This window comes from Schistocerca nitens, chromosome 5 (genome assembly GCF_023898315.1).
Source record: "Schistocerca nitens isolate TAMUIC-IGC-003100 chromosome 5, iqSchNite1.1, whole genome shotgun sequence".
NCBI classification, from domain to species: domain Eukaryota; kingdom Metazoa; phylum Arthropoda; class Insecta; order Orthoptera; family Acrididae; genus Schistocerca; species Schistocerca nitens.
Window position 1 is genome coordinate 861054584 of NC_064618.1, and position 243793 is coordinate 861298376.

The 243793-nt window shown below is 40.5% G+C and overlaps 2 protein-coding genes and 2 non-coding genes across 4 annotated transcripts; 2 read left to right on the top strand and 2 right to left on the bottom strand.

The window, feature by feature from the left end:
- Positions 1–58794: 58794 nt before the first annotated feature.
- Positions 58795–216846, bottom strand: LOC126259535 (mediator of RNA polymerase II transcription subunit 24). The gene is made up of 19 exons (XM_049956410.1): positions 216570–216846; positions 194741–194866; positions 189363–189464; positions 185340–185577; positions 183914–184013; positions 174118–174280; positions 167631–167796; positions 161357–161555; positions 154700–154838; positions 152827–153060; positions 142230–142402; positions 119285–119462; positions 109453–109556; positions 105113–105205; positions 93233–93383; positions 71545–71684; positions 69989–70145; positions 61719–62036; positions 58795–59277 (listed from the first exon to the last, which is right to left on the bottom strand). The coding sequence occupies exons 1-19, from the start codon at positions 216660–216662 to the stop codon at positions 59110–59112; spliced, it is 3042 nt and encodes a 1013-aa protein (XP_049812367.1). The 5' UTR covers positions 216663–216846; the 3' UTR covers positions 58795–59109.
- Positions 211167–211241, bottom strand: Trnat-ugu (transfer RNA threonine (anticodon UGU)). The gene has a single exon. It is a non-coding gene; the product is annotated as a tRNA-Thr (tRNA).
- On the top strand, positions 214258–214332 carry Trnat-ugu (transfer RNA threonine (anticodon UGU)). The gene has a single exon. It is a non-coding gene; the product is annotated as a tRNA-Thr (tRNA).
- A 218-nt stretch (positions 216847–217064) lies between the features above and the next one.
- On the top strand, positions 217065–234749 carry LOC126259536 (U6 snRNA-associated Sm-like protein LSm2). The gene is made up of 4 exons (XM_049956411.1): positions 217065–217222; positions 217307–217374; positions 233014–233104; positions 234537–234749. The coding sequence occupies exons 1-4, from the start codon at positions 217220–217222 to the stop codon at positions 234660–234662; spliced, it is 288 nt and encodes a 95-aa protein (XP_049812368.1). The 5' UTR covers positions 217065–217219; the 3' UTR covers positions 234663–234749.
- Positions 234750–243793: the final 9044 nt, after the last annotated feature.

The following is a 243793-nucleotide window of genomic DNA, read 5'->3' on the forward strand; positions in this document are numbered from 1 at the left end:
TAATTGTTACTGACTTGGAGAAATAATAAATAATATGTCTGTATATCAGCGAAAACCATACTGAAATCCCTACAGTGGTTCCTGAGATTAGCCCAAACATACAGACAGGAACTGCTGCAGGAGACTTTAATTTGTGTGTGTACAGGAGACATGCATAAAATGGATCATATCCATTGGGCAGGTGCAGTTCCAGTGGTAAAATGATGCACCTACATCTACATCTAGGTCTATACTCTGAATACTAGTGTGAAGTGTATGGAAGAGGGTACTTTCCTTTTGTAGCATATATTGGCATTTCTTCCCCTTCAATTTTTGTATGGAGTGCAGGGAAGAATAACTGCTTAAATGCCTCTGCGAACACTGTAATTCTTCTTAATTTGAAGCCATATTGATCTTGTTTTCATGATCCATATATGAGCAACATGTGGAGAGCTATAGTACATTCCTAGATTCTTCACTTAATACTGGTTCTTGAAACATTGTGAGCAAATTTTCATGGTATACTTTCAAGTATCTGCCAGTTTAGGATTTATAGCATTTCATGATATTCTCCCATTCTTCAAACAAACATGTGACCATTCATTACCCTTCTTAACATACATTCAAAATTCCCTGTACATTCTACTTGGTATGAGTTCATGGTGGCGTAACATCTCTGACTAAGTAAAAGGATGACTGCTGCCCTGTGAGGCAGAGGGAGTTTGTGTGCTCTGTATGCTCATAAGATTACACGAGTCCTTTATACTGCGCTTATTAATAAACAGTGAGGAAACTGTACCTCTACGCTGTGTCACTATTCAGCTATAACACCACATGTACACCATTTCCCACAGTGGTGACCCTGAATTTCTGCCTCACACAATGATTTTGCTGTTGAGTCGAAAACCTGCTGCTTTGATTATGTCATCAAGAATGCTGCCATTACAAATGGTTCAACCACACTGTTTCTTTGACAATGTTGACAACATCTGTCAACAAATACTCATGAATTCCACAAATATTCCATCTGCAAAATCACTAAATATCTGCCAAGGCTTGGACGATACTACAATGCTGAATGACACAGCAAATAGTGATCTAAGACCTCTGACTTTTGCTCAGGATAAAACATCGCATGTCCCAGTGCTAGTGATTATGAGTGTGATGATACCCACGTTAATGACCTGAACCATATGGAGACCACCCACAGTGCCATTAAGGTTGAACAACTATGCTCTGCACCATACCATTCCATCATTCTGTATTCATCATCCATCTGTCGACTGACTGCGGGATCAAGGTTTTTTGTCACCTTTCAGTACCTGTCTATTCTGATTTTCCAAATCTTGTTCTGACCGTTGAGAATAAACGTGAGTTCTGTGAGGCAGACTATGACATCACTCAGTGAAGTCAGATGCCGCTGCTTCCTGGTTTGAGTGATGTCCCACCCACATCAGTAATGTCGCAATTGGCTGCACGTCCACACAAACTCCATGACACACAGACAGTGCTACTGGATAATAAATGGATCACACCTTCCTTCTTTACAGTGCCAAGACCCCATGCACACTCTCACATACATTTTCCATTGTCTCAGACATCTGACATTGGGAAAGTTGTACCTACTGTGTCAGCCCCGGAACTTCATTCACAAGCGCAGCCATTCGTCAAACCACTGATGGCCATAATGCTGTCCACCACCATCTGCACTATTGTGGCATCATTGGGAATGACAAGAAGTTTGACACTCTTGTTAACTAACCTCGAACCTTATTTGCAACTTGCTTTTGGATGTTCTGGCTTTTCACTAATTCAAAACTGCCAAGACACTACTGCTACAATAACTAACATTCACACATGAGTAGCAGTTACATCTCATCATCAATGAGACTATTTTGGGCTACAGCATGCTGTCTTCACTCTGGTGCTGCCTGCGAGTTCTAATTGACTCAACATTCCTGCCTGATAGTGTGCTATGGACACTTCGGCTCCCAAAACTGCCAGAGAAATCCAGACAGTGCTGCTAGCACATGAGGAGGCACTGCTGGAGTGTAAACTTCGAGTTGCTGACAGAATGCACACACTATCACAACACAGCATTCTAATCAACAATCAATAGTACCACACTGTAGTCAATGCCCAGTATGCCTGCACCAAAACTGATTTTGCACGATCCCAGCCAAGATGTTCCATCAGTCCATGCAGCCACGAACTACCTGATGGCAGTCGGAACAACCCTGACTGGTGAGTGCCCCCTGCCCCTCCCACCCCGAGCGCCTCCCGTGGCTCCGGCAGACAACATTCACCTACAGTGACAATCAAGGTTGTTGCCGCCCCCCCCCTCCCCCCTCAACTGGCCATTGCCCCAATGAAAGCTGCACTGACCAAGTGCATCACCTGCTTCTGTGCCCAACACACAGCAATACTACTTCTGGTTTCACATCAGATTTGGGCAGGATGGAGAATGCTGCAGACAAACCCCTTGTTGTTGTTGTGGTCTTCAGTCCTGAGACTGGTTTGATGCAGCTCTCCATGCTACTCTATCCTGTGCAAGCTTCTTCATCTCCCAGTACCTACTGCAGCCTACATCCTTCTGAATCTGCTTAGTGTATTCATCTCTTGGTCTCCCTCTACGATTTTTACCCTCCACGCTGCCCTCCAATACTAAATCTGTGATCCCTTGATGCCTCAGAACATGTCCTACCAACTGGTCCCTTCTTCTTGTCAAGTTGTGCCACAAACTCCTCTTCTCCCCAATTCTATTCATTACCTCCTCATTAGTTATGTGATCTACCCATCTAATCTTCAGTACTCTTCTGTAGCACCACATTTCGAAAGCTTCTATTCTCTTCTTGTCCAAACTATTTATCGTCCATGTTTCACTTCCATACATGGCTACACTCCATACAAATACTTTCAGAAACGACTTCCTGACACTTAAGTCTATACTCAATGTTAACAAATTTCTCTTCTTCAGAAACGCTTTCCTTGCCATTGCCAGTCTACCTCTTATATCCTCTCTACTTCGACCATCATCCGTTATTTTGCTCCCCAAATAGCAAAACTTCTTTACTACTTTAATTGTTCCATTTCCTAATCTAATTCCTTCAGCATCACCCGACTTAATTCGACTACATTTCATTATCCTCATTTTGCTTTTGTTGATGTTCATCTTGTACCGTCCTTTCAAAACACTGTCCATTCCATTCAACTGCTCTTCCAAGTCCTTTGCTGTCTCTGACAGAATTACAATGTCATCGGTGAACCTCAAAGTTTCTATTTCTTCTCCATGGATTTTAATACCTACTCTGAATTTTTGTTTTGTTTCCCTTATTGCTTGCTTAATATACAGATTGAATAACATCGGGGAGAGGCTACACCCCTGTCTTACTCCCTTCCCAACCACTGCTTCCCTTTCATGCCCCTCGACTCTTATAACTGCCACCTGCTTTTTGTACAAATTGTAAATAGCCTTTCGCTCCCTGCATTTTACCCCTGCCACCTTCAGAATTTGAAAGAATTTCCAGTCAACATTGTCAAAGGCTTTCTCTAAGTCTACAAATGCTAGAAACGTAGGTTTGCCTTTCCTTAATCTTTCTTCTAAGATAAGTCATAGGGTCAGTATTGCCTCACATGTTCCAACATTTCTACGGAATCCAAACTTATCTTCCCTGAGGTCGGCTTCTATCAGTTTTTCCATTCGTCTGTAAAGAATTCGCGTTAGTATTTTGCAGCTGTGGCTTATTAAACTGATAGTTCAGTAATTTTTACATCTGTCAACACCTGCTTTCTTTGGGATTGGAATTATTATATTCTTCTTGAAGTCTGAGGGTATTTCGCCTGTCTCATACATCTTGCTCACCAGATGGTAGAGTTTTGTCAGGACTGGCTCTCTCAAGGCTGTCAGTAGTTCTAATCGAATGTTGTCTACTCCGGGGGCCTTCTTTCGACTCAGGTCTTTCAGTGCTCTGTCAAACTCTTCATGCAGTATCATATCTCCAATTTCATCATCATCTACATGTATACTGAGTTGGAGGTAGCAGTTTTAAATAAAGGACTCTCTTTCAACAGCAATGAGCAATTTACAAAGAAAAAAGAAAAGCATATTATTGCTAATACCACAGTGGCATTAGACTTTGCTAAAGCTCTACGGTTCAGAAAAACAAGGTGGCTATAAATCACAATGTAGCCGTAGTGTTCCATGACAGTATGGGGCAAGTAAAACATTGGGTAGTCATCATAAAATCATTAAGGGTATTAATAAAAAGTTCACAGATAATGGAGCACTTACAATACACAGGTAAAGGGAAAACCTTTGTTCTATCTCAGGCTGAATATGAGGAATAATATTGTGTGAGCTATGTTTGATTCAACCAATAAATTTTGAACGGAAGTCAAGACTGCAGTTAAAGGTATGAATTTAGTACTGAATCAGGGCTTAAAACATAGGGTATTGCCCATAAACCCAAGAACCCCTATACTTAGAGGGATGCTGGAGACCAATAAGCAATGCGCCTCTTTTCCTGGGCTGCGAACAAATGCTTGCTGGATGCGTGCTACATTTTCATCACTCGTTCTTGGCCGTCCAAAACTTTTCCCTTTGCACAAACACCCATTCTCTGTAAACTGTTTATACCAACGTTTAATACACCACCTATCAGGAGGTTTAACACCATACTTCGTTCGAAATGCACGCTGAACAACTGTCGTCGATTCACTTCTGCCGTAGTCAATAACACAAAAAGCTTTCTGTTGAGCGGTCGCCATCTTAGCATCAACTGACGCTGACGCCTAGTCAACAGCGCCTCAAGCGAACAAATGTACAACTAAATGAAACTTTATAGCTCCCTTAATTTGCCGACAGCTAGTGCTTACCTCTGCCTTTTGTCGTTGCAGAGTTTTAAATTCCTAAAGTTGTGGTATTCTTTTTGAATCACCCTGTATTGTCCTCAAGTACATCGCCCTTGTATAGAGCCTCTATATACTCCTTCCACCTTTCTGCTTTCCCTTCTTTGCTTAGAACTGGGTTTCCATCTGAGCTCTTGATATTCATACAAGTGGTTCTCGTTTCTCCAAAGGCCTCTTTAATTTTCCTGTAGGCAGTATCTATTTTACCCCTAGTGAGATAAGCCTCTACATCCTTACATTTGTCCTCTAGCCATACCTGCTTAGCCATTTTGCACTTCCTGTCGATATCATTTTTGAGACGTTTGTATTCCTTTTTGCCTGCTTCATTTACTGCATTTTTATATTTTCTCCTTTCATCAATTAAATTCAATATTTCTTCTGTTACTTTAACGGTAATCAGACATAGGTGCTCCAGGCCGCTCTTTGTTAACAAGATGCCTCTGCACACTATAGAAAAACAACACTGACACAGCATTTCCATGGGTAAATGGTTCCTGACTATTCATCCATGACAGGCGCCTGCACACATATTACCTCATTGATACTGGGGCTTACGTGAGCATTCTGCCGCCTGCTCTCATGCCTGCTACTCTGTCACAATTGCTGCTGCAACTGTGAATGGCCACTGACACAGTAATGCGGTTGCTGGACACACACACATCACGCTCGACCTCGGCACAGGTATGCAAACACCTTGGACACTCTTAGTGGCAGGGGCACCTGAACCAGTCCTGGGAGCCAATTTCTTCTGGCAGATTTAAACCGAGCCCCCATTAAACCACATACAATCTGTGCCATGTCATATGATACAGTGGTACAGCCCACCACATTACAGTCACACCAGGTCCCACTGTCCACTGCCACCCCCATCGTCTAGCTTACAAAAAACTTAAAGTGACTAAAGCTGTGGTGGATGAACTTTTGTGAGCTGGCATAATCAGGCCATCAGACAATGCCCGGGCATCCCCGATCAAACTAGTTCCTAAAAAGAATGGTACTTGGCACATATGTGGTGACTACCACTACCTCTACGGCCATACAATGATTGACAGCTACTCTGTTGAAAACTTGCATGATTTTTCCCATGGCTTGGTCAGGGCAAAAATTTTCAGCGTTGTCAGTTGCTAAACTACAGACCTGCAAATTCTGATGGCAGCCAAATACATGCCAAAACAGCAATAATCATTCCATTCAGTCTCTTTTGAGTTCCTACAGATGCCTTATGGACTAAAAAATGTGGCACAGAAATGGCAAAAATTTATCGATAGCATACTCTTCAATTTGCCTTTTTGTTATGCCTGTCTAGATGACGTCATAATCTTTTTGTAAATCAAAGAAGACCACGACAACCACTTGCATATCGCCTTTGATAAGCTGACCTCTCACAGGACCATAATAAACAATGAGAAATGCCAATTTCAGCACACAATGGTCCACATTTCACTGTGAACTACTAGCCATATATGAAGCAGTTTGTTGCTTTCAAGATGATATTGAGGGGAGACCCCTTACCATATATACAGACCACTGTCCACAGGAAGATGCATCTGCAAGCCATCAGCAGATTCTGTACCCAGGAGATTCTGCCATCTAGATTTAATGGCACAGTTCACTATCAACATGCGATATGTTAAATGTACCAATAATATTGTGACAGATTATCTTTTCCGTATCACAGCTACCTCCACTCAGCTGGACTTCGATAGGATCGTAGATGCACAAGCAGTAGATGCCGATCTTCACAACTTGTCTAACAAACCATACACCAGACTCCAGTTGCAGCAATGCATGCTATCTAGTGCAACCAATCAAGTTTGGTGTGATGTTTCGAATAAACGGGTATGACCAGTCATCCCAGAGCTGCATCACAGGTCAAATAATGACCTTCTCCACAACCTTGCACATATAGGCATGCGCCCCACCATATGCCTCATCATGGAATCATTTGTCTGGACTACCATTAAAAAGGATTGTGGCATGTGGGCCAGGACTTGAATTCCGCTCCAGCAGGCAAAAACAGGCCACCATGCACAGGTCCCCTTTGGTAAATTCCTGATTCCAAAGGTGCGGTTCCAACATGTCCACACTGACATTGTAGGACCACTTCCTGGATCACAAGGATACTGTTACATCCTGTCAATGATAGATCGCATGATATGATGGACGGAGGCCATGCCCATTTCTGACATATCAGCAGAGATAGTAACAAAAACTTTTGTCAACAGTTGGATTGCCAGATTAGGCTGCCCAGTCTCCTTAACATTGGTATAGGGTTGGCAGTTTTCGATGACTTATGCCACCCATGCAGATGCCAACAGTTCCACACAACCAGCTACCACCCCAATCCAATGGCTTCATGGAGTGGTGTGATCAGAAGACGAAAGTTGCTATCATGTGCCACTCAAGAATTGTGGGTGGTGGCGCTCCCAGCACATAAAGATGATCTGGATGCATCACTCACTGAAATACTATATGGTAAGCCCCTCACTCTACCTGCTGTATTTGTAGTGCATGGAACGGTCTCCACAGACTAGGATGTACCAGACTTAGTCCTGCATCTGTGCACCATCCCTCTCTCATCACATGACAGAATGAATTTTTAAAAGCCTGGCCACATGTACTCATATGATGCTACATACAGACACAGTGAAATCTGCCCAACAGCCACCATTTGCAGGACGATACCATGTGTTGAAATGTGATACAAACACAAGTTGTTGGAAAACAAACAACAATGTCGGTGATCTGGCTTAAACCATAGGTGACTTTAGCAAACCTGTCACAACAGACACTACACACCCCACCACCATTAGGCCATTTCCAAGTGCATGTGAATCTACACAATTTTCTGCCCAATGACATATTTATCACGTTACACAATACCGAGCTTGTGTTACACAATACCGAGCTTGTGATTACCGCTACCTAAATGGACAGGCACTTGAGTGCAAGCACTATCACACACAGTTTTGTGCACACCACTCCTGTCGCACCAGAAGTTGACACAGCAGGACTCACTTCCCATTTTTCCAGCAGATGGTACACTTACCATCACTGCCCCAGCTTACACTGCCGCAGGCCCTGCAGTGCCTCCTGTGGATGCAACAATGCAAGGAAAACTGCCTACATGCTTCCTTCCTCAAGTACCACTGCCCAATTAAAGGTGCCACCAAGAATATGCCCTTAACTGCTAACACTGTCGGCATTGGTCACTCCACAGATGTCGTGCTTTGGGCATGCCCTGTGCCTCTTGGCACACCTTGCTGACTATGATGTGTCTTCCATCGCATCCACCATCACACTGCCACCTACATCACTTCTGACAGACAATGCCCTGTCACAGTATCTCCTTACATGCTCTGCATTATGGGTGGGGGGCTTTGTAACAGCATAACATGTCTGACTAGGTAAAAAGAGGATCGGTGCCTCGTGAGGCAGTTGGAGTTAGTATGATCTGTATGCTCATAATGATTACACAAGAAATGTACATTGTGCTTACCCATAAATAGTGAGGAAATTGTATATCTATGCTGTGCCACTATTCTGCTGTCACACCGCTGGTATCCCATTTCCCACAAGCTCCCCACTCTTGAGCAATATACTAGGATGGGTCATACAAGTGTTCACTATACAATACCCTTTTATTTACAAGCCATACAATAGTTTTCACAAAATTATATTATGATAAATATCTTTTGAAGTTCCATTGTTGTACATTTATTCCTTTTCAATTAAGAAATGACTTTTGTTTTAATGAGTCTGTTCACTGTCATTATCTTTCTTTAATGTAAACTACACCACAGAATTTAGCAAAAAATTAAAAACATAAATTATTGAAAACAAGATACATACATTTAATTTTTAGTGATCTGGAACGAGTGAAGGGCCAAGCAGTATGGAACGAAGAGGCTGAATGCTGGATTCTTCCAGAATTTGTTTATGAACAAATGAAACTTCCTTGCATTGGTAAAGTGTTTCATTTCCAATAAATTATTTTTCTTTGATATGTTACTAGATATTATTATTTCTGTGACTAAAATCAGTATTTAGAAATGCATTACATATTTTTGTTGTATTTTTTAGATCGGAAGCCTGATTTTATGACTTCACAAGAACTGAAGAAACCTTTATCACCTGATTACTGTGAAAGTCTGAGACAGAGCTCATTTTCTTCTCGTCTTAGTTCACCAAGAAGTAGTAATGATGAAGAAGATAGTATACTGCTAAAGGTATCTGTCGCTTTTAATCACGTGAACTGTTAGATGCGAAACGATTTTGTATTCAAACTCAGTCAATAGAATTATTTTAAGTGGGCAAGTAGATTCTACATGGGAAGACACTTTAAGAGTACTAATATCACAGTTGTCTGTGCCTTCACACTAGTGTCTGAAACTGGTTATCTATAAAAGAACACCCCACTGCAGAGATCCATCATTTTACCTCTGCATTAGAACAGCAGTCATGGAAATGTATCTGAGAGAGAGATTTGCAAGTGATCTCCTACTCTCTCAGCTGTCTCACCTTTATCTTTGTTTCCGCTTGTACTGACTACATGTGGGTCCTCTCATTTGGGGATTTGAGTGATCTGCCTTTCCGTTTTAAACTTCTCCAACCTATCCCTCTTTCCTCCTCAAAGAAGGAACTAATAGCTCTGAAAGCTAGTACAGCTTCTTGTACTTTTATATGTGTTTATCGACTGTACCTCGTGAAGGCAAGTCAAACAGCCCTGTGAGTTGGGTCAACATGATGTCAGGTGCTGGGTCGAACATAAGTTTAGTTTTTGTTGATCCTATTGACAGGTGGGGCTTCATATGGCATGGCTTTCTTCTCAGTAGGAATGGGAAAGGGAAATTGTTTCTATTGATAGCTCAGTCTTTAAGGGGTGATGCTGAAACTCATGGGCATAGCCCTGTAGTCACTGGTGTAAGGGCAGGACCAGATACAGTAAAGGGGTAAGTGACAATTATGATGAAATTTTTCCCCAAGTGTGACGTGTAAATGTTGGCTAATGTAATACCTACTGCCAAACCTGCTGCCATACTTTCTCCCCAAACACTAAACAGTTGTATTTCAACAGTTAAGTGAGCAACTTCATAAACTCTTTAAGATACACTTCATCAAAATTACAAAAAGTGTGTAAGTTATTGTCAGTCAAGTCTTAAACATCATGCATACATGCTCTCAAGAATCTAAAGTAGCTTCTTCCAGAACACTAGCTGCTCGCAACAGTTGTATAATTTCCTTCTGATTCCTAACCATATAATCCTGAGAGTAATAATAATATATAGCACTAGTAATAGTAATGCTGATTGAGGATGCTGTTAAGGTAAGTCTTGGCCTGGGCTACCTATAGACTTAATAATCAGTCTGAAAGAGGCACATTGCTTATTGGTCTCCGGCGGCCCTTCTAAGTGTAGGGGTTCTTGGGTTTATGGGTTTTAAGCCCTGATTCAGTACTAAATTCATACCTTTAACTGCAATCTTGACTTCTGTTCAAAATTTATTGGTTGAATCAAACATAGCTCACACAATATTATTCCTCATATTCAGCCTGAGATATAACAAAGGTTTTCCCTTTATCTGTGTATTGTAAGTGCTCCATTATCTGTGAACTTTTATTAATACCCTTAATGATTTTATGATGACTACCCAATGTTTTACTTTCCCCATACTGTCATGGAACACTACGGCTGCATTGTGATTTATAGTCACCTTGTTTTTCTGAACCAGTAGAGCTTTAGCAAAGTCTAATGCCACTGTGGTATTAGCAATAATATGCTTTTCTTTTTTCTTTGTAAATTGTTCATTGCTGTTGATAGAGAGCCCTTTATTTAAAACTGCTACCTCCAACTCAGTATACAGTTTTGCAACCCAGGGAAGAAACTACGTACAGATTTAAGAGGAGTCTCACCTTGCGCCATATCTTTAGTAGCCAACCCTACCACGAGATCCTGAATCTTGCTTTCCTGCCTGTTGAGTCATCAAACCTATAATGTGTGACATGGTCCCATCATAAATATTAGCCTTAAGTACTGCTGCTAGTTGCAAATGTGGTAAATAGAGTTGACCATTAACATAATGTTTCTTCTTGTATAATTCTTTGATTTCATGATGCAAACACAAAACTTCAAACTCTTAGCATAAAATGGCTGCTGTTTCATGGGATAATGTTTATGTACTTGCAGATGACCTTAAATTGCAAATATTTCTGACTAAATTTTCCATAGGGCAGCAAGTAGGCACGACATAGATTCAGATAAGTAAAATAGGTCCCAACATGCTAGCTAGGTATCAAACAGCATAAATTATTATTCATGGGAAACATGTTCATGGTAAACAAATCCACCACAGTTACAAATAGTTTTATTGAGTGAAGTCTTAAATGACAGAAGTCATCACACAGTACCATGGTTTCAGGGTCTTAGCCCCATCATCAGGTGCATCAGAAATGTAACGTAAAAGAACAATTGTAACCCACTCCATTAAACAATTAAGAAATTTATAATATTCATTTTTGTGTGCAATCACACTGAACAGTGCAGGTGGTTGATCTCTTGGAAGGAGGGAATCTGTGGCAAATGAGCAGGCATGCACCTTCACATGACTATAAATCACATTGCATTGGGGAAGTATATTGCAACATGTACACTTGCTCCGATGACCATCCATTAGTAGTAAACCATGTTGGTAGACATGGTACCACAACCACCTTACCAACCTTGTGGCCAGCATGGGAGCATGCTCCAGAGCATGCATTGCCACCTGTGATAGTTACATACCTTACTAAGAACTACATCCTGTTCTTTTTCCAGGAGAACCCCATAGAATGTGATGGATTCAGTGTTATTACTATCTATGAATAAAAGTGCTGTAGCTGTTTGTCTCACTGTGTAGTTCTTTCCATTACATTCTGTACTATAGTGCAGCAGTTCTCTCTATGTATGGTCCAAGTTTGACTGAGCTGTGTTACTTGGCAGTGACACAGAATGCAGATGTTACTTTCATCCTTACATTTTGCACACCAGTTTAGTTTCCAGAATCACAGTATGTTCAGCGCTAGTCTCTATATGGGCAAACAAACTACAGAATCTTCAGCCCATTTTCTGAAAGCTTACAAGTGGTCTCCAGATGAAAATCTGTTCTCAGTAATCACTCATTTCACACTGTATAAAAAGTCGACATTGAGGTAATATCTATTTGTTAGGAGTCTGTGTACCATTCTTAACTTGCTAATATATCTGTAAATGTCCACAAACATAAGTTATGTGGGCAACATCTATGTGAATATTTGGGAAAGCATGGCTGGGCAGGATCTTGCTAAAATGTGTCCCGAGTTTGCACTCATTTAGTAACTGAGTGACACCATGTAGAGAAGTGTAATGTTGCCACTCATACTCCCAGTGTATCCATATGATTCTATAAAGAGGTTAGTTTCCACTAGTTACTTGTGGTGCAGTTCATGATTTCTCATCTCAACTAATGCGTAAATGTTCGAAAGCAGATTGACAATGTAAATATTTGCCACATTGAGTTGTGATTTCAAAGATGTAATACAGAACTGTTTACATAAACTGCAGCCACAGTTGTCTTGTGTTTGTTGTATAGAAAATTGACTGTGACTGTGAATATCCTATCAATACCAAACTGATGGATGATAGGACGCAGGGGCCTGTTTGTGCAGCTCATTTAATCTGAAAACTGGAACTGGTCATCATTGATTTAATAGATACAACATGTGGAACAATCAAAGTGATATAAAGTTGAGTAGTGAAAATTATTGTAACAAATGCTGAGAAATAATTTTTATAGTCATTTTATGCACAACTTCTCTCGAGACTCAGAAGACAGTATGAAAGGTTTTACAGATAGGTACCCTTGTTGTTGTTGTTGTCTTCAGTCTTGAGACTGGTTTGATGCAGCTCTCCATGCTACTCTATCCTGTGCAAGCTTCTTCATCTCCCAGTACTTACTGCAACCTACAGCCTTCTGAATCTGCTTAGTGTATTCATCTCTTGGTCTCCCTCTACGATTTTTACCCTCCACGCTGCGCTCCAATGCTAAATTTGTGATCCCTTGATGCCTCAGAACATGTCCTACCAACCGGTCCCTTCTTCTTGTCAAGTTGTGCCACAAGCTCCTCCCCAATTCTATTCAATACCTCCTCATTAGTTATGTGATCTACCCATCTAATCTTCAGCACTCTTCTGTAGCACCACATTTCGAAAGCTTCTATTCTCTTCTTGTCCAAACTATTTATCATCCATGTTTCACTTCCATACATGGCTACGCTCCATACAAATACTTCCAGAAACGACTTCCTGACACTTAAATCTATACTCAATGTTAACAAATTTCTCTTCTTCAGAAGCGCTTTCCTTGCCATTTTCAGTCTACATTTTATATCCTCTCTACTTTGACAATCATCAGTTATTTTGCTCCCCAAATAGCAAAACTCCTTTACTACTTTAAGTGTCTCATTTCCTAATGTGATTCCCTCAGCATCGCCCGACTTAATCTGACATTCCGTTCAACTGCTGTTTTAAGTCCTTTGCAGTCTCTGACAGAATTACAATGTCATCGGCGAACCTCAACATTTTTATTTCTTCTCCATGGACTTTAATATCTACTCTGAATTTTTCTTTTGTTTCCTTTACTGCTTGCTCAATATACAGATTGAATAACATCGGGGACAGGCTAGAACCCCGTCTCACTCCCTTCCCAACCACTGCTTCCCTTTCATGCCCGTCGACTCTTATAACTGCCACCCTTGTAAGGTGTCAAATAGAAAGTTTTTTAATTCATTCTTACACTGCACTACATTGTCTATGTAACATTTAATGTGCTCTTGTATGTTGATAAATACATGTCTAGCAATGTATCTGACTCCTTTGTTTACTAGTGTCAACACTTGAGGTCTTTGTAAAAGTTGTTTTTCAAAAATGTTCAAATGTGTGTGAATTCTTAAGGGACCAAACTGCTTAGGTCATCAGTCCCTATACTTACACACTACTTAATCTAACTTACGCTAAGAACAACACACACACACCCATACCCGAGGGAGGACTCAAACCTCTGGCGGGAGGGGCCGCACAATCCATGACATGGCGCCTCAAACCGCTCAGTCACTCTAAGCGGCAAGTTGTTTTTGAGCCTAGTGTTATATTCATGGTATTCACATTATTTTATGAAAAGAGTACTGTTGGTAATGTCAAAAAACATTAATAAATATATGCACTGAGAAGTAATTGTCAAAATACACAGTTTATTTTCTCTGTATGGCTATAGGAATGTTCCTTACTTTATTCAATTGAGTAACATGTGAAGTTACAAACATGAAAGGTCAGGTCCACACATGGCTGGGGTAACAAAAATTGTGACGTTCACCTGCTTTATTTCTTTGGAGGTAGTCCTCGGTGTTGTTGTACTGCATTGTTATACTGGCTGAAAAATGGGTGGGGTGGGGGGGGGGGGGTGGAAGTCCACTGACTACTGCCACTGTTCACAAACCCCCCCCCCCCCCAATATTACACAGTTATATGGCCAGTTTGATATTGGTTAACTTTTGATAAGCCTCATTAATAGTTTCCAGGCAAACATCAGCATACTGCTACAATAGTTTGCTGTTGAACATCTGTGAGCAGTAAATACCTAACCACACAGTTCTCTATTCCTCAAACAAACTGAACAGTCACTATCATTGTTTTAACACATGGTCTATTGGTGTTACACTAATTCCACTGTTCAGTTGACACATTACTCTAACTGATACAGACTTCACGTCTGAAAATCAGCCATGGACTGACTGATCTTGGGCCTTTATATAGCCTCACAATAATAAGCACTGAAACTACACATTGTTCGATGTATAAGTTACAGAAATTACAATTAAAACATAACTCATTCAATTAACTGAATATTTAGAAAAATTCCTCCTTTTAAACAGTTACTTCTACCACAAACACTAGGCCAAATTACTTGTTTAAATAATGAAATTAACAGATATAGTTATACAAACAATACTTTTGACAAACCTGGTAATTAATTGGAATTAATGAAGGGCTGGCTTTGCTAACATGTTTTCGAATAGAGCCAAATAAATACTTAAAGAATCTTAGTAGTTCTTCTTCCAAATGTTTATAATTATTATTGAATTCATATTTGTGTGTAAGTCAATAATAGCATTTAAGTCACGAAACAATTACTGATTTCACCCCATAACAAAAGATATTAACTAGGAATAGTCAAAATAAACTAGGAAATTGATTACATATACAAAACTAAGCACAAAATTAGCTCTTAGATTTCTTAAGACTGAGGGCCAGCCTTTCTCTTCTATGGAAATGTAGCTTATACTCACATATGTCAATGGTAATTAGGCAAAATGAAAATAAAATGAATTTAAGGAGGCAGATGACAAAACAAGAGAGGAAGTAAAGAGATCCCAGCTTGCTTCATCACAAAATGGCCTCAGGTTCTAAATGTAAATCAGTCACTCACTCAAGATGCGAATGCACTAGCCAGGCATGGCAATTAGAAACAGTGGAGTAGGAGAAATAGTTGCCTTGTCCCAGTGTTCACCACACTACACCCACACTTACAATATCCATACTAAGGCACACAAAGTGAGATTTATAATCTGCACAAGAGTGTGACATAAAAACACAATATCCCCGGTGATTGCGTTTCAGGCGTAAAGACATCATAGTGCAGACACCTTGCAGCATAGCGGAAGCACCAGCATCATGTACATTGCGACGTGGCCAGTTTCTCAAGGCACAGGTATGGAGCAGCAACCGAAGTTGATGCTATAAGGGATGGACCATGACTGGTCGGTGGAAGCCGTGCTAGGGGCAGCTATTGTTCCACATTGGTAGTCAGCAACCACAGTGGTGAAATGTCCTGACTCATGGCAAGATCAACAGCTGTGAATTGAAGTGCTGCATGAGGGGTGACACTGACTTAGCAGATGACCGGAGTGGGTTGTGAGTGTATGGAACTGGTGAGACAGCTGTGCAACAGGATGTTCTTCAACTAACACCACATATAATTGTTACAACATAACTCTACATTCTGTAACTTGAATTTCCCTAGAAAATGATTCCATAACTCAATGGTGAATATGCAGAACAAACTAGTTTCTTCTTTTGTTACATCATCTATAGCAGTAGCCACACATATTGCAAATGTAGCTGAACCAAAGCTCTTCTCTAATTCTAGGCAGTGGGTTTTTAACTTGAAGCTGTGATCTATCTGTAGTCTCAAACATTTAACAATTTGTATTTCATGTATTTCATTGCTTGAAAAACTTACTTTTATAGTTTGTTGAGTTCTGTGAGAAGTACTGAACAGCACGTACTGAGTCATGAAAAAATTCAATAATAATCCATCTGCCTTGAACCATCTGATGTTTTAGAATTTTTCATTGGCTCTTTCCTGCAAGGAGACTTATATTGTTGTTTTACTTCTATATTTGTATATCATCTGTACAAAATATAAAATTTGCGTCTTAATGAAACTGCAAGTGGACAACCATGTGTGTTTACCTGAAATAACAGAGACCCAGAATCAAACCTTGTGGTACATTATGTCTGATTGCTTCACATTCTCAGTGCCTAATGATATGGAGTTGATGTGGAACCAATACACACTGCTTTCTGTCATTCAGAGAAAACAGAAACCATGAACCTGCTGTGCCTACTATTCCATAATCTTTTTACTTTTGCATTAGGGTATCATGGTTCACACAGTAAAAACCCTTAGCTGACTAACAAAATATTTCTAATGATAGTAATATCTCACTTACTGAGTCGAGATTATCATCTCCCGAGGTAAATATAGCCTTTTCAGTGGACAGTTATCTTTGAAATAACAGCTACATTTCTACTATGCTTTCCTGTACTAAGTGTGTATGAAGCCTATTGTACATTATCTCCATGACAGTTTTTGAAATTACTGGCAATAATGAGGTGTGGTAAATCTTTGTTAACATTTTGACTCCTTTTTGCGAAGTGGCTTGAGAACTCTACATTTAAAACTTTCTGGGAAAGCACCAATGCGAAAAGATTCATTACACAAGGTGCTCAACATATTATTAAGTTCAGTTCAAAAACATTTTATTATTTTAGCAATGATTTCATCATAACTACTTTGACATTTATTTTTTGCAAATCTGATAAAATTGAAAACTTGGAAATGATGAATGAAACTGAATTTTGTCAAACTTTATAGTCTGGTGTGCCACGGCTGTGCAAATACTTCTTGATAAATGAAGAACCAGAACAACTGTTAAATGATCCTTTATTGAAACAACTGGTTTCACAACTTGCAGTTACATCCCCAGGTATAAATAATCAATTCATAGAAAATCAAGACTGAGAATCAGAATGTTCGGTCGCCCATGTAACATCAGTTTGGATTTTGTATGAACTGATTATGTATACCTGAGTATGCAGCTATAAGGTGCAAAAGCAGTTGTTTCAGTAATGGATCATTTAACAGCTGCTGTGCTTCTTCATTTATCAATATTGTTTTCAAACACTTTGCTTAGCAACTGTAGGCTAAATTGATAAGGAAGTGTTCAAACTTAAATTATCTGCCCCTGACAGGGAAAAAGAGTTCCTGGAATTTTAAGGCTATCTTTGATCAGTTCATTGTCCACATTTAAAGAAATGTGTCCATTTTCTTGATTTATTTATTTTGTCTCATTTTACTATGTTCCAACAACAACAACAACAACAACAACAAATGGCTCTAAGCATGGACTTACCTTCTGAGGTCATCAGACCCCTAGAACTTAGAACTAATTAAACCTAACTAACCTAAGAACATCACACACAGCCATGCCCGAGGCAGGATTCGAACCTGCGACCGTAGCGGTCGCGCAGTTCCAGACTGTAGCACCTAGAACTGCTCGGACACACCGGCTGGCTTACTATGTTCCAAATAGTTATTATCTTTCTGCTGGAGAGACTTATTTTTTCATTGATGGTGCATACATTTTGATACTCTTGCTGACTTTGATTGGAATTTTATAGTACAGTTTGTAATATGACTTAACCTTGTCATCCCGTCTCTTTTGGTGTCAAGGTGTCAAGTAGAGTCTTCTCTTAGTTTTGCATAATATTCTGATCCGGCTTGTTATCCAGGGTTAAGGTGCATTAAATATACTTCCCCCCATTGTTTTTCTATGAAAATGGCTTTCAAAGTAGTCTAAGAGTATCTTATAGAATAAATTACATTCTTTATTTATAATGTGTTGTGCAAATCTTTCCACACTGTATTTCAGAAATTTTTCTGGAATTCCTCAATACCTTTCTCATTTATTATGCTTATACTTTTTCCAGTTATTTTTATTTATGTCATGCTCTCTGGTACTGAACATCAGTAGTTGACTGTTGGGGCCTGAGAGGCCATTAATGTGGGAGTGACACTATGACTTTTCAATATCATTCCATCTACGAATGTGTTGTCAATGTAGCAGCGTTGCTGGTTCTCATTATCCTTGTCACAAATTGTACGAGGAGAGCTAAATTATATGAAATGACCAGTGATTCGATTATTACTCAAGAATAGGTACGCTCTAAAAATTTAAATTAAATACTCCACTCAACATTATCTCATTCTGCTTGGAAGTCCAGAAACTTAATAATGCATCATTTTGTTTCATAAATAATTCAAAATTACTATAGTGTATATTCTAACTATTATTTCTGACTTTTGCTGAAAATCTACTTGTGCATGTCAACCTTACAAATGATGATTACTGAAAAATTTATGTATAACAATGTTTTAATATTTATGTCTCTTCCCAATGTAAGCAGCAGCTTTTCCTTTTTCTGTACCTGACCTGCAGTACCTGGATGCTAAGTTACATCCCTCCATTTTCAGCATTCCTACATATGTTGTCAAAACGCTGTTGAGAAACAGATATTATGAAGGGTGTTCAACAGAAAAGGTACGAAACAACACTGTGGGTATAACTGAAGCCTTTATTCAAAAGTAATCACCAGAGGCCTCAGTTTAAATGGTTCAAATGGCTCTGAGCACTATGGGACTCAACTGCTGAGGTCATTAGTCCCCTAGAACTTAGAACTAGTTAAACCTAACTAACCTAAGGACATCACAAACATCCATGCCCGAGGCAGGATTCGAACCTGCGACCATAGCGGTCTTGCGGTTCCAGACTGCAGCGCCTTTAACCGCACGGCCACTTCGGCCGGCGCCTCAGTTTAACTATCCCATTGTGTCATGTACCAAAGGATTTCCTGTTCCGAGAGTTACATTTGCTGTAACAGGAGCCAGTCCTCCACTGTATCCTCCAGTTCATCATCCAAGCTGAAGCCCTTACCTTTGAGTCATTTTTTTTCATAGGCTAAACACACACAAATCACAGGGTGAATCCCGGCTGAAGGGTAGATGCACAAGCTGCTTACACTTGAACTTGGTCATTACACTTTGTGTGAGCTTGCAGATAAGTGGATGTGTATTATCTTGGAGCAGAATTTCTAAATCCATGGACATCACACTTGTTTGTTCTTGATGGACTCTGTATGGGCTACAGAGTGTCTTTTCTGGTGCTCGTGGAATTCAATGAGTTCAGATCTCAGATGTTGAAAAAGATGGTGGGCATCAAATTGCCTACTGAGAGCACAACTTTCAATTTTTTAGGGAGAGGTGTGGATGCATGCTTCCATTACATGCTGTCCTGCTTTGTTTCTGGCTCAAAGTGCTGGCACCAGCTCTCGTCACCAAGGATGATCTGATCCTCGGAAGTTGGATCTTCATGATATCAGAAAGAAGTGTTCGATGCTAGGCCCATACACATTTCCTTTTGCAGTTTGCTGAGATTCTTTGGAATCCACATCTTCCAGTAACCCAACCTGTTGTGTACAAATGGCCACACAGTTCCCACACTGCCTCCCGCCAACACTGCCAACATCTGCAATGTGACACACTGATCACATCTATCAACTCGCTCATCTTGTCAATGAGTTTGGCAGCCAGAGACAGTGGTTGTGTGTGTGAGAGTTGTCACTGCACGAATGTGTGTGTATTTTGTCTACTTCAGAAGGAGGCCTTTCTAGTGATACCTTACTCGATTAGCAGTCTTTTTGTTGTGCCTGCCTGTGACTCAGTGTCTCCACTATATGGTGAGCAGTACCCTATCTTTTTCATAATATTTTTATTATTATTGTTATTATTCCATCCTGGATTTTCCATTGTTTCAGTCAGCATTAAAAGAAGTAATGCAATTGAATATTTTGTGCCTAAAATATGTCATAGTAAATAGGATACTGCATATTATGTCAAAATATTAGAGAGTTAATAATAAAATCAAGAATGTCTGACTTCTTTAAATGAATTGTAGCCTGCAAATGATGTAGACATATAGGGAGCATTCAAATGGAAAGGCACAAAACATCATAACAACCAAACTAATTTAAATTTGCGTATGCCACTTTGGGATAACTTAGTGAAACATCTAGGGATGCGAATGTAATGTCCGGTGTGGTGATGTGCATGGGTGAGCTCGAGACATGGGAGAGAAACAGGCAGTTGTGTGTTCTGCCCATTTAACATAGCAGTGTGTATGAGGAGATCATGGTGTTTGCACTGCAAAATTTGAGGACTGTGGAGCAACAAGGTGTTATCAGATTTCTGAAAGTGGAATGTGTTAAACCAGGCAATATTCATTGCCGGATCGTGGCTGTATATGGATGAGACTGTGTGTCTGACAAGCCAGTGAGGAAGTGGAGTGCATCAAGAGGGATCAGAATACTATGCAAAACTAAGAGAAGACTCTACTTGACACCAAAAGAGACAGGGGATGACAAGTTTAAATCATATTATAAACTGTACTGTAAAATTCTAATGAAAGTCAGCAAGAGTATTAAAATGTATGCATTTTCAATGAAAAAATAAACCACTCCAGTGACAAGACAATAACTATTTTCGACATAGTAAAATGAGACAAAATAGATAAATCAAGAAAATGAACACATTTCTTTAAAGGTAAATAATGAACTGATCAAAGATAGCCTTAAAATTACAGAAAATTACAGGAACTCTCTTTGCCTGTCAGAGGCAGATAATTTAAGTTTGAACACTTACTTAGCAGCTGGCCTGTAGTTGTTAAGAAAAGTTTTTGAAAATAATCTTGATAAATGAAGTAGCACAACAGCTGTTAAATGATCCATTATTGAAGCAACTGGCTCACCAGACTATAAAGTGTCTTGCCTTCAAAACAAGTTTGACAAGTTTCATTCATCATTTCCAAGTTTTGATCAACTACATTACAACGCATATATTCATTAATGTCCTTTGACATTACCAACATTACTCTTTTCATAAAATATTGTGAATAGCATGATTGTAGCACTGGGCTCAAAAACAATTTTTACGGCGATCTCACGATCTGACATTGTACATAAAGGAGTCAGATGCATTGGGAGACACCTATTCAGCAACCTACAAGAGCACATTAAATTTTAGGTAGACAATGTAGTGGAGTAAAAGAGTGAAGTAAAGAACTTTCTATTTTGCAACTTACTAGAGTACCTCCCTGCAAACCTGAGGGCATGTCCTCCTTGATACCCATCCCCCATCAAAAGTAATGGAGCTAGTGTCCAGCTCCACTTAGAAATAGAAAGAACTCCTTGAGGCTCTCTAGTCTATTTGTTGTCTACAGGTTTGTATTTTCTATAATTTATATTGTTGCTGCATTCTAATGTAAAATTACGTTAGCTCTAAGAGATTTTTATTATGATACATGTATTTTGATCATACCTATATTATAGGGACCTTTTTCTTTTCCACTTGACGCGTTTACTAAGAAAACAGCTGTTAGATGTGGAATCCCTATAACTTTTTGTGGACCTTCATAACGAACTGTGATGAAAGACTTCCATTAGTACCAAGTCATTGAGTTTAAGATTAAGTCTAAGTAACATGTACTTTCATTTGTAAAACCAATAATTATGTAAGCACACTTAGCATAATGTGGCCTAAACATTAGGAAAAATTCCTCTTCTATAATAAAGTCTTGTTCAATATTAAATCCTAGTCTAATAATTACAGGAATTAATATGCATTATGCAGTGACCCAAATTCCCCTTACCACTATTCTTTTCCTCCAGCAATAAACAAACAACTGTAAAGATAATTTCATTGTCTCAGGTAAGTATGAGTATATAAGAGTAAGTAAAGGAAATCGTAAAATCTTAACCATTATTGAACTTAATAAATATGCATCTAATTCAGATGCTGGTTTTTGAGAGGCCCATTGCATCAGACATGCCTTATGGAGTCCTCAGTATTAAACAACAAAATCCTCACCAGGAACTGGGCACCAAATTGAGTCTGACTCTTTCATCAAACAGTACACTTGTTGCTACTCAGTACCAAGCATCTACATAAAGTAGCATGTTAAAATTATGCAGCATACGCGACTAATAAACCTTACATCTTCTACAGGTAATAGACTTTATAACAGTTTTATCCACCTACAAACTTTGCCAAAGTGATCCCATTCCATAAGTCCAACACAAACTCCAATCCCTGCCTAAAGCCATAGGCCCTTCCCAGAACATCTCCCCTGAATCCGTTTCTCTCCCCATTCCTATGACACCTTGCACACCCACCTTCTGCATGCTCCCCAAAATCCACAAACCCAACAATCTTGGATGCCCCATTGTGGCTGTTTATTGTGTCCCCACTAAAAGAATTTCGGCACTCATTGACCAACACCTCTAACCAATTGCCCGTAATCTAGCCTCCCATGTCAAAGACACCAACCACTTCCTCCACCAACTCTCCACCATCCCTTTCCTTTTACCTCCTGGATCCCGACTCCCCTGCTGATGTCACCTCCCTTTAAGCCAACATCGCTCATGTCCATGGTCTTACCACTATTGAACACTACATTTCCCAATGTCCTTCAGATTCCAAACCCCCAACCTAATTCCTCATACACGTCACTAACTTTATGCTAACCCATAACTACTTCTCATTTGAAGGGAACATATATAAACAAATCCACAGCACAACTGTGGGCATGCCCATCCTTCCTATGCTGACCTTTTTATGGGCCATCTAGGGGAGACCTTCATAGCCTCCCAAAACACAAAATCCCTAGTCTGCTTCAGGTTCATAGATGATATGTTTATGATCTGGACCCAGGGTCAAGACAGCTTATCTTCATTCCTTCACAACCTCAACACCTTCTCTCCCATCTGCTTCATGTGGTCCTATTCAACCCAGTACCACCTTCCCAGATGTTGACATCCTCCTCTCTGATGGCTCCATCTGCACCTCCGTCCACACTAAACGTACCAATTGCCAACAGTACCTGCATTTTGACAGCTGTCATGCCTTTCACATCAAAAAATCCCTCCCATATAGTCTGGCTACCTGGGACCAGTGTATCTGCAGTGAGAAAAACTCCCTTGTTCAGTATGCTGAGGGTCTCATCAAGTCTTTCACAGATAGGCACTATCCCCCAGACCTAGTCCGCAAACAGATCTCCCATGCCATTTACCCTCACAACCCCACTCCTCCCATCACCACCAAAAACCAGCCAGCAAAGGAGGGTCCCCTTTGTCACTGAGTACCACCCTGGACAGGAACAACTGAACCACATCCTTCGCCAGGGCTTCGGTTACCTATCATCATGCCCTGAAATGAGGGGCATCCTACCTGAGATACTTCCCACCCCTCCTAAAGTGGTGTTCCATTGTCTGCCCATCCTCCACAACATCCTTGTCCATCCCTATGCCACTCCCAATACCAACCCCTTGCCACAAGGATCATTTCCCTGTGGAAGACCCAGGTACAAAACCTGCCCTATCCACCCACCCAGCACTTCCTATCCCAGCCCTGTGACAGGTTCATCCTACCCCATCAAGGGCTGGGCCACCTGTGAAAGCAGCCATGTCCTTTACCAGCTCTGCTGCAATCATTGGACACCTTTTTGTATTGGTATGGCTACCAACCAGCTATCCAGCAGGATGAATGGCCACCACCAAGCTGTGCCCAAGAGCAAAGTAGGCCACCTGTGGCATAACATGCAAACACACTTGATTTCAATTGCTGCCTCACTACTCAAGCCATCTGGGTCCTTCCCTCGACCACCAGCTTTTCTGAACTCTGCAGATGGGAGTTATCCTTACAACACATTCTCCTGGCAGATTAAAAATGTGTGCCAGGCCGAGACTCGAACTCGGAAGTTCGAGTCTTGGCCCGGCACACAGTTTTAATCTGCCAGGAAGTTTAATATCAGTGCACACTCCACTGCAGAGTGAAAATCTCATTCTGGGAACACATTCTCTGTTCCTGTAATTATCACAGCCTCAACCGACAGTAACATACTGTCCCCACACCCAACAGTTTCCACCCCCTCTGTCCTGTCATCTTCTCCCCATTCTTGTCTCTCACCCTGTTTGTTTGCAGTCATCTCCCAATGCATCCATCTGCCTTTCCCCATTCCTCTCCTTCTTTGCTCCTTTTTTCCCCACCTCCCTGCCACACAACCTTCTGACACTGCTCCTGTTGGCAGTCTAGTCCCTGCATACTCCACTAGACAGTGTTCATCTCTCTCCCCACCCACATGCTACTACCCCTGCCCATTCCACATCCCCTCTGTATCACTGCTTGAATCCCATGTGATGCTGTGTTTCCGCTTGAGATGCTGGAGTTGGAGATCGTGTGTGCCAGAGGTGTGCCTGCTTGTGTGCTGATTTGTTTGACTGATGGGGCTGCTAAGTGCTATACCACCTACTGCACCTGCCTGATTTAAGCCCTTGTGAGTTCAACTCGATTTTTAAACTGAAGGAAACACTTCACAGCATTAGCTTCAGAACTACTTCAAATTTGTAGGGCAATAGACCATGACGCTTGAACTGTCAACACAACTGGCACTGCTAAGAGTATCCTATGACTTCGACATCTCTGGCAACAGGTTATACACAATGCTGGTGACTACTTTGAAGGTCAGTAAAACTTTGGAACACATGTCTATTTTGTATGAGCTGTAAATAAATAGTTGCCACTATTAAAGTTCCAACCCTTGTACTTTAGTGCTCTCCCACAGATACACAAATGTTTGCTCAATATCTGCTCCCTTAGTTTTAGTTAAGTCATTTCAAATTTTCTGGAGTTCACTCCATGTTCCATCTGTTCCAAACTAGAGTGAGGTGTGTCTACAGAAGATTTGATTCTTTCCTGTACTTCATTACTGACTAGGTCAACTACACATTCCTCCAAAGTAACAAGTCTAGTGCCTAAAATCGCAGTTACATCTGAATCTTTGCTTTGTTCCAATGCTCTCAATGTTACTTGAGTCCGTGACATTTGTTTGTGTATTATTTTAAATTCCTGCTTGTTAAAATCCTTTAATTGTTTAAATTGCTCTTACTTCCTTTCAGACTAAATCATGTTGTTTCAATACTTCTGAATTTATTTCATCTGGTAAGGTGGGAAGTTTCATCTGTATCTCCTGCTTTTCCCTATGTGACTTAGATATATGCTGTTCTAGTGTATTGTTTGTTTGTTTTAATGTCATGTTTATTGCTTTTATTTATTTTTTGTATCATTAGTTAACTATTCACTAAATGTCTCAGACCACACTGGGACATCTGAATTAATTTTTCTTGTCAAGATTGGCATGCAACATCTACAATAATATGTATCTAATTGAAAAAAAGAAAAGAAAAAGAGCTTTTGGAAACCAATCAAATTGTACTGCATACAGTTCACTAAACTCTTGTTGCACATAGATGCCAACAGGAAGCTGGAACAGTGTGTAGGTCGATGCTTCACCAACTGTGACTGAGCTGTTGATACTGCCACCAATGTAGATCGATAAGCTGGAGCTGTGATCCGTGACTGCTACTAAAAGACCTCCATAGCCTTAGTCGATATCTTTTGACTCATTGACTAATCATTTTCTTCTCCATCATAATTGTAGTCACAGGATTTAATAATTGTTCATTGTGTTCCAAAACCTCTTGAAAATTCTTGATTTGCAGTGCTAGCAGTTGATTTATGGACTTCAGCATAATTTTGGCTGTTGATCTTCATTACTGTTGACAGGAGATATCAACTCCCACAAATCTGTGTACTCAAAATTCAGCAATTATATTTAGAATTTCAAATTTATATTTATTATTATTATACTTCATAAATTTTATTTAATCCCAGCCACATTTGTTCTGTGTCCTGTCATGGTTACCACATGCATTGTTCTGCTGATTCTTTACCGTGGTATCAGGTGGTGAAGTAAAGTCTGATTGAGAGCCAAGATTTCCTGTTATTTAATCTTGCTCACCTTATTATTTCAGCACACTTGCCAACCTCTTCCAATCATACTTATTTTATTGAAATGTCATTGCTACTGCTGGAAGTTAAGATTACAAATCCAACACCAAAGTCTCAAAATAAATTTGAGGCTTCTCCTTAACAGCATCTCATATATTGTACTGTAAATAAGAATAACTGTGCATTTCTTGTAAACCAGAAAAGCTTCTAAATTCTTTATTTGTGGTGCTAGCTGTTGATTTATGCTCTGAAGCATAATTTTAGCTGTTCATCTTCATTACTATTGACAACAGATACCAATTCCCACAAATTAACATACTCAAAATTCACAAATTCTCTTTAAAATTTTAAATTTCTTTTTACTATTATTGTACTTTGAGAATTTTATTTCTTTCAAATATATTTGTTCTGGGTCCTGTCATAGTTTCCATATGCAGTGGTTCTTTACCATGATAGGGGCTAGTGAAGTAAAGTGTGATTCATAGTCAAGACTTCCTTTATTTAATCTTGCTCACCTTATTATTTCAGCACACTCATCAACCACTTCTTACTGAATTTCTTTTCTCTGAGTGCTGGAGTAACTGCTTGAAGTTAAAAGTACAATCAAACATCCAACTCTCAAAATAAATGTGAGGCTCCCCATTAACAGCATCTCATATATTGTACTCTTATTTGGAATAATTATGCATTACAAATTTGTTGCATTATGCAGAACATCATAAAAACATTGATAAGGGCAAAGTCCAAAAATGTTCTGTCTCCAATAACAGATGTCACTTGAATGTATCTCCATCATAAGTTTTCTCGTGTCCCCATGACATCATAGGCATTGTCACTCTTCCTCTGTGGCATACACCATATCTTCAAGACAGGAATCAATGTCACTGAATAAAATGCCCAACCAGCAGATACTGTGAACATGGTATGATGTTTAGCATCATCTCAGCATGCAGATACCCTGCACCCATCCATCTCATGATACATGAATATAAATAAAAGATACATCCAAACAGTTGATTATCTAATACATTGCGAAAATAAACTTTTTATAGTGGCAGTCATCATTTGTTAGTTAAAAAAGTGCTTGTGCAACACATCACATCATCAGTGTAACATGTTACACTACACTTGTCATAGCTTGAGAATGTCAGGGTTATAGTAATTGACCACAGACTTGTCTGCTTCTCATGTGCAGTTGACAAACTGAATGTTATTCATTTTGATGTCCTACATTTTCAGAACTGTTGTGTTCACACAGGTTCTAAAAGAAATTTCAATTTGCAGATTTATTTCCTTTCCTGCAAGTCTTGCAATGACTGTGTATGTAATGATTCTTTACCAGTTGGTGCAATTGCTTATCATGCTTTGCTAGACTGCAATACATCACTTGCTCAATGTACACATTTTCTGCAGCTGTATACAAGTCAGGAGTATCTTTAATTCAAATCAAAATGTGATCATGCACAGAACCTCTCATTTGAAACTCAAAACAGGTGAAGTAGTCTGACAGATTTTTTCAATACATTTGTCTATAAAATTACATCATTTAATTGGTCTGAAAAGTGATGATAAAAATACTGTGTAATATGAACAGGAAATTGATCTAGTAAAGCCATCCTTTCATGCAATGCTATACTCTCATGGGTTTTTGTTGTTGGCAGTGTATTCCAGAACCAACAGATTGCTCATCAGTTTAGGGCAGAAAAGGTAATTAGAGCTGAAAGTGAGGAACCAGAAAGGAAGTCCTAACTTGTTAACCATTTCAATGAGATTACTTAACACGCAACTCCAGTAACATGCATAGGAACACATATTCTTGAAATATAAGCTAGATCTGTGAGCTTCATGATGTTTGATGGTCCAGATCGTGGAGTGACAGTTTTGCTCAAGACATTGATACTGGCATTTGCGCGCTCTTCCTTGTCTCTTCTGTGAGCATAAAAAATAATTTTGCTGAACCAAACAATGGAAACTCCAGTTGTAATATTGACAATATAAGGAAATGATAGACTGCTACTCACCATAAAGATGACACCTTGAGTTGCGGACAGGGACAACAAAAAGACAGTTAAACATTTAGCTTTCAGTGAAAAGCTTCTTCAGAAAAAGGAACACACAAGTTCGAGCACATTTTGCACACTCATGAGCACCATATCCAGCAGCTCAAACCTGAATGTAACTGTCACGTAGAATGGAAGCAGCAGTCTCCTGCATTACCTTTCCCAAAGCCCTTCAGAAAGCCACTACCTCATTACTGGTACACCTTACTAACTTTATCCTAATTCACAACTACTTCTCCTTTAAAGGGAAGGTACACAAACAAATCTGTGGCACAGCCATGGGCACTGGCATGGCTGCCTCCTATGCCAACCTGTTTATGGGCCATCAAGAGGAGATCTTCCTAGCCTCCCAAAATGTCAAATCCCTAATCTGGTTCAGGTTCATTGATGATATCTTCATGATCTGGGCTCAGGGCCAAGACACCCTACTCTCATTCCTTCACAACCTCAACTCCTTCCCTCACTGGTCCTCCTCAAACCAATATATCACCTTCCTGGACATTGACCTCCTGCTTTCTGTGGTCTCCATCCACTCTTGTGTCCACATTAAACCCACCAACTACCAACACTACCTATTTTGACAGCTGTCATTCCTTCCACACCAAAAAATCCCTTCCATACAGCTGAGCCACCTGAGAATGTTGCATCTTTGACAAGAACTTCCTTGCCCAGTATGCTGAGAGTCTCACCAAGGTCTTCACAGACAGGTACTATCCATTAGACCTAGCCTGCAAACAGATCTCCAGTGCCATTTTCCACACACCCCACTATCATCCAACCACACCCCAATAACCATTTACAAAGAAATGCCCCCTTTGTCACCCAATACCACCCCGGAGTGGAACAGTTGAACCACATCCATTACCTATCATCGTGCACTGAAATGAGGGACATCCTATCTAAGATTTTTCCCAGTCCTCCTAAAGTGGTGTTCCGTCATCCACCCAACCTGCACATCATCCTAGTCCACCTCTATACTGCTCCCAGTCCCACTCCCTTGCCACTTGCCAAAGGGATCATACTCCTGTAGAAGATCCCGGTATAAGATCTGCTCTATCCACGCACCCAGTACTTCCTATTCCAGTCCTGTTATGGGTTTATCCTACACCATCACAGGGGCCAGCCACCTATGAAAGCAGCTGTGTCGTATTCCACTTCTGCAGCAGTCAGTACAAAGCTTTTTCTATTGGTATGACTACCAACCAGCTGTCCTCCAGGATCAATAGCTGATGCCAAACTGTGGCCACGACCAAAGTTAACCATCTTGTGACACAACATGCAGTTGAACATAACATGCTTGATTTCAATGGCTGGTTCACTACCCAAGCCATCTGGATCCTCCCCTCTACCACTCACTTTTGTGAACTGCACAGATGGGAGTTATTCTTACTACATGTTCTCTGCACGTGAAATTATCATGGCCTTAGCCTATGGTAACCTACTGTCATCACATCCTCAACCCAACAGTTACCACTCCCTCTGCCCTATCAATTCCGCCCCATTCTTGTTCCCTCACCCTCGTTGTGTGGTGCTCTCTGTCAATTCGCCCACTTGTTTTTCCTGTTTCCCACTCTTCTTCACTCCCTGACACACCACACTGAGCCCACAGCCAGTCAAACAGGTTACACTTGAACTGGCAGCCCTGGTCCATTTCCCAGGATGAAGGACAGCCAAATTGGAAGAGCTACATGTTGATGAATGCACTGGCAATGGTGTCAGCCATGATGTCCTCCAGAGGAACTACCTCAACTTACCGAGTGCTCCGGTCGATTGCAGACACTATATATTTGAAACCCTTGGATGGAGGGAGTGGACCCACAAGATTGACTTGGATGTGCCTTGGCCTGCCAAGGGGGATGGTAAAGGTGCAGGGGGGAAAGGGGGGGGGGGCTACAGATGTATTGTGTGTCTGTGGATTACTGGCAGATGATTTGAGGTGGAAAAACCTGTGTGGGGGGGAGGGGGGGGGGAAGATTCTGAGATGGGATGTGAATGGTGTCAGGAGAGTTTATGGTCCATGTACACAGTGAAGAGACACCCTTTGATATCATTACAGAGGAATTTGATCACCTCATAAACTGCTAAAAGTTCTCTATCAAATGCCAACCACTTGCACCGAGACATTGTCAGTTTTTTCGAGTAGAAGCAGAGTGGTTTCAAAGTGTCACCCACGTGCTGCTGTAGCACATTGCCATGGCCATGCCCCTGGCAACAGCCATGAGGTACACATGTGCTTCTCTGATGAGGCGGGCGAAGGTAATGGCTTTGGAAAGTGTGGTCTTCAGATTGTTGAATGTGTTAATAATGTTGTTTGTCTAAGGGATATGCCATTTGCCTGATGTGTTCTTCCTGGGAAATGCGTCAGTCAGAGGCAAGTTGAGAATGAGGTCGGCCTGGTCTGAAGTGGTGGGCACACCATCAGACGAAATGGTAGTGGTACTAAATTGTGACTTTTCATGATGCGAACTTGTTCAACGTCCTGCTGATGCTTGCCGACAGACGATGAGAACATAAGAATATTGTTGAGGTAAGCATAGACAAATGGAAAGTTAAACAACACTGAGTTGGTAAAAGGTTGTCCCATCTGGGCACCATTTTTAAGGCTGTGAGGCATGAATTGGTACTCAAAGAGTCCAAACAGTATAATGATAGCAGTCTTAGGTATGTCAAGTTGGTACATTGAAATTTGGTGGTACCCCTTACGGCAGTCGAGAATTGTAAACACTTGGGCACAATGTAGCAACTAAGTGAAGTTCTGATTGTGGGGAATAGGGTAGTTATCAATGATCATGCTAGAATTTAGGGTTCTGTAATCACAGCACATTCAGTATGTACCATCTTTCTTTTAACACAAGGTGTATTGATGATTACCAGTTGCTGTGTGAGTGCCATAGGATACCCACATTGAATCTTCAACAATGTCTTTAGTGCAGTGTAGCGTGAATGCAATAAGGCACCCAGCCTTGTGTTGAACTGGAGCCCCGTTCACGGTATTTACATTACGACAGATGCCACTGCCACAGGTGACGGTGCCTAAGCGAAGGAGAGGCAGGAGGGGACAGCAGGTGGTGTGAGCTGTGAGTTGCTGGTAGCTGATGAAACCTAGCATTGATGGGAGCTGGATCATTGGAAGGTAGGTGTGGGTCCGCCAGTAGTGCGAGTGATGTGTCTGCTGATATCAGGAGATACCAGGTGAGGTGCACTGCGACGGTGGGTGGTGGGTGTGGCGGCGCACTGGTAACAAGGATGATGTTGCCATTACTATGCATGTCACGTGAAAGCAGGTGTGGTTGCTGGGCATTGTGTAGTAGCATCAATGTAGCTGCGGACAGAGGCAGCAGTGTGTCGATCCGGGTTGCAAACGTCAGTCCGTGATCATGCTCAGAAGCCTGGGCATCAGTAGAGAGGTGACAGAAGTCTGTCAAAACACGTGACAGTTCACGGGACATTGCCGTGATGTACGAGAGCAGCTCCAAGTTTTGTGCGCGGAGGGCTGCTGCCCGAGAGCACTCGTGCGAGAGCTCGGGAACAGGCAATGGGTGTGTCCCTGCGGCTGTCGTCACAGGACATCAAAGCACTTGAAGAGTGGCAAAGCGCAGCCGCTTGAAGGTCAAGTGAGAGGTCACAGTAGTGCAGGAACTCCAATTCTATGATGGGTTCATCGATTTCTGAAACATAAAAAGTCCATGGAGAAAGCATATTGTGGGAAGTACAGAGTGATAAGCTGATGGAGCTGTGAATAGCAATGTGTGACCTGTCAGCGAGACATAATGAAGGAGGAGAGAGATCAATAGGCACTGCAGTGGCAGGGATGATGTTGACATCCTTGTCCACAAGGAAGCGGAGGCTGGATGCAATGTCATGCACATAGAGGTGGTGGTTATGTTCCTGAGGCAGACACTGTGTGACCTGGGCTGGTAGGTGCCGTGTGGCATTCAGGCAGGACGTGACACCTAAATGTGCCTGCCCTTGACTTTTGGGTGACTGCATGGCGGCCTGCAGTTGCAAGCAGCAGCGCCAAACATTGTGGGAAACCAACAGTGCAAGTAAGTAGGGGGGGGGGAGAAGGGGGGGAGGAGGGAGGGGGCAGAGGTGGTGTTAATGGATGGGCCAGATCATTGCTGAGTGCTCGAGGGCCAGGTCATTGCTGGGTGCTCGAGGGCTGGTCGGCCGCGTTTTTGTTGAAGTTTCTGCGTGTCGGGTTGTTGACACTGGCAGTGTAGGCTGGAGGCCACCAGCTGGCAGCAGCGCAGCAATGGAAGACTGGCACAGGCAGGCACAGCTGTGGGTGTGTGAGGGAGGGGGTAAAGGGGAGGGTGCTGCCCCCACCACTGCAGTCAGGGACAGTACTCGAAGCATGCACTGGGAGTGGAGAATGGTAGTGAATGCTTGGTCAGTGAAATGGAGGCATGACTCCAGAAAGTAATTGCAGCTGTAGTTTGTAGAAGTCTGACAAGCCAAAGGGTCAAGAGAGCGACATCAGGCATAACTTCACTGTCGATTTGGGAGCGAAGGTGCTGCCAGAGCTGGGATGATGTGTGCTCACATAGTAGTTCATCATGAATAGTGTGGTGTATGGACTCTATAGGAGGACAAAAGAAATTTTTAGCAAGTGCATATTTGCAGCCATTACGTGGCAAAAGCAGTAGATCACTGACGAGGTCGATGTCCTCGTGCAGATGACTGATTATGCAAATGAACCTTGGGCTACCTGAGGTACCATTGAAATTGAGGATATTGTCCATTAGGGCAAACTACGTCTTAGTATTGGCTTTTTGCACTGCTGGGAGCTTGGGAAACCTCAGAGGAGTAGTATTACAAGTGGGCAATGAAGCAGCTGATGTGCACTGAGGCAGGGGAGCTGTACTATTCTGTGGTGTGAAATCACAATTGAGCAGTGCAAGGTTCATTATCAGACCAGTGACTGAAGCAGCGGAACCCTGGCCTGGCTTGTAGTTGGATGTATGTAGATGTCTGCTAATGTCTGGCACAGATGTAGTCAAAACAGGTGCACCGGTGGCAGGGGGGTCGGAAGGGTGGCGCAGACAGAACAGGCGCAGGCAGAACCGGGGTGTCGTAGTCCGTAACAGCAGGACCAGGTGTGTGGGTAGCAGCTGTGAGCTGAGCAGGCGCAGATGAGGTAGTGGCACTGTAGTCAGAGGCAGCAGGCACAAACAATGTAGGTACAAACAAGTAAAGGACGCCATGGTCCATAGCAGCAGGAGTTGGGGCGAACAAGGTAGGTGTGAAGAATGCTGTGGCACTGTGGGCTGGTGCGTCTGAAGTAGGTGTAAACAGAGTATGGGTGCAAAACGTCAGTGCAACAGGAGCCGGCATGGAAGGCACAAGAGCAAAGGCATCCAGTGTGGCAGAAGTAACCAGTGGCCCATCAAAGCAGGAGGGGGAGGGGGGGGGGGGAGGGCAGCTGTCGTCGATGCAAATTGTGAGAACACTACAGAATGAGGAGCTGAGTGGAATAAGGATGCATGCTGTAGACTCATCGAATGGGTCATGTAACTCCAACCTTGTCCGTGGGCTGGTGAGGTGGTGTGGAACAGTGTGGCAACGTCCTTTACAGGGACAAGGTTGGTGAGTAGGCTGCTGGGTGTGGCACGGTTGGCATGCAGGGCAACAGGCGAGGGCAGCCATATTATGTTGGGTGAGGGTGCATCAGTGGTGTCGGAAACCTGTGAAATGAAGGCACATAGTTTGAATTGTGGTGCTCCAGAAGAAAGCTGAAGATTAGATGGGTAGATCACATAACTAATGAGGAGGTATTGAATAGAATTGGGGAGAAGAGAAATTTGTGGCACAACTTGACTAGAAGAAGGGATCGGTTGGTAGGACATATTCTGAGGCATCAAGGGATCACCAATTTAGTATTGGAGGGCAGCATGGAGGGTAAAAATGGTAGAGGGAGTCTAAGAGATGAATACAATAAACAGATTCAGAAGGATGTAGGTTGCAGTAGGTCCTGGGAGATGCAGAAGCTTGCATAGGATATAGTAGCATGGAGAGCTGCATCAAACCAGTCTCTGGACTGAAGACCACAACAACAACAACAACAACAGTTCCACCTTGGCCACAAGTGACTACCTAGGTACAATAGCAGATTCATAGTCAAACTTCACTGTAGGCTTGGAGAAGTCTGAGTGAGAAGTAATAATAGTGCCCATATTGGTGGTGAACAGTAAGAACCGAAGCACATGAAGCAAAGGCGATAAACACTCACAGTTTTTTGATGTTACTAACAATTTTCAGGGTCACCACTCTGGTTATTGATGCAGTTAAGGTAACATACGTCACTAATAACACTCATTTCAATGGAAATACATTCATTAAACATTGAATAACCAGACACAATACAGCAGAAAACGTGAGTGTTACAGCACGTGAGAAAGCCGACATCGGATAATCAAAAGAAAGTAATTCACAGATAAAACACACTTTTCACTTATCGATAGTCTCCATGAGGTATACAGCAGTAAAAATTTTTGACCAAATACCCAGTGATGTCAAGAATTTAATGAACAGCAAAATTAACTTAAAAAACTAACTGAAATCATATCTGCATGACAACTTCTTCTATTCAGTAGAAGATTTTCTGATTGTGTAGTGGTACGATTGTGCACATTTTCACAATTAAGAGAGAGAGAAAGAGATATTAAAAGTGGTCTAATATAAATCGTTGTAAGCATGTAAAAAAATAATAATAATAGTTTTAAGGAATTGTGTAAATGGTCTGCTTTCTATGTCATAAGCTGTAAGTTATAGAAACTTTAATACAGGGTGTACATTAAGTCCAGGAACACTTTCAATTATTTATTGCACAAGAACTAAACATTGTACAGACATAATACATATTGCATTTTGAAGAGAAACTCTGAAAGTTTTTTTTTCTTTTTAAACATTTGATATGTGAACCATGAGTGACCCAGCAGACGCCAATATGGTAATTGAATTCTTGCCATACCCGCCCCAGCATGGCATCGTTGACTGTAGCAGTCACTTCCCATATTCTCTCCTGGAGCTCTGCAACATCACATGGTAGAGGTGGTACATACACCAGATCTTTAATGTGTACCCACAGAAAAAAGTTACACGGAGTGAGATCTGGTGATCGGGGAAGCCATTTGAACTCCAACACACAGAAAGTTCGCTCCGCACCTGAACTCACCATGTTTATGACTAGCACTGACTATCGGCGAATTACCAAACTAGAATGTGGCAGTATACATGAAAAAAAACTTTCGGGGTTTCTCTTCAAAATGACATACGTATAATATCTGTACAATGTTTGGTTCTTGTGCAATAAATAACTGAAAGTGTTCCCGGACTCTATGTACACCCTGTATACAATCCCTTGCTTCTACAAGTAGTTCTGCACAGAATACAGTACCAGTTGGTGTAGTAAAACTGTAACCACAAGCATTTAATAAGCATTTAATTTGTATGTAACTCTTATTCATTTTGTTAAAAACTGAACATTTCAGTAACTTATCCAAAGTGATACAGTGACCTATCAAATATTTAGATCTTCTTATTTTAATTTGCAGAAACTGCGAAGAAGTGAAGAGGAAAACATCGCTGGGAATTATTTTAAATCTAGTCGAACACTGGAGCTTCTAAATAAGCTGAAGCAAAGAGGATGGTCATATCCCAACAAAGAAAGCTCCAACTTCTGACTTTCTCAGCTGGTGCTCACTTTACACAGAGAAAAAAGAAAGAAATATATACTTTAGAAATTATTTTAAGAAAATATTTGAAAGTCTAGTAACACTTTCATTTTTTCTCTCTCCTTTCTCCCCCCTCCCCCCATCTCTCTCTCTCTATCTCTCTCTCTCTCTCTCTCTCTCTCACACACACACACACACACACACACACTAGCCATGCAGCCGTGCTGATATAATAAGCATCTCCTAATATATGTAACCAAAATATAAAAATGATTAGACACTGAGTTGGATTTTGGAAACTTTTCAAAATAAATGCAGAATATATTCTATGCAATGTTCTGATATTTTGGCCTACAACAGCAGTGTCTCTTAATTTCAAAAATAAAACATTTCTGGTAGGACATTAGTATACCTTTCCACTACTATGTTGTGTACATAATCGCTGCCCTACATTGATATGTCCTATGCTATGCCATGATATTTTGATGTTCAGTGGCAGATGTCCTTAATATCTAAAATATGCCAATTCTGTGAGAGTGAATATTTCTTATAATGGTCTGCACACAGTCTCTATGTTGACATCCTAGCTTGCAAGACATTGTATTGATATTTCTTAAAATTCTGTTGCAAACCATACTCTATTGTAACTTCATGTAATTCTGCAGTTTAACAGAATATTAAAGCTAGGCCGTCTGTGTCTAATTTCCATAATGGGACATTAAAATCTGGCCTTTCATCATGAGAGAAGGCTATTTTAGAACTGGTGATCATTAATTTTGTGTCAATAAATAAGAAATGTGGGAAGACATTAGTAGTTAACAATGACGAAAAGGAAATGATCAGAACTTTCATGAGCACCCAACAGTAGACACTCAGATATGGGATGCAGAATAAGGAGGATCAAAAGCACAAGTTCAGAGGTGTTGTAGGCTGTAAGCAAGATAAATTTAATACCATAGGTGACAGTGACACATAGAAAGTCTCTTACGAAAGCAAACACAGCAGCACAGCAGGTTCAATGGAAAGCTAAATTATCATTGCCAAATACAAGATAAACAATGTTGAAAAAGCTTTTGAATAGCAACATAAGAATTGTTCAATGAATTTAAAAACAAATTACATACCAATGTGGAATGTAACAATATTATGAAAAGGAAAGTTGCTACACATCATATATAGCAGAGATGCTGAGTCGCAGATAGGCACAACAAAAAGATTGTGACAAATAAAGCTTTTGGCCAGTAAGGCCTTTGTCAAAAATAGATGACACACACACACACACACACACACACACACACACACACACACACACACACTCACAGGAGGCCGTAACATCTCAGAGACTATGGTGAGATGGGAAGTGGCACGCCGCCCGTTCACAGTACACCGCCGACGCAGCGCGGCGCCCATTCACAGTACACCGCCGACGCGGACAGGCTATGCCTAGTGGACTGGTGGGTAATAAGACCCTTGAGCAGCACCTCCAAATGTTACAACAGCTCGTAAGGCTGAGAGAAAACAAGCAAACATATAAATCATCCACAATAATCATGGAACATATGAAAATGATGAGAGCACAACAAAGCTCAACATTAGCATGGCCCAAGCCCCGACCAAACCTTACATGTAACAACCTGAATTTTACAAAGAATTATTAATGATTAACCAGTTAATCTTACAATAAAATATAACAATTTAATGTAATAATCACACACAAGCTTCAGTCACATTAACTTAAGTGGCTTACAAGGTAACAGTCAAGTCTCGAGGGCTAGCACTCTCAAACAACTACAATTGTAATCATATCTGACACAATAAATATTAATTTTCTCGAAAGGGTAAATCTCACCAGGGTTATGGAACACAATCACGCAAAAGCTCTAAGATTCACTGGGCCCTAGCGTTTGTTTACCACAGCTCTAGGCAACTTTATAGTCGCGATATTAATTGGGGAAGCAATAACTTCCAATACAAATCAGACGAAATTTTGACCTCAGTGGTCACTAACGCACATGGCGGCCAAGAACAATGACAATTATAAGTTTGTTTGTGTGGCTATCCTCCGCAGCAAGCATATCAATACTTGTTTTGTAAAACGTTGTAGATCCCACTCATGATGCCCTAGAAAAGGAAAAGGCGAAATGCCTATGGGATAAATAAAGTAACTACTAGCAGGAAAAGGCAATTTTATTCACAAATCAAGTATGACAATTAATTTCAATATTATGAAAAGCAAAGTTGCCACTCATCATATAGCAGAGATGCTGAGTCACAGACAGGCACAACAAAAAGAATGTCACAAATAAAGCTTTTGGCCCATAAGGCCTTGGTCAAAAATAGACAAAACACACACACACACACACACACACACACACACACACACACAGGCAAATACAACTCTCACACACGAATGCAGTCTCAGGCAACTGTAGCCGTTTTTCACGAAGGCCTTATGGGCTGAAGCTTCCTTTCTAACAGTATTTTTGTTGTGCCTATCTGCAACTCAGCATCTCCACTATAGCAACTGTAGCCGTTTTTCACGAAGGCCTTATGGGCTGAAGCTTCCTTTCTAACAGTATTTTTGTTGTGCCTATCTGCAACTCAGCATCTCCACTATATAGTGAGTGGCAACTTTCTTTTACATAATATTGTTACATTCCATCCTGGCTTTTCCATTGTTTGAAAATTAATTTCAGATGCAGATAGCAAACAAGCAGACATTGAACAAGTTGTAATTAAATGAAATTTTAAAACACAAATGTGACACTCAAATAAAGGTAAATTCAATTCTTGAAACAGAGTGATGGAGAAACACAGGAAATCCAGAGTACTGAGAGCAACTTCAACATCCGAGTACATGCGGCAATCAAGTAATGAGTACCTTACCTGCAAGGACAGAACAGACAGTATCAGAAAATGAGCAGCACTCCAACACCTGTATCAGCAACTATGCCTCCTTAATGCAGGGTAAACTGGCTGCATTGACTCTAGGCCCAAATATTGCAGACCAACATGACTTTAACGATGACTGGCCGCTTAGACAATCGTGCGCCCATAACCTCTGTGCACAGTGCACTGTATGTCACATGTGCCACTATCCCTATCTCGCCCTGACTATGACTAATTGCCAATGTGGTCAACAAGCTAACCAAGGAACTACAAGCAAAGATTGTACTAAGGGGCCAGCAAGGTGCCACCTGGCAATGAAATGGAGGTGGATCGTGCCAGTAGGCAAGGATGCAAAAAAATTGAATGAGCCAATGCAGCTAAGCTAGTGGTGGAAGGAAGGATCCGGAACTTCGGATTGGGGAACAACCACTGTTATTATCAGCTTTATGTTGTGCAAATGGGTAAGCAAGTTCATTCTTTGCAACAGTTTGGCAGTGGCCATTCATCTTGGTAGACAACTGTTTGACAGTCATACCGACATAAAAAGCTGTGTAGCGTTTGCTGTAGAGTTGGCATGTGATATGGCTGCTTTCACAGGTGGCCTGGTCTCTGATAGGGTAGGGAGACTGGAGTAGGAAGTCTGGGTGAGTGGCAAAGGGTTGGGAGTGGAAGGGGCATAGGGATGGACTAGGATATTGCCAAGGTTGGGTTGGTGATGGAACACCACTTTAGGAGGTGTGGGAAGGATCTTGGGTAGGATGTCCATCACTGAAGGGCATGATAAGAGATAATCAAAGCCACGACAAAGACTATGGTTTAATTGTTTCAGTCCAGGGTAATATTGGGTGATGAGGGGGGTGCTCCTTTTCAACAGATTCTTGGGGGTGGTGGGAGGATTAGGGGCATGTGAGAATATGACACTAGAAATCTGTTTATGTACAAGGTTTGGGAGGGGGTTTCAGCTGTCTGTGAAGGCCTTCATGAGACCTTCAGCGGCATACTGGGCAAGGGAGTTATTGTCATTGCAGATACATCTTCCATAGGTGGGTACAATATACTAGGTGGGGGGGATTTGGTGTGGAAGGGTTGGCAACTGTTGAAATGCAGGTAGTGTTTGTGATTAGAAGGTTTCATATGGAGAGAGTTTTCAATGGAGTTGTCAGAGAGGTGGAGGACAAAGTCCAGGAAGGTGGTACATTGGGTTGAGGAGAACCAGGTGAAGAGGGTGGAAGAAGTTTGAGGTTGTGAAGGAATGGAGGTGAGGTGTCTTGGCCCTGAGTTCAGATCATGAAGATACCATCAATGTATCTGAACATGACTAGGGGTTGGAAATTTTGGGAGGCTAGGAAGGTTTCCTCTAGATGGTCCATAAACAGATTGGCCTAGAAGGGAGCCCTACAGGTGCCCGTGGTTATGCTATGGATTTTTTTGTATACTTTCCCTTCTGAGTGGGGACATAACTGGTGAAATGTGTATGGAATGAGGTTGGTGATTTGGAGCCTGAAGGATGTTGAGAGAGGTAGTGTTCAATAGCAGCAAGGCCATGGGCAAGAGGGATGTCAGTGTATAGAGAGGTGGCATCAACAGTGATGAATAGCGCTCCCGGAGGTAAAGAGATAGGGATGGTGGAGAATCAGCGAAGGATGTGGTTAGCATTTCTGATCTGAGAGGCTAGGTTCTGGGCAACTAGTTGGATGTGGGGGTCAACAAGAGTGGAAATTCTTTCACTAGGAGCACAATGACAAGCTACAATGGGATGTCCACAGTTGGGGTGGGATTGTGGATTTTGGGTGTGTGGGGGTTGTTTGGGTGAGGAGGGAGATGGACTCCAGGGAAGAGTTTCTAGGATGGGCTTAAGGATTTCAGTGTGAATTGAACATTGTTTTGGACTTCTGGGACGAGATCACTATGGCATAGTTTGCAGGTGGAGGAGTCAGAGAGTTGGCAGCGACCTTCTGTCATGTAGTCACTGTGACTCAAGTAGTACACCAATACATATATTGTACATAAGTGCAACAGATTTTGTCAGAGAAAAAAATTTAAGGTATGAGAACACTTTTTGTTGATATACTGAGAACTGTGTATCGGAAACTGGTTACTCATTTTGTTTAATTGAGACTATGTATGCTGCTCATTTAGGCAAACAGCAGTGTGACTTGATACAAGGACCACGGTTAGTACTAGTAGGAGCATTACTCAATATGTCCATTTGCTCTGATAGCTAGGCTTCTATTTCCCCACAACCATTGCAGCAGACTACTATCATCTATACCGCCAACCTACATGCTGTAATGTTCGCTAATGCTTGCAATATTAATTCATGACTCTACAATGCACCAAACACTAGTTGTCACAAAATATGTCTTTTTATTCAGGCCACAAATTGTGTTGGCCTACAGAACTTTATTTTTTTAGTATCTTGTCAGGTTCAATGCTATCATGATTGAACAATAACAAAATTAAAATTATTGACATGAGGTATGTTATCATCACATTTTCCATCAGATGTCCACTCCTCTCCAAAAAACTGGCTGTGTTCTAGGTCATAAAATTTACTGTTGCAACAGCCCTTGGTTGCCAGCTGTCAGCTGGCTACTTTCACTGTCTTACCAATTTTGGCTTCTAAATGGCATGACACATAGCCTAAACATGCTGTGAAGTAAAATATTAATTATTCCGTCCAGTACTCCATATTAAACTGAGCTCTGAACACAATGTTTTAACCAACAATGCTGACACGCGACTCTCAACTTCATGGGAAAAGTCAAGTCTAACAGATGCAGGAACAAAATGAAAAATAAAAGTTTCTTACTAATTTCACCTTTGAGAGATATTAGAATAGGCAGGAAGCTACCTGGCGTTGTCTTACGGATCTGTGCTACAAAGAGATTTCCAGTAAGATGACTTTCCAACTACAAATAATTTGGAGCAGCATAATTTCAGACAATAGAATTAATAGCCTCAATTACTTTACACTTAATTGACCCTACCACTCTTGAAACTCGTTATTGGAACACACATAATTAATTACTATTTTTTTCTCACTCATCGTCTGAATATACTTATGGTCGTGTATCACAATGTTAGAGGACTAAAAAATAAAAGTTAATGAATATCTAGTATCTTTACATCATCTACAATGTCAAAAGGGAGGTCATGTAACGTGTGTCCGAACATCATGTAAATACAGGAATCCATATGTTAAACAGAGATGGCTGTAAGTTAACATGCCATTTCTGTAATGAAAATATGGAGAAAGGAAGAGTTGTTTTAGTGCCTGACAGTAATTTGGATTCGCTGCCAGCCCAAGTATCAATATGGAGGATAGGTCAGAGATATGTGGACTACATACTCCAGCCACAGCCTGCTCCTATGTAGGTGCCATTGCAGCTGCAAATATGTCACATGGTGCCGTCCACTGATGCAAGAGTACCTGTAAATTCCATGGCCCCACACTTGCCTGTTGGTCTTGCTAGCTCACTGAAGCAGTAGATAACACACCATTGATCAGTAGTGTGTCTGAGATCGCCTGTATTATGGTTTTAATTCAGCTGCTCCCTTGACTCCTCGTGTATGTTTACAATGACTTTCACAATACTTTGGACTTTGCTTCTGGCTAGCTGTTCCCTTCAACTCTGCTGATGTCAACCACAGGAATTGCCTATTTGTTCCATTAATCTCTGCATTACAACCAGTGTGAGTGATCGTAAACTGTGTTCTGCCTACACAGACTACAATAGAAGAGTGGCAACAATGACTCTCTCACTATGAAACTATTCTAGCAAAGCACAGATACTGAGTTTCTAGACTTGTGGCAGCAGTATCATTTACAGCACTGGGAATTCCAACAGCAACACCAGAAATTGCTGTTAAAACTACTAAAGCAACAACAGTCTGCAGCTGCAGCTTTATCTCCTCCCCTCCTGCCGTTCACTTGCTTTGATGAGGCGAAGGAGAGTCAGGAGGCCTATTTATGTTGTGTTACTCTCCACTGCAAAGCAGGCCAAATAACTGACCCAGAACATCAGCATATCCTATTACTGTCTTTTGGTAATAAATTCTATGAGTTGGTGCAGCAACTCCACCCATTCTCAGATACCTGTGGTTGGAGCTTTTATAATGCTTGTGGTTTGCTGGTCAACTATTACAGTCATCAAGCCCATGTAGTTGCAACTAGCGTAAAATTTGATAAACGTGTTAAGCAACAAAGCAATCATATGCAGCATGGGCTGCTGACTTGAAAGGCTTAGGAAATGTGTAATTTTCCCTGTAAGCTGCGTGGTGCATCATATGTGGAATAATTATCATATGTGGAATCAGGTTATTACGTATCTCACTCCCGTCAGAGATGGGATGGATTTAGAGTCATCTGGTCCACCACAGAGCAGTGTGCAGAGATTTGCCAAAGCTCATGAAGTAACAGGATGCGCACTGGCTATATTTCAAGATACTTCTGGTGTGTTCTTTCTTAGAGGTAGTAGTAGTCACTGATATGTTCTGTGATCAACTGATCACATGCAGTCAATTTCATCAACTGATTTACTAAGCACCCATTCATCCAGCCATACTGGATTCAGTAGTTGGTGCAGTAATTAGCGATACACTACACTATATTGGTAAACATGCAAAAATGGAAGTATTGTGTTCGTTGTTGGTGTGTCCCAAGGTGAGAGGAGACTCAAACAACAGTTTTCTCCCTGTTGTTGTCAAAGAGTTCCAGAAAAGTTTGTGCCATCAAATATGTCCAGATTGTGCCCCATGGCATCAATATCACTACCTTTTCTGTGACATAACCTGTTTTGCCTGCCACAAACCGGCACGTGTAGCAAGTGTGTGTCTTGACTAGTGTGCAACAACAGCAGCGTGTTCATAGCAGCAACAGACAGGATGCAACAGCTCATGTTGCGACTGGAAATTAGTGGAGCAACATTAGATTTCCAGTTGGACGCAGGTGCGTCATGTCTCAGATTAATGTGGATATGTACCGAAGCATCAGCTCCCCACAGCTGCGGTACGCTAGGCACAGAGTGGTGACATACAATGGCGAGTTGCTCCCATTGCTTGGTCAGATTGTAGTCCAAGCTATTGATAACCTTATGTGTACAATATAAGCAACTCTTTGAGTCTACATTATGTTGTGCAACACGTTTCTGAGCCCATATACCTTTAAAGTAAACAGTGCAATGCATACGTTTTGTTGAGCACATCCAGTGTCTTTTGCATGCATGATTAAGTCAAAGTGGAACTAGATAGTTTGAAAAGTATGAGAGTAATATCCCCAGTATCATCTAGCAAGTGGGCAACACCCATGGTTGCAGTTTGAAGCCAAATTGGTCACTTATAATTCGTGGTGATTTTAAGTCTTAACATTAATGATCAATCAATCTGTATTCAATTCCTAGCCTCGAGGAATTGTTGTTAAAATTGACTGAGGCTCATTATTTTTCAGAGATAAATCTCACTAATGCCTACTTTCAGTTTTTTTTGGCCTGAGCTCCCAGTTGGTGCACATCGAAAGCGCAGAAAGATACGTATATAGCTTCTTTTCTGTGTTTACTTCGTAGATTCTTACTTACATTGCATGTGAGTTTCATATAGGAGGTGTAATTTCGAGTTTTAGTTACTGTAATCGTAAATTCAGGCAGGTTGTAGCGCAGTCGTTAGGCATTTGTTTTGTTTTGGTACGTCAGTGGCACTTGTCTCTCTAGTAGGCTCTCAGAGACCAGTGTGGCCTGAGCTCCCAGTTGGTGCACATTGACAGCGCAGAAAGATACGTAGATAGCTTCTTTTCTGTGTTTACTTCGTAGATTCTTACTTAAATTGTGTGTGAGTTTCATATAGGAGGTGTAATTTCGAGTTTTAGTTTCTGTAATTGTAAATTCAGGCAGATTGTAGCGCATTCGTTAGGCATTTGTACAGGTTAGTTCATACATTCTTTGCATGTTTCCCTTGCGTTATCTAGGCACGGACTCGTGTTTCAGTAACTGTTGTTCAACATCGATTAGAATGGACAGGGACTGTGATTGCTGTGTTCGGATGAGGACTGAGATGGCATCCCTTCGCTCACAGCTGCAGGCGGCGCAGACTTCGGTCGCGCAGCTTGAGGCTGTTGCCAATGGGCACCACTGTGGGGGGCCGGAATTGGGTATCACGGGGATGTCAACCTCGTCCCGTCTGTCCCCAGATCGGTCTGCCGCTATGGTTGCTCCGGTTGTTGCCCGCAGTGGGGCTGAGCCCTCACCTGTGGTTGATTGGGAGGTCGTTCCAAGGCGTGACAGGCAGCAAACGACGTCTCCGGAGGCTGATCAGAAAGCCTCCCCGGTGCGTCTGACAAACAGGTTTCAGGTACTGTCTCTGGCTGAGCCAGATGCAGCTACCTACCCTGTTTCAGAGGATGATTCTCAGCCTTCAAGGTCCGGGCAATCGCAGAGGGTGGGCTTATTGGTAGTTGGGAGCTCCAATGTTAGGCGTGTAATGGGGCCCCTTAGGGATATGGCGGCTAAGGAGGGGAAGAAATCCAGTATGCACTCTGTGTGCATTCCGGGTGGAGTCATTCCTGATGTGGAAAGGGTCCTTCCGGATGCCATGAAGAGCACAGGGTGCAGCCAGCTGCAGGTGGTGGCACATGTCGGAACTAATGACATGTGTCACTTTGGATCTGAGGAAATTCTCTCTGGATTCCAGCGGCTATCTGATTTGGTGAAGGCTGCCGGTCTTGCTTATGAGATGAAGGCAGAGCTCACCATCTGCAGCATCGTTGACAGAACCGACTGCGGACCTTTGGTGCAGAGCCAGGCGGAGGGTCTGAATCAGAGGCTCAGACGGTTTTGTGACTGTGTTGGCTGCAGATTCCTTGACTTGCACCATAGTGTGGTGGGGTTTCGGGTTCCGCTGAATAGGTCAAGAGTTCACTACAGTTAGCTGGCGGCTACACGGGTAGCAGAGGCTGTGTGGCGTGGACTGGGCGATTTTTTAGGTAAGAAGGCCTCAGGAAAGTACGGGGTGGGCTGCAATCTCAAAGGGTGCATGGCAAATACAGGATGTGCTTGGATCAAGGAACAGTCGGAATTGTAGTTGTAAATTGTTGTAGTTGTGCTGGGAAAGTCCCTGAGATTCAAGCGCTAATAGAAAGCACAGAAGCTGAAATCGTTATAGGTACAGAAAGCTGGCTAAAGCGTGAAATAAATTCTGCAGAAATTTTTACGCAGTGTCAGGCGGTGTTCAGGAAAGATAGATTAGGCAGAATTGATGGTGGAGTGTTTGTGTCTGTCAGTAGCAGTTTATCTTGTAGTGAAGTCGAAGTAGATACTCCGAGCGAATTGGTATGGGTGGAGGTTATACTTAACAGCCGAACTAAGTTAATAATTGGCTCCTTCTACCGACCCCCAGACCTCTGAACAGTTCAGAGAAAATTTAAGTCTCGTAACAAATAAATACCCCACTCATACGGTTATAGTTTGTGGGGACTTCAACCTCCCTCGATATATTGGCAAAAATACTTGTTCAAAACCGGTGGTAGGCAGAAAACATCTTCCGAGATTGTCCTAAATGCTTTCTCCAAAAATTATTTTGAGCAGTTAGTCCACGAACCCACGCGAATTGTAAATGGTTGCGAAAACACACTTGACCTCTTAGCCACAAACAATCCAGAGCTAATAGAGAGCATCAAGCATGATACAGGGATTAGTGATCACAAGGTCGTTGTAGCTAGGCTCAATACCGTTTCTTCCAAATCCACCAGAAACAAACGCAAAATAATTTTATTTAAAAATGTGGATAAAGTGTCACTAGAAGCCTTCCTAAGAGACAATCTCCATTCCTTCCGAACTGATTATGCAAATGTAGACGAGATGTGGCTCAAATTCAAAGATATAGTAGCAACAGCAATTGAGAGATTCATACCTCATAAACTGGTAAGAGATGGAACTGATCCCCCATGGTACACAAAATAGGTCCGAACGCTGTTGCAGAGGCAACGGAAAAAGCATGCAAAATTCAGAAGAACGCAAAATCCCGAAGATTGGCTAAAATTTACAAACGCACGAAATTTGGCAAGGACTTCAATGCGAAATGCCTTTAATAGGTTCCACAACAAAACCTTGTCTCGAAATTTGGTAGGAAATCTGAAGAAATTCTGGTTGCATGTAAAGTACACAAGCAGTAAGACGCAGTCAATACCTTCGCAGTGCAGTGCCGATGGTACTGTTACCGACGACTGTGCCACTAAAGCGGAGTCATTGAACGCAGTTTTCCGAAATTCCTTCACCAGGGAAGGTGAATGGAATGTTCCAGAATTTGAAACATGAACAGCTGCTAGCATGAGTTTCTTAGAAGTAGATAGCTTAGGGGTTGCAAAGCAACCAAATCGCTTGATACGGACAAGTCTTCAGGTCCAGATTGTATACCGATTAGGTTACTTTCAGATTACGCTGATACAATAGCTCCCTACTTAGCAATCATATACAACCGCTCGCTCACCGATAGATCTGTACCTACAGATTGGAAAATTGCGCAGGTCGCACCAGTGTTTAAGAAGGGTAGTAGGAGTAATCCATCGAACTACAGACCTATATCATTGACATCAGTTTACAATAGGGTTTTGGAGCATATACTGTATTCAAACATTATGAGTTACCTCGAAGGGAACGATCTATTGATATTTAATCAGCATGGTTTCAGAAAAAATTGTTCTTGTTCAACGCAGCTAGCTCTTTATTCGCATGAAGTAATGGCCGCTATCGACAGGGGATCTCCAGTTGATTCCGTATTTCTAGATTTCCGGAAAGCTTTTGACACCGTTCCTCACAAGCGACTCCTAATCAAGCTGCGGGCCTATGGGGTATCATCTCAGTTGTGCGACTGGATTCATGATTTCCTGTCAGGAAGGTCGCAGTTCGTAGTAATAGATGGCAAATCATCGAGGAAAACTGAAGTGATATCAGGTGTTCCCCAGGGAAGCGTCCTGGGACCTCTGCTGTTCCTGATCTATATAATGACCTGGGTGACAATTTGAGCAGTTCTCTTAGGTTGTTCGCAGATGATGCTGTAATTTACCGTCTAGTAAGGTCATCCACAGACCAGTATCAGTTGCAAAGCGATTTAGAAAAGATTGCTGTATGGTGTGGCAGGTGGCAGTTGATGCTAAATAACGAAAAGTGTGAGGTGATCCACATGAGTTCCAAAAGAAATCCGTTGGAATTCGATTACTCGATAAATAGTACAATTCTCAAGGCTGTCAATTCAACCAAGTACCTGGGTGTTAAAATTACGAACAACTTCAGTTGGAAAGACCACATAGATAATATTGTGAGGAAGGTGAGCCAAAGGTTGTGTTTCATTGGCAGGACACTTAGAAGATGCAACAAGTCCACTAAAGAGACAGCTTACACTACACTTGTTCGTCCTCTGTTAGAATATTGCTGCACGGTGTGGGATCCTTACCAGGTGGGATTGACGGAGGACATCGAAAGGGTGCAAAAAAGGGCAGCTCATTTTGTATTATCACGTAATAGAGGAGAGAGTGTGGCAGATATGATAGGCGAGTTGGCATGGAAGTCATTAAAGCAAAGACGTTTTTTGTCGCAATGAGATCTATTTATGAAATTTCAGTCACCAACTTTCTCTTCCGAATGCGAAAATTTAGGTAGGAATGATCATCAAAATAAAATAAGAGAAATCAAAGCTCGTACAGAAAGGTGTTCGTTTTTCCCGCGCGCTGTTCGGGAGTGGAATTGTACAGAGATAGTATGATTGTGGCTCGATGAACACTCTGCCAAGCACTTAAATGTGAATTGCAGAGTAATCATGTACATGTAGATGACTAACACACCATTCAGCATGTATCATTATAACAGGTTGCCATTTGGGTTCACAAGCACTCCAGTGATATTTCAGGGATACCCTTAGCAACTCATCCAAAGCATTCATAACTATGTTACTTATTTAGATGACTTTCTAATTACCAGGATCATGCAGGAGCAGTACCTGCATAATCTACAGGTGTTGTTTGAGCAGCTCCAGGTCCATGTTCTGCATTGTCATCTCGATAAATATTATTTCTTTGAGCCAAGTGCAAAGTACCAGGGACATATATAGGTAAAGAAGGGATTACATCCACGTGGAATCATGTGGATGCAATCGCTAACTTACTGTCTCCTAACAGCCTCCAAGAACTACAATCATACCTGAAAACCAACTCCACCTGAACAGGCCATGAAGGCCCAATGATACTGACCAGCCACCATGTCATCCTCAGCCGACAGGCGTTACTGGATGCGGATGTGGAGGGGGTGTGCGGTCAGCATACTGCTCTCCTGGCCGTATGTCAGTTTATGAGGCTGGAGCCACTATTTCTCAGTCAAGTAGTTCCTCAGCGTGCCTCACAGTGGCTGCATGTGCCCTGCTTGGCAACAGCACTCGACAGACTGGATGGTCACCAATCCGAGTGCTAGTCCAGCCCGACAGCATTTAACTGCGGTGATCTGGCAGGAACCGATGTTACGACTGCAGCAAGGCTGTTGCCACAGTCATGCCTGGGAAAAATAAATTATTAAGTGAGATTTATTCCCAATGTGGCCCCGGTGTCCCAACCACTTTGTCAGTTGCATAAAAAATTTGTTAAATTTTTGGGGTCAGAAAGATGCCAGAAAGCTCTCTTGCAATTTCAAAATTGCATTAGGGGAACCCCTTGTTCAGCAGTACTCTGTCTGAGCAAATGCTTAACACTTGTGACATGTGTCAGATTGTGGCATTAGTGTTGTGCTGTCCCACAAATACACTGATGGCCCAGAGAGGCCCACCATGTTTAAAACATTAAATGCGTAACATAGGATTGTTTTTGCAAATCGAGACAGAAACACTGGCTATCATATACATCCTCAAGAAGTTTCACTTGCATCTCTATAGTACAAAGTGTCACCTGATCATCAACTACAAGCCCCTTCTTCCCTATTTAATTATAATTTGAAACTTCTGATAGCTGGTGCAGCGGCCGCAATGGTGGCCATTGTTCCTGAGTGACTATATGTATGAGATTCATTAGAAGCTCACCAAGCAGCGCTCAAATGCAGACACACTTTCCCTCTTGGCATGTGGTGCAAATCCCGAGTATGACAGACATGAAGCACTGTGTTTTGCTTTAGACACAAATAAGTGATATGTCCTCAACTAATTCTCAATTACAGTGCACAAAGTAGTGGCAGAAACAGGCCGTGATTGACTACTCTTCTTGATGTTGCCTGCTGTACAGCGGGGTTGGCCAGATCACTTGCCTAAGGGCAATGAGGTGGAATGGCACACCTTTTTTTTCATTTAGGCACTTTGCTTAATGTCAATGATGGTGTCATATTGTTAGCTGTGGATGATTCTGACTGCCACGTAGTAGCTCCTCTTAAGCTTTGCCCTCACAGACTAAAGCTCTCCATACTGCACTGTGGGGAACGTGCAGAATGAAGGCAATAGCATGGCGACAAGTGTACTGTCCTGATATTGATGACATAATAGAACACACCGTCCGGAACTGCCAAACCTGTACTTACAATAAAATAGCCCCGCGTCACCCTGAAGCAACCACAAAATTAAGGTTCGAGTTATTATTCCAAGTTTATAGCATATCAATAAAATTATACATGTATCAATCAAATTTACCTTCTCTTCCCAGGAATATTGTAGATGTTTCCGCTAATATGATGTTGGATGTTTGTTGTGCCAACTCCCGTTTTTAATCTTTTAAAGCAAATTAAGCTCTGTCCTTCACTGCTACTGCACTCCATGAAATACTTCCAAACTAGGGGTGGTATCATTCTACAGTCCAACTGATGTTCAAGGAAGACAGCAAGAAACTACGGTTTAGACCAGGTGGGGGCAAGTCTTACACTCTGCACATCATCTAATAGGCCCTACCACATTGCAACAGATACGTTACTGTCTCTGCTATGCTGTACTCATTCTTATGTCATTTTTTTGTTGCTAGTTTCTAACTGTACGTGTTGATTGCTTTTCCTATTTTCTATTATAATCTAGCATTTCAAAGCAACAAAAATTTTACAAATAAACATTACTCGTTTTTAAAAATCTTCTGTAGAAACCAAAAATTTTAGCACTTTATGCCAAATTGATAAGGTGGTTTTTTTTTACCCAGTTATTATTAACTAATGAAAAAACCTGTTATAACCGAGACCAAAACAAACCCAAAAAATAGCGGTTACTCAGAACTATAATGTCAGTATCAGTTTTAGCAGGTTGGTTTTTCCCATCTCTAGCTCTCGCCACAAGCAGACATAGCACCTCCCTCCCAACCCTGCCCTCCCCTTTCCACTTGGTCACAGGTGATGACTTGCCAAGATCTATGCAGCCACACCAGGGGCAAATCTGTCCAATAGCCTGCCTGCTACAGCTACAACCTTTACCCCCAGGTTAGGCATCGACAGGAGGCCAACAATGACCAGCTACAGGAGATGATGGGTGCGGAACCACTTCCACCCCCTAAGCAACTTCCAGCTCCTACCAAGACCAGCACCCCCATCACTATACAATCAGTGAAGGTGGCACTTTTCTAGACTAAGATGACCTTGCAGTCCAAACCATTGTCCCCATCTGCAACACATTCCTCCGTAGGCAGTACCAAGCTGCGCCCCAGATCGGCCAGAAATCTCACTAACTGTGCTGGCATCCAACTCAGCTGATCATATTGGGGAACTATCGTGGGAGCCCTTGGCACGGATTCCGAGATCTGTCTCTCTCCTTCCTTGACAAAGTCGGCACAGACGGGGCCATTTCTAGCTCAGTATCCGGCAGCCCGAGTATCAATATGGAGGATAGGTCAGAGAATACTGTAGTACAGGGTGGCAGCAACTCAAGGAGTATTTAGGAATTTGGTTTAAAAATTTTATTTCAGAGGCCCCAATCAAATCTTTACAAGTTTTCTCCCAGAGCAACTTCGGCTGTGCCTGCATGGCACGAGTTGCCTGCCTTTCAGAACTGAGGCAGTTATGTCCAGTGAAAGCTCCTGACAAGAGATGCCTTGAGCCGTCTGCTGAAATTGCTAGTGAATTCACATCATTTTTAGCCGATTGCATGCATGGGATACAAGTCATATGTATGGACACTGGAGGATTCTGCAGTGCAGAACTCAGTTGCTTCTCTCTCTCGTGACCCAGAACTTGAGCAGAAAAAATGTCTTTCTTGGGAGGCAGAGCCTCCAGCTCTGCGTTCCATGACTGACCACCAACATAACTTAACATGAATTGCCTCCCCTTCTGTCGCCATTTTATTTCATTGTTTGTCCTCCTGGACTGGCCTAAACTTGATAACTTCTTCACTAGGCATGTCCCCTGTATACTGTACACTGAAATATAGTCTCTTTGTTTTACCCAATTTTCTGTACTTTCATTTAATGGCCTTGGATGCCCACTCACAAGTCCTGACTGTTCGACGTCCTGTACATCATAGCCATAAGCTGTATGCAACAACCTCTTTCCTCTCCCTGCACATGTACATTGGTGTCAGAAGTGGGATTTGTTCCCACCGTTCGGTCCATAAGGCAGTCATTTACTTTTGGTTTGTGTTTGATGTTGTGTGGTCGGTCCCTATTCACTGCTGTTATTCTGCTGCGAGCCGAGCCGAACCTGTGTGCTCCAGCACGTTGACTACAGTGTCACGCCAGACACTGCATCCACACACATCAGAACCCATGCCACACCACGTTCGCCACAGGTCAAGCCCCCTGCTGCCATCTCCGTTAGGGTCCTGGCCTCAACAATGGGGAGTGTGCTTTTGCCGCCGTGCAACCAGCTAGGATTGTGAACTGCTGCTAATGGAAAAGTCATTTACAATCAATAAAGGATATAGATCCCAACAGGGCTTCTTAGTATAAGTTGAGCAATTATTATGACACCTAGCAGACAAAAGAAAGCAGATGACAGTCTGTGAAGATTTTAATATCAATCTTCTGAAAGATTAAGGTAAAAAGAACGATTGGAAAATGTTATTTAACATTTGTAACATGAGTTATGTTGTAAATTTTCCCACGTGAGTCACACAGGAAACGGGTACACTAATATATAACATATTGTAGGTGAAAACTTAGTAAGTTCTATAAATGTTTATCCAGTGGTGAATACTCTCTGACTATTATGCATGACTGTCTATACTAAACAACTTAAGTGACTACAATGAAGTGGTATCGAGGCAAAATTTGCGTAATTAATGAAAATACAAGAGAAAGTTTCAAGGCAACCTTACAGGAAGTGGACTGTAGAGATGCATAGAATGCGGAAAATGTAAATTCCTAATTTAATGTATTTGTACATACATTTCTATCAGTCTTTAATAATAGCAGCTTTCTCAAGAAAACAAAGTATGGTGCTAATACAAATTCAAATAAAAATTCTAGATGATGAAATGAGTCAAAATATTACATACAAGGAAAAGGAAATTGTTTGAAATGGTTAGGTCACACACAGAACAAAGAATGATTGCATATTGCAAGAAAAACTTCCATTTTGTTGAATGAAATTTTCAAACTATTGACAATAATGCATTTTCTTGCCATGATCCGTATTTTTCAGTTCTTGCATGACTGTCACTTTTTATGGGAAAAGTTCTAATTTTTTTCCTTACAGCTGTGTGGGCCATTCCAACACTAACATAGATTTCCTTGGTGAGTTTTCTTAATGACTTGTTTGGACTCATGGACATTTTATCGGAAATATCGATTAGTTTATCCCCAGACAAAATGCTAAGACAACTACTTCTCAGTGCATCTGCCACTCAAGCTGTACTTCAAAATTTGTTAATCAAATCTCGCACAGTATTGCAATGTGGGAGTGTTGTCTCCGGGAAAACTGAACTAAATGTTTGACGAACTGAAGCTGTGTATTTACCGCCAGCTTTGAACACTTGTTCGACTAAAAACATACATTCTTCAATGGGTAGCATTTTAACACTGACAAAAATGAAACAGACAAACAAAGGAACTAAACTTAAACGTTCACATCGACATGTAATGACACACACCAACAATACTACTGACGCTGATTGAGGTAAACGAAACAGTGGAATGTTGGGAGAGTCCACTTGAAGGGAAGTAACCCAGGCAGGCGAACAACCATACGGCACGTGTGGCTAACAATCATATGGCACTGCGGAGAGACTTTTTGAACACCCCGTATTTAATAATCACTTCCTTGAGGCAGAGCAGAATATTTACATGGCCAGTTCAAGGGATAAAGCTGTAAAATATACACTGAGGTGACAAAAGTCATAGGACAGTGATATGCACATATACAGATGATGAAGTATCACATACCCAGTGTATAAAAGGGCAGTTCGTTAGCGGAGCTGTCATTTTGATTCAGGCAATTCATGTGAAAAGGTTTCTGACGTGATTACAGCTGCGTGACAGGAATTAACAGACTCTGAATGCAGAAAGGTATTGGAGCTAGGCACATGGGATGTTCCGTTTCAGAAATCGTTAGGGAATTCAATATTCCACAGTGTCAACAGTGTGCCGAGAATACCAAATTTCAGGCATAACCTCTCACCACGAACTCTGTGACTGTCGCCCTTCACTTAACAACTGAGAGCAGCAGAGTTAGTGTAGAGTTGTCAGTGCTAACGGATAAGGAACACTGTGTGAAATAACCACAAAAATCAATGTGGGATGTATGACAAATGTATCCGTTAGGACGGTGCGGTGAAACTTGATGTTAATGGGCTATGGTGATAGACAACTGACACGAGAGCACAACATCATCTACAGCGCATCTCCTTGGCTCGTGGTCATATCTGTTGTACCCTGGACAACTGGAAAACTGTGACCTGGTCAGATAAGTCCCAATTTCAGTAGATATGAGATGATGTTAAGAGTTCGACTGTGGCACACAGACCCCATGAAACCATGGACCCAAGTTTTCAACAAGGATCTGTGCAAGCTGGTGGTGGCTCCATAATGGTGGGGCTGTGTTTCCATGGAATGGACTGGGTCCTCTGGTCCATCTGAATGATATGGATATGTTTGGCTACTTGGAGACCATTTGCAGCCATTCATGGTCTTCATGTTCCCAAACAATGATGGAATTTTTATGGATGACACCTGGTTTGAAGAACATTCTGGACAGTTCATATGAATGATTTGACCACTCAGATTGGCCGACATGAATGCCATCAAACAATTGCAGGACATAACTGAAAGGTCAGTTTGTGCACAAAATCCTGCACTGGCAACACTTTCACAATTACAGACGCTTATAGAGACAGCATGGCTCAATCTGCAGGGGACTTTCAACAACTTGTTGAGGGGGGAGGGGGTAATGAAAACATGTCTGGGTGGGGGAAAAAAAAAAAAAAAAAAAGAAGAAGAAGAAGAAGGAAGAAGAAGAAGACTACAAAGATGTCTTGCATACGGCAGAATTCCTCTTCAACTTTCTTAGCAAGCACAGAAATTCGAAGATGATTATTCTGGCAGAAGGGTCGAAAGAGAATGAATAGGGCTGAAGGAAAAAGATTGGTGAGGTTTAGGAAATGGGGAGAATTACAGAAAAGTTGCCCAGAACCCCAAGTCACGGGAGATTTACAAGCCAGACAGTCCAGTAGGTCTTCCCTGACCCAGGGACATGGGTGACTTTTCCATAATTCTCCCCATTTCCCAAGCTTTGCCAGTCCTTTTCTGTCATCTCTTCTTTCCTCTTCAACCCTTCTGCCAGAAGGAGCCACTGGCTCCTTCAGCTTCCACATTTCCTTAACTTTTGTATGTTTTTGCATCTGTTGTCACTTAGTGAAGTATTATATTTCTTTCAGAGTATGCTAATGAAATATCTCCAAATTTAGGCATCATACACAGCTGCTCAGCAGACAAAAGATCCATATCAAAAGACTGGAAAGTTGCACAGGTCACACTAGTACTCACTGTAGTTGGGCCTCTGTGCACTGGGAGATGACAACGAGGCCCTGTGTGTGTGTGTGTGTGTGTGTGTGTGTGTGTGTGTGTGTGTGTGTGTGTGCGCGCGCGAGCGTGCACATCAGTCTTCTGAGAGGTTTTATGTGGCCTGCCATGACTTCCTCTCCTGTGCCAATCTTTTCATCTCAGAGTAGTACTAGACCCTATGTCCTCAATTAATTGTTGGCTGTATTCCAATATCTATCTTCCTCTACAGGCTTAGTACCACGGAAGTTATTCCCTGATGCCTTAATGCATGTTCTGTCATTCTGTCCCTTCTTCTAGTGAGTGTTTTCCGTATTTTCCTTTCTTTGCCGGTTCTGTTGAGAACCTCCTAATTCTTTATTTTATGAGTCCATCTAATTTTCAAATCCTTCTGTAGCACAACATCTCAAATGCTTTGATTCTCTTCCTTTCTGGTTGTCTCACAGTCCACGATTCACTACCATACAATGCTGTGCTCCGAACATACATTCTCAGAAATTTCTACTTCAGATTAAGGCTGCTTTTTGATACCATCAGACTTCTCTTGGCCAGGAATTCCCTCTCCGACTATGCTACTCTGCTCTTTATGTCATCCTTCCCTCGTCCATCACGTGTTATTTTGCTTTCAAAGTTGCATTATTCCTGCACTTCATCTACTTGCCAGTTCCCAATTTTGATGTTACGTTTACTGTTGATGTCATTTCTGCTACTATCCATTGCTTTGACCTTTCTTTGGTGTATTCCTCGTCAATATTCTGTCCTGATTGTACTGTTCATTCCATTTAACAGGTCCTGTAATTCTTCTTCACTTTCACTGATGATAGTGATGTCATCAGCGAATCTTACCACGCTGACATCCTTTCACCCTGAATTTTAGTCTCACTCTTGAACATTCCATTCATATCCGTAGTTGCTTCTTTGATATATAGATTGAACAGTACGAATGAAAGACTATATGCCTGTCTTACACCCTTTTTAATCCGAGCACTTTATCTTGGTCTCCCACTCTTATTGTTCCCTCTCAGTTCTTTTACATATTGCACATTACCCACATTTCCAATAGCTTACCCATATTTTCTCAGAATTTCAAACATCTTTAAGCATTTTACACTGTCCACATTTTCAAGGTAAACAAATCCTATGAGTCTTCCTCGATTTTTCTTAAAACTTGCCTCCATTATCAAGTGCAATATCACACCTGCCCCTCCGGTACCTTTTAACTTACTTATAACCAAACTGGTTGCCATGTAAGAGATCCCCAATTTTCTTTTCAGTTCTGCCGTGTACTGCTCCTATCAGTAATTTGAAAGCATGTGCTGTTATAAGCTCATTGTGTGATATTTATCATATTTATCAGGCTTTGACACCTTTGGGAAAGTCTCCCCTCTCTCACTCCTGCTACCAAGCCTGTATTCTCCCGCAACTGTCTTCTGGTCCTTCCCCTACAATAATATTCCTATCCACCATGATATTTAAGTTCTGACCATTCTTTACAAATTTAATGCCCTCATACTCTCTCTCCCTCTCCAGCCCCAGCCTTCTCTCTCAACCCCCCCCCCCCCCCCCCACAACACACTTTTCATCTTCTGCTTGTAATGTTGGTATGTATACCTTAACTATTGATGTCGGTAATGGCTTGCTTCTGCTATGAAGAGGATAATCTTATCAATGCTCTTTTGATGCCCTACCTTCCTATTCATAACAAATCTTATGTAATGACAGATCTTGATAGATCTTATCTATATAAGCCTTTGCATTTCCATTTTTCAGCATTGAGACTCAGCATTACATACTCCAACTTACAGAATGTTATTGTTTCACATTTCTTTCAGTGTTTTTTTCGTAGTAACTGCCCCCATGGTCGACCATCATCTGAATGGGAAAATAATCAGAATTTTTTTTGCCAATGGTGAGATCATAATGACAATTTTAATCACAGGCCATATTTCCTTTGGATACACATCATGTGTCTCATGATCCTCATGCTGTTGATGATCACTGATTCTTCCATCTTTAGGGGTAGTTTCCAAGCTGAAAGGGAAGAGGGTCCCCGGCTATGGATATGGCTATGGCTATGGCTATGGCTATGGGCAGAATTAGGATGAATCCATATACTGCCATAGTTGATTATTTTTATTTAAAATATAAGTAGTGACTAGATTTGAACACATAATATTTTGCTTATTATTTAAAGATTCTATTCGTAGATCTCAGTGACCTTAGTGCATTTAGAATTTTAATTTGACTTTTTTAAAGTTAAATACTTGTAACTAAAGTACAAGTACTACGTGACATGCACACACTACATTGAGTTTTTTATTAGAATAAGTCACTCCAACAAAATGTATAATTATCTCAATATCTGTAGCCTCCAACAATCAGTCTTTCCTTCTCACCCCATCTGGTAAGTTTCCTCTGGCCCATGGTCTAGGTGACTCTTCCACACTCATCATTTCCTAAACCTCACCCATTCCTTTCCTTCACCCCTTTCCCTTCTCCTTCAACCTGTCTGCCAGAAGAATGAGACACTGGCTCCAAAAGCTTGTAGATTTAATTCCCTTTATATGGGTGTTCTCCTGCCACCACTCACTGAGAATATTTTTTTTTATCTGAAAATGAATAAATCTATCTGAAAATGAATAAATACAAAAAAGAGATTGTTACTACCAAAATAACATGACTTTTTCCACAAGAATAATTGCTCCTCATTGCTGATTAATCCATAAAAAAGCTGCTTTGCCCCAAGAAATTGAGATTATGCCCCCTCTCAACTTTCTTGTCAACTAATTAGAAATGGTAGTACAGTGGCTTACTCAACTGCGCATTAAACACTGCAAAACTTTATGTAAAATCAGTCCATGAAACTAAAAATTTCTGAAGAATGATTCTTACCTTGGGTTTTGGTCTGGCACACAGTTTTAATCTGACAGGAAGTTTCAATGATTCTTATGTTTGAAGTGTAGTTTACATCTGTTGTTAATTTTTTTCTGGATTGCATATGGAGCATCAACTGCTGTCAATAAGAGCACTGTTTATTCATTCTGTTACCACATTTATTTCTTCTTTTTCGTTTTTTATTTCAGCAATGCTGACTTACTTTCTCAACATGGGACATCCCATGCTTGTTTTTGTTACAAATTTACATCGTAATGTCTTATTTCCAATGATAAAGATTGGACAAAAAGAATATTTACAATGCCTAAGCCACACACACACAAAAAAAAACACAGGTACTTGCAACAGTATGGGACTGCATATTCTAAGAAATTCTTGAAAAAGTAATAACAATGGTTATTTACACTCCATTTGATTTTGCATGTATCTCCAGTCGATTTCTTAACGCATCGCCTAAAATGTGTTACTGTCATCCTTGCATCATGTCTTTGAACGTGCTATGTCTTAGGGACATATTGCGTAACAAACAAATATCTCGTGCTGCTGCCTTTCGTCCTGCTGCTGTGTTGAGATCGTATAACTTGAGAAGCAGCTCAGCAGTAAACAAGTCAGGTAATGAACGCACTAAGGATGGTACCTGTAACAAAGAGACAAATAATTCACTATTACTGAATGATTTATAAAAGTTCTTCAATATGAGATTCAAAATATATAAAAAAGTGCAAAATTGGTAACAAGTCAGCTTGCCAAAATACTGCACCATTTGGACGACACTTGAGAGCTTTTTAAGTATATAAATGTATTTCCTCACTTCAGTGTACTTTTAGGAAGTAATCTCACTAAAGTTCAGTCAGAGAGCAGTCGAGACACTGTAAGCCAGTAATATATGGCAGGAAAGCTGCTCACAGTATGCCACATGGCACTATATGATGTGGTATTAAAATACCATAAAATTACCAGAGAGAGACATGAAGTATAGCATTCATCTATAAATGACAAACAATAAAACCAATGCTAAAAAGATGACAAAATGGAGCATGACAGATCTACATCCAGATTAATGTAAACATGGTATAGGATAAAGGCATTTACTGTGGGCAGTCATCCATCCATTCATTCATTGTATTCTATACATTCTATCATCAAGGTGAACTATTAACAATGTGGAATGTGCTGAAACATACTTTAACAAAGATAAACTGATGTTAAAAATTAAATTTTACGCTGCATTCAAACATAAACTATCACTGTAATGTTACATAAAATCTGAGTTTACACAGGCTACATACAACATACCAGAATTAGCAAGAACACTGTTTCTTTACACAAGGGGCACGAGGGTGATTAAAATACATTTCTAGCTCAATATTTACAAGACCACATTGATAATAATACAAGAACAGCAGTTCTTTATACACTTTGAGGCTAAAGAAATGTTGAGGAATACTGCTACTTGTCAAGCAAATAATGGAAATCTTGAATTAAGATAATCTGATGATTTCCAGAATAGATGGCAATAATTTACAAACTGGGTGGCTAAACAAGATTTGTTTTTCACTTTCTTTCATATTTTAAGGCATTTCCAATTTTTTGCTTTGCATCTGATGGCAGCTGGAATACAGAACCCAACACTGAACCCTAAACATAGAAGCAATGTCTACACAGATATTATTTTTCCTTTGTGTTGTGGTTATGTAAACCTCAGTTTATCTGAAATTGCACTAAATACCATCAATGAGGAAATGCATTGGAACATTAGTTTCAAATGCCCAATACACACCAATGAGCCCAAACATCATGATCACTGCCTACTGTGAGAATGAATGCCACCTGGTGGAATTCGGAGCATACGGCACAGTAAGGTAAGTATAAAAGCTAAGCAGATGTCGATGGGAAACCATAAGCAGATGTCGATGGGAAACCATAAGCAGATGCAGATGGGAAATCATCCTGGTGATGCTACAATCTGCAAACGGAGAAATCCACTGACATAAATGACTTTTGACAAAGGGCTGACTGTTACACCCCAGCACCTGGGAATGAGCATCTTGGAATCAGCAGAGTTGGTTGGCTGTTTGTGTACTATTGTTGTGAGCATGTATGGAAAGGTGGTTGAAGGACAATAACAAAGTGATGAATGTCCACACTTCATCGGTCTGTAAAGCAGGATAGGAGGTAATCTGTGCCAGATCTTATGATAGAGTACAATGCTGGTGCAGGCATAAGAGATTCGTAACACCACTTACCACACATTGTTAATGTAGGGTTCTGTAGCGGATTATCCCTACATGTTACATTGTGGACTCAGTGACATCATCAATTATGACTGCAGTGAGTACGGGATGATCCAAATTGAACCATGAACCAATGAAAATGTGTCATCTGGTCAGATGAATCACATTTCTTATTATACCGGAATGATGGGTCATGTCCGGATATAGGTGTATGGCTGCGGTGCAACATGGACACAGATTGGTGGAGGCAGTATTATGCTATCAGGGACATTCAACTGGGTTTCCACATGACCTGTGGTAGCAGGCACAATGACAGCTGTGGACTACATGAATTTACTGCGGATCACCTGCATTCTTTCAAGCTTCATCTCTTCCCTGATGGCAGTGATGTTTGCATGTCACAAACCCCAATTTGAGCACCTGTAAAGTGAGTGAAACACTTGGAGAGAAACTCTACCAACCAAAATGTTTATCTTTCTGTACAACTAGTAGTTTTTTAAGTAGTTGTCTTCTGAAACCCTGGAGGTACTTATGAATAACACCATATTAGCCTGAAAGATTTCAGTTATTGGTGCACAAAGGGCAGTCAAATAAAATATTTCATTTCCAAGCAGATGAATAGCTTTTCAAGCTATTCATTAATAAAACTAAGACAACTATCACATCAAGTTCCCGAATTTTTTTTTTTTTTTTTTTTTTTTTTTTTTTTGTCATGTCCATTAGCTACAGAGGTGCTAGCTGGCTCACTACTCTAACACAGCAGGAAAAACTCTCAATCTGTCTGAATAAGAATTTGATTTGTACTCTTCTCAAATGTGGAATGTTCATCTTAATGTTTACTTACAAGAGTAGGTGGCACAGCCTGGAGAACAATCTGTGATCTGTCCTTCCCACAGCGTACCATGAACTGCAGCAATCGGGTAGCAAAGTGTGTTTGGCGTGATATTTCCCCATCTCTAGTTGCTGCAATAGCTACATTGCGAAAAAAATGTTCCAGAGCTGAGGCAAGTGGCTCTTCGAGGGCAGGTCCAGCTGCTCCAGATGAAGATGTGGCAGATGAACTACCACTGCCAGACGTAGAAGTAGTGCCGGGTCCGAAAACGAGGTCATCAGTCACACTTAGTCGTAAGAGCTTGGTTGCAGGACCACAACCATCTGGTTCCTGTGTATAAAATAATAAGTTACAAGAACTGAAATGCCACAAATAATTCTCTTCAATTATTCAAATAGCTATCAGTGACACTTTCATATAACATTGTATAATATACGTACTTATAAATTGTTGAACCACAGCTTGAAGAAGAGCAGCAGAAAAAAAAGAAAAGAAAAGGAAAGGAAAGAAAGAGACACAGAGTAATAACAGATTTGGTGTTCTCTATAAAGATGATCATATAGAAGCAATGTAAAAAAGGAAAAGATGTCATATTCCTTTTCTTAGGCACAGAGGAGGATTCTGAAAGTGCAGAGACACACAAAATATTTGGATGACTTGAAAGTAGATTGCAATGATGCACTTTTATTAATCAGCATAGTTTCAACAATTTTATTTAGCATAAAAATGAGTAGTAGTGTATGGATGCATGGGGCACAGGTTACAACGGGCACAAGTGCAGAGTTCATAACCTTGGATAGGAATAATGGTCCGGGAATGTCATACATTTTCATGAGGGGGTTAGGAGCTTAGGGGGTCAACCGAAACTGACCATGGTGGCTGTTGGGAGGATTTTAGGGAGAGAGAATCTAATTCCAGGGCTTGATTTGAGAAAGGCATTCACCCATCCACTACCACTTACACACACCTCATCACTGGTAAAGCAAAGGCAGAGCAACATATGATTACTTTATCAACTAATGTGTGTTAAATGTATTGTTTTTTATGTAGAAACAATCACCATCAATCTGACAGAGTGCATGAATAGATGCAAGAACTATCTACCTTGGGGACATAGCACTATAACGAGTTACTGAACATGCACTCAGCATGAGTCAAAGGATGTTGGTGTCTGCTACAGCACATGAGGCATTTTGATTCTCCCACACAGCACTAGTTCCCCTGAACTCTGGATACGTCAATTTGCTCTTCAACATATCCTCAAATCCCACCATCCTATAGGACTTTACTTCCATTAACATACACCCCACCCCTTGTTTTCTCCTTTTATTATTTTATATACTTTTAATTTACAAATTATCAGACAATATTCCTAGACAGTACTTACAATTGCTGAAAAATAGCAGCTATTCATAAACTACAATAAATTTAAAGTATAATGAAAAATAACAGTGGGGGGGGGGGGGAGGGGGGGCAGCAGGTGGGGGTAATATGTCACGGAGTGTAAGTCTACAAGGGCATTGGGACTGGAGGAAGTATTGGAGGGTAAATTTCCATCCCAGTGTCTGGAACACTAGTGTTGATTGGGAGGATCCCAATACCTCATGTGGTGTGTTAGGGACTCAGGTTCACTTAAGTCATGCTGTAGACCAGGTTTAGGAACTGTGTCCAGTGATAAGCATAGACTGTTTAAACACGTGAAATGGACATAACTTAGTTGATAAATAAAGTGCAGTTTGAACAGTTTCTTTGGCTTTACCAGTGGTTGGGCAGGTGCTAAATACTGTCTGTATGTGGGAGGTTTCACAGTGGGGACGACTGAAGGAACCTTTGGGCAGGGATAGTGGTCTGGCAATGTCTTATGGTTCGACTAGGAGGTGTGTGTGTGTGTGTGTGTGTGTGTGTGTGTGTGTGTGATATTAGGGAGAGAGGGTGCCATTTAAAGGTTTGACTTCGGGGAATCATTGCCTTGATGGAGAAATGTATTGAGACACTCAAAAACTGAGTGGTAATGGGTGACAACATGGGACGAGGCAGCCGTATTTTAGTCTTTTTTGCAAAAAATTATGAAAAGGATAGCTGCTACTCACCATATGGCAGAGGGAGATGCTGAGTCACAGATAGGCAAAACAGAATGACTGTCAAACAAATAAGCTTTCGGCCCAAAAGGCCTTCATCGAGATGCTGAGTTGCAGGTAGGCAAACAAATAGACTGTCAAACAAGTAGGCTTTCAGCCAAAAAGGCCTTTATCGGAATTACACAACATACACACTCATGCAAACACAACTCACACACCGTGACCACAGTTTCCAGCTGCCGAGGCCAGACAGTGAGCAGGAGCATGTGATGGGAGAAGCAGTCTGGATGGTAGAGGTAAGGCTGGGGCAGGGAGGGGGAGGAATAGCAGGTACGGGTGGGCGACGATAAAGTGTTGCTTGTGGGAGCATACAGGGACGAGGTGGGGAGAGGGTAGGGCAGCCAGGTGCAGTCAGGAAGCTAGATGGAGGATAGGGAGGAGGGTGGGTGGACATGGAAAAGGAGAGAAGTGAAATGACTGGGTGTGTTGATGGAATAGAGGGCTGTCTAGTGCTAGAGTGGGAACAGAGAAGGGGATAGGTGGGTAAAGGACAAGCAAGGTTGAGGCTAGGAGGGTTACAGGCACGTACGATAAATGGTACGGAGAGTTCCCACTTGCGTAATTCAGGAAAGCTGGAGTTGGCGATAAGGATCCAGATGGCATAGGCTGCGAAGCAGTCGTTGAAATGAAGAATGTTTCATTGGGCAGCATGCACAGCAACTGGGTGGTTCAGCTGTTTCTTGGTCAGAGTTTGTCGGTGGCCATTCGTGCGGACAAACAGCTTGTTGGTTGTCGCACCCACATAGAAAGCAGCACAGTGGTTGTAGCTTAGCTTGTAGATCAAGTAATTGGTTTCACAGGTAGCCCTGCCTTTGATAGTACAGGTGATAATTGTGACCGAACTGGAATAGATGGTGGTAGGAGGATCTATGACACAGGCCTTGCAGCTACGTCTATTACATGAATATGAGCCATGAGGCAAGGAGTTGGGAGCAAGGGTTTTGAAAGGATGGATGCAGATATTGTGCAGGTTTAGTGGGTGGCGGAATACCACTATGGGAATGGTGGGAAGGATAGTAGGTAGGACATTCCTCTTTTCAGGACACAACGAGAGGCAGTCGAGACCCTGGCAGAGAAAGTGATTCAGTTGGGGGTTTGCGATTCTGGATGGTTAGAAAGGATTCCACTAGATGGCCATGAATTGGTTGGCATAGGATGGTGCCATGTGGGTGCCCAAAGCCGTACCTCATATTCGTTCGTAGGTAATACCTTCAAAGGAGAAGCAATTGTGGGTAAGGATATTATTGGTCATGGCGATCAGGAAGGAGGTAGTAAGTTTAGAATCTGTCGGGCATTGTGAAAGGCCGTGTTCAATAGCAGAAAGACCATGGGCATTAGGATTGTTAGTGCACAGGGAGGTGGCATCAATAGTGATGGGCAGGGCACCATATGGTAAAAGGACAGGAACTGTGGAGAGTCGGTGGAGGATATAGTTGGTATCTTTTATATAGGAGGGTATGTTGCAGATAATAGGCTGAGGTTTTTGGTGTATGAGTGCAGAGATTCAGTGGGGGCATAGTAAATGGACACAATGTGTGGTTGGGCTTATGGGCTTCAGAAGGTAGGAGTGTGGGTAGTGGTAGGGATGAGGAGAAAGATGAACTCCGAGGTCAGGTCTTGGATGTGCCTCAGCATTTCAGGAGAGACTGTTCATGTATTTACATGTTTTTATCATCCACCATGGATCCTTATTCCTTTCATCTGCGTGAATACAGAACAGTTCCTTATCTCTAGCTAGAACACAGTCCCACATACTGTTCCTGGTTGTTGCTTGGCTCATGGAACCCCTAATGGCCCTACCATCAAATTACCCATCTCTGGCTGCAACCCGTCCTTCTACTATGACCTCCATCTATTTAGATTTCACCAGTCCTTAATGCTCACCAACATAGTCCTGTAAAACCATGTCAATCAGGCCCAAATCTCCTTGCAATACATCCTCTCTATCTGTAAAATTATCCTGCTATGCAATCACCGTCTGTTACCTTCGCATAATTCCTTAACCTCAAATCTTGACTCACCATCTTTCCCCAAATCCCTCAATATGGAAGCTAACCTTACAAGCACAGAAATAAGCCCAATCCACCATCTAAAAACTGATCCCAGCTTTATAATGCTACCTGCTGTCAAAGTCTCAACTGCTGGATTGAACCGCAAGGATTACGTGGCAGAGGGACACTATCAGCTGTCAGAGATTCATCCACTTAAAAATCCTGGTGATCTCATTCTAGAAATCCAGCAGGATCTCCAATCTCTCCACAAATCCTTGGGCACATCCCAGAACCTCTCCCCAGAGTCCATCTCTCTCCTCAGCTCTACCACTCCCCACACTCCTACCTTCTACATGCTTCCTAAGTCCATAAATCCAACCACCCAGGGCGCCCCATTGTGTCCAGTTACTGTCCTCCTTTTGATAGAACCTCTGCTCTCACCGACCAAACACCTTCAGCCTCTTACCCGCAATCTGCCCTCCTATATAAGAGATAGCAACAATTTCTTCCCCTGACTCTCCATAGTTCCTGTTCCTTTACCGTGTGGTGCTCTGTGGCTCTCCATAGTTCCTGTTCCTTTACCACATGTTGCTCTGCTCGTCACTATTGATTCCACCTCCCTTTACACTAACATCCACAATACCCATGGACTTTCTGCTATAGAACACTGCCTTTCCCAATGCCTGACAGATTCCAAACTTATTACCTCCTTCCTAGCCGCCACAACCAACTATATCCTCAACCACTATTGCTTCTCTTTGATGGCATCACCTAGAAACAAACCCGGGGTATGGCTATGGACACATGCATGGCACCATCCTATGCAAACCTATCCATGGGCAATATAGCAGAATTCTTTCTAACCACGCAGAATCCCAAACCCCTCATCTGGTTCAGATTCATTGGTGATATCTTTGTGATCTGGATAGAAGGTAAGGACATCGTATCGAAATTCCTCCAGAATTTCAATTCTTTCTTCCCCAATCGCTACACCTGGAGCTCCTCAACCCAACAAGCCATCATCCTCAATGTTGACCTCCACCTCAAAGATGTCTACATCAGTACCTTCATCCATATCAAACACACCAAGTACAAACAATACCTTCACTTCGACAGCTGCCACCTATTCCCTATGAAGACGTCCCTTCCACACAGCCTTGCCACATGTAGCCGTCGCATCTGTAGTGACAAGCAATCCCTCTTGAAGTATACCAAGGGTCTCACTAATGCTTCCACAGACCGTGATTATCCTCCCAACCTTCTACAAAAACAGATCTCCCATGCCTCATCTCTCTAGCTACCCACCACCTCTCAAAGTCCCTCCTCATGACTCAGTACCACCCAGGACTGAAGCAACTGAATCACATTCTCCACCAGGGTTTCGACTACCATTCGCCATGCCCTGAAATAAGGAATGTCCCCTCCCCCCTGTGGTAATCCACCACCCACTGAAGCTACACAATATCCTCCCCCTGCACCCAACCCCTTGCCTCATGTCTTGAATAGAACTAGATATGAGACCTGTCTCTTCACCACCTACTTCAGTTTGATAAGAAGCATCATCTACCTCACTACCTGTGAAACCAATCACGTGATCTACTAGCTAAGCTGTAATCACTGTGCTGCATTCTATGTGAGCACGACAACCCGCAAGCTGTCTGTCCGCATGAATGGACACCGACAAACTGGCCAAGAAACAGCTGGACCACCCAGTTGCTGAGCATGCTGCCCAACATGATGTTCTTCATTTCAATAATCACTTCACAGCCTGTGCCACTTACATCCTTACCACCAACATCAACTTTTCTGAATTGTGCAGGCGGGAACTCTCCTACATCCCCATAATGCTCCTGGCATCAACCTTCATTAGTCGTCATCCTTAACCCACCTCTACCCTTCCCTGTTCCCATTCTAACACTACACAGCCCTCTGTTCCATCAACACACTAATGGACTTTTTACTTCTCTCCTTTTCCATGGCTGCCCAACCTTTCCCCGTTCTCCAACTAACCTCCTCCTGACTGCATCTAGCTGCCCTATCCTCTCCTCACCTTGTCCCTGTATGCCCTCACAAGCAGCATTTTACTGACCGCCACCATTACCCTGCTGTCCCTCCCATCCCTCCCCCAGTCTCCTCCTTAGCACCACCACCCAGACTGCTTCTGCCCATCAAGCACTGCAGCTTGTAGTCAGTCCTCAGTGCAGCAGTGGCTGTGGTCACGTGTGTGTGTGTGTGTGTGTGTGTGTGTGTGTGTGTAATTCCAATGAAGGACTTCTTGGCCAAATCTTTTTTGCTGTGCCTATCCATGACATGTCATCTCTGCATACAGTGAGTAGTAACGATCGTTTTCATATTAAGTCATTATTGCATCCTGGATTTTCCTACATTTGCTAAAGCATAACAGCAGTAGTACAGCTGTTTAGTATGGCATGCACTTGCAAAAACCTCAAAAGCAACTTGTCTTGTCACACAGTGCCCCCCCCCCTCCCCCCCCTCACGCCTTGAATACTTAATGCGTCATTCTCCACCGAGGTTATGAATTAATCAAGCCCTGAAATAAAATCTTCCTTCCCTAATATCTTCCCACCTCTGTCCACCATAACATCTGTATCTATACTTAAACCACCTTTTGGTGTGTGGTGGAGGTTACTTCCTACACCCTTATTATGTCACTCCACTCTTATTCCATTCAAAAATGGTGTGCTGAAAGAATGGCTGTTGGTGTGGTGGCGGGTGAGCACGAATCTTTCTAATTTTACTTTAACATCTTTTCATGAGATGTATGAAGGAGAAGGCAATATACTGGGTGACTTGTCTAGGAACATACACTCCCAGAATTTTGACAGTACACCTCTCCATGATGCAAACTACATGTAATATTTTATATGTTGGTGTTTCTGCATTGATAAAAAAAAGTAACCATTGTAGATCTTCCTTAGTGAAGCAAATAAGAAAACAGAATTTAGTATTTCAGTCTTTTTCTGAGCATCCGATGTTTCAGGTTCAATATAGTCACTCAGTGACTGAATAGACTGCTCTGATCCATTTGACTTAAAGAAAAACGAAAACTTCTTACGATTTTCTGTCAAACTGGTAGACAGAATTTTACTTTTAAATTCACTGAACACTTTATGTGTGACATAAATAACTGATTATATGCCAAGAATTCAGGGTTATCCACTCAATATTTATAATTGTTGTAAGTAGTTTACTTCAATACTTAAAAGGTAAGCATGACTCATGATTATCTTCAAAATAAACCTTTTTGTATTATAAAAACAATTATGGATTTTGGATGTTTTGACAATCTATTCTTTTATGATTAAATTTGAATTTTATCCAATAAATTGATTAGCAAGTTAGGAAATAAAGAATTAAAATATCTAGAAAAGATATCTTAATTCATATACCAATTATGTTAAACTGATATTGAATGTGGGAAGTCTGATGTAGAAAATAATCAGAAATGAGATTACTGTTGGCTATCAAGAAAATAACCAGCCACAAAAAGCCTTTAACTAATCTTCCTGAAAAAAGATAACGCACAGTAAAAATTTTAAGGCATAACATAGTGCACATGGTACTGCATGTGGCGTTCTTTGAAAGCAAATGATGTTCCAGGAAGTGCTGCATTAAGCTATTGTTGGTTATGTTGAAGAAGACTGTGACAGGGAATTTGATTCCACAACAGTTTAGAAATGATTCATAGCAAACTTGACAAAAATACTTTGAAGAAAATAAAAGAAGTTGGCATGACACACAAGTGAGACTTTTTTCTGCCTTCTTTTGATTTGTGTACAGCATCTTGCTCATTCCCATCCAATCTACAGTCTATTTTCCTAATACTATAACATGACTGAGAAACTTACACATAACAGTATTCATGTTCCATTAAGTTTCGGGTGTGCAGCCGCAAGAAATCTCCTTGCGGCTGCACACCCGAAACTTAATGGAACAGTCTTTGCGCCGCCAAAACCTGAAGATTCACAACAGTATTCATGTTTTGCAGTTTGCAATACTACAGTGAACCTCATTTTAACAAACCTTTCTGGAGGACATAAACAGAAACATGGCAACTGGTTTCCTTTCTATGTAAACATGTAAATAATTATGCCTAAAGATAATATATTGATTTTCAAACTGATTGTCATACCTCTCCTTCTGCCTCGCGCCGAGTGCGACTGCGTTTCCTTGAATTGTGTCCACCAGTTCCCTGCATGGAACTGTTCTGTTCTTCCAACGCAGCATACACACAGTATGCACAGAGTTTTGCCAATGCTGAAGACTGAGGCTCAACTAGCTCATCACTCCTGCATAAGCAATAGGAGATTTTCAAAACAAAATCTATGAAGTAAGCATTCAACTTCAGCACAAGTTATGTGAGTTAACAGCTTCACATGTGAATAAGAGTAAAACAAGTAATGATTAACTGAAGCTAATGGAATAGAACCACTCATTCTCACACAATCTCAAGTTAGTTTACTGTTGACCTGTCATTATCTCACAGCACTACTTGATCACAACCTGTCAATGTTCATCTGAATTTCCTTTTATTATTTCCTGTTGACTACATGTTCTTCTTCCCACTCATTTACACAAGGTGTTAATTAATTGTAAGAAATGTGAGGTGCTTTAATGGAACTGACTTTGATCATGCAATCATTACACACAGAACGTCTATCTATTGGCAGATAGTTATATTATACTTAGTAAAAACTCATTCTACATATAGGAAATTGTGGTTGAATCAGTGAGCATTTGGAATGATGAGGTCATTGTCATGAACTAAATGCATGTGGTTTCCTCCTTGAAATTGAGAAGCGTACGGCATAATGCGGTGTGTAGCCTGACCACAGATCTACAGAGTCGAGGGCCAAGGTCTACGAGACATTCTCTCTGATGTTACAGCACAGCTATTTTTTGTTGGGCTATGTTTGTGTGTGGGGGGATTTGATAAATAAATAGTATAATAGTACAATAATATAAGTTTTTTACAATTGCAGTATGAACTGCGAGCAGTATGGTATTCCCACGTGAGTTGTACTGTATGTTAATTTTAAGAAAATACAAAGGCTTACTTATCAAATGAAATGACTGCGACTTTATTTAAGTTCCAGAAAATGATCTGCAGTAATGGACTAACAGCAAAGTAGGAGAAGAGAATCAGCTATGAGGTAAACACCAAATAGCCTGACATCAAGATTATTTACTATAAAAGCAGGATAGCAAAGACATGACAACTCAAAATTGAAGAAATTTTTGAGCAATACAAAAATGAGTGTATCAGAGTGAATTGGGTTACTATAACAGTCAAAAACACTGCTGATAAACTGCAGGGAATGTAGAGAGTTCTCTCATTGCAGTAGCTGAAGCAAAAGAAGCTTAACTAACTACCTGCAAGTACAAAATGAAGTTGGTGGCCTGCATGCAGAGAAATCTTACTTTTATTTGTAACCAGACATAACTTAAACATACATATACATCAATTTTGTGAGCAGTTAATTCATACCGCATTGCAATAATGATGGATGTAATGGTTACTGTGGTTTTGGTCACTTCTTGAACCAAAATAAATTTTTTTCTGCATTTTTTCAAAGGGTTTTTATTTTATTTTTTTTTCATTTTTTAAAATAACTGCTAAGGATCATTCAGTTAGCAAAAGACATTGCTAAAACACTCTACATTTTTAACTATGTCTGACATACTTACAGCAGCTGATTGTTTAGGTATTTGGGCAAGACCTGCAGCAGCAGAGCCTGCGTACACTGTTCAATGTCAAGATGAAACACAGCTAATGCTAAATCGGCTCCTCTGTCCAATTCTTCGCGATGGCGATACTTCATCACTTCCTGAAATGCGTGAATTATTCATAAATCGTCATACAATATAAGTTCTCAGTGAAAGAGCTACAGATTCTTTTCAGCCAAACACACGGAAATTCACAACATAACAAGGCTACATACAAAACAATGGCAAACATAACAGCTGTTGTTCCGAACGTCTGAGCCAGTATGATTGCACTGATGTAATCCAAAAAGTGCACATGATCATTAGGTTTCAAAGTTTGCTGTAATTCTACAAATATGCCATGTTTGTTGGGAAAGTAAGAAATTTTCGATGCTCAAGAGGAAGAAATTGCTCGATAACTCACCTCGCTCTTTTTTCTTGGGAGGACAATAATACTTTCTGTTATCATTATTTTAAAATTTGTAATCTTATCAAAGAACTAAAATAATATAAAAAATAAATCTTGAAGCTTGGTCCTTTTTTAGTATGTATTACTGTTAAATATACACCAATTACATATGTGCCAGTAAGGCTTTAAATAACGGCATAAATGGCCAGTTTCCAAGGCCCGATATTCTTCTATGTGGCTGGTCTCCAAAGTGTTAATAAAAGTAATGAAGACCACGGTTTAATGTCTGACTTATGACTACATCATTAAAAGTATAGAACAACATTAATTATCAAGGTAGTGTAAGAAAAAGGACTGTGTTCAATTCACAGGAAACACCAAGCCATTTGTGTCATCAGTTTAGGGAAACACTGGACAAAGTAACTCTGGATTGCAGGACGAGGATTCAGTCCTAATTCTCCTGAATACTAGTCCAGTTTCTTAAGCCCTGTAGTAACTTAAAAAAAAAAAAAAAAACTATAACAATTTCTCACCAGCACATACAGAATAGTAAAACAAATCAAATTATTGATCGATATTAATAGAAAACTTAGGTTGCTGGAATATAATATGTATATTAGGGTAGATTGATATGCACCAAATAGAAGACATGCTGAATAAAAGGCTTGCATGTATGAAAGAGGATAAATTGCTTAGCTTTCACTTTCAGGCAAAACCCTCTTCAGAGATAAAAAAATCTTTTTCCTGACACTAAAGCCCGCTTGCGGTAAGTAGTGATCTTGGCTGGAGTGGATTATGGGGAAACAGAAAGAGTGCAGAGTTGAGGGGGGGCAGGGGGTTGCGACAGGACAGGAGGGAGTTAGGAATGATCAGGTTGGCGAGGGTCATGTAAGTGTGTTAGATTTGTGGGGGTTGGGGAAATTATCCACTTACTACATCCAAAAATTCATCTAATGAGTAGAAGGAGTTGCCATTAAGAAATTCTTTTAATTTCCTTTTAAATGCTATATGGCTATCTGTCAGAATTTTGATGCTATTAGGTAAGTGACCAAAGACTTTTGTGGCAGCATAATTTACCCCCTTCTGAGCCAAAGTTAGATTTAACCTTGAGTAGTGAAGATCATCCTTCCTCCTAGTGTTGTAGCCGTGTACACTGCTATTACTTTTGAATTCGTTCAGATTGTTAATAACAAATTTCATAAGTGAATATATATATTGTGAGGCTGCAGTGAAGATTTCTAGCTCTTTAAATAAGTTTCTGCAGGATGATCTTGGATGAGCTCCAGCAATTATTCTGATTACACACTTTTGTGCAATGAACACTCTTTTACTCAATGATGAGGTACCCCAGAATACGATGCCATACGAAAGCAGAGAATGTAAATAGGCGTGGTAAGCTAATTTACTCAGATGTATATTGCCAAAATTTGAAATGACCCTAATAGCATAAGTAGATGAACTCAAATGTTTCAGCAGATCCTCAGTGTGTTTTTTCCAGTTCAACCCCTCATCAATGCATACACCTAGAAATTTTGAGTATTCTACCTTAGCTACCGATTTCTGATCAAAGTCTATATTTATTAATGGTGTCATTCCATTTACTGTGTGGAACTGTATATACTGTGTTTTGTCAAAGTTTAATAAGAGCCCATTTGCAGAGAACCACTTAATGATTTTCTGAAAAACATTGTTTACAATTTCACTAGTTAATTCTTGTCTGGTGGGTGTGATAGCTATACTTGTATCATCAGCAAAAAGTACCAGCTTTGCATCTTCATGAATATAGAATGGCAAGTCATTAATATATATTAAGAACAGTGTGCAAGAGAGATAGCAGGTATTTCCACTGAGGCGGACTTGGAGGAATTAAACAAGGGGTTAGGTGGAAGATTCAAAGTTGAGAGTCAGAGGGGTATGTAAGGTTACAATGAGCAAGCTTGGGTTGATAGAAAGTAACAGGGGGCTGATACAGTACATGATATGAAACAGTAATTGCAGTCAACCAGTATGCAGTTTGTCTTCTTCATGTGGGATGTGCAAGTCCTTTTCTTGTAGTACTGACTTGGCCCTCACTATTGGACCTCTCACTGTGCTGCTGGACCAATCTCATATAAATGTCTGCTATTAGTAACTTCTATTTATTTTGAATTAGATCTGCACAAGGCTCTATCATGTTGAGTATTGTGCATGGTATGTCACCATTACCCACATTTTTCTGCTTGCCAGTTAACACAAATTGCAACCACATGGCTACAGCACAGCTGTCATATATTGATTATTGTCCACTTTCTGTTAATCATTGCTATCCACTTATTGTTAACTGTACCTAATGCTACCATTGCATCTTCATATCTTATAACTATGTTAATCTTAGGAGTCCATTTCTATTTCATCAGAGTTTTACTCACCCAGTTTGTGAGGTCTTTAGCTTATCCTGGTGCTCACTTATTACCTTACTGCCTACGACTTGACTGACAGAACAAAAAATATTGCACTTCTAAAATAAACAACAACAAAAATTGTTCTCCCTGCTGTAAGGCTTGCCCTGTGCATCCTCCTACCACACCTATATCAGCCCAGTAACAAGCAAAATGTATACTATGAAAGGGAGAGCAAACAGTGAATCAACATGTCGTTTACCCAGTTGTTACGTAAACAATGTTCAGCCTTTTACATTGCCATGACTACCAAGAAGTTATCAGTGAGAATCAATGGCCATAGGCAAAGGGTATGTGTATACTGGCAACACACAATTTCTTGTTGCAGAGCATGCTCTACAACATAACAGTCATGACCTCAGTGCCCGTTTCACCACATGTGCCACCTGGATTCTTGCCCCGGACGCCAGTTTCTCACAGCTCTGTACGTGGGAACTGGCACTACAACACATCCTCGGTTCTCGCTACCCATTTGGACTTAATTTACATTAATTTCTTCTTCTTTTCTTCTCTCCCTATTAGTTTTCTACATTGTTAACTTTCTGATGCCTCTGCAGCTGATGACCCACGCATGTGTCCGTGTTAACACCACGACATTGACAACTAGAACTGAAATTGGCATGTGACCATCGGCACTGGATGTTGGTGCAGTGGTGGAGAGTTTCACGATCTCACGAATCCAGATACATTCTTCATATGCTGATGGGAGAGAGAAAATCTGTCTTCCAGGGGAACAGCCCCTCGACACTCGTGCTGCGGGACGGAGACAATCTGGCGGTGGCTCCATTACGCTCTGGGAAAATTCACACGGGTATCCGCGGGTTCGGTAGAGCTCGTGCGAGGCACCGTGATGGCCGACAAGTATTGTACACTGGTTGCAGACTACATACACCCCTTCATGACGATCATATTTTCAGGTGGCAGTGGCATTTTTCAACAAGTTAATGCGCCACATCACAAGGCCAGGAGCGTGATGGAGTGGTTCGAGGAACACGGCAGTGAGTTCCAATCGATGTGATCGCCCCCCAACCTGTCAGATCTGCACCCAATTGAACGTATCTGGGACGCGATCGAATGTGGCGTTAAGAGCTCATTGGCCTCACCTCCCCGGAATTTACGGGACTCGGGTGACTCGCGTGTGCAGATGTGGTACCGACACCTCCAGTGACCTACCGAGGCCTCACTGCTTCCACGCTATGACGTATCGCCACTGTTATCCGTGCCAAAGGTGGACAACACCTGTTGTTAAGTCGGTGGTCATAATGTTCCAACTGATCAGTGTAAGTCTCCTATATTGTAAATAAAAATGGAAACCATACGTCACCACTTGCAGCACATGCATTTACACAGTCTGATTACGGCCACTGGCTGATAAGAAGTGACACCTCCACTTTGCAATGCTTACGCGATTGCTGTCGCAAGAAAATTTTCGAAGTTAACGATAGCCACTGAATGTTATCACTCAGTCCAATATTTGCCTGAACTTATGCATTTGTCACACTTCCTGCTGTTATTTTTCAACTGCAGGCTTTACATTCGTGTGTTTCTGGTCCACGTATTGCGCACAACGGTTTACGATTGGGGCAGAGTGCTTAAGTGTGCTCTAGACCGCAGCAACAGCAGCATTTGGAAACTGCTAGATAAACTCTGGATCTGAGGGCTTGGAATCTTATATGCATACAACTCTTTGTGAATAGCACATTCTGCACTTAAGGGGTCACTTCTGTTACAGTATATAGTGAAACAAAACACTGGTAATCAGTTTAGCTTCCGATCGTGTACTGACGTCAGATGTGGCTTAAGGCTCAATAATTTTTCCACTGCAGTTCACCCCAAATATCTCTTGCAGAAATTCATCTTTGATGTTGGTAGGTACCTCATATACTGCTAAGAGGTATCTTTTCTTCTTATGAGCTTCACATCTGGTACCCAGTATTTCTGAGGCTTTGTCCATAAACTTCTTGCAGATTTTCTGGTTACTCGTTTCTGTTTTGACAACACTTGCAGCTCTTATACCTTATCTGATCCTAAGGTGACATTTATCTGGATTTGATTCTTTTAGCGAGTGTTTCTCTCATGTGTTTAGTATATTATTTACTTGTACATTTTAAAGGTGAAGTTTCAAAGTGTGTAGTCTTTCACTGTTAGATCTTGGCTGCAACTGAGAATACGTTTTTGTTCACCGAGTCTGTAGCAGCAATGATGTTACACGATAATGTTGTTTGTTGTTGATACTTTCTGAACTTTGCATTTACTGATTCTACAGTTTCAATCCCGAATTTAACTCCGAGCAATCACGAGCAGCTATTTTGTGGTGTAGTCTGGCATCCTCTACCTGCAATTTCTCTATCTGTGCCTCTAGCTTAGATTGTTAACAGGCCCTGGGGATCGGTTTCTGCTGCATCGATGACACTTCACTGGAGGAATCTTTTTGGCCTTCAGATTTCCAAGATTTTGACCATGAAGGACATATTGTTCAAGACAGTGCGGTAGGTTAGGATGTCTTTATTTGGTACATCATTTTCGGGTGGAGTCACACATCCACAGTCCGTGATGCTCAGGTGTAGCTGTGGGAAATTCAATGGTAGCAGTGGCCTATTTCAACAGATGTTATCTTCAATGGCACATTTTATGGCAAACGATATCTACATGTGATGAAATGTGATTACTTCTGCTTGTTAGTGTATGCACAGTTCAATGATGTGATCACTTCCCAGCTAACTAGCTTGTAGTGATGAAAGATGTATCTATCGTTTCTTCTTAGCTAGCACAAGTATTTATTTCCAGGACACACAGTCAGTTACGTTGGCTCTGCATGTATTGCAGTTTGATGTTATAAAGTCACTGAGCATACACCTGCTACGTGTTGTAGTTTGGTGTTGTAAGGTCACAGAGCTCACACATGCTAGTTAAGCTGTGCCCCTCATCACACTGTTAAGAACTCAAATGTACTACGCACATTGTCTGACCTGCTTCTGTCTACAAACACCCACATTCTATTTGCACACTTTCACAAGTGAGGCTCAATTATTGGGGGTGCACTATTGATCTTTGTGGCCTCTTATGTATCTATGCGTACTTCTTCAGTTTGCTCCACCTCACTTACATCTAATACAATATGGATAAATACAAATCTACTCACCAAGCGGCACAAAAGATGATGCATTTAAAAAGACTTGGAAATGTGCAAGCTGTTGGAGCTAGTGGAATCTTCTTCTGGCAGAAGTACTGAAGGGGTAAGCACTGGCAAGCTTTAGGAAATCAAGAGCGTTATGGAAAAGTCATCCAGAACCCTAGGTTAGGGGAGACTTATTGGATAGGATGAGAAGGAAAGAGAATGTCCATCAAAGTAATTTTTTAACATATTCTATTCTACAATACTTCATTATAGTTATGGGAATAATTTTATTTATGTTTATGGGTTTTAATACTTTAAAAGTGTATCTTAATCTCTCCTCATACTTATTTTATTGATGGACAATCACCATTTGTGTATAAACACTGCAAAGTAATGAAGAAGAAACTAAGGGCATAGTGGAATCAGTGAAACTAAAAGACTGTTTACTCATTCCTCACCGAAACTGATGAAGGATAGCACCTGTTTTAGTAATTATTTATGTTTCACACACTTTGCATCGCACACAAAAAATGTATCTCTGGTAAGGAAACAAAAAATATTAAGTATACATACACACTTTCTTCCATAAATTAATTCATTATATTGATGATTTTAATTTAAATAAAATCATTTACTGTGCACACAAAGTTGCTATTCAATCCCATCATGAAAAAGAATCTTCACAGATGTGGAACTAGTGAAGGTAAACATTAACAGAGAAGAGTACCTTTGCAAGCAGTATTACAATTAACTATCATTAATATGCTGTAAGTTATTTGTGCTTAGTACAGCCATATATAAAATAACACATTTGGCAGAAAAGCAAAAATCTGACACGAAATGCTGCTTTCCACATTACATTAATAAGCTGCTGTGTTTTTGGTATTATTGCTTGGTTTACTTGAATATCTGAAAACTGTCTAACATAAGAGTATGGACCTATTTACAAAGTAGATTATCATTTTTGAAGCTGCTAACAGGAGGCTTAATTACCAAATGTAAATGCACATTCTTAAGATTCTCTTGAATATGTCTGTGCACCAATTCCTCAACTGTGGGAAAACTGGAAAAGAAGACAATTGAAGCATGTGAGATTGGTCCTACAGTATGATACTGAAAACTAGGTGAACTGAACAGAAAAGGAATGAGGAGCTTCTCCACAAGGACAGTGAAGAGAGGAAAATATGGAAACACTGGCAAGAAGAGGAAATAGGGTGACAGAATGTGTGTTTAAGACATCATGGAATAAATTCCATGGTACTATGGGCAACTGTACTGGGTAAAAGCTGTAGAAAAAGACAGAGATTGGGAGAAAAAAAATCCTTGCTTTATGTCTAAAAGTCACTGACTACTAGGAACCTGACAACCTCACATTTGCAATAAATGTGAATAAGATGTGACTTCTGCTTCAAAATGGAAATTTTCATAATAAATGCTATTTCACAGTAAACTTTATCCAGATAAAGTATTTTAATAGATATAGTTTAAGACAGCTTATTTTCTGCATGTTGTTGTTGTTGCGGTCTTCAGTCCAGAGACTGGTTTGATGCAGCTCTCCATGCTACTCTATTCTGTGCAAGCTTCTTCATCTCCCAGTACCTATTGCAACCTACATCCTTCTGAATCTGTTTAGTGTCTTCATCTCTTGGTTTCCCTCTGCAATTTTTACCCTCCACGCTGCCTCCAATACTAAATTGGTGATCCCTTGATGCCTCAGAATATGCCCTACCAACCGATCCCTTCTTCTAGTCAAGTTGTGCCACAAATTTCTCTTCTCTCCAATTCTATTCAATACCTCCTCATTAGTTATGTGATCTACCCATCTAATCTTCAGCATTTTTCTGTAGCACCTCATTTCGAAAGCTTCTATTCTCTTCTTGTATAAACTATTTATCGTCCACGTTTCACTTCCACCGATCCCTTCTTCTGGTCAAGTTGTGGCACAAATTTCTCTTCTCTCCAATTCTATTCAATACCTCCTCATTAGTTATGTGATCTACCCATATAATCTTCAGCATTTTTCTGTAGCACCACATTTCGAAAGCTTCTATTCTCTTCTTGTCTATACTATTTATCGTCCACGTTTCACTTCCATACATGGCTACACGCCATACAAATACTTTCAGATGACTTCCTGACACTTAAATCAATACTTGATGTTAACAAATTTCTCTTCTTCAGAAACGCTTTCCTTGCCATTGCCAGTATACATTTTATATCCTCTCTACTTCGACCATCATCAGTTATTTGGCTCCCCAAATAGCAGAACTCCTTTACTACTTTAAGTGTCTCATTTCCTAATCTAATTCCCTCAGCATCACCTGATTTAATTCGACTACATTCCATTATTCTTGTTTTGCTTTTGTTGATGTTCATCTTATATCCTCCTTTCAAGACCATGTCCATTCTGTTAATCTGCTCTTCCAGGTCCTTTGCTGTCTCTGACAGAATTACAATGTCATCGGCGAACCTCAAAGTTTCTATTCCTTCTCCATGGATTTTAACACCTACTCCGAATTTTCCTCTTTGTTTCCTTTACTGCTTCCTCAATATACAGATTGAATAACATCGGGGACAGGCTACAACCCTGTCTCACTCCCTTCCCAACCACTGCTTCCCTTTCATGCCCCTCGACTCTTGTAACTGCCATCTGGTTTCTGAACAAATTGTAAATAGCCTTTCGCTCCCTGTATTTTACCCCTGCCACCTTCAGAATTTGAAAGAGAGTTTTCCAGTCAACATTGTCAAAAGCTTTCTCTAAGTCTACATATGTTAGAAACGTAGGTTTGCCTTTACTTAATCTATTTTCTAAGATAAGACGTAGGGTCAGTATTACCTCACGTGTTCCAACATTTCTACGGAATCCAAACTGATCTTCCCCGAGGTCAGCTTCTACCAGTTTTTCCATTCGTCTGTAAAGAATTCGTGTTAGTATTTTGCAGCAGTGACTTATTAAACTGATAGTTTGTTAATTTTCACATCTGTCAACACCTGCTTTCTTTGGGATTGGAGTTATTATATTCTTCTTGAATTCTGAGGGTATTTCGCCTGTCTCATACATCTTGCTCACCAGATGGTAGAGTTTTGTCATGACTGGCTCTCCCAAGGCCATCAGTAGTTCTAATGGAATGTTGTCTACTCCTGGGGCCTTGTTCCGACTTAGGTCTTTCAGTGCTCTGTCAAACTCTTCACGCAGTATCATATCTCCCATTTCATCTACATCTACATTCTCTTCCATTTCCATGATATTGTCCTCAAGAACATCGCCCTTGCATAGACCCTCTATATACTCCTTCCACCTTTCTGCTTTCCCTTCTTTGCTTAGAACTGGGTTTCCATCTGAGCTCTTGATATTCATGCAAGTGGTTCTCTTTTCTCCAAAGGTCTCTGTAATTTTCCTGTAGGCAGTATCTATCTTACCCCTAGTGATATATGCATCTACATCCTTACATTTGTCCTCTAGCCATCCCTGCTTAGCATTTTGCACTTCCTGTCGATCTCATTTTTGAAACGTTTGTATTGCTTTTTGCCTGCTTCATTTACTGCATTTTTATATTTTCTCCTTTCATCAATTAAATTCAATATTTCTTCTGTTACCCAAGGATTTCTATTAGCCCTCGTCTTTTTACCTACTTGATCCTCTGCGACCTTCACTATTTTGTCTCTCAAAGCTACCCATTCTTCTTCTAGTGTATTTCTTTCCCCCATTCTTGTCAATCGTTCCCTAATGCTTTCCCTGAAGCTCTCTACAACCTCTGGTTCTTTCAGTTTATCCAGGTTCCATCTCCTAAAATTCCCACCTTTTTGCAGTTTCTTTAGTTTTAATCTACAGTTCATAACCAATAGATTGTGGTCAGAGCCCACATCTGCCCCTGGAAATGTCTTACAATTTAAAATCTGGTTCCTGAATCTCAGTCTTACCATTATATAATCTATCTGATACCTTTTAGTATCTCCAGGCTTCTTCCATGTATACAACCTTCTTTTATGATTCTTGAACCAAGTGTTAGCTATGATTAAGTTATGCTCTGTGCAAAACTCTACCAGGTGGCTTCCTCTTTCATTTCTTAGCCCCAATCCATATTCACCTACTATGTTTCCTTCTCTACCTTTTCCTACTGTCGAATTCCAGTCACCCATGGCTATTAAATTTTTGTCTCCCTTCACTATATGAATAATTTCTTTTATCTCATCATACATCATATTTTCTGCATATAAACATCAAAAAGTTATCAATTTTCAGTTACTGGTATGGCGAAGCCCAGTTTGGAAAGTAAATGTGCGAATGAATGAGTTTGCAAAACAAAGAGTGCAGTTATGCACAAATGCAATGATGTACCAGTGCACTCGAGAGTCACGCTCCAGTTCCACATCAAACTATGGGTGGCTGAATGGTCTCCACTAGATAAGGCTCTGTGTATGGCAGCAGAAGTTCCAGACATGGTATTTAACATCTTAGACCAAAGAAACACTTACGTTAGTCTGCTAGCTAAAGTTGGAATAGTGTAAAATTGAAGATACTATAATGTGGCAGTTTTAGGTGAGGGGTGTTTTGAGCTATGGTTGCACAAGATACCATAGAGATTGGGCCTGAATAACTTCATTTACAATGCTGACAACTTCAGCAAGCAATTGCATGGTAATTGTTACCAAATGCTTTATGCAGTTAACTTGCTCTGGATTGCGCGTAGTGCAATTTTTTTTTATATTTTTTATTTTGAAATGAGTGAAGAGGCTAATCCTCGTCCAAAGCAGGGTTTGAGTACAGCTTTCAGGACAACAGAAGGGATTGGCAATCCATTTGTCAGTTCTGCTTCCGTAGAAATGCAGAAGACGGCTGTAGGCTGGCTGGCCTGCAAGAGTTTGGTTGGTTGGTTGATTCGTGGTAGGAGACCAAACAGCAAGGTCATCAGTCCCAGCAGATTAGGGAAGGAAGTCAGCTGTGCTCTTTCAAAGGAACCATCCCAGCTTCTGCCTGAAGCGATTTAGTGAAATCAGGGAAAACAGGACGGCTGGACGCGGGTTTGAATTGTCATCCTTCTGAATGCGAGTCCAGTGTGCTAACCACTGTGCCACTTAGCTTGGCCCTGTCAGAGGGAGGTGGTGCTTTCTCCCCCCCACACTGAACCTCTTACATCACACGTACAAAGTTCTTGTTTGTTTACGCTCATGGATACCTGCTACATTGTAGTGTCCACACTACAGCAATAACACCAAGAATCTTCCTATGAAGTGTGAAAAAGAGTTATTTCAGTTCTACTTCCACCTTGTTGGGTCTACATGTTGCCAAGTATGGGTTGCATGGCCCATGAAAGGGTTCTACAGTATGCTAATACGTAAAAGATTGAAAATGTGTGTTCCGCAGATTTCGTAAATTTAACACTAGATGGGAAGAGAAAGACAAATACAAGAAACACCCTAAACCAGAGAAATACTTTCTTCATATGTGAGAAGATACTGTTGCTATTTAACAGAAGTGGTCATTACCTGAAAAATAAGATAATATGCATAAGAACGTGTTTGCAAATAAGAAGCACATGAATGCAATGACGTATCGGTGTGCTCAACGCTCTGCTGCTGCACTAATTGTGGGTGGTTGAATGGTCTGTATACACGCAGCACAATTTAATACAGGGCTCAGCCTGGGACCTGGGGTCACAGAACAAAGAAACACACACGTTTTTGTGCTAGCTTAAGTTCAGAAATTGGCAGGTGGTGGGTGGCTGCATGGGTGGTAGTGTCAAATACTGATGAATGATGGGCCTAAACTTCCTCATCTGTGACACTGCTAACCTCTCACTGCACACAACTGCATGATAGACTAACCAGATATTTTGTGTTGTGTGTTGCTCATTGTTTTCTATTCTTATTTCAAAATGATTGAAAAGACTAATCCCGGTACATCCCAGAGTTCAGTTACAACTCTCACAACAGCAGAGGGATCAGCAATCTTAGACACCAGAAATGCAGAACACGGGTGTAAGCTGGATGCCCTGCGAGGAGGAAGCTGGGCTTGTTTTTCTGCACTGCTCTTCTTCCTTCTGCTACTGAAAATTTTAGTTTGTTTACACTCATGGCTGACTGCCAGTTTATGGTGTCCACACTATGCATAATGGTTGCAGCTCAGCTTGTAGACCACATGACTGGTTTCACAGGTAGCCCTACCTGTGATGGGATAGGTGGTGTTCGTGACCGGACTAGAATAGGTGGTTGTGGGAGGATGCGTGGGACAGGTCTTGCATCTAGGTCTATAACAGTGTTATGAGACACGAGGCAAGAGGTTGGGAGCAGGGGTTGTGTCGAGGTGGATGAGGATATTGTGTAGGTTCGGTGGGTGACGGAATACCACTGTGAGAAGGGTGGGAAGGATAGAGCGCAGGACATTTCTGATTTCAGGGCACAACGAGAGGTAGTCAAAAGCATGGCGGAGAATGTAATTCAGTCGCTCCTTTCCTAGGTGGTAGTGAGTTATGGGGGGAATGTTCCTCTGTGGCTGGACGGTGGGACTTTGGGAGGTGGTGGGGGGCTGGAAAGATATGGCACGGGAGATTTGTTTTTGTACAAGGTTGAGAGGATAATTACAGTCTGTGAAGGGTTCAGTGAGGCCCTTGGTATGCGACAACCATGGGTGTCTAGGATGTACGGAAGGGAATTCTTGGTATGAAATGGGCGGTAGCTGTTGAAGTGGAGGTATTGCTGGTGGTTAGTAGGTTTGATATGGATGGTGGTACTGATTTAGCCATCTTTGAGATGGAGGTCAAAATCTAGGAAGGTGGTTTGTCAGGTTGAGTAGGACCAGGTGAAGGTACTGGAGGAATGTGGATAGGGTGTCTTCACCCTCAATTCAGATCACAAAGATGTCATCAATGAATCTGAACCAGGTGAGGGGTTTAGGAATCCGGGTTTTCAGGAAGGATTCCTCTAGATGGCCCATGAATAGGTTGGCATAGTACAGTTCCATGCAGGTGCCCATATCCGTACTCCAGATTTGTTTCTAGATAATGCTTTCAATAGGAGAAGTAATTGTGAGTGTGGATATAGTTGGTCATGACGACTACGAAGGAGGTTGTTGGTTTGTAATATGTCGCGCATTTGGAAAGATAGGGTTCAGTAGCAGTATGACCATAGTCATTAAGAATGTTAGAGTAAAGGGAGGTGGCATCAATAGTGATGAGCAGGGCAACTTGTAGTAAAGGGACGGGAACTTTGGACAGTCGGTGGAGGAAATGGTTGGTATCTTTTATATAGGAAGGTAGGTTCCGGGTAATAGGTTGAAGGTGTTGGTCTACAAGAGCAGAGATACTCTCAGTAGGGGTGCAGTAACTAGCCACAATGAGCATCTGGGGTGGTTAGGTTTATGGACTTTAGGAAGCATGTAGAAGGTAGAAGAGTGGGGAGTGGTATGGATGAGTAGAGAGATGACTCTGGGGAGAGGTTCTGGGATGGGCCAAAGGATTTGAGTAGCAACTGGAGGTCCTGCTGCATTTCTGGAATGGGATCACTGTGGCAAGGTTTGTAGGTGGAAGTATCTGACAGCTGGTGGAGTCCTTCTGTCAGGTAATCCTTGAGGTTCAAAACAACAGTGGTGGAGCCTTTGTCTGCAGGTAGGATTATAAGGTTGGGATCAGTTTCTAGATGGTGGACTGCAGTTCTTTCTGCAGATGTAAGGTTAGTTTGCATGTTGAGGGATTTGGGGAATGATGATGAGGCAAGGTTTGAGGTTAAGAAATTCTGGAAAGTTAACGGGGGTGGTTTGGAGGAACTGGGGGCAGATTACGGTTGGATAGAGGAGTGAACTGAGTTAGGCAAGGTTCAATATTGGTCTTTGGTTGAGTCTGATTGGTCGGGTTGGTGGCGAAAAAGTGTTTCCACTGTAGGTAGCGGGAGAAGGAGGAAGATATTTAACTAGTCCTGCGTGACTGAATTTGGGAGTGGGGAAAAAGGTGAGGCCTTTGGAAAGGACTGATGTTTCTGTGGGGTTAAGACTTCTGGAGGAAAGGTTCATGACTATGCTATGTGTCTGTTTAGGTTCTGGATTATGTGTGGTGGTGGGAGGGAATTTTGGAGGATGGGGTAAGTGGAGTAGGTCTGCGAGACAGGGTTTGTCAGCTATGAGGGGACATGGGGGAGGGTTGGAGGATGTTGTAGAGGTGGTGGACAGTGGTACTCCAAGGCGGAAGTAGGAAGTGAGCAGGATGGAGAGCTTTTTGAGGTGGTGTTGTGCATGTTGCTCAAGTTCCTGCAGGGCAAGAGTTTCACTGTGTGTTATGAGTTCCACAAATTTGGGATTGCATAGCAGGAGAATTTTGTGGATGGAGATAAGGTACTGCAAGGAGGTTTGGGCTTGGTTGATATGATTTTGCAGAACTATGTTGGTGAGGGCTAAGGACTGGCAAAATCTGAACAGGTGGATGTCATTGTGGAAGGAGAGGTGGTAGCCAGAGAAAGATAATTTGATGGTAAGGCCATTTGGGGGGGTTCCATGAGCCAAGCAATAACGCAGGAACAGTATGTGGGACTGGGATCTTAATAGGGATGAGGAATCTTTCCTGTACTGACACACGTGGAAGAAGCAATGATCCATGGTGGTGGAAAAAATGCGAAAAATTACATAAATAACATATAATTTAACATCCGAAAAATTTCACAACAATACACAAAATTTTTCTGTGACAATTCACAAAAAGAATGAAATGGATGCAAAATGGGAAAACAAAATGAAATCTGAGGGAGTCCACGATAGTGAAAGGTGAAAACTCATTAAAATAGGCAAGAAGTCACAAGGATCAAAGTAAAGAATAAATAATAAAAAAATTATATATTTCTGTGGGAGCAGGTCTGTGCCCCCACTGAGAGAATCTCTGCTCTCGTAGACCAAAACCTTCAACCTATTGCCCAGAAGATACCCCCCCTCTATAATAGATACCAACCATTTCCTCCACTAACTCTCTGAAGTTCCTGTCCCTTTAGCACATGGTGCCCTGTTCGTCACTATTAATGCCACCTCCCTTTACACTAATGTTCCTAATGCACATGGCCTTACAGCTATTGAACACTATCTTTTTCAACATCTGACGGATTCCAAACCAACAACCTCCTTCCTAGTCATCATGACCAACTATATCCTCACCCACAATTACTTCTCCTTTGAAGGCACTACCTACAAACGAATCCAGAGTATGGCTATGGGCACCCGCATGGCACCATCCTCTGCCAACCTATTCATGGAACATCTAGAGCAATCCTTCCTAAAACCTAGAATCCTAAAACCCTTACCTGGTTCAGATTCAATGATGACATCTTTGTGATCTGGATCAAGAGTGAGGACACCCTATCCACATTCCTCCAGAACCTCAACAACTTCTCCCCCATTTGCTTCACCTGGTCCTACTCAGCCTGACAAGCCATCTTCCTAGATGTTGAACTCCACCTCAAAGTTGGCTACATCAGTACCTCCGTCCATATCAAACCTACTAACCACCAGCAATACCTCCACTTCGGCAGCTGTGACACATTCCATACCAAGAAGTCCCTTTCATACAGTCTAGCCACCTGTGTTCATCGCATCTGCAGTAACGAGCAGTCCCTCTTAAAAAAATATACTGAGGGTCTCACTGAAGCCTTCACAGACTGTAATTATCCTCCCAACCTTGAACAAAAACAAATCTCCCGTGCCTTATCTTTCCATTCCCCCACCAACTCCCAAAGTCCCACAGTCCAGCCACAGAGGCGCATTCCCCATGTAACTCAGTACCACCCAGGACTGGAGCAACTGAATTACATTCTCCGCCAGGGTACTGACTACCTCTTGTCGTGCCCTGAAATGAGAAATGTCCTGCCCTCTATCCTTCCCACCCCACCTGTCCCATACATCCACCCACCACCATCTACTCTAGTCCGATCACGAACATCACCTATCCCATTAAAGGCAGGGCTACCTGTAAAACCAGTCATGTGGTCTACAAGCTGAGCTGCAACCACTGTGCTGCATTCTATGAGGGCATGACAACCAACAACCTGTCTGCCACTGACAAACTGTGACCAAGAAACAAATGGACCACCCTGTTGCTGAACACTCTGCCAAACATGAGATCTTTTATTTCAATGACTGGTTCACAGCCTGTGCTATGTGGATCCTTCCCACCAACACCAGCTATTCTGAATTGTGTAGGTGGGAACTTTCCCTGCAATACATCTACCTTCCCGTAACCCTCCTGGCCTCAACCTTCATTAGTCACTGTCCTCACCCATCCAGCCCCTTCCCTGTTCCCATTCCAGCAGTACACAGACAGCATTCCACCATCAAACCCAGTCTTTTTACTTCTCTCCTTTTCCTGTACTTCCTCCTCACCTCCCCACCTCTACTCTGCCCTCCATCTAACCTGCAGCACTTCACTGTCTGCCACCCTCACCATACTATTCCTCCCCCTCCCTGCCCCAGCTTCCTCCTTACTCCTACCCAGCCTCCATTCCCATCATGCACTGGTGCTGCTGCTCGCAGTGTGGTTTCAGTTGCCTAAGACTGCAGTCACGTGTGTGAGTTGCGTTTGCGTGTGTGCATGTCTGTCTGTCTGTCATCTATTGCTGACAAAGGCCTTAATGGCCGAAAGCTTTAGTTGTGACAGTCTTTTTGTTGTGCCTATCTGCGACTCAGCATCTCCGCTATATGGTGTGTAACAACTTTCCTTTTCATAATATTGTCACTTTCCATCCTGGATTTTTCACTGTTTGATTTTATTGTACAGACAATTTCAAGAAGTAAGGCTTCATTTTCAGGCACATTGCTTGGCAAGCTTTTAAATTAAACACACACACACACACACACACACACACACACACACACACACACACACGAATATTACCAATAATGGATGCTACATTTTAACATCCCTTGGCAATAACATTATTAATGAATACCAAGCCGTATAAAATGTTTATTTCACATAATATTTTTGGTATTTACTTTTTAAAATAAATACTTCACTTGATGTTATGATTGCCATAAAACAGGACAACAGACATAGAAAATAGGAATAATCACAGAGATGGCACAATTTCACTGTTTTGCGGAATATACCTCGCACAGGTAAAACTGTGTACTGGAGCAGGAAGTGAAAAATCATAAATGCTATTTAGTGGCAGTGCTTTACCTGGTGTATCCATAGTGAGAAAAAGCTTCAACTACTCAATAATTCCTTCTTGTACCTTACCAACTGCACAAAGCCCATTCCTGGATGCCGTGGGATTAAAAGGTCCACAGAAACAATACAGTGAATCATTAGATGTGAACACAGCCTCAGGGACATTATTAGGATCATGGTTTTACTCTCTTGCGGTGTATACACTTTAAACACTTCTGAATCTTTAAAACTGTGTCCCTTTAAAATTTACCAACCCATTCTGAACACACCACCATAGGTCATCACTACGTACTACCAACAACATCAATTCCTTCATGGCTATGGAATAAATTTTGTGCCATCAAACCACAAATAAAAACTGACAAACTTGAAAATTAATCAGTTTTTAGTACTTTATGTGTGTTCTATTACTTATTTTCTTTTTCTCTGCTATGGATCTAAGCAAAGAAGGGAAAGCAGAAAGGTGGAAGGAGTATATAGAGGGTCTATACAGGGGCGATGTTCTTGAGGACAATATCATGGAAATGGAAGAGGATGTAGATGAAGATGAAATGAGAGATATGATACTGCGTGAAGAGTTTGACAGAGCACTGAAAGGTCTAAGTCGAAAGAAGGTCCCGGGAGTAGGCAACATTCCATTAGAACTACTGACAGCCTTGGGAGAGCCAGTCCTGACAAAACTCTACCATCTGGTGAGCAAAATGTATGAGACAGGCGAAATACCCTCAGACTTCAAGAAGAATATAATAATTCCAATCCCAAAGAAAGCTAATTCCAATCGCAAAGAAAGCAGGTGTTGACAGATGTGAAAATTACCGAACTATCATTTTAATAAGTCACAGCTGCAAAATACTAACACGAATTCTTTACAGACGAATGGAAAAACTGGTAGAAGCTGACCTCGGGGAAGATCAGTTTGGATTCTGTAGAAATGTTGGAACATGTGAGGCAATACTGACCCTACGACTTATCTTAGAAGAAAGATTAAGGAAAGGCAAACCTACATTCCTAGCATTTGTAGACTTAGAGAAAGCTTTTGACAATGTTGACTGGAATACTCTCTTTCAAATTCTGAAGTGGGCAAGGGTAAAATACAGGGAGCGAAAGGCTATTTACAATTTGTACAGAAACCAAATGGCAGTTATAAGTCGAGGGACATGAAAGGGAAGCAGTGGTTGGGAAGGGAGTAAGACAGGGTTGTAGCCTCTCCCCGATGCTATTCAATCTGTATATTGAGCAAGCAGTAAAGGAAACAAAAGAAAAGTTCGGAGTAGGTATTAAAATCCATGGAGAAGAAATAAAAACTTTGAGGTTCGCCGATGACATTGTAATTCTGTCAGAGACAGCAAAGGAGTTGGAAGAGCAGCTGAACGGAATGGACAGTGTCTTGAAAGGAGGATATAAGATGAACATCAACAAAAGCAAAACAAGAATAATGGAATGTAGTCGAATTAAGTCGGGTGATGCTGAGGGAATTAAATTAGGAAATGAGACACTTAAAGTAGTAAAGGAGTTTTGCTATTTAGGGAGTAAAATAACTGATGATGGTCGAAGTGGAGAGGATATAAAATGTAGACTGGCAATGGCAAGGAAATCGTTTCTGAAGAAGAGAAATTTGTTAACGTCGAGTATAGATTTAAGTGTCAGGAAGCCGTTTCTGAAAGTATTTGTATGGAGTGTAGCCATGTATGGAAGTGAAACATGGATGATAACTAGTTTGGACAAGAAGAGAATAGAAGCTTTCGAAATGTGGTGCTAATGAAGAAGAATGCTGAAGATTAGATGGGTAGATCACATAACTAATGAGGAGGTATTGAATAGAATTGGGGAGAAGAGGAGTTTGTGGCACAACTTGACCAGAAGAAGGGATCGGTTGGTAGGACATGTTTTGAGGCATCAAGGGATCACCAATTTAGTACTGGAGGGCAGTGTGGAGGGTAAAAATCGTAGAGGGAGACCAAGAGATGAGTACACTAAGCAGATTCAGAAGGATGTAGGCTGCAGTAGGCACTGGGAGACGAAGAAGCTTGCACAGGATAGAGTAGCATGGAGAGCAGCATCAAACAAGCATCAGGACGGAAGATCACAACAACAACAACATGGATTCTGTGTTTTGTCTTCGCCCACTGTAAATAAAATCTACTCTGTTGACCATTGTGAAGTGCGTGGCAGATGATATTTCCCATTGTACCAGTTATTGGGGCTTCTTCCCGTACCACTTATTTACAGAGTGTGGCAAGGATAACTGGATAGAGGCCTCTAAGCATACAGTTATTAATCCAATCTTCTCCTCAAAATCCCTATGGCAATGATACATAGGAGGTTGTTGTATATTGCTAGAGTCATCGTTTGAAGCTAGTTCTTGAAACTTTCTCAGGATAATTTTCATCTCAATTCTAGTGTCCACTTGTAACATTTCTTCAGTACCACCGTGAAACTCTCCCACAGGTCACACAAACCTGTGACCATTTATGCTGTCCTGTTCAATATCTCCTGAAAGACCCATATGATTGTACTTTTGACGATAAGCATAGAAGTGGTACTGGTTCAAATGGTTTTCAGACGTTGAGAATAAGGAGTAGCTGTTGTTGTTCTTGTTGTGGTCTTCAGTCCTGAGACTGGTTTGATGCAGCTCTCCATGCTACTCTATCCTGTGCAAGCTTCTTCATCTCCCAGTACCTACTGCAACCTACATGCTTCTGAATCTGCTTAGTGTATTCATCTCTTGGTCTCCCTCTATGATTTTTACCCTCCACGCAGCCCTCCAATGCTAAATTTGTGATCCCTTGATGCCTCAGAACATGCCCTACCAACCGGTCCCTTCTTCTTGTCAAGTTGTGCCACAAACTCCTCTTCTCCCCACTCCTATTCAATACCTCCTCATTAGTTACGTGATCTACCCACCTTATCTTCAGCATTCTTCTGTAGCACCACATTTCGAAAGCTTCTATTCTCTTCTTGTCCACACTAGTTATCGTCCATGTTTCACTTCCATACATGGCTACACTCCATACAAATACTTTCAGAAACGACTTCCTGACACTTAAATCTATACTCGATGTTAACAAATTTCTCTTCTTCAGAAACGATTTCCTTGCCATTGCCAGTCTACATTTTATATCCTCTCTACTTCGACCATCATCAGTTATTTTACTCCCTAAATAGCAAAACTCCTTTACTACTTTAAGTGTCTCATTTCCTAATTTAATTCCCTCAGCATCACCCGATTTAATTTGACTACATTCCATTATCCTCGTTTTGCTTTTGTTGATGTTCATCTTATATCCTCCTTTCAAGACACTGTCCATTCTGTTCAGCTGCTCTTCCAAGTCTTTTGCTGTCTCTGACAGAATTACAATGTCATCGGCGAACCTCAAAGTTTTTACTTCTTCTCCATGAATTTTAATGCCTACTCCGAATTTTTCTTTTATTTCCTTTACTGCTTGCTCAATATACAGATTGAATAACATCGGGGAAAGGCTACAACCCTGTCTCACTCCTTTCCCAACCATTGCTTCCATTTCATGCCCCTCGACTCTTACAACTGCCATCTGGTTTCTGTACAAATTGTAAATAGCCTTTCGCTCCCTGTATTTTACCCCTGCCACCTTCAGAATTTGAAAGAGAGTATTCCAGTTAACATTGTCAAAAGTTTTCTCTAAGTCTACAAATGCTAGAAACATAGGTTTGCCTTTTCTTAATCTTTCTTCTAAGATAAGTCGTAAGGTTAGTATTGCCTCACGTGTTCCAACATTTCTACGGAATCCAAACTGATCTTCCCCGAGGTCCGCTTCTACCAGTTTTTCCATTCGTCTGTAAAGAATTCACGTTAGTATTTTGCAGCTGTGACTGTAGCTGTTATGCTAAATATATGATGAAAAAATTAATAATTTTGCCCTCTGATGACCCTTAAAAAATTGTCCTGTATTGCAATTTATATCAACAATTCAATACAATACACAAACATGTAGTTAATTAGTTAGTGTCACAGTCGATGGAACATTTTGCATGATAGATCATAATGATGTGGAATGAGTCATTTTACATTCACATCGCAAATTAATTTGTACATATGGTTCCACTCTGAACATTTCTACGTCTTTCTTTTCTTTTTTTCCAAAAAGAAAAAAAGATATACAGATGTTGAGTTAGTAAATCCTACCCACCATCTTTTACTCATTACTGTAATAGAAATTCTACAGAACAGAAGCAGCTGTCATGGAGAAACTTTCTCAGTTTGTTTTCAATTTTTGCTTTGCTGTGTATCAGACATTTTATATCACTGTGTAAGTGATCAGAAATTTATGTGGCAGCACTATGCATCCCTTTTTGTGCTAAAGACAACTTTAAGTAGAGTAATGAATGTCATTTTTCCCTCAGGTATTGTAGTTATATACATCATTATTCCTTTTGAACTGTAGTAGATTATTCACAATAAACTTCATGGGGGAATAAATATGCAATGAAACAGTAGTCAGAATGCCCAATTCCTTGAACAGATGTCTAAAAGGTGATTGTGGGTTTCCATTATGCACTATTAATGAAGGATGTACTGCTTGCATACCTTAACAAGGTTGTCAACAAACCAGTATGAGCCACCAGTCGCTAACAAGCTTTCAAGAGAACGTGTCTGCTCAATGTTGATCCAACCCCTTTGGTGTATTCCAGACCACACACTTGAAAGCTGTTCACTGATAGGTTCGCGGCATATTATGCTGAAACAAAGTTTTATTTTCTTATTTATTAAAATCTATAATTACAATTCATTGGCGCATTCATTTCACAAACCCATAACATGCTATTATTCTAATGCTGCAATATGAAACCTCTTTATGTAAACAGTCTATATAAATCAAGTCTTAATACCACTGTAATTAAATGACAGATAATGTAAGTAAAAACAAGAGCCATCAACATTAACATTGAAGACAAGAGCTTAAAATCTCTATTGGTCCATCATGGACAGGGGACATCAGCTGGTTAAGTAATTATCAATGTCAATGAAATTCACGACACCCCTGTAACTGAAGATGTTATTTTATTTTATTTTGAAGGCTACCAGTTTCAGCATTTCACTATATCATCTTCAGGCTTCATATGCATCTCTCCAAATAAACGAAAATGTCACATAGAGCCATAAATCTCTGGATGTCGTGAATTCAGTTGTTACACTAGTGCTTCATTTGAAGACTTTCTATCAAGTTTTTGAACGAAGCACTACCGCAACAATTGAATTCATGACATTCAGAGATTTATGGCTCTATATGACATTTTCGTTTATTTGGAGAGTTGCATATGGGGCCTGAAGATAGCACAGTGAAATGCTGAAACTGATAGCCTTCAAAATAAAATAAAATATCATCTTCAGTTACATGGCTGTTGGTGAATTTCATGATATTGACAAAGAGCTTTAAACTGTGTCACTCCACTCAGGAGAAACTGAAGTAGTGACACCCCTTTTCAACTTGATGACCTAGTCTCCATAAGAGATGCTATATGTTGGGAAACCAAGCAGAAGCATGAATTCTCAACCACTACCCACAACATATGAAGATTGGTTGGGGGTGGGTCCCAGGCATGCATATTTACTTCAGGTCCACTACAGATATGCTCAAACAGAATTGAACTCGGGTGACCTGTGAGACCACAAAAGGGCTTTCATGTATATGAAATAGTCTTGAAATAATTTTGACACCATCTTTAAAGGACAGAATGATATATTATCGTAATGAGAGCACAGATTGGTGTAGGGACAAAATGGATGCAGGCTGATCCTTGCTTTGAGCATCCAATTCTATTGTTACCATGCTCACACTGATCACCATGGTCTGTGATGGTGAATGGTACACAAGTGTGGCTTTACCTTCTGTACCACTTAGTGAGGTGGTGGTTTTAGATGATGGGGCTGCTCACTAGTTGTTGCCAAGCAATAAGTGGCAAGTGATTTAATGAAACGTGGCCTGCCTATCTTCAGTTACAGACTGCGGTAAATCAATGGACACTCCTGCATTCAATACAATGCCACCGACGGGGACTGGCACTTGTGGCAGCAGTTTTCCCTGAATTAAGTTCTTGTGGTGTACCCTTAGTACACTGGCACATGAAAAGCTCTGTGAATGGACAACACAGATGATGGGAGTGTCATGAGAGTCAGGTAATCATGATATGACCACGATCAAATATGATATGTATTTTGTGTGTTTGGCGCTCGACTGTCATGCAGATGGCCAGTGTAAGTCCTGACAACATCCTAATCATGTGATACACCAAACTATTTCATTTTCCAATACAGTACCTAACTGTTATTCAGTTGCTCTTGAGTGTAAATGTCACACAGAGCACAGGTTTCTGTAGGGAAGAAATGCATACATTTAACAAAATGAAACCTGCTCTGACTGCTAAAAATATACGCAGGATAAACTGAAAGAATATCAAATTGTATCTTTCTCAGCAAAGAATGTGGATTTAGTGATTACATGTTTTTAAAAAATTATTTCTTTATTATTCAATGTCAATCCATAATAAGCATTTTACCAATACAATATTCTACGCCTACATCTACATGTACATACATACTCTGCAAGCCACCATACAGTGTGTTGTGGAGGGTACCATTACTACCTGCTTCCTTTCCTGTTCCACCCACTCACTGAATGAGAGAAAAACGACTGTCTATGTACCTCCATATGTGCCCTAATTTCTCAGAACTCACCGTCATGATTCTTACATGAAGTGTATGTTAGTGGCATTAGGATCATTGTGCATTCAGCTTCAAATGCCAGTTCTTTAAATTGTCTCAATCTGTTCCTAAAAAAGAATGCCATCTTCCCTCCAGGGATTCCTATTGGAGTTCCCGAGGCATCTCTGAAACACCTGCATGTTTGAACCTACTAGTAACAAATCTCTGAATGACTTCAATGTCTTTCTTTAATCTGACCTGGTGCATATCCCAAACACTCGAGCAATACTCAAGAATAGGTCGGACTAGTGTCTTATATGCTGTTCCATTTACAGATAAACCACACTTTCCTAAAATTTTCCCAATAAATCAAAGTCAACCATTTGGCTTTCTTATCACAACCCTCAAATGCTCGTTCCATTTCATGTCGCTTTGCAACATTACGCCCAGACATTTAAACAATGTGACTGCATCAAGCAGGACACTATTAATGCTGTAACTGAACATTATGGATTTGTTTTCCCCTCTCATCCGCATTAACTTACATTTTTCTACATTTACAGCCAACTGCCATTCATCACACCAACTAGAAATTTTGTCTAAGTCATATTATATCGTGCTATAGTCACTCATCTTCAACACCTTCCTGTACACTCCAGCATCATCAGCAAACAACTCAGATTGCTGCCCGCCCTTTCCCCCAGGTCATTTATGTATATAGAAAATAATAGCAATCCTATCACACTTCCCTGGGGCACTCTTGATGATACCCTCGTCTCTGATGAACACTGACCATCAAGGGCAAAATACTGGGTCCTATTTCTTAAGAAGTCTTCGAGCCGAAATTATTCCGTATGCCTGTGCCTTCATGAACAGTCTGCAGCGGCGTACTATGTCAAAGGCTTTGCAGAAATATAAAAATATGGAAGCTGCCTGTCGCCCTTCATATACAGTTCACAGTATATCTTGTGAGAAAAGGATAAAATAAGTTTCAAACAAGCAATGCTTTCTAAAACCATGCTGGTTCATGGACCTAAGCTCTTCAGTCTGTAGGAAATTTATTATATTCGAACTCAGAATATGTTCTAAAATTCTGCAGCAAACCAATATTAAGGATACTGTTCTATGATTTTGAGTGTGTGATTTTTACCTTCCTTATACACGGGAGTCAACTGTGTTTCTGGTTGTTTGGGAATCTGTGCAGAGAGAGATATTCACGGTAAATGCGAGCTGAATAAGGGGCCAACACTGTAGAGTACTCTTTGCGAAACTGAACTGAGATTCCACCTGGACCTGGCGACTTATTTGTTTTCATCTCTTTCAGTTGTTATGCAGTGGTGGTGGTGGTGGTGGTGGTTAGTGTTTAACGTCCCGTCGACAATGAGGTCATTAGAGACGGAGCGCAAGCTCGGGTTAGGGAAGGATTGGGAAGGAAATCGGCCGTGCCCTTTCAAAGGAACCATCCCGGCATTTGCCTGAAACGATTTAGGGAAAAGTTGTTATGCATTTGGGACTCTGTGCAACAGTCAAACAATGGTATGTTTGCATGATTCTCCTGCATGAATGATTTCTTAAACACGGAATTTAAAACTTCAGTTTTCATTTTGCTGTTTTCAGCTGTCACAACAGTCTGTTCAATGAGTGACTTGATGGAAGCCTTAGACCCACTTAATGATTTCACTTGGTATCAGAATTTTCTTGGATTCTAGGTCAGATCTTTTGCTAAGGTATGATAATTGTGTTGGCTGTACACTTTGCGCGCACACATGTCTGAAGCACGATTTACAATCTGTTTAAACTTTGCTCACAATTCTTGTATGTCTAGCACACTGGAACTAAATGATTCCAACTCGTTGTCTAAGTGACATGTTAACAACTGCTTATCTGCTCTTTCTTGCAGAAACACTCTCTTTGCCTTTTTTTAGTGATTTTTAACTTTTGTAAGAATAGTTGCTATGACGATATAATGATCACTAATCCAATGCCAAGTCCGGCCTGTTTGTAGCTACAAGGCCTAAGATATTTCCATTGAGTATAGGCTGCCAAACTAGATAGTTTTTGGGAAACATGTTCTAAAGTACTTTGCAAGACTGTCTGCACACCCTGCAATGAATCTATACATATCAGTCTGTACTCGGTAGGTGAAAGTTGCCTCCAACTAGTATTCCTTCCACGATCTCCATCTTTACGCGCTACTGATCATAACCTTTCTTTGAATAACGCTAGAACTGTCACAGTGGAATCAGGTGGCCAGTTAAAACATTCAACAATGAACATGGTTCCATGTAGACCAGTTGTATGTGACCAGATAACTTGACTGTCACACTCAATGTCAACCTCAATAAAGACAGTATTTTTCTCAACTGCAATGAACACTCTCCCTCCTATGGCATCTAATCTGTCTTTCCGATACATGTTCCATGACTCACTAAATATCTCAGGGCATTCTACTTCACATTTTAACCAGCTCTTGGTCCCAAGAATAATCTGAGTGTGAGAACTCTCCTGGAGGGCAGTAACTTTGGGAACTTTGTTACGAATACTTAGACAATTTACTTAAAAAATTTTGACAGTTAAAGTGACTCTATTCTAAAAGGGGTCTGATGTCCCTATAAGTATACTGACTGATGAGTGTCCACTACAGTATCTCAAATTACCACCTATTCTTAAAACCCTCATGTGTACACCACAAGTACTCTGCCAACAGAGTACCTGTTTTCTTTGTGTAGTGTACCCCTGACCCATCAAGAGGAGTGCTACAATTCCCCGCCTGATAATGCAGGTCTACAAACCTACAGCCAACACTATCACAGATTCGACAAACCCTTTGGTTGAGGCCCTCCACTCAGCTAAAAAAGAAAAAAGAAAAAAAGACCACATTCAACTCTGGGAACAATATTGCAAACTGCACCCTTGGCACAAGGGCAGGGCCTTCACCATGTTCGCCGGCTGCCTGTATGAACTGAGGATAGCTTTGGAACCCAAGTGACAGGCATCACTGATGCCAATGTGAACCACAGCTTGCAGACAATTGCACCCTGCAAACTAGATAGCTGCAGGCAAGGCCGCCTCCACATCTCAGATGAGGGCTGCCCGGCAGACATACCGAGGATACATTGGATTTCTTTCCGGCCCTGAACACTGTCTCCCTAAGGGGCTCCATAACATATCTAATGTTGTAGCTCCCAGTAACTATCAAGCCCCTGCCCATATTTGCTTGCTCTGACCCTAAGAAACAGGGTGAATAGGTGAGGCCAGATGCCCAGCCTCTACATTGGCCCTTTGCTTGCAGCGATACAAATGCATCTTGTCCCACCACTCACTTTGCTGTGAGGGTGCATCCACTATGTCGGTTATACTAGAAGATGCCTCAGTAGCACAGCCTGTGGTTGAAACAAGCAACACCTGAGGTGTCCCATGTGATGTGCCAGTTTCTCTGCCACACTACACTCCGAGGCGGCAGCCTAAAGGTGGCCAACCATAGCCAAAACCACATTCAACTGTTTGCAAACTGCAGCCGGCTCCTTCTGCGCCCATACACAGCACACACACATCCTACCCAACCTAAGAAGATTAATTGAACCAATAGTCTGTGATACCTTAATGAACTGTGTTGCTGGCTGTTCAGAAGAAATAAGCTACAGACTGCCTGAATTTACACTTGTGCAAGATTAAGCCTCTTAAATACAAAAATGCACACGAAATTTAAGCACTACACACTACTAAGAAAACACAAGAAAAGTTAAACATGTAACTTGCTGCCCTGGAGACATGTCCCAGGCAAGAACTGGGTCTGGATTGAGTGGCTAACTTGGCTGAACTGAATGGTCACTTGTCTTCAAAACAAACAAATGAGCAACTACTGTGTTACTGACTACCTGAATATACACTTACAAAAATAGGAGATTAAACTTCTTAACTACAAAAACATGCACAAAATTTAAGCAAGATATACTACTGAGAAAACACAAGAGAAACTAAATGCGTAATTTGCTGTCGCTGAGATGTGTCACATGGGACAGCTGGAGCTGAATTACTATGAAGTAAATTTATGGCACAGCTTTGCTAAAAGAATGGAACGACTGATGAGAAACATCGTGGGGCATCAAGGAACTGTGAATTTGATAATGGGAGATGGGGCTACACTACTAGCAGGGTGTCTACTGGTCATGAAGGTAATGAAATTGTCTGTATGATCATGAATCTTGATTTGTGTATTTTCTTTTTCTTTGTTACCTGTATGGCATTTGTACGTCCACTTGGCAAACCATATAAGCAAAGTTGACCTTGGGTCGGGGGGGGGGGGGGGTTATTTTGTTGAAGCATGGCAATGTTAACACAGAACCATATGAGGTATATACACCTAGTGGAAAACACTTGATAAACTGGACCAATAGAAAGAAATAAGTTTAGACTAAGGTGTGTTATGAGCAAATGTGGCTTTGACATTAGTGCCTGTGGTATTTCATGGGTAAAAACACCTACAAGAGGAAAGATAACAATATTACGAAAAGAATAGATTACTTCTCACCTTAAGGGGAGATAATAAGTTGCAGACAAACATAACGAAAAGACTGCTATATATTTTAGCTTTCGGCCAAAAGGCCTTCTACTGAAGTAGAGAACAGACTCACATTCACAGGCAAAACACACATGCATGACCACTGCCACTGTGAACTGTGACCAGACCTGAGTTGTAAATGCACCTGATGGGAAGAGCAATCTCATACCGGTAAGGAGCAGAAGTAAGGTAGGGAATGGGCGGTAGCAGGGAAGTTAGGGGAAGGTGCTGTACTACTTGTGGAAATGTGCACGGATGCGGTGAGCACACGGTATGGTTGCTGCGAGCAGTCGGAAGAACTGGGGAGGGGAGTAGTGGAAGAGAAGAGAAGTAGAAAAGGGGAAAAGGACTAGTGGATGTGTTGTACTGGAGTGGGATAGGTAAGTGGAGGACAGACTAGCAAAGATTGAGGCTGGGAGGTTACAGGAACAGAGGATATTTTGTGAGAGAGTTCCCATCTGTACAATTCAGAAACACTCATTGGCATGGGTAGGAAGGGTCCATACTGTGCACGCTATGAAGCAGTCATTAATATGAAGCACACTGTGTCAGGTAGCATGTTCAGCAACTGTGTGATTTAGTTGCCTCTTGTCCACAGCTTTTTGGTGGCTGTTCATGCAAACAGACAGCTTGTTAGTCATCATGTCCACACAGAAAGCAGCATAGTGGTTACAGCACAGTTTGTAGATCACATGAAAGCTTTCACAAGTAGCTCTACCTTTGATGGTATAGGAGATACCTGTGAGCAGACTGGATTAGGTGGTGGTGGGAGGATGTGTAGAACAAAACTTGCATGTAGGTGTATTACAGAGGTATGAGCCAGGAGGCTAGGCGTTGGGAGCAGAGATGGAGTACTGGTGGACAAGGATGTTGATTAGGTTTGGTTGTCGGGGGGAATACCACTGTGGGAGGGGTGGGAAGGATTGCGGGTAGGATATTCCTCGTTTCAGGGCACAATGAGAGGTAGTCGAAACCCTGGTGGAAAAAGTGATTTAGTTGCTCCAGTCCTGGATGATACCAAGTCATGAGGGGAATGCTCCTTTGTGGATGGATGGTGGGTATGTGGGAGGTGGTAGGTAATTCAAGAGACAAGGTGTGTGAGATTTGTTGCTGTACAAGGTTGGGAAATTAATTTTGGACTGTGAAGGCCTCAGTAAGATCCTTGGTATATTTGGAGATGGACTGCTCATCCCTGCAGATCCAACAGGAGCTTGTGGCTAGACTGTAGAGAAGGGACTTCCTAGTATGGAATGGGTGGCAGCTATCAAAGTGAAGGTACTGCTTGTGATTATTAGGTTTGGAGGTACTGATGTAGCCATCCTTGAGGTAGAGGTAACACCGAGGAAGGTCGCGTGTTGGGTTCAGGAGGACCATGTGAAGCAAATGAGGGAGAAGGTCTTGAGGTTCTGAAGGAATGTGGATAGGGTGTCCTCACCCTTGGTCCAGATCACAAAGAAGTCATCAATGAATGTGAACCAGGTGAGAGGTTTGGGATTCTGCATGGTTAGGAAGGATTCCTCTAGATGGCCCCCAGAAAGGTTAACATAGGATGGTGCCATGCGGGTGCCCAACACTGTACCATGGATTTCTTTTGGAAGTGAGTTCTTTGTAGGAGAAGTAATTGTGGGTGAGCATATAGTTGGTCATGGTGACTAGGAAGGATGTTGTAGATTTGGAGTCAGTCAGGTGTTGGGAAAGGTTGTGTTCGATGCCATGGGCATTCTCAATGTTAGTGTAGAGGGAGGTGGCATCATGCTGGATTTGTGTAAGGCCTTCTTCCGGTCCCTACAGTGGAAATACCTTTTTCAGTACCAACCATAGCAATCAGACCCAACCGAAAACAAATACTGAAACCGGCATGACTCAGTTCACTCCTCCATCCAACAGTGGCCTACCACAAAGCAGCCCCTGTTAACATTCCAGAATTTCTTAACCTCAAAACCTAGCCTCACCATCATTCAACAAATCCCTCCACATGGAAATCAACTTTATATATGCACAAAGAAATGCAATCCACCACCTAAAAACTGATTCCGACCTTATAGACCATCCTGCTGACAAAGGCTCCACCACTATAATTTCGAACCACAGGGATTACCAGGATGAGGGACTCAGTCTGTTGTCAGATTTGTCCACCTACAAACTCTACAGCATTGACACCATTCCAGAAATACAATAGGATCTCCAATCCTTTCTTAGATCCTTGGGCCCAGCCCAGAACCTCTCCCCCGGTCTCTCTCTCTCTCTCCTTTCTCTTTCTCTCCCCCCCCCCCACCCCCCTCACTCTCCCCTAGTGCTCAATGCACTCCTCCCTTCTACATGCATACTTAAGTACATAAACCCAACCATCCAGGGCACTCCACTGTGGCCTGTTATTGTGCCCTCACTGAGAGAATCTTTCCTCTTGTCGACCACCATCTTCAGCCTATTACCCATAGCCTTCCCACCTATATAAAAGACATAAACCATTTCCTCCACTGACTCTGAACAGTTTCTGTTCCTTAATCACATGGCACCCTGCTCGTCGCTTCTGATGCCACAATATCCCCAAATGCCAATGGCCTTGCTGCTATTGAAAACTATCTTCCCAAATGACCAACTGACTCCAAATCTACAACCTTCTTCCTGGTCACTACATCCTCATGCACAAGTACTTCTCCTTCGAAGAAATCGCCTACAAACAAATCTATGGTACAATAATGGGCACTCCGCAGGGCACCATCCTATGCCAACCTATTCATGGGCCATCTAGAGGAATCCTTCCCAGCAAATCAGAGTCTGAAACCCTTCACCTGGTTTATATTTATTGATGGCATCTTCGTGATCTGGACTGAAGACAAGGACACTCTATGTACATTCCTCCAAGACTTCCTCCTTCCCGATTCACTTTACTTGGTCCTCTACAACCCAACAAGCCACCTTCCTTGATGTTGACCTCCACCTCAAGGATGGATACATCATTACCTGCATTTGTAACAAACCTAACAGGGACAAGGCAATACCTCCACTTCGACAGCTGCCACCCATTCCATACCAAGAATCCCTTCCATGCAGCCTTGCCATCCATGGCTGTTGGACCTGCAGTGATGAACAGCCCATCTCCAAATATGCCAAGGGTAAATCACCCTCCCAACCTCATACAGACATAGATCACCCATGCCTAGTCTCTCCAGTCACCTACCACATCCCACTTACCCAAGGTTCGGCCACAAAGGAGCATTCACTTTGTGGTTCAGTACCACACAGGACTCTAGCAACTGAATCATGTTCTCCACCGGGGTTTCGACTACCTCTTGTAGTGCCCTGTAAACAGGAATATGCTACTCAATATCCTTCCCACTCATCCCACAGTGGTAGCTTACGCAATATCTTGTGCATCACTACTCCATCCCTGCTCCCAACCTCTTGCCTTATGGCTCATACCCCTGCAAAACATCTAGATGCAAGACTTGTTCCACTCATCCTCCCACCATCAACTACTCCAGTCCTGTTACAGGTTTCTCCTATCCCATCAAAGGCAAGTGTACAAGTGAAAGCTGTTATACGATCTATGAACTATGCTACAACCACTGTGCTGCTTTCTATGTGTGCATGATGACTAACAAGCTGTTTGCATGAATGGCCACTGTCAAACATTAACCAAGAGACAGCTGAACCCCAATTGCTGAACATGCTGCCCAAACAATGTGCTTCACTTCACTGACCGCTTCACAACCTGCGCCATCTGGATCCTTCCTACCACCAGCTTTTCTGAATTGTGCAGATGGGGACTCTTCCTGCTATATATCCTATGTTCCTGTAACCCCTGAGCCTCTATATTAACCAGTCCCTGCGTTCCATTTACCCATCCCTTTCCCTGTTTCCAGTCCAGCACACTATAGTCTTCTATTTCTTCAACACACTCACTAGTCTTTTTCTAATAAACCTTCCAACTGCACTAGCAACCCTACCTGTCCCCACTGCACAAAAATGGCTCTGAGCACTATGGGACTTAACATCTGAGGTCATCAGTCCCCTAGAACTTAGAACTACTTAAACCTAACTAACCTAAGGACATCACACACATCCACGCCCGAGGCAGGATTAGAACCTGCGGCCGTAGCGGTCGCGCGGTTCCAGACTGGAGTGCCTAGAACCGCTCGGCCACAGCGGCCGGCCCCCACTGCACCCCTGCACCTTCCCACAAGTAGAACTATAACCCCCCCCCCCCCCCCCCCCGCACTCTGCTATCTTTCCCTCTACCCATCCCCTACCGCCTCCTCATCCTCACCACTGCATTGCTGCTCACATTAGGTGCAGTTAGCATGGAACTTGCTCTGTCCAGCCATCCTGATTTAGGTTTTCTATGGTTTTCCATGTTTTTTCCTAAGTCATTTCAGGCAAATGGATTTGCATGTTATCAAAAATCCAGACATGATATTTAAAACTCTCTCAGCATACAGACTGTTGTGTAAAATTTCAGATGAACTGCCTGATGTCAGTAATTTTATGTTGCAAAAATTTAGTGCTATAACTTTTCAGGTTCACGATTAATCCTGGAGGGCACTCTTACTGACAACTGCTGATGGCAAAACTATAATACGGGTTTCCAATGATTTAGAAAAAATGGTTCAAATGGCTCTGAGCACTATGGGACTTAAAAATGATTTAGAACTATCTGATTAGTGACAACAAAGAGATCTCATTAACACATGCAACACAATGAAAAAATTAGGTGTAGAACACTGTGTTACACAAATATTAATGTCATGAATACACAGCAATGTTCTTTTTTCAGTTTATAGGTATGCAGACAAGATACGAATCTTTCTTTCCCCAATATTTCTGTTGAAAACCTAACCACTATCAGGGCAAGTAACTTCTGAGCATAAACGCATACATCCTTATACTTTGTTAAACAATGACCCCATGACTCAAAGGTGTACTACGAAGGTAAAGGTATATCTGTCACAGATGACATATTGATTATGTAACTTGAATTTCGCAGTATATCTGTCAGCCATATGTTCTCGGTATCACAAGTAATAAACAGCATGAACTTGCAGTCGGAAGTCAGTCAATGGCTAGACACCTTTCAGCTGAAATATCAAAAGGAAGAAATAATCATGGCTCAGCTACAGCCTGTACACTGATGGAACATTCTATTTGCTACGATACCTTAAAGAAACAAACACAACTCTTCTCTGACATCAAATCTTTCTTACCTGTGTGACAGGGTTATTCCCTTAACTTTTGACTGTGTGGGAGGATACACATCATACTGCATTTTTCTGATGATTTGGAACATCAGGCCAGCTCTGAAACACAAGTCATGAAAGCTAAGAAATAAAGGAACTAAGCACTATTAGACCATCAACTGCTGTAAAAATTGCAATAGAATCTCATTAAACTTGAGACGATTGGAAAATAACAACCAAGCAGTTGCAAAAATAAAGATTTACTAACCCCTTACCATAGTTACAACAAGTATAAGTCCATCTTCTTCATGAATGGATATGAACATATTGTCTTTAATTGTGCAACTGGTTGGCTGTTATTTTCCAATTCTATCGAGTTTCTATGTGCATCATTTTTTAGCGCATGCACGTTGCAAATTCTAGAATCCTATTATGTAAAAATTTCTTCTTGTATACTTCTAACTCTGAATGAAGGTAGGTTACTGCTTATCATTGGCATCACGGTCAAGTTGGAAAGGATTGAGGAAAGAAATAGGCCACTTTGATAAATCATAAAGCCTAAACAACAAGTTCTAAATGTGGATCTGAAACCTACTTCTCCTTAATATGCCCAGTGACTTACTAACTGCCACCTTACTTGGCCTCATCAAACTGAGACAGTTCTCTCTCATTATTTCCACTGGATGTCAAAGTGTTGGCAATTGACCCACAGGGACAAGACTATAGTACTTACAGTGTGCAGAGGGGCTTTTAAGCAGCCTTATGTCCCATATGTGAATGAAATGGGAAGAAACCTAATATGGGGTGCAACAGGAAATGTCCTCTGTGCACAGTTAATGTAAACTGTCAATCCGTGTTTACAATAATCACATACACTATGTACAGTTTTGGACACATCATGGCATTATGCTTCTATGAAGAAGATACTGATGTCTGCTAAACCAATACTAAGTAAATTTCTATAATATACTTCTTATACTTTACATACATGTAATTTTGTAGGCTTCTGAAGATAAGATTAATTCACAGAAACTGGTAAAGTGAAATAAAAATACATTTCAACTGATGACTGAATTTTAGAACATGTTTTTTGCTCGAGTATCATGTCGTTTTTGGAAACCCAGAATCTACTATGTAGGAATCAACATGGATTCCGGAAACAGCGATCGTGTGAGACCCAACTCGCTTTATTTGTTCATGAGACCCAGAAAATATTAGATACAGGCTCCCAGGTAGATGCTATTTTTCTTGACTTCCGGAAGGCGTTTGATACAGTTCCGCACTGTCGCCTGATAAACAAAGTAAGAGCCTACGGAATATCAGACCAGCTGTGTGGCTGGATTGAAGAGTTTTTAGCAAACAGAACACAGCATGTTGTTATCAATGGAGAGATGTCTACAGACGTTAAAGTAACCTCTGGCGTGCCACAGGGGAGTGTTATGGGACCATTGCTTTTCACAATATATATAAATGACCTAGTAGATAGTGTCGGAAGTTCCATGCGGCTTTTCGCAGATGATGCTGTAGTATACAGAGAAGTTGCAGCATTAGAAAATTGTAGCGAAATGCAGGAAGATCTGCAGCGGATAGGCACTTGGTGCAGGGAGTGGCAACTGACCATTAACATAGGCAAATGTAATGTATTGCGAATACATAGAAAGAAGGATCCTTTATTGTATGATTATATTATAGCGGAACAAACACTGGTAGCAGTTACTTCTGTAAAATATCTGGGAGTATTCGTGCGGAACGATTTGAAGTGGAATGATCATATAAAATTAATTGTTGGTTAGGCGGGTACCAGGTTGAGATTCATTGGGAGAGTGCTTAGAAAATGTAGTCCATCAACAAAGGACGTGGCTTACAAAACACTCGTTCGACCTATACTTGAGTATTGCTCATCAGTGTGGGATCCGTACCAGATCGGGTTGACGGAGGAGGTAGAGAAGATCCAAAGAAGAGCGGCGCGTTTCGTCACAGGGTTATTTGGTAAGCGTGATAGTGTTACGGAGATGTTTAGCAAACTCAAGTGGCAGACTCTGCAAGAGAGGCACTCTGCATCGCGGTGTAGCTTGCTGTCCAGGTTTCGAGAGGGTGTGTTTCTGGATGAGGTATCGAATATATTGCTTCCCCCTACTTATACCTCCCGAGGAGATCGCGAATGTAAAATTAGAGAGATTAGAGCGCGCACGGAGGCTTTCAGACAGTCGTTCTTCCCGTGAACCATACGCGACTGGAACAGGAAAGGGAGGTAATGACAGTGGCACAAAAATGCCCTCCGCCACACACCGTTGCGTGGCTTGCGGAGTATAAATGTAGATGTAGATGTAGATGTAGAATTTTACTCTGAAAATTGTTTTGACATATGATGTTGCCTCCTAAAGCTACCAATGGACTGTTACCATAACCTTGCCACACTGCCCTGAAATAACTCTGTACAGAAGCGGTCATTCATCCTCGAACCACTTCAATACATTCTGCAATGAATAAGATTGTTGCTATTACATTGACACATGCTGATAAAGAATGAGTGTGCAATAAACTGCAGCTACATGGAAGGAACAAAATAATGGAATTTTGCTTTAACCCTTTGAGCCCCATTGGTTTCTGCTTAAAACCACCATTTTTTTTTCTTTTTAAATACCAGAGCCTTTTGCATGAAACCACTGATGCTACTGCATGACAGAGACTTCTAGTGGTACACTGAGGTGCCTCTACCTCTACAAATGTTATGCTTTGTAACAGTCACTTATACCATTCAGAGCAACAGTTGGCGCAGAGATTGTGCTACGTGATTGTAGGCGATTTTGACATGAGATTATTTTTATAGAGGCCAAGTTGAAGAGATCACTGACAGTGAAAGTAACCATATCTAAGTTATTGTAACATCATACGAAAGCGCTGGCAGGTCGATAGACACACAAACAAACACAATCATACACACAAAATTCTAGCTTTCGCAACCAACTGTTGCTTCATCAGGAAAGAGGGAAGGAGAGGGAAAGACGAAAGGATGTGGGTTTTAAGGGAGAGGGTAAGGAGTCATTCCAATCCCGGGAGCGGAAAGCCTTACCTTAGGGGGAAAAAAGGACAGGTATACACTCGCACACACACCCATATCCAACCACACTGTGTGTGTCTGTGTATGTGTGGTTGGATATGGGTGTGTGTGCGCGAGTGTATACCTGTCCTTTTTTCCCCCTAAGGTAAGTCTTTCCGCTCCCGGGATTGGAATGACTCCTTACCCTCTCCCTTCAAACCCACATCCTTTCGTCTTTCCCTCTCCTTCCCTCTTTCCTGATGAAGCAACAGTTGGTTGCGAAAGCTAGAATTTTGCGTGTATGATTGTGTTTGTTTGTGTGTCTATCGACGTGCCAGCGCTTTCGTATGGTAAGTCACATCATCTTTGTTTTTAGATATATTTTTCCTGCGTGGAATGTTTCCCTCTATTATTGTAACATCAGTTTGAGTTTCTACTACTGCTTTTATGAGTATAACGAAAATGAAACCACTGGAACAGTATGTAGCTGTGACATAAAATTTATTAATTTTTAGACCCATTTTGCTTGTTATTGAGGACTATAATTTGTTTTAGGTGTTATGGGTTCATGGAAGTTTTGAAATGTGGGCTTTCGTCTAGGAAAAATGCAAATTTGCTTTCAAATACACTAGTCCCAGTTGTTCTAAAGTGAAACAACCTCCTTAAAACAACTGATTGTTTACCTTTTGCCAATTTCATCTTATATTCTTTGCTTACTAATGATAGAAAGATTAATTTTGTGAAAAAATTACATTTATATTCCAAAGAGTCACCACCTCCCTAAAACAATTAATTGATTGCTTACTAGTTGTCAATTTCTTATTGTCTTCATTGCTCACTATAATAATAAAGGTTAGGTATGTGAAAAATTTTAAATTTATATTTTTTTCATATTGCTGGAAATAAAAGGGTTAAGTAATGGAGTAGCACTTTCTAAGCAGTTAAACAAGAGGTGGCACATGTAAATCACCACGGAAAGGAACGAAAATGAAATTAAAAGAATAATCTACAAATTAGGGGTATTATTTATACAAGAGATAATAGATTTTCCATGGAAACCTTCATTTTCTTACATTAATAATGAACAATTAGTAAAAACTGAAATAGGTAACAGCTACAAAAGTAGTCAAATTGATAGGGTAAGTTCTTCAATAATTTTGTAATAAGCACAAACAATGGCACATATCTTTAAGTGATGCAGAAAAATGTGTTTCTTTCACTAAGTATTCTCCTGTAAACTATGCTACTTCACTCTCTGGTACACAGAAGTTGTCCTCCCTCTTGGAGACTAACGTAATTTAATCAATACAATTATTATTGTACTTACCTCTCCTTAAAATTATCTGGCTGATTTATTTCTTCAGTTGTTAATGGTGTCAAAAACTGCTGCACCATGTTCATTGGTTTTAGTAGCACCTCTTGTGGCAGGATCTGAATAGATAAATGGATTAAGTGGCACCTTAAACCAACTGATTAAATGGGGTTCACAATGCAAAATTTAATCAAATGTACCATAAATACTAATACAGTACGGTAGAGACATGTCACATGTTAAGTACAGTTTACTGACTTTATTGTTTCAGCCTAACATGTTACTCTCTTATTTGCAAATAAGTTACCACTGGGTAAACAATGATGGCAGCACACAGTAACAGCATGCTCATTAGTAATGTTTTCACACGATGAAGTCACAAAGTATATCAAGGCCACCATGTGAGTAATATGTTTACACACTCATATGGCCCACCTCAACATCCCATCACTATAGTGCATGGGTTGAACGAGAAAACAGGAATACTGTGAAACATCAGCTTGAAGATAAATGCAGATGCTAGCCAAGCTGGATAGTTCTGCTGTTGTGTTTGACCACGAATAGCAATTGTGCAATATCCTTAACACTTTGCAAGAATTGTGACGAAAACTAAGAGGAGGACAGCTGTAAAAATCACTGCAGAACTCAATGTTGCTCTCACGAGCCCTGTTAGCACCAAAACAACATGAAGGGAGCTCCATGAACAGGGTACTGCAGGGCAAGCTTGAATTTCAAAACTACTCATCAGTAACAGGAGAACATGATGTCACAGCCACAACATCTGCACTCCGGAGCAATGGAAGAAAGTAATTTGACTGGATGAGCCTTGTTTCCAGCTTTGGGTCATGTTTATGTCCCAAGAGTGAAACATGGTGGGGTTCAGTGATGATTTGAGCACCCATATCATGGTGTTCCATGGGTCCCACGATTACTCTGCAACAGCACATTACTGCCAAGGATTATGTAGCTGTTTTGGCTGATCAGGTCCATCCCATGGCACAATGTTTGCTCCCAAAAGGTCATGCTGTACTCCAAGATGATGAGCCCATATTTAGACAGCACACCATTGTCCAGAACCGGTTCCGTTAGCACAAGGACTGCAGTCACCAGATCTCATTATCATTGAGCCTTTGTAGTCTGTTTTGCAGATAATGGTGTCTGATCACTTTCTATATCCATCATTATTACCTGAACGTGCCACTGTTTTGCAGGAAGAAAGGTCTAAGATTTCCTTGAAAACCGTGCAGGACCTGTATTTATCCATTCTGAGACAACTGGAAACTGTTTTGAATGACGATTGGTTTCATAAACTGTATACTACATGGTAATGTGTTGTGTTTTTGGTGTTTCCATATTTTTGTGCCCACTGCACATTAACTATTTTGTAATATAAAAGTTATTTAAGATCAACAGTAAAATCAGAATAACATTATGCGCCAGTTTTAGATGACATGCTGTATTTTGAAGTGCAACACAGTTATGCATGTAAAGGAAATAAATGTGAAAAGGTACCTTACTGAAACATTTTAACATGCAATTATTTAAACTTAAAATGAACTTAATTCCACTGTGTATTCACTGTATCTGTTTTCCATGTGGTCCTTAGAATAAAACACCACAGAAACCAGAAAAATCACTGATTTGGGTATAATGCAAAGTTTACATTAATGTGGACCTACAAATCTGACAGTGCCTGACCAATCAGGGGAACAGCTAAACTGTGCCTGATTATTACTCAGAAAACTCACCTGTAAAACAGAGAGATGACACACTATAAGAATACCTCACAAGTGACGAAATGCTAGTAATTTTTAATGAACATTTGCAGTCAATGCCTTTACATGTACACTGAGTTGAGAAAAGTCATGGGATACCTCCTAATATCGTGTTGGATCTCGTTTTGCCCAGTGTAGTTCAGCAACTCAATGTGGCATGGACTCAACAAGTCGTCGGACTTTCCCTGTAGAAATACTGAGTGATGCTAACTCTACAGCCATCAACGATTGCGAAAGTGTTGCTGGTGCAGTATTTTGTACACAAACTGACCTCTTGATTATGTCCCTTGTGGGGTGATCTGGGTGGCCAAATCATTCAGTCGAATCGTCCAGAATGTTCTTCAAACCAAACACAAACTGTGGCCTGGTGACATGGTATTTTGCATCCATACAAATTCCATTGTTGTTTGGGATCATCAACTGCATGAATGGCTGCAAAAGGTCTCCAAATAGCCAAACATAACCACTTCTGGTCAATGATCAGTTCAGTTGGACCAGAGGACACAGCCCATTCTATGTAAACACAGCCCACAACATTATAGAGCCACCACCAAGTTGCACAATGCCTTGTTGGCAACTTGGGTCCATGGCTTCATGAGGTTTGCACCACACTCGAACCCTACCATCAGCTGTTACCAACTGAAACTGGGGCTCATCTGACCAGACCAGGCTCATCTGACCAGACCACAGGTCTCCAGTCATCTTGGGTCCAAACGGTATTATCATGAGCCCAGGAGAGGCACTGCAGGTGATGTTGTGCTGTTAGCAAAGGCATCATGTCAGGCATTTGTTGTAAAACTCCGATAACACCAACTTTTGCCACACTGTCCTAACAGATATGTTTGTTGTATGTCCCGCATTAAGCTCTGTGGTTATTTCATGCAGTGTTGCTTGTCTGTCAGCAGTAACAACTCTACGGAAACACTGCTGCTCTAGGTCATCAAGTGAAGGCTATCAGCCACTGCATTGTCCGTGGTGAGAGGTAACGTCTGAAATTTGGTCATCCTGACACACTCTTCACACTGTGGATCTCAGGATATAGAATTCCCTAATTATTTCTGAAATGGAATGTTGCAAGTGCCTAGTTACAACTACCATTTCGCATTCAAAACCTGTTAATGTCCATTGTGCATCCATAATCATGTTAGAAGCCTTCTCACATGAAACATCTGAGTAAAAACGACAGCTCTACCAATGTACTGCCCTTTTATACCTTGTGTATGCAATACTACCATCATCTGTATATATGCATATTGCTACCGCATGACTTTTGTCACCTCAGTGTAGAGGGAACAGGAATGGCAGAGGAAACTAATTAGACGGAGTGTTTGAAAGAATCTAAGGACACAAAAGTTATTGGTTTCACTGAATGTCATTCACTAAAACTGGTACTGACAGTTGTAGATGCCCTAAGTCCAAGAAGCCGGCCGCTGTGGCCAAGCGGTTCTAGGCGCTTCAGTCCGGAAACGCACTGCTGCTACGGTCGCAGGTTCGAATCTTGCCTTGGGCATTGATGTGTGTGAAGTCCTTAGGTTAGTTAGGTCTAAGTAGCTCTAAGTCTAGGGGACCGATGACCTCAGATGTTAAGTGCCATAGCGCTTAGAGCCATTTGAACAATTTTTTAAGTCCAAGAATAAATGTTGGACGAAATAATAAATACAGTATAATCCCGCTTTTATGTTTCCGTAATTAACTTTTCCTGACATTTATGACTTTTTTTTATCACTCCCATCAAATTTCCTATGCCCACAATGTTAATTTCCACCTGACTTTGTATCAACATATTTATAATTTTCCCACGATTTACGCATTACGAAAAAATGTTTGTGGAGAAAATATGGTGCTCGCATAATGTTGGCCGTCCAGTAGTGTTTACAAATATTAAGTGGTTAAGTTTCTTAACACCAGGGCACTCTACTCAGTGGATTTGAACGGGTAAACAAGTAAAAGTTGTAACAATTTGTGTCGTACCTCCCGCCGCTGCTAGCTCTACTTGGCGTGGTGGCTGATAGGAGTAACTAGGTTCATCCAAATGAAGATATCATGACCAATCACAGCCATTTCCAAACTGTCTCTGCTGTGCAAATGCAGTTTCGTGATTGTTTTGATCCACGTGACACCTTTGTCGAACCATATTTAGCGTGTTTCGGCATATGGCCTCGTGGAGCACTAGCTGACACCGTCATTCACTTTGCGTTGCTGAAATGCTTTTAGTGTGAACACAGTGCGGGTTATGTATTGTATTCATGCTGAGTAAAACGTGTTTCGAGAATTTGTTCTCGTTGTCATTTATGTATGTATTTTTTGTGATGTTACATAAACAATCAATGAGAGTGATTGTGTGTGTGTGTGTGTGTGTGTGTGTGTGTGTGTGTGTGTGTGGTTTTCTACATAACTGATGAGGCACAGTACCTGATAGCCTCAAAAAAGACGAGTACAGTGCAAGAGACGGAGAATAACACATATTCAAACACCATACAAAATACTTATTTACATATTTGCACTTGACAACGAGAAAAAATCCTCGAAATGCGTCATGCTAAGCATAAAAAAATACGTAACTAGAGCAGTATTTTATTATTTAAATAACAAATGACAGCTGCAGGATTTCCAAAAACATCAATTATGACATTTGAAATTAAGTCAAATGTTTCCACTTCCCAGACAGTTACCAATTCCAGTTACATTAGCAGTTTTTATTACATAATAAACCTTTATTAGATAATACAAAATTCCCTGACAAGTCTTTTGTTGCCTGTTATGTACATATATCATACATAAAATGCAAGGGGATATCCTACACGTAACTTTCACAGCTTAAAACATTATTTCCCACATTTTACATTTTCCCATGTTTTACACCATTTTTTTGAAGTCCCTTGACAAGTGTAAAAGTGGGGTTTCACTGTAGTACTGATAAAAGGATGTTATATTTCAATGACTTTCTATTTTTAAATTTGTAAGGAAAAAAAAAAGAAAGTATAAAATGTAGCACCAAAATGCTAAATGAAGGTATGTAAAAATGGATATCAATGATTTTATGAATTCCAATCAGTGTTCCACACTCAAACTTCTTTTAGCTAATAGTTTTTATTTTTGTCAGTTATTTCTACTTTTGTCAGAACGCATAAAATTTCTCCTCATGTTGTTCTGCCACTGCTAATTATTGTCAGCAGAACTGTAATAGCCAACCATGCCATTCTGGAACCAATAATGTGAAAGTTTCTGTGATGTGATAGTATGTTGTAAGGATCATGTTATTATTCACAACAGTGAAAAGTAGTGTTCATTATGAAATATACCAGGAAAGAAAAGAGAGGAGTCGCATGACACGAAAAAGAGACATTAGTTGAGAATGGGGTAGACAATGTTGTAGCCTACCCTCAAGTCACTCAACCTGTACTTGGAGCAAGTAGTACAGGAAACCAAGGGAAAATTTGGAAAGGAAATTAAAGAAATAAAAGCTCTGAGGTTTGTCGATGGCATTGTAATGTGTCAGAAATGGCAAAGGACCTGGAAGACCTGTTGAATGGGATGGGTAGCAGTAATGGAATGTGTTGTGGACTGTTAAGGCAGCCAGTCCACAGTGAAGTAGCCGAAAGGGCACGCGTCAACTCACGCCGTCTGGCGTTGAGTCTGGAACAGGATTCGTAATGAATGTGATAAAGAAAAGAACGTAGCTACTAGAACACTTAACTTTTATATTGTCCTTTGGTATACAGCATTCTGGATGATACAAGTGAGACTCTATCTTGAGGTACATGCAACGTTACAAATGGTTAATGGCGCCTTGCTAGGTCGTAGCCATTAACTTAGCTGAAGGCTATTCTAACTGTCTCTCGGCAAATGAGAGAAAGGCTTCGTCAGTGTAGTCGCTAGCAACGTCGTCGTACAACTGGGGCGAGTGCTAGTCAGTCTCTCTAGACCTGCCATGTGGTGGCGCTCGGTCTGCGATCACACAGTGGCGACACGCGGGTCCGACATGTACTAATGGACCGCGGCCGATTTAAAGCTACCACCAAGCAAGTGTGGTGTCTGGCGGTGACACCACAGAATGTACTTTAATTAAATCAGGTGATTTGGGGGAAATTAGAAACCAAAAGTAGTAGATGACCTTTGCTATTTGGACAGCAAAATAGAGGATATAAAATTCATACTGACAACAACAAGAAAATTATTTCTAAAAAGAGGAATCTGTTAACATAAAATTTAAATTTAAGTATTAAAAATCCTTCTGAAGGTATTTGTCTGGAGTGTAACCTTGCATGAAGTGAAATGCAGACAATACGCATATCAGACAAGATGAGAATAGAAGCTTTTGGAATGTGGTGCTGCAGAAGAGTTCCAAAGATTAGATGGGTAAATCAAATAACTAGTGAAGAGGTAGTGACATGAATTGAGGAAAAAAGAAATTTATGTCACAATCTGACTAAAAGAAGGTTTGCATGATGGGACAAATCTTGAGGCGAAACATCAAAGAATAGTTAGTTTGGTAATAGAAGGAAGTGTGTGTGTGTGTGGGGGGGGGGGGGGGGGGGGGGGGGACAAAAATTGTAAAGCAAAATCAAGGCTACAGTACAGTAAGGAGGTTGAAATAGGTGCAAGTTGGTGTATTTATGAAGAAATGAAACTTGCACAAGACAGACAAGAGTGAAGAGCTGCATCAAACTGGTCTTCAGAGAAGGGTATACCAACAACAGGCAGGAAGGATATTTTGATTTACAGGAATGAAGCTGATGACACTGTGGAGGAAATAGGGGATGAGGACAAGTGTGTGAGATATTAGCATATGAAAATCCAGGAGGTTCCCTTTGCATCATCCTAATGTACTACTGTAAAAGAAGAAAATTACTATTGCAAAATGTCAAAACCTACACTAATTTTACAGCAATGGGCAGACTTTAATGACACATCGATTGAGAATGTGTACATTAGAAAAAAAATGCATCAATAGAATACTAGAAAATCCTTGGTGGAACAAGATCAATACAATGAGTAAAGATATCCATCTGTCATTCAGTGAAAGTAGTGAGCAGCAGAAAGAACACAATACCTTGGCTTACAAATTTTTATCCTTCTCCAAAACACACAGTTAAAATACCCCAGCACTATGACCCAACTTATAGTACGTATATGGTGGGTAAAGCAGGAGAGATGAACAAGGGATTAGAAGGAAAACTGGCTTTAAAGGAAGCCAGGAAAGGGGATAGGAATATAACATAACAGAAAGTACACCTTGTTGTAGTCAGGGACAGCAGTGTGTTTTACATGCTAATATATGAGTTGGGTATTAGAAGGCTGAGGGGATGAACTGAGAGAGAGGGAGGCCACTAAGATAACAGTGTGAAAGAGATTTTGCCTGTTTGGACAACAACACATCCGCTCCATTGCCCCAAAGTCTAGCTTCTCAGGTCAAAGACCGCTTCCTTCACCACCTTCTCAGACATTACCTGTTGGTTTGCTGCTTGCTACGTCATGCCCATATACACAACCATCCCATGGACTCGCTGCCTTTGAACACTGTCTGTTCTAACAGTCTACCAACTCCAAACACACCAACTCATACTTTATGAAAATGAAAAACCATATCCTCATCCCCAACTAAATCTGCTTGGTGGAAATATATGCAATCAATGTCTGTCTTACGAAAGGCACACTGTTGCTTGATGGTCGTGAAGTACGGTAACTGCAGTTTCTGATGCAGAACTCTTGTAAAAATGACATTTTATTATCATAAGATGGTTGAATAATCAGTGAAGCCAAAATTATAAATTTTTAGGACTGGAGACAGATGAAAAAAGCTTTCTTGGAACAATTACATTCAGAATCTTGCAGAAAAAGTCAGTGCTGGAGTTTTCACTATAAGAATGATGCTGAAATATGATAATTTAAATATTTGATTACATTTTGCAGCCTCTGGTAACATAAATAATATTATTACGATTTCAGCTTCTTAGGAAATCATCACCAGATGACTTGAGTATATAAGACAGCAACTCGTTACAATGCGGTCACTGTGTTCCCCTTAGGCAATGTGCCCAGCCTCTGTAAACATGAATACTAGTTTTCACTTCCCTGTGCATTCACAGAGGCTACTCTGATAACGTTACAAATGAGTTAATGTGTTAAATATTTGACATTATGCCTGTAAGTGAGAAAAAGTTTAAAAAAGGTTTGCAATTTTGTTTGAAGTTTTTTGGAAGTTCCCATGTGCAATCATTATCAAACACTGGATGAGTATAGTCTAAGTAATTTGTGCTCCATTTTATGCAAAAGCTGGTACTTTGTGCATCTCAGTGTTAGTGATGTATCTCTTGTACTTGTGTCGTACCAAGCAAAATTTTTGCAAGTACATTCAGCGGTATATGTGGGTATTATCTGCCAAATGTTTTGCAAATAGGATTGGTAGTAAAGAAAAAAGAAATTAAAGTGTCATGACAGATGCTGAGGTCTTACTGCATTAACAACGAAAATGGAGTAATTGATAAACTTTTTCCTTTCACTATTTTGTGGGCATGTCAGTGAGTAAAATCTTTGTAAAGGTTCGAAATTACGTGGAAGTTTATTGCAAGTCACTAAATGCTCTCAATCTCAAATACCAGATGATTGTACCGTATTTACCCGTGTTAAAGTCGACCATTAATGTAAGATGACCCCCCCCCCCCCTTTCCCCTTCTTTTAAGAGGCTCCTTGAGAAAACTATAAACATATTCTGACTAATCAAAATTATAAACTATATTACTCACAAAGTGTCTGCCTAAAACATTAGCATTATACCTATTTTAAACTCAGGCCATTTACTGATTGCCTACATTTTGATAATACAAAGAGAAATAAAATAAACAAAAGGAAATGGTTTACATTAATTTTTATCTTCACTACCTTTTTCATTTGCTATGCGTGTCATCTGGGGTATCACTCTTTTCATCATCACCATCATCCTAGTAGCACAGCCATGAAATTTATATCTTTGTTGTCACAAATATTTAGCCATTCCTTCCAAATATGTTGCAATTTCTGAGGTGGTTGTTATGGTTAGACCAGAGAACACAGATTTTTCTCATGCTGAATACGCATCGGATTTCACTTTTATACTGATGAGAGAATGTTACAATGTTTCTTGCTTACAAACATATTGTCTGCACACTGCTCTCTCATTGGCTGCATAGAACCAGCAGCTGTCATGTCCCCTTTCACTCCCATCATACCTCACAGTGAGCATTGACAACACTGCTACAGGAAACATGTCCTGCAAGAATTTATACTATTGTTATGTATTTGTATGATTTTAAAGTCAATTCAAATGGATTCAGGCGAGCTGCAGTTTAAATGTGGTAGGTGTTCATAAAATATGTATATGATCACAACTGACTCGTGGAGCAAATGACATGCATTACTTGGTCATCTCCAGTGACATTATGTGATGGTTATATTGGAAAACATTGTCCCACAAGAGAAGGTACATTTGACATATTCATCTTGTGATGTGGTCACATGGTTCTCTGTAACACACAATGTTTTTCATGTATCATGTTCTGCTGGAGTTGTCTGAGTATTTCTATGGTATGATCACATTGCTTAAGTATTAGGTGCCTTTGGGACATGATCCTAGCCAGTGGTTTTTAGTTTAATTCTATGTGGAGGCTCATTATTGGTGCAAGCACGTCCAGAAAGCTCACACCAAAGAGTGGCACTGACATGGAACAGAAAGGACAGACAGCATCAGGATTTGACTCGTGCACCATCCACCATCACATATACACCTTCCAGGGACACACAGCTGGCTCTCCCCAGTACTCCCTTGTCAGAAGAGGTTGCATGTCCGTAGCAATAAAAGATTGCATTCCACATTAACCTATCAGTTTTCCTGAAAATATCAGGTAATAAACTCACTGAAACATTTCTCAGAGACAAGTCAAGATATCATCAGTGAAAAGGACTCTGGAAACTAAGTTAGTTTAGTATCAACCTCTAAAAACAATCAACCTCAAAAGAAATTTTATTCAGTGCATTTGATCAAAATACTCTTCATTGCATAGGAAAAAAAAGAAAAAAAAGGAAACCACACATACCTGCATGTAACTACAAAGCCATGTAGCAGCACAAACAGGCAAACATGCCATTCGGCTTCGCATAGCATCCAAGATGCGTTTGACATCTGTTGCAGAGACTATTCCATGTTCCCATGCTTGCAGTACCTCATTGATTGCACTGGGCACATTCAAGCAAACTTCATGCCACTTTACTTGGCTGAAAAAAGGATAAACAAAAATTTTAGTACTTTTAAGTCACTGGCTGTTCATGTTTTTCTCCTCTTTCCTTTCTTTTTCTACTCCCCCAATGGCCACCCTCCCCACAATCTCTACCACATGACCATTTCAGAATGAGATTTCCACTCTGCAGCGGAGTGTGTGCTGATGGTAGAGCACTTGCCCATGAAAGGCAAAGGTCCCAAGTTCGAGTCTCGGTCCAGCACACAGTTTTAATCTGCCAGGAAGTTACATGACCTTTTATTCACAAAACATACAAAGAAATGTAAATAACACTCTTTAAATATATATTACGTAATCAATTTATCATCTTAAGCCTATTCTCTCTCTCTCTCTCTCTCTCTCTCTCTCTCTCTCTCTCGACACAGTTTTTCTCCGTTATTAGAAGCTCACTAAATGCTCTAAAGAACCAGAAAGCATAATTAGTATGGAGATATCACAATACATTTTAATGCAACCAAGTGTTGGGGAAAAAAAAGTGACATAAGTTCTGATACAGAAGGAAGGAAGGTACACTGAAAATCTGGATATGAATTCTTGCATGATAGGTACAAGACCTGACTTTCTCATTACTTGCCAATATAAAAGAGACTTCAGTTGCGGAGACAGTCTATTCACATTCTATGGCTGAGAATATTTACGAGAAGTCAGGACACCTGGTAAATATTTTCTATAACATCACAAAGCAGTGAAAATAGCAACCAAAACCATTGTGTCTCATAATGGGCCCCAATTCACAATAGTCATATTTTCAGATTGTTCCCACAGGAACAGCACAGAGCACATTATCACCTCACTTTCCACCCAACCTTTAACAGTGAAGTCACAGCAGTTGAGACCTTTCACAGTCCACACAAGAAAATCCCTAAAGAGCATGTCTGCCAAAGACATTATCAACAATTTCTAAGTGTGAACAGGTCCATTTCCTTCAATGGCCTCAGCCCAGATACACTGCTAGAGCGGCTAGCAGCACCTGATTTTGCTGCAAAACCACAAACCAGCACTACCAGTGCAGGAGTCACAGCAGTTTTCTCACTTCACGATGCACTCTTCCTACTGGGCACACATTTACAATTGCACACCTGTCTGTAACCTGGGCACCTTGAGGGACAAAAGGACCAGCACAAACTTATCGTCGTGGTTGAAGGTGGGCACACCATCTACCAACTGTGACGATGAAAGTCACAGCTACAGACCCAACGAAATATTGGGAGACGGCAATCTGGAGTGCCTGCCATCACCTGTGGTGCTAGTAGCTGCACAGACCTATAACGTGCCACCCTACTCCACAGGTGTCACTCGTCAGTTTGATCCAGAACATCATAGCTGATGTGCTTCCCCCAGACCCTATTGGCCTCAAATCACTGGTAAGAATATCAATATTGAGTTCTCTCTCCACCAAAAAGCAATACAAGTCAGGTGGTACCGTTTACATGGACTCGATAAACACATTACAATGGATGAGGCCTCAGTAGACAATATCCAACTGAAGCCCACTACATTTTTATTTTACTTATTTATTACAAAAGCATATTTTACAAAGCAGCTTTACTGTATGATTAAATGACGATGGTGTCCTCTTGGGTAAAATATTCCGGAGGTAAAATAGTCCCCCATTCGGATCTCCGGGCGGGGACTACTCAAGGGGACGTCATTATCAGGAGAAAGAAAACTGGCGTTCTACGGATCGGAGCGTGGAATGTCAGATCCCTTAATCGGGCAGGTAGGTTAGAAAATTTAAAAAGGGAAATGGATAGGTTAAAGTTAGATATAGTGGGAGTTAGTGAAGTTCGGTGGCAGGAGGAACAAGACTTTTGGTCAGGTGATTACAGGGTTATAAATACAAAATCAAATAGGGGTAATGCAGGAGTAGGTTTAATAATGAATAAAAAAATAGGAGTGCGGGTTAGCTACTACAAGCAGCATAGTGAACGCATTATTGTGGCCAAGATAGACACAAAGCCCACACCTACTACAGTAGTACAAGTTTATATGCCAACTAGCTCTGCAGATGATGAACAAATTGAAGAAATGTATGACGAGATAAAAGAAATTATTCAGGTAGTGAAGGGAGACGAAAATTTAATAGTCATGGGTGACTGGAATTCGTCAGTAGGAAAAGGAAGAGAAGGAAACATAGTAGGTGAATATGGATTGGGGGGAAGAAATGAAAGAGGAAGCCGCCTTGCAGAATTTTGCACAGAGCATAACTTAATCATAGCTAACACTTGGTTCAAGAATCATAAAAGAAGGTTGTATACCTGGAAGAATCCTGGAGATACTAAAAGGTATCAGATTATATAATGGTAAGACAGAGATTTAGGAACCAGGTTTTAAATTGTAAGACATTTCCAGGGGCAGATGTGGATTCTGACCACAATCTATTGGTTATCAACTGCAGATTGAAACTGAAGTAACTGCAAAAAGGTGGGAATTTAAGGAGATGGGACCTGGATAAACTGAAAGAACCAGAGGTTGTAGAGAGTTTCAGGGAGAGCATAAGGGAACAATTGACAGGATTGGGGGAAAGAAATACAGTAGAAGAAGAATGGGTAGCTCTGAGGGATGAAGTAGTGAAGGCAGCAGACGATCAAGTAGGTAAAAAGGCGAGGGCTAATAGAAATCCTTGGGTAACAGAAGAAATATTGAATTTAATTGATGAATGGAGAAAATATAAAAATGCAGTGAATGAAGCAGACAAAAAGGAATACAAACATCTCAAAAATGAGATCAACAGGAAGTGCAAAATGGCTAAGCAGAGATGGCTAGAGGACAAATGTAAGGATATAGAGGCTTGTCTCACTAGGGGTAAGATAGATACTGCCTACAGGAAAATTAAGGAGACCTTTGGAGAGAAGAGAACCACTTGTATGAATATCAAGAGCTCAGATGGCAACCCAGTTCTAAGCAAAGAAGGGAAGGCAGAAAGGTGGAAGGAGTATATAGAGGGTTTATACAAGGGCGATGTACTTGAGGACAGTATTATGGAAATGGAAGAGGATGTAGACGAAGACGAAAATGGAGATAAGATACTGCGTGAAGAGTTTGACAGAGCACTGAAAGACCTGAGTCGAAACAAGGCCCCGGGAGTAGACAACATTCCATTAGAACTACTGATGGCCTTGGGAGAGCCAGTCATGACAAAACTCTACCATGTGGTGAGCAAGATGTATGAGACAAGCGAAATACCCACAGACTTCAAGAAGAATATAATAATTCCAATCCCAAAGAAAGCAGGTGTTGACAGATGTGAAAATTACCGAACTATCAGTTTAATAAGTCACAGCTGCAAAATACTAACGCGAATTCTTTACAGACGAATGGAAAAACTGGTAGAAGCGGACCTCGGGGAAGATCAGTTTGGATTCCGTAGAAATGTTGGAACACGTGAGGCAATACTAACCTTACGACTTATCTTAGAAGAAAGATTAAGAAAAGGCAAACCTACGTTTCTAGCATTTGTAGACTTAGAGAAAGCTTTTGACAATGTTAACTGGAATACTCTCTTTCAAATTCTGAAGGTGGCAGGGGTAAAATACAGGGAGCAAAAGGCTATTTACAATTTGTACAGAAACCAGATGGCAGTTATAAGAGTCGAGGGGCATGAAAGGGAAGCAGTGGTTGGGAAAGGAGTGAGACAGGGTTGTAGCCTCTCTCCGATGTTATTCAATCTGTATATTGAGCAAGCAGTAAAGGAAACAAAAGAAAAATTCGGAGTTGGTATTACAATCCATGGAGAAGAGATAAAAACTTTGAGGTTCGCCAATGACGTTGTAATTCTGTCAGAGACAGCAAAGGACTTGGTAGAGCAGTTGAATGGAATGGACAGTGTCTTGGAAGTAGTGTATAAGATGAACATCAACAAAAGTAAAACGAGGATAATGGAATGTAGTTGAATTAAGTCTGTTGATGCTGAGGGAATTAGATTAGGAAATGAGACACTTAAAGTAGTAAAGGAGTTTTGCTATTTAGGGAGTAAAATAACTGATGATGGTCGAAGTAGAGAGGATATAAAATGTAGACTGGCAATGGCAAGGAAAGCGTTTCTGAAGAAGAGAAATTTGTTAACGTCGGGTATAGATTTAAGTGTCAGGAAGTCGTTTCTGAAAGTATTTGTATAGAGTGTAGCCATGTATGGAAGTGAAACATGGACAATAACTAGTTTGGACAAGAAGAGAATAGAAGCTTTCGAAATGTGGTGCTACAGAAGAATGCTGAAGATAAGGTGGGTAGATCACGTAACTAATGAGGAGGTACTGAATAGGATTGGGGAGAAGAGAAGTTTGTGGCACAACTTGACTAGAAGAAGGGATCGGTTGGTAGGACATGTTTTGAGGCATCAAGGGATCACAAATTTAGCATTGGAGGGCAGCGTGGAGGGTAAAAATCGTAGAGGGAGACCAAGAGATGAATTCACTAAGCAGATTCAGAAGGATGTAGGTTGCAGTAGGTACTGGGAGATGAAGAAGATTGCACAGGATAGAGTAGCATGGAGAGCTGCATCAAACCAGTCTCAGGACTGAAGACCACAACAACAACAACAACAACAACAACAACAACAACAACAATTGTTAAGGTTCATAACTTAGGATAATCTGCACTCTAGGTCCTATCACAGACCATATTTTTTGAATTAGATAATTAAATTTTTGATAAAATTTGACTTTTAGTGTGTTGTCTGCTAACAGTATCTGTTACCTAGAAAGTCTACCTTTTGATTCCCCGAAGGCAATCCTTCTGGTTCATAAAATTTCAGTTTAGCTTTTATTTATTTTATTTATTTTTATTTACACACCTAGTTCTGTAGGGCCACATTGAGGAGCAAATCTCCAAGCTCATGGAACATGTCAGTACATGAAATTACAACATAAAAGTAATAACATATAAAATAAAATGTTTATGAACCCAAAAAAGGTCAAGCCATAAGTTTAAGTAAACACAATCAACAATATAACATAGGAATCAGCTTAATTTTTCAAGGAACTCCTTGACAGAATAGAAGGAGTGACCCATGAGGAAACTCTTCAATTTCAATTTGAATCCACATGGAGTTCTTGTGGTAGCTTACTGAAAATGGATGCAGCAGTATACTGCACACCTTTCTGCACAAGAGTTAAGGAAGTGCAATCTAAATGCAGATTGGATTTCTGCCTAGTATTAACTAAGTGAAAGCTGCTAATTCTTGGGAATAAGCTGATATTGTTAACAAGAAACTACAGTAAAGAATATATATATTGAGAGGTCAATGTCAGGATATCCAGACTACTGAACAGGGACCAACACGAAGTTCGCGAACTTAGACCACTTATTGCCCGAACCGTCTGTTTCTGAGTAAAAAATATCCTTTGAGAATGCGAAGAGTTACCCCAAAATATAATACCATACAACATAAGCAACTGAAAATAAGCAAAGTAAACTAAGTTTCATGTCGAACAATCACTTACTTCAGGTACCATTCAAATAGTAAAAATAGCAGCTATAAGTCTGAACAAGATCCTGAACGTGGGCTTTCCACGACAGTTTACTATCTATCTGAAAACACAGAAATTTGAACTGTTCAGTTTATTAATCATATGCCCATTCTGTGAAATGAAAACATCGAATTTTGTTGAATTGTGTGTCAGAAACTGTAAAAACTGAGTCTTACTGTGATTTAGAGTTAGTTTATTTTCTACAAGCATGTTATGAACTGCACTATTTGAAACCGAGCTAATGTTGCACATAACATTCTTTACAACCAAGCTAGTGTCATCAGCAAACAGAAATATTAATATTTTAGAATTACCTGTAATACAAGAGGGCATATCATTTATATAGATAATAAACAGGAATGGCCCCAATACTGATCCATGGGGCACCCCCCCCCCCCCTCCACATGACAGCCATTCCCAACACTGTGAAAATGACATTTTGCTGTCTGTTGTTAAAGAAAGAGGTGAACCTATTGTGAGCTACTCCCCGTATTCCATAATGGTCCAACTTCCGGAGCAATATTTAGTGATCAACACATTCAAACGCCTTAGTTAAATCAAAAAATATGCCTAGCATTTGAAACCTTTTGTTTAATCCATCCAGCACCTCACAGAGAAAAGAGAATATAGCATTTTCAGTTGTTAAAGACTTCTAAAGCCGAACTGTACATTTGATAGCAAATTATGTGATATAAAACGATCAATTATCTTTACATACACAGCCTTTTTAATAACTTTAGCAAACACTGGTGGCATAGAAATAGGTCTGAAGTTGTCTACATTATCCCTCTCTCCCTTTTTATAAAGCAACTTAACTACTGAGTACTTTAGTTGTCAGGAAACTGATCATTCTTAAAGGAAAAATTGCAAATAGGGCTAAGTACAGGGCTAACATACACAGCATAGTACTTTAATATACTGCTAGGCACTCCATCATATCCATGAGAACCCTTAGTCTTCAGTTATTTAATTATTGACTCCATCTAACCCTTGTCAATATCACAGAGGAGTATTTCAGACATCAATCTCAGAAAGGCATTTTCCAAGAGAGTTATATGATTCCTTGTATTAATTTACCAGCAATGCTCAGAAAATGATTGTTAAATACTGTACATATATCTGACTAATTAGTAACAGAAAATTTATTTTACTACGAACTGACTTTATATCGTCAACCTTGTGCTGCTGACCAGACATGTCCTTCACAACTAACCATATGGTTTTAATTTTCTCCTGTGGATTAGCTATTCTATTTGTGTACCACATACTCTTTGCCTTCCTAATAACATTTTTAAGTACCTTACAATACTATTTGAAATGGGCTACTGTAGCTTGATTGTGACGTGACTACTTCAAACATTTTGATATAATCCCTGCTTTGTTCTATATGATATCCTTATCCACTAGTCAGCCACCCAGGCTGGCTTTTACTGCTAATACCCTGTTTAGAACGTTCTAATGGAAAACAACTTTCAAAGAGCATGAGAAATGTGTTAAGGAAAGCATTGTATTTGTCATCATGTTATCAGCACTGTGAGAGGTATTTCTGATAGATAACATGAGTTTGTAAGTCAAAGGAAAACACAGTAAACTCTTGTTTATCCGAATCAAGTTCATCTGAAATCCGCTTTATTCGAAAAAAAAACTGCCGATTTTCGCAGCTCAAATTGACGCTGTCTGATGCATCACACAGCTATGCTTTTGGCTAGCTAGACTGACAGATGACAAGTTTCAACTTGTCTCCGCCTGGAGCCATGCATTTGCTGGTGTTTTTCGGCAGTCTACTGCTAATCAGTGCACTGGCGCATGTCAGACGCCCGAGTGTTGTCAATTTGTGCATGTGTTGGTTGAAGTCTTAGTGTCTGTCTTGTTCATATTGCATGGTGTCATACCACTGCCATCTACTGGAACTCCTTGGAAGTACAGTACATACAGTATTGCTCTATGTAGCACGACGTAGGCCTGTCGAAATCGACAATGAGAGTGCGGTGCCAAACACTTTCCGCCTGTTGTAGGTACATCACACGAAGCCGAGCATTTAACACTTTAAAAGTGAACGTACAAGGGCCTGGGTAGGGCAGGGGAGAGTGGACAGATGTATTGAATTTTCTCATTCGATGGCTGCCACAACCTGGTTTCAAAAGTCAAACACTTTGTCTAGTGCGTCTCGAGTGTTGTCAAGTCATGCGCCTGTGCTACATGATTTAAAATGTCCAGAGATAAAAGTGACCAAAAACCAAAAAAGAATCAGTTGAGTGTCGGTAAAAAAACACTGAACGTGACTGCGGGTGCAAAATGAAAAAGATAATGTGATCTTGTTGGAACAAAAGCTTCGCGCTTTACAAAGAACTGATTCTGATGAGCCGCCCGCAAAAGTTGATGCGGATTTGAAAGTTGGTAGGAGTATGATTACTGATTGGAAGACAAATCGATCAGGAATTGAAAAATTTTGTTCCGGCCAAATGTCAGACAGTGCAGTGAAATCTAGAAAAACAATGGGAAAAGGCGAACATCCTCAGTCAGAAGAGGCCCTGTTTTTATGGCAGGAACAAATAAGGGCCAAAGGTGTGCCAGTTTCAGGTCCTCTACTTCATCAAAAAGCGATGACTTTTTATGACCTGACTGAAGGAAAGGAGCAAGAATTCCTTGGATCTGATGGCTGGCTGGATCGGTTCAAGAAGCAGCATGGCAATTGTAAAATTGCCATCAGCGGCGAATCATTATCCAGGGATGAAGCTGCTATCACTGATTTTAAGAAGAAACTGCACACTATCATCGACAAAGGAGGATATACTGGTGATCAACTTTACAACTGGGATGAAACCAGGTTGAATTACAAAATATTCCCAACAAAAACCCTTGCCTCTAAAAAGAAAAAAAACGGCATCCAGGTATTAAAAAAATCAAAGAAAGAGTTACTGTCCTTGTCACTGGCAATCATACACTGCGACTTTTGTTAATTGGTAAATCCAACAAACTAAGAGCATTTAGATGGCAACCAGATGATAAACCTTTGCCATTGTGGTACACGGATCAGTGTAAGGCATGGATGAATGGTGCCATCTTTAAAAAATGGTTCCATACAGAGTTTGTTCCAGCTGTAGAAAAATACATGGAGGAAAACTGACTTCCTCGAAAAGTGCTACTTATTGTGGCCAACGCTCCTTCTCACCCAGATGATCAACACGATGGGGATATCAAAGTTGTGTTTCTCCCACCAAACACCATGTCTCTATGTCAATCAATGGACCAAGGTGTTCTTGAGACAATGAAAAAACATTACAGACACAAGCTGCTGGAATACTTAATCAGTGCGATTGATGCTGAAGATTTTGTGCAAGCTCTTAAAAAAATCGATGTTTCAAGAGTCATTCATTGGATTGCTGAAGCTTGGAATCTCATTCCTCCAAATTCTCTCATTATGTCTTGGAAAAAACTCTTAGATCATAAGGCAACTCATCAGTGATGGGAAGAAGGGGGCAACACTGAAACTCAAGCTGACATGCCAGAAACAGATGAAAATGACATAATTTTGGTGAATTTACTGGAGAAGCTACCTGGCTGCGAAGACGCGAACTTCGAAGACATTGAAGAGTGAATGGAAAGCTACTATTTTGATTTGACTGAGAAAGATATCATCCAAATTGCGACCAATCAGAAAGTGTCAGAAGAATATGTCTCTGATGATGAAGAAGAGAAAAAAAGAGTCCTCACACAGTTGGTTATGAAGTGATCCAAACTGCCCTGGAGTAAATCAGCCAGCAGGAGGAGGCAACTTATCCCGAAATCATTTTTTTTCCAACATTGGAGATATATTGCCGCAACAAAAGTTTCTAAAACCAAAAAACAAAAAACCATTACAGACTTTTTTACCAAAAAATAAATTATAATGAAATGCCCTAGACTTCAATGTCCATAAGTTAAAAGTTTTTTTTTTTCTCTAGATTTGTTTCATAGTTTTGTACAGTAGTTTATTTTTTATTCAAAAGAGAAGGTAATAAAATGAAAACTCCCGTTTTTTCCTGTTGCCAAATAAGACGTATTTTTTCTGTAAGAAGAAATAAATGAGCTTTGTTATTCAGCATTTAAAAACTTTGAGTTTTCAAACATACTCTGGCACCTTCTTTAAATGTCAGCACAACTTTTTCAGTCAAAAACGTGCAGCTTATTCACAACCATATCAATATCATTCTATGTACCCTACGCATGTTTTACAATCACATTTTCTAGTAATGATGCAATTTGGGGTGTTTCACACGTGAAAATGGGGACTTCGGATTATCCGAAATTTTTGGTATCTGAACCGACCACCATCACGATCATTTTGGATAAGGAGGAGTCTCCTGTATTCTTAAAAATGAAATCACTGAGTAAATTAAAAAAATGGAAACATATACTAATAGCTCTGCTATCACTAACATGAATGCCGCCCTCTCTATGTTTCATTACAAAAGGAAAACAGGAACCTTCTCTCAAGGACTATAAAACTGTGAGACAGAATTGCTAGCCAGTACTTACTTTCAAGATGAATGTCAGTACTGACAACAGACACATCATCTTTTTCTGTTTTCTCTCCTTTCTTTTGTTTCTTTTTCAGCCCATCATGAATTCTTCTCCTGCGCCAACCTTTTCACCTCAGAATACCAACTGGTATCTACGTCCTCAATTATTTGCTGCAATGGATTCCATTCTCTGTTTTTCTCTACTGTTTTTACCCATCACAGCTACTGTGGAAGTTATTCCCTGATGTCTTCACACGTGTCCTACTATACTATCCCTTCTTACCAGTGTTTTCCATACCCTTTCCTTGCCAATTCTGTGGTGAACCTCTTCATTCCTTAACTCACCAGTCCACCTAATTTTCAACATTTGTCTATAGCACACCATCTCAAATGCTTCGATTCTCTTCTGTTCCAGTTTTCCCACAGTCCATGTTTCGCTACCATAGAATGCAGTGCTACAAATGTACATTCTCACAAATTTCTTCCTGAAATTAAGGTTTATGTTTGATACTAGTACAGTTCTCTTGGCAAACAATGCTCTTTTGCTAGTGCTAGTCTGCTTTTCATGTCCTCTTTGCTCTGTCCATCGCGGATTATTTTGCTGCTTAGGTAGCAGAATTCTTTAATTTCATCACTTTGTGATCCCCAATTTTGATGTTAAGTTTTGTTACAGCACAGAGTAATACGGGTTCCAAGTTATAAAATTTTTAATGTAGGTCAACCACCTCGATGTAACATAGGCTGGTTATTCCATGATTAGTGACGGACCAGGAAGTACGGTGATGCAAGATGGACGGACAGCACAGTCTGCAACTCTGCAGTTGCTGAGTGATAGGGAGCACACACAGCAGGAATACAGAAAAGGACAGGGACTAAGCAAAATAACACACACACTCATTTGTGTGGTGGGATGCCACAAGAAGCAATAGACAAGGTTAGGGAAAACACTCATAGACCATATCAGCGCACACTCCGCTGCAGAGTGAAAATCTCATTCTGGACTCATGGACCAATTTAACTAACTGCTATGAGAGAATTAAAGCAAGGGTAGCAGAATACCGAGGCCACATGTGCGGTCATCAATAGTAAACCGCACATCACAGGGCTGCGGAGAGCTTTTGAAATACACAAGCCCCAACTCCAAGTAGGTGAGTATGGTCCAGGTCAATGGGAATCATGCAGTCCATGTCGATGACATTCTGTTCCATGACCATGCTGTTTTAGTAAGTCTTGTCTCAGATCAACCAGCGCAGTACCAGCCAGCCATAGATTGTGTGGATTGTCACAGAGCTGAACTCCACTGATGAACTTCATTTTGTGTCACACCAACCACTACTTAAGGGAGAGCTGATGAACTACCAGCAGCAGTGCAGTACCAGGTGCTGTACTCTCTGAGTGTGGGATGGAAGATGACGACCACGGTTCCTGGTGGACCACTATCCGGTATGGTGTATAGGTACATAAAGGAAAAGCCCCGACATGCTATGATAATAAAAGTCAATAATCAATAGTGCGGCCACTGTAGCATCGCCAAAGAGATATTTTGCTACACCAGAAGGTGTAGAGAGAGAGACTCTGTCTTCAGTTCTTGTGGCGAGAAGACGTATTTCTTGTGATACAATGTGTTGTCTGGATAATAATCCTATGAAAGTATGAAGTGTGAGAGTTCATTTAGTGCAAAATCATGAAAGCTTTCTTTTCTTCCACACATTATCCCAATATCATGTCACTGTAGCCACCTGCACCAGAAGAGGAAGTCCGATGAAAAATCCTTATTGTATCCATGGTCAAGAATGAGAAATAATTATGGCGGAAGAAGACGAATATAATCAAATGGCATAAATCTCAACAGCATAGAGAATACAGGAATCGATGTAAATTAAAAGTGAAAGACATTGTATTTGTTTAAAAATCTATAAGGAATCAAAATGATAAAAGTATGAAAAAATTGATTTGTTTAATTAATTATATTTTTTAATATAAATTTGCACAATGCCTAAGCACCTCCAAGTGCGGGGCCTACCAGGCAGTCAGTACTGGGTTCAATGCCTATCGACTACACCACACCGCGGATGGGGTGGTTGAGGGAAGAAGCAGCACGGAGTGGGATCAAGTACACTCCCTCAGCCAGTAGCGGCCATCCATGCTGTACCAGGCTGGGGTAAGCATCTGTATCGACACAAGAGGAATGACATCTTGGTACGACACAGGTGCAAGGATTGATGCAGCATCAGACACCAAGAGTCTGTGACCAGGGCAGGAGGCAACTACAGCCAACAGTGCACCACACTTTGTAAAAGTTGTCAAAATAAACGATTCACTGAATAATAATGTTTTCTTAGTGCCACGAGCACTTCCTGATGATTACTGACATCATGCAGAGGCACCATCCACTCAGCCCCTCTGTAAATTGGAGTCAAAAGTGTCGACTCAGCTATTTTCATCTGTAGGTAACTGTTACATTAAGATGTCAAGGAGTTTGATCTAGGGTGGTTAAAGGGTCGGGAGGGCCATAATTCATTGTGTTTTGTTGTCTGTTCTGGTGTAGTGTCACACATATCTATTATGTATTGTGGTTTAGAAGACAGTACTAAATTGTACAAGAATGCCAGACACAAGGTTGGTTTCTACCAGTTAGGCAATAGCCAAACTAACAGATCAAGTGTCACATTTCCTAGCAGAGAGTGCATCATGAGGAATGAATGGCACAATTAGAGGTTTTGTGAGCTGCACAAAACACACAGCCAGGTTTGGGTGAAACAAAATCTTTAGTAGGGCAGTGTCACTTTGCAATAGATTCTTCTGTAGCTCACTTGTTTACACCTTTTTCTGGGAAGACAACTGAGGATGTCACGGTATTTATTAGTGGTGTCTTGGTTACAGCCAGAACGTGGAATTGGTCAGATGCAGTTACGTTAAGGAAGGCTAATTTATGCCTTGTGGGTGAAGTGAAGACATATGTCATGTAACATGAAACACTTGGTAAAGCAACCTCATTTAAGCATTTAGCTGAAGGTTTGTGGCAGAGGTACCGTAAACAGAATAGTGCTAGGTTTTTTAGAGAACAACTGAGTGAGTTACATCTGAAATGAAATAGTAGAAAATGTTTCAGACCAAATATGTAAGGTGGACACTCAGACATATGAATTAATGGGAAATCCAGACGCTGATCATGTTATCCCGTGGGAACCTGAGAACAGGGCTTTTGATGTGTTTTTGAGGGGTATACCTGCGGAATTTTCATGACGATTTAGGACGGGAGATCTGGATGATTTGGCTGCAGCATTGCATATTGCCACGCATTGGCAGGAAGTAGATAGTGCGATACGAGGACGCACAGAGAAATGGTTGTCTGTTACAGAAAAAACTTGCTATTGTTGTGGAAAAAAGGGACATGTCAGAGCACAATGCAACCAGCTACAATGTTACGGGTGTGGGCATTTTGGTCATAAAGCGAATGAATGTAGGAGTAGAAAGCAGAATGGCAGAAACAAACGGCAGGATGCACTAAACCACACCGGGAATGTTTTGTCCATTGGAAAGCATTCCCAGTAAATCAAAATACTGCAGAATTTAAGACAGAGATGGATTGTTGTTAGATGGGCATTATAAATAGTAAGAGGTATAAGTTTTTGGTCGATACAGGCGCAAATACTTCTGTGGTTAATCTAGACCTCGTGGGTAGGAGAAGACTGGCAACTTCAAGGTATAATTTACATGGAGTAGGAGATAGTGATGTGGTGTCATTAGGGACAACACGACTTGTTTTTCATATTGGAAATATGGAATTCTATGAGCAAAGGAAAGTACTGCTGTCTGTGAGACAAGGATATTCTGTGATTCTTGAACTTCACTTCCTGGATAGGCATCATGCTAAAATTAATTTTCCGCAGCCCACAGTTGAACTTTATGGAAGCTTGTTTCCAATGGGTATGACAGCTGTAAATTGTACAATGATGCAAGGTGCACTGTTAGCTAAGATGTTACCAAACGAACTGCGTATACATGCGTTAAGGATAGTTATGCATGATAAAGTACCTGCTGGTACAGGGAAGTTAGTTTATGTATCGGTAGATGGCGATGTTCCACAGGAAAGATTGTGTGTGCTTGAGCCACTGCAGAACAATGAGACATTGGATGAAATGCATTGTTGTATAAGGAGGAGTCTTGGACACATATCAGATGTTAATGGGGAACTCATGATTCCAGTTAGCGTGATAATTTCAGGGTAGATGAAGTGTATCTCCCAAAAGTTTTACTTGTAGCGAGCTTAGAGGTAGTCAATGAAGAGGATATCGATGAATCACACGGTGATCATGGCATCAAACAATCCGTTAATGCAGATGTACTACAGAACGAGGTTAGTCACTTGAAGGATGGAGAACAGGAAGGCACGGAAGCTTTATTGTTGCAGATTTGATTTGAATGGTCCACTACCAGCAACACCGATCACACAGTATCGTATACGAACAGGGGATAATTCACGAGTGTATAAGAAGCCATATAGGACTGCAAAGCATCTACAACCACTTGTAGATGAGTTCACAGACCAGCAGCTGCATGAAGGTATCATAGAACATACTGATAGTGCCTGGTCCAGCAAAATAGTTGTGGTCCCCAAAAAAACAGTTGATGATAATAGCTTTTGTTGCGACTATTGGTTTTTAAATGCATGAACTACAATGGATGCATATCCAATTCTTAACATTATGGATACATTAGACAACCTAGGAAATTGTAAGCATTTTGCAACGATAGACCTTCAAAGCGGCTACCACCAAGTAGAAGTGTTTCTAGATGATAGACATAAGACCGCATTCACAGCCAATTTTGGACATTACCAATATCAGAGAATGCCGTTTGGTCTGAAGAATGCTCCTGCTATTTTTCAAAGGCTACTGGATGGTGTCCTTCATGGTTTAAAACCCAAAATATGTTTGGTCTACCTGGACGATGTAATAGTACATTCAAAAAAATGGAAGAACACATTAAAAGTTTAAATGAAGTGTTTAGTAGGTTATTAGAAACATCTTACTTTAAATGTAGAGAAACGTCATTTTGCGCAAGCACAAGTAACGTATCTAGGTCGTATTACTACAAGATGGTGGTGGTTAGTGTTTAACGTCCCGTCGACAACGAGGTCATTAGAGACGGAGCGCAAGCTCGGGTTAGGGAAGGATTGGGAAGGAAATCGGCCGTGCCCTTTCAAAGGAACCATCCCGGCATTTGCCTGAAACGATTTAGGGAAATCACGGAAAACCTAAATCAGGATGGCCGGAGACGGGATTGAACCGTCGTCCTCCCGAATGCGAGTCCAGTGTGCTAACCACTGCGCATTACTACAAGAGATGGAGTCATAACAGATCCTAGACTTACATCAGCCATATGTGATTTTCTAGTGCCAACTACTACTAAGCAATTGCAATCTTATCTTCATTTATGTAAATACTACTGTAAATTTGTAAAGGGTTTTGCTGAAATTGCACGACCATTTGCCATGTTGCTTAAGAAAGGAGTTGGTTGCTAATGATCACCACGGTGTCAAGAGGCTTTTGAGAAACTTAAGAAAATTTTAGTGTCAGGTCCTGTGTTTGTGTTTCCTGATTTTGAACGTGAATTCATATTGACATGTGACACATCTAATATCACGGTGGGTTGTGTATTAAGTCAAAATGTAGATGGAAATGAACATCCAGGGGTGTATGCTTCCAGGCAGTCAAATAAAGCAGAAACAAATTATTCCGCAACAAAGAAGGAAACGCTAGCTGTCATATACGGAATTTCATACTTTCATTGTTATTTGTACGGTCGGCAATTCAAAGTCGTTACGGACCATGCTTCTCTCAGATGGTTATAGGGTTAAAGGATCCACCAAGCCGATTGGGCAGATGGACACTGAATTTAAGTGAATTTGATTATGAAATGATTCATAAATTGGGAGCTTCAAATAAAAATGCTGATGCGTTAGGCAGGAAGGTTGCAGCTTTACTGGATATGAACTGGATAAAGGCGCAACTAGCTGACAGAGAGTGCTGCACGTTGTTTCTAACACACTCACAGTTTGAAATGCAAGAAGGCTTGTTATGCAGAACTACAAAGTGTGGACCACGCGTTCTCATTCTTGCAGCTCTGAGACAAGAAATGTTACGTCATGCTCATGACCATGTTTTATCAGGTCACGGAGGTAAACGTACAATGGATAGATCAGTAGCTGGAAGATTCTGGTGGAAGACACGTTTCAATGATGAAGCGCAATATGTAAAAAACTGTGTTCCATGCGTGCAATGATCGGAATGAAGTCATCAAAAGATTGAGTTGCGCAGATAGACCATTTTCTTTTTTAGGATTAGACATTCTGGGAGCTTTTAACAAAACACCTGCTGGGAACAAATATGTTTTAACAATTTAGGACCATTTTACACATTATTTGGTTATGGTAGCTATTCCTGATCAGAAGGCTAGTACAGTAGAACAATCAATGATGAACACTTGGTTATTGAAGTATAGTATACCTGAAACTATTATTATGGACCAGGGAAAAAAATTTTGTACCTGAACTACTGAAACAACTATGTCAGTTATTACAAATTAAGAAGTTACGTAACAGCCCGTTTCATACTCAACCAAACGGATGAACTGAAAGAGTTCACTGTACATTGTCTATAATGTTGAGCCACTACGTTGACTCACAGCATTTAAATTGGGATGTCTACTTGAACCTAGTTGTCTGTGCCTACAATGAAAATTTCATTCTGGAATGGGTCTCTCGCCATATGAAGTTGTATATGGTAGGAAAATGCTATCACCTTTCGATGTGCTCCAACATAGACTGGGTGCACAAGGTGAACCAGTGAAAGAATTTGCAAAGAAATTAAAAGCCATTTGGAAAATGGTGAAACGCGCCAATACAAAAGCATTAGATAGCTAGATAGGATGAGGAGGGAGAAGGGGGTTGGGGAATGGGAGCTGGCTGTTGGCAAGAGATCTGCTAGGAGAAGAAGATTTTCAAATAGTTTTACTATTGGTGTTTACAATAGATATGACCAACTGTCAGAGTCTAGTGGAGAGGAATCTCTAGTACCTGTAGATGTAGGAAGTATGCAGCAGACCTCAGTAGTTACGGTGGCTAGAACAGTTGCAAAGTCAAAGAGGAAGAAGAAGGTTCTGCTGTTAGGTAGTTCTCATGGCAGAGGTGTAGGCCAGCAGTTGCAGGAAGTGCTGGGGAGTGAGTACCAGGTGTACCAGCATTGTGAAGCCTAATGCAGGATTGGCTCAGGTGACTGTTAACATAGGGGGGTTATGTAGGGATTTTACTAAAGAGGATCAGGTAGTGATTGTGGGTGGGGCTGGTAATAGTATTGATAGGGATGGGGAGTATAACATAGATGGTGACCTGGAAAAGATAGCCACTCAGACTGGCAACACGAATGTGCATTTCGTGGAACTGTTTCAGCATCACGATCGGCCTCATCTTAATACAGCCGTCAGGCGTAATAACATGAGACTTGGGGGTGCGCTGATGACAGAAAGCATGGGTCACATTTCAGTGGTGTCGGTGGAGTCTATCAGCAGAACGGGTTTCACTAGACATGGCCTGCACCTCAACAGGTATGGGAAGGGGAGGTTGGCAAAGCTTATAGGTGACAGCATAGGTGTGGTTGGTGGGATCACTCATGGGAAAATTCCTGCAGTAGTGGGTGTTAGAGCTGCACCTTTTTTAGATTGAAGTCAGCTGATAGGTATTCCTGCTTAAGGAACCACTTTTGACAAAGCTTAGGTATCCGAGTAATGAGGGAATTAGTATATTTCATCAAAATATACAAGGTGTATGTGAAAAACGGTATCCCATTTGAGTCAATTGATGTTTCAAAGTACTGCACTGAAAAGGTGTTTGAATGTTGTGCAGGTGTGGTTAAATTTAGTGGAGCTAAACTTGTTACTGTTGTTATTTATAGATCCCCAGACTCCGATTTCACAACATTTTTGCTAAAGCTAGAGGAGGTTCTTGGTTCACTTTATAGGAAATACAAAAAGTTAGTTATATGTGGTGACTTCAATATTAATTGTATAAGTGATTGTGCAAGGAAAAGGATGCTGGTAGACCTCCTTAATTCATATAATCTTATGCAAACCGTATTCTTTCCAACGAGAGTGCAAGGGAACAGTAGAACAACCATAGACAATATTTTTGTTCATTCGTCATTATTAGAAGGGCATTCTGTTAGCAAAAAGGTGAATGGCCTTTCAGATCATGATGCACAAATTTTAAGTCTAAAAGATTTTTGTGCTGCAACACATGTTAAATATAGTTACCAACTTTTTAGGAAAGCTGATCCAGTTGCTGTACAGACTTTTGTAAACCTTATCAAGGAACAAGAGTGGCAAGATGTTTATAGTGCTGATACAGTAGACGATAAATATAATGCTTTCCTCAAGACTTTTCTCGTGCTCTTTGAAAGTTGCTTTCCGTTAGAACGTTCAAAACAGGGTACTAGCACAAACAGGCAGCCTGGGTGGCTGACTAATGGGATAAGAATATCTTGTAGAACAAAGTGGCAATTATATCAAAACGTTAGAAACAGTCAAAATCTAAATGCAGCAGCCCATTACAAACAGTATTGTAAGGTGCTTAAAAAGTTATTAGGAAGGCAAAAAGTATGTGGTATGCAGATAGAATAGCTAAGTCTCAGGATAAAATTAAAACCATATGGTCAGTCGTAAAGGAAGTGGCTGGTCTGCAGAGACAGGTCGAGAATATAGAATCAGTGCGTAGTGGGGATGTCCGTGTTACTGATAAGTTGCATATATGTACAGTATTTAATAATCACTTTCTGAATATAGCAGGTGAACTAAATAGAAACCTAGTCCCAACAGGGAATCATATAGCGCTCTTAGAAAAAAGTGTTCCGAGACTGTTACCTGAAATGCTCCTCCATGACACTGACAAGAGGGAGATTGAGTTAATAATTAAATCACTAAAGACCAAGAACTCTCATGGATATGACGGGGTATCTAGCAGAATACTGAAGTATTGTTCCAGGTATGTTAGCTCAGTACTTAGCCATATCTGTAACTTTTCCTTTAGGAGTGGTCGGTTTCCTGACCGATTAAAGTACTCGGTAGTGAAGCCACTTTATAAAAAGGGAGACAGGGATAATGTTGACAATTATAGACCTATTTCTATGCCATCGGTGTTTGCTAAAGTTATCGAGAGGGTTGTATATACAAGGTTACTGCAGCATTTAAATTCACATAATTTGCTGTCAAATGTACAGTTTGGTTTTAGAAATGGCTTAACAACTGAAAATGCTATAGTCTCTTTTCTCTGTGAGGTTTTGGACGGATTAAATAAAAGGTTGCGAACGTTAGGTGTTTTCTTTGATTTAACGAAGGCTTTTGACTGTGTTGACCACAAAATATTACTGCAGAAGTTGGAACATTATGGAGTAAGGGGAGTAGCTTACAATTGGTTCGCCTCCTACTTTAAGAACAGAAAGCAGAAGGTAATCCTCCGCAATATTGAGAGTGATAATGATGTTCAGTCCCAATGGGGCACTGTTAAATGGGGCGTTCCCCAGGGGTCGGTGCTGGGGCCACTGCTGTTTCTTGTTTATATAAATGATATGCCTTCTAGTATTACAGGTGATTCAAAAATATTTCTGTTTGCTGATGACACCACCTTGGTAGTGAAGGACCTTGTGTGTAATATTGAAACATTATCAAATAATGTAGTTCATGATATAAGTTCGTGGCTTGTGGAAAATAATTTGATGCTAAATCACAGTAAGACTCAGTTTTTACAGTTTCTAACTCACAATTCAACAAGAACTGACATTTTAATCAGACAGAATGGGCATGTTATAAGCGAGACGGAACAGTTCAAGTTCCTAGGCGTACGGATAGATAGTAAGCTGTTGTGGAAAGCCCATGTTCAGGATCTTGTTCAGAAACTAAATGCCGCTTTATTTACCATTAGAACAGTATCTGAAATAAGTGACATTTCAACACGAAAAGTAGTATACTTCGCATGTTTTCATACGCTTATGTCATATGGTATTATTTTTTGGGGTAATTCTTCTGATTCAAAAAGGGTATTTTTGGCTCAAAAACGGGCTGTTCGAGCTATGTATGGTGTAAGTTCGAAAACCTCTTGTCGACCCCTATTCAATAGTCTGGGAATTTTGACATTGCCCTCACAGTATGTATTTTCTTTAATGTCGTTTGTTGTTAGCAATATTAGCTTATTCCCAAGAGTTAGCAGCTTTCACTCAGGTAATACTAGGCAGAAATCAAATCTGCATGTGGAATGAACTTCCTTGACTCTTGTGCAGAAAGGAGTGCAGTATTCTGCTGCATCCATTTTCAATGAGCTACCACAAGAACTCAAAAATCTTAGCAGTAGCCCAAACACTTTTAAGTCTAAACTGAAGAGTTTCCTCATGGCTCACTCCTTCTATTCTGTCGAGGAGCTCCTGGAAGAGCTAAAAAATTAAGCAAATTCCAGTGTTACATTCTTGATTTTCTTTATTTAAACTGACGACTTGTCGCCTGAATATGTTTCTTATATTTTATTTTATCTGTTTCTACAATCGTGTTATAATTTCACGTATTGACTCGTTCCATGACCATGGAGACTTCTCCTAAATGTGGTCCCACGGAACAATAAATAAATAAATAAATATCATCAGTATCCTTCCACCTTGAATTTTAATCCCACTCTTGACCTTTCCTTTTATAAGTGCCATTGCTTCTTCAATGTATTGACTGAGCAGAATGGGTGAAAGACTATATCCCTGTTTTACACTCTTGTTAATCTGAGCACTTTATGCTTGGTCTTCCAGCCTTATTGCTCCTTCTTGGTTCTTGTACAAATTGTATATACCCTTCTTTCCCTACAGCTTACCCCTATTTTTCTCACAATTTTGAATATCTTGCACCATTTGACATTGGCGAATGCATTTTCCAGGTTGACAAATCCTATTAATGTGTCTTGATTTTTCTTCACTCTTGCTTCCATTATGAACTGCAATGTCAGAATTTGCCTCTCTGATGCCTCTATCTTTCCTGAAGCCAAACTGATCATCATCTAACACAGTCTCAGTTTTCTTTTCTATTCTTCTGTATTTTACTCTTGTCAGCAACTTGGATGAATGAGCTGTTAAGCTGACTGTGCTATAATTCTTGCAGTATACAGCTCTTGCAGTCTTCAGAACTGTGTGCATGATATTATTTCGAAAGTCAGATGATGTGTCGCCAGACTCGTACATTCTACACACCAAAATGAATAGTCATTTTGTTGCCACTTCCCCCCAACAATTTTAGAAATTCTGATAGAATGTTATCTATCCCTTCTGCCTTATTTGATCTTAAGTCTTCCAAAGCTCTTTTAAATTCTGATTCTATATCGACTCCTGTTTCTTCTTCTATCGCATCATCAGACAAGTCCTCCCCTTCAATGTGCTCTTTCCACCTATCTGCTCTCTCCTCTGCATTTAACAGTGGAATTTCCATTGCATTATTAATGTTACTACCCTTGCTTTTAATTTCACCAAAGGTTGTTTTGACCTTGCTATAAGCTGAGTCAGTCTTTCTAACAGTCATTTCTTTTTCGATTTCTTCACATTTTCATACTGCCATTTTATCTTAGCTTCCCTGCACTTCCTATTTATTTCATTCCTCAGCGACTAGTATTTCTGTGTTGCTTAATTTCCCTAAACATTTTTGTACTTCTCTCTTTCATCAATCAACTGAAGTACTTCTTCTGCTACCCAAGATTCTTCGCCGTTACTTTCTTTGTATCTATGTTTTTATTCCCATCTTCTGTGTTTGCCCTTTTTATAGATGTCCATTCCTCTTCAATTGAACTGCCTACTGAGCTGTTCCTTACTGCAGTATCTGTAGCCACAGAGAACTTCAAGTATATCTATTCATTCCATAGTACTTCAGTATCCCAGTTCATTGTGCATTGATTCTTCCTCTTAAACTTCAGACTACTCTTCCATCATTACTAAATTGTGATCTGAATCTATATCTGCTTCCAGGTACGCCTTCCAATTCAATATCTGATTTTGGAATCTCTGCCTGACCATGACATAATCTAACTGGAATCTTCCATGTCTCCTGGTCTTTTCCAAGTACATCACCTCCTTCTCTTGTGATTCTTGAACAGAGTATTCAATATTACCAGCTGAAGTTTATTGCATAATAGATCAGCTTAATTAATGTCACCACACAAAACTTGCTGTCTATCATGCGTTAACTTGTTTGCCTTGTAATCATAATTCTGCCAGAATTAAAAACTACATTGCCACACCTGGGAATGTTTATGCTTGTATCTCCATCTACATCATTTATTGTGTATTTTTTGATTGGTAGTAGATTTTGTGCCGAGACAATTGCTAGTGTGAAGGAATTTAATTCTTATATTAACAACACTGGATGTACCGGTTACTAAGCTACTTTGTGTGTGTCATCATAATGGTACAGTACTTCTATATAAATACATATAATGGGCAATGCTAAATGATGGTCTCTCAGGAAAAAGAGGAGCACGATCCTAAATCTATGAAAGAAGCCTGCAGAGTGAAAATCTCATTCTGTATTCAGAGAGTTGTTACCTTTACTCATTCCATTAATTTTATTTCACACAAAACTATCCAATACATTTAAATAAATATATATACTGGTAGTTCTTTGTTATTTATAGAAAGAAAACCAATTGATGGTGTTTTCATGCACTCAATCTCTGAATGCAGAAAGACTTTTTTTATATACCTGGTTTTGAAGTCACTATCTGCTGAATTAAATTGTGTAAGAAGGCTTTCAACTTTCAAAGGATCACTGAGTTGCAACATTTTGTCTGGGCATTTAGGATGACCTCTTTCTACCATGCACACTTGGACCCATTGCTCAAAAAAGGAGTCCCCTCTCTCTTCAGATAGCACCACCTGCACATACAAAGTTTGTTTTGTCACTAAAATCAATGGTTCAATTAAATCTGAAAATATAATTGGTTTTATTGTAAAATAAATTACACAGTCTTTTAACTGGTACAATTACATACATGAGAATAAACAACGAGACATGAGATATTAGACACACTGAGCAACTGACAATTATGATAAACTGTTAAGTTTCCAAACAATGTCATTTAGAGTCAGAATGGTGTGTAGTTGAGATGGTGACAATTTTAGGTGTTTTGCCCTGAGAGAGAGACAATGAATACTTTGGGGTATAGCCAGTTTGCTTTCTGTTTCTGTTCCACACCATATATTCTACCCGACATCATTCTTGCCGACTGGAGGCAATACTAGGGGCATCCTTAATTTGGGAACCAGCTTCTACCTGTGACATTCCCTCATAAATTGATAAACATGTCAAGTTGTTTCTCTTGAACATTCACTTGATATATGTTTTGTTCCCTTTACAACACTCGCAATAAACAGAAAAAGGCAAAACAGTCACTATAATATTGGTATGACCAGACAGACAGAATCAGCAGAAAGACTGTTACTTAGTGCATCATGTGATACACTCCCATTTTCTATTATGTATCTCCCCTCCTCCCCTTCTCACTGGTTTGTAACATGCTCACCACTCAACCGAACGAAGAACACGTACACACACACACACACACACACACACACAGACAGACAGACAGAGAGAGAGAGAGAGAGAGAGAGAGAGAGAGAGAGAGGGAGAGAGGGGGGGAGGGGGGTGCTACTACTATTCAGCAGAACAGCACCCAGAATGGTAAAATCAGCATGCAGTGCTGGCAGGAAACAAGGATTCTCTCCTTCCTCCCCCTCACCCCCCCCCCTCTCCACAGGGGTGGGTGCGTGTGTGGGTGAGAGTGTGGGAGGGTGGGCATGCATGTTAGCACTGAGGAAGGACACTGTTTGGAATCTTAGCATTTTTTTACATCTACTTCTATGTGTCTGTCTGTTTCTTAGCAGATCTTCTATTTGGCTATTCATAGTAAAGCTGTCCTCGACACAATGACTTGTTTGAACATCACAATGTTCAACAAGGTAATGTCCTATTGATGTCCTATTGGAGATGGTATACTCTTGCCTTCCTCTGACCACTGAACTGACTCAACCTGCCGATTACAGGGGAACTACACATTGTGGATTCTGAACCATGGTACAATTTGGCATTTTTCATATACACAAATTTCAACCAGAGGTGAAAGAAGTGATGAAGAGCAGAAAAAAAACAAGGAGCGATTGGAGGATCATACACAGATCTTCAAATTTGCAGTCTGACACTTACTGAACAACCGACCCACACTAAATAATTATACTCCATCCTCGATTCTTAATTAATTTATATTTGTTAAATCTGCTGTTCACAGGAACCAGTTAATAGCAGAACACTTAATGTAAACTATAAACTGAAAATGTACAGGTAGCAAATATCTATCGCTGTTTTATTTGAGTTTCTATCTTATTAAAGGTGGCGTTCCCAGTGTTCAGCTGACTTGTTGTTTCCCTTTTATGCATAATGCTTCAAGGACTGAACCTGTAGCCTTCTTCTGCCACTGTTGTGTGCTGTTACATATATTCCCTGCCTGGAACCCAACTACACTGTGAACTACTTTCAACAATGCACCGCTATTAATGGCCAAGTTCAACTCATGAAGCCCATTTTGCCCATTGATGCTCTTTTTTCTGACAGCTTGCACTGATTATTTCATGAAATGCATATTCTCTCAGCATTTTCCCACTCTGGTAGATGTGATGGCTGGTGAGATTTTAATGAGTGTAGGACCACAAGCCTTGTTTAAATTGAAACCTACACCTCAATTTATTAGTTTTTCTAAAATTTTTCTTTTGGTAGACTTCTTCACTACACTGTCCTGGGAATTAGACATTTGCACCAAGGTACTGGACTCATCGTATTTCATTTCATTTTTATATTCTAGCCAGTACTTAGTGACAGCTGATTTACAGGGTTGCTCTAGTCGGGTGTGTTGCCGATGTTCCTTGCATCTCTCCTCAACTGTTTTTAAAGTCTGTCCCATGTACGTCAAGACACATTTGCATGGAATGTGGTATACACCTGGCTTTCAGAGACCTCGATCGTCTGTAATTTGGTAAAGAAGATTTTTCATCTTTGTTGATGGAAGCAAACTACACTGGATGCTGTGCTGCCATAGCAGTCTAGTAATCTTTCCAGATATTGGGCGAGAACAATGTAGATAGCGATTTTTTGTTTCTCTGTATCAGTCCTAATCTCTCTCTCAGGTGTCCTTGATTTGGCTTCCAAGGCCTGCTCAATTTGATGATCTGGTTACCCATTCCTTCACAACACTACTCATAGGTTTTGTAATTACTTGGTGAGGCTCTCCTTGTCTAAAAATGTTAGATTTACACTGAAATGCGAAAGAAACTGGTATAGGTTTGCGTATTCAAATACACAGATAAGTAAACATGCAGAATATGGTGTTGTGGTCGCCAATGCCTATATAAAACAACAAATGTCTGATGCAGTTATGAGATTCATTACTGCTGGTACAACGGCATGTTATCAAGATTTAAGTAAGTTTGAACGTAGTGTTATAGTTGGTGCACAAGTGATGAGACACACCATCTCCGAGGTAGCTATAAAGTGTGGATTTTCCTGTACAACCATTTCATGAGTGTACTGTGAATATCAGGTATCTGCTAAAACATCAAATTTCCTACATCGCTGCAGCCAGAAAAAGATCCTGCATGAATGGGACCAATGACAACTGAAGAGAATTGTTCAATGTGACAGAAGTGCAACCATTCTGCAAACTGTTGCAGAGTTCAATGCTGGGCCATCAACAAGTGTCACCATACAAACCTTTCAACAAAACATCATCAACATGGGCTGTCGGAGCCGAAGGCCCACTCATGTACCCTTGATGACTGCATGACACGAAGCTTTATGCCTCACCTGGGCCTGCCAAGACTGACATTGGACTGTTGATCACTGCAAATATGTTGCCTGGTTGGATGAGTCTCATTTCAAATTGCATCAAACGGATGGAAGTGTATGGGTATGGTGACAACCTCATGAATTCAAGGACCCTGCATGTCAGCACGGGACTGTTCGAGCTGGTGGAGGCTCTGTAATGGTGTAGGGCATGTGCAGGTGGAGTGATACGTGAACCCTGATACGCCGAAATATGACTCGACAAGTGACACTTACATAAGCATCCTGTCTAATCAGCTGCATCCACTGATGTCCAGTGTGCATTCTGACAGGATTGTGCAATTCCAGCAGGACAATGAAACACCCCACGCATTCAAAATTGCTACAGAGTGGCTCCAGGAACACACTTCTGAGTTTGAACACTTCTGCTGGGTACCAAACTCCCTAGAAGTGAACACTATTGAGCATATCTGGGATGCCTTGCAATGTGCTTTTCAGAAGAGATCTCCAGTCCCTCGTACTCTTAGGATTTATGGACAGCCCTGTGGGACTCATGGTGTCAAGTCCCTCCAGCACTACTTCAGACAGTCGAGTCCATGTCACGTCGTGTTGAGGCACTTCTGCATGCTCGTGGGGACCCAACACAATATTACGCAGATGTACCAGTTTCTTTGGCTCTTCAGTGTATATTGACCAGAGTCTCAAGCACAAAATTTCTTTGTGACGGATAGCTTAGAGGTATAGGTCAGAGTACATGGATTTCTATACACTGGCATCCAGGGATCTGTCTGGTCTTTCCACAGTTAACACACTGAAGAATGGTAGCTGGTCCTCTTTTTCAGGTTTCATCACAAATTTTATGTTAGGATACATGGAGCGTAAATGTTCAAGGAACTCTTAAAACTGTTTATTGTGTTTTCGTTACACATGGCCACATCACAAACCTGTCATTGATGTATCGATAAAAACATGTTGATTTGAACTTGGCGGATTCTACTGTCATTGCTTCAAAGTGTTCCATATACAGGTTTACCACAATAAGCGATAACAGACTACCATCATGTCATTTGTTTGTTCATAATTTTTCTGTCACACAAGAAGCAAGCTGAGGTGAGAACATGCTTAAAAAGTTCAGTGAAACAATCGTCAAACTTGTCCACAGTTACTGATGGTTCCAAGGATTAAGAAAGTGGGTCTCTCATAAAGAGGGAGACTACACTCAAACTATCCACAATATTTGTACCCTGAAGTCACAGCTAACTGAGGTGGTGTACAAACTGAGCATAGTTACAAATGTTGTGGTTGCACTTTCCCACATATTCGCCAAGAAACCATTTCAGATATTTTGCTGGACAGTAGTGTGTAGTTGTGTCAATACAACTAATGACAGCTCTTAGAGGAATGCCTGCCTTGTGTACCTTAGGAAGGCCATACAATCGTGGTGGCACAGCTGCTCATGTTCTCTGACTCTTAACGTCATTACGTGGAACTCCTGGCTTACTGAGATGAGTCATTATCTTGCCCTTGATTTTACTCATAGCACTGAGATCTTTCTGTCAGTAGGCAATGTCATTCTAAACATCAAAAATATCATTACTCTAGTCCACGTGTGTTATTAGGACTGAGTGTTGACCTTGTTGACTGGTAGAATTACAATTGCGCTCTCCTCTGACAGATTTCCTGGAGATGTTCAATCTAAGCATTGGCTTCTTGGTAACTATTCCACAGGTGTACAAAAGGCCTCTTTTGCTATTTCTGGTGGAAGTGAAGCTGCAGCATGCTTAGTGGAGGTACAACAGATTACATTTATGGCCATCACACCATCAGGGCCAGAAAGTGCTGCATTTCACAGAATGTACTTTGATGACCAACTCAGCCATCTTCTTCAGGTACTGCAATATTCACTGTTATGTATACTCACTGCCTGGACTGGTTGAAGTCCAGGCAGAGAGTACACGACAGCAAAACTTGCTGCACCTGAAGAAGGCAGGTTGGTCAGTCGCCAAAGTATTGTGCATAAAATGGAAACAACAAATTTGTATAACATCTGGAAGCACATAATTAATCAACCACACACAGGAAATCTGAGAGATCATGTAAATCATTGTTTACTGAACAAAGGAAGCAAATGTATCAGAGTGTGGTCATGACTTTATCATCAACTCTCTTGCTAAAGATGGTGAGACGTAAGTCTACTTAAAAAAATAATCAAAACATATCAAACAAATATCAGCTAAAATAACAACAAAAACAATCAATTGTTGATGAAATTATTTAATTGGTTAGGTAAAAAATCTACTCACCAAGTGGTGGCAGAACACACACACATAGAAGACTGTTGTGATTGGCAAGCTCTCGGAGCCACTGGCTCCAGGAAAGAAGTCTTTCCTTCTCATCGCGTACGGTAAGTCTGCCCTGACCAGCGGTTCTGGGTGATTTTCCCAAAATCTACCACTTTCCCTAGACCTCTCCTGTCCTTTTCCTTCACCCTTCTACCTTCGCCTTCAAGCCTTCTGCCTGAAGAAGGAGCCACTGTCTCTGAAAGCTTGTCAATCACAACAGTCTTTTGTGTGTGTGTGTGTGTGTGTGTGTGTGTGTGTGTGTTCTGCAACCACTTGGTGAGTAGAATTTTTACCTATCCAATTAAATAAAAAAATATCAACTAAAGATACACAAAGAAAATAAATGCAGGTGTGTGTTGCTGTTTGACAAATAACACAAGAGAAGAATGAGAAGAAGGAAGTGGGAAGTGCTGCATCAGTAATTCCTTGTATGTTAAAAAACAGTTTTTGGAAAACAGTTGTAATATTCCACTTCACATGAGACTGTTGTCTGTGTTCATAAGTTGTGCCAGTTGTATGAATTGCATTAACAATTTATTCTCTTATAAACATGTCGTAAATCAAAGCACTATTTTGTATCTGTTCACAATCAAGATGCAGAGAGAGAGAAGACTTAAAGGAATAAAGCACATCAGAGGTAAGAAGCCGAAATGCAGGAATTTACTCTGTTGTATGTGCTTGATGATTTTACAGGGAATGGCAATTAAGAAATAAAGCTATTATATTAATACTATGATTTTATTATTAATGCTCTGATTTTATCTTTCCTTTCCAGGGCAAGTCACAGAGTAAAACAATAATCCCAGATGGAATATAAAAAATGGTCTGAGTCGTTACAACCACTTGTAACACCATAATTAATACTGTAAATATTCTGTACTGGTTAATTCTGTTCAATGTAGAATATTTATTTTTTGCTATGTAATGTCTTTGACCTATTGCAATGAAGTGAAAAGTTGTGTATAATGTTTTCTCTTTACTATTTAAATTCTTTGTATTAATTGGAGGAAAATGTTATATAAATATGTGGCTTTTGTGTTGCCATGTTAATGTATTTAAATATTGATTATAATAGAGGGAAACATTCCACGTAGGAAAAATATATCTAAAAACAAAGATGATGTGACTTACCAAATGAAAGTGCTGGCAGGTCGACAGAGACACAAACGAACATAAACATACACACAAAATTCAAGCTTTCGCAACAAACTGTTGCCTCATCAGGAAAGAGGGAAGGAGAGGGAAAGACGAAAGGATGTGGGTTTTAAGGGAGAGGGTAAGGAGTCATTCCAATCCCGGGAGCGGAAAGACTCTGAAGTCTTTCCGCTCCCGGGATTGGAATGACTCCTTACCCTCTCCCTTAAAACCCACATCCTTTCGTCTTTCCCTCTCCTTCCCTCTTTCCTGATGAGGCAACAGTTTGTTGCGAAAGCTTGAATTTTGTGTGTATGTTTGTGTTCGTTTGTGTCTCTGTCGACCTGCCAGCACTTTCATTTGGTAAGTCACATCATCTTTGTCTTTAGATATATTTAAATATTGAGATTTTTTAAAAGATGTTTGTTTACAATTATGTACAAGCTGGTTCATATCTAGGGACTTGCATTGTATAAAATGAAAAGCAACAGTATTTCCCATTAACAACGGAAGTGAGTTGGTGCGTGCCAAAAAGTGGCTGGTGCAGGCTAAAAGTGGATGTGGCGCTCAGACTGGGCGCCAAGTGTGAGAGCCCAGTCAGTCGGCAGCTAGCTACTGGATAGGCTGGTCTGAGCAGCAAGTGCTGATTGAGGCATCCAGTACCTGGATTAATATGGAAAGGTCTCAGATGTGAGTATGACTCTAAAATGGTGCTCTATTATTGGAAGAGGTTCTAAAGTTGGTAATTTTGTCACTAAGAAGAAAGTAATAGAGCAAATTACATCCAGAGGAAAGACCAGGTGGCCGTGTACTCACCACCAATATTGCGCCATCACTTCAGCAAAATCTAAGGGGTCAGATTTATGTCAAAATATGAACCAATACATTTAAGTGTTGTTTAATTTGCAATAATAAGGCAAATATGTTACACTGTGTGTCCGACCCTTGAAGTTCCTCTTATCATACCTCTTAGGATCCATTCCACATAATTACTAACATACAAGTTTCCTGTATGTGAAAAACGATTGAAAATAAGTGATTGTTGGTGTTGCTTAATTCTGAATGCAACAAGATACATAGAAATACAGTGGGTTTCATTGAAATCAAGGGAGGTAGTTAGTATGGCATTTATGAAAACCTCCATAATGTTTGATTTGTTTTAATTCACAGTATTTGTGCTTCAAAGACTAACTGCATTTAATTCTGTCAGTAAAAATTACTAGTTACTAGTTGTGCTGATGACAAAAGGAAGCACGTTATTTTGAGGTTAGTTAGAGTAAAATGCATTTAAAGTGATAATTAAGAACCTGTATAAAAGATCACCGGCATTAAATGTTTTAGAAGTCCAGCAAGGTGAGTGAAATCTGTGAAAGAGCAATACCTAAATTTGCATCTTACAAATCGTCTCAGAAAAGTGTGTTTAGTTTGCTTTAGTGCAGTGATCAGTGGAGAATTCCCACTTCAGTGTTGCTTAATATGAAGAAACATTCTTGAACAATGAATTTACTAATTGCATTATGAAGTAATTCTAGAGTTTTGTGTGTTTTGTGTAATAAAAATTGGAAAGACTATTTGAGGGCCCCCACCTAAGTCTTTGCCTATGAAAGATAAAGTTACTGTAATTGCTTTTATTCATAAAAATAGAAACAAGATTGCTTCACAGAAAGTGTAAAAATCCTATTGCAAGTGACTTACAATTATCTTTGTACTATATGAAAAGCAACTATTGAAACAGGACTATGTCCATGTCCAATTTTGGTTTAGAAGTGTCTTTCACAACATTTGATGATGAGATAACTTGTATATAACAAAGTATTACTGTTGAGAAGAGATAGAGGGTCAATCGTTCCTGTGAGAGCTTGCATACGCTATTTATAACTGCTGGTATTCACTGTATCACTTATCTGATTATATCAGAGTTTCACTGCATTTTCTGGGAAAGAAGTAATGGTAGCTTTCCTTTACCAAAATTCAATACAGATTCTTTAAAAGTAATGTTCATATTACTATGCCTGATTAGGCTGGTGACCATATTTTATTCCATTTAAGTAAACTTTGTTACTTATTATAGGTGAATTCACCATATAGGTGAAGAGCTGGGCATTAACCAAGCACATAAACAAGGGGGGTACCCAATAAAAAGCTGGAATAACATTGCTGTGGGCGGAGCTTGTGTAGTAGGCATTTCTGCCGCTAGGTGTGTATAGCAGAACTCATTGTCAGTTCAGTGCTGTCTGTGTTGTTGACCTGGCTTGTTCTGTGCATCTGCAGTGGTTGTTTTCGCTAGCGATGTTTGTTCTTGTTTTGTTTTTTATGATGGTAAGTTTAACTGGACAACAAGCAGCTGTGAAATTTCGTTTACTTCACTGAAAATGTTTTAATGTTGAAAAGAGATTTCCAAGATGATGCTACGGGGAAAAACTCAAGTGTTTGAGCGGTTTACTCGATTTAAAAGAGGCAACATATTGACTGCTGACAAACCTCATTCTGGGCATTCATCAACTGCTCCAATCGACAAAAATATTGAAAAAATTTGAGAGTTTGTGCTCACACACCATTGACAGACAATTGATCAGCTGTCAGAGATTAATGGGTTATCCTGTAGCTCAGTTCAGTGAAAGTTAATGGAAGATTCTGGAATGAAAAGGGTTGCTGCCAAGTTCGTTTCTCGTGTTCTAACAATCAAAAGGAACTTCGAGTTGACGTATGCCGAGGCATGGTTCCACTGCCCCACACACCTTACTCGTCTGATCTGGCTCAGTGCAACTTTTTCTTATTTCGACGCTTGAAAAGGGGCATGAAAGGACACTGATTTGATAAAATTGAAGTAATCAAGAAAAACAGGAGGGAGGAGCTGTCAGCCACTTCTAAAGATGATCACAAAAAATGAACAGTAGAAGCACAGCTGGGACAAATGTATTAGTTGTAATAGAGATTATTCTGAAGGGAATACGGTTGTTTTGTAAACAATTTGGGAGGAGGTGGGGGGGACCTCAATCTAGAAGCATGTGACTGTGTTATTAGAAGAAAAATGGAAGTTCGAAAGCTGAGTTACAACATCCAACTTCTTGTTTATGCAGGCATGTAAAAAAGGAGTTGAACATCATAACTTAGAAACTGTCCAACACATCTTCTTTCCTATGAGTGGGTTTCTTTACTCATCCTACTGGCAGTGCACTGATTGTTTCTTCTCAAATATTTGTTTCAGAAATCTCCAACAGGGCACTGCAATCTACCCCCAGCCCTTCCCCCGACACACTTACACAGCTTCCAATATTAGAAGTAACTCTTAGCCATACAGAAGTGTATGACTCAGAAGGAAAACAAAATATCTGTCAATGCTGTTTCCATCAGCTACTACTGTAAGTAAAATGGAATAAACATGACACAGATTAAATGTGTTACTAGATGAACAATACCCTGTGAAGACAGATTTTATCATAAAAATTGACACTTAGGCACCATGTTTGACAAGGTGGGGTTGTCCTTGTAGAATATTTACAGTACTATATGTATGTTACTTAAACATGCTTAAAGAATTATTCTTTTTTTAGTTTCTGTCCACAATTTTGCATAATCATATCAATTTTTCATTCAAATTCATTTTGCATGACTGATTGTTCTCAAGAGAGCTAAGCTCTTACCAGATTATGATAAATGTGGTTTTCTCTGTGTGACTGATCAATCATGTTTTTCCCGGTGTTGCACAATATTTCGATGACCAACCCAATCATCTTCTTCAGATGCTGGGAATTTTGCTGTTATTATATACTCACTACCTGGACTAGCTAGAGTTCAGGCAGTGAGTACATGTAACAGCAAAACTTGCAGCACCTAAAGAAGATGGCTGTGCCGATTTTTGAAATACTGTGCATACAATGGAAACAGCTTGGAAGAACACCCAGGTGTACATCATTATTGATTTACAATTAATAAGTTACAAAAAAAAAAAAAAAAAAAATCTCATACACATAAAAAGCAACTGTACTTACCTCTGAACCATATGTATGCACTATGAAACACAGCATAAGGAATGTGACATCAAATAAAACTGCACGAGTCTGTGAAGCCTTCCCTCCTTCACCACCTATCTGTTTGCTGCATTCATTAAATTTAATCAATTTGGACACAAAAGTACGCAGCTTCCCCTGTACTGTTGCCACAGAGAGGATCAGTTCAAAACTTTTTCCAGTTAGCACCTGACACAGTATGCTCACAACAGCTTCCTGAAAGAGGTTTTTCAAAGTAAGGTTTCACTCTAGTTTGAAAACCAAATAATGATGGTTTATAAATAAACTATCATGCCTCTACTATTTACAGTTACTATAGGCATCAATATGAAAAGTCAGAACATTTTTCCATCATGAAAAATAAATGCACATTCCATGAAAAAATGTGGAGGTATCATTTGGGTCACAATATATGACACAGAGAAAATTAATTAATTAGCATTTTTAGAGCAAGTGTTCAATTTATTGACTGTTGTGATCTCAATAGTCACTAAATAATTAAATCAACATCCTGTATTGCTTTGTAGTGACACAGTTCTATTTAACTGCCCACTTTCTGAAATCATTAAGATGAAGTTTTGGACAACTAGTGTAATGAGACATTACTTATTAAACTGATAAATTTATATTTGTAATGTGTTGCAATGCACATGCCATGTGCTAAGGAATTTCAGAAATATTACTGCTTGACTATGAAGTCATTATAACAAAATACCAGAAACAAAATGTTCCTCACATCAAAACAATCAATAAAAGACGGAAAATTAGGATTTAATGTCTAAAGACAAAGCACAAGCTTAGACTGAATAAGCCAGACAACATTATTAAATGGCTTTATGGAATCTCAACATTACAGTCCCAGCCTAAACCTCGTGTCATTCATCCTTTGTTACTGTTTCATAATGAACATCTGCTTTATCTCTCACTTACTGTTTATCCATATCTCTGTATATTTTCCTTCTCATTTTTAAGTAAGAGGTAGCATAATGTAGCTGTACAGGCATGTGTGTGTGTGTGTGTGTGTGTGTGTGTGTGTGTGTGTGTGTGTGTGTGTGATGGTTCATGCAAAAGCTAGTGGAGTTTTCATTCTGTTTGTGTGGCTGTCGATAACAATGTTGTCACCTTTACTCCCAAATTATTTACAGTTTAGGTATGTACCTAGTTATGTGTGGTGAATATAAAGAGCAGCCAGAATTTTGCAGTGAAGAATGTGTAGTTCATCTCGTGACAGAATTTATGATAGTAATCACAATAATCTGACACTAGAACACAAATGGTTTAGCACCGCTTTATTCAACTATTAAACCATATGAGAGAAAAAAGGTGAGAATCAAATGTATGATTTCTATAAAATGCTGAAAAACATTATAGTAGCTTTGCCCAAGTAAATAGTTGTGAGACACTCTTTGTCTGGTTCTTCTGCAGAGGCCTGGCTGGCTTAGGAGACTCTGCCAGCAGCTATGCTGCCACTGGTATAGCCCTCCACTTAACTGAAACATGCAAACCCTCTCACCCGCGCAGAAAGTGCTACAATAAGACAACGTCTCCTGAGAGCTTAGTCTTCTTAATTACAGCCACATTCAGTGATGCTGCAAAGCCTTATGATCACCAATTCCCTGTTCTATGCTAACTGAGCCGAAACATGCGAGTCTGTCTGTCACCAACAAGTAAAAGATTTCACCTTCATGAGTTGGTCCTCTGATTAACTGCTTGAGGTCCTCTATGTCCATTACCATCACTTCCATCAGTTCTATTGAAGTCTTACTTATAGTCTTGAATTATAAGCACCACCAGTACTCACATTTCAAAAGAGACTTTTCTGTCTTATACACAACAAGCCAACTTTAAATACTACCTGTATTTTAACATAATCAGTATCCAAGGTCTTGAGAATTCCAGAGAGAGTTGACTCTGCTCTCGTTATAATTTTTGGTATACAGGGTGTCTGTTGTGCTGCTTGGTCAGGTTTCAGTACTGCAACGATCATGCCTTCCCTTAAGAAACAGGGAAAAAATCAAATTTAAGAACATGAATGTCAATCAATTTTGTGCAAACGGAGAAAGCATTATTGGCAAAACTAATTTCATTACAATTCCACACAACACAACTACTTGTACAGCTAAACAAAGAAGAAAAGTCAGACATACACTATACTCCAGAATGAGATCTTCACTCTGCAGCGGAGTGTGCACTGATATGAAACTTCGAGTCTCGGTCGGGCACACAGTTTTAATCTGCCAGGAAGTTTCATACACTATACTATCAAGACTGTTAAAGAGGTGGACAATGATGAAGAAAAGAAGTGGCTGTAGTTTATTTGTTAGTCTTTTAAACAGTCATATCAATTTAAGTCTCAGATAGTAAATATTATGTACAGTTATAAGAAACATGCTACTATAGATTACAAGTTCATAACCTTGTAACAAATACAAGTCTCATTGAACACTTAATTTGTGATTATCCACAAGAATTACTGGCCACAGTTACTGCAAATATTGCTCAGACAAATTTGAGATAGCACACTGATTGACAGTGCTTATCAAAAGACTACACTTACGGATTTATATCTGCATGTTTAGGGTGGTATCAGAAGGAACATTCACTTGATAACACTATAAAATTATGAGACAGTATGGCGGGCCAATAAATTATATTCAGGAGATGGTAACCACACAAAAAGTACAATAAACTATCCAATCTTTTGGAAGTACTATTTCCTTCCTCTGGCATAAAAGGAGGATAGGCTGAGGAAAGTTATAAAGGAGGGGTCATTCAGTCCCTAATATGAGAGGGGCCCACCTGCTCTGAGGACAGGAGGAACAAAGACCACCTAATGCAGGTTGATGACATCCTACATACATTGGACAGTACAGTTTTCAATTAAGTGACAAGGGTATGGAATAACACCTTACACGGAGTTTTTGTGAGCAGTTCCTATAACAACTACCTGATTCCATCTGCCCTGAGGTCAAAGAACCCCACTCCAAAAGTTATAGGAGACATAGAAAAATGTGAAAACATATTGCAATGGTATTCGTTAAGTTAGGAATACAAAAGCTAAAATGACGAGTTGCAGACAGGCACAAAAAAACTGGGTCATCACTGACAGAATCTCTACCCTCACAGACCAACACCTTCAGCCTATCACCTGCAACCTACCCTCCCAATAAGAGATACCAACCAATTTCCTCCACTGACTCTCCACAGTTCCTGTTCCTTTACAATATAGTGCCCCGCTCGCCACTATTGATGCCACCTCCCTTAACACTAATGTCGCTAATGCCCATTGCCTTACTGCTATTGAACACTACCTTTCCCAACGCCCAACAGATTCCAAACCTACAGCCTCCTTCCTAATCACCACGACCAACTATATCCTCACCCACAATTACTTCTTCTTTGAAGGCATCACCTAAAAATAAACCCAGTTTATGGCTATGGCAACCCGCATAGCTTCATCCTATGCCAAGCTATTCATGGGCCATCTTGAAGAGTCCTCCCTGAACAAACAGAGTCCCAAACCCCTCACCCGATTTTATTTATGCATGAAATCTTCACGATCTGGATCGGGGGTGAGGACACGCAATCCGCACTCCTCCAGAACCTCAACACCTCAAACCGACAGACCATGATCCTCAATGTTGACCACTGTCTCAAAGATTGCTACATCAGTACCTCCATCCATATCAAACCTACTAACCACCAGCAACATGTCCACCTTGACCACCGCCACCCACTCCACACCATGAAGACCCTTCCATACATCCTAGCCACCCATGGCCATCGCGTCTGTTGTGATGAACAGAGCCTCTCAAAATATACCAAGGATCTCGTTCAGGTCTTGTACAAAAACAGGTCTCCTGCACCTTATCTCTCAAGTCACCCACCACCTCCCAAAGTCGGGCCACAGAGAAGCATTCCCCTCGTAACTCAGTACCACCCAGAACTGGTGCAACTGAATCACATTCTCCACAAGGGTTTCGACTACCTCTTGTTGTGACCCGAAATGAGGAATGCCCTACCCACTATCTTTCCCACCCCTCTCACAGTGGTATTCCGCCAACCACCGAACCTACACAATATCCTCATCTACCCCGACACAACCCCTGCTCTCAACCTCTTGCCTCATGGCTCATAACCAAGTAATAGACCTAGATGCAAGACCTCTCCCAAACACCCTCCCTCCATCACCTACTCCTGTCCGGTTACAAGCATCACCTATCCTATCAAAGGCTAGGTTGCTGTGAAACAAGTCATGGGATCTACGAGCTAAGCTACAACCACCGTGCTGCATTCTATGTCGGCAAGACAAGCTGTCTGTTCGCATGAATAGCCAGCGATAAACTGTAGCCAAGAACCAGCTGAACCATCCAGCCCGATACTGAGCACCCTCCCCCCCCCCTCCCCTCAGGCCATTTTTCATTTCAATAACTGCTTCACAGTCCATGCCATCTGGATCCTTCCCACTAACACCAGCTTTTACGAATTTCATAGGTGGGAGCTCTCCCTGCAATATATTCTACACTCCTGTAACCCTCCTGGCTTCAATCTTCGTTGGTCATTGTCCTTACCCATCTAGCCCTTTTCTTACTTTGATTCTTTTCCTCTGCTACCCCCCCCCCCCCAAACCATGTTCTCTGTCTAACCTTCCCTCCCCCAACTGCACAGAGCTGCCCTACCTTCTCATCCCTTTATGCTCCCACAAGCAGCACTTTATTGTCCCCCAACAAGCGGACAGTGAATAACGTGCTCAAACATCTGAATGAAGCTTGTGTGGAATATGGGATGCAAATAAACACAGCAAAAACAAAGAGTATGGTTATCAGTACAAGACGCAGACTGTCCAATATTAAAATAGGACAATCTACCATTAGCCAAGAAAATGAATTTAAATATCTCGTAAGCACAATAACTAAAGACTTGAGATGTCACCAGGAGGTGAAAACTTGAATTGCCATAGCGAAGGAGGCATTCAACAGAAAGAGGAGACCCTTGTGTGGCAAATTAGATAAAGGACTAAGGAAAAGGCTTGGCAAATGTTTTGTCTGGAGTGTAGCACTATATGGGGCAGAAACATGGACACTGAGACGAGAGGATGAAAAAAGGTTAGAAGCATTTGAGATGTGGATGTGGAGGAGAATGGAGAGAATAAGCTGGATGGAAAGAGTGAGTAATGAAAGAGTATTGGAAAGGGTTGGTGAGAGAAGATGTCTGCTGAAGGTTGTAAGAGAAAGGAAAAAGAACTGGTTGGGACATTCGTTGAGAAGGGAGTGCTTGCTAGTAGATGCTTTGGAAAGATTGCTTTGTGGGAGAAGACTGAGAGGAAGAAGGAGATACAAGGTGACAAGGTGATAGACGACATAAAGGGAAGAGGAAATTATGCAGACCTGAAGAGGATGGCAGAAGACCGGACAGCCTGGAGAACTACCATGTGAAAACCTGCCTTTAGGCAGAACACTGATGATGATGATAATCCCTACCCTGCTATACCTCCCCTTCCCTGCCACAGCCTCCTTCTTACCCCCACCACAGGGTTGCTTTCCCCTCTGTTAAGTCCCATAGTGCTCAGAGCCATTTTCCCATCATGTGCTGCTGCTCACAGTCTGGCCTCAGCAGCCAGAGACTGCGGTCATGTGTGTAAAAGTTCATATTTGCTGTGTCTTAATTGTAGGCCCAAGTTTGTATTCCAGTAATTCATGCATTACACATCAACCAAATTCAATGCACTGTGACAGTAACATACAGATCACTGGCTGGGGCTTGTATTGGAATGGTGTACTGATCTTCCCCACCACCCACAAGGCCTAAGAGGCTGAGCATGGACTGGACTCTGCCTAGAAAGCCTATACAAAATAGTTCCAGAAAGAAGACAGTCATTCGAATGGTAATCGAGGAAATACTCATTTATTAGGATCACTTGAAGATGGCAGCACACAATGTTGTCAAAATATTCCACAAAGTGAATTTTGTGACCTGACTGACTGTCAGACAGCAGATTAAAACAGAAAAAGGTGACTGGCAACCTCTTGAGCAACATCCTTACATTTAAACTTTATTTTGCTGTTACTATCATTGTTTGGATTGATTGAATATGAATTGGTAGAGCTAAAATACTCTGATTATGCAGTAATAGAAGAGTTCAACACCCAATAGTGGTGGAAACATATTATCGGCTCCATGGTGGAAAAAGTATTACACAATAGGGAGATCTAAATCAAAATGAAATTTAAATTGTTTATTGTTTTGTTAAACTTGGCAAATGGGAAAGAAATTTCAGTTGATATTCAATCTGTTCTAACAGAAAGTTTTCTCTCCAATGTGAATGGCCTGTATTACATTCTAATATTGTATTCTGCAAATACACTGTGAGCTATGAGATACATATTTTGGCTGATGCATAACTCATACCATAAAATTTCACCTTAACTGTTATTTACTGCTGTTTTTATCTACTCGAGACTTAAATGAGTATGTGATTTGTGTAGCTATTCTGCAACACAGTGTTTTGTTAAGTATCTGCTGCAACCGAGGGCACTGAACACTCTTAAGTACACTGCACCAAAAAACATTGGAAGTAAAGAAATTTTCACACTATAAAAATTGCAGCTGACACTGACAATAAGGGGACAGGAGGAGATCAAACTTTCAGACTTGATGTTTCAACAAGAACATCAAACAAAAACCAATTTGGAGTAGTGAAACACATGACTGTGCAACTTGTTTACATATCAAGCTATTACCTTTTTCTTATAACCAACACCTAGGAAACATTACCTTTCTTTTACAAGTTTCATGATTTTCAATTTCTTTTCTTTCTTTTTCCTGCTCTTATCATTAGCACTGAGTAATTCTTAGCCTGGAAGCTTGCAATTTCTTTCTTCTTTCTTGATGACACAGCTGGTTTTACATGCAAGTTTATCCTCATTGATTTAAATTTCATTTTTGAGTACCAATGCCAATTTAATTACTGTATACACATTAATAATCCACCACATTATTTACCAAATTTAAGAACAAAAAACTGGGGTGTGCAGATTAATTGGAATAAGGTTGGTATTGCTCCATTGTCAAAAGTAAATCCCGTTATACTACAGTGTTGTGGCCTCAGTCTGTGACATGACAATAGCAAGTTAGAAGTATTAAACACCTGTTAACTTGTTGATTATGGCTACAAGGTTTCATTATCACTCATATACAGCTAAAGAAAACATCATTGAAGAAGCAGGGAACATTGGAAACCATGCAGTGGGCAGAAAGTACGATGTGAGCAAGGACTGTATTCACCACTGGCAAAAAAACAAAAAGCTGCTTCACAAAATGGACACTTATTGCCAGGGATTTCACGGCCAGATAGTAAAGCATCTGACCTAGAAAAATGGCTCTATGATTATATAGATGAGAGGCAAAAATATGGATGTGTGCTGAATAGTGAAACATGCCAACTCAAAGCATTGGCTTTAGCCAAAGAACTAGGTGTCACTGGTTTCAAAGCTATCAAGATTTTTCAGTTTAAACGGACTCAGCTTCTGGAGGAAAACTACCATCGTTCAACAGCTTCCAGGTGATTACGAGGTAAAAGCAGTGAAATTTTATCACTATGTGATACATTTGCACCACAAACGTTCCCATATATTAATGTAAATTGGTAACATAGATCAAAAAGGGAACGCAGCATATTATGAACTAGCGGCAATGAGAAGCAAAAGTGTACAGTGATGTGTGTAACGCGATAAAAGCCACCACCCTGCATGATATTTAAAATATAAACCATTTCAAAAACATCAGGGAAATGCGTATTGGTAAGACTGAGTGGACAATGATCTTGTGGTTGACTGGGAGACATATGTTTGGCAACATTGCCCTGGTGCCTTAATGAATTTACATAACATGCTGGTCCTGGACAGCTTCTGCAGATGTTCGACTGAGAAAGTGCAAGACAAATTACAAAAAGGGAAAACTGTCTTGGTCATTATCCATGGAGGCCTAATATCCTATACAGTATAATGATACACAAAGGTTTGTGTGAGATTAATAATTTGTTTTCAATTATTTATTATTCTTAACTCATTTCCTTCATCTAGTGTCCTGAAGAACAGAGAAGTGTTTATTCCTTTCAGAGCTGCTCTTTATGTGGACACTGCTGATCATCTCCTGTATCTGATTAATTGTAGTTACACAAATTTGTGAATTATGCCCTTTCTTACATATTAATTACCTATTTACAGAGTGGTGTTTCTCAATGATATTATTAATGAATGAATTACTCATTTTAACAAAGATATAACATAAACAACATTATATTGTAAACCAATAACACACTGCAGACAAGTAACTACACACATTATAAATTTGAGTTGTGTGGCTGTCATTACCTTACTAATTACCAAACTACATCTTTTAAATGTTCTTAAACCATGACAAGTAAATCAATGAAACATGAAAATCTGTTAACTATTGCAACTACCATCTTTTGTTTACCACTATTACACATCACTGAATTCTGAAAGCATACCGTTTGGTTTTATAATGTTGCACATGTGCATCTGTAACAAGCCCAACACTTTGCAGTTCTTTCAACAAAAATTCTAGGCAATTGCAAGAACATTTTGAATCCATAATATCCAGAAGTGGTGTGTACTGCAGAAGCAGCTCTATTGAGTCTACAATGTCTTTGGAATAATCACCAATTTCTCGTGTATCTGGCAGTTCTCCTGAAAGAAACAGAAATAATTGTTGTTAATTAAAGGAAATAAATATCTTTCCCTAGTACAATGGACACATCTAACTGAACTCATCTCAGAAAAAAAAAACATATACGCATCATCAGTTGCCATAAGTATATTGTGATAGTTGCACTTTTCATATTTATTTGCAGAAAATCGAGCTATTTAAAACTTTCTCTGATAAAATAGTTAACCTGGATACAATTATAGAATTATACAATGGACAGAAATTATGACATTATAAAAGCTATGTATCTTCCACAACTTGTGTAGTCATAGCATATATGTATACAGCACAATATTCTGAGATATATCACACAAGTGAATATGCTCATCAATTATGACCACTAGTTTATTGCAGATGCCAGCTTAGATACCGTTTTTATCAGTTTTCCATGTTCATTACACTAAATTGTCAAGCCATTTTCCCTCACGCATGTCTGATACATAATATTAAAACAGCTAAAATATGAGAACATACACAATAGATAGTTGTATGATGTGGATTTCTTTCTCACTGTTGCAATGTAAATAGTTTTCTATCCATGTGTGGACATATTAGCAAACAGCAATATTTTGCAATTTAATTGTTGTAGTTTTTATTTTACTCAAACATGTTTCACCTGGCCATTCCATGACTATTTAGCATATATTAAAATGGACAGAAAACATTAATTTGAAAGTCTATACAGATATTTGTATATGTTTTTACCAATATTGTAATGATGAACAAATGCAAAAACATTTGCCTTAATAAGAGGTTTACCATGTAAATTATGTGCATTTGCTGGGTACTTATTTATTCAATGGCTGTTTCTATTCCAGTGGAAGAGACCTGTTCTATCTTACTGGATTTTTTACACTAGTGTATTTCACTGTTGCATGTTGTGATGGCCACATGAGTGGCGTTAAGGTATCAGTAGATTGTTACGTAAGACTAATTTACATGTGATTCTGCTTTGTTGGTTAGAGATAAACATTTCTGAACATATTTTGTGACTTCTGCCTGTGGTATTGCGTGTAAACATTGAGTGCGTTAAAATCTGGGTACAGAAATGTAGTTTAGATATTGAAAATTCAAGCATTTAAAATGGCCGAAGAACTGCCAACGTATTTCAGCACATAAGCCAACAGGAGACATGACGTCCACCAATGCTCTCTCTCTCTCTTGCACAAAAAAGAAACAAAGAAAATGTACTAGACAAATAAGAATAGCATGGAGCAGAAGTTAATTAGCTAGTCATAGGGACCAAAGGAAATTACATAACAGATGTTTCATAGCAAATTGTATCCAGGTTAACTATTTTATCAGAGAAAGTTTTAAATAGCTTGATTTTCTGCCAATAAATATAAAAAATGCAACTAATTTTCAGTTACTCGTATTGTTCATCATCTGGCAGAACCCAGTTTGTCAAGATAATATGTGTAGGAATGTGTTTGCAACATAAATAGTGCATAAAAGCAACAATGTAGCAGCACGCTCAATTATCTGGTGCCACCACCAGCTGAAGATGGCAGAATGGTCTGTGTAAGATACATGCTGCATAGTGCAACATAACACTCAGCAATGTGACCTAGGATCTTTGAACAAAGGAACGTTTACATCTGTCTGCTAGCTAAAGTTCAAAAGTTGATACAATGCGGAAACTTAACATGGCTGTTTTACGTGGCACATGCTTTGAATTTTGACTCCATATAAGGGTCAGAACTGAAAACATTTACAACACTCTGCCAACCTCAACAAGCAAAGGCACAGTGGTCATTCCCTAGCTTGATATTTTCTGTTCTTATTTCAAAATAAGCGAAAAAACTAATCCTGTCCACCATAGACCCGCCCCCCCCCCCCCCCCCATGAACCATAGACCTTGCCGTTGGTGGGGAGGCTTGCGTGCCTCAGCGATACAGATAGCCGTACCGCAGGTGCAACCACAACGGAGGGGTATCTGTTGAGAGGCCAGACAAACGTGTGGTTCCTGAAGAGGGGCAGCAGCCTTTTCAGTAGTTGCAGGGGCAACTGTCTGGATGATTGATTGATTGATCTGGCCTTGTAACAATAACCAAAAGGGCCTTGCTGTTCTGGTACTGCGAACTGCTGAAAGCAAGGGGAAACTACAGCTGTAATTTTTCCCGAGGGCATGCAGCTTTACTGTTTGATTAAATGATGATGGCGTCCTCTTGGGTAAAATATTCCGGAGGTAAAATAGTCCCCCATTCGGATCTCCGGGTGGGGACTACTCAAGAGGACGTAGTTATCAGGAGAAAGAAAACTGGCGTTCTACGGATAAGAGCGTGGAATGTCAGATCCATTAATCGGGCAGGTAGGTAAGAAAATTTAAAAAGGGAAATGGATAGGTTAAAGTTAGATATAGTGGGAATTAGTGAAGTTCGGTGGCAGGAGGAACAAGACTTTTGGTCATGTGAATACAGGGTTATAAATACAAAATCAAATAGGGGTAATGCAGGAGTAGGTTTAATAATGAATAAAAAAATAGGAGTACGGGTAAGCTACTACACACAGCATAGTGAACACATTATTGTGGCCAAGATAGATACGAAGCCCACACCTACTACAGTAGTACAAGTTTATATGCCAACTAGCTCTGCAGATGATGAAGAAATTGATGAAATGTATGATGAGATAAAAGAAATTATTCAGGTAGTGAAGGGAGACGAAAATTTAATAGTCATGGGTGACTGGAATTCGAGAGTAGGAAAAGGGAGAGAAGGAAACATAGTAGGTGAATATGGATTGGGGAAAGAAATGAAAGAGGAAGCCGCCTGGTAGAATTTTGTGCAGGCAATAACTTAATAATAGCTAACACTTGGTTCAAGAATCATGAGAGAAGGTTGTACACATGGAAGAACCCTGGAGATACTAAAAGGTATCAGATTGATTATATAATGGTAAGACAGAGATTTAGGAACCAGGTTTTAAATTGTAAGACATTTCCAGGGGCAGATGTGGACTCTGACCACAATCTATTGGTTATGAACTGTAGATTAAAACTGGGAATTTAAGGAGATGGGATCTGGATAAACTGAAAGATCCAGAGGTTTTACAGAGTTTCAGGGAGAGCATAAGGGAACAATTGACAGGAATGGGCGAAAGAAATACAGTAGAAGAGCAATAGGTAGCTTTGAGGGATGAAATAGTGAAGGCAGCGGAGGATCAAATAGGTAAAAAGACGAGGGCTGGTAGAAAGCCTTGGGTAACAGAAGAAATATTGAATTTAATTGATGAAAGGAGAAAATATAAAAATGCAGTAAATGAAGCAGGCAAAAAGGAATACAAACGTCTCAAAAATGAGATCGACAGGAAGTGCAAAATGGCTAATCAGGGATGGCTAGAGGACAAATGTAAGGAAGTAGAGGCTTATCTTTGATGGAAACCCAGTTCTAAGCAAAGAAGGGAAAGCAGAAAGGTGGAAGGAGTATATAGAGGGTCTATACAAGAGCGATGTATTTGAGGACAATATTATGGAAGTGGAAGAGGATGTAGATGAAGATGAAATGGGAGATACGATACTCCGTGAAGAGTTTGACAGAGCACTGAAAGACCTGAGTCGAAACAAGGCTCCAGGAGTAGACAACATTCCATTGGAACTACTGACAGCCTTGGGAGAGCCAGTCCTGACAAAACTCTACCATCTGGTGAGCAAGATGTATCAGACAGGCGAAATACCCACAGACTTCAAGAAGAATATAATAATTCCAATCCCAAAGAAAGCAGGTGTTGACAGATGTGAAAATTACCGAACTATCAGTTTAATAAGTCACAGCTGCAAAATACTAACGCGAATTCTTTACAGACGAATGGAAAAACTGATAGAAGCCAACCCCGGGGAAGATCAATTTGGATTCCGTAGAAATGTTGGAACACGTGAGGGAATACTGACCCTACGACTTATCTTAGAAGAAAGATTAAGGAAAGACAAACCTACATTTCTAGCATTTGTAGACTTAGAGAAAGCTTTTGACAATGTTGACTGGAATACTCTCTTTCAAATACTAAAGGTGGCAGGGGTAAAATACAGGGAGCGAAGGGCTATTTACAATTTGTACAGAAAGCAGATAGCAGTTATAAGAGTCGAGGGACATGAAAGGGAAGCAGCGGTTGGGAAGGGAGTGAGACAGGGTTGTAGCCTATCCCCGAAGTTATTCAATCTGTATATTGAGCAAGCAGTAAAGGAAACAAAAGAAAAAATTGGAGTAGGTATTAAAATCCATGGAGAAGAAATAAAAACTTTGAGGTTCGTTGAAGACATTGTAATTCTGTCAGAGACAGCAAAGGATTTGGAAGAGCAGTTGAATGGAATGGACAGTGTCTTGAAAGGAGGATGTAAGATGAACATCAACAAAATCAAGACGAGGATAATGGAATGTAGTCTAATTAAGTCTGTTGATGCTGAGGGAATTAGATTAGGAAATGAGACACTTAAAGTAGTAAAGGAGTTTTGCTATTTGGGGAGCAAAATAACTGATGATGGTCGAAGTAGAGAGGATATAAAATGTAGACTGGCAATGGGAAGAAAAGCGTTTCTGAAGAAGATAAATTTGTTAACATCGAGTATAGATTTAAGTGTCAGGAAGTCGTTTCTGAAAGTATTTGTATGGAGTGTAGCTATGTATGGAAGTGAAACATGGACGATAAATAGTTTAGACAAGAAGAGAATAGAAGCTTTCGAAATGTGGTGCTACAGAAGAATGTTGAAGATTAGATGGGTAGATCACGTAACTAATGAGGAGGTATTGAATAGGGAGAAGAGGAGTTTGTGGCACAACTTGACAAGAAGAAGGGACCGGTTGGTAGGACATGTTCTGAGGCATCAAGGGATCACAAATTTAGTATTGGAGGGCAGCGTGGAGGGTAAAAATCGTAGAGGGAGACTAAGAGATGAATTCACTAAGCAGATTCAGAAGGATGTAGGTTGCAGTAGGTACTGGGAGATGAAGAAGCTTGCACAGGATAGAGTAGCATGGAGAGCTGCATCAAACCAGTCTCAGGACTGAAGACCACAACAACAACAACAAAAACAAAGATGATGTAACTTACCAAACGAAAGCGTTGGCATGTTGATAGACACACAAACAAACACAAACACATACACAAAATTCAATATTCAAATTATTTAATTGGGTACATAAAAGAAATCTACTCTCTAAGAGGTGTCAGAACACACAAATAAAAAACCGTTGTGACTGGTAAGTTTTTGGAGCCAGTGCCTCCTTCTTCAGGCAGAAGGGTTGAAGGGGAAGGACTGGAGAGGTCTAGGAAAAGGGTTAGATTTTTGGAAAGTCACCCAGAACTGCGGGTCAGGGGAGACTTACTGCACAGGATGAGAAGGAAAGACTGATTGTTGAGGACTGCATTGGACCAGATTTGAAAACCTGAGAGCTTAAAGGTGGAAAGCAAGGTAATATGCAAGACAAAGATTATTACTAAAACATTGTGCATGAGTTAATAAGAGTAAGCAAGCTAAGTGCATTGTACGTAATGGAAGTTGGTGCGGACAGTGAAAAATAGATGGGAAAAGACAATGAAAGATGTTGAAAATTAAAATGGAGTGAAGCAAAGAGTAGCAGGTCTTCTAATTTTTCATTAAAAAATTCTTAGAAGTACAAGTTATTAACATCAAGCTTGCTTTCTAATGTTTACACCTAGTTTCTGTTGCACACACCATCTTTTCTGAATGAATGGTCTGACTGAGTACATCATATACCTGTCATTTTAGAACTTGACCATGGCCTCCTTGCTATCACATTTTTAAACCAGAACATCACTTCTGAAAACTTGTCATTCAAAGACTTTTTCAAATACTTTTGCTAACTGACTTTAAATTTCCAAAGTTGGTTACACTGTGTTAACTGAATTTTCAAAACATTCTTTGTTATAAGATTTTATATTTGTTACGATGTTAGAAGGAGACACAATATACAAAGGTATACAGTCTTCTATTACAGTATTATAGTCTCACTATTACACATCTGTAAGCATAAGGTTTAATTACGAAGTACAACACACAATGACCGAAACAAATTTTCTTTTTAAACAATGATACGTACCAGCTCTTGAAGCTAAATGATGCCGGTGAAGTTGCAGTAGGATTTGAGGTACCTTGAGAAATGTGAAGGCTCCCCATTGAGATTCACTGCTTGTCTCGAGGACATCATTTAAGCTGATTAAGCAGGCACGCATAATCTCTGAATACAACCGTGCACAACTGTAGGCCTTGAAAGAGAAATTACTTATGTATTTATGTATATAGCAATAAAATGCTTCCAGAGTACAGAGGAAAAAAAAAGAGGGGCAATGGCTGTAGGAGAACAGCTGAAGTTATCACTTAATTGTTTACTTTCATCAAAAGTTTTGGGCTTACAGGCCATGACTGACACATACACTATTCACTCATTTCATCCCAGTCGGTAGGGGACAACTTCAGAGATGAAACACTAGCAACTGCATAGTTAATTTATTTTATCATGTCAGAAACATACACTGTAACTCAGAGGGCATCATAAACATTAATAAGAATATTCCATACAGATTGGTACTATATGCGTTATTATTTCTACTAACAGTTCATGGCACTGGCTAAGTATATGTTGCACAAATACATATTACATACATTTAGATTAGATTAGATTAGATTCAATTTTCATTGCATAAACCCAAAAATGAGATGATTCTAGTGGGAGTGGAATATGTCAGAAAGTATAACATAAAAAATATACCACAATTGAATATAATACTCATTCCATGATCATTTGTCAGGAGATTGTCAAGATATGTGAATACATTATAGTAAACTGGAACTGCTAACATTTACAAAATTAATACACTATAATAATGAAACATAGTTACACACTTTTAATCAATTTATCATATACAAAATACCCGATCTTGACTATTGTGACCAAGTGCTGTCAAAACTAGAATCTAATACACATTTTTACTTAAGCTTATTTAACAGTCCCTTTTAAGATATTCGCCTATAAGTAGGAGTTGTCTACCAAAAAGTCTTTCAAACCCTTTTTAAGCTGTGGTTTATCTGAAACCAAGTTTTTAATGGTTGCTGGTAATTTATTGAAAATGTGTGTTCCCTAACATTGGACCAAGTTATTACCTGTTCATTTTACAATTGCCAATGGCAGAACACGGAACTAAGCTTTGTTTACATACTGACGAGGCCTAAGGTGTATGACAATACTTGACACTACACGAATGACGCACATGGCTCAGCATTTTACAGTCACATTATTGTCACAGTGTGTTACTACTACCGTGTGTACTTAGCGTCTGCTGAAATGGATAGTGATTGCGCAAATATACATTATCAAAGAGCATGCTCCGACAGAAAAGTCTTGATCACTAATGTAGTTCAGTTCTGTTGAGAAGAGAAACAGAAAGGTTTGGTAATACCATCACTATCTACCTCTGGAGAGAGCAGTAGCTGCAGTAGGAATGAGTGTAAGGACAGTGTGTAATGTTGTGAATGATGTTACAAAAGCCAGACAGAGTGATCAAAAAATTTTGACACCAAGGAAGAAGACATTGAGGAAGAAAATGAAGTGTCTCAATGACTTTGATAAGTGTTTACTGAAAAGAAAGTTCTAGGAATTTTACAATGTTAAAAGAGAAATACCTTTACAATTGTGTGAAGTAGGATGCAGACATTAGTTTCACAGGGAAATAAACCACTTTCTAGAAAATTTTGAAGGATATGGGGTTTTGTTTAAAAAAATGTAAAAATAGATGAACATTTCTGGTTGAGAGGGAGGACATTATAGCATGGTGTGTATGCTTTCTTAAAACTTTGAGAGAAAACGAGAAAGTTGCAAAGAAACCTGCTGTGTGTATCATTAAAATGTGGGTGCGTACACAGTATAGTGTCAGTAAAAGCTGGCAGCATAGTGACATACTAGGTGCGTGGAAAAATGAAACTTCTGGACAAAGAGCAATAGTGGATCATGCAGGAGGAGAAATGGGGATCATTGATGGTGCAGAGCTCATCTATGAGTCGAGATCAACACTGGAAGATTATCACAACAAAATCAACAGTGAAAATTATATGAAATGGTTGAAAGAGTGCCTAATACCAAATACTTCGGGTGGAAGTATTGTGGTATTAGACAATGCACCCTACCATTGTGTTCGTGAAAATAAAGCGCCTAACACATCTTCCATAAAGCAGATATATAACTATGGCTGACTAAGTATAAAATTCCGTTTGGTGCAGATTTAACATGCAATGAGGTCTCGGAAGTTGTGAAACATTACAAACCCGAGTCATAACATTAGACAGAGCACTGAAAGAATCCGGGAAAGGACCTACAGTGTCATGCCTTCCACCCTACAACTGTAATCTTAGCCCCATCAAACTTGTCTGGAATTTAATCAAAAAGAAAGTTTCATCGAACAACCTCAGCAACATTACCCTTTCCCAAATTAAACAAATGACTATTGTGTGTGAAGAGCTAGGTGGTCAGCCCTTACACATGGATTAAAGGTTGTTGAAAACATTGTATTAATTTTTTTCACTAGGTCACATTTTTGTTACTGTCTTTCTTTTTTAATTTGGAATCCTTGTGTATTCGATTTTAATTATTTTTATGCATCCATATTCAAACATTCGAAAATGGAAGTACTGATTAAAAACAAAAGTTTCTATTGGTTGTGCAATGAATTCCGAAACGTATTTTTTGCTTCAAGATTTAATAATATAGCTATCAAAGCCATTTCAATAAAGATTTGAAAATAAAAAAAAGAAGTTATAGCACCTGACAAGATTTGAACCCACAACCTCCCACACAATAAGGAGACATGATGTCCACTGCACAATTTCAGCTGATAGTATGTGTTCCCTATTTTAACGGTATAGATTCTCACACAAAACTCTGAAACTTTTTTTTTCTTCTTTTGCCCATTACTTGCAAATGAGGACCCACTACGGTGAAATGCTTCAGAATGTGATACCTGGAACCGTAACCTACACCAACATATATATGGCTTCTGAAGTTGATAACCTCCCAGTGGGGACCTCGCTTTGTTAGCAATTAGCTCACACACAAAAATTTCTATTTCTTTTCATTTTTTAAATGAACACACTGCCATCTGACTATTTTTTTTTAATTTCATTATGACCTAGGTTCTGCCCTTTTATGCCATTTTCAAGTGATTGAGATTATGTCATTAACATATATTGCATGGCTTCAAGCTCAAAATTGGCCAAAAATTAAGAAAACTTTGGGCTCCCCACGAAATGCCAGATGTAAAATCATCATCTTGTAAAAAGATCAGTAAATAACAGTGGGAGCATTATTATATAGTGATCTCTTTGCAAGATGATGATTTCACATCTGGAATTTTGTGGGGAGCCAATATTTTTCTTAATTTATTGCCAATTTTGACCTCGATGTCCTGCAATATATGTTAATGACATAAACTCAATCACTTAAAATGGCATAAAAGGCTGAAACCTAGGTCATAATTAAATAAACAACAATACAATCAAATGGCAGGGTGTTCATTATACATTATTGTATGACTGTTGTTCAGCAACATCCAAAACCTGTTCTTTTTCATTTCTTATGCTTTCCCATACAATAATGTATTAACAGTGAATGTACTTTTCTTGCCTGCATGTCAAACTCAAGTTATTAGATCCAAAAACAGCAGTTTTGTTTTAATTTTGCATGATTCTCTGTAGAGAACTGTGTTAATAGCAAACGTACTACGCATTCGGTTGAATCAAAGCCCTGATGAATTAAGCGAACCAGTTGTTTCATTCCAGGGTGGTGAAGGGGACACTCATTTGTGGCTGGTTCTCGGGGGTGGTGAGAGGATTGGGAGTGTGAGGACAAATGGTGTGGATTAGGTCCGAGGGATATAACCTGTCTGTGAACACCTTCATGAGACCTTCAGCATACTGAGCAAGAGAGTTCTTATCATTGCATATATGCTGTTCCTGTGTGGGCAGGCTGTATGGGAGGAATTTTTTGATGTAAAATGGATGTTAGCTGTTGAAATGTAGGTACTGTTGGTGGTTGGTGGATTTAATGTGCGCAGAGGTGTGGTTGGAGCCATCAGAGAGGAGGAGGTCAATGTCTAGAAAGGTGGCACACTGGGTTCAAGGAGACCAGGAGAAGTGGGTAGAAGAGAAGATGTTGAGGTTGTGAAAGAATGAAGACTGGGTGTCTTAGTCCCAAGTCCAGATCATGAAGATGTCATCAATGAACCTGAACAAGACTAGGGGTTTGGTGTTTTGGGAGGCTAGGAAGGTCTCCTATTGATGGCCCTTAAACAGATTAGCATAGGAGGGTGCCCATAGCTGGGCCATTAATTTGTTTGTATACCTTTCCTTCAGAGGAGTAGATAACTGTCACTTGATGTCCATATGATTCTCTCGGACTGGTGACATTCTCGATTACAAGCAACCAGTTATTAAAATATGTCAAAAAATGACGAAATTCCTCCAGCTGTATTAAGGTGTTGGTTTTATTGGCAACTAGTTTCAATGTTGTTACATCATCATCTTCAGGCCCATACTTGTTGACAATAACCGCATGTGTCTAACACTAGTAGTCAGTGGTGAGATAGGCGTGTTCCATGCGGAAGGCAGGTAGTAACTCTCCCATCAATTGTGGTTGGTGTGACACAGCATGAAGTTCATCAGTGGAGTTACTACCTGCCTTCCGCATGGAACACGCCTATCTCACCATTGACACATACGGTTGCTGTCAACAAGTATGGGCCTGAAGATGATGTTGTAACAACATCGAAACTAGTTGCCAATAAAACCAACACCTTAATACAGCTGGAGGAATTTCGTCATTTTTAACATATATTATACTAGCTGACATCCCAAGTCGTCCATTTTAATTATGGATATACGAAAAAAAAAAGTTATTAAAATACCTCTCTTTGTGCATGCTTGGCTACCTCTTCCCTTCTGTTAATATTATTATGATATTTATAAATTTCTATTGCCTCTGTACACAAACAAATGTGCTAATGTGCTGTTTTGACTAAAATGTTGTTTTGACTAAAATGTTGGTCTCACAATGTTATGTAAAATAAATGAAAGGCAACCACTCATTTATAGTGTACTGATGTGTGGCGCATAGAAACATTCAACAGAAAACTATTTATCCCAGCTTTCAAGTTTGTGCTCTTTCCCTCGTAGACTTTCACACACACAACCACACACAAATATCACAATGCACGAGGCTGTGGTCTTGCTGTGGCCACAGGCACGTGCTTGTGTGTATGAATGCGTGTATTACTACTATGGAAGGAGAAAAAGCTATCTAAAGAATTATTCTTTTTTCCATGGGAGTTAAACTGCTTGATTTACCAAACCTTTTACAATGCTATCTAGTATTCTTGTTTATGAAAGGGAGGATAACTTTCATTGCTAATGTCTGTCATCCTTCAATATTCTTGGGAATATTTTTCTTGGGTGTACTGCTCATTCCACTTCCTTATCAGAAAAACATTTTTTTGAAAAGTCAACTGTAAATAATTGAGCCCTTCTTGTATGTAATATTACTGGTTGCATTAGACAAGCTTTGGCAAAACATGAGGTTAAAATCATTTTTAGGCTCACCAACAATACAGATGAACCTGAACCTTCTACACAGTTGCCAGTGTTTAATCTCTAAAAATGTTTGCTACAGATGAGTATGAAATGTTAGTGAATAGTTTTATACATAGACCATGGCGATTCGGCCTGAAAGTTTTAACAGAAATGTTTGAAATAATATTCATTAGTGTCCAGGCCCAGGACCTTAACTTTTTATTAGTGTGCATAGCAGCTCCTCCTCTTTATTAGTCCTGCAATATAACAAAAGATAACAGCAATGTAAGAAGAGATGGGTTGCTACTTACTGTTAAGAAGACACACCAAGTTGCACACAGGCATGACTAAAAGACACTCATATATAGCTTTCGGTCACAGCCTTCATCAGTAAAGAGAGACACCCACACAACATTCACACAGACAAAGGCAAGCACACCACAAACACACGACCGCCAACTCCAGCAGCTTTGCCCAAGATGCTGGAGTTGGCAGTCGTGTGTGCATGAGATGTGCTTGTGTGTGTGTGTGTGCGCGCGCGTGCATACACGCTTGTGTGTCTTTACTGATGAAGGCTGTAGCCGAAAGCTGTATCTGTGTGCCTTTTAACTGTGACTGTCTTCTTTAGGGTAAGTAGCAACCTATCTTTTCCTACATTGTTGATATTCCTACCTGGAGTTTCCATTGCTGATAACAATAGATATTATTTTTGAAGTTTTGTCAATTCAGTTTCTATGATTTCCATGTGGTTTGTCAGTAAATATGACATCTTGAAATATTTTATATTTATGTATACATATAAAAAAACCTTTACATTTAAGATGCTTCTTGTAGTATGTTATCCTCTCATATTTCAGAATTTTTGCCACTTATAACAATATTCCACAAAGCAGTATAAAATTAATTTCTGTCAACATTAAAGATGAACTAGAAATTACGTTAATATGGAATCACAGATAAATGTTGTCACACACCTTTATCCTCTGTATCATAAGCATTTCATTAACAAACATCTGTGTATCAGAATTTGGATTCAGGAGCACTTCAACTGCAAGTAAGGCTTGAAGGCAATATGTAACAGGCTCACTGTACCCATCATCAGTACTGCGATCTTCAGCTTCAAGCTGGGACAATTTCCTTTAACACAATGAAAAGTTTTAGAGTCACAGAAATATTAAATAACAAGTGTGAAAACATATACAGTTGATATTCCTAAGACATATTGAGTCTCACTTTTATCTACGATAATAATGTAGGCTAAGGCAATGAATTAAAATTTATACCAGTGCCGGGATTCAAACATGGGTCTCTTGTTTGCTAGGCATATCTCTATTCACTGTGGCACACTGGCATTATGGTTCTCACAGCTACACATAATACCCTAGTAAGTCTCCCTCACTGATACAAATTCCATTTCACACCTCAGTCCATTGCTATACCCCTTCTAAACCACATCGGTATATCACCTAAGCCTGAAAAACAGGCAGAATTAACCCCCTTTAGGTCATTTCTAAGGTGCTGTTCCAATACTGAAGAGCCTCTGCAATACTGACATGAGTTTAGAAGGGGAATACCAGTGGACTGAGACATCAATTGGAATTTATATCTGAGAGGAGAATGTACCAGGGTATATGGGTATACCATGCAGGTGTGGTAGCTGTACTTCCAGTGTGGCACAGCAGATAGTGCTCCTGCCTTGTAAGCAGGAGACCTGGGTTCCAATCCTGGGACTAGTACTAATTTTAATTCATTGCTTCAGCCTACGTCATAATCAAAAGTGAAAACAATTCGCTGTACATCATTATCAAAACTCACAGGGCTAATACAGTCAATTTCTTGGTGGTCAGCATATACAAGAATTATGCATTTTGGCATCTCTTCTGAGTCTTTTACAATTCCATTAAAAAAACCACTTTGACTGTTGTTATGCAATAACTAAAACAACATTCCTTAAAGTCGACTGTTGTTATGCAATAACTAAAACAACATTCCTTAAAGTCGACTGTTGTTATGCAATAACTAAAACAACATTCCTTAAAGTCGATGTATACAGATTTCAATACAGTTTCATGTGACCCTGAAGCACCTATCATAGCAGTGGAGGACCTTCTATAATCATATCCTTACAGAATTCTGTCACCAGTCACATTAACCAGGAGCTACTTGTTGATTGTAAAATGCTTTGATTTTTTGATGTTGTGAAAGCTGTGGTAATTAATGTAAGGTATAGCAGTATACTCGTACATTGCCAGTAGGGAATCTGACAGAAGCTTTCTTGCCATATGCAGTGAGTCATGGCCCTAGAGAATTCTTCCACAGACTGAGAATAAAATATGTTTCACATGAATCAGTCAGCTGTTCAAGTCAAGCAATGTGTGTGCATTAAACAGAAAACAAAGAATTTATGACTATCCATGATAACTTCCTGGCATGTTAACACGTTTTGTGTAAAAGTCAGTGGATAGTTTTAATTAAATACTTGATTGTCAAATAGCCAAGTAAAAACAAAGGATTTTGATGACAAGTCAAAAATTTACATAACAGTTTCAATTTCAGACTGCTACTATTAATTTACCGTTTTTTTAATTTGTTGTGTTCTCTGTGTGAATAAGGATATGAATGCAGTATGCATGTGAAGTATGAATCAATGAAATTGTGATCAACCGAATGTGAGTAAGTATGGAAAACAGATTGTACAAGCTTGATATGAATCACATAGACTGGAGAAAATGATAATTGTAAAGTGGTCACCACTTTCCAGCCCTTTAGAAGTCTAATACTTACGTCAGTCCTTTAGACAGTTAAAGATGGGGTTCATTTGATTTTATCTGCTGTTTGGGAATGTATTATTTTTGTAATTTTTTTTTTGTAAATTGATTTTGGGACTGGGATTTGTTCAAAGTGGGAGCGTAACAGGTAATATGAATTGAAATATGAAGCTGATTGGTTACTATGTTATTGAAGCAATCAGAGAAGAGATCTTTCATGTACTTTGGTACTGGGGCACGCGTGTCTAGAAGAGTACGTGGTCGGCTCTAGGCAGTTTGGTTGGGACTGAGTAATAGCAGTGTTTTCTTTTTTAATCGGTAAAAGTTTGAGATTGTTGGTGGATGAAGTCTACAAAAATTTAGTATTTCTTTTAGTGAGGATTGAGACTCGCTTTCAGAGAGTGTAAATTCCACATGGCATACTCTGCAGACATAATTGCAAACTTTCAGTCATAAAAGTTATAATCTGCATAGTATTTGAATCATTCAAAACTATTAAAGATATTTTTACAAACTGCATATTAACTGGTATTTGTTCAGTAGCAATTCTGAGCTAAAATTTTAAACCAACTACCAGTGGGAGAGAGTGTGCTATATGTACGAAAGGGCTAGCACAAAATGTGCTTATTTTCATTCATTTATGTCTGGAAGTGTGGGCTATGACAGAGTTGGTCGTAGATGTGTGTACTCAAAGTGACAACACAGAACAAATATTTTATGCAAGGATGTTCATTTAATCACTAGTAGTGCCTGCATCTACACTGCACCAGCGAACTTACAGCATGTGGCGGAAGGTACCTTGTATACTACTGTCGGTTCCCCCCTTTCCCTGTCCCAGTCAGGGAATGGTTTGATGGAAGAATGATTACAGGTAAGCCTCCATGTGGGCTCAAAACTCTCTAATTTTACTGTCATGGACTTTTCGAGAGATACTACAAAGGAGGAATCAAACAACAGAAAGTTCAGGATGGAGTAACAACAACCTTCCCTACAATGTACTCCTGTTCCCCTAACACTGCTGGACTCAACATACCTATCCGTTCCTCGCTACCACTCCAGCAAAACACGTGCCTTCTATTCCACCAACGCTCCTTAAGTATTTTTCTCTTCACTCCCTCTCCTGCTCCCCACCTCCCCACCCTAGCACATCCACCCAACTTTGCACCTTGCAGACCTACCCAGTCCCATCACACTCTCACATATTTCCTCTTATGTCAGACGTAGTTGCAGTTCGCATTCGGGCCACAGTGGCCGTGTGTGTGTGTGTGTGTGTGTGTGTGTGTGTGTGTGTGTGTGTGTGTGTGTGAAGGTGCGTGTGTGAAGGTGCGTGTGGGCTTTCTATTTTGGAAGAAGGAGTTTGTATGACAGCTTTTCACTGTGGATGTCTGTGACTCAATGTCTCTTCTAAGTGGGCAGTAGCAATCTATTGTTTCCATAATGCATAGTAGGAAGGACTCTTCTAGGAGCATGTGCTGTCAGAACTTTAATAGTTAACCATACTATTTTTCAGAACATCTCTCTTGCAGCAACTACCGCTGGAGTTGGCTAACCATCTCCCTGATGCTTTCACGCTTGCTAAATGAATGTATAATGAAATGCACTGCTCTTGTTTGAATCTTCTGTATTTCATCCATCAAGACAGATCAGTAATATCCACGTACTAGCTGAATGAGATTTTATAAGCTACCTCCTTCATGGGTGGACTATATTTCTTGAGGGCTCGTACAATGAATCTGACTGGCATCTGCCTTATATGCAATTAGTTTTATGTGGTCGTTCCAATTTAGATCACTTCGTATGCATATTCCTAGATATGAGACTGCTCCTAGTGATTGTTCTGCAATCGTTTAGTCATAGGATGTGGATATTTCTGCCTATTTATGTGCATTATGTTACATGAATTTATCTTGAGAGTCAGTTGCTGCCTATTAGCTGCACCAAATGTCAATTCTCTGCAGCTCTTGCTGCATTCCACTACAGTTTTCTAGCTTTCTGACTATTATGTAAACAACAGCAACACTTGGAACTTCCAACATTATCCGCTACTTCATTTACTTACATTGCAAAAAGGAATGGTCCAATAACAATCCCTTGAGGTCTGCTTGAAACTAAACATATCTTTCCATTCAGTGGAATGATGTGTTTTTATTGCTGCAAACTATCCAATTCAGCCACACAGCTGGTCTGATATTCTGTATGCTCATATTTTGTAAATTAGGCAGCAGTGCAAAGCTGTATCGAACACCTTCCGGAAGTCAAAGAACAGGACATTAAGCTGGACACCAGTATCGATTGCTTTCTGGGTCTTGTGGATGAATAGAGCAAACTGGGTATCATATAACTGTTGTTTCCAAAATACAAGTGTATTAATACAGAGAGGATTTTCGGTCTCCAGAAATGTAGTAGTATGCGAGCATAAAACATATTCCAAAATTCTATGATAGACAGACGTCAGAGACATAAGACTAGAGTTTTGTGGATCTGTTTGACAACCATTCTTGAAAAGAGGGATGACCTGTGCTGTTTTCCAATCTTTAGGAATGCTCACTCCTCCAATGACCTACAGCATACTGCTACTAAAAGAGGAGCTAGTTCTTTCGCATACTTTATTTAGAGTCATACTGCTATCCCTTGCAGTCCAATGGCCTTTCTATGTTGAGTGATTTGAGTTGCTTTTCTTTCCCAATATCACTTATTTCAGTAACTCTCATTTTCACATTTGTGTGATGATTTAAGGCAGTCAGCTTTTCCTGTTGGAAAAGCAACAGGAGACTAGCAAGTCACATAGCTGGCTTTTTCTGGTTGTTTTCACAGTTTAATTCATAAATTCTATTTATGTTTTGTGTGCCTGCTTAGTTTAATACTTAAGTTGATTGCATATTCCTCCTTTTTATGAGAGGTGTAGTACTGTATTTTTAGTAATAGTAATGTGTACATTCACACTGTCTGTAGTGCAGTAATAATTTTTTTTTTTTGGGTCAAATTGTTGATCACAGCTCAGTCAGTCACCAATCTTTGTTAAGTCAAATAGTTAATTTTTTCCACTTGTTTTCATAGTTTAATTCCTAATTTAGAAGTAGGATGGAGTGTGTGTGTGTGTGTGTGGTGTGTGGTGTGTGTGTGTGTGTGTGTGTGTGTGTGTGTGTCTTTCTCTCTCTCTCTCTCTGTCTCTCTCTCTCTCTCTCTCTCTCTCCACACAGGAGGAGCTGGCTGCACTTCGCAAACAGCTGAAGATACTTATGGCTGACGTCAGCCGTCTACAGGCTGCTGCCTCAGTGTGTGGCTGCAATGGAGAAACTGGCACATTACATGGGATGCCTGTTCCACCCATGGGCTCTGCTATCAGGACACGTTTCAGTGTACCCGACATAGGGGATACATGTTTTTTTGCAGGGTGAGTAGCAGGTTGTTGCACTGTCACCTTGCATAAGTCAGAGTATCATTGTGGAGGCTGGCCATCTGGTCTCACCCATTCTCTCTGTGAGCAGACAGGTGGCAGCTTCTTCATTAGGGTTAGAGCAGGCACATGGGATGAGGAGTTTACTACCTATCTGCAGGTCCAATGGTAGGTGTATTATGGGGCCCCTTGGGGAAATAATGTCCAGGGCCAGAAAGAATTCCCATATGCACTTGGTGTGTCTGCTGGAGGGCCTCATCCAAGATGTAGAGGAGGCCCTGCCTGCAGCTGTCAAGGATGCAGGGTGCAGTGGTCTGCAAATTGTTACCCAGATCAGCACCAATCATGCCCGTCGGTTGGGTTCTGAGCATCCTCAGTTCTTATGGGTGACTGGCACAAGTAGCAAACACTGCTGGCCTTGCACAAGAGGTGCAAGCACAGCTCACAGTTTGCAGCATTGTACCCACAGTCAATGGCCATCTTTTGGTTCAGAGCCAAGTGGAGGGTCTCAAATAGAGGCTCCACTGATTCTGTGGTGGTCTTGGCTGCAGATTTCTGGACTCACATTGTATGGTGTGGAGTTGCAGGACTTCCCTCGATAGGTCAGGGGTGCACTACACGAAGGGAGCAGCTAATTAGATAGTGGAGTACTTTTGGAGTCCACATAGGCATTTTTCGGCTAGGAGGTAGTTTGAAGTTCTCTCATGAATGGTCATCAGTCAACACAAAAAGAGCAAAATCAGGTCACATACTAAGTAGAGATAATTTGACTGTCAAAATTTTAACAGTAAATTGTTCAAGTATTCGTAGCAAAGTTCCATATTTACTGCCCTCCAGGGAAGTTCTATCACACCAATTATTCTTGGGGCCAAGAGTTGATTGAAACCTGAAGTAAAAAGCTCCAAGATATTTAACAATTCATGGAACGTATATTGGAAAGTCACATTAGTGCCACATTAGTGCCACAGCAGAGGGAGTGTTCGTTGCAGGTGACAAAAATATTCTCTCTATAGAGGTCAAATTTGAGTGTAAAAGTGAAGTTATCTGCATATGAAAGGATGGTACCAATATCTTCCCTAATATCTTTCACTGCTTCAAAAGCATATGGCCACTCTTTTTGTCATTGAAGCTAAGCACTGAAGAAGGAGATTTGTATGGCTTCAAATGTAGAAAGTTCTCTCAGAATGAGCCATAGAGTACACTGAGAGATTAAAATCTCAGAGCTAACTTCAAACATGGACTTCCAGGGATCCTGCTTGTAACGTAGCAAGTTATTATGAGACAACATTCATTGCTGTAAGGCACACAGCCGTTTGGTACAGTGCCTGCAGGATGGCTTTCTTTTTCTCCGCCCCCCCCCCCCCCCCCCCTTCGCTCATAGCACAGTTGATGCTGCCTGCCGTGAGAACTGCATAGCATAACATTCAGTCAGTACGAAGATTCATACCCTTTACAAATCTAAATAATCCATATTAGTTGTTATCTGATTTTGTTCAAATCTGGTACACAGCCTTTTGTTATTAATGGAATGATGCTGTCAAAATTTCAGATTTTTATTTATTATAGTGCTGGAGATAAAGAAAATTACCTACAAGTCCTAAAACCAATGATTGTTTTTTTTAAAAAACGTGTTAGGAACAAATACAGATTGACTTGCATTATCATTTGAAGCCATTACAAAGTTACCAGTGCATAAAAATCAATTAATTAGAACTTTCTTTTTTAACACTTTAGTCACTGTGCATTATGTAATACAAAAATCGGTCAAAATTATTATTTGATTATATTTTGCTGTGTGAGTGCGTGAGAATGATTGAGAGAGTGTATGTAGGACATAAGTTAAAACTTAATATGTCATTTTTCATAAAACCTTATAAAAATAGACCATGGGAAAGTTATGGTGCAACCATGATTCAGATGACGTACATCGGTATGAGTTTGCTTTTGTATAAAAGCAGCCAGAATGAAAGTTAGAGGCAGAATAAGTTCATTTATCAATTTGAAGAATAATTCGTACTTCACTTATTTTGATTAAACAATGTACCAGAAACTGAAGTTTTAATGGTGTTAATTACTATCAGATTATTGGTTGGATAAGGCAAGTTTCATCGTGAGAATGATCTGGAAGGAACATTCTGATTGGTCGATTAGATCAACAGCCAATCAGAATTAAGCTGTTTCCGCACGAATATAGTGGAGTGGGCAGTGAGTAGAATAGTTCAAGATAGTCACTTGCTAACCAGCCTACGGATAACACCATGTTAGATAGCTCTGTAAAAATACTCTGAAAAATGAAGAAATAGTGAGTTACCTGGAGTTCGAATACCTCGTGACTGAAGTGACTGGAGTTATGAATATTTTAATGAAGGTTTGGTGCTTCTAAATTAAATAGTTTGAAAGTTATGAGCGTGTGAATTTTCTGGTCGTAATAACAATTCCACCTGGCACGTTTCATGCTCTGTACAGAATACTTTGACGATCACTTCTTACTAAGAAAACCACTGAAACAACCAAATGTTTAACTTGCAAATAGTTGTGGGTCTGAGACTGTTAGAAAGTAAAAATTAGTCAGGTCGGACTTGCAAAAATTCTGGCTGCTTTTCGAGTGAAACTATGTTGTACAGACAGCGAACTTTGAATGATAGAGTATTACCACAGTAAATACAGACTTGATAGCCATTTCACGTGTTTCCATAAGAATAAAAAGTAGATTCAATCTAATTTTAAATACTTTCTGCAAGTAGACTGCCTCTTCCCAACACCCGATTTTTTAAATATGAACTTTCAGGAGCTGACTTTCAACTCAAGTTACACGGCCTGCATTATCATTTGAAGCCATTACAAAGTTACCAGTGCATAAAAATCAATTAATTAGAACTTTCTTTTTTAACACTTTAGTCACTGTGCATTATGTAATACAAAAATCGGTCAAAATTATTATTTGATTATATTTTGCTGTGTGAGTGCGTGAGAATGATTGAGAGAGTGTATGTAGGACATAAGTTAAAACTTAATATGTCATTTTTCATAAAACCTTATAAAAATAGACCATGGGAAAGTTATGGTGCAACCATGATTCAGATGACGTACATCGGTATGAGTTTGCTTTTGTATAAAAGCAGCCAGAATGAAAGTTAGAGGCAGAATAAGTTCATTTATCAATTTGAAGAATAATTCGTACTTCACTTATTTTGATTAAACAATGTACCAGAAACTGAAGTTTTAATGGTGTTAATTACTATCAGATTATTGGTTGGATAAGGCAAGTTTCATCGTGAGAATGATCTGGAAGGAACATTCTGATTGGTCGATTAGATCAACAGCCAATCAGAATTAAGCTGTTTCCGCACGAATATAGTGGAGTGGGCAGTGAGTAGAATAGTTCAAGATAGTCACTTGCTAACCAGCCTACGGATAACACCATGTTAGATAGCTCTGTAAAAATACTCTGAAAAATGAAGAAATAGTGAGTTACCTGGAGTTCGAATACCTTGTGACTGAAGTGACTGGAGTTATGAATATTTTAATGAAGGTTTGGTGCTTCTAAATTAAATAGTTTGAAAGTTATGAGCGTGTGAATTTTCTGGTCGTAATAACAATTCCACCTGGCACGTTTCATGCTCTGTACAGAATACTTTGACGATCACTTCTTACTAAGAAAACCACTGAAACAACCAAATGTTTAACTTGCAAATAGTTGTGGGTCTGAGACTGTTAGAAAGTAAAAATTAGTCAGGTCGGACTTGCAAAAATTCTGGCTGCTTTTCGAGTGAAACTATGTTGTACAGACAGCGAACTTTGAATGATAGAGTATTACCACAGTAAATACAGACTTGATAGCCATTTCACGTGTTTCCATAAGAATAAAAAGTAGATTCAATCTAATTTTAAATACTTTCTGCAAGTAGACTGCCTCTTCCCAACACCCGATTTTTTAAATATGAACTTTCAGGAGCTGACTTTCAACTCAAGTTACACGGCCTCTGTGTGGTAGGTATTAGGTAGCTGCTTTACACTGCCTAGCAGGTATCTGCTGCTACAGAGTGAAGGGACGTCAGAAAGAAGCATATCAAGTTTCGATAAGTGGGAGAGAGAATGCAGATGACTGACCCCGCCCCACCGCAAACTGACATGCCTCCTTCATTACCCTCATGTCATCCCCAGAAAAAAAAAAAAAAAAAAAAATAAAAATAAAAATAAAAAAAAAATAAAAAACCAATTGTCCGTGACATCTTCTGCACAAACAATGAAAAGTCCACATTAGAATATAAACAATGGGAAGTCTAGGTTGCCATTCTGGCCATAGGAGCAGGAGATAGCAGTCATGTGTGCTTGATGTGTGCTTGCTTGTGTGAATGTGGTGTTTTCTTTTCTGAAAAAGGCACTGGTCGAAAGCTCAATGTGTAATAGTCTTTTCATTGTGCCTGTCTGCAACTTAACATCTCACCTTTGCAGTGGGTGGCAATCTATCCTTTACATAATTGCAAATATAAGAAACAAGCTGAAAGTACCAATACATATGGTTGTCAAAAAGATAAGAAAGTCATATTTATTTCGAGAATTGTCAATAATCAGTAACTAACAATATACACCTGGTTGAATTACCTTAAGGGCTCAGTCAAAGGAACAGATGGCTGAAATGAAGCATTCTGCAAAAGTAAAACTTCAAGCTCTTGACATTTTTTGACAATTTCTTTATATGTATCTGCAACAAAATGGTTTTTTGATTACATTTATTGTGGTGTTGATAAATAAATTACTTAAACAATTTACTGTTAATCTGAACCATAGGTAAAACAAATATGATTTAAAAAATAGCTATAATGTCCCATTGATAATGAGGTCGCTAGAGATAGAGCACAAGCACAGAACGCAGAAGGATGGGGAAGGAAACTGAGCAAAGTCCTTTTAAAGGGACTATCCTGGCATTCAAAATATGCAGTTTAGTAAAATCATTGAAAATCTAAATCTGGGTGACTGGATGAGGATATGAGCTGCCATCCTTATTAATACAAATCCAGTGTTTTATCACTGTGCGACCCTGCACTGATGACTCAGAAAACAAATGAACTCAACCCCATGTACTTAGTGGATATATTTACAGCTGCTAACAGTTTAAAATAAATAGTTTGTATAATGTTCTCACTGCTAAGGAAGCATTACATAAATAAGAGAAGTTATATCTTCAGCAATTTACTCCCATAGTTGATATAATGAAGCAAGGATGTGATGAGGTGAAAAATTATATAGCACACAAATGAAATTACTGTTATTCTGCAGCAAAAATTCAGAAAAAGATTGTCGATAAAGGGCAGAAGTAGGTTTACAAAATAACAGATAAGTGCATTGCAGAATTCAATGAGATGAAGAAGATAACACCTTATCCTCAGGCGTGATCTTCAGTAAATGAGTCATATGGAAGGAATATACGGTTTTTTTCACATTCATTGTTCTAGTCTGCTTGTGCATGCTTTTACGTAGATCAGACATGATAAAGAAAGGACTGGTAATTAATAGATGTGAAGGGAGAGCTGAAGAAGAAGAAGAAAACAAAGCTACTGCAGAAATGCAAGCATTTGGGTAAAGGACACAAAGATTCAAAAAATTAACGTAGATGTGGTAAATAGTAGACTGAGGATACAAGATGGAATGGTAAAAATGCGATATTAGCTTGCATGGACCACGCAAAGCAGTATGGACAATGTGACCTACAGGAAAACATGATTTTACTTGATATACCAAAAATAACAACCACATACTCTATGAGAGCATTAAAGATAGAATTAATGCTGGAAAACTTTTTGAAAGTAGATTTTTCATTAGACTGGACATCAGAAAGATAAATTTGTCAGCAGTTTAATTTAAGCTGGTAAATAACAAAAATATCAGCATTCTTCATCATTATACACATTAATCATGTTTAAGACAGCAAAGATTGTAATTATTAGTAAATATTTGTGAGCACTGCAATTCACCAATGAAAAATAATTCCACAAAATCAAGTATATTCATTTATGTAGTCTTCACTTACCAGGACACTCATGTTTACCAAGGAAAAGAATAGCCCTCATGAATCGACAATGAAGGATATCATTAATCAAAGCTGATGGACGCTCCAATAAGGCCTGCAACAATTCTGTGTTTGTACCAACTTCCGACTGTTGTTTCTCCAAGGCATACTGTATACATGTCAGCAACCATCCCACTAATGAAACTGCAGCACCAGCTAAGAGCCCTTCTTCAGGCTTGCCTCGGCAAGTAATACCTCCCTGAAGAGCATAAATAATTGATATATTCTATAAAACAGTATGACTTCTAGTTGTTACTATAATAAGTGGTTTACAGGAGATTTCTTCCCTAAAGAATTTGCTATTCATAGTTATATCAGGTCTGCCAAAAGACATATATGAAAGATACACAGATGATCCAAAACATTAGGACTACCAGCTTAATCATGCTTAACCTTTGGAATGCGGTACAGCAATCATCAATAAGTTTCTGGAGATATGTACCATCAGATTTCTATGCATAGGCTATGCAATTCCCATAAATCACAACTGATAGTTCGTCGGCACACAGATGGAGCCTGATAACATTCCAGATATCATACATAGAGTTCAGATCAGGTTAATTTGGTGACCAAGACCACAGTATGAGTTCACTATAATGTTCCTGATATCAATGTAGCATGATTATGACCTTGTGAACACAAACAGTTACCTAGCTGGAAGATGCCATTGCCGTCAGGGAAGACGTCAAGTATGAAGTGATGCAGGCGGTCGGCAGTAATACATACTTAGTCCACAGCTGTCAAAGTGTCTTCACTTATTAACGTAGGTCCCATGATAGTCCAGGATGATGGAATAATACTATACCCATTGGCCTGCATCTGTGGTGTGGTGCAAATTTTGAGCAGCCATTCTCCTGGATAATGGCATATCTGGAGAAGACCAACTTGGTGTAACAAGAAATGTGATTCATCCAATCTTACCGATTCCCATGCCTTGACAAGAGAACACACATCTGATGCAGAGCTTGACATCCAATACTGTGCACTGAATGATGCACTTTGAAACATTTCCAACTGTGACAGCACTAGACTCTGCCACCAGCTCTGCCACCTATCCAGCTTCACAGATTGAACAAATTTCCAGTCTACACATTCTGTGATAGAGCAGGAATGTCTAATACCCTGTTGCCTATTTGTGGTTTCACCATTCTCCAATCACTTTGAACACACTCTCATGACAGCAGCATGCAAACAGTGAACCAGCTTGGCTGTTTCTGAGATCTCATTCCCAGGTACCAGACCATAGCAGTCTGCCCTTTGTCAAAATCACTTCTGTCAGTGGATTTCCTCATTTTCAGTTCATATCATCACTAGAATGAGTCCCCAGACACCTACATCCACTTATAAGCATTGTTTACCATGTAAAATGCTCGCTAGGCAACCAGGTGGTATTCAGTGTTGGGATTAGGCAGCAATCATAATGTTTTGGCTCATCAACATTTTACTACAAATGAATAGGGAACAAGTCTATTCACTTAAATGAAATGTAGAGTTTACATTAATAAAGAATCACTGATGCCTACAGTTCATAAAATAGTTCCCTCCAAGTTATTGTTGTTGTTGTTGTTGTGGTCTTCAGTCCTGAGACTGGTTTGATGCAGCTCTCCATGCTACTCTATCCTGTGCAAGCTTCTTCATCTCCCAATATCTACTGCAACCTATGTCCTTCTGAATCTGCTTAGTGTATTCATCTCTTGGTCTCCCTCTATGATTTTTACCCTCCACACTGCCCTCCAATGCTAAATTTGTGATCCCTTGATGCCTCAGAACATGTCCTACCAACCGGTCCCTTCTTCTTGTCAAGTTGTGCCACAAACTCCTCTTCTCCCCAATTCTATTCAATACCTCCTCATTAGTTACGTGATCTACCCATCTAATCTTCAACATTCTTCTGTAGCACCACATTTCCAAAGCTTCTATTCTCTTCTTGTCTAAACTATTTATCGTCCATGTTTCACTTCCATACATGGCTACACTCCATACAAATACTTTCAGAAACGACTTCCTGACACTTAAATCTATACTCGATGTTAACAAATTTTTCTTCTTCAGAAACGCTTTCCTTCCCATTGCCAGTCTACATTTTATATCCTCTCTACTTCGACCATCATCAGTTATTTTGCTCCCCAAATAGCAAAACTCCTTTACTACTTTAAGTGTATCATTTCCTAATCTAATTCCCTCAGCATCAACAGACTTAATTAGACTACATTCCAATATCCTCGTCTTGCTTTTGTTGATGTTCATCTTACATCCTCCTTTCAAGACACTGTCCATTCCATTCAACTGCTCTTCCAAGTCCTTTGCTGTCTCTGACAGAATTACAATGTCATCAGCGAACCTCAAAGTTTTTATTTCTTCTCCATGGATTTTAATACCTACTCCAAACTTTTCTTTTGTTTCCTTTACTGCTTGCTCAATATACAGATTGAATAACATCGGGGATAGGCTACAACCCTGTCTCACTCCCTTCCCAACCGCTGCTTCCCTTTCATGTCCCTCGACTCTTATAACTGCCATCTGCTTTCTGTACAAATTGTAAATAGCCTTTCACTCCCTGTATTTTACCCCTGCCACCTTTAGTATTTGAAAGAGAGTATTTCAGTCAACATTGTCAAAAGCTTTCTCTAAGTCTGCAAATGCTAGAAACGTAGGTTTGCCTTTCCTTAATCTTTCTTCTAAGATAAGTCGTAAGGTCAGTATTGCCTCACATGATCCAATATTTCTACGGAATCCACACTGATCTTCCCCAACGTTGGCTTCTACTAGATTTTCCATTCGTCTGTAAAGAATTCGTGTTAGTATTTTGCAGCTGTGGCTTATTAAACTGATTGTTCGGTAATTTTCACATCTGTCAACACCTGCTTTCTTTGGGATTGGAATTATTATATTCTTCTTGAAGTATGAGGGTATTTCGCCTGTCTCATATATCTTGCTCACCAGATGGTAGAGTTTTGTCAGGACTGGCTCTCCCAAGGCCGTCAGTAGTTCTAATTGAATGTTGTCTACTCCCGGAGCCTTGTTTCGACTCAGGTCTTTCAGTGCTCTGTCAAACTCTTCATGGAGTATCGTATCTCCTATTTCATCTTCATCTACATCCTCTTCCACTTCCATAATATTGTCCTCAAGTACATCGCCCTTGTATAGACCCTCTATATACTCCTTCCACCTTTCTGCTTTCCCTTCTTTGCTTAGAACTGGGTTTCCATCAAAGCTATTGATATTCATTCAAGTGGTTCTCTTTTCTCCAAAGGTCTCTTTAATTTTCCTGTAGGCAGTATCTATCTTACCCCTAGTGAGATAAGCCTCTACTTCCTTACATTTGTCCTCTAGCCATCCCTGATTAGCCATTTTGCACTTCCTGTCAATCTCATTTTTGAGACGTTTGTATTCCTTTTTGCCTGCTTCATTTACTGCATTTTTATATTTTCTCCTTTCATCAATTAAATTCAATATTTCTCCTGTTACCCAAGGATTTCTACTAGCCCTGTTCCCTCCATAATTAAAACAAATTCTTATTGATCGGTCTATAATTGACAACTTCCTTTTTCTAGTTGCACCTGGAATTGTAGTCTTTCTTCTTCATTGAAATAATTTATTTTGAAAGTCTGATGATACTATGTTTGTCTGTTATTTACTTATGTTCCATAGATCATTTGAACAATTCTTCTATCAAGGTGATGAGTAACAAGTCAGTTTACAGGATAAATATACATTATTAGTTAACATTTAATTAACATATTATTATTTTTAGTCATACTCATGCTATTACATTAAAAAACACGCTCACAATTTTAACAATGGGTGAGAGCGTGTTCTGTTATCATGCCAGTGGTACAACAATCCAGCTGCTGAAAGAGTAAGAGCAAGAAGAAGAAGAAGAAGAAGCAGAATGATTAATGTGCTCTGGGCTCTGAATAATGACAATCCTACACCAAATGTTTCTATAATCATGTTCTTGAAATTATCATGTGCATTATATACCTTGATTGTGTCCAGGAAATCCAGTAGACTAATTGTGCAGTATGGTTTATTGAAGCTGTCATATTTACTGATCCTCTGTAGCACAGCAGCGTATGATACAAGCTGCAAAGTGAAACATAAAAAAACATTAGAAAAATATTTCAGAGTACACATTTACATGCCTCCAATGACTAAATATGCTTACCATGGTGTCAAATATGTTGAAGTACCTCAATACATTTCCAGTACCAACATAAACTTCAACAAAAAACTTAATTTGCTTTCATCAGCAACATTTAGCAGGATTAGGAATGATTCCCTTCCTGATTGAGGACAGTAATTAGGCCCACAGCAAGTGCTACCAGACCCATGTTTGCATGAATCTCTAACAGATTCACCACTTATGAATACGATTCACAAAAACTGTCTCCAATCCCAGACCACAAACACTGTGGATTCCTGATTTAAGGAGAGAAAGCATTTCTAAATATGTGTATAATGGCAGCTCACAAGCCTCAGCACGGGGGCTGCACACAGGAACAGTTTCTAAAGCAACGGTTATTAGCCTAATAGCCAGTTCTCACCTTCAGGACTATGGCCAGTGATTATCTTCCCGAGGCGAACTAATAGGTCCGAAAGCAATGATAGTTTCCAGCACTTTTATCTTTTATACATGTCTATCAGCAGTACTAAAAAAATTCCTTCTGAAGGTAAGTCATGGTCTGTCTCATAATTTTATAATTTTCTTGAGCAAACTTTCTTTCTGAAACAAAATGTTCTAATGGAACACGGATACAAGATCATGAACTGTACATGCATATTGAATCATACACCATGAATCCACAACCAAGCTTGGGTGTCATAAAGCTAGTAAAATTTGAGCTTCTCATGATCTGTATGTTCCCTAGCATCCATGACTAAGGAAGACACTTTACAATATTCATATTAACGAATTTCTCTTCTTCAGAAATGATTTTTTTGCTATTGCCAGACTGCATTTTATATCCTGCCTACTTAGGCCATCTTCAGTTATTTTGTTTCCAAAAAAGCAAAACTTATCTACTAGTTTAAGTGTCTTGTTTGCTAATCTGATTCCCTCGGCAATGCCTGATCAAATTTGACCAAATTCCATTATCTTTGCTTTGGTTTTGTTGATGCTCATCTTGTACCTTCCTTTCAAGGCACTGTCCATTCCATTCACCTGCTCTTCCGAGTCCTTTGCTATCTCTGACAGAATTACAATGTCACTGGCAAAACTCAAAGCTTTTATTTCTACTCCCTGAACTTTAATTCCTATTCCAATTTTTTTCTTTGGTTTCCTTTACTGCTTGTTCAATGTACATACTGAATAACATCGGGGATAGGTTATAACTCTGTCTCACTTCATTCTCAACCAGTGTCTCCCTTTCATGCCCCTGAACTCTTGTAACTGCAATCTGGTTTCTAAACAAGTTGTAAATAGCTTTTCGCTCCCTGTATTTTACCAACGCTGCCTTTATAATTTCAAAGAGATGTAATGAAATAAGGAAATTCTGATTCCAATACAAACACTGGAAATCAGTTCTACCATTCCTTCCTCAAATGCCTTTATTCTGTATAGCCTTCAGTGAGTAGTCCTCACGCATTTAGAGGAAAAGTGTAAAAAAGTGAAAGCACCCACAAACAATGAATGGTAGTGATACTGTGGGCTGGTGCACGGGGGGACTCGCAATGACTTTGCGTGCCTTGATTTCAGGCATTATTCACTAGCACTACTACTGGCAGCACAAATCAACTAGCTTCTTGTGATTATCTCTGGCAGAGTGAGTCCTAAACTAACCCTTGCACAGCACTAGTGGGGCAGTAAGAGCCAGGTAGCAAGTGACAGTGGACTAGAAGGCATCACGAGCTGAGTCCCAGACATAGCGGGTAAGTCGGTCGTTAGCTATATTTATAGTAAAGACTTGGTGTAACTGCTGAAGTCGTAAGGTTAGTATTGCCTCACGTGTTCCAACATTTCTACGGAATCCAAACTGATCTTCCCCGAGATCCGCTTCTACCAGTTTTTCCATTCGTCTGTAAAGAATTTGTGTTAGTATTTTGCAGCCATGACATATTAAACTGATAGTTCGGTAATTTTCACATCTGTCAACACCTGCTTTCTTTGGGATTGGAATTATTATATTCTTCTTGAAGTCTGAGGGTATTTCGCCTGTCTCATACATCTTGCTCAACAGATGGTAGAGTTTTGTCATGACTGGCTCTCCCAAGGCCATCAGTAGTTCTAATGGAATGTTGTCTACTCCCGGGGCCTTGTTTCGACTCAGGTCTTTCAGTGCTCTGTCAAACTCTTCACACAGTATCTTATCTCCCATTTCATCTTCATCTACATCCTCTTCCATTTCCATAATATTGTCCTCAAGTACATCGCCCTTGTATAAACCCTCTATATACTCCTTCCACCTTTCTGCCTTCCCTTCTTTGCTTAGAACTGGGTTGCCATCTGAGCTCTTGATATTCGTACAAGTGGTTCTCTTCTCTCCAAAGGTCTCTTTAATTTTCCTGTAGGCAGTATCTATCTTACCCCTAGTGAGACAAGCCTCTACATCCTTACATTTGTCCTCTAGCCATCCCTGCTTAACCATTTTGCACTTCCTGTCAATCTCATTATGGGGAGGTTTCTATTCCTTTTTGCCTGCTTCAGTTACTGCATTTTTATATTTTCTCCTTTCATCAATTAAATTCAATATTTCTTCTGTTACCCAAGGATTTCTATTAGCCCTCGTCTTTTTACCTACTTGATCCTCTACTGCCTTCACTACTTCATCCCTCAGAGCTACCCATTCTTCTTCTACTGTATTTCTTTCCCCCATTCCTGTCAATTCTTCCCTTATGCTCTCCCTGAAACTCTCTACAACCTCTGGTTCCTTCAGTTTATCCAGGTCCCATCTCCTTAAATTCCCACCTTTTTGCAGTTTCTTCAGTTTCAATATGCAGTTCATAACCAATAGATTGTGGTCAGAGTCCACATCTGTCCCTGGAAATGTCTTACAATTTAAAACCTGGTTCCTAAATCTCTGTCGTACCATTATATAATCTACTGATCCTTTTAGTATCTCCAGGATTCTTCCAGGTATACAACCTTCTTTTATGATTCTTGAACCAAGTGTTAGCTATGATTAAGTCATGCTCTGTGCAAAATCCTACAAGGTGGCTTCCTCTTTCATTTCTTCCCCCCAATCCATATTCACCTGCTATGTTTCCTTCTCTCCCTTTTCCTACTGACAAATTCCAGTCACCCATGATTATTAAATTTTCGTCTCCCTTCACTACCTGAATAATTTCTTTTATCTCGTCATACATTTCATCTATTTCTTCATCATCTGCAGAGCTAGTTGGCATATAAACTTGTACTACTGTAGTAGGCATGGGCTTTGTGTCTATCTTGGCCACAATAATGCGTTCACTATGCTGTTTGTAGTAGCTAACCCGCACTCCTGTTTTTTTATTCATTATTAAACCTACTCCTGCATTACCCCTATTTGATTTTGTATTTATAACCCTGTATTCACCGGACCAAAAGTCTTGTTCCTCCTGCCACCGAACTTCACTAATTCCCACTATATCTAACTTTAACCTATCCATTTCCCTTTTTAAATTTTCTAACCTACCTGCCCGATTAAGGGATCTGACATTCCACGCTCCGATCCGTAGAACGCCAGTTTTCTTTCTCCTGATAACGACATCCTCTTGAGTAGTCCCCGCCCGGAGATCTGAATGGGGGACTATTTTTCCTCCGGAATATTTTACCCAAGAGGACGCCATCATCATTTAATCATACAGTAAAGCTGCATGTCCTCGGGAAAAATTACGGCTGTAGTTTCCCCTTGCTTTCAGCCGTTCAAAGTACCAGCACAGCAAGGCCGTTTTGGTTAATGTTACAAGGCCAGATCAGTCAATCATCCAGACTGTTGCCCCTGCAACTACTGAAAAGGCTGCTGCCCCTCTTCAGGAACCACATGTTTGTCTGGCCTCTCAACAGATACCCCTCCGTTGTGGTTGCACCTACGGTACGGCCATCTGTATCGCTGAGGCACGCAAGCCTCCCCACCAACGGCAAGGTCCATGGTTTTTCCTATACTTGCTTAAGCACATGGTACTGTCTTGATCATTACATTGCACGAATACTTGCAAATCATTTAACCACAATTACTGGTTTGAGTGAGAATTGGGACTGCACTTGACTCACATGTGGACAACCTCAGTCTAATCTGTTGTTTTGTTACTTGACAAAATTTTCAGTACATTTTTTTGCTGATTTTAGCAGTTTGTTTGCCCTCTTGTGTGTTAATGGCCTGTTTGATTTCAAAAATTAGTTTTCCAAAAATCCTTGGAAGGCCTTAAGTGACCATTTTTTAAACTGTCTTAAAGACATCTATGCTGCTGCCTTTTGAGCAGCTTTTGTTTTAAAAGGAAGGAAGGTTGGTAAAATCATCTGTTAAAGCCAATTATTGCTGTAAGCAACTAGTTATTCTTACCCTGTTGCTCACAATTATTTGTGATTACCGTGTTTATTTATTTATGCTATTAAGTGGTGGATAAATAAAACCATTCAAACAACAAATGATGCCGCTATTCCGGGTTCGACCTTCCAAGCTTGTGTTTGGATGTTTCACCTTCTGCAGAAAGGAATTCGATCACAGATCATCATTTTATACATAAACCAAAGTGATCAGTTTCTAAATTGGTACAGTATTGCAATCTGTTGATGTAAAACTTGGAGTGGGATGCACAAAGTTAGCAGAAGTGCACCAAATTCATGATTACTACCTTCCCAACTTAATGAAAGAGGGAGAAAAATAAAAGGCATTACTTTCTGACTGGCTCTTGAACTACCCATGTTATGAGACTTCGGCCATGTCACAAAATTAGGCTTTCAACAACTGAATGCCTGGGCAGCTGCATATAGCATTCTACAATGCAAAGTACATGTATACTGTTCACCACAGAAATGATAATGTATGTGAAATGGGATTAGATTGAGCCTCTAGGTTAAAGGTTCCTTGCAGCTGGTACACAGAGAGAACATGTTTATTTCTAATCTATGTAAAGCAAAAACAGGATACAGGAGTTCCATGATAGTTAACTGTTAATAAAACAATAGAATTAATTTCTGAAACTTATATTCTACTAATATCATTCATTTTATCCCACACATCTTACTATTCAATTTGTTGACCATGATTAATACACAAATAATGTACATATAGCAACTGGAGCAGTCTCCTTTCATGAATGTTCACTAGCATTGTTTTAGACACAATGCATTAAGATTTCTACAAATCCTATTCAGCTAAGAATATTAGGTAATTGTATTAATTTGTTGTGCAGATTATGCACATACATATAGTCTGTGTTACCTGAGAGCTTAGGGAGTGTTTAAGGTATGAAAGCACCAGCTGGTTTGGTCCTGGCCCCACAAGAGCCTGCTGTAGAATACAGTCTGCAAGGTTATAAACATCACCACTTACACCACGAGGGAGAATCTGAAAGAAAAATGAAATATTTTTATTTTGAATTGTAATATACTGAGCAAAGCAATTTAGTGCAAACTAATTTACTTCCAGATATCAAATGGAAGCCCACATTCTTTTTTGGCCTTCATAATGATATAAAAATCTGAACCACCCATTACAACCATACTTTCAAAAAACCCATACTCTATTAGACTAATTCAACAGACTGCAAACAGAGGCCACGAAAAGCAAGTAAATTTGAAGAAGAAGGAAAAAATCTGACATGGACAGGATGAGACCCAGACAATAGTTGACATGATAGATTACCCTCTATGTCAGATAGTTGTTCACAGTTTGGCTCAGTAAAGGCCAAATTTTGGATTGATACAATATAGATACATCATAAGTAAGTAAATAATAAATGTCATCATAATTTTAACACTATTCGCAGCTCTCTATGATTGCCTGCATTATTTAATTTATGGGTATATCATTTCAGAAGGACATTCTTAATGTTATGTCATTAGTTACTGTATTGTTTGTAGATTTGGGATCATCATCAAGTTGGATTAAACAAGGAGACAGAAAAGATGCAGAGAAAAGTTGCAAGATTAGACACAGGTTAGTGTAGTCTGTGTGAGTGTGTTACTGAAACGCCCAACAAACTGCAGCATAAAACACTGCAAGATTAGAAAGATGTTGTGTGTCACAGACAACCTTAGTCAAAAATTTCAAGAGCCCACATTAAAACCAAATCAAGAAACAAGCTGTTTTCTCTTACATACATCTCCTGTAATGATCATGACATTAAAAGTAGAGCACTTTGGGCAAAAACTGATAGATATTGATGCTTTCTTCCCAGAGACAATCGGTGAATTGAATTGCAATGGAAGAAAATGATACTGTTACATTATGTAGTTTGCATCTCAGAGTGTACATTGTCTTGCAAAGTACAGATGTGCATGTAAAATGTTCATAACTCTGTTCTTATTACAAATTCAACTAATGTGAGTTGCTGACATGGATAAAAAAATGAATCTGACAGACATTCAATTTACACGGATTCACAGCCACAAAAGCAAAAAGTTCCACCATACATTGAATTTAAAAGAATGAAAATCATGGTTAGTCTCACAGCTTCTACCAAAGGCACTACACTCAAAAATTCTTATTTCCTTCAGCATCTTGTAACAAAAAATCCATTCAGTTGTTCTCCTCATCTCCTTTAGCAACACAGTCCAGGTCATTACTGTGGTGACGGTGCTCACACACACCACAATTGATAAGCCATGCTCGAAACATTCATAGCACAGCAGCAGTACGGGTTGATAGCACAAACTATGGCAAAGTCTGCCAGGGGCTGCAGCTACCAATCCGTGGGCATCGCAGGTGTGGACGGTGATTAGTTGATACCCCATTAAATACCACAGCACTGAGTTGCAGAGGATCGTTCTCTTCAGTGTGACAAATCATGTACAGTCTCCAGGTACCGCTGAGCCTACAAGATGCAGTGTTAATTGACCATCTCCAAGATTTAGGGCACTGTAGGCCAGCTCTGAACTCTTCATAGGCATCACTCACAGGCCCAGTGATAAGACTTTAATATTTTACAGGACTTGTAATAATTTCAAATATCTAATTGCGCTGGACATTTCACTTGAAGATGCGTCATTTAAGTTGAGTATTTATTCACATTTAATAAATATCATTTTATTACTAATTACTGGGAATCTTTCCGATTGAAGATATCCTATGCCATCCTCCTGCATTCCCAACAATCACCCCCGTAAGACTCTCATCCAAGGGTTTACCATCCATCCATAGGAAGAACTGGTGCCCATCTTGGGTCAAAGAACTTTCAAGGAGATACATTCAATAGCCAGTAATGAACAAGGTATCAGCATAATGAAGACCAATTGCCACATCAACATCCAATTTAAGCCAGAACTAAGTCAGCAGTTCATATCATAGCTACCTCTGCAGAACTTTTGGGACTATGTCCCCACAAATTTTTCCAGTCATTTTCCACATCACAATAGTCTCACTGTTGTAGATGTTCTACCATGTTTCTCCCTAAGTATTTTCTGCATGACACCCATCATTAAGATACTCCCAGCTGAGATACTAAACTGGACAAACCAAGAACAGTACATCATCTCCTCTGCACAAATAAGCAACAGCTACTTCACTACTGTGACATCTTTTGCAACGGCATGACGCAATACATATCTGCAGTACAAGCACCAGACCATGTGCACACCCAAAAGTGTCCGCAAGCCCCAGAGCATAATAACTGTGAAAAAGTGGAAGGAAGATTAGGGTTTACTGCCCCATCAACATCGAGGTCATTAGAGACAGAGTAAAAGCTCAGATAGTTTCATTGAAGAGGAAGTAAATCGGCCATGCCATTTCACAGGATGATGATGAAAATATTTTGTGGGTGCAAGACAGCAAGGTCTTTAGCGCTGATTCGAAAATGTAATGAGATGGTGGAGAGGAAGATCATAAAAGTACTTAAATCAGAACTGCGAATAAAAACGTAAAAGAACGCCTCAAAACTTGGTCACATACAAAACAATGAAAATCGTGTTGGCTGATCTAATACACAATAACAAGTAGAAAAGCTGTGGAAAGCATTATAAGAATACAGGATATACATGCAGTTGGCTGATCATTGGAATAAAAGTGGAAGAGCCAGCCACTCTGCAACACACTAAAACCTTAGACCAGAGTCCACATACATAAAAAAAAAACTTAAATGCTTGACCACGCTAATCTTGTCATCAGATAAAATAGAGGACACATCTCCATCTAAATCTGCTTCTATTCACTTGTCACAAAACAAAATGCACTCGGTTAGAATGTGGAGTACACTGACAAGCACATAACAGGCATTACAGACAGTTGGGGGGGGGGGGGGGGGTCTTCATAACTGAAATAAAAAGCCAATGTGTTAGGGGGAAGTGCCCAATTCAGAGGCTGGTCAGGGCCACCTCATTTCACGGGAGCAAACGGCATGAGGATACCCATGGCTGGACAGCTGGCTTCACTAACTGCAGCTTATTGCCAATCACTGCCAGCCACTCCTCCTCCCACAACTATATGGATCTGTGATGCATCAGTGAAATGAGAGCCTGCAGGGGAATTGCACTCCTGTAACATTATGATCCGTGTGGGCCTCTTTGAAATCCCCACATGCCCTGGTATCCGACAGAATGACACCTTCTTCCCCTGCCACTGTGGGAAGTACAGTTAGTTGTGTACAATTTGGGCCAATTTGCATGCTGGGTACATGTGCTGCAACAATTGCGGGGTATTAAGGCTATCAGAGCAGATGAGAAAGTGTTCAAGGGAAAAAAGAAAAGATTGGAATGTAGAACTGAGAGTGCAGTCTTTCTTAAAATTTGTCATATCTACACTAAATCTGGGCTTCTGTCGGAGCGAAGTTGGAGATCTGCTCCAAACTTGGTGCAAAATGTTAAAACCAACCCCACTCATCTCTAAAAGGCAATCCTTGATACGAATTCCACAAATCCAAGTTTCGCAATGCCTTCCCATTGGTGGCCAAGCAACGATATGGTATGCAGAGTGTATAGCACGGATGGTGTTTTGTAGCCCTGTCACATCATGAGGAGATGTCCCCTGACGTGAAATGGTGGCTCACCAGCCTCAACATAAAGGCTCAGTATGGTGCTGGTTCAAAAGGCCCTGGTGACCACCCTAAGTCCTTCATGGTCCACCACATCCAACATATTTAAATAAGACAGTCTTGCAGATCTGTACACCATGCACGCATAATCAAGCTCAGACAGCTCAAAGGCACCATAAAACCAGAGCAGACATGTCCGATCTGCTTCCCTTGAATTGTGGCTTTCAGGGAGCATCTTTCCAGATCCCTGAGGTGTGGCAAACATATAAGTTTCCAGCAAAGTGCAAGGCCCAGAAACCTCACTGAGTCTTTAAAATTAAGAACAGAGTCCACCATCCGCAACTCAGGAATGCTTAAAACTGAACAGGAATGATTAAACAAGAATGCACACAGACTTCTTATTTGAGAATTTAAAAACCTCTTCTCCGTCCATTCATCCAACCAACGAAGAATCAGTAGTATCTGATGAGTTGTGGTTGCAAGGCCCCAAGAGGAGCAAAACACAGAGAAATGTCAACAAACAAATAACAGTCAAAGGGACATGTAACAATGGATGTGATACTACTAATAGCTATGGCAAAGACACTCACACTTAAAACACTACCTTGAGGACACCATTCTCCTGCTCACAGTGGTCACAGAGGAAGTCACCAATTCAATACCTAAAATAGCAATGTGAGAGGAAGGACCATATATAGATGGGAAGATTTCTTTGACAACCCCATTCAAGGAGCTGCCTGAGGATAATATGCTGCTGACTAATACAGTAGGCCTTCTTGATGTTAAAAAAACATACCCAGGAAGTGATGCTAGCACAGGAAACCTGTTGTATAGCTGCTTCAAGGAGGGCCAGGTTATCAAAGGTGGAGCAGTCAGGATTCAAAGATCTAGACAAGGCAGTGGTTGACCATCAGCTCCAAGGTCTTTCCCACACAATTAGTACGAGCAACACTATGATAACTGCCCAGATATGTTTGGTCCTTTCGAGGTTTTAAAAGTGTAATTAAAATGGCCTCTCGCCATGAGTCGGGAAAGTGACCTGACACCTAAATGAGGTAAAAAAGGGCAAGGAGGATTTCTTCGCTACATCCTGTGAGGTGCTGTAGCATACTATAATACACGCTATTGAAGCCAGGTGATGTGTCATGAGTGGCAGCAAATGCAGAATCCAACTCCCATATGGAGAAGATGTATTCTTCATCACTGGTGGAACTAAAGCACCAACTGCCCCCCTCAGCGGCCCATCTGTAGTGTCAGGAAGCTGGCCTATGAATGGCAGTCATGGTAACTGTGGCAAAATACGCCACCATAATCTGAACAATGTTTTGCGGAGTGGTCTAGAGACTACCATTCTCCTTTACAGTACTGGACATCTCCCAGAAATCATCCTGATGGCCTCCCATACAACTGTGCTTTTGGTGGAATGGCTAACTGCAGCTAGGAACTGTTTCCACAATCTCTTCCTGCTCTCCCTAATAAATTGGTGACATTTTGCTGCCACTATCCAAAAGCTGTGAGGGTCTCTCCAGTTGGCCAGCACTTGAACCTATGCAGATTTAGTTTTACTAACATCCACTGAGTTAATTGCAGGTCTTCACATACAACCATTTTGATTTCTAACTGCACTGAGCTCACTGCAGGTCATCAATATTAAAAGGGTGTATTGTGACATTTTTAAATAAATACTTCAAGCCTACACCTCATGGGTTTATTCCCTCTATTGCATGCCTTGCATTCATTATCTTGTAATTCTAGATTCTCTGGACTTTGCCAAGAACTGGATAATGTCATCCATTCCAAACCTGCGTCATGACTTTTTTGGAGGATAAAAGAAAACCAAAAACTGATGACATAGCTAAAGACAAAGTTTCGACTGCAGTGTTAAAACCGAGTTCTAACAGTGGGGATAGAGAGAGAGAGAGGAGAAATCTAACCTCACTCAGAAGGAAAAAGGTAGTGTGGGAAGAACGAGGCCCAACTCTCTCAACCAGTGCCACCAATATATCTATGCAATATAATTCATATTCTCCACCTACCATCACTGAGGGTAGTCAGCTTTCTTTTAAAAGAAATAGTAGTGCCAGTGGATGATAAAATAAGAATGTTCATTGAAATCAAACTTGGGATTCAACAGTGTAGTTAACACTTTATTTAGTGACTGACAAGACCAAAAGTGGATGGGTACTGTAAACTCTGAACTTTAAAGAAACTAAGCATTTACAGTTGTCTGGCCCCAGTAACTGAGTGGTCAGCGCGACAGAATGTCAATCCTAAGGGCTCGGGTTCGATTCCCGGCTGGGTCGGAGATTTTCTCCACTCAGGGACCGGGTGCTGTGTTGTCCTAATCATCATCATTTCATTCCCATTGACACGTAAGTTGCCGAAGTGGCATCAAATCAAAAGCCTTACATCCAACGAACGGTCTACCCGACGGGAGGCCCTAGTCACACAACACTTACATTTTTAACATTTACAGTTTATCATTATCACCGTCAAACTTTAACTACAATATAGCTTCATCTATAATTTACATCTCTACTCTGCAGCAAACCACTGTGAAGTGGGAATTGCATAAGTGTCCGATTCCACCCGCCTGCTTTGACCAATGACGTCACCAATATGACGGAAACCACCATTCACAACAACTCCAATATGGCGCCTACGATATCATTACGAAAACATGACAACAACGAAAATAAATTTAAAAACCAACACACACATCTTCCTCCAAAAATATAATCAAACTAACAAGAGCAGTGTGGGAAACGGAATTTTTGGGTGGGGGCAAACCAAATATAAACACACTCCACCATCCCACATCACACAAAATGACAACACGACTCGACAAAACAAAATTTCCAAATTCCACTACACTCACAATATCCTCCGGAATCAGTCACTTCCCTTCACCTACATAGCTCAACCGCAATTGTCGATACCGCAATATAAAACCCCAGAAACTCCAAAAATAACACCACCATCACAACTATCAATACCACAAAACGAACACCTAAACAAAAAAACTTGGAATCAAACCTTCACCCTCCCCAAAAATCAAAGATCCATCAACAAATAAATACAAAAAAAAAAAAAAATAGACAAATCTCAATCATACACTACAACTCAAAAACAACTGCAACAAAACAGATCCTCCACGACATAATCATAAAACAACCACCACCCCCCACCCATCTACATCCACGAACATAATCAACAACTCCCCCCCCCCCATACCCCCCACCCGCACCAGCCCGAGCCGCAGTCCCCCTACCCTCAACACATCCTTAACCAACCACCTTTTGCCTACACATTTTACTAATAGCCCTTAAAATAATGCGAACAATGCAATAGGCCCCAGGGACGCTCTTCCACCAACAATACTTATACAAATGACACTGAGGGTTAGAAGAGCGCTTCTTCCCCTCCCAATAACTGACTCAACTGTCCCCCAAACCCACTCTATCGTATTTGTGCATGAATTCTAAAGTATGATTAGCAACTAAATGATCATACCACCTCTGGCCCAACCCCCTATAAGATGAAAAAGCATCAGGAACTATTGTACTACCCTCCTCTATATACTCCTCAATTAATCCCACCAATTCCCTCTTTGTACATCCCTCCAAAACCCTTAAAAACACACTTTGAATAACCACCACCCACCCATAAACCAATCGAAGACTTACCCCTGCCATGTTGTTGTTGTGGTCTTCAGTCCTGAGACTGGTTTGATGCAGCTCTCCATGCTACTGTATCCTGTGCAAGTTTCTTCATCTGCCAGTACCTACTGCAACCTACATGCTTCTGAATCTGCTTAGTGTATTCATCTCTTGGTCTCCCTCTATGATTTTTACCCTCCACGCTGCCCTCCAATGCTAAATTTGTGATCCCTTGATGCCTCAGAACATGTCCTACCAACCGGTCCCTTCTTCTCGTCAAGTTGTGCCACAATCTCCTCTTCTCCCCAATTCTATTCAATACCTCCTCATTAGTCATGTGATCTACCCATCTAATCTTCAGCATTCTTATGTAGCACCACAGTTCGAAAGCTTCTATTCTCTTCCTGTCCAAACTATTTATCGTCCATGTTTCACTTCCATACATGGCTACACTCCATACAAATACTTTCAGAAACGACTTCCTGACACTTAAATCTATACTCGATGTTAACAAATTTCTCTTCTTCAGAAACACTTTTCTTGCCATTGTCAGTCTAAATTTTATATCCTCTCTACTTCAACCATTCCTAATCTAATTCCCTCAGCATCGCCCGACTTAATTCAACTACATTCCATTATCCTCGTTTTGCTTTTGTTGATGTTCATCTTATACATTCCTTTCAAGACACTGTCCATTCCATTCAACTGCTCTACCAAGTCCTTTGCTGTCTCTGGCAGAATTACAATGTCATCGGCGAACCTCAAAGTTTTTATTTCTTCTCCATGGATTTTAATACCTACTCCGAATTTTTCTTTTAATTCTTTTACTGCTTGCTCAATATACAGATTGAATAACATTGGGGAGAGGCTACAACCCTGTCTTACTCCCTTCCCAACCACTGCTTCCCTTTCATGTCCTTCGACTCTTATAACTGCCATCTGCTTTCTGTACAAATTGTAAATAGCCTTTCGCTCCCTGTATTTTACCCTTGCCACCTTTAGAATTTGAAAGAGAGTATTCCAGTCAACATTGTCAAAAGCTTTCTCTAAGTCTACAAATGCTAGAAACGTAGGTTTCCCTTTCCTTAATCTTTCTTCTAAGAAAAGTCGTAAGGTTAGTATTGCCTCACGTGTTCCAACATTTCTACGGAATCCAAACTGATCTTCCCCGAGGTTGGCTTCTACCAGTTTTTCCATTCGTCTGTAAAGAATTCGTGTTAGTATTTTGCAGCTGCGGCTTATTAAACTGATAGTTCGTCAATTTTCACATCTGTCAACACCTGCTATCTTTCGGATTGGAATTATTATATTCTTCTTGAAGTCTGAGGGTATTTTGCCTGTCTCATACATCTTGCTCAACAGATGGTAGAGTTTTGTCAGGACTGGCTCTCCCATGGCCGTCAGTAGTTCTAATGAAATGTTGTCTACTCCCGGGGCCTTGTTTTGACTTAGGTCTTTCAGTGCTCTGTCAAACTCTTCTCGCAGTATCATATCTCCCATTTCATCTTCATCTACATCCTCTTCCATTTCTATAATATTGTCCTCAAGTACATCGCCCTTGTATAGACCCTCTGTATACTACTCCCACCTTTCTGCTTTCCCTTCTTTGCTTAGAACTATATTTCCATCTGAGCTCTTGATATTCATACAAGTGGTTCTCTTTTCTCCAAAGGTCACTTTAATTTTCCTGTAGGCAGTGTCTCCCCCCATGAACCATGGACCTTGCGTTGGTGGGGAGGCTTGCGTGCCTCAGCGATACAGATGGCCGTACCGTAGGTGCAACCACAACGGAGGGGTATCTGTTGAGAGGCCAGACAAACATGTGGTTCCTGAAGAGGGGCAGCAGCCTTTTCAGTAGTTGCAGGGGCAACAGTCTGGATGATTGACTGATCTGGCCTTGTAACAATAACCAAAATGGCCTTGCTGTTCTGGTACTGCGAACGGCGGAAAGCAAGGGGAAACTACAGCCGTAATTCTTCCCGAGGGCATGCAGCTTTACTGTATGGTTAAATGATGATGGCGTCCTCTTGGGTAAAATATTCCGGAGGTAAAATAGTCCCCGATTCGGATCTCCGGGCGGGGACTACTCAAGAGGACGTCGTTATCAGGAGAAAGAAAACTGGCGTTCTACAGATCGGAGCGTGGAATGTCAGATCCCTTAATCGGGCAGATAGGTTAGAAAATTTAAAAAGGGAAATGGATAGGTTAAAGTTAGATATAGTGGGAATTAGTGAAGTTCGGTGGCAGGAGGAACAAGTCTTTTGGTCGGGTGATTACAGGGTTATAAATACAAAATCAAATAGGGGTAATGCAGGAGTAGGTTTAATAATGAATAAAAAAACAGGAGTGCGGGTTAGCTACTACAAACAGCATAGTGAACACATTATTGTGGCCAAGATAGACACAAAGTCCATGCCTACTACAGTAGTACAAGTTTATATGCCAACTAGCTCTGCAGATGATGAAGAAATTGATGAAATGTATGATGAGATAAAAGAAATTATTCAGGTAGTGAAGGGAGACAAAAATTTAATAGTCATGGGTGACTGGAATTCGTCAGTAGGAAAAGGGAGAGAAGGAAACATAGTAGGTGAATATCGATTGGGGGGAAGAAATGAAAGAGGAAGCCGCCTTGTAATATTTTGCACAGAGCATAACTTAATCATAGCTAACACTTGGTTCAAGAATCATAAAAGAAGGATGTATACCTGGAAGAATCCTGGAGATACTAAAAGGTATAAGATAGATTATATAATGGTAAGACAGAGATTTAGGAACCAGGTTTTAAATTGTAAGACAACTGAACAGTTCAAGCAGCGATACAAAAATGAACCCAATAAACCACACAACACGCGAACCATATACACACCACCAGAGGACGCCACTGACCACAACAAAACGACATCTACAAACACAACACACTCATAAACTAAACTCCGCGCCGTCTTGTCGTCACACACCACAACACCCTTACGTCACGGGTCAAAGCTTACGGTTGGGACTGGACACCTCCGTTGATCCGTGAAGTGCACAGCAGGAGGTAATTCCGATTTACCAACTTGTTAGGATTCCTTCTGGCATTCACGTATGGAGTGCAGGAAGAATGACTACTTGGACTCCTCTCTCCTCTGTGGGCACTGTAATTAGGCTAATATTCTCTTCACAATCTCTATGGCAGTGGTATGTAGGGAGTTCAACACATTCCTAAATTTCTTGATTAATTACGGTTCTTGAAACTTTGCTATTAGGCTTTCATGGAAAGTTTGTATTAATCGTTAAGAGTCTGCCAGTTCAGGTTTTTCAGCATCTCTATGGGCCAAACAAGCCTGTGACCATTTGTGCTGTCCTGCAAGTACACACACACACACACACACACACACACACACACACACACGAGCAACATTCCAGGAAAAGTCAAATGAGTATTTTGTAAGCAGTCTCCTTTGTAGACCCACTGAATTTCCCCAGTAGCCTATGAATGAACAGAAGTTTGCCACTTGCCTTACCTACAACTTAACGTATATGATCGTTCCAGTTCATATCCTCACAAATGGTTACAACCAGGTATTTGTATGGTGTCATAATAGCCTGTTTTTTGTACTTTGTGAAGAGCACGCTTTTACATATCTGAACATTAAAAGTAAGTTGCCAGTCTTTATACTACTCTGAAATCTTATCAAGAACTGACTGAGTATTTCTGCAGTTTTAATCAGGCAGTACTAGACTGTGAAAAGTTGGTGGTTATCATTAACATTTTATGCCAGGTCATGACACACATGAATAGCTAGAACCCCAACATACTTCCTTGAGGCACACCAGAAGTTATTTCTACATAGTTTGATGATTGGGCAAGATAAGATGCTGCATCCTCCCTACAAACATATCCACAATCTAGTCACAAATTTCATTTTATATCCAATATGACTATCCTTTCATTAATAAGTGTTGGCGTAGTATGTGTCAAATGCTTTTTGGGAATCAATATTTCTGGTACTTTACTCTTGATATAGATGAATGTGGCCTGTGCTTTCTTGCAATTCTATGCACAGTTTTTTGGTTGATGGATCTATGGACATTATGATTAAAAGAGGGGATTACTCAAATTCCATGCAGAATCTGGCAGGGATTCCATCTAACCTAGAGCTTTGCTCAGTTTTAGGAACTTCAGCTGTTTATCAATGACACTCACACTGAGGTGAAGTGAGAACTAAATTATCACAATACTCCTAAATTTCCCTGTGTTAAAGGAACATTTAAATATGGAGTTCAGAATTTCTGATTTTACTCTGCTACTCTCAATTTCAGAATGCTCCTGTGTCATCCATAAATGCGCGGACATTAACTTTGGTGCCACTGACAACTTTTCCATAAGTCCTGAATTTATTTGAGTTTTGTGACAGGTCTTTCGATGTAAATCTAGTACAGTAATCCCTCGAAGCTTCATGCATCGCCCTTTTTAGAGCCAAATGTGTTAATTTACAATTTCTCTACCTATAGCCCTGTGCACTATTTACATATATTGTGCAGTAGTAGGCATTTCTCTAGAAGTTTCTTTACTGAGAGTGTGTATTATAGCATTGAAAACTCTTCTACTACATAGGCTACATATCGTACATTAAACTTTGCAATTGGCCAATTGTAGAGAGATATTTTCTCCTTCTACATAAATGTTGGATATAATTTTCAGAAACTAGAAGCTTGGATGCCTTGATATGTATTACAGTTCAAGTTCACCAAGGAAATATAAGTACCTTACTACCGACAGGGAATTGTATAGCACATGGAAACTTATTGTTTAAAACAGGAAAATACATGTGGGTCATTCCATACCAAATGGCCTAAATTTAGACAAGCTCCCCACTCGACCGTCTCCAGTGTTGAGGAAATTTTTACAGGATGTACATATAGACCTTACATGAAGCACTGCTAAATTACAGCTCCATAAGTAGTATCGTGGGGCCACTAGCCACCTTTTCGTAAAGGCTCATTTTTTGATATTCCGACTGAAATAAATAAATGATCAACTTTGTTTTACCATTGTTCAGGATCTAAGAGACCTGTCGTGCTGAAACTTTGTGATCCTTTTCAACTTTTTGGGTTCAATAGCTTGGTTGTCCCCCCCCCCCCCCCCCCCTCCACGAACCATGGACCTTACCGTTGGTGGGGAGGCTTGCGTGCCTCAGCAATACAGATAGCCATACCATAGGTGCAACCACAACAGAGGGGTATCTGTTGAGAGGCCAGACAAAACGTGTGGTTCCTGAAGAGGGGCAGCAGCCTTTTCAGTAGTTGCAGGGGCAACAGTTGGGATGAATGGCTGACCTGGCCCTGTAACACTAACCAAAACGGCCTTACTGTGCTGGTACTGCGAATGGCTGAAAGCAAGGGGAAACTACAGCCATAATTTTTCCCGAGGGCATGCAGCTTTACTGTATGGTAAAATGATGATGGCGTCCTCTTGGGTAAAATATTCCGGAGGTTAAATAGTCCCCCATTCGGATCTCCGGGTAGGGACTACTCAAGAGGACGTAGTTATCAGGAGAAAGAAAACTGGTGTTCTACGGATCGGAGCGTGGAATGTCACAGCCTTTAATCAGGCAGGTAGGTTAGAAAATTTTAAAAGGGAAATGGATAGGTTAAAGTTAGATATAGTGGGAATTAGTGAAGTTCGGTGGCAGGAGGAACAAGACTTCTGGTCAGGTGAATACAGGGTTATAAATACAAAATCAAATAGAGGAAACGCTGGAGTAGGTTTAATAACGAATAAAAAAATAAGAGTGCAGGTAACTACTACAAACAGCATAGTGAACGCATTATTGTGGCCAAGATAGACACGAAGCCCACGCCTACTACAGTAGTACAAGTTTATATGCCAACTAGCTCTGGAGATGAAGAAGAGATTGATGAAATGTATGATGACATAAAAGAAATTATTCAGATAGTGAGATGAAAATTTAAAAGTCATGGGCGACTGGAATTCGACAGTAGGAAAAGGAAGAGAAGGAAACATAGTAGCTGAATATGGACTGGGGCTAAGAAATGAAAGAGGAAGCCACCTGGTAGAAGCTAACACTTGGTTCAAGAATCATAAAAGAAGATTGTATACCTGGAAGAATCCTGGAGATACAAGAAGGTATCAGATAGATTATATAATGGTAAGACAGAGATTTAGGAACCAGGTTTTAAATTGTAAGACATTTCCAGGGGCAGATGTATACTCTGACCACAATCTATTGGTTATGAACTGTAGATTAAAACTGAAGAAACTGCAAAAAGATGGCAATTTAAGGAGATGGGACCTGGATAAACTGACTAAACCAGAGGTTGTACAGTGTTTCAGAGAGAGCATAAGGGAATGATTGACAGGAATGGGGGAAAGAAATACAGTAGAAGAAGGATGGGTAGCTTTGAGGGATGAAGTAGTGAAGGCAACAGAGGATCAAGTAGGTAAAAAGATGAGGGCTAGTAGAAATTCTTGGGTAACAGAAGAAATATTGAATTTAATTGATGAAAGGAGAAAATATAAAAATGCAGTAAATGAAGCAGGCAAAAAGCAATACAAACGTCTCAAAAATGAGATCGACAGGAAGTGCAAAATGGATAAGCAGGGATGGCTACAGGACAAATGTAAGGATGTGGAGGCATATATCACTATGGGTAAGATAGATACTGCCTACAGGAAAATTAAAGAGACCTTCAGAGAAAAGAGAACCACTTGTATGAATATCAAGAGCTCAGATGGAAACCCAGTTCTCAGCAAAGAGGGGAAAGCAGGAAGGTGGAAGGAGTATGTAGAGGGTCTATGCAAGGGCGATGTACTACAGGAAAATATTATGGACATGGAAGAGGATGTAGGTGAAGAAGAATTGCGAGATATGATACTGCGTGGAGAGTTTGATAGAGCACCGAAAGACCAAAGTCGAAAAAAGGCCCCGGGCGCAGACAACATACCATTAGAACTACTGACAGCCTTGGGAGAGCCAGTCCTGACAAAACTCTACCACCTGGTGAGCAAGATGTATGAGACAGGCGAAATACCCTCAGACTTCAAGAAGAATATAATAATTCCAATCCCCAAAGCAGGTGTGAAAATTACCGAACTATCAGTTTAATAAGTCACAGCTGCAAAATACCAATGCGAATTCTTTACAGACAAATGGAAAAACTAGTAGAAGCCGACTTCGGGGAAGATCAGTTTGGATTCCATAGAAATGTTGGAACACGCGTGAAGCAATACTGACCCTATGACTTATCTTAGAAGCTAGATTAAGGAAGGGCAAACCTACGTTTCTAGCATTTGTAGACTTAGAGAAAGCTTTTGACAATGTTGAGTGGAATACTCTCTTTTAAATTCTGAAGGCGGCAGTGGTAAAATATAGGGAGCGAAAGGCTATTTACAATTTGTACAGAAACCAGATGGCAATTATAAGAGTCGAGGGACATGAAAGGGAAGCACTGGGAGGGAAGGGAGTGAGACAGGGTTGTAGCCTCTCCCCGATGTTATTCAATCTGTATACTGAGCAAGCAGTAAAGGAAACAAAAGAAAAATTTGGAGTAGGTATCAAAATCCATGGAGAAGAAATCAAAACTTTGAGGTCTGCCGATGACATTGTAATTCTGTCAGAGACAGCAAAGGACCTGGAAGAGCAGTTGAACAGAACAGACAGTGTCTTGAAAGGAAGATATAAGATGAACATCAACAAAAGCAAAACAAGGATAATGGAATGTAGTCATATTAAGTCGGGCGACGATGAGGGAATTAGATTAGGAAATGAGACTCTTAAAGTAGTAAAGGAGTTTTGCTATTTGGGTAGCAAAATAAATGATGATGGTTGAAGTAGAGAGGATATAAAATGTGGAGTGGCAATGGCAAGAAAAGCAGAGAAATTTGTTAACATCGAGTATAGATTTAAGTGTCACGAAGTCATCTAAAAATATTTGTATGGAGTGTACCCATATGGATGGAAGTGAAACATGGACGATAAATAGTTTGGATAAGAAGAGAATAGAAGTTTTTGAAATATGGTGCTGCAGAAGAATGCTGAAGATTAGGTGGGTAGATCACATAACTAATGAGGAGGTATTGACTAGAATTGGGGAGAAGAGAAATTTTTGGCACAACTTGACTAGAAGAAGGGATCCGTTGGTAGGACATGTTCTGAGGCATCAAGGAATCACCAATTTAGTATTGGAGGACAGCATGGAAGATAAAAATCGTACAGGGAGATCAACAGATGAATACACGAAGCAGATTCACAAGGATGTAGGTTGCAGTAGGTACTGGGAGATGAAGAAGCTCGCACAGGATACAGTAGCATGGAAAGCTGAATCAAGTCAAGTCTCTGGACTGAAGACCACAACAACATCAACAGCTTAGTTGTAGTACAAAAGGTCAAACTATGTAAATTCATCATAGTGTGCTATCAAAGTGGCTCATACATCTTCTCACACCAAATTTTGGCTATACTTTATTGCTTTGTATCTACTGAAAGAGTAACTTTCTGAAGCTAATACTTTAGTTATCTGCAGCCTGCCAGCATGTCATAAAACTCTGCAAGTGGCACCCAGACTGTTCAAATAATAACTGAGTTACTGAAGTTCAAAGTGTGCTAAAAAATTTAATCAGTCAATTTTTGCTCACTTTCAAAAGGTAATATCTCAAAAGGGATCACTCAAATTTGATTGTTCTCGGCACCATTGAAAAGAGCTCACCTTGTTTGATCAGAAAAAGTTGTTTATATTTTGGAGACTTTGCATTTAAGAACAATTAAACTTATATTTTCATTATATTACATTTCTCGACATTGCGGCTTAAATGAATAGCCTAAATGATCAACTTTGATTTACCATTACTCATGATCTAAGAGACCTGTCATGCTGAAACTTTGTGATCCTGTTCAACTTTTTGGCTACAATATCTTAGCTGTAAAACAAAAGGTCAAACTATGAAATGATAATTAAATGGACACCCTAGCTGCAAACAGGCGTTGATGTACTTCATTGGGGACATGTTGAAAATGTGTGCCCCGACCGGGACTCGAACCCGGGATCTCCTGCTTACATGGCAGACGCTCTATCCATCTGAGCCACCGCGGGCACAGAGGATAGTGCGTCTGCAGGGACTTATCCCTTGCACGCTCCCCGTGAGATCCACATTTCCAACATGTCCACATTACTACATTCGTAGTGCGCCTAATAGATGTTTGCCCATCATACTCATTACTCGTGGCAGATTAATCTACCAAGTCCCGTACGAGTTCGGGCATAGCGTGTGCGTTCGCACAAGAAGGTCAATGGCCGGGAAGCCATATTTTAACTCCCCTCTAAAATTTCAGAGAGTATCAAAAAGGGATGTGAAAGGTTACGCAAAACAAAAAATAAGTGAAGCTCAAGAGGCAATTGTGAATAACATTGCTGCTGGAGGATTCGCGCCAAAAGATCTTCAAACACCTAGTACAAGCAAGACATGTCCTGATTGTGAAGATTATAAGCAGCTGATTAAAGAATTGAAAGAGAAGTTGCAAATGTCAAGGCAGCATGAAAAATTGCAAATACTGACATTACTACTACAAAGCTGGACTATAAAAGAGACAATGCAAGAGTTTGGTGTTTCAGAGACGATGGTACAAGCAGGTAGGAACTTCCAAGCAGAAACTGGTGTATTAGCTCTGCCAAAGAACAAATGTGGCAAGAAGATTTCAGATGCCGTAAAAGAAAGAGTGGTAACATTTTTTTCAGAATGGAGAATTTAACTTAATTTTCCCAAGTAAAAAAGACTGTATCAATTAGAAGGAAAGAAAGTTTTGATGTAAAAATACTTTCTTGTGAATAATTTGAAAGAAATGTTTGCTGCTTATCGATTTTAACATGGGCCTGAAATTGGATTTTCCAAATTTTGCGAATTGATGCCAAAATGGTGCATCACTGTGGGTGCTGCAGGAACCCACTCAGTCTGTGTTCGCACTTTACATCTAAATGTGAAAGTGATGCTTGCAAGCACTTCAGTTAAAGAAGATTATAACAGTCTGGTTGCTAAAACAGTGTGTGATTTGGAATCCAAAGATTGCATGCTTCATCGCTGTGAAATCTGTCCGGGAAAAGAACTACTGCAACAGTTGTTTTGAAGACAGTGATCCAAATGTTACCATTGAGTTCAAAAAGTGGGTGCACACTGATAGAGATACATTAGAAACCAAGCAGATGACCACCAAGGATTTTATTGAAGATCTGATTTCAAAAATTGACAAACTTTCCACTCCTCGTTATGTTGCAAAGCACCAGAGCAAGCACTTAAAATGCATAAAAGAAAGCTATAAGCCAACTGAACTGATCATATTAATGGACTTTGCTGAAAATTATTCCTTCATTGTCCAGGATGTAGCTCAAAGTTTTCACTGGAATAACAGCCAAGCAACTTTACACCCACTTGTTGTACTTCAGAAATAACTTGGACATCAGCTACTGTATAATAAGTGACAGCCTGAAACATGATGCAATCGCTGTACATGCTTTTATAGTGAAATTAATAGAAGATCTTAAGTGTCTCCTTGGAAAAATCACACACATTTTATACTTCAGTGGTGGGTCAGCAGCGCAGTTCAAAAACTTCAAAAATTTTCTGAATCTCTGCCACCATCAAAATGACTTTGGAATCTCAGCTGAAAAATGTAACTTTTTGCTGCAAGCCTTGGAAAATCTCCATGTGATGGAATTGGAGGAACTGTGAAGCACCTGGCAGCAAGAGCAAGCCTTCAAAGACCAACTGAAGACCAGATTTTGACAACAACTGATTTGTTTAAATACTGTAGAAAGAATGTCAGAGGAATCCAATTCATTTTTGTTTCAAAAGAAGAAATTGAAACATTAAAAACTGAGCAGGGACCAAGGTTCAAAAATGGCTGCATAGTATCAGGAACAAGAGAGAATCACCATTTTGTGCCATTAAATGAAAAGCAAGTTTGTATTAGAAGAGTATCCAATGATACAAATTCTTTTGTGGCAAATGTTGACCAAAGTCAAGCAACAGTTCCATTCAGAAATATTACAGCCTTACAACCGGCCCAATACTTTGTCTGTATATATGATAGAAAATGGTGGATTAGTAATGTGTCTGAAGTTTCTGGTGTTTTAGTTAGTTTCATGCACCCCAGTGGACCTGCACGTTCATTCTATTGGCAGCTAGGGAGGATGCTTGTCAGATTCTAAACCAACACATTATTTCTGTCATTTCAGCTCCATCAGCAACAGGAATGGGCCGACATTATAGCTTGTTAGAATCAACAGTAATTGCTATTAGTATCAAATTTCAGCAAATGAATTAATAATAACTGAAATATTTGGCTTGGGGACCATAAAGAGTATGACTGGTGCATATATCTTTTAATGTAATATATCTGTAAGTTTATTTGGTACGACAAGATTTATAGGCCACTTTGATAGCACACTATGATGAATTTAACATAGTTTGACCTATATATGACGGTAGTATCTGTTCCCGGAAGAACAGTTACCGTGGATGACCATGCAGCTTTGCTAGAAATGAAATGATAATTAAATGGACACCCTAGCTGCAAACAGGCGTTGATGTACTTCATTGGGGACATGTTGAAAATGTGTGCCCCGACCGGGACTCGAACCCGGGATCTCCTGCTTACATGGCAGACGCTCGCTCTATCCATCTGAGCCACCGCGGGCACAGAGGATAGTGCGTATGCAGGGACTTATCCCTTGCACGCTCCCCGTGAAATCCACATTCCCAACATGTCCACACCACTACATTCGTAGTGCGCCTAATAGATGTTTGCCCATCATACTCATTACTCGTGGCAGATTAATATACCAAGTCCCGTACGAGTTCGGGCATAGCGTGTGCGTTCGCACAAGAAGGTCAATGGCCGGGAAGCCATATTTTAACTATATATGACGGTAGTATCTGTTCCCGGAAGAACAGTTACCGTGGATGACCATGCAGCTTTGCTAGAAATGAAATGATAATTAAATGGACACCCTAGCTGCAAACAGGCATTGATGTACTTCATTGGGGACATGTTGGGAATGTGGATCTCACGGGGAGCGTGCAAGGGATAAGTCCCTGCAGACGCACTATCCTCTGTGCCCGCGGTGGCTCAGATGGATAGAGCGTCTGCCATGTAAGCAGGAGATCCCGGGTTCGAGTCCCGGTCGGGGCACACATTTGATACTTCTGGATATGCTTCATGTTCTGACTGGTTTGAAGTCTGCATCCTTTGCTAAAAATTGTTTTCTGCAAGCTGGACAGATCTTCTGACCAGGTTTCACATTGCTCTTAGTCACGGCTTGCAATTGTTTTGCTGTTTCCACATTGACAATCCGTAAACCATTTTTTAACAGAATGGTTCTTTGCACCAAATGGATTACAACAAGATCCCTGCAGAAAGTCATATTTGTCCATAAGTACTGCTTTGTGATGAAAGCATATTTGTGCATTTTCAGTAAGACATATCTCAGTTCTTTGGTTTATTAATTCCTGTTTCTCTACAGAAAATTCTTTTATTGGAATGAAGCCTTGTTGATGTGCGTATGTTTTTAGATGACATGCAGAATTATCTGCAATGGCAATGACACATGGTACTGAAAACTTGTTGATATCCATTACACTACAATTAAATTTATGCTTCCAATTGCCGTTTGTTTTAATATTAGATAAAGCAGAAGGGGTGTATATTTCCATCTGTAAAATATTAAACAATCATAGATAATGGGAACTTCCTTGAGAGTACAACAGAAAAAAATTAAATAACCCGATAAACATTTCTAAAGAGTCACCCCGTACCTTGAAATAATTTTTACTTACCAAAAAAAGATGTTTATCTAGTAATGATAACACACTTTACATCATTTAAAAAGGCACGCACAACATCTGAACACTCTTCACTACACAACAGTGTGCTTCAGACTGATTGTTGTCCGCATCTCGTGGTTGTGTGGTAGCGTTCTCGCTTCCCACGCCCGGGTTTGATTCCTGGCGGGGTCAGGGATTTTCTCTGCCTCGTAATGACTGGGTGTTGTGTGCTGTCCTTAGGTTAGTTAGGTTTAAGTAGTTCTAAGTTCTAGGGGGCTGATGACCATAGATGTTAAGTCCCATAGTGCTCAGAGCCATTTGAACCATTTTGAACTGATTGTTGGAGCATGTTACCAATCTCCATTGTTGACACTAAACTGGTCTGTGTCCAAAATAAAAACAACTTTTTCTGATCAGACAAGGTGAGCTCAGATAACTCAGTTATTATTTGAGCAATCTGGACGCCACTTGCAGAGCTTTATGACATGTTGACAGGTTGCAGGTAACTAAAGTATCAGCTTCAGAAAGTTATTCTTTTGGTAGATACAAGGCAATAAAGAATAGTCAAAATTTGGTACAACAAGATTTATGAGCCACTTTGATAGCACACTATCATGAATTTACCATAGTTAGCCTTTTGTTTTACAGCTAAGATATTGTACCCAAAAGTTGAACAGGATCACAAAGTTTCAGCACGACACGTCTCTTAGATCCTGAACAATGGTAAAACAAAGTTAATCATTTATTCATTTCAGTCTCAATGTCAAAAAAAGAGCCTTTACGAAAAGGAAGCTAGTGGCCCCACCATACTACTTATGAGGCTGTAATTTGGCAGTGTTTCATGTACATCCTGTAAAAATTTCATCAACATTGGCGATGGTCGAGTGGGGAGACTGTCTAAATTTAGGCCACTTGACATGGAATGACCCATGTGGATTTACATGAGAAGTTAACAATTGCCAATACCTGGTGCAAATGAATACTGTACCCATTCTACTGGAAGCCGAGGTTAGGAAATTGTATTGCATTTTTATTGGTTGTGTTGTCTACAAAACCAGTTTATGCCTCAAACAATATGCAAGTCATGTAGGCCTGAGTTAACGACCTAGAATTTCTGAAATTTGAGAGTCACGGAGACGTGAGCCTTTCAGTACTATTGTAGTTATAAGGCAATCAGCCATTTTTAAGCGCTGTACACAAAAAGTGATTTCTTGATGCTATCCTAGTTACCATGATTTACTGTGGCTGGTTGTCTGCAAATAATGTCGATTAGAAGTTGTTCCGTAATCATACGAAACCGATGGTAATTGTGAAAATACGAGCGACAGAATACTCAACAAAAAAATACATTTAACAAACCACATCGTTTTCTAAGTGTAAACCACTCTTGTCTATTTTTACAAAGTTATTTGCTTAGTTTACTTGTAAACATACGTAGAAGCGCAAAGGATATCCTCCAAGTACTCGGAGAACGTGAATATTTGGATAAAGTAAAGCTTCCTCTAATAACATGATGTGGAAGTTTAAGTAGGGACGGTACAAAGTTATATTTTCTTCAAATTGCTTAGTAGTGTAGGGGTGTATTACTGTAAGACATGTACTCACCGTTTTAATATGTATGCCCCACTGAAGGTCCGACCAGCGTTCCCTCCAAGCACGTAATAATAATGCCTTCAAACTACTTGTTTTGCTAGTCATTGGCAGGCAGTTTGTATCAGTTTGAGACAGAATTTAAAAGCTACGTTTCAGCATCTTACACAAGTATTCATGGTATCTCCCTAGCAGGAAATAAACAAAAAACTTTTCACTAATCACTACTCATGCACTTGTACCACCACCGCGACCGCCACTACACATTACGTTCACAAACATCAACAAAGCAGCGAACACACGCCGTGTGTTGTTGTTGCAGTCATGCCAACAGTACACATGGAATTAAATATACTAATTTAATACAAATATTCATATTAATGACGAATCGTTGTTAAATTTCCTTTTAAAGCATAATATATGTTCTTCAGCTCTATAATAACATAAAACTTCTTTCTTTCTGCAGCGAAAACGCAGAACTGTAGATCATCTTGTTTTCTATGAGTGCGTCAGTTGTTAGTAATTGAATCGATATTGTAAATAGCGTCCAACATGTGCGGTTGAAACTGAAGACCTGTATGTTTGGTTTGTAACCGGTGTGAAGTACAACTTCGGTGTTAGTAAAATGTATTGAACTTCTCAGCTATTCGTGGCTGGCTATAAATATGGTTTGTCGTAATTCATTATCAGAGCCTGTACAAGTACATTAATTTCAGTAACCTATAGAGATTCACTTAATACTTTCTTTTCAGTTATTCTATTCATTCTTTAAATCCCTTGTGGGGAAAGACGTCGTTGTGGAACTAAAAAACGATCTCAGGTAAAGTATTACTTGCCTTCATACAGTACATAGTTGATTTACGAATTTTAGTACCAAGTATCATGACCGTCGTCATTGCAGAAATTTCTGCCGTACCTTGTTTGTATCAAAGTATGAACTTTTTCAGTAGCTCGTGATATGTTAGAGTTGTAGCACACAAATGCACTGACAACTATGACCAATGTTCAGTCATTAGATTTCATTGTTTCACATGTATGCCTATTTGTATGCAATAACCTTAGCTTATATGATGTAGATATTGGTAGGAAGTAAAAGATTTTAACCTTTTGGGAAAAAAAATTCTCCACTATTTAAGACCTTATTGTTTCGATAGAAAGGCTGTATCATTAAAAAGTTTTATAGATCTACAAAAGACTTCCACTCCTAATAGAAAGTGGGATTCACTACACAGCAATAATTAAAATTTTTCATTCCAGTTAGTATTTGTGTATGCCCCTTATTTCTAAGCTTAAGGTTGTTATGTTGTTGAGAGTCGCTATTAGTAAAAGTTTTCATTTATTTCTCTATTTTTATCGAAGGATCATCTCACAGTGGTATAGGGTTTGTCAAGGTAATACAATGTGCTATCCAAAATTTTCAGGACTGGTGCTGCCATCTGGTGCAAACCTTACCTTTGGACTAATGGTCACCATCACCCTCGAAGTGGTTCCCATCCGTACATACACACTGGTCTCAGTGCTTCTGCCACTGGTCAAACGTTTTCTGGAAGTCCTGTTCATTGAGGGTGTTTATCACAGCCAGCGATGCTTCTTGGATCCTCTCTAGAGTGTTGAACAAGATGGCCTTTCAACTTGAGTTTCAGTGTTGGGAATAGTGCGAAGTCGCAAGGTGCGAAATCTGGCAAGTACGGTGGGTGGGGTACAACCGCCGTGCTGTTTTTTGACAAAAAGGTCCTGGTAAGCAAGGGCGTTTGACAGTGTGCATTGTGATGCAGCAGCCAGTTGCCTTGACGCCAAAGTTCGGGCCCCCACCGCTGCACGTTTTCATGGAGCTGTCGCAAAACGTCACAGTAGTACTTCGAATTCACTGTTTGGTTGGGTGGGATGAATTCTTTGTACACAATTTCCTTGGTATCAAAGAAAACAATGATCATGCTCTTCACCTGTCTCACTTTTGGAGTGCCCGGGCTCTTCCACTGGGACGATTGTTGCTTTGTCTCTGGGATAGCCCGTGACAAGAAGGTTGGATGATCAGATGCGATTTGACAAAGGTCCGTGCACACTTCAACATGCTGGGCCTTCTGATTGGAAGTCAAGATCCTTGGCACAAATGTTGTGGTGACACGATGATGCTCAATTCATCAGTCAACATTCCTTGACATGTCCCATAACCAATACCCAATTCATTCTGTTCGCAGATCCATCGTAAAATGCCACACACCAAACACAGAATATTATGGAAATCACTGTAGACACACAACATGTCCTCCCAGCTGAATGCCACTCTGCACACTTACTTAACAGATATGCAGCTCTCCCCACCTAGTGGTACAAAGATCTACTACTCCTACTTTCCAGATGGCAGCACCAGTCCCAAAAATTCCGGATTCCACCTCGTACAGTACTTATCGGTAGGCCAAAATATACAACACACAGCATACATACCATGTTTTATGAGGATAGGGGAGGCTTTGATTAAGGAACATCCAGCATTTGCCTGAGTGATCTAGGAAAACCCAAATCTGGATGACCAGACAGAGCAGCTTCATCCTCATGAACAAGAGGTCTGTGTCTTAACAACTGCACTGCCTCATTCAGTAAGTCCATATTGTATAATGTTCCTGGATTTATGCACAATCTGTTTCAGGTTACTTGCAATATAAAACCGTTTTGTTCCTCATTGTCACAGGGTCATTCCATATCAAATCACCCAATAAAAAATAAATTTTACACCCACCTCCTTAGATTTTCATGAAATTTGGCTCAAATGGTTCTAATACCATCCTGACAACACCTGCAATTTTTTTTTTTTTTTTTTGCTGTATCTCTTACAGTTTTCTTTATAAATTTTTAAAGTTTTTATGTTTTGCGTTTTCTGAACCTTCGGAAATGGTCAATTTAATTTGTATTCAAAACTTTAAATTTGCTTATCTTAAAAACTCTTTTAGATAACATCATGAATTTTTGCAGCAAGTTTATTTATTATACATATTTGAAGATAAAAATGATGCTATTAAAATATATTAATATTTTCAATGAAAAAAAAAATATATGTAATTTTTTTTTTTTTTTACGGATGTTTTGTTTTATAAGAATTGCAATATCTAGAGTCTCAGACCTGATAGAATGCTCAAATTTGTTTTAATTTACTCTTAAACATATAGGCTACTTGGTAAAACAAAAATAATGATGGCTTTTTAACATGTTTATTAACACTAGTAGATTACATTAGAATTATGTACAAAGATAGTTTACTTACGACACTTATGTATAATCCAACTGATTGCTTGAAACATTGAATTTTTTGAGTAATTTTGTCTTTTTAATAAACATTAATGCTGATTCAAACTGTTTTTCCACTTCATCCAAGAGCTTTCAGTTCTTTTGATACAGTCTTTTTTGAAGTAATACATTCTCCCAGTGCTGCTTGATTGAGGTGCGTCTACTACACAGACTATGTGCTCCAAAGGCACTATGCAGGAATCTTCTCTTTCAGGCCAATAAAATGATGCAGCGGGTCCTGAAGGATGTAGAAATAGAATTTCTGCATCTTCTTCATCATTGAATATTGTTTTTACCAGTCCAAAGTACCAGTTACCATCATAATTTGCAGCCACATGGCTGTTTATGGATGGTTCAACACGAACCCAATCAGAAGAAGAATGGAAAGAAAAGACTAAGGAGGGTGTTTTACACTATCTGTAGTCCTTCCAATTTCAAGGTTGTTTGTTGGAAGTGGTTTGAAGTTATGAAAACTTCTTGTTCCAGGAATGGTTGGGGTTGCTGAAAAACGTTTTTCTAGTTTTAACCGTAGCAAATCAGCTTCTTTTTTGTCAATAAAGTGAAAATGAATGTTTTCAATATTTTTTTCACAAAACTTATACACATCGATTGCTGTCATTATTTGTTCTTTGTCTGAAAGCTGTAGACTGGCTTTCCTTAAAATTCTTTTAATAGTTCCTCCTAGGCCATCACAAATTGACTTCCCATGACTTGTTGCAAAAAAAGAGTGTTGGGCCTTCAAATTAAAGTCTCTCAAGTGTTCAGTCAAATTTTTAAAACTGTTTCTATTTTTGTACTGCCCAGCACAACCATCTGTAAAGTAGTGAACTGAGTCAATGTCAGTATGATGTAATGACAGCGACTTTGTAATTTCTTTTTGTACAAAGTTAACAAAACCAGTGTCATGTTCTTGGACATCACTAATAAAACAGTGGTTGGAAACAAAAACATTGTTTTCCTTATTTCTTTGAAAAACTCCAACTGGGTGTAGAGTACAACCACCTCTATTCCAGTGGTAACTTTGGATCTCATTTTGTATAACAAAGGAATAATTTTCACTGAAATCCAGCACAATAATTGCTGTTTTGGGTGGTGGGTCTTCTTTCAATCTTTTAAAGGCTGCTGATTGGGATTTTGCTATAAACGAGTTCGGGGTGAGCTTTTCCAATGACCTAACCAATAAAGAAATGTAGTCTTCAACACTGATAGACTGTTTGATCATTTCTGCCCTGTCTGTGTTAACCCACTGACTGATTACAATTTCTTCTTCTAAATCATAATATTCACTTAGTTTTTCAGTTAAGCACTCTGTTAATGCAGTATTTGCAGGACAGCTGTTGCAATGATGTAGCATGCAGTTTTGGTTTTCTGTGTTGCACACAAGCATCTTAATTAGGTCTTTATAAGATTCTTAAATTTTCACAGCATCCAGTAATAGTTTAACATTCTGGTGGTTACTGCATACACATACAGTGTGTGTGCCTGCAGCACCAGCAAGGATACACCATTTAGGTCTCAAGAAACAAAATTTTGAAAATGCTACTTCTACCTCGGGATTCTCCCATTTGAAAGAATAATAGAGTTCTCTCAAGCTACACAAAATGAGTCTCTTTTGCATGTACACATTTTTTTGAACACTTACTTTGTCTTTTGTTCCAGGTAGCACTCTGGAACTTTCATCCTTTTCATAAAAATCTGTTACAAGTCTTACTGTATTTTCAGAAAGAGTTTTACCTTTTTTTGGACCAAGAGTTTCCAAAATACCCTTTTCAGATTTTAGCTTTCTAGCTTGTCGCACCATATACTCACTTACATTAAATTCTTTCATCACTTTATTTCGACTCCAAGAATCTGGAGCCAAGGTCAGAATCTGGATTTTTCTAGACCTCCCAACAGATGAAATCTTCTCTTTCATAAGAGAAATCATTACATCAAAATCCTTTGCTTTCTCAACCACATCAGAACTTGGTGCATCATATTTTAATGCTTTTGAAACCGCCTTTTTTGCAGTCTTTTCAATACTGCTAACCTTCCTTTTAAGATAAGACCCTTTACTTTGTTCTGACAAGCCATGAAGCTTTATCGGTGTTAAACCTAAATAATCAAGAGCAATGTTTGTTTGTACGAGGGATTCATTTCTGGATTCCAATGATTCTAATTCAACCATGACTTCATCATCTGTTTCACTTTCATTGACTTCAACTCTTAATTTTTCCTCACAAAAGTTACGGCATGTTGAGCAAAGCTTTTGTCCAGGTTTTATGCTAATATTTTTTGTCAGTAATTGTTTGGAAAGATCCAAGCCTACACTTCTCAACGATTTTTTGATGGGCTTTTTGCGTTTTTTTAGTGGGTCTACACATGTTGTTTGATACTTTTCAAAAACATTTAAAAAGTAGTAGCTGTGGTGTGAACATATATTCTTAAATTCACACAGATTAATTCCAGATCGTAAGTGGATCAAATCTTTTTCTTCCTCACTCAATTCTGATACCGGTTTTAACTTTTTTGAAGGTGTGTAGGTTGTTTGGAAACAGTCAGATTTTTTAAATAACCCTACACTACAGGTTTGAATGTCTGACATACTGATTTCACTTTTGGTCTGATTACTGTTCTGGTTACTTTTATAGGATATTGGAAAAGAATCTCTGTAAACTAAGTAACAGTACTTAATGAGAGTTCGAATAAACTTAATAAAATACTATCCAAGCACTATTTAACACTGTAATAATTTTTTACTTCAAAACACAGGAGTAACAAAACAAAATCCAAGTGTACATTGCTACTCCAAGAAGACAAAAACTCATTTCGGTGTCTGTCACTTGGTATTTTTTATTTTTAAAATATAATTAATATTATTTTAAAAATTAGATAACTATTAAACAGGTTAAAAAGCCAACATAATTTTTCTTTTATCTAATAGCCTATACAATTAAGAGTGTTTTAAAACAAATTTGAGCTTTCTATCAGGTCTGAGACTCTAGATATTGCAGTTTTTGTAAAACTAAACATCCGTTAGCTAAAAAATAAAATTAAAATGTTGTAAATTTTTTTTTCATTTGGAAGATTTTAATATATCTTTATGGTAATTTTTTAACATTTAGATATAATACACAAACTTATTCCAAAATTTCATACTGATATCTTGAGTATTCTTTAATATACAATTTTTTTTAGTTGTGAGGACACGTTTAAGTTACAATTTCCGACTGCTGAAACAACGCCAAATCTAAAAACTTTAAAAATTTATAAAAAAAACTATAGGAGATAGAGCAAAAAAATTTTACAAGTGCTTTCAGGATGATAAAAGAAGTAATTGTACCAAGTTTCATCAAAATCTGACATGGTTGGTGTCAAGGCCTGGGTGACTTGACATGGAATGACCCCACAGACAGTGAGGACACCCACTGATCATTCCTGGACCATTTCTGATTACTTGCCCCTTGAATCAACTCTAACTCCATTCTTACCATATTCACTATGTGCCACTGTCCACCTGTGTGACTTGTATATCTTGACACGTGATTTCCTTGTGAAAGCAGTAAACCATAAGGACGTACTGAAATGCAACAAGGTGCAGTAGTTATCCCCTTTCATTACTATCCACTACTCTGAGTCCTCTAAGTAATCTTTAATTTTGTAATATGCATTACATATGAAGAATATTTTAGCTGCATTTTAAAACAGATATATTTTAGTAATCTTTTTCATTTCCTTTGGCTGTTCATTATACAGTTTAATTTCCTGATATAAAATGCTGATTTTAATTTTTTGTTTGTTTTTCCTGGGTAAATGTTAACTACATACTGGCTCTTGTTCCATGATTATATATAGAACTATTAGTGAAGCATTTAGTAATACTTTCCCTGATATGCACCACAGATTGGTAGATGTACTCTCTTGGTGCAATAAGGATGCCCATTTTTTAAAAAAGCTCTTTCCAATGACTACTGTTTCCTATTGTTATCCTAATGGCCATTTTGTGCAATTTAAAAACCGTGTCCATGTTTTATGTCTTTGATCCCCGGAAAAAAATCTTGTAGCTAAGAACTAATTATATGTAGGCATCATATGTTATCACAACACATTGGCTATTACAAACAGATGTAACACCCTAAGAGCATAACATTCTGATGATATCTTTTTAATAATGTGCATGCCGGACAAAGCACACCAAACAGCTATCTTCTTTGAGTGGAGAGGTTCTTCATGCTGAATACATGGGTTGTCCTATGACCAAGGCCAGAGCAGCAATTCTGGGATTTTACATAACCTGACAAATGAAACCAGAACTCATCTGATATGAAGTAAAGCAAGGGGTCCTAGTAACATTTAGCAGTTGATGTTAAAATTTGGTTACAATAATGAACTCGCTTTTCCTTATCCTCAAATATCTACTCTTGCACGACATTTACATCTTCATATGTTTTAGTACACAGTGACACAATGTACGAGATCAACCGACCTCCTGTGGCAACCTCCTTATCGACTTGCGAGGACTTCCCTTAATGACCACACGAACTCTTATCTATAGTCTCTGGGATCCTTACTATCCGTCTCCTATTCCTCTGCACATTGTACAAATCTTGAATAGCATTGGTCGACTAATGCAAATGCCCCATTTCTGTAAGAACTCAACAATATAAGTGCCTCACAACAGCTAATGCATTAACACACAGCTGCAATCAGCTTCTCAATAAAATGCAGTGTAGCCAACTTTCAAGACAGATTGCCACTTCACAAGCAATTCGATTTGAGATGAGTAACCAGTATGTGAGGCGTACTGGTGCTGTGTGGAGTACCCTGTATGTATAGACCAATGAGCCAAACAATTATGACTGCCTGCTTAATAGCATATTGGTGCATCTTTGGAATGATATACAACAGTGATTCTGAATAGCATGGATTTGCAAGTCCTTGGTAAGTTTCCAGAGGTATGTGGCACCAGATGTCTGTGCAAATAGCACACAATTCCTTTGAATGATGGTCGGGTGGTTTGAGTGTGCAGCACTGGTTGCCAATATCATCCCCACATGTATTCTGTTGGATTCAAATCAATCAGATTTTTTGGTGAAGACAGCAATGTGAGTTAACTATCACACTTCTGAAACCTCTGTAGCACCATTCTGGTCTTGTGACACAAACTGGGCTGTAGGAAGAAGCTATCACAGTAGGGAAAACAGCAAGCATAAAGGGTCCCCCCCCCCCCCCCCCCCCCGCAGGGGGTCCACAACTCTCTTGTGGATACATGCATAGCGAGCTTGGGACCCCGAGCTGATGTGGCTCTGTATGTTTTGTGCCTACGTCCGGAGACGGACACTCAAAAATGTAGCACATTCTTTGCTTTCTCTGCTTGCATGTCTTCATCCTTCCTTTGTCCTTCTCTTTTCCTTACCTCTTCTCTTTACCCTTTTCTCCGCTGCGGTGTTTGAGACCTCTCTACTTTCCTTTCCCTTCCTTTGTTTTCCCCCTTCTTTGTTTTTCCCCCTTCTTTGTTTTTCCCCCTTCTTTGTTTTTCCCTTTCTCTTTTTTCCTCCCTGTGTGTGCCTGAAGGCCTACCCAAGCATTTTCATGCATAGCCGGTGATGGGGTGACCCGTAATTCCCCGCCCCGAGTAGACAGGTAGGACACGTACATACCCCCTGGTAAAGGCCAGGCCCAGGGAGGGGTGATTACTCGAGCTGATACCTTCCGAAAGTGCCGATTGGTCCCTCCGTCCGTTTCTCGGGAGGTGTGAACAATCACCTAAGGCGGGAGTGCCCTCAGAGAGGGCCCCCACAAGGGAGGAGCGCGCCATCGGAGACGCCGGTAATCATGGGGGATTCTTCCGCAATGGTTTCCTCATCTTCCACTATGTCTGCTCACAAGCGTAAGTTCACTGAGTCTCAGCCACAGACAGTTCTTCCATCGTTGCCACAGTTCCTTGTTGTTTCTCGGTCTGACGAAGGTCACGACTTCTCCACGGTCAACCCTTTCATTATTCAGAAAGGTGTCGACGCAATTGCAGGTCCTGTAAAGTCTTGTTCCAGATTACGGAATGGCACCTTGTTGCTAGAAACAGTCAGTGCCCTCCAGGCACAAAAATTGCTCCATACTTCACTGCTCCACACCTTCCCTGTCCGGGTGGAAGCGCACCGCACTTTAAATTCCTCACGTGGAGTCGTTTATACCCGCTCCCTTGACGGATTGTCCAACAAGGAAACTCAACACTATATGTCTGACCAGGGCGTAACGGCTGTTCATAGAGTCATTAAAGGGTTGACACGAAAATCGTTCCAACCTGTACTGTCTTCTTGACATTTGACAGAGTTCAACTCCCATCAAACATAAAAGCGGGCTATGAGATAGTTTCCGTTCGCCCCTATGTCCCAAACCCTACGCGTTGCTATCGGTGTCAGCGGTTCAATCATACCAGCCAGTCCTGTTCCAACCCAGCCAAATGTGTTACGTGTGGCAAGGATGCCCATGAGGGTGCTTGTCCACTTCCATCCCCTCGTTGCATCAACTGTATGGGTGACCACGCTGCTTCCTCTCGAGATTGCCCCATTTTTAAAGACGAAAAGCTCATTCAGGAAATCAGAGTGAAGGAAAAGGTGTCGACCTTTGCTGCTCGAAAATTATTTGCCAGTCGAAAGCCCACTGTGCCTCAGACAGGAAAATACAACATTGTCCTTGCCTCTCCTCGGTCTACAAAGGAGGCGGCCACGCAGACTTGTGATCTCACCTTTAGTGACACGGTCGTCAGATCGGCCAGCGCAAAGATCGCCCGTTCAACCTCCCCACTTTCGCCTGCTCACTCTATGGCTCACCCTTCATCGGGTTCTGCTAAATCTCGATCCCGAAAGTCAGACAACCGGACTTCCAAAAAAGAGCATACTCGTGAAGATTTTTTACATACCCCAACTCCACAACCATCGGTTTCTCCTTCATCTAAACATCATGGTTCCAAGAAGGCTAATAAGAAACCTAGTTCCTCTCCTTCTCCGCCACGGCGTGTCTCATCTACAGCACCACCTGGCGGTAACCGCCCTCGGCCGTCTTCTGTGTCGCCGAGGCGCACTGCTGGCGGCCGATCAACCGGCCGATCTCTGGTAGCAGGAGCTGCTCCTGAACAACCTATGGATCAGGATCTTCTGCCTTCGGCTGAATGCCGTTCCACGCTATCGGTCACAAGCTCTGAGAAGTCATTGAGTTGACAGCAACCTTGGTCACATTCTTCCATTTTCTGTCCACCCTATGTCCATTATCCATTGGCATATCCGCGGCATTCGAGCCAATCGGGATGAATTGACGATCCTCTTACGATCCTACTCGCCGGTCATCTTCTGTCGTCAGGAAACAAAGCTGCATCCCCATGACTGCTTTGTTTTCCCCCATTTTCAGTCAGTCCGATTTGATCTGCCCTCTGTTGAAGGCACTCCAGCACATGGAGGACTCATGATTCTTCTCCATGATACTCTCCATTATCACCCAATCCCCTTAAACACTTCCTTCCAAGCAGTCGCTGTCCGTCTTTCCCTTTCTGGATACACGTTCTCTCTTTGTACTGTATACATTCCATCATCCACACCTATGGCACGAGCTGATCTCCTTCATCTTCTTGGTCAGCTTCCACCCCCCCCCACCCCCCCTATTTGCTGGTTGGGGACCTCAATGCCCACCACCTGCTTCGGGGATCTCCTCATCCTTGTCCGCGTGGCTCACTATTGCTAGATGTCTTCCACCAAGCGGATCTTGTTTGCCTCAACACTGGAGACCCTACATTTTTGTCTGCCTCCACAACAAATTTCTCTCATTTGGACCTTTCGGTTGGTACTGTTCCGCTAGCTCGGCACTTCGAATGGTTCGCCCTTGCTGATACACACTCGAGTGACCACTTTCCATGTGTCCTTCGATCGCAGCCACAATTGCCATATATGCGCCCAAGACGCTGGAAGTTTGCCCAAGCCGATTGGACACTTTTTTCGTCTCTAGCGACATTCGATGACCGTCACTTTCCTAGCGTCGACGATGAGGTCACTCATATTACAGACGTTATTCTTACAGCTGCGGAACATTCAATACCTCGCACCTCCGAATTGCCCCGACGCCCCCCCGTTCCTTGGTGGAATGAGGCATGCCGTGACGCGATACGTGAGCTGCGACGACGTGCTCTTCGCGTTTTCAGACACCATCCTACTTTGGCCAACTGTATCCGCTATAAGCAGTTCTGTGCGTGGTGCCATTGCATCATCCGCGATAGCAAGAAGGCAAGCTGGGACTTCTTTACTAGCTCATTTAACACCTTCACTCCCTCCTCGGAAGTTTGGAGTCGGATTCGACGGTTATCAGGCGCGCCTAGTTTCTCCCCGGTCTCTGGGCTCACTGTCGCGCATGATACATTAGTGGACCCATCGCAATTTCAAACTCATTGGGTCAACACTTTGCTGAGATTTCGAGCTCTTCAAATTACCCGTCAGTGTTTCTCCCGAAGAAACGTGCAGCGGAAGTGCGACATCTTGCTTTCTCCTCTCCAAACGCGAAAGCTACAATACTGTTTTCTCCATGCGGGAACTCCAACATGCACTCTATTCTTCTCGCTCCTCCGCCCCAGGACCGGATGGTATCCACATCCAAATGTTGCTGCATTTATCGTACCATAGGCTGCGTTACCTCCTTCGCCTTTATAATCGAATTTGGACCGACAGTACTTTTCCCAGACGATGGCGGGAAGCTATCGTCGTTCCTGTTCCGAAATCTGGAAAGGACAAACATCTCCCCTCTAGCTATCGCCCCATTTCTCTCACGAGTAGTGTATGTAAGGTTTTGGAGCGTATGGTGAATAGCTGTTTAGCTTGGTGGCTGGAGTCCCGCAGTCTTTTAAGACCTGCCCAATGCGGTTTCCGAAAGCATCGTTCTGCAGTTGACCATCTTGTTGCTCTCTCCACTTATATCATGAACAATTTTCTCCGGAAACGTCAAACAGTAGCAATATTTTTTGATCTGGAGAGAGCATACGATACCTGTTGGAGGACAGGCATCCTCCGCACACTGTTCTCTTGCGGCTTTCGAGGTCGGCTGCCCCTTTTTCTTCATGAATTTATGGCAGAGCGCACATTTGGAGTGCGGGTGAACACTACTCTCTCCCGTACTTTCTCCCAAGAAAACGGGGTACCCCAGGACTCCGTGCTAAGTGTTGTACTGTTTGCCATTGCCATAAATCCAATTATGGATTGTCTCCTTCCTGATGTCTCGGGCTCCCTCTTTGTGGCCGATTTTGCGATCTTCTACAGCTCTCAACGGACCAGCCTTCTTGAACTACATCTTCAAGGATGTCTCGATCGCCTCCACTCTTGGAGCATCGAAACAGGCTTCCGCTTTTCTCCCAGTAAGACCGTTTGTGTTAATTTTTGGAGTCGTGTGGAGTTTCTTCCACCTTCCTTAAATCTAGGACCTGTGAACCTTCCGTTTTCGGACGTCGCTAAATTCTTGGGTCTTATATTTGACAGAAAACTGTGCTGGTCCTCCCACGTTTCCTGTCTTTCGGCTCGCTGTCTGCAATCCCTCAACACCCTCCGTGTCCTGAATGGTACCTCCTGGGGAGCGGACCAAGTAGTCCTTCTCCGCCTCTATCGCGCCTTAGTGCGCTCGAAATTGGACTATGGAAGCATAGTTTACTCGTCTGCTCAGCCGTCTATTCTTTGGCGTCTCGACTCTATCCACCACCGTGTATTACGTTTAGTGTCTGGAGCTTTTTACGCCAGCCCTGTGGAAAGCCTTTATGCTGAGACTGCTGAACCTCTGCTGTCCAATCGGTGAGCTTACCTTCTAAGTCGTTATGCTAGCCATTTGTCTTCCATGCCCGCTAATCCGGCCCATGACATTTTTTCGATGCCTCCTTGGATTTAGGGTATGCAGGCCGCCCTTCCTCCCTACTACCACTGGGAGTCCACTTCTGTCAACTGCTCCATTCTCTTTCCTTCCGCTTTCCTAAAACTTTCTTGACAACTTGGGGTATAGCACTGCCTTGGCTCCGTCCCCGAACCTGCCTGCTCCGTGACCTTTGTCAGTTTCCCCAAGGATGGTACCCCTTCACTTGTTTATCATCGGGCATTTTCTGCTCTATGTGCACAAATGAAGGAAGCCACATTTCTTTTATTTACACTGATGGCTCAAAAACATCGTTAGGTGTAGGGAGTGCCTATATTGTTGGCGACACCCCAAATCGATTTTGGCTTCCCGACCAGTGTTGGTTTATACTGCGGAGCTTTATGCTGTTCTCCAGGCTGTCCAATACATCTGTCGCCATCAGCGGATACAGTATGTTATCTGTTCAGATTCTCTCAGCTCTCTCCTCAGTCTCCAAGCTCTCTACCCTGTCCACCCTCTGGTCCACCGGATTCAGGACTGCCTACACTTGCTCCACTTGGGGGGCGTCTCGGTGGCGTTCCTCTGGATCCCAGGACACGTTGGTATCTGTGGAAATGAAGCGGCCGATATAGCGGCCAAGGCTGCAGTCTCTCTTCTTCGGCCAGCTATTCGCACGATTCCCTACGCCGATCTACGGAGTGTTTTATGTCGTCGTGAGGTTCTTTTATGGCACGCACATTGGTCGACACTTCCCCATAATAAATTGCAGGACGTGAAAGCTCTTCCCTATGCTTGGACCTCTTCCTCCCGAACTCGTCGTCGGGAGGAGGTAATTTTAACTAGACTCCGGATAGGGCACTGTCTTTTTAGCCATCGACATCTTTTAAGCGGCGATCCTCCCCCACTCTGTCCCCACTGCTCTCAGCTGTGGACGGTAAGACACCTTTTACTTGAGTTCCCCTATTTTACTCCGTTACACACCCGTCTACAGCTATCGCCTGATATATCGTCCATTTTAGCAGATGACACGCGCTCAGCCGATCGCGTTCTCGAGTTTATTAGTGCCAATGAGATGACTCCAGTCATTTGAAGCTCTTTTTGGGGACAATCGACCCCTTTCTGTAGTGGTTTTTTAAGCTTTCCTTCTGCTTTTAGTTTCTCCAATTTTTTGGGTTTCGTTCCCATTGCTGCTGGTTTCCATTTTCGTTTTTTACCTTTTCCTAAGTCACAGACCAGGTGCTAATGACCATAGCAGTTTTGCGCCTTAAAACCAAAACAAAATAACGGGTCGCAGGAGGTCTACAGTAATGTTCTCATAGTCCACAGCAGCCGTGGTTCCTTCTGTTACTGTCGAAGATCTCATGGAAGCTTAGGTGAATCTCTCCCATAGCATAATATTGCCATCACTGGCCTGTGTAGGAGCTGCAGTGTATGTTTCAAGCAGCTATATGCCTGTATGGTGGCATATCCGGACACAAACACCGACATAGAGTAACAAAAAGTGTGATTCATCTGACCAGTTGACACATTTCCATTGATACATGGTCCAATCTCAATAATTCTGTGCCCACTGCATTCTTAATTGATAATGTCATTGGATCAAAATGGGAACATATAGAGATCATTTGCTGTGGAACCCCATGTTGCACTGAACAGTGTGTTCTGAAACACTTATGCCTGCACCAGTGTAGTACTCTGCCACACAATTGCCACCTGTCCAGCTCTACATAGTGGGAAAGCCTCTGATCACGTTTTATGATAATGTGTGGACACCTACTAGCTTGTCGCCAACTCGTGGTTTCACAGTCTTTCGATCACGTTCTGTAGATGCCGACAACAGTAGCATACGGATAGCTGAAAGCTTTGCCGTTTCCGAGCTGCTTGTTCCCAGACACCAGGCCATAACAGTCTGCCCTTTGTCACAGTTACTTATGTAAGTGGATTTCCCCATTTACAGCCCAAATTACTAGACTGATTCCCCATTTATCTTTGCTCCACTTATATACTTGCCTTACTCTGTCATGTGCCTGTCAAGCCACCAGCTGGCATGTAGCCTTGTGATGGCATGCAGTGGCTCATCATTATATAACGACGTGCAGTGTGCTTTTTGGTGGAACATTTTTGAAATGAAGAATAAGGCAGAAACTAGTTACATCCAGTACAATAAATTATCCTATAGTCCAGTGGGACACCTGGTACTGAGGGTGTAAGCCCTTGAATCACTTTTTGGAAGGAATCAAAGGTGGGTAACACTGATAATGAAACGGTGGAAAATCTGGGATGGAATAACAGCAGGATGAATTAGGATATATTCCTACCCATCACATGAAGGAGAGGTTGAAAGCCGACAGGTATGTGTAAAAGTAGACTGTAGAGTGTGTGCTTGAATGTTTTTGTGTGTTCCTTCATCTGAGGAAGGACTTAGACAGACAGCTGAGTAATGTCAAAAAGCCTACTTTTAAATGTAACTGTCGGCTGCTCAATGCATCCTCTATGTGGTGAGTAGCAATCTATCCTGGTTCATATTATTGGCACTGATAATGATTAGAGCTGTGCCACACTAAATATTCCAATAAGTGTCTATAAAATTATTCTAAATTTTCAGTGATGGTTTTTGCAAGACCTGATCAATGATGAATTTTCAGAGAAACATCTGTATCAACTTTTATATAATTCAAACCACCTTACAGTATTGGTGATATTGTTCTCCGCCTCTGACATCTCCTATTCCCACTCATTAATGGTGCCAAAGAGAACAACTGTTTGTAAGCCTTGGTAAGAGCTCAGATTTATGTGACTTTCCTGTTGTGTTCATTTTATGAGATATACATGGGATAAAATTGTATGTTGCTTTACTCTTTGAACAGGTGCTCTCATTGTTTTAGTAAGCCTGTTCATGGTGCACAACATATTCTTTGTAGCAGGTGCTACTAGCACTAAATGAGCCTTATTGTGGGGCTATTGCACTTACTAAATGGACAGCTCAGTAACTGCAGCCTGCTGCAAATGGGAGTGTAATGTAGAGCTTGAATATTTTGATGGCTTACATGATATTGTGTAAATAGGATAAAAATAGAAGGAAGTGCATGATTGAAACAGGTAATGCTCTTCCATGCACAGCAGACTAAACAGAGATAATGCTCTAGAATCACAGACTTAATGTTATGATATCATCCATTTGAAATATGTTTTATATGTACACCTAACATGATTGCTGCTCAAGACTTTAGTTGCTAATTAAAAATTGTTTCTGGAGTTTCAGAATGCAGACATTTTTGTTATCATTAAACATTTGCTGGCAATATTTTTTTATGACTGCTTGTTTCAGCATTTGTGGTACACTTCATTCTGTGGACCAGTATCTGAACATAAAGTTAACTGACATCACTGTTACTGATCCTGACAAATATCCACACATGGTAGGTTCATATTCTTCTTGCATCTTTTATATGAATCTTATTCTACATGTTTTTGATTAATTACATTGGGAAGAAAAGAAGGTGAGTACAAAAACAAAGAAATACCCTTTGTCTGTCATAGAACTATAAATCATATCATTCATCATCGTTTAATGCTATGTCTCATGAATCCTGGGGGGAAGGGAGGCAGAGAATTAGTGCCAGCCATAATTTGTATTATAAGGTGTAAGATGCATTGAAACACCGCTTTAACCATTAATTACTCATATCCTGTAGATTCAGTGCACAGGCAGACATTTATCATCTTTCTTCTTTCAAGTCTATTAATGTCCAGTTGCATCCAAGTGCAGCAGCCCATGTGTGTGCAGTATCATACTGACATGGAGGCTATGAATAGTGTCCTTCACTGAGGTAACAATTTTATATGATTGTTCACTAAAATACTCTCATGTGCATGCCCATAGAGCACATTTTAATCTCTCTTCCAGACTCCATATGTACTCATTCACTGTTACGGACACTCCGTAACCATTCCTTGCTGTTGTTCCAATCATTACTGTCTTCTCAAATGAGACCTTGTCCCAGGCAGCCAGTTACTTCAATCCAATAACTTTTGTACATGCAGTGTTAAAGCAGAATGACCACCATCTCCATCTGTTAGCTTCCATGTTTATTCCTCCTAGCTGCATGGTTGAAAATGTCCATCAACAAATGGTCAAAGACTGAAACTTCAGTTGTGAACCATAACTGAGCATTCCATTCGTTACTGTTACAGGGAAGTAGATGCTTGCTGTACTCTTCTATTATTGAATACTATGCCCTTATAGCTTTCATATACATTTTAGAGAACAGTATGTTTGCAGTATACATTGGAATCACAATACATGTTGGTTATGAGCCTTTGAAAACTCACTTCACTCCTTTGAATATTACCCTTTGTGCCAGTTGTATTCTCACTCTTTATTTCTTTAACTATACCGTGCAGGGTACATTGTTCCTGTCATTAATGTACTTTTCATCATGACAAGTGTTTGGGTAATACACTTCCATTCTTTCCTCAAATCTCATGAGTTTTTTGTAATCCTCTTCATTGTGTCAGTGGTGTCTACAGCCAGCATTTCGTCTCTGCTTTCAAACCATGGATTTTAAAAGATGTCATCTTCCTTTCTTCGTTGTTCCTTGCAGTTTTCTTCTCTCTCTTACCTCCTTCCCTTCCCCCAACTGCCCCACACATCTCTCAATTGATTGTTATTTATCTTTCATATATCTATGTAGCCTCCTCTCTCTTCACTCTATTCCATCTTTCACAATCTTTGTGATGGCTCTTAAACTGGATTTTATGTTGTAATCTTGTACGATATAGTATGAGTAAATTCATCAGGATTTTCTTGCAATAAGATCACATTTTAAAAGCAATTTTGTTTGCTTCCAGTTGTCTGTCAAGAATTGCTTCATTCGTGGTTCTGTTGTTCGGTACGTGCAACTCCCAGCAGATGAAGTTGATACACAGTTGCTGCAGGATGCAGCAAGGAAAGAAGCTGCTGCACAAGCTCGTTAAAAATAACCTAATTTGACAATATAAGACAATAAATGATTGTGAAACATGTCATTTAATAAAAGGACTTATTTTTTTAATCTTTGGAAATTGCATTGTGCTTATTGAACTGTACATGAGTAAAGTCAGGAATTACCGTATTTGTTACCCTGAGTAATTGTTTCATTGAGCACATTGTTACCATTGTGATTTTGTTATGTAAGTAGTTCACTAGAAAGAAACTAATAAGCTCTCTTTTCTTAACTATTCTTTTATCCTAACAATATGATCTCTCTAGCCACCAGATTTTATAAGTTTGGAAGTTCAATAATTGATGTTTGGTTTTTCATACCGCACAATGAAATTATAGTTTAGAGCTTTTTCTAACGTAAGACCAGAGTTTTGTCATGCTGCAAATGAAGTATCGCTCAAAGAGGCATATTTGTCACTTTGTAAGGAGAACAGCACTAAAATACAGAAAAGAGAAAACCACCTGGAATACGTTGTAGATACCTCTTATGTGAGATGACTCATTTATTACAGTCAGTTAGTAATAAGAAGTTTCATTTCAAGACTGTGTAACCATGTGCCGTTATTTGGAGGGTTCTTGTACTTGTTGTCCCTGTGACTCCATAACCTCTCTTTGTAATGAGGAGACAGTTATTTATACCGTTTGTTTTAGCATTCATAGTCTCTATTCAGTAAATATCAGATGTTCGGGCCCTGGAGCATTGTAGTGTCCTCCTAAAGCATGGGAAGGTTTAATTTGTTATTGTAGTGTTACTCTTGCCAGCTTTAAGGGGAGAAAAATCATGAACCAGTTGGTCAACAAGGACCTTGCTTGGATTTTAGAATGCTGACGGCTTTCTAGCCCCTTTCAGCATGGATTCAGAAGATATCCTTCAACCATGGATATCTAACTCTGTTGAGTTGACAATACAACAAACTGTCCTGCAGAGGAATCGCCTAATAGAAAACTTTTTTGACTTGGAGAAGGGTTATGATACTACTTTGGAACATGACATCCTCAGACAGTTCCAGATGTTGGGTTTTGTAGGATATATGCATTTATTTGTTTATATATTTTTTCCCTATACTCTAATTACTTGTGATACAGAATAGGTGACATCCAGTCAGTCAGTTTTTATACAATAGGCAACAAATCTCAAGCATTTCATAAATTACATGTGCCTCCTGGATGGTACTCAAGAAGAGCAATCTGATTGCCCAAGTTCTGGTTTGGTACATGCTTCAGCAACCACTGTTTGGTATTATGGTGGAACCTTGTGTAGTATAGAGTACAAAGATCTTGACCTAACTGCTGGAATTGCAGGGATGATTCAGATGTTGCGGCAAAAAAGAAAACTCCATGCCAATTGGGTGGATGGTTGGTGAAGTGAAAGAGTTATTAACGGCCAATGTCTGGTTCACCTGCCACATCTCAGCTGCATTAGGCTTCCCTAGATACCAGGATTAGTGTCTGGATTGACCTTCACTAGCAGCTTGCTGGACTTTAGGGCATCTTGCTAATCCTCACAGCATTACTCATGACTGTTTTGATGGGTTGCCAGATAGTAACCAAACACAATCCAACAAGAGTGATGTGATCCTGAATACCCAGTCTGTTGAGGGTCAGCAGTTTGGCCACACCACACAGGTGTGTAAGGGCTAGCAATGTGAGGCAAAACAGCCCATGAATCAGTACATCATGTTCATTCCTTTCATGCTGTATTAAATATGAAAAAAGTCAACTTGTCTGGCATCCCAAAGTGTTGATCATAGGGAAAATAAAAAAGCTAGTAAAATACACCAGTCACGTGTTTTTGCGACATAATTAGCTGCAGTAGGGAAGACACCAAAGTTACTACAGTGACAGAAATAAAAGATATGTCACAGGAAGAGAACTCACACTTACAATCAGAATGCAGTTGGGAACCCTCCCTGCAACATATCCTTCATTCACATAACCCCCTATGGCACTAATCTTCACTAGTTCCTGTCCTGCCCTTTCCTGATCCCGCTCCAGCCTCCACGTGCCTTCTTTTCTCCCTATGCATCAGCATAGTAGTCTCCTTTCCTCTCCTCTTGTCTTCTCTCCCCTCCCCTCCCCCAAGCATGGACTCCCAGTGCTGGACTTAACAGCCCACCACACTCACTGTCATGCACTTGCACACTCCCATTGGCAGGACTACAAAAATTTTCTTCCACCCTGACTTTGCGATACCTCCCCCTCCCTGCCCCACACCTCTCCTGTACACCACTATCCACCTGAGATGAGATCACTACTCACTGCAGTTGGGCTTCAGTGCCTGGAGATGACAGTGACCTTGACTGAGGGAGCTGAGAATGTATGAATTATTTGTGCGTCTTTTTCTAAATCTGGTGAAGTAGTTTGTCTGATGCTTTTAAATGTGCCTGTCTGCCACCCAACTCCTACTCTGTGTGACGAGTAGCAGTCTATCCTAATTCATATTGTTGTTAAGTGAGAAACACATCTATGTACCAGTATGGGGCATAGTAGGGGGTTCTCTTGATTGGTATGGTTTTCCTTGGCTGTATGCTCTAGATCCATACGCCAAACCAACTTTCATGCACTTTGCAAGCACTGAAAGAAATGAGACATATTTGGGCTGTAATACTCCGAAGTCAGTGCTCGTTACTTAGTGATGATTTTTCAAATTTTTGCTCTTCATCCAGCAACCACACAATAGCTCCACCTAACACTGAGTGTGTGGACAGTCAAACAGAGATTGCTGTTTTAAATTTTCTGCTGTGAAAGCTACATTCCTTCTTGACAATTCAAATCATATTTTTAATGTTTCAGAATTTTGAATCAGGGACCCATTTTAAAGATCTGGAAAGCTTTATTTTTGGTTACAAGCTTACCTGATTGTTGCATCCAAGTGGACTGAAAGCAGTTTTAAAACACATTGTGAAGTACTCTCCCACTTACCAACCTCTTGTAATTCTTTGTATCTATAAGACTGAAGCTATCAGTGAGTTGCTGGAAAAAATACGATATTAACTTTATCATCATCATCATATCATCTCCTCCTCCTCCTCCTCCTCCTCCTCCTCCTCCTCCCTCTTCTATTCATCAGTCTTCCGACTGGTTTTATGTGGCCCACCAAAAATTCCTCTCCTGCACCAAGGTCTTACTTTCAGAGTAGCACTTGCACCCTACGATCTCAATTATTTGTGTGACATATTCCAATTACTGTCTTTCCCTGCAGTTTTTACATTCTGTGGGGAACCACCTCATTCCTTATCTTATGAGCCCACCTATCAACAGTCTTCTATAGCACCATAACTCCAACACTGGTCTGTTTTGTTCTGGTTTCCCCAAACTTTATGATTCAAACCACACAATGCTATCTTTACCTGTGCTAGTCTACCTTTTATGTCCTGGCTTAGTCCATCATAAGTTTATTCTTATACCAGATAGTAACGTTCCCTAACTTTCTCTACTTCACAAGTTATTTGCTATTCTCATTTCTGCTACTTCATATTACTTTTGTCTTTTGTGGTTTACTCTATCCATATTCTGTACTCGTTAAGACTTCATTCCATTCTACAGATCCTGTAATTCTTTGCCACTTTCAATGAGAATGGCAATGTCAGCAGCGAATCTGATCATTGCTTCCCTTTCACCTCGAATTTTAATCCTGCTCTTAAACCTTTCTTTTATTTCGGTTGTAGCCACTATGTAGCTCCATTCTATTAATGATAGACTTGTTCCTATTCTTAATGTTCAACTTTATTCTGAAGCAATGAGCCAGACATTAACATGGAACATCTAAGACAAAACAAACAAAAAGCAAAGAGTAAATGATTATGTGCACACCAGAGTCTTTGCTGCTGCCCCTGTACTGTGCACACACAACTATTCATCTGTGTGCTCCCACACAGCCCCCTCCCTCAAGAGCAGAGCTCCAGGAATGTGCGAAAACTTGTACCGGACCTTTCGCCCGGCTCTTGTGAGAATTTCCGGCTGTTCTTCCTCCATCATCGTATCCTCTCGCAGCTTCATCTGGCTCGCTGTTCTACCATCCATTGCACCCTGCAGGGGCCCCTCGTCTTGCTGCAGGCCCGCCTCCACTTCGTCTTACATCTTCTAGCAGTAAGTGAGCCGGCTTCACCCGGTCTATTGACACAGTAACAATCTTTTTGCGAACTAGGATAGTCAGGGCCTGGTCCATACAGTGTAGTACTTTATAAGGTCCCGTATATGGCGGCTGCAGTGGAGTTCTGACTGCCTCGGTTTGCAACATTACATGCGAGCAATTCTTGATGTACGAACGACGGCCTAAAGCCATGCCGTGTCACTGGTTGTGGCCTAAGCTTGGCCAGTTGAGCCCTTACTCTCGTTAACAAGTATGGTAGATCCGTCTCGCTGGTACTCTTCTGAAAAAACTCTCCAGGTAGGCGTAAGGTTTCCCCATATACTACCGAGTGAGGTGGCGCAGTGGTTAACACACTGGACTCGTATTCGGGAGGACGACTGTTCAATCCCGTGTCCGGCGATCCTGATTTAGGTTTTCCGTGATTTCCCTAAATCACTCCAGGCACATGCCAGGATGGTTCCTCTGAAAGGGCACGGCTGACTTCCTTCCCTAATCCGATGAGACCGATGACCTTGCTGTCTGGTCTCCTTCTCCAAAACAACCCAACCCTCCCCATATACTAATTCCGCTGTAGATGCTCCGAGGTCGGGTTTGAAAACGGTGCGTAAGCCTAGTAACACTAGTGGCAAAGCTACTGACCAATTGTCGCCATGGCACATTAACGCGGCGTTAAGTGTTCGGTGCCACCGCTCTACCATGCTGTTGCTTTCCGGATGATAACTTGTGGTACGGTGACGGCGGAACCCGCACATGTTTGCCAGCTCCAGGAACAAGGAAGATTCGAACTGATGTCCTTGGTCTGTCGTGACATGTACCGGACATCCGAACCGTGCTATCCACGTCATCAAGAACGCCCGACTGACTGTCTCTGCTGATATGTCTGAAATGGGGATTGCTTCTGCCCACCTCGTAAATCTGTCAATTGCTGTCAATAGATACCAATAGCCTTCGGACATTGGCAATGGTCCAACAATATCCAGATGCACATGTTCGAAATGACCAGTTGGCCTGTCAACTTTACCCACTGGCTTCTTCACACGGCGTCCCACTTTACATCACTGACAATCCAGACACGTCTGCGCCCACCTCCGACAGTCTCCCTTAATTCCTGACCACACAAAACGCTCTGTCATTAATTTTACACTCACTCGGGGTCCCAGATGAGCTAAACCATGTAACCCTTCGAATACTTCCCGGCACAAACTCTCCGGCAGAAAATGTCTAGGCCGTCACTGTGAGGTATCGCACCATAACTGTATTGTCTCACCTTCCGGACACAGTTTTTTTAACTTCAACCTGGTGGGCATGCTCTGCCGAAAAACTTGCAGTTGTGCATCATCCTTCTGCTCTCTCGCCATTGTAGCATAGTTCACTGAATACTTTATTGCCGCAACTCGTGAGAAGCAATCTGCCACCATATTCTCGTGAGAAGTAATCTGCCACCATATTCTCATGAGAAGTAATCTGCCACCATATTCTCTGACCCGTTAATATGTCGTAAATCAGTAGTGAACTGGATTATATATTCCAGTTGCCTGAATTGTTTAGGTGACAAAGTATCCGTACGTTTGCAGAATGTGAAAGTGAGCGGTTTGTGATCTGTAAACAGTGTAAATGGTCTGGCTTCCACGTAAGGCCGGAAATACCGTATGACTTTGTAAGCAGCCAGCAGCTCTCTATCATATGCACTCCAATTCCAGGGTCTGTGAGTTTCTTGGAGAAGAATCCTAGAGGCTGCCAGTGACCAGCAGTCCACTAATGCAATGCTGCCCCAATCGCCACTTGACTTGCGTCAACAACAATAGCTAGCTTCGCATCTTTCTCTGGGTGAGCTAGTAAAACCGCTTGCTTTAGGCTTTCCTTGATCTGCTCGAATGCGCGCTGCATGCTTGCTGTCCATTGTAGCTTCAGATTTTTCCCGGTGTTCGTGCCCACCAAAGCCTCCGTGAGTGGTGCTTGTAAAGCCGCAGCTCGTGGCAGATGTCTGCGGTAAAAATTTAAAACTGTTGCAAATCTAACGGGCGAGGCATCTGCTGTATAACCTTGACCTTCTCCAAAGGACGGATGCCAGCTGCTGAGACTGTGTGACCCAGGTAAGCCACCCGATCTTTATGCAAACTGCATTTGGTGTCATTTAACACTAAACCATAAGTACGTAGCCTCTCGAAAACTGTCCCGAGGTGCTCTTCGTGGAAGGCTGCTGTCGCTGAGAACACCAGTATATCGTCTAAATAGGCGAAAGTGAAATCTAGCCCTCGCAGCACCTCATCGATGAAACGTTGCCATGTGTACGCAGCATTTTTTAAACCAAATGGCATGCGTAAAAACTCGAAAAGACCGAAAGGTGTAGTGACTGCTGTCTTTGGTATGTCACTGTCAGCCACCGGTATTTTGTGGTATGCTTTTTTACAGTCCACTACACTGAAACATTCAGCTCCAGCCAATTTATTTGTAAAGTCGCGAATGTGGGGAACCGGATACCGATCAGGTATTGTACGGGCACCCAACAACCTATAATCACCACAAGGTCTCCAACTTCCGTCTTTCTTCCGCACTAAATGTAAAGGCGAGGCCCATGCACTATCAGACCTTCGTATCACTCCCATTTCCAACATCTCTCCGAACTCAGCTTTTGTGTCTGCAAATCTGTCTGGGGCCAACCTTCTCGGTCTGAGGGAGACCGCAGGCCCGGTCACGGTGTTTATGTGGTGAACTGTATGATGGGCCACCCTGGCTATCAGCTGCGCTGACGGTTCTCTAAGTCGGCATACTTCTGTCACTCCAACCGAACCGTGTACCTTCTCTGTGATTATTCCTACATGACCATGCACCACTTCTTTGCCCCTTCTAAGCTGCGATAACCGAATGTCCACCACAATACCAAATGCATATAGAAAATCTGCTCCTAATATGCACTCTGCCACATCTGCAATGAAGAAAGTCCAATGACAAATAATACTAGGTCCTAAATTCACTTCTTTGACACAACTGCCATACGTCATTATGGACTCTTTATTTGCAGCCTAGAGGCAAAACGATGTGCTTTCACATTTCCCCTTTGGCCATGTGCTGACATCAGATCCTGTGTCAATCAAATAATAACACAAAGCTGTCACATCCCAAACATAAAGTCACCGAGATACCGTTAATGAGGAAACATCTGTACTTACAGTCTCCATGTTATTTATGCGGCAACTGTGACTGCACGGTAGAATGCACTTTGAGGCTCGAATCGTTGATGATACCAACACAACTGCTCCTTCCCAGCATCTCCACTGCCCTTATGTGTCGGCAGGACCTCCGAATCGGTAGCTCTCAACGCCTTCATATGCCTCTGCAGCCCGTCTAGCTGCTCCTTGAGTTTTTGAAGCTGTGTACCAGTAGCAGCTTATTAATCGCCGCCGCTTCGTATTCTTCCGTCGTTGCCTCCACCTTTGCTATGCTGAGAGAATTTGTTGGTTCAACCGTCGCATGAACCCTGTCGGCGAGTTGGAGTAGTGCTTGTATATTGTATCCGTCATTCGCTGCCACAGCTGCTTTTACTGCAGACGGAAGCTGTGCTGCCCAAACAGAATGAAGTGAGTGTCCGAAAATTCATTTTCCGTCACGATTCCACGCAAATGCCTCCAATATTCGGAGGGAGTTCTGTCACCTCTACGTTCGCCTCACAATAGCTGGCAGATTCTTTGATCTAGCGGTTTAGCAAGCCGGCTCATTAAAAAGCCATTCAGTGTTGTATATTGCTGCGTTTCCAGTGGCCGTCTTATTATCTCTTCAACCAATATCGCTGCCTTGGCATCCATACTGTTTGCCACTATCATGAACTTTTCCCGGTCGTCAGTTACCCGATTATGCATGAATGCCAGTTCTAACATGGAGAACCATAGTACCAGTTTATCGGCCAGGAATGGCGGCGGGCGTTCTTTCATGCGTTGTCTCAGCGAATCCTCCTCTCGTATGTGTGTTCCGGCTGTGGATTTTGTCCTGGTAATATCACTGTCCCACTCCACTGAATCCATTCCGTGGTGTCAAATGTCATTCCATAACTCCTGAACCTGACCGCACAGCGTACCCTGCTGGTGTACTGATCATGCTGTAGAGCTTCTGCCGTCTGGTGTATGTTGTAGTGTACCTTCATTGTCCTTCTCCTCAGCCTCTTGCCGCATGTGTTCTTTTGACTTTGGGGTCACCACTTTGTAGCCACTACGTAGCTCCATTCTATTAATGATAGACTCATTCCTATTATTAATGTTCAACTTTATTCTGAAGCAATGAGCCAGACATTAACATGGAACATCTAAGACAAAACAAATAAAAAGCAAAGAGTAAATGATTATGTGCACTCTAGAGTCTTTGCCACTGCCCCTGCACTATGCACACACAACTATTCGTCTGCGTGCTCCCACACTGTCATTGCTTCTCCATATGTAGATTAAACAGTAGATATGAAATACTGTATCACTGTTTTACACCTCTTTTTAATCCAAGCATTTCATTCTTGGTCTTTTGGTCATATTTTTCCTAGTTGATTTTTGTACGTATTGTGTATCACCTGTCCTCTGTAGCTTATTCCTATTTTCCTCAGAATCTTGAACATCTTGCACACTTTCACATTGTTAAGTACTTTTGTTAGATAAACAAATCTTTTGGTGCATCTAGATTTATCTTCAGTCTTGCTTCCATCAAGTCAGACCCACCTATATGGTTTCTTTACCTTTCCTGAAGTCAATCTACACTGAAGCAAAAAAAAGAAAGAAAGAAAACTGGTATAGGCATACATATTCAAATACAGGCAGAATGTGGTGCTGCGGTCGGCAATGCCTCTTTAAGATAACAAGAGTCCGGCGTAGTTGTTAGATCAGTTACTGATGCTACAATGCCATGTTATCAAGATTTAAGTGAGTCTGAACATGGTGGTATAGTCGGTGCATGAGCGATGGTAGCATCTCTGAGGTAGTGATGAAGTGCAGATTTTCCTGTACACCCATTTCATGAGTGTTAGTGATATGGAACCCCTGATATGTCTAGATA

What these genes read in the sequence shown, in the direction of transcription:
- LOC126259535 (XM_049956410.1), bottom strand. Translation starts at nt 216,662, where the DNA reads ATGACTAGCAAAACAAGTAGTTTGAAGGCATTATTATTACGTGCTTGG. An exon ending in CTGATTATGTTAAAATACAG is followed by an intron (nt 153,061 to 154,699) that starts GTAGTATTTAAA and finishes AACCTCTTTCAG; the next exon opens with GAAGCTGTTGTGAGCATACT. An exon ending in AGGCTGTGCCACCTACTCTT is followed by an intron (nt 59,278 to 61,718) that starts GTAAGTAAACAT and finishes TCTTTGTTACAG; the next exon opens with GTACCATCCTTAGTGCGTTC.
- LOC126259536 (XM_049956411.1), top strand. An exon ending in GAACTAAAAAACGATCTCAG is followed by an intron (nt 217,375 to 233,013) that starts GTAAAGTATTAC and finishes TGCTTGTTTCAG; the next exon opens with CATTTGTGGTACACTTCATT. An exon ending in CTGACAAATATCCACACATG is followed by an intron (nt 233,105 to 234,536) that starts GTAGGTTCATAT and finishes GTTTGCTTCCAG; the next exon opens with TTGTCTGTCAAGAATTGCTT.